We start from the raw sequence: 288,358 nt of genomic DNA, 5'->3' as shown, positions 1-288,358 counted from the left end.
CTACAGGTTATGTGCAAAGCAAAGCAGATAGAATTTGTAACTGTTGTAATGGTTTGTGAAAGGGCAAGGTAACAGCTTCCACCCAGGAGCATTACTAGAAACAGTATTATTTGTAATCCCAGACTTCCTTGCAAACAGGGGCTTTTCCTCTTTTTCTTTCCTTTGTCCCAAACCCCAGATCATCTGTTAAGGTGGACATGACAATATATTTCTCCTCTTTTTTTTTGTTTTATTTTTTAAAATGTAAACAGAATTGAACAGAGAGTAGAAATTCTCTGCAGCCTTAAGATAGCCATTTCTTCCACTTGACCTTTATAAAAAGTCAATTTATGCTTTGTTTCTTTAACATGAAATCTGAAGTGCCCTCCAGTCACTTCCTCACAGGTATTCATTTTTGACCATAAGCAAAGCAATTCTGTGTTTGCTCTTTTCAGGAACTACTAATGCTCAGGAGAGAGGGGATTCATTTCTGCTTTTCTTTTACACTGAAGAGTTCAGGTTGCAAAGATTTGGTGTCACCACCATCATGTCATTCACTTTGCAGTTAACTGTGCATTGCAAAATGTCAATGCAAGCTCAGTTTGAGAGAGATAATGGATAACTGTAGATTGAACAAGGACCGAAACCCCAGAGTTCTGATTTTACATCTGTTGCTGGCAAAAACAAGTTAGACAAGTTGCTTAGGCCAAAAATGGCAGCTCAGTTTGGGTGACTCACACCTTGGAGATCCCCCGTCAAGACACAGTGAGTCTAACTTTTTGGAACAGGCTATTTCCAGGTGGTTGGTCACAGGAGCTGCTGCAGGCCTGCAGAACTCCTTTCTTATGTGGGACAGGTGCAAGAGCATATGAATGGAGTGTCCTCTGAATTCATTTGCTTATGTTTTGCAAAAAAACTCAAGAGGGCTTTTTTTTTTTTTCCCCGTGGCATTTGAGGTGTTCTGGCTGTGGAGCTTTTGTGGGAGATTTGTACCCAGTGATCCTTGGTGCCTTGAAAAACCTCTAAGTAAATCTCATTAACTTATTTGGCAGACCATTAATGACTTCCAAAGCCATGGGACGGAAGACCCTTCTAAAGAGTGCTGCTGCACTGGGTCTCACTGGGTAAGTTCTGCACCATGAAGTACTTTCCAGGTAGTACCTATGTTTGAAGGCTCATGTCTCTTGATCTTGTTCCTCATACCACACCCGGAGCACGTATTTTTGGCCACACAGTTGTGCTTAGCATGCCAGCTGTTGCTTAAGCATTTCCACAAAACTCAGGGTTTCCAAAGAAAATGCTGCAGTCTATAAATGGTAGTGAAGAGTCACAGATTCCCATCAATATTGGGCACCTACTGTACTGCTGGGTTAAATTTAAATACAGCTACATAGGTGTCACTGGACTGAAACCCTCATCATGGTGTGATTAATCATAGCAGCAGCATTGCTTTTCTGGCTGAACCAGTGTTTGTGATTCACCTGGTTCTGGGATGCCTTAGAAAAGCTGTAAGGTTAGCAGAACTGCATGGATTGATCATTAGCTTGTTCATACAACCTGTATTTTTTCACATAGTCATGATTCAATCAAGGATTGCATTTTTGGAAATTCAAACACCGTGCAGTATGTCCTAATTGTGTAGTGCTCCAAAAATAGAGTTAATGGCAAAAATCAGCCATGCAGAATAAATTTAGTATCTCCTCTTCAAACTTCCTAATCTGTAATAATAAAAATCCTGCTTGTATGGTATTTTATGTATTCAGTGACAGTATGAGGCATTTAAGTTATGACCTCAAAATGCTTTATGAACACAGATTTGTTAAGTCTCGCGACCCTCAGTGGAAGAAAGTTATGAGTGATTACAGAGGAAGTCTGCAATACAGCTGGAAGGAGAAAAAAATCTAGGCCTCTGGATTCTGTGAATCCTTTCCTTTAAGCAGAAGATCATCCTTTCACATCTGTAACTAAAAAAAAAAAAAAAATCACTTTTTCTTCACTGTAGTGAGATGTAGTAATTAGAATATGGAAACAACGTGTGGCCTCTGAAAGTGTACAGATGTCACTACTGCAATTTATAGTCACTTGGGGCTTTGAGGTTAAGTGGAGATAGAATTCTAACTGTCTTCTTCAAAAGCAAAGGCTCTTACCAGTTAGGCTAAAAAAAGAATCTGCCCTGGCTCCTTGCTGTAAAGGGCTTGTGATGTTCACATGTGATAAGGTAGGATTCTGAGCACGTTAAACAACAGAGTGTCATTTGTGTGTACATGTGAAGGATGCAGGAGTAAGAGTTCCTGCACAGTTTTTAGTAGCTCTTAATACCTGACTTATCAATCAGTCAATTAATTTAATGCAGCTTTGTGTGCATAGTGATATGGCTCTGTGCTGGGTAATTTATTTCCCTTGTACAAAAGACTCATTGTCCTGGTTGGCCAATAAGACCGTGGAAATGTGTGTGTGTGTTGCACAAGCAACTTCTGTTTTTCCCCTTTCTGCTTTGGTTCCTGTTTTTAGCCATCTGCTTGACATTACTGTTTGGCTTTCCTGCCTGCAGAACCCACCCAAGCCGTTGCAAACTCTGCTATCCAGCTCTTCTGCTGTTGTCCCAGTGTCACCCACCCCATAGAGCCAGGGAATAATGATGCACAGGTGTTAAAAACTATCTTCACTGACATGCTTTCAAAAGTGCCTTGGTGTCTAAACATAAGGTTGTTATCTAAACATTCATCAGAGCTGAGAACTGGGATTTTAGACTTTGTTAGAAATTGGTTGACTCTGGGTTGTTGGTGGTCATGGGGATAGATCAGGAGAACATTACTCTTTCAGGTGTTTAAGAAATGAACACTGCAAGACCAGCTCTAGACAGAAGAGTGGTTTTCTTAGGCTGAGCAACAGAGCAAATTTTCCTGGCCTTGTCCACACAGAAACTTCTACTGACCCACCTACCCACAGGGGTGCAATTCCAGTGCTCTAGCTATCCCAACATAGCTTACCACACACACATGCTCATTCCAATGTAAAAACAGCCACTCAGGGAGTTCTGTCATTTCTTACTTCTGTCAGTAAGTCTGTGTCATCCTCAAGGAGAGAAAATCATTAAGTGCTGAAAGCTTTAAGAAAGAAACCGAGGTGGCCAGTGAAGGTAAACAAGAATGGAAAGTTCTGCTACTCTAAGGAAATTGGATTCCTGTATTTGACCATGACTAAGCTAAGGAGTAACTAGAGTGCGACCTCCCATTCTTAGCACAACCATATATGTGTGTCATCTTGGCTATGTCTTTTTTTCCCTCCAAAAGTATATTATTTGCAAGATATTTGAGGATTTCATCCATTTGCCTAGATTTTGAGCAGTCCAGCAGCCTGGTCAGAACAGAGGGTACTGATGCAAGCAAGCTACAGAGAAAATCTTTCCTAGCTATATTAAACTCATTGTGCATGTGTTACAGAACACAGAAGCATGTTATTTTTGCTCAGGATTTCCCCAAAGTCAGTATGGCTTCCTACCCTCTTTTGAATTCAGATGAACTTTGGTTGATGCCCAGAGGCTGCAGCCACACTTAAACCCAAGTTAGGTTGTTCATAGGTGGGAAAAGCAGCAGTCCTGATTTTCTCAATCATTATGTGAGCAGGAAGTTTTATTTAGCCAGAACCAGTGACCAAAAGGAAATGCTTTGTGATTGTTTTGTTACCCCTTTCCCAGGAATTATGCCTTTCCCTGGACTTGTCAACAGTGAGCCACTTGGTTTGTAACATCCATATCCAGCCCTTAAGGACTAAAGCAATAGATCTTTAAACTGAACATTCATGCACAAGAGACTGCTGTCCATCTTGCACTTTGTAACTAGATGAAGAGAAGGAAAGGAAAACAACTTCTGGCAGTTTTTGCCCTTCCATACTTTAAGCACCACCTGCTTTTCAAACTGCTCCTAGAGTCCGGAATAGACTAAATCCTTGGAGAGGAGAGTTAGTGTACTGAACACAGGTGAAGTGGCCAGGGTTGAATGAAAAATACTATTTATTTTCTCATAATTCAACCCTTTTATATGCATACTTGATAAAACACATTACATTTGTTGTTAGCTGTCGTGCATATAAATGCTCCTCGTTTATAGAGCCCAACAAAGGCCTGCTACAGTTCTTAAAACTGGACATATTTTTGCTCCAAAAAGGCCATTCTTTCTAACTGCAAAATAAGTTTTAGTTACTTCTTATATCTCTACTGTGGCTTCTTAATCATTTCAGTCTGACTGTTCCTTCTTCATGGATAGGTTTCAGGCAATACAACCAGAGCAGCTCAGGAGAGGCTGGGTGTCATTTCTGTGTAACAGGATGAAATGCTTCTGTTGCTGGCCCTAGATGGGGATGATTAAAAGGGAAAATCCCTCCACATAGAAACCTTGAGGCGAGAACTGGTGAGGAGAAGGTAGGCATCACATTATGCTTTTTTTGCACATGTTTTACTGTGCCAAGAACATTGCAAATAAAATAAACACATAAGCAGGTAAGATGCCAGCAAAACCACTTCTAGATGAAGTTATTGTATGAAGCCTGTGATTGCTCCAGCTTCAACAGAGCCTCTTTTGGGAGAGAAATGTTTGTGTCTGAGTCAGTCATTGTCTTTTGCAACAACCTCAACATCAATGCACTGGAGTTCAAGTATTACTCAAACCACCTGATTTCAAAGATGGTTCTGTCATTGTAGAGTCTCCTCCAGATCTGAAGTACCTTCTGTTTCCAATTGTTTGTGAAAGTGTGCTGCCCTTTAATAGAGAGAGTTTTCATATCCACTTGTTGTAAAGAACAGAGAGCAGCAAGGAGAAAGCAGTAGATCCTCTGTCATGGAGGACAGACAATTTTGTTGTCTATTATCAAGCCAGGGTGGCATGATTTTCAAACCAACAACATTCTGCTGCAATCACCACCAGGAAAAGATGTGAAGAAGAGAGCCTCACTGCAACTCCTCCGAGCTATTTTTTTACTATTCTAAGGAGTCATAGAAAAGATTATTTGTGTTCTGGAAGAAAACTATTTCTCTTCTGCCCCCCTCTTTTCTGTGAGGAGAGGACATGAACCCATTCACATTCTTCTGTAACTGCAACAGCAGTGAAGTTCCATAACCGTTATGAAATGTCCCAATTTTCTTAGCTAAAGAAGATTAGGACATAGCTAAGAAGCTTCATAATAATCAGGGAAACTCTTCATTAAGAGGTTATTGGATATTAATTGCCTATTGATACTGCCCAATATTTTATAAGTAAGTTACTTTTCTGTCTACAGTTCATTGGTGTTTTTGCAGAGACCAATGATGCCTGTGTGGCCAGTACTACAGAGAATATTCTGGCATTGTGTTACAATAGAGAGAAGTATTTGAGGGCATTTATGTACAAGAATTGTCATTTTTGGGCAGGCAAGCTGAAGAGGGACCACACAGTGGCAGATTGCAAAGTGCTAACAGGTGACAAGGAGCTCTCTTTCAATAAAAAGTGGGGAGACCAGTCCAAGTGGCATGGGCTGGCAGCATGTCAGATAACTGTAGATTGATTTGCCTCTGAATCTGGGAGAACCCTTAGAGGGGAAGTAGTAGTTTCATTTAGAACAAGCTATTGGTACTAGGCAGAATTGGGTTTTAATGGGGTTCATACAGACAGGACAGAAACCAAATTTGAGTCTAACAGGCATACACAAGATGGAAAGAAAAGCAGAAAGCACAGAGCAGCCAAGAGGCTCAGCAAGCAGTGCTCAGGCAGCCAGTCTCCATTAAGGTCCTATGCATAATTCATGAGGTTTGAAAACCCAGGGGACTACCCAACAGAAAGGGAAGAATCCTCCCAACTACCCTTCAGAAAGTGATGGGTAGGTTGTCCCAGAAGAGAGCACTCTTAGTAAGTAATGGTTCACTTTTTCAGTAGAGGTGATGGAGCACTAATGCATTACAAGCCAAGTGCTGGCTTCCCTTCCATCCCACTCCAGTGCACTGCTGTTCAGGGAGCACTGCAGAAAGCAAGGCTTTTTCATGTCATCAAGATGACTGTTATTTTTATTTTATTTTGAGCAGACTGCAGGAGGTAAACCCTGCATTAAATTTCCTCTCTGGCTGGGAATGCCCATGTCCTCCTGATTACTTGGTTAACATGTAAAGATTTAAGGGTTTAACTCTTTATTACTCTGGCATGAGTCTGGAAACACTAGGTATCTATTTCAATAATTCTGAGGTTTAGAAGAACCTATATTAAGAATTTTGATTCAGACCATTGAAGTTCCAGAACAAGGTGGCTAGCCTGAAAATGTGGATTTGGACTTTTCTTGAAACACTGGGATTTGGTCCTTACTGAGGTGCATGTCTTTCCAGATGAAGTTATGGGCTAGACCTGCTGTCAGTCACTGAAGTCCCATTTCTCATTTGTGAAGCCTATTGGGTGCCTATATTACTGGGTGCTCCAGTTGTGTTTTGTACCTACATCAGAAAAACCCCTTCCACTGAGCATTTCTAATTTCTCTTCAGCACAAATGCAGCATTGGAGAAGGAAAATTACTGACTGAAATCTCTTTCTCATCAGAATTAGTTCTGCGAGAATGGTGCTGCAACATGCAGTGATTGCAATGGCTGAATAAATGGAGCTTGGAAGTGAGAAGGTATTACTCAGCTGTCCACATTTTATCTTCTCTCTGAACTTTGCACTATACAGTAACATAGAACTGAGCCTGGCCTCCTGGGTTTTCACAAGGACTGTGGTTTATGACCTTTTCCATCAAAGAGGAGAGGGAGAATCTCTCAGTTCATACATGTCAAATTTATTTGCAGCAAGCTACAGAATTCTGGAGAATATAAGGCCTAAGTCCCAGATACTACAAAGTTTCAACTACCCTACAATTCTGCAGACAATGGAGAGCAGAGTCGAAAAACTGCAGAGATCAAACCTGCAGAGCCATGAACAGCTTTGGTTCCATTTCACTCTAGCACTAGTGAAGTACCATGGTGAATTCTCTTCTCAGACCTGAGAAGTCCCAATTCCTCCTTCTTCCACAGCAGGGCCTCCTACCTCCTGCATGGGATTCAGTTTGATGAAGAAGATTTGTAGAAGTCTTCGTATTCTTGAATTGATGGACCGGGCCTTAGGGTGAGACAAGGAGAAGATGCCTGAATCAGAATGTTCAGATCACTAGAGGAGATTTATGTCAGTAACCTGAGGGAGACTGGAAATAGCATTGGTCCTTTTTCTGAAGCAAAGGCAGAAATAAAATTCTTTATCCAGCTACAACAGGGACCTACTATTACTCTGAGTACATCAAAGAGTGGTGTAAAAAGGGAGGGGATCCATTTTTCTTCAATTTGTGGTGGGTAGAACAAGAAAAAACAGTCTACATTTGGGCAAGGAAGCCTCAGACAAGATTTTAGGAAACCTTGGCTAATGGTAATGGTAAAAAAACACTGAAAAGGATTTCTGAGGGAAGTTGAAGGATTTTAGAAGAATTTGCATAAGCACAAATTGATCTCACTGGGGAGCAGGGAGAAGGACTAGATGACAAGATTCTTCCAAGCTGTGATTCCATGATTTTATGCTAGGTTATACCTGTGAGCAAAGTCCTGGGCTTGTGGTGCTTAATTTGTTCTACCCCATTTTTTTATCCATCTACCACAGACAGAGTGGGAGAAGGCTAGGAAACTTTATTCCTGTGCATCTTTCTTCTTATCGCTGTGCACCTTTCTTCTTACTCATGTGCATCCATCCTTTCAGACACAGACTTCTCACTCCAATCTGGAATCCAAAGCACAACTCAGTGAGATTGAGGTGACTGACATTTAGAAAGGGCTGCTTCTGAACTGCTCAGATTACACATTTGGCCTCTTCCCATACTGGCACATGCTTCTGTGTGGAGCCTATGCAGCCAAGGTAAATGCTGAGCAAACCTTTCTCAACCTTTATGCCAATGCATGGGAGTCTGGCAGTGAAGTCTCATCCATCCAGATGTGCTACATTGCCAGCATGTGCCAGGTAGTTCAAGCTGCACTCTGCACAGCACTTGTCGAGTGAATGTAATACATAAAATAGTGTCGGGCTTAATTGTGCTTCCTTTTAGGTACAATTTATTCCTTAATGCATGGCTGTCAGTGCCTAGACCCTAGGGGCTGAGGAATATACGACCTGTGGGTTTATGTTTGGCCCATAAAAATGATAGATTCTTTCTACCTATCTACATACCTGCAGAGTCCCCTGTGACATCTGGTTCATCTGGGAGGTAGTTTAATGTTTCTTTTGCCTCAAGGGGCTTCATTTATTATTAGCAAAATGTTTCTGGTAGTTGCATTTCTGTCTTTAATGACTTTCTCAGCTGTGCTGTGCACTTCTGCAGAGATTGTGTTACTTCCACTTGACAAGAGCAGGAGGTCACCTTGTAGGAGCAGCCACTACAGTCAGTGGATACTGACCTGCCAGGTGATGTTAATATTAGGGAATTCAGGAACATTCCTAAACCATCTTCTTGCCAACCATATAAAGCTACTCAGATCAGGGATCAGCAACAAAGACCGTTTTCAGACCATTTTCAGATTCATAGAGTGTATTAAGTTGGAAGGGATCCTGAAAGGTCATCCTATCCAACCCCTCTGCACTCAGAAGAACACCTCCAGCTACATCAGGCTGCCCAGGGCCACATCAAGTCTGATCCTGAATGTCTCCAGGGATAGGGTCTCAACCACATCCCTGGACAACCTGTTCCAGTGTTTCGCCACTCTCACTGTGCAGAGATTCCTCCTGATGTCCAACCTAAATCTCCCCTGCTCCAGTTTCAAACCATTGCCCTATCACCACAGGCCCTTCTAAAGAGTCCCTCCCCAGACTTCCTGTAGGTCCCCTTCAGATATTGAAGTGTAGTTATATGGTCCCAGATCTATGGAGAAGTTCACTGAACACAGATGTCTTCCAGATTATGACTCAGAGACCTGTAATCAAATTAGCTTTGTTTTCTTCATGTCCAAAATGGTTTCTAGACTTTCCCAGAAAAGTATCAGAAATGCTTAGCAAAGCTGACTTCTGCTGGTGTCTGTTAAAGGAGCTGAAACAAACTATTTTAATTTTAAAACTCTCCTTAAAATTGTTGGGGTTTTTTGTTTGTTTTTCTTTTTCATTGTATATCTCTCTGCAGTCTTGCTAGAATGCTTTCTGCCATCCTTAACCACATGTGTGTGTGTCAGGCCTGGCTTTTGCTTTGCAATTATGAATGCATTAGGTTTATTCGTTATTACCATAACCTTTGTCTCTAGACATCTCTTGATGGTGCTCAGGTTTTGCAGATCGTGGGAACTTTTCCGTCATTATTGATTGCTGTAGCTGACTGTGGCTGCTCTTTCAATGTGACTTTACCATCTTTACCATAACTGCACACTGCCATTTGGAAAGATACCACTTAGGAGGAACAGACGTGAGTTATAAGTGATGAGAAGGTGTTAATTGATTCTTTTTGAGCTTTCTCTTTTCTCTCTCATCCACCAGGTTGTCTGTACATTTTGCTGTAGATACTGAGAGGACACTGTAACAGGTTTTTGTTCAGATCTCTGGATCCAAAGTCTTTTATTCTGGTGTTGCTGATACTGACCTGAGAAACTCTGAGGAGAACTGGTAGTGCCTTTGCACCATTAGGAAGGTTTCAGTGGAAGGCGACCTACTGAAGGTGGAAGATCAGTGCTCTTTGCACAGTCCTGTCAACACATTTCCAGGCTCCTGTGCAGGCAGCCCTGGAGGAATTTTCTTGCTGTTGGAATTGGCAGTTGTATGGAGGGTCATGAAGAATAGAAGAAGTAAACCCAGACTCTTCTAAAACAGATTAAGGGTGAGTACAGGATCCTGTGTTCACTCCAGACATGATTTTGCAGAAAACACAGTGTTCAGCTTGTTTTGAAAGCAGAGAGATACTTGTCAGCAATTATTGCTGAGCCAGGGAGAGTACAGTTAAGATAGATAAACTTGTCAGCTGTGTCACCTGCAATGATGGAAGAGCAGAAGGGCTTGCTGTAAGGTTGAAAAAGACCTTCGCATTTTAGATGCAGATAGTGAGGTTGCTCTTGCATAATGCTGCAGAATGGTTGAGTGTCCTTGTTTTCTCATGCACTCATTCCACAATTGCTACAGGAAAATGAGCAATTAATGATAGGCTAAGAGGATTGCAGTATCACCAGAACTCATATTTGCTGTTGGCAACTTTTATTTGTAGGCCTGAATGACCAAATCTTTCAATTTGAGCTCCCTGTGCTATTCAAGGGGTTAATTGATCGTCTTCTACACACTATTGGTTTGCTCATCATCTAGCTTTCGACCTTCTCTCTTGAAAAGTATAACTGCTGCTGATTTTTTCTAAACGATTTTCATAGTCTTGGTTGAATAGCTACATCAAAGTACTTCTCTTCTAAAAGTCTGACAATGTAAGAGTCTCACTATGACACCAAATTTGAGACTGGTGGTGGATATACTGAGGCCTTGAGTCTGTTAGGCTCTACTAGAGGCAGTCCTCATAGATTCATAGAATGGTTTGGGTTGGAAGGGACCCTAAAGATCATCTAGTTCCAGCACCCCGTGCTGTGGGCAGGGACACCTTCCACTAGCCAGGTTGTTCAAAGCCCTGTCCAACCTGGCCTTGAACACCTTCAGGGAAGGGGCATCCATGACCTCCTTGGGGCAATCTGTTCCAGTGTCTCACCACTGTCACTGGAAAGAATTTCTTTCTAATAGCCAATCTAAATCTAACCTCCTCAAGCTTTTCAATCCATTCCCTCTCATCCTGTCACTACATGGCTGGTTAGAATCATGAAGAGTGACTTGGAAGGGCCAGGGAGAATTAAATATTCAATGAACTTGCAAAATGCATAAACAGAGTATATCCAAAACTGATACCAGGAATTTCCTTTCAATGTTACCACTATTTTTATATAAAAGTAATAGTAAGCACATTTTGGGTTTGTGGGGCCTAGACAAAATAACATCATCTGCTCTGATTCCTGAAAGCCAGCAGAGGGAGTGAAAGTTAACCACTAAACCACCTTGGTTTGTAAAGCTGAGCTGAGGTACCAAGGAAAAAGCTTTTGCACACAAAAAACCCTGCACATCAAATTCCTTTCAAGTCCCATTAGAAGTGGAAGACTAAATAATCAGTCTGCCAGACAGAAAAATATGATAGTAGTAACAAAAAAAACCCCAAACACACACATTTGAATTCCATGCTTCTAAGTGGATCTTAGCAACAATAACATTAAACAAAATGAAACCATAAAAAAGTACTCACCAGTGTCATGTTCATAGTCAGCATGGAGAACCTGATGAGGCTTCTGATGGGCTCTCTCCATTACAGATGCTAGCTAGCGTGAGGGAGGTGAAAAATCTGTGTGTTGTCCTTGGCTTGTTGAGGCTGTTATGTTTGTTTCTATAATATTACACTCTCCCCCACTTCCTCTCTCTCCCCTCAATAACTTATGGGTTTCAAACACTTTTGCTCAGTCACACTAAAAGATGTTTAATGCATCCTCATTAATATACATGAAATGCTGTTCCTGTTCTCTGCCAAGGAGGTAACTGTGGCTTTTCCATCTCAGGTCTCAGCTGCGTGTGAGAGACTGGGAGAGACAGGGAGAAAAGGAAAGGGGAAATGAAAAGAGCTGGTTTGTGTACATATGTAGGTAGCTTTTAAAAAAATCCAAACAATCTTTTTTGTTCTTGTAGAGTATATATTACATATCTAGAAGACATTCAAAGCAAAGACTCGTGTCAAGCAGAGTAAGAGAGGGAGATTTTTTCAAAGTGATGAATTTTAAGGCCCATCAGTCAGCTTTTAGTCAATTTGGTGTATGGCATGTTGGAATGTGTGTCATGTTTGGACAGGGGCTTTTGACAAGGGCTTGTAGTGATAGGACAAGGGGCTATGGACTGAAGCTTGAGGTGGGCAAATTTAGACTGGAGGTTAGGAAGAAATTCTTTCCAGTGAGTGTGGTGAGACACTGGAACAGGTTACCCAGGGAGGTTGTGGATGCCCCCTCCCTGCAGGTGCTCAAGCCAGGCTGGATGAGGCCTTGAGAAACCTGGTCTAGTGGAAGGTGTCCCTGCCCATGGCAGGCGTGTTGGAACTAGACGATCTTGAAGACCCCTTTCATCCCAAACCATTCTGTGAATCTATGACACTATAATTCTTAATCAGAATTTCGTATTACAGAAAAAGTCTTCTGCAGACATGAACCTGGAGGAGTGGCCCTTGTTTCCCCTCCGTTTCCATGACACAAATGACATGAGCATAAAACTCAGTGAGTGAGCTTCTTGTGTGTCAATTTATCAGTAACAATAATAAAGAATAACAAAAATAATAGAGCATGCACCTGTCTAATCAATCAATCATAAAAGTAATTACAGTTTGTCAACTGCTTTGCCTTGTCTAGATCAGTTCTTATGTTAACAAACAGAAACAGGTTTGCTATCAAAACAAATCCTAGTGGTTTCACTTCTCAAAACAGGAAGATGAGTACACTAGCAGGTTCACTGTGAAATCATAGCTATGTGGTAAGGATAAACTATCTAATGAAAAGAAAACATCTCTTTTAAGTGGCACAAAGTCAGGAACATTGGCTTCTTCTGGAAGAAATTGTACTCTTTTCCATTTGCCCCAGTCACATCCTGTCCTGCGTGCCATCTCTAAAACATCTGCATTGTGGTCTGTGTGCAAGTTCTAGTACAAAGATTTTTTTACCTAGCAGGGGATATTCATACCAGTATCATCAAAAAGGACAAAATATCTGGACGTTTGATTCACGAAGGCAGATGAAAAGAGTTTTTTATGTAAAACTTGGAAAAGAAATGCAAGAGAGAAGTGGTCTGATAGTCTAAAATGTTTCAGAAAGTCACAAAAGCTGTGAGGTTGCAAAATAAAACCCAGAACATGCAGCATAAAACCTGGAGGAAAAACTCTGGGGAAAGAACATTAAGGATGATACCAAGGAGTGTTATTTCTTGAGGTAAAATGAAATGATGAAATTTGTTCTTGACTATGAGTCAGCATACAGAGGAGCACATTTCTAAGAAATAAAACAGAAGGAGTCACACAGTCACTGACTAAGACTGAGTAACATTCTTAGAATACACTAATTATTGCACTCATCAGGATTAGGGCCTGGATAGTCTCTTCAGCCTCTGATTTTTGTAATTGTATGGATTTGTTCAATGTTTCAGTACATGGCAGGTAATAATATTTCATATTCTTGCAGTGTCTTTCAGCCAATTATTTTAAATGGTTTTAATTAATACTTAAAATTCCCCTTTGTGATCAACAAGTGCTCCGCTTGGTACACACAAGATGGTAAAGTGAGATGAGTGTGAAATGAAGCTTTATGGAGATGGCCCTCTGCACTGAAATTGTGCCAGGGGAGGTTTAAGTTGGAGATTAGGAAAAATTTCTTTGCTGCAAGAGTAGTCAGGCATTGAAACAGGCTGCCCAGGGAGGTGGTGGAGTCACCATGCCTGGAGGTGTTCCAGGGTCATGTAGACATTGCACTTTGGGATGTGGTTTAATGGCTGCGGTGGTGTTGGGTTGAAGGTTGGAGACAATGACCTTAAAGGTCTCTTCCAACTGAAACAATTCTCTGATTCTATGATTCTGTAAGATCTGTGCATTACTTGGAATCCCTGCTGCCAGAAGAGAAACATAAAAACACCTGATCCATGTCACTAAGTAGTTCAGCCTGAGCTGTATATATGAACTGTCCAGCAAGGCCTGTCAGCAGATCAGGAATTATCCAGTGAATAAGTTTGTGAATTATTCTGATAAAAGCATGTTCAAGGATTTGACATCCAATATGTGAAGAAAGTGAAATTAATTGGAAACTTCTGCTGAGCTGTAGGAGACATTTATTCAGGTGCAGTTGACAGGGAAGACTTTACCAGATGACACCTTATAAGCATTACTTGCTCCTTATTTTATGTACTCCAGGTAAAATCCAGAGCAGAGTAGTGAAAAGCGCTCTGATTTGACACAGAACTAGAGAGTATTGGGATCTGAATCAATGTTTGAAAAGAATCAAAGGCTCTTTTGTCTAGTTTGACACCTGATACTCTGCAGCAAAGATTTCCACTTCCAATGAGTAAAATTGCCGTAGGCCTTGTTTCCTCCTCCAAATGCCCAGAGAGTAAATCTCTCCAACTGTTAAACTGCATCGATAGAGAACATCAGGAGGAATGTGCAGCAGAATGGATATAATGTGAAAAACCTACAAGGCTGAAAATAAAAACTAAACAACCCTCTGATCTGCACTCGTAATCCCATGGTGCAGCTGACCCAGAATTGTAATGCAAATATTGCAGTTCAATCAGGCTATTTTAAGACAGGATAGGAATGAGGCTTCTGCTTTCCCCAGAAGGAATGTACATCATTGCCTCTTCTTTAATTTCCTTTTGATTAAAAAAATATTAGACTGTCTGAAGAGGATGTGCTGTGTGTTGAGGGAAAGAGCACAATCAAAAGGAATGAGAAATACAGGTGAACTTGTCAATTCAAGTTCACTGGGAACAGCTGGGAACTTTTTGTTAGTTGCTTTGCCTATGATTCAGTTTGCCTAATTAGAAAATTCAATTTATTTCCCTTTTTTTTTTTTTCCTTAAATTCTGAAAACTACCATGAAGGGAGCAAGGGAAGGTGAGTTAAGTTTCTGTACAATTCCTCCCTCTCCAGTTGTTGAAGGTTTATTTCTGTAGCCATTTGCTCAGTGGACCAGGAGATGAGAGGTTTTGATACCTGAAGGACACTGAAGCTGGGCTTTAGTGTTGCCCCTTTTGTTGCAACCAAGCAAAATAACTGGTAGCAAAACCTTTCCTTTGGAACTTTGGCTGTTTTTTGAGGTTTGCAAAACACTTGCAAAATCCAAGAAGGTCTTAGAAAATTTCCAAAAGATTTGCTGTGGTTTTAGTGTTCAACTGATTGTGCTGGCAACTTTCTGTGTAGTCTTTGTCTGCTTTTCAGCCAAATGGGTTAGCTTGTTGTGGTCGACATGGGAGTTTTGAGCAGCTGCCAGAGCCTTTGGATGGCTCATGGCTAAAACCTATCCAGGCCCAAGAGATTTAGCAGAAACCATTTTTACTGCTTTTCACATTCTCTAAGAAAATGTTTGGGAAATGTCAGTTGCAGAAAACATCTTTTAAATGACTATCCAGTGTTTGATGGGGACAGTGGCTCTTCCTGACAGCATCATGGAGACACCAGAGAATAGAATAATATTTCGACCAAAAAAATCTGAGATGATGTCTTTGCTGTGAAGAGGACAATAAAGAAGGTGTAGGAAAGAGAACTGCTGACACACAGAGTTATAGGCTTTGTCAGGAATATCCTTAAGCAATGGAATGTTGAATTAGTTGAAGCTCTTGAATTTCTGTTTTCATATCTGCTTTTACTATCTCACAGCTCATTTGCATTGGGTAGCTGTAGAATGGCAATGGGGGTGAATGGGGAGCTGATATCATCCTTTGACGTGAAGATTTGCATGTGGGAGATAGTGGAAAATCAGACTCTGCACTGCATGAATATACACATAAACCCAGGTAAAGGGATGCATAAAACTCTTTTAATTCCTGACTTTAGAGAGCCTTCTGTTCTGTCGAGGTTTCTCTGCTTTAGTATGGAATATTATGTAACAGTTTCTAGTACTTTGCGTGTTGATCTGTCACTCCCACACTTCTCTGCTGCAGCCAAAGATGGTTCCTTTGCACAGGAAACTTGGAAGTGTGGAATTTTAAACCCTTCAGGTTTCATGAGCTGATCTCCCCTTCCAGATATGCTCATCCCATTTGATACAAGCTACAGACAATCGCATGGATTTTAAAGCTTTGCAGGATGAAATAGAGGATGAAGAAGATTCTTTATACAGTTTTGTGTGTTGATGAAGGGAAAAAAATACTTGTTTTCTGAAATCTAGGTACACTCAGCTGCTGTGGTGTGAGGTGCCATGGAGCTGTTTGGCAGTAAGTGTGAATATCCTGAGCAAGCTAATGCTGTGGTTCCCAGGAAATACCCACGCCTGTGTTCTTCCCTTTCCAGTGGTGTCCTTTGATAGGACAAAGAGCACTGAACACAAAGTGGAACACAGGAGATTCCACCTCAACATGAGAAGAAACTTCTTCTCTGTGAGGGTGCTGGAGCCCTGGAGCAGGCTGCCCAGAGATGTGGAATCTCCTTCTCTAGGGACTTTAAAGACCCATCTGGTTGTGTTCCTGTGTGATCTGCCCTAGACGACCCTGCTTTGGCGGAGGGGTTGGGCTCAATTATCTTCAGAGGTCCCTTCCAACCCCTATGATTCTATGATTCCCAGTGTGGTTTTGGATTTGGTAAAGACACTTCCTTTCTTTGGGCTTCATCATTTTTTTAAGGGTTTGTGTTTGGGTTTGTTTTATTTTGTTTCTTTAGCTTCTTCCCCTCTTTTGCACTGCATTAGTTACTATGCTGTGAATGGTATAGAAAGAGGCTCGTGCACCCTGGCAGTGAAGTATAAAGCCACTTTATATAATAGCTTGACATTTATATCATGGTTTTGAAAATAAAACCGTTTTGTGGTGGTTTCCATGACCACATATGTGGTATAAGTGTATATATAGCACTCTTAGGTCATCACTAGTAGTTCCTGAGCTGCATCAAAAGAAGTGTGGCCAGCAGCCTGAGAGGTGATTCTGCCACTCTGCTCTGGTGAGACCTCACCTGAAGTAATTATTCCGGCTCTGGAATCCTTAACACAAGAGAGACATGGACATGCTGAAGCAGGTCCAGAGGAGGACACAAAGATGATCAGAGGGCTGGAGCACTTCTCCTATAAAAAAAGGCTGAAAGAGTTGGGGCTGTTCAGCCTGGAGAAGAGAAGGCTTCAGGGATACCTTAGAGCTATGTTTCACTATCTGAAGAGGATCTACAGGAAGGCTGGGGAGGGACTGTTCAGAAGGACCTGTGGGGATAGGATGAGGGACAGTGGTTTGAAACTGGAGCAGGGGAGATTTAGGTTGGACATCAGGAAGAAGTTCTTCACAGTGAGGGCAGTGAGACACAGGAACATGCTGTCCAGGGATGTAGTTGAGGCCCTGTCCCTGGAGACATTCAAGATCAGACTTGATGTGTCCCTGGGCAGCCTGCTCTAGTTGGAGGTAAATCAGCCCAATGCAGTCTGTGAACGTGTGAATTATCCTCTTCTACCAAGCTCTGCCTGACACTCTGCTCCACAGACAAAGTATTCTGAAATACACATTCGGGCACCTTACCACCACCCCTTTTCACCTTCTGAATATGTTTAGCCATTATGAAAAAGTAATCTGGACCTGCAGGCACGGTGTTGTATTTGAGTTAGTTTAACTTCCCCTTACCAAACAGAGGGTTGGTGAGGGCTTGCCACCATCCCCAGGAGTTTGAAACACTTTCCATCACCATATAAATCTATAGACACTATAGTATAAAAGCCATTTTGGGTGTGCTGTGATTGTCTTACCTCCCCAGCTACCCTGCTCTGACTCAGTATTTTCAAGGGTGAATGCCAAGCATTGCAGAAAGCAAAAGCAGAATGGGAAATGTTCCTGAAGCTAGTTCTGACCTGTTGCTTCAGTGTAGCTTCAGGAGACACCAAAGTACAGGGTATTTCTTCGTAATGATGTATTACACACCTGGTAACTTTGGCCACTTCTGGTCCTAAGAGACTTTTTTAATTATTATTATTCAGAGGGCATATTTAAGCACAGCCCCGTGTAAATTCATACTTTAGTAATTGTGTCCTACCTGTCCCTGGAGTTTTGAGTGAAAGCATTGCCATTCATTACTGCCTGTCCTAAACACAGTGCTGCCAACTCTCAGGATTTTATTGAGTCTCAGGATAGTTGTTGTATTTTCAAAAGGTTCCAGCACCTGAAGTAATGCAAATATGTGAAATCTCTTTCATTATATAAAGGGCACACATCTAACTTTCACAGCTGGTGGAAAAAGCTTGAACTAGCAAGTCAGTGCACTGTTAAGGCTGGAAGAAAAGAAGTAATTTAAAAATACATTTTTTTAATATAGTCTCTGATATATGCAAGTATCTTTCCAGGTTTCTGACTCATCAGTTTAGGATGTTTAGACTTTATAGTAAGGTATTGTTTGTTTATTTTGCTCTGCTTGGCAGCTGGAATATGTCTCTCACTGGGAGAATGTCCTCTGCGTTGCCTCATACAAGAGGAAGCATAAGCTAGAAACTCCTTTGGAATATTCTGAGATCCTTGGATGGAATGTGTGAAAAACACATCTGTACTCTTAAATATGCATTAATTAATGATGTGTATTTATAAGTCAGTTCTTAAAATCTTATTCCCATGATCTGAAACCCTGCTGACATCTCTCTCTGAGTGTGGCAGATTCTCAGTGAGCAGACTAATTCCTTATGTAAACTCTGCAAACCACTTAATAGATGCACCTTGAATACTGGGCTCAGTTTTGGGCTGCTCACTCCAAGAAGGACATGGAGGTGCTGGAGCAGGTCCATGGAAGAGCAATGAAACTGCTGAAGAATCTAGAGAACAGGTCTGGTGAGGAGCAGCTGAGGGAACTGGGGTTGTTCAGCTTGGAGAAAAAGAGAGTGAGGGGAGAGCTCCTGGCTCTCTGCAATTCCTTGGAAGCAGGTTGGAGCCAGGTCTCTTCTCCCACATAGTAAGTGACAGGGTGAGAGGAAATGATCTCAAGAAATGATCTCCCTAGGGGAGGTTTAAGTTGGACATGAGCTAAAATTTCTTTGCGCAAAAGTGGTCAGGAATTGGAACAGCTGCCCAGGGCAGTGGTGGAGTACCTGTCCCTGGAGGGATGTAGAAGTGATGTAGATGTGGTGCTGAGAGACATGGCTTACTCATGACCTGGCATGACTGGACTCAGTGATCTTAAAGGTCTTTTCCAGCCTAAATGATCCTACAATTCTTAGGGTTCTAAGGGTACAGTGAGTGAAAAACAATAGTTACAAATGGAAATTGGCCAGGTACTGCAAGGTGCAGAACAGGAGAACAACAGTGTGTGTATGCATGTGTGTGTGTTCATGTGGGTGGTAGCATTCTGCTTTGGAAAGGCAGGGTGAGCACTGGTTGGGGAAAAAAAATGTTGAGTGGATTAATTCAAAGCTACCTGCTTTCTGCAGGTCTTCAGGGCTCTTCCCTTTTAAATGCCTGCAGCTGACCACTGACAGATAATCTCAACTCATCTCCATTGTCAGTGTCCTGCACTTCATCACAGAGCAGCTCAAGCTTGGATTTCTTCCTCGTGCTGCAAGTTGTTTCAAGTATTCCTCACAGTGTGGTAGCCGGATGTTTATTTTAATAAATCAGCTGATGGATTCCTGTAACTTGGAGCCTGGAGAAGGGGAAGAGCAGAAGAGAAACTGAAATGATGTTGCACATACCTCTGGCTATGGAGCCCAGTAACCTCTCCAAAGCACTGCCATACTTCAGTCAAGTTAGAGAAGGACTTGGAAGCTTGCTAGAAGCAGGCCTAGGAGGAACTTGCATTGTTCACATTATTGCTGGTGTTCTCTGTTTTCTGGGCAATGGAAAGGGCAACAGGAAATTCCTAGGACAAATCTTTCCACTTTTTTTTTTTTTTAATTAAATTTAATTTTTTTCTTAATACAGTATTTAAGGGGAGAAAAAATAAGGAAGGGGAATGAAATTAAGTATTTCAGAAAAAAGGAGCCGATACCAACCTCAAATCACAGAGATCCAAAGTTTTGGGTCTCCTTTGTGATTTTATTTTTCCCTCTGAATGATTTATGACCACACACATTTTGTCTCTGTGATATCAGAAGGGGTTACCATGGGAACCGTTTTATTGTCAAACCCGAAAGAATTTTGAAGAGTTCCTTAGCAGCACAGGACACGGTGCAGAGCATAACCCCCCCTGATTTTTATCTAGATGGTAAATCTGTTTTATTTGGTCCATGATTTTTTAGCTCTGTCCTGCTAGAAGCAAGAAGAAACCTGGCAAAAGCAGTTGCACCTGTTAAGCAGAGGATGCATTTGTCCCTACATGCAAAATCTTGGGAATTTCCTTTCTTATCTTCCCCTTCCAAATGACTGATAGTTTCCAAATGCTTTAACATATGAGATTAAGCAACAATCTGTTCATACAAAGTTTACAGGAGCAAAAGCTTGATAATTAAGAGGAAGTTTGTCTTGCTGGGATTTGGGCTATTTTGAAACGACAGCGCATGATACTGAATGCAAGTGGTGCAGAATGAGGTATTGAGGATTCCTGTTTTGCTTCCAGAAGACCTCCAAAATCAAAGGACATGAGGGATTTGGTAGTTTGTGAGGGATTTGGTAGTTTGTGTTATGAAATGTAGAGCTCTCTGGTTTGGATTGAGATATGAGGGTGAGAATTTTGTCTTCAGCTGTAATGATGGATGCCCACAGGTGAAAAAAGAATAGAATGTTGTTATTGAGCATGGGTAAAATGTAGAAGGATGTTCAAAGCCTAGCTGAAAACCTGGAATAAACCTGCTAAATACTAAGTATTAGCATGTAGCAGGTTGAGGAGACTTATACTTAAAGGGGCTAATCAGAAAGCTGGGGACAGACTTTTGAACAGGGCCTGTTGTGACCTGACAAGGGGTGATGGTTTGAGACTAAAAAAAGTGATTCAGAATGGAGAGAAAGAAGAAAATTTTTTTATGCTGAGGGTGGTGAGTGCCTGGCCTAGGTTGTTCAGAGAGGTGGTGGAAGCCCCATCCCTGGAACCATTCCAGGTCAGGTTATTTGGGGCTCTGAGCAACTTGGTGTAGTTGCAGATGTCCCTGCTGGCTGACTGCAGGGGGGTTGAGCTAGATGACTTTAAAGATTCCTTCCAACTTAAATCATTCAATGATTCTATATCCATAAAAATAGCAAGTGTGTGTGAGGTGTATATATGCTGAGAACATGAATCTTCCCTTTCCAGTGAGCCCTCTCCTCCCTCTCTGAAAGCTAAGAGGCAAAGCAAAGATCCATATTTCCAGGTGTGGGGCTTCTGCAACCTCTCTGGGTGGCCTGTGCCAGTGTATCGTCATCCCTACTGTAGAAAAGTTCTTTCTGATGTCTGATCTGGATATGCCCACTTTTGTTTGAGGCCATCACCCTTTGTCCTGTCATGTCAGGCCCTGCTGGAAAGGTTGTCCCATCTTTCTTATGGGCCCCCTAATGTACCGGAAACTTTCCAGGTCAGGTTGTATGGGGCTCTGAGCAAGCTGAAGTTGTCCCTGCTGACTGCAGGGGGGTTGGACTAATGAGTTGTAAAGGTCTCTCCCAACCCAAAGCATTCTACAATTCTATGTAAGTCTTAGGATAGGATCTACACGCAAGTCTACATGCAGAGTTTGCCATAACAGAGGAACAGCCAAGTTTTCCTTCAGAAAAATTATCACCCTGGGCTGCTGAAGAAAGTTGTTGGAAGAAATGTTAAGAATTCCTTTCACATACATGTCCTGCTCTGGTTAAGATTCCGCAGCTGCTGAATTTAGTGCCCCAGACCCGTTGCTGTATTCCAAAAGACAAGTGATCTCATTGCCATATATTTGCTAGTGTAAAAGTAATCCCCACCAGGGGATAGCAGGTTAAACGCCATATGGTTAACCCCAGCAGTTCTGCTTCCAATGGTTCCCCCTCTTTGGGCGTACATCAGCAATTTGCAATGTTTTGCTGAGCTTTTGTTTTGTAACGAGGTAACCTGGGGAGAGAGAGCACGAGAGTAACAGCAATTACTGCCGATTTATATCTGCCCTCTGTCCAATCCACCTCTACAAATGGATTCCTGTGTACCTAAGCAGCTTAGAAGTGGATCTAAGGGAATATTGAGGATGCAGAATCCCAGCATGGGAAGGAGAAGGAAAGTGCTGCTTAAACATTGACACATTGCCAGATGTAGTGCTTTTTAACATTGGTGTAGGCTTGTTCACACTTGTCAAATCATCCTGTGCTTGCTAATGCTGCATTTTCATCAGCTACATTAGCTCACTCTTTAGTCCCACTCTTCAGCCATGCTCTTCACTTCTCCTTTCTTACCTTCATTCCACCGCCCTTTGTTTTCCCCTTTCACCCTTATCCTATGGCTATTTTCTCTCTTTCTTTCTGCCTGACTCCTCCTCAGATGAAAAAAAATCAGTCTGACCCAATCTACATTTTTTTTTTTTTTTTAAGAACACGTAGGTTAAGCAGATGCCTGCCTGGAGGAATTTCCAGTCTCATCCTGATGTAGACACACAAGGAACACATCGGCTGATACATGAGTGGGAGCAGTTAGCTGTTAATCAGCAACTGAAAAATGCATACAAGAAATATGTTTGGGATTTTCTTAGGAGGAAAAAAGCATGGCAGTGGCTGTCTGCCCTGAGGAAAAAGGGATGCTTTTTTTGGTGCACCAGTGGGTAGTGAAGTCAGTCAGTGAAGACGTGGAGTTCAGACCTGAGGAGCATTTTATGTGGAATAGTAGGATGCACCAAAATAACAGATTACAGTAGGTGGGAGTTTCTTATAGGTGAAAAAGAGTCTCCTAAATTAGTTGTGGAAATAGCTGAGGTTTATGAAGAGATGTAAAAAAAAATAGAGTAGCAGAACATTCCCTCTTCCCTCTCATTTTAAATGTACACAGCCAAAGAAATTATTCTCCTTCCTTTGTCCCCTCAACTGTTCTTCCCCATTTCCCCATGTCACATGGAAGGATAAAAAGAGAACATTGAGTGCAGAGTATCTGATTTGGTTGGACAGGAGAAATACTGAAAATATCTTTGCTGAAGGCACATCTGTAGGCAGAAAACAGGGGTGAGTGGAAAGGAGTTGTCCTGAAAGGCTCTTATCTAGGATCTCATCTCATTTCATCCAAGTGGGGGATGTCTGACAAGCACAGACAACACGGCAAGGCCAGTGCTAAAACCAGACCCTTGCCCTGCAGTGGTTTGGGAGCTGCTGCTGGAGGGAAAATGTTAAGCAGTACAAAATCCTGAAGGATCACTGAGATAATGTGAACTATGTTATGTGGGTTATGTGGTCTAGCTGGTAGTGAGTGCTCTTAGAGGCAGGTATTGTATTTTTTTCTTTTACTCTAGGTTGTAATACCTTGTATTCTTATGGTGAAAAATGCTAATGGGTCTAAATTTTCTTTTCACGCAGAGAAAGCTCCTTGATCCACAAGTGTTAATAGAAGAAGAACTACACATCTGTTCTTGATAACCTTAAAATGGGTATTCCCTGCTTTGGTACAAGCTTTATGTGTCACATCCACACTCAATGTGATCTAGATTTCTAAATCTGAGAGTTGCCAACCACAGCCTTGAGTGAAATGTTTTGGAGTCCTCATCTCTTCTGCATAGCAAGAGAACATAACCAAGTGGGTTTAAAAATAGTTCTGTTTCTTGCTGTTGTTGAGGGAAGGAGCATGGTGTGTTGAGGGAAGGGTTATGCCTGGTTCAGACATAGGCTTGCCATAAGTCATTCCCATTGTGTAACCTGAGGCTTTTCTGTTTGGGGAAATACCTGCAAGGGACTTCCGTGAATTAGGATAGTTACATGTTAGAAGATGGAGAGCTGCTGATATTCACTGCATTAGCTCTAGGCATTACAGGGAACCCTTCCCAGAATACCATTTGATAGCCTGCATCAGTGACTACTTTTCACCTGAAAAAGGCTTTACCTGAGGTAGTGTTTTGAGTTGGAGCAGTAGTGCATTTTTGAAGTGAGCCCCCTGGTCATCTCTACTTGCCATGCATTGCAGTGGCTTTAGAATGGATTAACTAGGTTTCTTTTGGAGGCACTGAAAACAAAAACCCTTCCCTTGGGAGCACCACAACTCCCAGTTGGGATATAAACACCAGAACAATGATTTGCCTTGAGGATATTCCCGAATCAAATGTCTGGCAGGCATACTCAGTCCATGAAACCAGGGTAATTCTAGAATGATAGAATTGCTTTGGGTGGAAAAGTCCTTGAAGATCATTCTCTAATTCCACCAAGTCTGGGGCTAGACCATAGCCTTCACAGAACCATAGAATCAGTCAGAGTTGAAAGAGACCACAAGGATCATCCAGTTCCAACCCCCCTGCCATGGGCAGGGACACCTCACACTACATCAGGCTGACTAAAGCCTCATCCAGCCTGGCTGCAAACACCTCCAGGGATGGGGCCTCAACCACCTCCCTGGACAACCCATTCCAGGCTCTCACCACTCTCATGGGGAAGAACTTCTTCCTCATGTCCAGCCTGATTCTGCCCACTTCCAGCTTTATTCTATTCCCCCCAGTCCTATCACTACCTGATAGCCTAAAAAGTCCCTCCCCAGCTTTCTTGTAGCCCCCTTCAGATACTGGAAGGCCACAAGAAGGTCACCTTGGAGCCTTCTCTTCTCCAAACTGAACAGCCCCAACTCTTTCAGTCTGTCCTCATAGGAGAGCACCTCCAGCCCTCTGATCATCCTGGTGGCCCTCAGCAGAACATGTCTGCATCTTTTAAACACCTGCAGGTATGAGGATTCAAACACTTCCCTGGGAAGCCTGTTCCAGTGTTTTAGAACTCTTTTAGTAAAGAAGTTTCTTCTAATGTCCAACCTAAACCTCCCCTGGTGCAACTCAAGGCTGTTTCTTCTTATCATCTTACTAGAGAGAGAAGACTGGCACCCACCTGGCTCCAACCTCTTTTCAGGGAGTTGTAGAGAGCCAGAAGTTCTCCCCTCAGTCTCCTTTTCTCAAGGCTGAGCAACCCCAGTTCCCTCAGCTGCTCCTCATCAGACCTGTCCTCCAGACCCTGAGTCAAAAGCAAAATTTCAGGACCACATTTAGTGGACTCTTTGATCTACTGCTGTGCTTCTATTGTAGCAAGTTATTTTCAGTCAGAAGTGGCAGTGGTTTAAATGTCAGAATTAAATGTAAAGATGAGAAAGAACTACTCCCATGCCAGTATTCCAGTTCACCCCAGCAGTTCACACTATGAGCAGTGCAGTACCTGCCCTACAGCTACAAGTTAGCATTAGTAGATAGAGCAAGTTCTGCTCTTTGCCTACCAAATCCCTACAGTGAAGCCCATCCCTCTTTCCCCCATACATAAGTATGACTGGCAACTGAGGATTTTTAAGAACCAGAAAAGGACTAAAACTTGCCATTGAGAAGTGAGAAGAGTAAATGGTGTGGTATGAGAAGTCCTTAGCCCCTCCTGCATGCCTATGCATGGCACTGCAGATTGATCTCCCTGCTGTTCAAAGGATGAGGATGCCTAAGACAACCTCAGGGAACTCATTTTAAATTCCCTGCCTTCCACACCAAAGTTAGTCTGATGAAGAAGGAAACTGGAGGTAAATGTTCCTGCTTTTCATCTGTGGGGTGGGGCAGCAATTCTCAGCCCGTGGCTGTGTGCCATCATTTTTGCCACCATTCTAAAAAAGGAAAGGTTTTAAAACTTTCATCTTGGAACTGGAGAACAGCTAGGGTGAGTCAAGCTCCCAGTGCCCTGTGGCTGGCTGCCCTTTCTTCTCTCTTCAGGGCTAGCACCAGTGTAATCCTTTGGTTCTTCTGAGAAGGCAAGGTTGTGTTTGTTTCTTTGGATTCACTGAGATGCAGCCCTTGGACCCTGTATTGGACGTTCAGTTAGAGAGAAGAGAATTGGTATGGATGTGGGTGCAAGGAGAAAAGATTTAGGCCTGCTACAGCCCTGAGACATGGAGAGGGATGGGATGCAATGAATTCATGGGCTGAAGCAGGACTGAAGGCAGGAGTGCTGCTAGAGGACAGGGGTGTTCTGCCACAAGTAGTGGTTCATACAGGGTGAGGAAACAGAAGGATGTTTGGAGAACAGCAGCGCTGACATTGTTTTCAAGTTAAGCTTTTTGTCCTCATTAGTCCTATGAAATTTCATGGTGAACCAATCTAAATTATTAGCTCCTAATGCTATTGTTTCTTGCCTCATTTTTGTGAGAATGTTATAAATCTTCATTCTTGTGGTGCTTTGCTTGATAATGCATGGATGTTTGGACACAAGATTTCCAATGCTAGTTAATAAAGCTGTTAGGATTGGGTTATCTGTGTCTTGGAGCTGGCAGTGTAATTAAAATACATTAATATTGATTGAGCTTCAGTGTTTCTAGATTCTCAGCTGAGAGTTTAAACTCAGCGTGCATAGAAATAGCAAGAAGGAGGTTTATGGGCTCAGTGTGCACATAGGAATGATTTGTGGAAAGTGCCGAACATTTTAGCTTAAAAGTTGTGCAGCAAAAATCTAGAACATTTCAGTTTCACTCCTTCATGCTGATTTATGGCCAGATTTGTAAGGAGAGAAAGAACAACCTAATTTCATTATATGACTATGGACCTTTCAAAGTGTACAAAATAAATCAGATCCCAGAAACAAAGAGATTGTTCTAGATTCCTTTTACTTGCTGGACGGTCTTTAGGATTCAGTTTTCCAGGCTCTTCTTCTAATTGTCAGGGATGACTGGTATGTCATTTCTCGATTCCAGGGGCTGGATCTTTGCCAAAACTACAAAATACTGCAAGGCCAAACAGAAATAAAAAGTGATGTTTGCATATACCTAGATTGTAACCACCATGGCTGTTGTAGTCTGATGTGTTCTGTACTAGTTTAGAGAGTAATTTGTTCTGTTTGCTCCACCTTAAATCCCTCACCACGATCTGGCTTTTACACATTCAAAATAAGAATTTTCTGCTACAAAAGTAATCAAAATGATATAGGGTCTAGAGAGGAAAGCACGAGGATGGTACAGTGGAAGTCTTCCCTTAGATCTAATTTGAGTAAAATTAGTTTTGACCTTTTCTTCCCTCTCCTATTGCTTCTTTTCTCTGTGAAAGGGGAACGAACGCTGGGATTTCCAGGTCAGAGTACAGGAACATGAATCAGACCAGAAGTCTGTGGGAAGCTTGCCAGTGCCTGCCTACTCCTTACTTCTGTCTGCTCCTCTGTAATATGTATGATCACTAAACACTGCTCTAAAATAAGGAGAGGAAACAGGTCTTGCTCAGCATGGAGAGGAGTAAAACCAGAAAGCAAGGGAGAGAAAGCCCTCCCAAACACACCACTTTAGAAATCCAAGTTTGACTGCAGACACTTGTGTTACATTTACTTCAACTCACCAGGCAACATCAGGTTTTCCTTAACTCCCAAAAACAAATGGATCTTGTCCTTTGTGGGCATTTTCAAGGAATCTGCTCTAAAGCTTTGCAATGCATGTGAGAGGGAAACATCTGCAGGGCTGACCTGCTGCAGAATACAACCCTCAGCAAGCCAGAGTCCTCCAGCTGTCCCCACTAAGCTACCAGTCTTGATCTCTCTTGATTTAAACAGTAATAACTCTGTATTTCCTTGCAGAGGTACAATAGCCATTTGAGATGAGCATCGAGTCCATTTTTAGCTTAGCTGTTCCTTCCCCACTTGCTTTTAACAGGAGTTGTGCTGGCAAGTAAACTTCTTCATCCTGTATACAAAGAGCTTAACAGCTGACTTTGTGCTCCCTCCCCTTGTGCTGCCATTTCCACACGCATGGTCCTGGCAGCAGCCCTGCCTGTCTCATATTTGCAGGTTAGAGGCAGAAAAATGTCCCCTTTCTGTCAGTAAATAGCACTCCTGAGTGTTTCTCAGCTGGTAGCCCCAGTCCCCTGCAGCATTTTCATTGATTTTGCAGGCTGCAAGGAGGGTAATTTGTACCTCGGAAAGCACGGGAGCCACACAGTGTTGCTCCAGCTTGGGAAGAGCCAGCTGCATGTCAGATTCCTGCTACTCAGGTCCTTCAAGAGAGGCTGTCAGCTTGACTCTGCTTCAAAACTGCCTCAGTTTAACAAGCCTGTTGTTAGACTGTAAATTCCAATGTGAGCCTTCAATTTTTCTGCTTTCTTGATATGTATCTGCTTTCTTTGTTATATGTATCAATGCAGTCTACAGATGCAAGCAGGAGAAGGGAAACAAGCATGTTGGATGTATCAGTTAGGCCACAGAAGCTGTACATGATGCCTCTGGGTCCTTTCTCAGAGTTCACATCCACCTACCCTTACCCCCAGCCCATGTGGAAATGGCCTCTTCAAAAACTGTGTGTGCCTGAAGGCACCCTGAAATATCAATGGAACCAGAGCATTAACAGGAGGCTTCTTTGCTCAGACTCTGGCTGCCCACCCCTGACTCTGGTTGTACCAGAGATTCAGACTGAGAAATGAAAGCATCATTTCATTGGAAATGCACAGAAGCAGCTCAGGAGAGCAACAGCTCAGCTGGTGTAAAAGAGCTGGAGATTTTGTTAGGAGAATCCTCTCTTGCCACCTTTTAAGAGCCTTCTGTAGAAGGAGCTCAAGAGAGGGAGACTGGAACAAGAAAATATTCGCTCTGAAAAGGGAGAGAGTGGGGCTGCACTCTTGAGACTATGATACCCTTCTGAGAAGATGTCAGAACTGCTCTAGGATTATGCTGGGAATGCTGTGAAGTCACAATATACTGTGTTCAATTTGTTAAGGGAAGAAACAGTCACAGATTGGTTTATCTGTGGCAAACAGGCTCCATTACACAGGTCCATGGGGCTGCACCTTTCTGCATGTGAAGGAGAAGCATGTCTGTGGTATCTCATTTTGTTCTTCCTAGCTTACAGCTGATGGTCTGTGTCTAAAGAGCACAGTCTGTCAGGAAAGAGATCCTACCTCTTTTAAAGAGAAAGGTGAGACTTCAAGACTGTTGGAGGTCACCTTTGTAGTGCCCAATTTGCATGCTGACAAACCCAGCTGAAGGGTTCTAAGTGCTTGGTTACACCAAGTGCAGTCAGTGAACATTGTTTGTGCTGTTTCTTAGCTGAGCTGAAGTTGCCACAGAGTCACTCCAAAAGTCTCCTCAGCTTCCAGAGTTGTTTTTTGCAGGTTTGTCTGCTATTGCTCTCTCCATTCATTGCCAGATTTTGTGAAATGTTAATTTGTTTTTGTATTATACTTCATTTGGCCACCTCAGTGGCCATTGTGTCTGCTTCCTGAGTGGTACCTTTTAAACTGGATTGTGGTGCAAGGACGTTAAAAAAAAGGAATTATCCCCCACAATGGGATTAATGAAACTGTGGTTCTTCTGTTTTTGCTGTTATGACTGTTCTCCACAAAAGGAAAAATATCTAAGAAAATTGCTTTTTATTTTCCTCAAACAAAGGTTCCAGACAGTGAATGCCCCACAGAAACCAGGACTTCAAGAAAACATTGTAGAATAGAATCACAGAATTGTTTGCATTGGAAAAGACCTCTAAGATCATTGCGTCCAACCTTCAAGCCAAGACTATCATGGCCATTACACCATGTCCCAAAGTGCCATGTTTCTTGAACACCCCCAGGGACAGTGACTCTACCACCTCTCTGAGCAGCCTGTTCCAATCCCTGACCACTCTTGCAGCAAAGAAATTTTTCCTAATCTCCAACCTAACCCTCCCCTGGCACAATTTCAGGCCATTTCCTCTAGTCCTATCATTTAATACTAGGGAGAAAAGACAAACCCTCACCTCAAGTGCAACCTCCTTTCAGGGAGTTGTAGAGAGGAGTGAGGTCTCCCCTCAGCCTCCTCTTCTCCAGACTGAAAGATCCCAGTTCCCTTAGCTGCTCCTTACCAGACCTGTCCTACAGACCCTCACCAGTTTTGTTCCTCTTCTCTGGACGTGCTCCAGCACCTCAACATCCTTCTTGGAGTGGACAAAGCTCTAGCACTCACCCAGATATACCAGCTCTTGTGGTAGACAGCAAGAAAACCAAAAAATAACACCCATCATGAATGTTCAGGAGAAAATGCACCATGTTTTTCACAAATCCCCTACAACACCACCATAAATGAAACCAGAACCCAAACAAAAAATACACCCAAGTCATTTATTTGTATTCTTGTCCTCCAGCTGCTTTCTCACTGGCTAATTTTTCTAAGCAACTTTATGATCCTAAGGTCAAACACCAAATAAATGAAGTTCCAAGAATCTGGGGAAAGTGGAGTTCACTGTCTACGAGAATAATGAACAAGAAATGCTGGCAATAGCTGATTTATCTCCTTCACTGAGCTCTTCTTAACGTTGTGTCCTGTTTTCTTTTCAGAGTCTGGGTATTTTTATGAGAATAAATGATGTGACTCTGAGGATAACCTTGCTCTGCAGTATTATTTACAAGCAAAAATGAAGATATTTTTGTCTATTGGATATAAATTTGCCATGTTTTGGTTTCATCCTACCTTTATCAAGCTGGTGCAGGTTTTCCAGTGCAGTGCAGTGTTGGCACCATGCTGTCCCTGAAGCTCTGAGATTTTGGAACTGTTTGTCTCTGTCTCTTATAAAGACAGGCTGAGAGAGTCAGGGTTGTTCAGCCTGGAGAAGAGAAGGCTCCAGGAAGACTTTACAGCAGCCTTCCAGTATTTGAATGGGGTCTCCAGGAGAGCTTGAGAGGGACTTTTGACAAATTGGCTTGGAGTGATGAGATGAGAGGTAATAGCTTCAAACTGGAAGAAGCTGGATTTAAATTGGACGTTAGGAGAAATTCTTCCCCATGAGGGTGGTGAGGCACTGGAACAGAGAAGTTGTGGAGGCTCCAAGGCTGTAAGTGTTCAGACAAGCTGGTGAGCAAGCTGGTCTAGTAGGAGGTGTCGCTGCCCATGGTAGAGGGGGTGGGACTAGATAATCTTTAAGTCTCTCCCAACCCAAGCCATCCTATGACTCTTTGCTGGATGCCCTGGCATTTCTTCTTGCTGTGCACTCCATAGTCAGCACGCTGCAGTGAGACTTGTGACTCAACTCATTGTCATTGCAGGTTATGGGGTTCTGCTCTTCCACAAACATCTGCTCTGCATGCTTGCTCTGTGTGTTAACCCACAGCTCAGTAAATGGTAGAGTAAACAAGCAGAGTGGCTGCAGCCCAGCAATTTCTGCCCTCCCCTTGCACAGCAGTGTACTCCCACTGAGCATCGTTACATACTCAATCCACAGCCATAAACCCATTCACAGCTGAAGGCATTTTCTTGTCCTAAGGCCATCTCAAAACCCCACACAATTAGTACATGTGAAACTCTGCTCCATTTCTAGCAACAGATTTTGTTGGCTCTTTCTTTTCCATTTGGCTTTCTGCTGAATCCCACTTAATTTTCAAGATCTTTTCTTGGGTTTGCTTTTGTTTTCCAAAGTTGCTCTGCAGGGTGGCCTTGTCCTGCAAAAGCAGATTGTTGATGAACCCTCAAAGTCCCTAACTATGGAGAGAAAACTTATGTTGTATATGAAACTTCTAAGTTTGGGAAGGCTCTCCTGTCTACATCCTGATGTTTTTCTTGTCTGTAACTTTTCAAAGGGAGTTAATGAACAATGAATCAAGTTCTGAGTCTTACCTTCAGCCCTTTGGTTGCTATCTCAAGCTAAGAACCGTGTGCTGACCTTTGATATGAAGGTGCCAGGACCTTTGGTGCCTGCAGTTGAGTGTAAATCTGGGACTGCCCAGTTCAGGTCAAGGCTAGAGCCTTGACTGCTGTATTTTGTCCCTCCTTTCTGCTTTTCAGTAGCTTTTCTGGTTTGGACTTTGAAAATGCTTCAGTGATCACTGGCTGAGAGTAGAGGAATCAGGGGGTGTCCAAGCTGAAATCTGATTTACTGAGGATTCTGTACCCAGGATAGGATTTACTTGTGACAACCACTGCTGGCAAAATATTTGCTAACAAAGTCTGTGAGAATGCAGCTGTCCCATGGCCCTGTGGCATTGCTCAGGCTGAGGGCAGAGAAACACAGAATGCCAATTTGGAAGGGAGCCTAAGGATCATCTGGTCCAACCTTTCTAGCTAATAGTGGAGTTGAAATGAGCTGGCCCAGCACCCTGTCAAGCTGACTCTTAAAACTGTCCAATGTAGGGGAATCCACTGCTTCTCTTGGGACATTATTCCAATGTCCAACTGTTCTCATGGTGAAACATTTTCTTCTGGAGCTCAATGGAAATTTCCCTAGCACCTCATAGTATTCAGCACTGAGGTCTGAAGCGATCCACTCTTCAGCCAACAGGATTTCTTGAAGGCATTTATTTACCAAAAAACAACAAACGCCCCCCCCAAAAAAAAACTAAAACCAAAAAAACATCCCTCCAGAGCCTGACTGCTTCCATGGCTTCTTATAAAAAATGCCCTGTTAGTTTAGGTTTTGGGGGGAGTGTGTGGGGGTTTGTGTCTGTCTGTGAGGGAGCAACATGTAGCTTTTGTAGGATGTGATGTGGAAGTTGCTCTGGCAACTCCACATGGCTTACTGAATGCCAAGGTAAATAATAGCAAAAGACATGCATGCACTATTATTCTCATAATTTCCTGCTGCCCTCAGGCAGTAATAACTTACACACCCTATTTTCCAAATGGTTCTAATTTATTTCTCATGAGCAGAATTATCTCATAAGCAAAACTCCTCCCCTCTGCAGCCAGTCCTGCCTCTTCTTTTACAACTGCCACAAATGAGGTGACCCGTCAAAAGGAAAGATTAGGATAATCCTATTTACTGTTAACTGCTGAAACAGAAAGGCTGCAGCACACAAACTCCTCACATTGCTCTGCTGCTTCATCTGGAGCTCTGCAAGTCTCCCTTTCTGAGCGAGAATTCTGTGTGCAATGCTGCCTGCAATTCTGCAAACATATTTCATTCCTTATCATCCCAGATGATGTTTCTCATACAGCTTCTGCTTTTATATCTGAATCTTAGACTGTGATATCCTTGTTATTCCAGTCCCACGTCTGTCATGTGCAGCTTGAGCTTGATTTGCAACATGCCTTTTATATCAGCTACTCAGCTTCTCTTGAGAAAGAGCAACAGAGAGAGGAAGTAGCCAGTTTTGTTTTCTTTTCACATTAAGGCAGCCACATAGTTCTAGGCCTTCAATTTTCCAGTGTTGAGGGGCATCTTTATTTTTTCCATACTTTTTTTCCCCTTCATTGCCATCTCTATTGACTTTTGAATTGGTTTTGAGAGTGCAGCAAGTGATGTGCAGTGAGGACTATAAAGTAATTGAAAACATAGTGGAAAACACACAACAAACTGAGATTTTGAAGATTGGTTAAGCAAGTAGAATGACTCAAAAATACCATAAAACCATTTCAATGATTGCTTAGGTTAAACTACACTCTGGAAAGGATGTTCCTGGGCTGGACTGTAAGGAAAAGATGTCCCTGGGCTGGGCTCTAAATCCCACTTTGTGACTCCACTCCTGCATTAACATCCTTAAGCATGAAGGTCAGCAGTTTTTTCCAAGCTCAAGAGTGAGGGAATTGTTCCTAGGTGACTCACTGCTGAAAGTAATATTTAACTTCTTGGTCTTTTTCATTCTTGGGGGGCTCAAAGAATAAATTTCTTACAGAATGCATTTTACATTTCAGTTATGTATAGACTGCAGTGAAAAAGCACAATGTGTCTGTGTGAGACCGCCACGTGTATGTCTTCTCTGAAAAGGTTTTTGTGCTTCCATGCCCAGCCAAAGTCCTTAGCACTTAAAAAGGTACAGGACTCAGAAACTGCAAATTTGTAGCCATGACACAAATAGTTATAAAGATTAAGTTGTTGATAGAAATCTGTAGCTAGTGCTGTTTATTTGGGGAGAGTCTGTTTACAAAGGCCTGCAGTGACAGGACAGGGGCAATGGCTTTAAGCTGGAGAAGAGCAGATTTAGATTGAATGTTAGGAACAAGTTCTTTACTATATATATGGAACACGTTGCCCAGGGAGGTGGTCGAGGCCCCTTCCCTGGAAATATTCAAGCTGAGGCTTGAAGAGGCCCTGGGCAGCCTGATCTAGCTGGGGATGTCCCTGCTGACTGCGGGGAGGTCGGGCTGGATGACCTTTGGAGGTCCCTTCTGGCCCAGACCTTTCTATGATTCTATGAATGATTTCTCCCTTATAGTCATGCAGTTGAGCCTGTGAGCTGGAAAGCAGGATTAGTCTTCCAGCACCTTTTCACTTTCTTAGTCCCGTGCACCAACTCAGCAATATGGTAACTGGATTGTAAAACATCTGAGTTACTTATCTCAGGAGTACATAAAATAATCAGGTTTTCATAGAATCATAGAATCAGTCAGGGTTGGAAGGAACCACAAGGATCATCTAGTTCCAACCCCCCTGCCATGGGCAGGGACACCTCACACTACATCAGGCTGGCCAGAGCCTCTTTTATGTTGTTGTTCATGTATTGGAAAGTAATCAAGAAAAATAAGGATTTTTCCTCTTTCTATTCCATCTTTTATGTACTTTACCCTATTGATGGCTGAGTGGGTGGATGTGCTGTGATGTTCTGAAGTATGGGCTGATTCTTATGAGGAAAGAATGAGACAATTGTGTCTTTTTAGTCGGGAGAGGAGAAGACTGAGGCAGAATCTCATCAATGCTGATCAATACTTCAAGGGTGGGTGTCAGGAGGGTGGAGCCAGTCTTTCTGCAGTGGTGCTCAGTGACAGGACAAGGGGTAATGGGCACAAGCTTGAACATCAAAGGTTCCATCTAAACATGAGGAAGAACTTATGTAATTTAAGAGTGATGGAGCACTGGAGCAGGCTGCCCAGATAGGTGGTGGAGTCTCCATCTCTGGAGACATTCCAAACCCATCTGGATGTGTTCCTCTATGACCTTCTCTAGGTGAACAGTCCTTGTCACAGGGATCGGCCTCCATGATCTCCAGAGGCCATTTCCAACCCCTTCCATTCTGTGATTCTGTAATGGTGAGGAGCAGGGTAGTTAGTGTGGGCTCTGTAATTGTAAGGCTTCCTTCAGTGCTGCTGGCCCAGTGAGTGAAACTTCATCAGGGTGATGGAACTGGTGGCATGGTGAATGGGATAAATTTGTGAGGTTCACCATCCAGCAGATGGAACTTGAAGGATTTTTTTTTTTTTAAGGAAAAAAAACACTTTTCCAACATTCTATTCAGGTTAGGCTTTTATAGGGTTCTTTTTTTTCTTTTTCTTTTTGTGACTAAGTTTTCATTCCATTTTTTCTTTTTTTCTTTTTTTTGAGTGGCCATTCTTTGGCAAGGATTTAATTTTGATCTAAGACAGTTGCTTTGTGCTAAATAAAGCAGCAATTAATTATTAAAAACATACCTTTTGTGGCTGAATATTCTCCCTCATAGCTGTTAAACTCTCTAAGACATATTTTGCTTTTTAATAATTCATATTTTTAATTTATTTTGTGAGTATACAGTAAGTGCTTTGTGGGAAGCTGGGATAAGTACGTTCTGGCTGCTGTTTGAGACTGCTGTGTGACCCAGGATCAGTTCCCAGCTCTGATCTGTGCTTCCTGAATGACTGAGCACAGAGCTGGAAGTATCACCTTCTTAATGCCTTTGTAAAAGCAGCTGTCAGGTTATCACTGATGAGCTTCAGTAGCTTCTCTTACAGGACCAAGAGGAACCCTGCCTATTAGTCTGTTCAGGGAGTTGTTCCAGAGGTCAAAAATCTTAGAATCATAGAACAGTTTGGTTGGAAAAGACCTCTGAAATCATTAAGTCCAGCCACTGATTTAACACCACCATGGCTTTTAAACTGTGTCCCAGAGTGCCATGTCCATGCATTTCTTGAACACCTTCCTGGGCAGCCTGTTCCAACGCCTCACCACTCTTGCAGCAAAGAAATTCTTCCTAATTTCCAACCTAAACCTTCCCTGGCACAATTTCAGGCCATTTCCTCTTGTTCTACCACCTGATCCTAGGCAGAAGAGACCAACTCCCACATCACTGCAACCTCCTTTCAGGGAGTTGTAGAGAGCAATGAGGTCTCCCTTTAGCCCCCTCTTCTCCAGACTAAGCAACCCCAGCTGCCTTACATGCACAGCAAAACTGAGCCAGGCTGACAGCAGAAGCTGTGTACTCTCCCCCTCTTTCCCCATTGATACCCATGAGGCAGAACAGTGCCAGCACAGGATTCTTGCATGAAGGTGTAGTTGTGTCCCTGCTGCCACCGTAGCTTTGCCCTGAGAAAAACTGGTTCTGTACTGGTTCTGTACTGTAAGGAAAATGACAAATTTATTTGCTTAAGGCTTGAAAGATATTTATGAGCTTTGGTAAAGAGGAAATTTCGTCTTTGAACAAAGCCTCACGCACTAGATTCTTTGTGAACTGCCTCAAGCCCTTTGCTGTAATTATTCATCTGATGTGCAGAGGGTGGATTCAGCCCAGCCTGCTCCTGCTGCCAAACCGCCACCGAGCGCCGCAGCGCTGCGCTCGGAGCCTCTGCTGTGTGCTGGGAACACCGCAGGAGCCCGCGAAGGCTGGAGCTAAACTCAGCTGGTGCCAGCAGTCTGTGCTGTTACGGTGTGGGAGCTACAGTGGCAAAGCAAGAGCAGGAGGAAATGGATAAGGGGACCAGACAGACAGCACTTCTTACTGGGGTGGTAGAAGATCCTGTGCTGCTGAAAGTGCCGTTTGTTTTCTCATGAGGCTGAAGGCTGCAGCTCTGACCTCCCATTGCGCGTTAGCACTTTCTGCAAGGGATGAGAAATTTGGTAGCTGGCCAGATTCCAGCCTGCACTAAATTCTTATATTTTGCCTGCTGAGCTTCCCTCTGCGATTTCAGGTACACCGAGTGCCCTCCCCTCCTTGTCCTGACCAGTGTCCTCTCTGTTAGCAGGATACAGTGACTTTGTATAACTACACTTGTCACTCCAGGAAGGATGTACTTGCAGTGAGCAATCTTCTCTCTCTGAATGTATACATGTGTGAAAACAACGGGTGATGGATAGGGAACATTTCTCCTTCTCTCTTCCCACAGCGTCTTTGCCTGCAATCTGAGGGAATGTCTGCTCTTTTGAGGCAAGGATGATAATGGTCCCAAACAAGGAATGATTTTCTCCCATCTAGTTATTAAGAAGTTGTAGTTGTGTCCCTGCTGGCAGCTTTGGATACTGCTCCTGTGGAAGGAGGCTGTCTCCAGGGTTTTGAGGCCAAATCGTTTAATGATTCAGACAGTTTAACATTTGTTTCAGCCCCCATGTCTATCTAGCGTAAAGAGCCAAGCACTTCTGAGAAGACTGCAAAGGTCTGGAGGCTCTGAGTGAACAACTGTCTAAAGATAGCCTGAGGATCAGTAAGTACAGGCACTTCAGTATAACAGAGGCTGCGTGAATTTGTTCCTTAGGGCTAGATATGATAATAGATTTTATTCATTAACTGATTAATATGAACTTGGAGAGGAGTTCTGGAAGCAGGGATCAGAGCCCAGAATTCCTTCATCCAACTGTGTGTTGTAGTGACTGGGATGTACAAACAGGCTGTCCTTTTCTGGCCAAAAATATCTTCAATCATTTCAGCCCAGAGGTACAGCAGAGACAGGCTGCTCTATGAATAGTGAGTACTACCTGTTGGAGCTACTGAGAACTGGTGCTGAGTAAGAGTCATCTCTGCTCCATTGAAAAAAAAAAGTCAGAAAGAGCCTGTCCAGAAAGGGGGTTCCAATTTCTGGAAGTGCCTTTCTTCAGGTCTGAGTCTGAACCAGGGACATGATGCTTAACAAAAGGGCAGAGCCCACATCCTCACTGCCCATTGCTGACTGGCAACACCCTGCTTTTGGACTCCTGAGGAGCTAGGTGCTTGGGTAACTCAGGGTTCTGGCATCCCTCCTGAGCAATAACCCTGGGCTCCACCTGCAGCCTGGGAAGACTAGAGAGCAATTCCAGAGGCAGAGTTAGCTGATCTCACTTAGATGGCTTTCTTTCTGTCATCCTGACTTAGATGTCTGGGTCAGAACAAATTTATCCCACACTGGGAAAAGCTGAGGTTTAGGGATTTAGGCTGGTTTTGGACAGAGTAAAGAGAAACAGAGGAAAAGTTTTTTTAGTTTTGGAAACCAAGAGTGAATAGGAAAAAATATTTTACAGAGGAGGTAATGAAGTGCCAAGGAAGGCACTGAAGCAGAGAATGCAAATATCTTCAGGATATACCTGCTGTAGCTTTTGTTTTTAAAAAAATGGATTTAGAAGGCAGAGTATAAAAGTAGGGAAGTGAGACTAAGAGCAATCAAACTGGGCAGATCTATGGTCAAAGGTAGCCAAACTGTCTTCCTGAAGTTTCAAACAGGATTTCCCTCTGTTGTTAACAGTTGAAGTGTTGAGAATGTATTTAATTAATCAAACATGAAGGGGCCTGAGCAGTCCAAAATGAGGCCCACTGAGTGAAATCAAAAGAGTAGATCGTCCCTGTCCAAAGGAACTTTGGAGAAGATGCAGGGTTAAAAACAAAGTGATCAAGGGAGGCAATGGCAGCAAAATGCATCGTTTATGATTTTTTGAGGGGTAGAAAACTCTGGAAGTGAATCAGAGGTAGGAAAAGACATAGAGATGATTGATGGTAATAAACCTGAATTCACCAAGGGCAAATCCTGCCTGAAGAACTTGGTGGCCTTTTATCATGGAGGTACAGCATCAGTGGACAAGGGAAGAACAATGGATGACATTTGCCTGGACTTGTGCAAAAAGTTTGACACTGTTCTGCCTGACAGTCCAATCACCAAACTGAAAAAACATGGACTTGAGGGGTGGAGCACTGGCTGGATAAGGAATGGGTTAAACGGCTGCACTCAGAGTTGAGGTTAATGGCTCAATGTCCCGATGGAGATGAGTGGCATCCCTCAGGGGTCAGTACTGGGACCAGTGTTGTTTAACATCTTTGCTGGTGACACAGACAGTGGGACTGAGGCACACTCAGCAAGTGTACCTATGGCACCAAGCTGTGCGGTGCAGCTGACATACTGGAGGCAAGGGATGGCATCTAGAGGGACTTGGACAGGCTGGAGAGGTGGCCCCAAGCCAACCTCATGAAGTTCAGCAAGGCCAAGTACAAGGTCCTGCAACTGTGTCAGGGCAATCCCAAGAGTAAATCCAGGCTCAGTGAAGAGTGGCTTAAGAGCAGTCTGGAGGAGAAGGACTTGGGGTTGTCAGTTCATTATAAATTCCCCTTGAGCCAGCAATGGTTGCTGGCAGCCCAGAAGGCAGCCATGTGCTGGGCTGCATCCAAAGCAGTGAGAGCAGCAGGACAGGGAGGGGATTCTGCCCCCCCTGCTCTGCTGAGACCCCACCTGGAGCACTGCATTGAGTTCTGGTTCCCCCAGCAAAGCTGGACATCAAAGTGTTGGAGCAAGGACAGAGGAGGCCACGAAGATGAATAGAGGGCTGGAGCACCTTCCCTGTGGGGACAGGTTGAGAGAGCTGGGGCTGTTCAGCCTGGAGAAGGCTCTGGGGAGACCTTAGGGCAGCCTTCCAGTATCTGATGGAGGCTACAGGAGAGCTGGGGAGGGACTTTTTATAAGGGTTTGTAGTGATAGGATGAGAGGGAATGGATTGAATCTTGAGGAGGGCAGATTGAGGCTGGAGATTAGGAAGAAATTCTTGGCAGTGAGGGTGGTGAGGCACTGGAACAGGTTGCCCAGGGAGGCTGTAGATGTCCCATCCCTGGAGCTGTTCAAGGCCAGGTTGGATGAGGCCTTGAGCAACCTGGGCTAGTGGAAGGTGTCCCTGCCCATGGTAGAGGGTTTGAAATTAAGTGATATTTGGGGTCTCTTCCAACCCAAACCGCTCTATGAAGTTGCCAGCTCCTCCCACATATCATGTGATGTCAAAATTACCAAATCATCCCAATTTCCAGATCACTACAATGTCATGAGATAATGCATTTTTTAGATGAAATGTTTGATATTCCCATGAATTCCTCTCCACCTTTTGCTAGAACTGCATCACGTGGCTGAATTTCCATACATAGGATCTTCTTGGCCTAGGCTCCTTCCATTTTGTTGGGTTTATTTCCCTCCTGTGTGTGCCTGATTCTTAAGATCTGTCTCCTTGAGAAGACAGAAGACTTTCTTTGTAGTAATTGGGAACTGCTTTTGAGTGTCTCTCTGGAAAACAACCCATACCTCTTGGTGTGAATGATTATGCTACACTACCCCCATTCAAAAGCAGGGATATTTCATGTTCTGAGGGCAAGTGGAGACATTGAGCTTAGTTAAAAGAGTGCACTGAATTTGGCAGGAGCGTTGCAGCGTGGTGCTGATCAGACTGCTTATGAGAGCAGCAAGTCTGGAATGTGTGCTGTGGAAGCAAGGAAGAAGAGAGATTTCAGCTACCTTCTGCCCAAATTAATTAGCATTATGTAAGTGGAGAGAAAAGCAAAAATGTAAAGGGGAGGGAGACATCTGTTATGTCTCTGAGTGTTCAAGCTTGCCTGCAAATAGAGGTCTTCTGAAAAGGCAGAAGTATCTCTGTGCCTTTGAACCAGTGAGGGGAGAATGTGATGAGGAGTCACAGAATGACAGAATGTTAGGGGTTGGAAGGGACCTCTGGAGGTCATCAAGTCCATCCCCACTGCCAGAGCAGGATCACCTACGGCAGGCCACACAGGAATGCACCCAGGTGGGTTTGGAATCTCTCCAGAGAAGGAGACTCCACAACCTCTCTGGACAGCCTGCTCCAGGGCTCCAGCATCCTCATGCCAAAGAATTTTCTCCTCACGTTGAGGTGGAACTTCCTGGATTCCAGCTTATCCTTGTTGTTCCTTGTCCTGTCACTGGGGAAAATTGAAAAGCATTGAGGCACCTTCATCTTGACACCCACCCCTCAGATATTTATAGACATTGATAAGATTCCTTCTCAGCCTTCTCTTCTTCACACTAAACAGCCCCAGATTTCCCAGTCTTTCTTCACAGCTGTTCAAGTCCCCAAATCACCCTCGAGTCACTGGCTAAAGTCCAGTGGTGTGGTTATAGCTGCTCCTGGCTCTACTCTTCCAGTTATTTATCACAGTATCATAGTATCACAGTGCATTAGAGGTTGGAAAGGACCTCCAGAGATCGAGTCCAACCCCTCTACCAAAGCAGGATCACCTAGGGTAGTCAGCACAGGAAATGTGAATAATGATTATCATGTTATGATGGAGATTATATAGCAGCAAAGTGTGGGATAAACCAAACCTCCTTGTCCTTTCCCAAGAAATCTAAGCAGAGTGGCAGTTTCTATTAGACTGCTGGGTAAAATTCCCCAACCCTCTTATCTACAGAATAAGGAAGTTTTTTGCAGTATCAAGGAACTTTCCCCCAGGAATGTGTTCTGTTTGCTCTAAGGTGCTGCTGGCAGAAACATGGTGGCTTAAGACTACTCTTGAATATGTACCAAGCAAAGAACTGATTACAGTGGCAGGGTGGGAGGTAATGTTCCAGCAATTTGGAAATCACGGTTGAGGGTTAGATTGTTTAGTTAAGGAAACACTTCTCTGAAATAAGATGTTAAGGCAGTCTGATTCCCTCTCCCCCTGCTGCTTTTCTTTGGTGGATTCTATTAACGTGTGTTGGGAAGAATAAAAGGAGCGAGGTTAGGTCAGACTGCATGGCAAGGAAGGTCAGACAGGGTTAAGCAGGTCAGGTCACATTTCTGTGTCTTCTGTGATTCTCCAAGAATTTGGGGTCACTGCTCAGAAACTCTGCTATTTGATCAGCTGGTGGTAATTTGAGCATTACACAAGAGCAAGTGGAATCAAAGCTGATTCTTGGAGATGAATGATTGGAAAGAAGGACTGAATGGAACACTGGTACATAAAAAAAAAATAAATACACCAATCCTTCATTTTATTCCCATTTCAAATAGGCTATCGTGGTTGGTTGACCTAGAAACTAGCACTGTCTGGCTGAGCAGCCAGAAATGGGTGTTTCAGTGTGCTGAAATAAATGCAGAAAAGTCCATGTGTCTGGGAAAGGAGAACACACAGCTCAGACATGTGCATAAGGTGTTGTTTCTGCTGAGAAAACCAACCTGTCATTTCAAAAATGGCTGGGCACCAAGCTTGGACAATAGCTACTTTGAATATCTGGTAAGAGATGGAGTTGTGTTGAAGGGTTAAGAATAATCTTTCCGCAGTAATTGCAAAGTATTTAATGACTTTTAAAAAAAAGTCTGCTCTCACGAAGTAGTTTTCATCACCATTCATCAGGCTGGCAAACTGAGACAGTCAGAGGTTAAATAACTTGCCTGAGGTCACAGCAGTCCAATAGCAGTGCTGGAGGTAGTGCTGAGCTCTAAGCCCTGCCTGCTGAAATTGCTGTCTCTGAAAGAAAGTAAATTTGTGGTGGATAAATTAACTTCTCTTGAATGATGAAAATGTCAGTCGAATCAAGTGGAGCAAAAGTCTGGCGTCAGCAGCTTAGGAAAGGTAGTGTCAAGATGGATTTCCTGTTCCATGGGGAATTGAAGAAGATAAAGGAAAACCATGTTTGTTTGGGGGTTTTAGGTTTTGTTTGAGGTTTTGTTTGGTTTTGGGTATTTTTCCCCAGATCGTGTTGTTTGAGTCCTGGATAGGAATTTGGCTCAGGTGTTCCCAAATCCTAGCTCTTTGTAGGCCAGTCTCATTTCAAAGTAATATTTTCAGGCCTGAAGGTGGTTGCACACATAGAAAAGCAAATCCACTGGAGACTGTTAGCTTATTAGAAACTTCTCCTCTAAGAGTTGCTCTGGGCAACGAGAGATTCATGCAGCTCTCTATCCCCTGCCATCCTTACCTTGCATCTCCTCTTGAGTTCTCCAGCCCTGGGAATGACTCTCCAGCACACAGAGATGATGCTGAGAAAGAGAACACCTCTCTAGTGGGGAGCAGGTGGAATACTCTCTATATATATTCAGTAAGGAAAATCTTGTCACAGAAAAAAGAGTTTATCTACAGCCCAGCAAGGAAAATGCATTTCAAGGAGAGATATTTCATGGGTGTTTTACTGAAATGTTTGGGACCTACATGCACCCTCTTATATTGCTCCAGAATTTTGTGATGCAGTTCAGAGTTTCTACTTCATTGCTTTCTTCTGCCCGCTCCTGCTTGGCAGTGTTTTGCTCTGAGCATTGATTTTGGACCCATGACAAATCTCTGAAGAGTGATCTGGCTGCACTGTGTTCTCTATAGTGTCTTGCTCTGCTCAGATGCTCCTGCACCCCTCAGACTCTGAACATGTCCTATCCTTGATGCAGAAATGGCTACTTCTGAGTTCAGTTATGATTGGAGTAGGAGCAGCAAGCCCAGCAGCCTGTGTTTATTGCAGCACTCAATGGACTTACAGCACAACTTAATTTTGTATATCATAAAAATGACATACTGCAATAGTTTTATATGGATTTAATTCATGACACATTTGCCCGATTCCTGGGTCTTGAGAATGCTGCTGTTGTTTTAGAGAACAAAGGAAGAACCATAGGTATGACACTACAAGAACTTCTTTGACTTGTCATCTGCTTCACAAAGAAGGGAGCAGCCTTGTACACGTGAATATTTGGTGATGGAGAGGCTTAAAAAGCAGGGTTAGGGAGGTAAGGCTTCCAAGAAAGGCAATCCACCATCTTATCCTAAGCCGTAAAGATTCCCCAAGGCACTTCTCCATGCTAAAGTAGCCTCTCCAGTCTCCTGCTGTTTGGAGTCTGTGCTCAGACCATGCTCTACCTCTAGAACATACCCATGTAAATTATTTTTCAGATGTATTTGAGGAAGATCGCCACAAATCAAACTTTGGTGGCTAATTGTGAGATTTTCCACCATCCACTTCAGTATTTCCCTTTTGGCTATGAAAAGCCTGCAAAGCAGATGCTCCAGTTCCATTGCCTTATTTCCAATGGCTTGTTAATATCATGTACATTTCGCTTTCCTCCATAGTACTGTCAATAGCAGCTCATTTCAAAACAACACCCAGGCAAATAAACACTTACTGTTTATAGCAGGAGGGAGGAAGATGAGTGTCAGTCAGTCAAGGCTAGTTCCAAATATGTCTTCAACTAGGCTTCCTGCAGAGTAAGTGATACTGGCCGGGTGCCATCTAGAGTACTCAGGGCTATAGCTCTTTAAGGAGTGTTTGTTATGGATTTCCACAGCGGAGATGTTTACCAGGGAAGAACAAACAGATCCTGCTACTGTGTTTCCTGGTAGAAGGGCTCTAAACTGTTTACAGTGTTGCCTCATACTGTTTAGATTAGTTTCACTTTATGGATGTTGTTTCATCCTGCTCCTGTGTTACTGTTTGATGAAAACTAGCTGAAAGAGCTTCTCCAGTCCCCCACGGTACACCAGTGCTCTGGCAGAGCCTCACGAGGGGCACTTGTCTTAGCACTGGGCTAAGTGCTGCTGGAGTGGAGCAGGGGTTCAGCAGAAAGCATTCAAATTCGCTTGCTTCAGAACAGTGCAACCATGGAGGTGAGGCAGGCTTGGAAGCTCTTTAGCCTTCTCACTCTGCTAACATTCAAATCTTTCAGCTTAAACCAGTGTTATGCTTCAGGGTTATTCACCTACAAGCTCATCTGCTTGTTCAGACAAAGCCTGGGACACAGCCATCCCGAAAGCTTTCACACCTGCTCTGTGGAGCGTGTTAAGGTTGAGTTGTACCTTCAGAAGGTGCTACAGAAGGTTGCTCCTGTCCTTATGCTTGAATGATACAGAAAGCTCAGTGTAAATTAGGGGATGAATTACCCTTGGCAGTCACTTTTGATTTTACTGTAACCTCAAGATATTTGCACTATTGAGAGATTTCTTGTATAGTTTGTCTTTGCTTCTTTCATAGAACCATAGATACCTAGAATCACTTAGTATAGAAAAGGCTTTATTGAGTCCAACAATTATCTAACTTCTTTGCTTCTCTTACAGAACATTCCGTAGAATTCTTCAAGTTTTACAGAATTCTCCAGTGCTTCAAGCAGTTATCCAGCTTAATACACAAAGGGACAAAAAGCTACTGCCTGTGGACAACCCGAAATATTTTAATAATTTACAATGTTATTTTAAATATAAATATAATTATTCTTTAGGGTATCTCCACATGACATTTGCCATTTTAAAATATGCTAGGACAATTTATTCTCCCAAGAAGAGGAATATAGAGGGATTTTTTTGTTGTTGTTGTTCAGAGGGGACAGAGATGGAGACCAGTTGTGGCAGCAGTGGGATTACAGGGACTGAATGTCAGCAGTGTTGCCTCTGGGCAATGTGGCAGAAGATAGCTCTGGGGGAAGAGCATGGGCTAAAAGATGGTGGCATGAGAGGGGTTTGGAAGTCCATCAGGAACTATGTAGTTGTTAGAAACTAGAGAAACTTCTAGGGTAGAAAGAGACATCCTAGAAAACATGATGAAAACTGTGTGATGATGATGCTGCACTGAGCGAGAAGATGTCTCTGCAGAGAGTCTTCATCCTGGCCTGGTGCTCAGTATTTGTTTTCCTTTTCCTTGCTTTTTAATCACCGAGGCCAATGGCCACTAAGGCAGTGGAACTCCTGCTATTGGCTTTATCTCTACTTTTACAGTCCTGTCAAGCAGCAGTAATGCAGATAAGCTGCTAGATGGAAACTGTTCAGACGCTCTTTAAAAACTATACTAAGAATTACAAGGGAAAACTCGGCTGTACTGATATCAAAAAGAAACTTAAAATAGAAGAGATGTCAGTTCAGAGCTGCCAGTCAGATGGCAGCTCTCAGCTCTGCTGGGTCAGCTCCTGCCTCCCCTGACTTCAAGATTTAGCCAGACCTATTATTACACATTTATATAATAAAGATATGGCTGTGTTGAGAAGAATCCACTCCCTGCATGACATAATCAAAGCAAGACCTCACATAAAGCACTTCATGCCTGCTCTTTCTGCATTCTGCCAGTGCAGCTCCTTGAATTCCAGCAGGGATGCTGTTGACTCCAGCCCCATGCTTACACTGTGGCACAGGCACCTGCACTCTATTTCCTAGTCACGTCTGGCCATGGGGTTATGTTGTAAAGTGTTAGCAGGCTTTGAATCAGGAGAAGCTTTGGTAACCTTTCACTGGGTTTTTTGGCACAATCTATTATTTACAGTCCTGTTTGTGAAAGGAATTTAAGAGCTGAGGTTGGCAAAGCAATCCAGCAGGATGAAACCACTGCCTTCTGGGCAGTGCATCTTACTGGGTAAGGGCAGCTGAGCAAAGTGCAAACATAACAGTTTCATACCTAGGCATTGCCAAAGGCAGGACCACAGTCAATGCCACCACTCATTAGAGCATTAGAGTGGTTGAGGTGTCTGAAACAATGAACTTGAGAGGCCAGGGCAATTTGAGGACAGCTTCAATTTAAAGAGGTGTACACCCATAGCCAACGGGAAGGATTAGAGTACATCTCTGAAGCAGGTAGGATGGAGGATACCTTGCTGTAGAGGTAGCCATGATCCTGGCAGTTGGATGGGATACAGACAGTTGCTTGCTGTTCTTCAAGGGCATAACATAGGTTTGCCTCTGGAGCAGGGCACATGCATGCTGGCTAATTAATACATCCATTATGAAATGGCTGTTCAGCTTTGTTCTCTCTTTTCTGACTTCAGGCCTGATGAGTCTGAGGAACTGAGAACTACACAAAAATACTGCAATGTCTTGGGACCTTCCAGCCAACAGAGAACCTGCTTCATGATGGCTGTTTTAGTGGAAATAATACCCATGTACCTGTACAGAGCTCACAAGCACCCTTCCTTCACATACAGGTTTTAATGTGGCACTTGAGTAGTAGTTCCTGCCACATTACAACTACAGTATCAAGCAGCACTTGGGCCATATCACTCTGTGGTAGGAAAACATACTAGAAAGTAGGTCGTGGAAATAATCCTGCTGGTTCCAGTAATCAGGGTATACAGTGGGGTTGAAAGTTCAGAGTGAGCTAGGGAGTGCAGTCAGAGAGTTTCAGTGTATTCAGTGTATTCAGTGTATTCTCTCTGAAGGGCTGCTGGAAGGAGGATTTCTCCTAAGTGGGACATAGCCATCAGCTGGGCCTGATAAAAAATGCAAAGTTTACAGAACCATTTCTTCCCTGGAACCTTCTGTCTGCCTTCCTCGCTCTTCAGAGCAGAGATTGGGGAGGAAAAACTTTCTATGTCTCTACATTCAGATGTGCAAGTTCTACATACTGGAAAGTTTCTGGAGTGCTCTGTGATGGTTTGCTCATTTCTTCTTCCCATACCCAGTCACTGTCATGGTGGGTAAACGAGAGCTGTGTGTAGGCTAAGTTCCTGCTTTTATATCCTCCTGCCTCTTTGCAATGCCTGGCTTCTGGTGTATCCTTATATGAGGTACACATATAAGCCCTCATGTTTAAGAGCTATCAGTGGAACTCCATGAAACAGTTTAAGTCTTTTCAAATCCCCCATCCTGCATCAACGAACATCACTGTTTCAATTATGGAGAAAAATCTTTGTTTTGTCTGTTTTTAAACTAATTTATCAGATTTCTTCACTCTGGATTCTTAATCCTTGTAATGTGTGAAGCAGTAAATAATATTTTATCCATGTTATCCATAACTCTCAGAATTTATCTCTCTTCTCTGAGCTGAAGAGAACTAATTAATCCAACTCCACCACCTCCCTGGGAGCCTGTTCTAATGTCTGACCACTCTCCCAGGGAAGACATTTTTTCCTAGTGTTCAGGCCTAACCCTCCCCTGGCCCAATTTCAGGCCATTGCCCCTCATTCTATTGCCTGATACTAGGGAGAAGAGACCAACCCCTGCCACAGTGCAACCTCCTTTCAGGGAGTTGTAGAGAGCAATGAGGTCTCCCCTCAGCCATCTCTTCTGCATATGAATGAATTCACAAGTGCACAGGTGACATGAGCAGAAACTTGGTCACCCTCATTCACAAATTGCTTTTCTTCCAGAACACAGATATCAATCACAGGCAGTAGGTTTTGCAGATTTGACCATCATTTGCTAGGACACAGTCCCAGAACTATCTTGGCTCCAAAATAAAAATATTCGTGTGTGATAAAGGTGGGCAGTGAGCCCATTCAAAACATTAATTGCTGTTAACTGAAAGAATAGTCTCCCACACCCCCTTACTCACTGCCTCCCTCATGAATCACAGTTCATATAATGCACCCCTTATCCCTGGACCAAAGGAACTGTAAGTGTGTAACTTCTGAAGTCATTTCACCATAATTAGACTTTGATTCATCTCTTTCAAACCTTTTTTCCTTGGTAACTCTTTGAGATTACTGTGAGTAAAAACAGCAACTTCTAAGGTTCTACCAGATGCTTTTCTGAAAGGGGTTTGCTTATAGCTACTTCTTAATCCTTAAAGCTTGTTTTTGCCCTTCACACTGTGTGTTCAGATCACTTTGTTTTACTTCATGTAAATATTCAGCACATTTCAGAATCAAACAGTGATGAATGTGATTAGACTCAGATCTTTGTTAAGTTGCATGAGAAGATCCCTTATTTCATCAAGGGAGATATATCACCTCTGTTGCAAATTATATCATGCTGACAGAGTGAAATGTACTGTAACCTGATGAAAAAAGAACATGATCTAACTGTATTGATACAGGAGAGAAATACACGCACTGTTCAAAACCAGGATGGCAGGAAGGGGTCAGGCTTTTTCCTTGTTTTCATTTTCTGAAGCAGATAGTGAGGTAACTGCTCCTCTGGATGGAAGGGCACAGCCAGTGCCTGGCTGATAGGTGGGTCTTACTCATTTGCTCTTTAATTGACAGCTGACAGTGTATATGACAGGGACAATCACAGGAGGAATGATGAAGAGCCATCTCCAGGAGAAAACATTACAGGACTCCAGCTTGTCAAATTGTATGCTGAACACTTTCTAAAGCCCTTTTTGCAGGGAAACAGATGGATTGTTTGCAGGCAATAATTGAGACCATGTCCCTTCCCTAAAATGCTTTTGATGTCAGGGCCAAATTTCATTTACTGTTACATCAAATCTCAGACTAAGTCATTATCTACTTCATCCAAGGCAGCAGAGGCAATCTGGATTAATACAGGGGTTGTTGGGAGGAAGATATACTTGAAGTACTTATAAAGCAACAGAGAAAGGAAAGCAGCGTCATTGAGAACTAATATAAAGCAAAATAATTTGGGTCTGTGGTCTTGTTTGCTCCTTTGCTGGGCACAGTGCTTTGCTGAATAGATCCCCAAATAAGTTTCAATTCACAGACTCAGCTGCCTGTATAAAAATCAGCTGTGATTTTCAGATGTCAAGTAGGGGAGCAGGGCTCATAGGGCATGTTACAAATAAGTAAATCATATCTTTTACCATCAATGCAGGTTAAAGGCATCATCATATTCAAACTCATGAAAAGAGAGTAACAGGAGTGCTTGAAATATTGTCCTGTGGACACAAACCAGGCTGTGTTTTATCACTCTTCTCAAAGCTTGCTTGATTTTGCAGTTGAGGCTAAAGTTCTTCTTGGGTCCTGCAGTCACTGACGCTGCCAAACCTGCCTGGTTTACTGCTCCATTGCTACACTCTTCATTCTAATCCCTTGCTACAAAACATATTTCTGCTGAAGAAAGCTGTTTCCAGGTGAAATATAACACAAAGCTCCCACCACACTTACTCTGTAAGCCTAAGTGCCTATTTTTCAGCTCATCAGGTGTATCAGTAAATGTACCTGCTCTTCGTAAGTGTTTGTTAAACCTCTACTTACACTGGGCTTTGAAATGGCAGAAAATTGCATGTTGGATTTATTGTTAAGGGGGGCAGCAAGGGAAAGAAGGGAAAAGCATTGTCTGGTGTATGAATAAAGGAGAAAGGAAGCTTTTTATTTCCCCATTGCTCATTTTTCAAACAATGGTGGCTGCAATAAAGAGGGAATGAAAAGTCCTGTGGCCTCTATGATAGTCTTGACCAAATGTATTAAATCTGAAATTTATCCCAAGATTTGAGGGAGGAAGAATGTTCTTACCCACATCTGAGTTCTTGCCTGTAATTCCAACATGAGAGTTTTTCATGGCATTCTTTTCTTCTCATTCTACACTGCCAGGAAATATGGCTCTACTGAGATGACTCTAGACTGCTCCTATCAAAATAAATTCTCTATTAATATCATGGGTTATGATTTGTTCCTAGATGGTCACCACATCATCAACAAGTAGTTATCCCTACACATTAGTTGAAGTTTTTCAAGTTGCTTGGATAATTAGCAAGAAAATAAATCTGTAATGTCCTATGTTGCTGCTGTCAACCCTACAAATGTGTGGGAGCAAAGATGCTTTAAAAAGGAATTAAAGAATGAAGTATTTTTAAAGCACTTTACAAATGGCAGGAAGGTTACTGGGTTCTCCCCACATACACACTTTTGAACTACTCAGTTCCATATTACCCAAACGATAAGTTTCTGGACTTGTATAAAGCAAAAATAGTTTCACTCTTAAAAGATGCAATTTGGAGCTTAGGGCAAAATTTTCCTCTCCAATCTGCAATGCAGATGCCTTTGCCACAGAGGAGATTTCCCCTGCTGCTCTGCCTGTCTTCCATCTACAAACCTTCCACTGAGGGCTCTGGGAGCTCCATGCCTGGGCTCTGCTCAGACCTCACAGAAAAGGCCAGAGGGATGAGCAGTCCCCTGATTTACCTTGAGTGCCCAGGGCCACAGGACGAAGACTGATGTGCTGGTAGCCACCGTTTTAGACACGGTTCTTACAGGCTCCAAAAATGTTCCTGGAAGAGCTGAGAGCAGGCTGTGGTCTGTTGGAGAAGCTGATACTGTGGTGAGGGTTGGCACAGCTCTGTGACTAGTTTCTCTTCTCTGAATCGAAGGAGAGGTGATAACTCTGCAAACCGCCCAGCGAAAATTTGCCATCGAAAACAAATCATTGCAGTCTCTGCTATGTGCAGGGCTGCTACCAGCACGCAGGAAGAATTAATTTCCTTACAGTGCTGCCTTCAAGATGTCTGTGTCTCCTTCCATTAGCAGCTATGCTGGAGTGCTTGGCTGGTGAATCTACCACCATCCCTCCAACCCATCCCTTCTGCCACATGCCCAAGATAAGGTGCAAAAATTCTGCAGGGAGGAGGCCCTCAGGATGGAGTGGATGTGAATCCTCTCAGTGTTTGTACAGGGGAAGGTTCCCTCCCCTGTGTAGGAAGAATGTGTTAAAGCCAGTACCAGTTGCAGTTTCTGTGTGCCTTCAGGCGATGCAAGCAGGATTTTCTCTTTAAATCACTGCTAATTAGAATGAATAAATCTAAGGAAATAGCAGCAGTGAATATTAATTGAAATAAAGCCCCAAATCTCACCTAGACCTATTTTGATTTTTTCCTGTTGTTTTTCGTCTGTAAAAAGTCATACAGATGCATTTCTGCATGTGTGTACCTGCCTAAGAAAGTGTGAAAAGGCAAGTAAAAATTCAGAAACACCAAAGAAAATGTATGTTGGTAGAAATTTCCGTCAGAAAAAATTATTCAGCCATGTTCAAATCTATTTCCTTTTCCTCCCTAAAACACTATTTGAGAAAAAGAAGGGGGAGAAGGCAATCATCTAGTTGAGCTTTCCATGCCAGATGTGGCAAGTAATTAAAGACACAGAGGGAAAACTGGAAAACTACTCTCTGTTAAAATGAGACCTGAGCACCAGCAGTCCTGCTGAGTATGAGTGGGACTTGGACACATCAGTTCAAGTCTTTTAGTAGTTTCAAAATGGTATTTCCCATGTTGCAGGACTGCAGGTGATTCAGGGGAGCTCATGAAACATCTCCACAACACTCTGCAAACAGAAGAAAGGGCATAGCAAACTAGTGCTACAAAGGGTGGCTGGGTACACTTCATAGAATCATAACAGTAGAGGTTGGAAGGGACCTTTAGAGATTATCCAGTCCAACCCTTCTGCTAAGGTAGGGGTCACCCAGGGCAGGTCACACAGGAATGCATCCAGACGAGTTTTGAAACTCTCCAGAGAAACTCTCCACAATTTCTCTGGACAGGCTTCTCCAGGGCTCCACAAACCCTCACACCAAACAAGTTTCTCCTCCTGTTCCAGTGCAACCTCCTGGGTTCCAGCTTGTACCTGTTGTTCCTTGTCCTATCACTGGGCACCGTTGGAAAGAGCCTGGCACCTTCACCTTGACACCCACCCCTCAAATATTTATAGACATAAATAAGGTCCCCTCTCAGCCTTCTCCTCTCCAGACTCAACAGCCCCAGGTCTCTCAGACTTTCTCCACAGGAAAGATGTTCAAGTAGCTCTTGTAGCTCTCTGTTGGACTCTCTCTAGCAGATCCCTGTCTCTCTGGAACTGGGGAGCCCAAAACTGGACACAGTATTCCATATGTGGTCTCTCAAGGACAGAGCAAAGGGGGAGAAGAACCTTCCTTGACCTGCTGGACACACTCTTTCTGAGGCAGCCCAGTTGGCTGCATTTTTCCAGCTGCAAGATCTCAGTCTCCTGTCAATCTTGTACACTTGTACTCCTTTGACCTCGCTGAGGCTATGGATAAGTTTATTGTCGTTGCAGATCCAGCCTCTTGATACGGTGATCTTAACAGCAAAGTAGAAAGCACAAAAGCAAAATGGATACATTTCACCTGTGTTGAGATGGTGCACCAGAAGATTAGCTCACCTAATTGCAACAAAGGCAGTTTCACACAGTAATGACATTGGATAGGATTAAGAAGAGTAAAAATATTTTTTGAGAACAGATATTGTAACAGAAAGCCATCAAATTTTTGTTCTAAAGGAAGAATAGGAAGATTTTCTTTGCATTTTATTCCTTACTACTTAAGTTTCTGGCTGACTATTTAAAACTAATTTCCTTTATGGAATGTAAAATACAGTATCCCATACACCTTGGTCTGGAATTTTGGTCTATATAGGGATGTTATTTTTAAATTTCTTGGATGGGATGAAAAGACCTTCAGTTTAAGTGCTTGATTTGGTTCTATGGCTTCTGTGTTTGGTTTCTTCTCTATAATTTTTTCCATAACCTTGGGCAAGTCTCTTACTACCTGCACTTCATTCAAACCCAGACTGGAGGCCAAGAGCTGGAACCTGCCTGTTAACTTTACCTTCTCCATAGGCTTGAAGAGAAGCCTCAGTAAGGAGGAAATGGAAAGATTAATTAAGATCCCTTGTTCTGGCATTAATCATTCACTCGATAAGTTGAGTATGAGATACAGTGGGACTAAGTGCCCAATGCTGATTTGTCAAGTGGATTCTTTCAGAAGAGAAGGTGCTGCCTCAACCTCCAAATTGTTCTTAGAGGTACTGCTCTGCTTACCTTATTTCTATTTTTTTGTTAATGCACTATTGATGTTTTCCATTCAGTGGAAGTGCTGACAGGATCAAATTATCCTTTTCAATCACAAAATAACACAAAAGTTAACACAATATTTTAAACCTTTCTCTTTTTAAGATGTAATCAACACCAGCACTAGAACACATCTGGGGTTTGCAAAGTTATCAGTTTCAGTTCCCCCAGACCAGCTTGGAGTTGTCCTGTCTCATTACCTGCCTGGTAATAGACGTAGTGAAATCCTGGTCCTAGCACTCATTCTCCCACCCCCTGCTTGTTACTGCATTACACAAGAAATCTCCAATTTAGCCTCTAATCCTGGCAATCATTTCTTGGACCATATCACTGTCCTTTCATGTCGGCCAACTTTAACAGGGGAGAAGGAGGAGGAGAAAGATTAACCAGCTGCTTTTAAAAGCCGTCAGTGCATACTGTATTTAGTGAGATGGGTAATAAAGCCCAGCTCTGGTCCTTGTGTTTGCCTTTTGGGTGAAGGCATTGTGATATAATTGGGGAAGGGAAATCACGTTTTCTTGCACTTGTGTCCTGTGATTGGTGTGGGGCTTAAAGACGATGAGGAATAAACTTGTGCTCCAAAGGAAGTTGGCAATGAAGTTTGCTCTATAAAAAGAAACCTGCAGTTAGGATACAGTTTCCTATTCTGAGTCAAAGCAGGGTGTCAAGTCAGAAATTCCAACCCAGCGGGGCAGGAAGGATTCCAGGACTTCTTGAATCACAACTAAAACGCGTTGCCTTCCTTTCACCCTTTTGGCCCAAGTCCCACTGGGATTACTACTGGGAGTTATTTTATTCAGTGTGCTGTGTGGCTGGTGCTTCACGTGAACACACTCTGAGTTTTCTCCATGCTGGAGCTTCTCTTCCTGTCTCAGCTGACTACTCTTGTTTCTCCTCTGCATACTGTGTGCATACCCAGCTCTCCCCCACCATTTAGAAGACTTTCTTGTTAATTCCCTGAAACACAGGAGATGATGAACTCTACCCTAAAGTGATGAATGTAACAACTCTTGCTGTTCTCAGTGTCCTCACTAAGGCAATTTCACCTGTACAAGAAAAACATTGATGAACGTCTTTAGAACCTCTTTGAGTAGTGATTTTATTCCATAATTATTTTTTCATTAGAATTTCTTTGAGAACACATGGCTTTTTAAATTAAGATTTATTCCTCCTTTAAAAAAGCTTGGAAAGGTGATTCTTCCCTTTTACTCTGCTATTCTGAGAGTCCACCTTGAATACTGCATTAGAAGGACACAGAGCTGTTGGAGTGAGGCCAGTGGAGGGCCACAAAGATGATCTAAGGGCCGGAGCACCTCTGCTATGAGAATAAGCTGAGGGAGATGAGGTTGTTCAGCCTGGAGAAGAGATGACTCTGGGGGGACCTTACAGCTGCCTTTCAATATCTGAAGGGATCCTACAGGAAAGCAGGAAAGGGACTTTTCATGAAGATGTCTAGAGACAGGACAAAGGGGACTGGTTTGAAGCTGAGGGAGAGCAGGGTTAGACTGGATCCTAGGAAGAAGTTCTAAAGTATAAAGGCTGTGAGTCACTGGAGCAGTTGCCTAGGGATGTTGTGGATGCCTCCCTGGGGGTGTTCACAGTCAGGTTGGATGAGGCCTCGGGCAGCCAAGCGAGCTGTGAGGCATCCCTGCCCATGGCAGGGAGGTTGCAGAAGATGATCTCTGAAGTCCTTTCCAATTTAAGCCATTCCATGATCTGAACAAAAGCAGGCACTTTGCTTCCATATCATTACGTTTAGAACAAGGACAGTACTCCAAACACAGCACTGACTGGGATTTTGTGGACACATTTGTGTTAGGAGGTTTTCTCACCTGTCTTTCCCTGTAGAGAAGCTCAGCATATATAAATGGAGAATAGGAAATACTTCTCATGGTTGTCATTCTGAAGTAAAAGGTCACAAAAATAGTATAAGAAGCCATAAATGATATGAACCATGTGTAATGTGTGAGTCTGGGGTACTTCATGATGTGAAGAAGTGGAAGTTTCAAGTCTGTCTTGGAAGAAGGCAGAATACAAAATGAGTGAATCTCCAGTAATGTGGAATAGCCTAAATTTGATGAAATGGAGCTGGCAGGATGTACTTACCTGGGTGGCTTTACTGAGTTGGATCATTTGTTGAGTCCCATCCTCCTAGTTTTCTTCCCCCCAAGGGTACACTAAATGAACTGACAACAGGATTTCTTTCTCTCCACTATTATGCAAGTGGCACGTGCTAAGGATGAGATGTTCAAATGGAAGGATAATGCAGTAATTAGCAAAGACAATAGGCAGCCAGAAAAAGAGAAGAAAACCCAAAACGTGAAATAACAACATTAGAAAGGAAAGTAACTTGTAGGTAACTGAAATTCATGAGATGAGCAGATTCACTGAAGTTTTAGTGGATCAAAGAGCAGGGTTTTTGCACCTGATGTCATTAGGTAGAGCAGTAAGTGGTAAAACAAGGTAAAATAAGACTGTGTCTTGATCATTAGGCTTTAATATTTCTCCTTGTCTTTTGCCCAAAGTGTCTTTCACTCTGCTACACACCAGCCTATCATCAAAGGGTGGGTGGAGAATCCTCCACCTAGAACACCCTGCAATTTAGTAGTTAGGTCATTTTCACAGGAGACGTGAGTTTGAACCTCCTTTGGCAGATGTCTCTCACTTCCTTCTTACTGTATTAAAAGGTGACATTACCCAGCAGCTTAAGAGAACAGTTTCTAAAGCTATGACCTTAGGTACCTAAACTTGAGGAGAATGTTCTTGGCTGGGAATCCAGTTCTGTTAGTGGTGAGCAAAGGTGGCCATGCAGGTCAGCAGTTAGTATTTCTATGGCTGTCTTGATGAGGAACCAACTTTTTTTCACGAGTGTACAAACTGCACACTGTTCTGGAGAACAGTGCCTTCCTTTGGACAAGATGATGCACCAGCCTAAATCCCTTGAAAATCTATCCCAACTTTTTTTCCAGTCAGATTAGCACCTCTGGCATCACTCAGGTTTAGAGAAAACCACCCAAATATGGTGTTGAATTCATGCCATCACCTCAAGGTCTCGATCTCTGCTTTTTAACAGGAAGGTATGAAGTGGTCAGGAATTGAAGACATTCTATGTCTGGCACATATCTAAAGGACAGAGAGTGTGGGTAAAGAAGGATCTAGCTCTTATTTTTCCTGAACATGAAAAAGTCTGGATCAAAAATCCAGTGCCACACTGCAAAGACTCCTTCAAGTTCCCTTCCCACTGAAGGCAGTGGCAGTTGTTTATCTTTCTTATTTCTCGTTTGCTATGCAATAGCCTATAAGGTTTCAAACTGTGAGAGCAGGCAGGGAATGACACTCCTTCCTTTCCTGCTTTTGCTCGAGTACATGCAGGTCATTTCAGAGGCTTTTTATTTTCTCTCTTTGCAGGAGAAACAATGAACTGTATGAATCAAATGTTTTCACAGCAGTTGAAAACCATTGCTTGGCGATGAAGGGGAGTGGGAGAACATTAAAGACAACGTAGTAACAACAGACAGGGAAGAAAGAGAGAGATGGGCTAGAAGATAGCAAGGTATTGAGTAGTACAAGCTAAACAGGAAAAATTAGATGAGGAAAGGAATGTGGAAAAATTGGGGAGGTAAAGATTGAGAAATCTGTCTTGCCAGGTAAGCAAGCTGTGTTGTCTCACTTTGGGAGAAGGAAAGGTTTGAGCTGTTGACTGCCCTCTGATGAAATGCAGTCTGTATTTTCACAACATCTTGATATGAGTAGTAGAGGAATAACACTGTGTAATGGGCTGAGAAATGGATACTTCCAACACTGATTTCTAGCACTCTGGCTTGCTGTTGTAACTGCCAGGATAGCTTACTCCTCCTAACTCGTCTTGCAGGGCACTGCAGGTACTATACAGCTGTCTTCTGCAGGGCAGGCCATGGCTTTTAGCTGGATTTCTGTAGGACCCATATGTGTCCTTCAAGTGCATGCTTGTTTTGTCTGAGGTAGTCTTCTGTAGGTGAAAGAAAAGATTTGGTGTCCAGAACTTAGGACATAACTGAAGTATCATGGCTTGGGGTTTCTTCAAGGAGTTGAAGGCATGTGGCCAAACACACAACTTATCTGTATTTTGGTTAGACAAATGTTCCTGTACTGAAACCTGAAGAGGTTTTTTTTTTTTCCTCCTATTCTCATCTTGGAAACTGCTCTTAAATCTGGATCCAACAGACGTTTGCAGTGGCTCCTCCATGTAGTACAAGGCAGACTTGCAGCTGGTGGTGGGCTGGGATGAACCCAAACCAACTGCATATCTCCCAAAGGCAAAGCCTGGAGGCTTATGGGCCCTGTTTTGTGGTATGCCCTTTGGTGGAGGATCAGGCAGACATTTGCTCCACCAGCACATACCTAACACCACCTTTCCCACGGAGCACTACTCCTCCTTTTCATCACCTTTGCCTTTCCTCTCTGCTTTATTTGGGCACAGGGTCTCTTACACATGCAGTCACTTCATAAAGCCTGCAAAGGAGAACCTTTTTTGCCTGCTGAACCTGAAGGCAGTGTCACATTTCACAGCCAGATCCTCACCGACCTGAAAGCCTGCTGGTGACAATCCTGTGCAGTTTGCCCTGTAGCTGAATCAACCCAGGTCTGCAGGAGAAAAGCCCAGACCCTGAGCCACTCCACATCTCCCTTCCACACTACCTCAGCCTCTTTAAACACGGCCCGTTTATAATGTGTGGTGTCATCTCACAGGCTCTGCCAATGAATGTAAATGGCAGAAAGAGCATGTGGAACAGATGGAATGAGACATGCACGTAAAGAATTAAAGTATTTGTGAGGGAATTTGGCAAGGATATTGGAATGCTTCAAGCACTGTGTATGGGGGTGGAGGGAGGGAGACCAGGATGAGTTGGGGGGGGCTGTGTGCTGGTGATCCATTTCCTTCAGAAACAATATGTGACCTATTTCTGTGCTAAACACAGCAACAACTATTCCTCTTTTTTTTTTTTTTTTTTTCCCCAGCTTCCTTCAGGAAGCTTTGACAACTTCTGTAGTTGGAGAAAATGTTTCCTTGAGGAAGAGTTGTGAGTTGTTTGATTCCTCGTTGCAAGTATTAGAACAAAGGAAAGATTCATAGAATGGTTTGGGTTGGAACTGATCTTACAGATCATCTAGTTGCAGTCCCCCTTCTATGGGCAGGAACACCTTCCAGTAGATCAGATTGCTCAAGGCCTTATCCAACCTGGCCTTGAACACCTCCAGGGAAGGGGCATCTGCAACTTCCCTGGGAAACCTGTTCCAGTGTCTCATTACCCTCACTGGAAAGAATTTCTTCCCACTCTGCAGTCTAAATCTGCCCTCCTCAAGCTTCAGGGGGATAATGAAGAGAAGGAGGAAGGAATGGGTGGCAATGGGGTGACACGTTACGGTCAGCAACAGTACAGTAACCTGGTCTCCATCTGAGCAAGCAGTGAAGAAATTCACTCACGCAGTTTTTACCTTTAAAGGTCATCCAGTCCACCCCCCCTGCTAAAGCAGGGCACCCACAGCAGCCTGCCCAGGTTTACAATGGCCAGGTGAGTTTGGAATCTCTCCAGAGAAGGAAACTCCAAACCTCTCTGGGTAGCCTGCTCCAGGGCTCCAGCACCCTCACAACAAACAAGTTTCTCCTCCTGTTCGGATGGAACCTCTTAGGTTCCAGTTTGTGCCCATTGTCTCTTGTTCTGTCCCTGGGCACCACTGACAAGAGTCTGTCCCTACCCTCTTACCCTCCACCCTCTTGCCCCCCACCCTTTATCTCTTGCTGAGCATTGGGAAGATCTCCTTTCAGGCCGTTCTTCTCCAGGCTTAACAGCCCCAGGTCTCCCAGCCTTTCCTCCTCACAGAGCTGCTCTAGGCCCCTCAGCATCTTTGTAACCCTTTGCAATTCCTCTAAGCAAAGTTTTTGATCAGCTCATTGCACCACCTTTTTCTTGGAAGGTACATCTAGAAGCTCATGATCATAGCTTGGATCTGCTGTGAGTATGGTCTTGCAGGGAGCTGCTTGTTCTGCTGTGTGATGCTGGTGACACCTTCACACAGATTATGGTGACATCCTTACTTAAATCCAGTTTTGTAATTTTCAGTGTTCCTTTCTCAGAGATGCGTTAAGTCTGTGGATAAATGTTCTTTTTCATTCATAGAATCACATAATCACATAATCATAGAATGATTTTTGTGGGAAGGGGCCTCCAAAGGTCATCTGTTCCAACCCCCTCTGCAGTAAGCAGGAGCATCCTCAACTAGATCAAGCTGCCCAGAGCCTTGTCAAGCCTCACCTTGAATATTTCCAGGGGTGGAGCCTCAACTACCTTCCTGGGCAACCTGTTCCAGTGTTCTGCTACCCTCATGGTAAAGAACCATTGCTCAGATGAAACATCAAGATTCATATCTGTGAATGGAAGGTTTCTTCTAGCCACAGGAAGAGCAGATCCATTAACTGGAAAGATCTTTGAAAGAAGAATGGCACTCATTTGAGCAATGCAGACAGGCACTTAGGAACAGGTGATACCTACTGGGTTTCATTAAAACACTATCACAGCTTCTATTGGTGGGACTGGACTTTAAAGGCAGCTCACATACAGTGAGTTACCCAAAACCAAATCCTGAAACAATGTTGTGAAGAGAAAAGACAAGCCAGGTTCCCTTGACAGTCATCAAGGGCTCCAATTACCTCCCTTTCCATCCCCACCGGGGGCATAAATACTTCATTTACGAGATTGTTTGCGCATGACTAATCTATTTCTGCTTGCTAATTGTGATGACTAATGTGTGTTGCAAAACAAATATTAGCTTGTAATAATACCTGAACAAGGAGATTTATAAGCGTTAATCAAAAATACAAACAATTAGCAGAAGCTGACTGGTATTATCTTCTAATTAACTGCAAAGACACTTTCTGTTCAGAAGGATAGGTATGAAGGTTTCTCAAGAAGCTGTGGCAGGAGCTAGGCCAAGATACTCTTCTCCTCAAATAACAAAAAAAAAAAAATGGCAGTAGTCAGGTTCTAGTTAACTTTCATGGCAGCTGAATTCAGTCATACTTCCCCCACTGACGTCAGTGCAAGGAAAGCACTTTGGTCCTGTTCATACCTGCTGAGACCATATGTCCACTGGGGAGAATTTGGCAGACATCTCTCAGTAGAAGTAATTACAAGAGACAGGAAAGGTCCAGATGACACAGTCCTGGAGTTATTTCTGCACTGCCCAGCTAGCTGACCACTGCTCACAGACATGGAGCTGAAGGAACGTTGTTGAGTAACTGCTTGGTTTAATATAAACAATGCTTTTGACTTGAACTGTTGTGCTGTGTATCAATAGAACATGAGAACTCTGTGGGGATGGTACAGGTACTCCATGAAAATCGGTTCTCTTTCAGTGAGATAGAACATCAGCATGGTGAGACTCTAGAATGGGTTGCCCAGGGAGGTCATGGGTGCCCCCCCCCAGAGGTGGATGAGGCCTTGAGCAACCAAGTGTAGTTGAGAGGTATCCCTGCTCATGGCAGGGAGATTGGAGTAGATGATCTGTAAGGTCCCTTCCAACCTAGGCCATTCTATGACTCTATTGCCATTTTGGAATGTAGCTCTGATTTTTTGAAGTTGATAGACAAAATACCAAAGTGGTTTTCCAACCATTGAGACATAAAGTTTGGGTAGTGGTAAAAGCCTAAAAGCTCCCCAGCTCATATTTTATTTGAAAAGGGTATTTAAAGGAACTCTGTTGACTTTGACAGCTCCTGAACATGTGTCTGAGTGCTCACAGGCCAGCACCTCCGGTGTTGTACCCTTGTTGTTTGGGAGGGAGAATTCAAGTATTTATTCCCTGCTCATGCCAGGATGTTCTTGATAGAAAGATACTTGGTTAAGCCAGGCTAAAGCCCAGGTACACACCACGACTATGTGTGAAGAAAGAATTTGACCTCAAGTGTTAACTTGTCACTGAACCAGATGTAGACAGAGTCTCCCCCACCTGGAGTACTGCATCCAGTTCTGGACCCCCTATTACAAGAGGGATAAGGACATGCTGAAGGTGTCCAGAGAAGGGCCACCAGGATGAGCAGAGGACTGGAGCACCTCTCCTATGAGGACAGACTGAAAGAGTTGGGGCTGTTCAGTCTGGAGAGGAGAAGGTTCCAAGGTGACCTTCTTGTGGCCTTCCAGTATCTGAAAGGGTTCTACAAGAAAGCTGGGGAGGGACTTTTTAGGCTATCAGGTAGTGATAGGACTGGGGGGAATGGAATAAAGCTGGAAGTGGGGAGATTCAGGCTGGACATAAGGAAGAAGTTCTTCCCCATGAGAGTGGTGAGAGCCTGGAATGGGTTGTCCAGGGAGGTGGTTGAGGTCCCATCCCTGGAGGTGTTTGCAGCCAGGCTGGATGAGGCTGTGGCCAGCCTGCTGTAGTGTGAGGTGTCCCTGCCCATGGCAGGGGGATTGGAACTGGCTGATCCTTGTGGTCCCTTCCAACCATGACTGATTCTATGATTCTATGAATATTAGTGAAATTTGGCTCCTGACTCCAAAGTTACAAGTTGAATTTTGGTTCATAAATGGTATAATTACTTCAAAAATTGTGTTCTGGAGTAACTTTTTATGAGAATAATGCAATCCTGCACTTCAAATCTGGGACTATTACCTAAAATACTTGACCTATATTACAGACAGTCATCCAGAGGCCAGTTGGCTCACCTGAAACCACAAAGTAGTGAGGTTAATGCAGGAAATGTTCTTTAGCTCTCTGGCTCCCAGTTCCTTTCTTCAGCTTGGGTATCTTCCAAGGTGTTAATATTCTGATAAGTGGTCACAGAATCACAGAATCACAGAGTAGTTTAGGCTGGAAAAGGCCTTTAAGGTCATGAAATCCAACCATTAACCCAGCACTGCCAGGTCTGTTGCTAAACCATGTTCCTCAGAATGATATCTAAACGGTTTCTAAACACCTCCAGGGATGGGGAGACCACCAGTGCCCTGGGCAGCCTGTTCCAGGCCTTGACAACACCTTTGGGGGCTGAAATTTGCCCCCACAACTAGCCTAAACCTCCTCTGGTGCAACCTGAGGCTCTTTCCTCTCATCCTCTCACTTACTACTTGGGAGAAAAGACCATTCCCCACCTGGCTCCTACTGACTTTCAGAGAGTTGTACAGAGTGAGAAGGTCTCCCCAAGCCTCTCTTTTTCTCCAGAAAAGGAGCAGATTGCACCCTGAGAAGCAGGATGGGGAGGCTCCCCTTTTAGCAGGTATCACAAGTGTACATGACTGGTGTGCCTGACTTTTCAGCTGCAGATAGTTACAACCCCAAACTGCAGACTGGAAATGTGCTGAGCCTGCAACTCACTGGTCTGCATCCTGTTGAATCTGAGTAGAGATTTAGTGAATTTCCAGTGGTAAACAACAACAAAACAATGATTTCTGTGCATTCATACACTCCATAATTCTGTCTTAATATTAAGAGACCAAAATAAAGTATCAGTAGAGTTATTAAGCCAAAGTTGTTTATTTTATTCCAACTACAGGCCTCTGATTTTAGTTTATATTTTACACCAAAATGTTTCCTCCAAACACAAATTTAGACCACCAGCTGGGTTTTGTCACTATATTAGCTTAAAGATCTAGAATAGAATGTAGACCCTGCAGGGTGCTGTAGCTTTGTCAATCATTTAAATCAATCTCTGCTAGCAACACTCCCCATTCTTCTACTTAAACCCCCCACTTTTCACAATTAAATTTGTATTCATACAGCCCAAACAAGTGTGGAATAATCAGCAAGCACAAACATGATTTGTTTCTTAATATGAATAGGAGGGTTTGTTTGAATCAGCAGAGTTGATCTTTGCCCAAGTTAGGTCCCTGTGCCAGAAAGTTGAAGGTCATCCTTGATTAGATTAGAGCAAGATCAGAAAATAGAGTTGCTGATGTGAACTGCTGCCTCTTAGACAAAGTGGGCAGTGGAAGGCAGGAGCAGCTCCTTGTTTGGACCAGAAAGCACACTTCTGTTCTGACCAGGTCATTGTTATTCTTCCCACCTGGCTTTGCAAAGCCATTGCAATTTTTAATTATTCTGTATAAAATCTCAGTCAAAGGCTTTTCAGCAATGGGCATCAGCTGGGGTGATACATAGGTCTGAATTATGTTGTATGTCTTCAATGAGGCCAAGAGCAGAACAATAAATATCCCTGTGTAATTCCTTTCTTCCTGTGTCAAGCAAAGACAAGCATTTCAGATTCTTCCTGAAATAAGTGTCAGAAAAATCCCAAACAGTAACATTCACTGGGCTGCAGAAAAACAGGAGGCTGAACAGATATCTTGAAGCTTGCCTAGCAGAAGGAGAGGTTCCCTTTATACAAACATTTCAAGGCATGGCTGGTTTCTTGAGTAATCAAGAAAGCACCTGATTAAATTAAAAGCAGTTGAAATATTTTATTGTGTAGGAATATAATTTCTTATAAGGCAAATATTTTAGTCTTTGGTAGGAAGAGTGGTAGTAAAATAGTAAAATAAGATTTGCTCTGTAATTCATTTTGAAATTAGGTCTTGTGAAACCTTAAAATGCCAGAGAAATGACTTGTTTCACTTCCTAGGGCTTGGAAACAGGGATGTCAACACAGGGCATCTATGGAAGTCTTACATCTCTAATTCTTCTATTCCTTCTCATAATTTCAGCAAAAGCTTTCAGCACAACATTTATCTGCAGATGACGAATCACTGAATGCTTATAACTGAAGAAAATGAACATCAAAGATATCCAGTAAATTATTGGAATGATTGGATCTTTAACAGAGCAAGCTTCACCTTCTGTATGTTTTATTTCCTATAAAAATACAGTTTCTGTGTTTTAAAGGCAGAATTTAGCCATGGCTCACTGTTTGCTTTGATTTACAATTCTTAGAACTGAGCTGTAAGTGAACCTGACAGCTTTGTGGCCACAGGGAAGTCCTGATACTGAGGTTCCAGAACAAAAGAGCCTTAATGAGGTCAGAGTGGTAACAGAATGTAAACCAGAACATTTTTTATTCAGTCTTGTTATTACTGATGACCCTGCAGTGGGTCCTCACTAGCTGTTCAGACTTCCAGTTTGGAATGGGGAGAGAGGAAGCAAAGACAGAAGCAAGAGCAGGCATCAAATGTGAATAATAGAGCAATAACCACACACACTGAAACGTGTGCCTGCTGAGGGGGAGCTGCACAGACATGGCCTTTGCATTTCTGTCAGTGCACCTGCTCCTGACCAGCTCCTTTGGTTTTCAGATGGGTGATTTCCAGGGATGTGAGTCTGTACCTTGATTTCTCGCTAAATGGTGAAGTCTATGACAGTGGCATCTACTTCAAACTGGTTTCTGCTCATCTCATAAATGCTGAGAGCTTGTTTTGCTTGGGATACAGCAGGAAGAGCTGCACAGCCCTTTGCAAATCCAAAACTTGTTTAGCGTTTTGTCTTCTTATCACTTTCCAACAGAACTTTTTAGCCTCAGATATCTAGAAGCACAAAATGTGGGAGTGCAACAGTAAGATATACTTCTAGTGGTAAGAAAAATAAATCCAGAGGAAAGAGGAAAGGAAAAATGCAAATTTAATAGTGTGTATAAGGACCTGGAAGTAAAAGATGGATGTATGTACAATGAAATAGGAAAAACTATCCCATACAAAGTTTGCACACTGGTTGCTGAAGGCCTGAAGTTCTAGAGCTGTTATCTAAAAAGACTTTACAAAGACTTTCCAGATGATGGTAACTGTTTCCATCTATCCATATAGAACAGCTCTAGTCAAGGCTTTGCTAGCCTGGATACTCCCTTTTTCTGTCTTCTGAAGGATTCTGATTGCCTTTCTTCCAAAAGAGTGTGAAAGTGTTTACATCCAAACACAACAGGAAAAAGCTAAACAACTGTAAGAATTGGTTAAAGTCAACTCTTAACAGAGCTTTTATTCACTTACAGCAGCAGGATCAGGCCCCAAGTATAATTTCATGTCATCTGTATAACACCAAAATTGCCTGTAACTGAGAGTTATCAGCTCCTTTTTTCTAGATCATAATGGTAACATAACATTTTAAATTCCAATCTATTTGGGTTTTTTATTAGAGTTTCTTTATAGTGCTTCACTTTGCAGAAGGGTTGTGGAATCTATCAGGTGAATTTAAAACCACAGCCTGGGAACTGCAGAGGTTGCAGCAAGAGGCAAAATAACTCCAGAAAAGAATGATATTTGAAGAGATATGAGAAGGAAGGTAAAAGAAGACAAAAGAGAGAAATAGAACTACATTAGTCCAGGCTCTAGTGTGGTCAGTGATCATAGACCATAAGCCATAGTTTCTGTTATTTTTTTGTCACAGAACCTGAGCATGACTTGAGAAAAAAAACAACTAAAGGTTTCTTAGAACTTACAACAAAACCTTTACCTTATCTTTTTCTGACACAGTAAAGCAAAATGATTTTTAGAGTTACAAAAAAAATGTTTGGAGTGGTAGACTTGATGTGCCACTTGCTCAGACTTTGGCTAGAAAGGCCACACTGCCCCTTGCAGATTTTCTTCCTGTTTTAATTTTAAGCTGTAAAGTAAACCTTGTGAATTTGGCAGGAGAAACCCATGTATATATCAGGGCAATATTTTGCAATTCTTGTTTTTATAGCAATAAACACCTTCTAACGCCAAGGGGGAAGAGGACTTTAATCCAGACAAAATAAGATTCTTAAACACTGAAAGCTGTACTTAGATTTTAATATTTGAGTTCCCATGCCAAAAGTTGCACATTCCACATGTGCAATAGGGGATGTTGCCTGGCTGGCTGCTTCCAAGGTCAGAGCACATCAAGCTACAGCACCCATCCAGAGTTACCCTACAATCTATTCCAATAAATAGAAGTGGAGTTTTGTTCTCAGAACGTGTTTGCCAAATGTTATTTCCATATTTACTTTGCCTTTTAGCCTCGAATATTTTCATTTTTTTCTCTTGTAGTATTTTTATCCTGTATCTTATTTAACACCTTTTAATAAGCTGAATTCTTACCAAGCGAGCACAACAACATCTGAAAGATGAAATCTATCTCTTTGATGGTATGAAACCATGACCCAACAGGCCCATCCTCTGCCTGGAGGGCTAGTCAGAGCTTCATGTTTGATTATTAAATCCTTTAGAAACTCAGGTATGTTTATTCATAATGCAAGGTATCTAGCCAACATCAGAAGTCTCTTTTGAGTGCAAAAATCATTTACAATTAAAAAGCATTTGCCATTTTGCTCTGACTAAATCATGCTCCCCTTTTATTCCTGAAGAGTTTCAGTTGTCATTTGCTTCTTTCTGTTTTTCCAAGTAGCTCATTTGCTTTGGCTCTACAGGATATTTAAATGAGAATTTACAGTCGTGTCTCACAGAAACCAACAGGGCATGCTGGTGCACAAAACTGCTCCTTATCCTGAGTGAAAATAAACACATTCCTTTGTCTTCCTTTGGTAGTTGTCTTTGCAAGATCTCACTGGCCGTTTCACTCTGCATTGAAACTCAGACCACTGACACCTGCAGTTCTGCAAGGCCCCTGTCACACACAGACCACTGACACCTGCAGTTCTGCAAGGCCCCCGTCACACACAGACCACTGACACCTGCAGTTCTGCAAGGCCCCCGTCACACACAGACCACTGACACCTGCAGTTCTGCAAGGCCCCCGTCACACACAGACCACTGACACCTGCAGTTCTGCAAGGCCCCTGTCACACAGACACTGACCTGCATTCTGCAGCCCCACACAGACCACTGACACCTGCAGTTCTGCAAGGCCCCTGTCACACACAGACCACTGACACCTGCAGTTCTGCAAGGCCCCCATCACACACAGACCACTGACACCTGCAGTTCTGCAAGGCCCCCGTCACACACAGACCACTGACACCTGCAGTTCTGCAAGGCCCCTGTCACACACAGACCACTGACACCTGCAGTTCTGCAAGGCCCCCATCACACACAGACCACTGACACCTGCAGTTCTGCAAGGCCCCTGTCACACACAGACCACTGACACCTGCAGTTCTGCAAGGCCCCCGTCACACACAGACCACTGACACCTGCAGTTCTGCAAGGCCCCCATCACACACAGACCACTGACACCTGCAGTTCTGCAAGGCCCCCATCACACACAGACCACTGACACCTGCAGTTCTGCAAGGCCCCCATCACACACAGAGCACTCTCATTGCTGTTTGAAATCAGTAAGTGAAAACCTGCTACCACGGTGATAGCATTTTGACTGTCAAATGGGACATCATATCTGGGACTGCCTAAAGCTCTAGGGTTTAATCTATTTTCAACAACTTTTATTTTTAGCATTTTATCTTCTTGAAAGTAACGGTTTGCATTTTGCTGTTTGCCTCCTCCCTTCCAGTTATACCTGAAATGTCATCTAAATATCACTGTGATGTAGGAAAGAAATCAATCTACTTCTCTGCTCCTGAGCTGCTTTTATCCTTCCACCCAAAGCCACATTTCTAGACATCCTCCTTGTCTTTTCTCGAATTGCTTACTGGCAGTTTGAACTTCACATGGCCAAATGCAGCTGTCCTTCTTTCCTGATTCTGTAACACTCTTACCATTAGTAAGACACTATGCCACTAGTATGGCTCTTATAACGAGTCAGGCATCTTTGATGCCTTTCCTTTTTCCTCTGTTCATCCCTCTGTTCAACCCACTCTTCACCACTCTCAGCTCCTGCTGCTACTTCATCCATAATAGCAAGAGATGACCTTTTCTCTTTCTAGACAGTAAAAGACCATGTCTAGACTCCTCTTGTCCTCCACTGCTTCCTTTCCTGCTTCTCTTCTACCTTTTATAATCCAGAGAACAAGGAGCTGTAAGATAATTGCTCTGTTTTTTGATAAAAATACAGGAGTGCTTTCCTTTAACTCCATGTACAGCTTCATGTCTGCTTCACCGGAGTGAGCTTAAATGTCTCATTCTTGTCATTATGACTCACCTATTAACTTGAACTTTATCTCCTTTCTCTTTCCTAATGATATGACCTTCAGTTAATCCAAGTCCTCTACAACAGTTAGCAGATTTCTTTCAACATTATATTGTAGGTGGGAAAACCTCCCAAAATTGGCTGTCCAGGTCATTAATCTTTCCTCGAACTATTCCAAGTATAGTATTCACCTGAGAAAATAAAATAATCATCAGGGAATTTTCACATGTATAACTCTCAAGAGGGATGTTGCACTGACCTCTGTCATGAGTGTGCTTTTCTGAACCCCTCCCCCAATTCTGACCTTGAAACTGTTATGCTTGTGAGAAGCTTGTTCACATAAGTGGATCCCAGGGACATCAACAGATTTAGTCAACAGAAGCTATTTATTTGTGAAAGGCATTTGCAAAATCCCTGCAGTATAACTACTGTGGGGTCCAGCATCACATCTGGCAGCAGCCTACATTTAGTCTTTTCTTCATCCTGGACAAGGAAAAGAAACAGAAACTCTTGTGAGGTCCCAGCAGACTGTCCCTGCTGCTGCTGATTATCAGAGGACAGTGGTGAAGCACTGATGAATGGTAGCAGTGTAAAAATCTCAGCTGGGGAGGTTTGGAGTGCTACGGGCTGTGTTTGACTTGATTTTGTGCACTATGGAATAATCCATGTGATTAACTTTGATTAAAAAATACATAGTTGCTGCAGCTATTGCTCTAGGTAGTGATGGTTGTAACCAGACTACAAGATCTGTCTTGCAGTATCTATTGATACCATCAAACAGGGACAACTGATTCACAGCCCACACTCTAATCACTAGCAGGACTTTAACCATGAGTCCCATGAACAAATGTTTTGCTTACTTATTTATTTTCTTCTTAGACAGAAGTACCCTTCCCTTCAGAAAATCAATATCTTGGTTTAAACTTCAGACAATTTTTTACCCTTACTAGGAATGAATAAACGTATTAATGTAGCCATTCCTGTATCTTAATAAAATTAACATGACAATCTTTAGATTATCAGTGCTTCAAGAAAAAACACACACACACACAAATTTATTTAGGATTGGTTAATGTGTGAATTTTTCTTTTAATTGTTTTTGATGCTAAAATTAAATGGTGTTCATTTCTTTATGTCAGGGAAACAGTTTGGTTGGTTTCATTTGGGGTTTTGTTTTAGTTTTACTTGTTGGTTGGGTTTTTTTCCACTTCTAAGTCTTCAGTTTATGGAAGTAAAAGTTTTTGGTTTAAACCCAAAATCATCATGAGTTTTTATTTATAAACACTTGAACAAAAAAAAAAAAAAAAAAAAAAGAAATTACTGGATGAATTAATGCAACCTTATGAAAAGCAGACAATGACACCATTGGAAGCATACCTGAAATGGGGCTGTTCTGTACCATGCTAGAAGAACATTCAATAGCAAACTACAGAAACCATGGAGAAAGCACTTCTAAAATTCTTTGAGTTTTAGTAATCATTGATGAAATTAATAACCTGGGGAGAATTTATTTAGGTGCAACTCAAGAGCAAAGGGGAAACAAAATTTTTTTTGTTGCCTTTTTTTTGATGTGTAGAATAGTTAAAGCTATTTGCTTGCATGAAGTTCATGATTTGGGTCTCCTGTCATTTTCTCCCTCCTATCCTTTCCATTACTGGGATTGCAGGCAGCTGAAGAGGAAAAATTAGAAAACAGTGAAAATGACACTTGACTAAATTAGACACAGGACAATCATTCCTTACACTGCCAGAGCTGGAATTTGTGCTTGTGAATAACCATTGTGTCTAACTCAAACGTGTGGAAAATCACTTTTTACCTAGAAATGAGTTGTCTTTGACATGAAACATCAAACACTACTTCTTTTTGACACTGAAAAAACTTGGCTGAACTCCAGTTCTGCTGCTGGTGTAGGAAAGGCCAAACTCTCCATACCCAGACTGGGAGAGCCCTGTCTGAAACGAGCACTTATGTCAGTTGTGTTCCTCATGTAAATAATCTTTCCTTCAGTTTGAGGTACTTGAAATTACAGCAGAGTGGTTGTACGTTAATACAAAGTAAACCCAAGCAACTGTTTGACATTTTAGCTTTCCTTTAGCCGCCTGACATCTTTGTTTCTTCCTCCATGTTTAGTTTGAAGCATAAGCAACACCTGCTGGTGAAAACAAAGTCTACGGAACTGCTGAGCCATCCTCCTGGAAGAACAGGTTTGATAATTGCTGTGAGCTCTGGGTAAGTTGGTCTAGAATAAAATAAACTTGCCTATCACTATTAGGACTGATTTTGTAAGGGCAGGTACCTGGCTCCTTCATAGAGTGCTTATCAGCTCTGTAGGGTGAAGGCTAAAGTGTGACCCAGCTGATCTCCAGGAGCCTGGAAACTCCTGTTTGTGAGTTGCAATTGCAGCTTGCACATTAATACACCAGGAAAAATGCAGTGAGAGGTTCCTGTGTCTTGCTGCTATTTTGTTAAAGCAGAAACCCCAGTGTTATTGTTCATGTTCATTGATTGGTTTTTAAAAAGAAGTAAAAAAAACCAACCAGGGAATAAAACCTGAATACTCAGAGCTGGGAAACACGTTCTACCACATACCATCTAGGATAATTACACATGTGCAAGTGTCACTTGTATATGATATCTGTAAGGTGAACAATTTCTGTTTTCAGTCACACTATTGTCAGAAGACAGCAAGGGAACTTTGCTAGTTTGGGGCTGTGAAGCGAGTGATCAGACTGTAATGATTTCTCTGCTCTGTGATCACAGCACACAATTTAAGCCCAAGTGACTAGCAAACGACCGAAGCAGATTCTGTCTGTAATCAGTTCAAAACCAAAATGAACTTTGACACGTGAGGACGTGGTCAAAATATTTGACCAGTAACCTTTTACTAACTCTAACAGCAATCCTTCAGCTTCAGAACATTGACCTACTGCAGGTAGTTTAATTATACTGGAAGATTTCTTAATTTAAGGAATAGCTAACAATTCTGAAAAATGGCCAGAGCAGCATAGCGTGAGTGTATTAACATTTCTGTCCATGAAAACGTATCTGAATCATGTATTAGACCCCACACTTTTATGAGAAAATCCAGCATAATAAGTCATCTTGACTTGGAAGATCCAGGAGAGGAATGCTGACAACTGGAAATACCATTTGGAGGGGAAGCAGCATATGGAAGAAAGATGAATTCTGCACAGTATTGTTAGCTTTCCTGGGCTAAGCAATTATGTGCTTCTCAGCTTCAAAATATTTCTATAATAAGAAAATCACATTTTTTATTATAAGAGATGTTCTTTTATTCTAGCAATAGAATGAATATTTCTTCAAGGGATTTGTTGTACCCTAGGTGTTATTTAGGGATGGTGCAGTGTCTTTACAGAGAACTGTACTATTTTAATGTGGAGGGATGTATTTTTTCGTTGGGTAATGCGTGTTGCTTGACATCTTTACCGGTATCAGATTGTGCTCTCTGTTTGTAAGACTGATTGACAAAAGGAGGGGGTCCTAAAGGGGTCCTGGATGGTCCAAAGTGCTGCCCTGATCCTGGGTTGCCAGGCTGCCGCATGCAATTTGTAGACTATGACAGTTTGGGTACTTTGTCAGCTCTGCTCCTTAAGAATTTGGGGCTTTAATAGCATCTTTGTGCTGCTTTGGTCCTCCTGGATGAAATGAAGGAGGACACAAGTCTTTTCTCCCCAGGGTGAGCCTAGGCTTTTTTTGGCTAACAGGTGTAAAACCAGAAACAAACTCCAAACCCCCTGCAGTTGTAATTGAACTGAATATTCTACCTGTGTTGGAAAGCACTTTTCTTCTCAGTATCAGAAGCCCAGTCTTTGCAAGGCAGAATTGCTGTTCAGGGTGACAGTGATAGGAACAGGCCATGGTGGGTTGGATGTGTCAGATGAAGAACAGACGTAGTAAGAAGTCTGGTCCTGGTGGAAGCATTCCTCTGGCCTGAATTCAATCTCTCCGTGTACGTAATTGAGGTAAATGGCTGTGCTGCTTGTTTGACGTTAGATTTGGCACTCTGAGGTAAGTCCAAACAAACCCCATTCAGTCATTGGAACAGATGCTAATCTTCATTTAGTACTGAGAAAAGTAAATTGCAAAAAATCAGATTAAAATCACGATAAGGAAAGCTGCCATTGAGCACAGAGTGAGAACTTTTCCCACTGAATCAGGTCAGTGAAAAAGTGTGACATTTCTGTGCTGAAGCCTGTGCCATATTGCTACACTTGTCTTACAGCAGAACTGCTAAATAATCTTCACCTTTTGAGCAGCAATGTTTGCCTTCTGTCACCTGTGGAACACTGCTGGCAGTGAGGAGCTCAGGTAGGGGAGCTGTAATCTGCCTGAGCAGATCCTCTCCTGCTGCTTAGAATCAAAGGGGCATTTAAAACAGTGACTAAGTAATCGGTTACTAATTACATATTTTAAACAAAGTATTTGATATTTGTTATTTGTGTCAATCCGTTCTTCTTCTCCAGGGCAGGACTGTTACGGGAACTAATTCCATTTGTTTAACTCGAGTATTTTCGGGTTGATTTGATAAGAAAATAACTATTCCCGGTGCTTAAAGCTGTTCCCGGTGGAAGGAGCGTACGGCCGCTTTGGATTCCAGAGGAGTTGCGGCTCATGGGCTCTGCACATCTTGGGACTGAACTTGACTTTTTCCGGAGCGCGTTGTGGGGGGATGTGCCCTGATGTGAAGCCCGGAGCGAGTACGTTGTGAAGCCGGTTTGAAACTACATTGACAAGCCTCAGGTGTTGGGGGAGGACCCGTCGAATGCCTGTCCCGAGGGTGAAGTGCGGCGCAACAGATGGGAGCGGGGTCGGGCAGAGCCGGCAGCTCCGCCCCGAACAACTTCTTTTAAATAACGTTTTCTGGCGGCGAGAGACCCTTCGGCCGACCGAGGTAGAGACGGCGGGAGAGTCCTCCGGCCCGCCGCTCCGGCAGCGCCAGCCAGAGCAAAGTTCGTCCGGTGCCGGGAGGTGGAGGGCGGGACCCGCTCCCCAGCAGCGACGCGACTCCAGCCCGGCCTCGGCCGCCTGCCCGCTCCCGCCGTAGCCTCCCCCGGCGCCGCCGCCGCCACTCGCTCCCCGCTCCAGCGCGCCCCCAGCGGCCCGGCGGGCGCCGCGGCGACGGAGGGCGGGGCTGGGGGGAGCCCCAGCGCCGGCGCCCCCGCCCTCCGGCGCGTGTCACGTGGGCCGTCGCCGTCCAATGGCGAGGCGAGCTGCGGCTGGCGGCCGCCATTGCTGTCAGAGTGGAGAGAGGCAGAGGCGAGTGTGTGAGGAGGAGCGGGTGAGCGGGGCCGCTGGGCGGGCAGCGCCAGGCGGAGCGGGGCAAGGACGGGCAGGGACAGTGCTCCCTCTCTGGGCCGGGGCTGCCGCCCGTCTCCCGCAACACCGGGAGTCCCGCACGGAGCGTAAACAAGGCGGCGGCAAGCAGCGGCAGCGGCAACAGCAGGAGGAGGAAAACACCATCCACCCACAGCCAGCGGCGGCAGCAGCGAGGGGCGGCCGGGCGGGGAGGGGAGGGGACACGGCCTCCGCCGGCACGCCAGACAGCGCCCCCCGCCCGCCGCCGCCGACACTGCCCGGAGCCGGGACCCTCCCCCGCCCCGCCCGGCCCGTGTCCCGCAGGGGCCGTCGCCGGGCCGCGGGAGGAGGAGGAGGAGAAGACCCTCCTCTCTCCTACCTCTCTGCCTTTCGCCGCAACGTGTGCCCTGGCCGGGGGGGGGCCAAACCTGGACGCGGAAGGAAGGCCCCGGGCCCCCCCCCCCTTCTTCTCTTCGCCTCGGCGGTGCTGAGGCGGCCTGGAGGACCGGAGGAGGCTTCCACCCGCGCTGCGTGCTGAGGGGCTCGCACCGAGAGGCGCCGCTGGAGCGGGCCGAGCGGGCTGAGGCTCGCTGGGCCGGCTAGAGGAGAGCGCTCCCTCCCCCCGTCCGCAGCGCGCCCCCTGTTGGCCGTGCTCCTCCGCTCCGCGGCGAGGGGCCGGCCCGCGGCCACCACCGAGCGGTGCCCGCTGCCTCTATACCCCACGCCGCGCCCGGCTCCTCAGACATGCCCCGCTCTGGTGGCCGGGCTCGCCGAGGATCATGACTGCGGCGGCGAACTGGGTGGCGAACGGGGCCAGCCTGGAGGACTGTCACTCCAACCTCTTCTCGCTGGTGAGTGCCCCAGGGGTGGGGAAACAGCGGCGGTCGCCGCTACTTAACCGGGCACTCCGCCGCGCAGCAAGTTTGCCGGTTGGGTGCAGCTGCCAGGGGCTTTATAGTCGGGGCCCGTGGGGCTGCTCCTGCGCTGGCCCCTCCCCCGGCCCGGCTCCCCGTGTTTATTTTGCTCTTTAACGTGGTTTGCCGCGAGTGCGTGGCTGGCGCTCCCAGCTGCGCCCCTCTCCAGAGGAGAGGGCAGAGGCGATGGATGCTCTGTCCCCTGTCTGCCTGCACGATCATCTTCGCCGGTAAAGAGGCTTCTTTCCCCGTCTTCCCTAGCACTCCGTGCACTTGCTGCTTTGTGCCTACCGAGCTCTAGGGTTTTCCTCTCCGTTCACAGCGATAAATGTAATTTCGGCAGCAGCAGTCAGCAGTCATGTAGGGTGATAGCCTGTCGGACCTGGGCTCTGGGCTCTTGTGACTGCATGTCAGCTGTTGTTACAGCGTGGGCTCCGTTTGGCATAGATCGTGCTTGGGGGCAAGAGGTAAAAAAACGCTGAACCTTATAGTTTTGTGCTTCTCTGCAGAGAAACTGGCTGCAAAGGCAATACGCGGGGTAGCTCGTTTTCATAGATGCTGTCTGCCCACCTCACTGGGAATCGACAACTTCCTATTCGTGGTTTAATCTGGGAGAAATTGTGGTGTCAGCTTTGGCTAGCTACAGGTTTGTCGTTTAAATATAAACTAAGAAAACTGTTTGTGTGCAAGGGCAAAGCCGTTTTGCCTGACACGTGAGTGACCATTATCCCTTCTGGCTGGGCAAACAGCTGGGTGAGTAAGAGGACTGTTTGGTCATCAAAAGCCTTCTAGTACTGCCAGGGATCATGTTGAGGGAGAAGTGAGACTGCAATGCATGCTGTGGTGTAGTTCAAGCGAGTAAAGCAACTTTGGGGCAAGCATGAGGAGAGATTTAGGGTGGTTTCCCCCACCTCGCATCATAGCTCTGCCAGAACTGGAGGTGGGTGCATGTGCTGTGCTTTTTCTAATAGAAAGGAATTTTTAGCTCCCTTGTAGGAATTAAGGAAAATTAATTAAAAACGCAAACGATCAAGCTCTTTGTTTTAGGTTTTTACCTTTTATTTTGCCTCTCTCTTTTTAATGCCTTTATGTTTGGGTTTTATTTTGCTCTTAGCAAAGCCACAGGCACACAGCTAGAGATTCTTTCTGGAGAATAAATGCAGTGCTTTGGCTTTTTAGGGAACTGTTCCATTCTTTAAGCTTGACTCTGTGCTTCTGTTTGATGGTGTGTTCTAATATTTATAAATATCTAACAGGGCTGTGGGTATGGAGATGCAGGAATTGTTACAGTGATTTCTGACTGCGCTGCTCTTACCCAGTCAGAAAAATCGAGCAGTGAGCGTGATGCAGACAATTGGATCTGATTGTAAGAGCAAGGTGGTGGTGAATGGTTTGTCCTTTGAAGAAGAGAGATGTGAAGCCCCTGTTTATTACTGGGGAATTGAGTAGCCTGATTTTGAGAAGCTTAACTTTTCATGTAGTTGCAATCTGCAGAGCTGTCCCTGGTAACAATGAGTGTTGGTGTGCAATTACCATAAATTATCAAGTGAAGTTATTCCATCGTTGTTGTGGCTTGGTCTTTTGGGTTTCCCCCCCCACCTCACTAGACTAGGCAGATGTTAAATTTTAAGTGGGTGTGTAATATCACTGAAATGAGTTTAGCAGAATTCTTTTGCAAGTGAGTTTAATAATAGTAATGAGTGCAACCCTTTAATCTCCCCTGTAATTTTGTGGGAGGTTTCCATACCTGTAATGTGGTGCTGTGTATTAAACTGTATTTTTTTTATTGTTTTCTGGCTCTAGTTGCAAAAAAGAAAATGCAATAAAGTGGTGTTATTTTTTTTTTATATAGCATATATGGAAAGTATTAGGATAGTTTGTTTTAGATGATGTTAGAATTTGTTAGGATTTTTGTATCAGTGAAAGATATGGAGAAAGGAAATACTGGAAATATGTGGCCAACACCATTGACCCTTTCACCTCAAATTGTCATACTCATTTCAAAATTTATGAAGTGTTACAGCTACAGTAGTCTGGATTACCAATTAGAGAGGCTTTTGCTAATCATTTCCTTTTTCAGTGTAACAGAACAAAACCATGCACAAACTAAATCAGCTGTGAATGGGAATTTCCCCCTTCTTTACGAGGGAGCTGCATTACAAAGCTTTTTTAGACTGATTCTGCTATTAGAAGTTGACGATTTTTTTTCGTCACAGGCTTTGTTTTGGGTGGAAATCACAAAGAAAATATCTCGACTGGGCAAGTGGAGTTCTGAAATAGTTCTAATCTCGTGTCATCCCATTCATTTGGGTTTAAATACTGTTTCCTCCCACAAACATTTGTGGTGTTTAAGAAGAATGCTGTATCCCCACCCCAGGGAAGCCAGAGCTCTGTGCCGAGCCTGTCTGCTTGCTGTAAAGGATTTGGGTGGCTTGAACAGTTCATGATTTCTAGCTTAATTTTCTGTCAGCTGTAGATAGCCTGTAGAGAGGTTGGGTACCACTTTTTTTTTCCTGGATCTTTTTACAGTAAATCTTTTCTAAAAGCTTTTTCATAATTGGTTCTTTTTTACCAGTGATGTCCAGAAAGTACAGAGCTCAGAACAGTTCACCTGAGGGGAAGGCACAGTCTTAATTGAGTGTTTTAAATTCTGAAGGTCCAGATGCTGAGTGTGATCTCAGGCTCACATAGCTGGGTTTCAGGAGGTGTCCCTCTGGCCTTGGTGACATGAAGGGCTCTTGTCCCTACTGTGTATTTCTCTATACTGAAGCAGAGATCCGGTGCTGCTCTAGAAAATGGGTTAATAATGTTTGTGTGCTCTGTCAGGCAGAAAACTTCACAGACGACCTACACAAAGAAATCTGAATTCTCTAAATGTAAAGCATTTATTAGTAAAATGATGCAAGGGACAGTTTGCTTATTTGTCATCAGAATACAGGTCAGGTAGAAGCTTGTTCATAGTGGCATGCACAGCAGATTAACAGGCTTGCTCACTAGAAACACCCTTGCTGTTTGGAATCTCTGTTTCTAGCACAGCAGTAGAAAGAATTCTATTTATCCTAACTCTCTCTGCAGTAGTCAAAATGTCTGCGGCTGCTTTGGCAAAGGAATGCCTGTTTATCAAAACAGCATTTACTAAGCAATTGTTAAGGGCCAGTTTATTTAAGTACTAATTAAGAGTTGTCTAATAAGTATTTAGAGACAAAATGTTCTGAGGTAATACACTTTGTATTAAAGCTTCAGACCCAACTGGCAAACAGTCTTACTGTGAATAATCCTTAGCCATAAAAGTAGCCTTACTGAAATTAATTTGACTTTTCCTCTGACTAAGGGTTAATCATATGACAGTGAGGGCTTGGGTGAAGTATGGAGATGTCTCCTCAACTGCCTGTGGTGGATCCACAGGCTTAAGTCAGTCTCTGAAAATTGGGATGAAGTTGCATAACATTTTGTATGCTGGAGATGGAAAAGGAGTACAGCAAAGGGTGTCAGGAGTGACCTGAAACTTGGAGTAGCTTTTATGAAGTGAAAGATTAGATACTGTAGGAGTCTTCAGCCTGGAAAAAAACATGATTGTGTTCTTGGAAAGTGAGGCCTATTTATAGAGGGCTTTATAGCAGCTGGTATGGGAGATGTCGTGAGTGCTTGTTTAAATGTGTTTTTACAGAAACTGCTGCCGGGAGGGTCTGGGGAGCAGGGATTGTGTATGTGTTCCACTTAATATGCAAAGGCAAGTGTACAAACTGTAAAGGTCAGTGCTGCTGTTGCTTTCTTCAGTTCCCAAAGAGGAACAGAAGTTCTTGCCTTCAGTCAGTGAGTTTTGCGTGGTCTGTAGGAAACTGAAAGGAGCTGAGGAAATCAGAGATGGCATTTTGAGTTTTTCCCTTCAAGGTTTCTGATGGCACCGCGAAGTGCAGGATGTGGAGGCTGCTGCTGAGGTGCTCTCTGGTGTTGCATGATTATCGGTTAAGGACTTCATAATAAATGCTTGATTGCCCAACCAAAGCCTTAAGTAGTAGTAAATGAACCAGTAGTTGTTCTTGCTTGTTGTAGTCTCATAACTGCAGTGCTCCAAGCAGTCGGCAGGTGCTTTGGCATGCAGGATGTTACATCACTACATGCTGCATACCTTGCTTGCTTCACTTTTGTGTAGGTGTCAATTTGCATGTAGATACATTAAGAAGTGTACTTAATCTCTCAAACTCTCCAGAAGTATTTAAGTCTTTACTTATCTTTATCCTGAATGTTATTAGGTAACAAGATAGTAGAAGAAAAGTGACATTAGAGAGCTTGCTCACTTCCTGCTAATGAAAGATGCTTTCAGGTTTTAAATCCCTCCAGCAGCTGGTTTTTATGAAGTCCTGTCAGAGTATTTGACAGTTTAATGGTATCTATAGGGTGTAAGTTTGAAGAGCAAGGACCCAGATTTGCAAGGGTTTAGGGATGGAGAGACATTCAGTCAGCTTGTCCTGCTTCAGGAGTGGGTTGATGACTCTGTGCTGGGTAATGAACCTTCTCTGAACATGCAAGAAAAACTTGGACAGGACAAAGCCTGCTGAAGAGTCTCACGCTAGCCACTGAGAAATACTGAAGTCCTGATTGTCTTCTGAATGTGACATCTGCTGGGGCTGGGAATTTCTCTGCAGTGACAGTGTTCTGATTTGGGTGACAGCATGAGCCCTTTGGCGAGATGGCTGTTGGGAACATCAGCCTGAGTAAGGGATACGAAAATAGCACAAGTATTAGTTTACTGTATTAAAAAAAGTAATCCCAGGTAATGGCTTCTTAAGTGTCATCATTTTCACTTGCTGTAATGCTATCTGAAAATACAAATTTCTGGATTTTTCTACATAGTTAGTGCAGTACTGCCCTCAGAACCCCAGTTCTCACAGGATGTTAGGGATTGGAAGGGAACTCTGAAGATCCAGTCTGAGTCCAGCCCCTCTGCCAGAACAGGACTATAGAATCTAGCTCAGGTCAAATAGGAATGCATCCAGACTCATTTGATCTTGATATTTTTTTTTCTTCTTTTTCTTCCCCTTTTCCCCCTTCTGCTTCTGGGAGCACTTCCTCATCTGAAGGAGAGCAAAGAAGGAACTCCCTAATCCTATACACTGACCTTGCTTCTATCATTTCCCTTCTTGACAATGCAATTTGAAAAACTGAATAAATGGAAATTTTGAGCTTCAGTGGAAAAAAACTGGTGGATATGGAAGATATCTGCTGTATGTGTTAATTTGATTAACTTAGGTCGTTAGATGAAGAAGGAATTTTTATGGGCTTTCATTTTTCTTTGATCCCTTCATGTTTTCAAGAAGTTGTCTTGGTCGAGGGGTGTGAGGGGGTGTGTGCAGATGCACTTCTTTTTAAATAAAAAAAAAATAAAATCAATGTTACTGTGATCTTCTGCTTTGTAATAAGGTGAATATCACAGATCTCGTGTGAAGCTTTGTGCTGGATGAGAAAGCTTAACTTATTGTCTCCACCTTTCCTTTCTTGCTCTGTGGAATTACACCACTTCCCCCTTCTAGTCTGCATTTTTACATCTTCAGTTGTAGCAGAATCCAGTATCCCCTTAGTGAGGTTTGACTAAGCCATCCCTGCTTGTAGCAAGAATGCTGCTACAAATGTTTTCCCTCACCCTGTGCCTGGAATCACACTGCACCTTTCTGCATCTTTCGTCTGCCTCTTCTGTTGCATCTCCTCAGAGTCACAGTGCTTACGCTTCCAGAGCCCTGAGCCCTACTTCTTCTCTGCCTTTTACTTTCAGTGCTGTCTCCTGACTCCAATATACATCAGAAACATCAAATGAGTGTTTTTTCTTAATTTTATTTTTTCTTTCTTTCTTTCTGCTTGTTCCTTTGTATTTGGGGAAGGTTATCAGTTGATGCCTACAGGCTTACTACAATGCTGTCCTACAAACCCTTTTTCTAAACTGGTCTGTGGGACCCTACAGATGGCCTAACAGCACTGAACAGGTGGTTGGTCTTGTCAGACTCTTGTTTTTAAGGCTGGTAAGTGTAGGTTTAGATTCTTCCAGGTCTGTGTGTATTCATTTGCTGTTTCCTGGGTGAGTTGAGTGCACATTTTTTGTGTGCAGAGTCCAGCACAGTGGGATTTGCAACTTTATTTGTTACTATGGCACCAACATGAAAAAAAGCTGTGCTCTGACTAGAGCTGCGCTCATTTTGAAGTGCACAAGTGTTTTCAAGAGAAGATCCCAAATAAATCCAGATTTGTTTCTATGGAGCATGTATTTACATGGGGGCATCCCTCTTCCTCAGGCCAAACTTTTATGCTGCTTTCCTTTGAAGCTCTAAGTATTGCTTTAAAAATAGATCCTCTCCTGAGTTCCCCAACATCAGCCTGTAGTTTCAAAGAGAAACCAGCTAATAAAAATATTCTGCTCTAACAGACTTCAAAATCTGAGTACCCCCTCGTGTTAGGTTCCCCCTGCACAGGGTTGTGAAGTGCATGGCACGGGGATAACAGTGCTGCAATGCTGGGAATGACAGCCTGCATCACTCCCTGCTGTGGCTCCAGCCAGCTCTGCAAGCTTGCCTTGCTATGATGGCTATACTCTGAAGTGGTAATGACGTTTGAACAGAAACCACTTTGATACCATACAGTCAGAGCTTTTCAGATCAGGAGGGTTCTTAGCATTCTACTTAGTAAAATGATGCCTGTTTTCCAGTGTCTCCCAGACGTAAAAGGTTTAAGTGTTCTTTCCTTTGGCTTGTTCTGGGAATTTGGATTAATTTTGATAAAGCCTGACTCTCACTTCTTACCTCAGTCTGCTTAAAAAAAATGTTCTTTCTTACTGAGTCATGTGTAGCTGGATTCACTTCCCTGAGCAGAATGGCAGCAGTGCATATGGAAATGATGACTTGAGCTTTTGGTGGTGTTCTCTCTTTGTTTCTCTGAGGCAGGAAATGTTACTGTGTGTTGCTGTTGTATTATGTGCCCCTAGGCAATATTTACATTTATGTGACTGACACAGATGAGCTCCGACATTCACAATGATCAGCTTATCACAATGGAGCAAAATCAACAGCCTTCTGAAATTGATTTTTAGTCTGAGATCTAACACACTTATTTCTGTATCATGTCTCTGCTTTCTTTAGTCAACCAGCATTATGGTGTAGTGTTCATTCTCTATGAAAAGAAAATTACTAATTACAGAGCAAAAGGTGTGGATTTTTTTTCTCCATTTTTTTTCTTCCATACCCTTTCATTCTCATTCCATGCCCTGGTGACCTAGTAGGATTCATAAGCTCATGTGTAAACCTGAATTGGGCAGCTGGCCTACTGAAAAGGCATGGATTGAATTGAGATCAAAGTGGTGGTGTAACAATCCATGTCTTTGAGAAGGAAATTTAAAGCTTGCTCAGTAAAACTTCATTAATTCATCTTTAGCTTTAAAAGAGCTCAAAGTGCCTTGTCAGTGCGTTGTTGCCTATTCTTATAGCTCCATCTTTGCCTGTAAAATGCAATATTTTACCCATAAAATACAGTATTTTGTGAGAACAGAGGATTTGAAACAAAATTCAGGGGAAAATTCTTTTGTACCTTCTGACCAGGCATTGGCAACCTTCAGTGTCTTGTTAATGATGTGTTCAGAGCTAACAGCTTCAAGACTGAAGTTTCCAAGAGTATTGGTTTGTTACAGTACAGATCTTTTGTTTGAGTCTTTGGCTTGCTGGGAAGTTTTCAGATCTAGTCTAGTATAGCTGCAGGTGTTTTATGAATCAATCTCAGTCCATCTATGGGCACAGTATTACTGAAGTGAGGGAGCTCTAGGAGAGTTACCAAATCCATCCCAGGAACATCTTGTCTCTCAACTAGGCTTGGTTGCTCAAGGCCTCATCCAACCTGGTCTTGAACACTTCCAGGAAGGGGGCATGCACAACCTCTCTGTGTTGCTGTTCCAGTGCAACACCACCCTTGTACTGAATCACTTCTTCCTAAGGTCCAGTCTAACCCTGTTCTCCCTCAGCTTCAAATCATTCCCCCTTGTCCTATCACTAGACACCATTAGGAAAAGCCCTTCTCCAGCCTTCCTGTAGGATCCTTTCAGGTATTGGAAGGCTCTGAGGCCTCCCCAGAGCCTTCTCCAGGCTGGACAGTCCAGGCTGTGACCTGTCTGGATGTGTTTCTGTGCCACCTGCACTGGATTATATGGTCCTGATCTGGCAGGGGGGTTGGACTCGAAGAACTCCAGAGGTCCCTTCCAACCTCTACATCCTGTGATTCTGTGAACAACCCCAGCTCCCTCAGCCTATCCTCACAGGAGAGGTGTTTCGGTGTTTCCATTCCATGGATCATCTTTATGGCCCTCCTCTGGGCTCACTCCAGTAGCTCTGTGTCCTTCTTAAGCTGGGGACACCAAAACTGGATGCTGCATTCGAGTATTTCTGCGCTGCTCCCGCTTTCCTAGCCCAGTGCCAGGTGGCTGGGCCAGGGCAAATTTGGGCAGGCCTCAGGGTTTGCTTTGCAGGTCAGCAATGGGCACGTGTAAAACGGCTGCCCAAGCTTTTGTTAATATTCAGTGAGCAGTTCTGTTTACATGTGCTGTACAAAAATCTTCTAGTACACAGTTCTCACATGCAGGTTTTTGTATAAGGGGAGAAAGGGAGATGAAGTCTTTAACTCGCTATGCCAACGTTTACTCTGCTCAGCTTACTTCCTCCAGCCCTCCCCACCTCTGCCCATCCCCTTCCCCTTTCCCCCCCCCGCCTCCGTCCATATGTCAGATTACTTGGTTTGGGAAACATCTGATAGTCCATTGTATGACTCTTTGACATTTCCTTCCTTCTTCAGCTTAAAAAAAAAATGAAAAAAAAATACAGTTGGAGGAAGAGAGAAGATTCCTTCATTTATTTGTGGATTTGCTTATATTCTGGCTCTCTGGGTATTTACTGAGTTCTGATTCCCTTTTTGAAGGGGTCTTGGAAACTTGATTGTTCACTGTCTTGGAATAAGGAAGGGAATCTTTGGCTAGCAACTTGCCTGTTTGCTTGCCTTTACGTGCTACCTGAAGTGTGCAGTGCTAGTTTGCATTTCAGTTTTTAAAAGAAACTGGCTAAAGTGTTACTGGACTCAGAGGCACCTTTTAGTCTGCTCTGTCAAATAGTGTCTGTAAGCTGACCCACAGGGGAGGTCACTATCGAAGCCTAGGGTTTGCTACAACGAAAAGAATGTCTTCAGTTGCTTCTGTCTTTTGTCTTGGAAGTGGCATTTTGCCTTCAGGCATTATACATTTGGTTCTGATATGGGTAAGCGTCACTCCACTTCTCCGTGTTCCCATAAAACTGCCTCAGATCAAACTCCCACATGTCTTGTTTTGAAATGCTTCCACCTGCCTTGGCTTTCTAGGGTGATGTGTTCTCCAGGGACTTGGAGAGGTCTTCTGAACTTAGATTCCTACCTGTTCAGTTGTTCAAATTGGCCTTTCCGTTTTCCCTTTCTCACATGTGGTGGTCAGACTCTATCAGGACAACTTCCCATTTCATGTCTCAGTGTTGGCACACAAACCAGTCCAGCACCAGTGTGTGGAAGTGCTTGCCTCTGAGATTCAGCCGTGTGCTGTTGCTGCCATCTTTCAGTTTCCTTATGTTTTTCTCTTGAATATTTTTGACTTGAAAGCGTTTCTTCAAGTGATGGCTAAATCTTGGCCCTTTGGCTTCCAGCTATTCTTATCACATTGTCCTTCTACAGTTCTGCTTGATGAACTTAGTTCCAGCTTTTCTGGTGGATGGGAACTGATGACCCAGGTTCCACTTTGGTATTGAGATTTTCTGAGTCAATTAAGGAACTGGAGATTTGTTAGCCAAAGCCATCCACTGAGGGTGAAAGATGTTGATGTAATTCAGTCTTCCCTCAAAAATCCCTCTTTTATTGTTGTTTTATAATGATTTTTTTTAACAGTTCATGGAGTTGATTCTGAACAGCTATTACTGTTTTATCGATGGTATCTGGCTAAAGAACATGGCACAGAAATAGCTTTGTGGAATCAGAACAAATTAATAAACTCATAGAATGGTTTGGATTGGAATGGACCTTGAAGATGATCTAGTTCCAACCTCCTGCCATGAGAAGGGACACCTCCCACTAGCCCAGGTTGCTCGAAGCCTCATCCATCCTGGTGTTGAACACCCCCAGGGAGGGGGCATCCATGACCTCTCTGGGCAACCTTTTATCAGACACTTTTATCAGATTGCTCCTTGTTTTATGCCTACCACTCAAAACTTATTTGTTCGGAGTTTCTACATCTGCCAAAACTGTTGAAATCTGAGCATTAATTTTTGAGCCCTTTTATATTTTCCATGGGGAAAGATGGTACTTGGTTGCCACCTCAAATGTGAGGCTGGTCTGAGTTTTTTGTCTTTGAAACAATTTCAGGCTACCTCTTCCCACATGGGCAGAATCTCACCTACATCTGGGAGAGAGAGAGAGGGAAGACCACCTCAGTTCTGTCAGTGCTGGTTACTGTTTAGGCCTAGCAGCTCATGCTATTAGTGTGTGTGGGTTAATGATAGTGTATGTGGGTTCTTTGCTTTTAGAAGTATCTTGGTTTTTCTGCTCCTCAAATCTATGCTGTAGTATCTCAGATGTCCCCAGGTGCAGAAGTTCATCAGGAAGGTATCTGATAATAGGATTTTGGTTACGGTTAAATCCTTCACTGAGCCTTGGCAAAGATAAAAGTTGACATAGAAACGCCCTGACACTGTTGCTTGTCACAAACAGCTCTGAAGTAGTAGCATTTAGATAATCTGTTCCAGGGGCTATGAAGGAAGAGGGCAGCATCGTATGAAGAGATTTATCCAGCACAAAGCCCTTCTGGCCACACGTGCTGCATGCAGCTGTGTGCTCAGGTTCTTCCTGTTTTCAGGAGCAGATGACAACAACACACCAGGGTCAGGCTTTTTTTATCCTTCATTTTTAAAAGAGTGTTGGTGGCTGTCCTTTATCATTTCTGTCCAGCCACTTGACTCTGTGCTTGTAGAGGACAAGGATTGAAGTCAAACATGTCATTTAGCTGGTGATCAGTTGCATATTAAGAGGAATGAAGTTCAGCATGGCACGAGTTTGCTGAGGCTCATCTCAAAATTAGATTTTCTTTCTAATGTGTTGTTTTTCCCATTCTTGAGTTGAGAGTATGAAAAAGCTTGCAGAGCTCTTGCCATGTTGTCTGCCAGTAGCTTGGCCCAGCAGAAAGGTCCTGCTGAAGCTGAGCCACGGCTGGGTGGGTGCAGGCCAAGCGGTCTGGTGGCTGACATATGCTGCTTCCCTCTCTGAGGGCAGAGGGGATAAGTCCTGGGGGAAAGGAATACAAACCATTCCCTCCTGTTTTCAAGTGGGTAGGATCAAGAAGGGAGTGTTAATGTGTTGTTTAGTAAATGATCTGATTTCAGGAGACTAGGCAGAGCTGAGATAGTTTTGTTTTGTTGGCTTTGTTAAAGCAAGAGAGATACAGACCCAGGAGTAGAAGACAAGAGAGTATCTGTGTACAAGTGCTTGTGCTGCTTCAGCCTTGCCATGGGAAGCTGTGCTATCCAAACAGCAATCTTTCTTAGACTGTAGAAATAATGCATAGCTATGAAGAAAATGTTGGGTTTTTTTAAAATATATATTTATTAAAAATTTCTTTTTAATTAAGCAATTTCCTCTTTTCCTTGATGTGTTTCTTGCCTCTCTTCTTTTACTTCACTTGACGGGGACTTAGGCAGATGTTACCAAATATTTGATTTGAGTGGGAGTGAGGGACAAGAGTTCTTGTCAGGCTGTGTTTGCTTCCCCATAAGCAGGCATTGTTTCAGTAGTTTTCAGTCCTCCAGTCTCTGTCCTTTTGTCCTTCCTTCCCAGTGAAGTGTATCGAGATGGCATAAATTTTATCTGGTATTTAAATGCTCGAGCAGAGTGTGAAATGATATTTTGTTGCTGTGTGAGGATGATGTAGTGAAATGAAACACTGAAACCAAAACAGATGGTGCTAATCTTGAATCTGTCTGCAAGATCTTATAGCATTTAATTAAAATGGTGGTGTAATTCCCATGACACCTTTAACTACAGTTTAAATTCTTGGACTATGAATTAAGGACTTTCTCATGCAGATTTTTACTCCTGTGAATAGTTCTTAGTATGAGTCTCTAGTGGCTTCAGAATAGCTACTTACTTGAATGAAGCTCTCTAAGCTGAGACTCTAATAAAACTGGCAAATATATATATGGTGTTTACATTTTTTATGTTCCAGCTTGAAGCATAAATTGTAGATTAAAGAGACCTGGCAGCTATGGTACCCTACACAGAAGCAAACAAAAATAGATAAGAGAGATGGTTTAGATTGTGCCTAGCTTCAGAAGCTGCTAAATACAGCAGGTTGAGGTACCTGGGGCAGCTAGACATCTTCCTCTTGCTTAGAAAAGCATGTGGTGAAAGCTGCTTTTTTTTTTTTTTTTTTGTGCTCCCTTTGGTCAACTGAAACTTGTTTGTAGAAGCACCTGATGTAATGATGAGGTTTGGTTTGGTTTCTTATATTCCTTTTTTCTTAAGAAAACTAGAGACACCTGAATTTTTTTCATAGGTTCATAGAATTCCAGGTTGGAAGGGACTTTATGGATCCTCTAGACCAACTTTAAATTTGTCTGAGTAGCACTTTTTGGATAGGTAATTAGGAGGTATTTTTATACCTGGGATTTTTTTATGTGTATTATATAGGAGAACTGAGATAAAGTGACCTGAGCAGTGCCATGCTGAAAAGTCAGGGTTGGAGCTGGGGGCCTGAGTGATAGATACCTAGTTCTTAGGCTTGTAAGACCCTTCAAGCCTTTCCTGTAGATCTTCACCTCCTTTTCAGGTACATCCTTCCTATTTTAGAAGTACTTAGATACTGATTCTCTACCCTCTGAGGCCTGAACCTGCCTTAGTTTTTCTCACCTTTCTGTAGTGTATGACACGGGAAAGAACAGCCTGGCAATATAATTTAGCCATTGAATTTCTCAAACTTGTGATGCTCTGCCTTTTCCTGTTTCTGCTATGTTTGCATTCTTGTATAATCTCTCCAAGGGAGCTTTGTGTATTAAAATGGATGGAACTACTCAAGTCTAATGCAGAAGTCCATTTAGAATTGATCTGTCCATTTCTCATACTACATGTATAGTCCAAAGAGCACTTGCTGGAGATGAGGGAAATACAGAGGAGGTGGAATATGTTTTGTTTGTGATCCATCTGCAAGGACTGCAGAAGAGAGAAATAGTCACAGTGGCTACACAGCACTAATTATATCTTCAGGGTTGCTGGTAGTATGCCAGAATCAAGTTGTGCAGTGTGAAATGTTACTGGGATGTTGTGATTTCTAGCAACCTCAGCTCTGCCAATCTGAATGGAGTGCTATGAGATCAGTAGAAGACCCCTCCTGCCTCTACTGTTCTGATTTAAGCCAGGGGGTGGAAGAGAATGGGATCTTAGGTTTTATCTCTATTAGGAGTTTAGTTGTGGTTGGTGTCCTGGAGTTAAAATGGCTCCAACCCTCAGCTGTTGAAGCTAAATGGGAAAGTGTATTTAGGGCAGCAGACTAATGGTTGTAGGAGGAAGTGCTGATTTGCTTTCTCTCTTCTGCTTCCTTGTGTGTAGGGGACATCAGGGCCTCAAATACTCTTGGTTCATTTCTTCTGAGGCCTTTTCAGTTTGCAGAGTGAAAAGGGTAAGACAGTCACCGAGGAGGAAGGAAACCTCTGCTTGCACTCCTTCTCCAAAGGATATTGTGTCTGTGACCATGTTTATTAATGACAGTATATATATATACCTGTGTTTACATTAATATCTAATTTTTGGGTATGTTTTGGATGCCCACGTGATATTTTGGGTTTGAACATACTCTTCTACCCTGGTATTTGATGTGTCCAAAAGCAGCTCTTTGTGTGCCTTGGGAATTGTACTGTAAAAAGTTACACAGAATCATGGAACTGTTTTAGTAGGAGGAGACCTCTATTTAGATGGAGTCCAACCATTCCTGAACTATACCAAGGCTGGTGCTATACCATGGCCCTCAGCACCACAGCCTTGTGCCTTTTAAATATCTCCAGGGCTGGAGTTTAGGACACTTCCCTGGGCAGCCTGGTTCAGTGTTTGGGAACCCTTCCAGTGAACAAGTTTATTCAAATGTCCAAACTAAGCCTCCCTTGGAGCAACTTGAGGCCATTGCTTCTCCTCCTGAAAGATTTTGGATGTGGGACACAAAGGTCTGATTTCGCCTTCCTTGCAGGCTTGGCTGAGTGCAGTTAGAACAGGCATCTTACAAACACTCTATTCTGTGTCCAATTGCAGTTAATAACTTCAGAATGAAAACATAGTAGAAAACCCCTCTTGTCTGGGAAGCTGATTTCCCCCTCACAGCTCAGTCCTCCAAAACACATATTCCTTCATAAACCAAAGCAAAAAGTCTCTTGCATAATGCATGATTTACTACCATAGTGGTAAGGATTTGTAAGTTCCTTTTTGTCAGGCTTTTTAGTGTTAAGAGATTGTAGCAGCCATAGTAAGCCAAGCCTGCACATATGGGCAAAGATACAAGAAACACAATGGATGACATCACCTGGCAAGACTTTGGCTTTGTTCTGCATTCATTTCTAAGCAGTTGAGTTAAATCAGCTTTCTCACAGTTCTGTCCTCAGGTTGACAATCTTGGGCTGTGTTCTCAGTGGTATTCTTCAGGTAGTATAAACCCAGCAGGCTTACTAAAAGGAACAGATCTGCTCTCTCTGACCTGGTTTGCTGTCCTCTGTCTTGCTACAAGTGTCTCTGGCTGTTCAAATGAATCAGGTATGGAGACTGACTAGAGGGAAGAAAACCTTTTTTTAATCAGTTGTCCTCAGTATGAATCTGTTGGAGGAGAAGCACTGCCATGAAGCAGAAGTGGTGGAGCCAGCAGCAGATAACTGATGCAGGGAAGGCAGGCCAGTCCAGCACTGCTTTTGGCACCAGTGCTTGCTTGTGTTGGTTTAAGGTGCACATCAACAACCGCCTCTGTGTGCAGTTTAAGGTTGTGTTTTATCTGATTGGAGCCGTCACTGAAAGGGGAGATCCCACGCTGCTGCTGCTTGCAGCTGTGTGTTCTCCCTCCTGCTCTGGTGCTGATGTGGCTGCAGGGGAAGCTGTCACTCTGCTGAGCTGATAAACACTTTTCTTTCATTTGGTGAAGTGATTCCATTCACCCAAGGATTGCATGATCACAAGATCCAGTGTCAGCCTGGAAGGTGGAAATGCATGGCTGGGCATGAGGAAGAGGCTGCCATGTTTGTAGCAGCCTGTGTTGACTGCTGATGAAGCATGAGTGAAACCATCTGTAGGTCTTTAATACAACCACCAGAAACACAAGCCAATGGCTTCTAACTACAGAATGAGGCCTTTTCTTTTAAAACAGGTGATGTTTGTGTAGATTGATTAAAACATCTTGATGTAGATAAATTCTCCCTACACTGTGCTAAATGCTTTACACAAACATGCTGCATAATCGTAGAATTGTTTGGGTTGGAAAAGCCCTCTGAAGTCATACAGTTCAACCATCAACCCAACACCACCATGGCCATTAAACCGTGTCCCAAAGTGCCATGGCCACACACTTCTTGAACATCTCCAGGGATGGTGACTCCACTAGCTTCCTGGGCACCCTCTTCCAATCCCTGACCACTCTTGCAGCAAAGAAAATTTTCCTCATCTGCAACCTAAACCTCCCCTGGCACACCTTCAGCCTGTTTCCTCTCTGCAAAGGCATAGAATATGTGGAAGTGTTTCTAGTACAATCTTCTCATGTCTGCTACTTCTGGATTCAGATTCTGTTTTGAATGAAGTTTAAAACTTCTGAGGATTAGTACTGATAGTTACCTATTAAAAACGTGAACATAGTCAGACACGTTAAAATGAATGCACTGCATCCCTGCAGCCAGGAAATGTCCTTTTGTCCTTTTATGCTGGTACTGAGACCCAACCCCCAATACTCATCTACTCCTTTCCTTGGGAGTCACTTTCTGTAGGTGGCCGCTAGTGATCCTGGTTGTCTCTTGTCATTCCTCAAAGCCTATAGAATGAACCACTCCAGAAGTTAGTTTGTGTAGAATTAAATTGTTTGCAGCTCTGCTGGCTTCTATGTGCTTCTCTTAACTCCATTTCATCTGCAGTATGGATGGAATGTTATGGGTTGACACCTCTGAGCTACCAGAATGCTGAAAGAGCTTCTCTGCTGCTTCAAACAGTTCTTGTTGTGTTTATCAAGAGAGGGGTGCTGTTGAGGCAACTTTTTATTTGTTTGGGTTTTTTGGGTTTTGTCATCCTCCTGCTCCATCTTTTTTGTGACTTGCTGTATGTTGCTAGTGGCTTATGACAAATGAACATTTAACATTCTTTTCCTAGGTGCTTACGCTGGCACTGGTCTTTGGTGTTTTGTGGTTCATAATCACGTTCATGATGCTGCTTCTGAAACTCTGCAGCTTCCTTTTATGCTGGAGATCATGTAGAACAGATGTAGATGTTCTGGAGAAGCACATGCAAGCACCTTCTTTTAAGTTATGTAGTGTGTGAGCTATGCCAGTGCTACACAGCATCCTACTGGGAAAAAGCAATTGTTGCCCTTCCTCTTGCACTCCTGTGCCCTCCTTTGTGCCAGGAACATGGCATATATGTTCCTGCCTTCTGGTTGCTTTTCCTTATCTCCTCAACACAGAGTGCAAAAGCACTAGAAATGCTTCAGCAAGTATTGTTTTGCTTGTGTTGGTGTGATAAGCATCACCTTTTAGCTCCTCAGCTAGCTCTGAAACAAGTTACTGTGGTGAACGAAGTGAACCTTAAACTTTAAACTTTTAAGTGAGCTATGTTTGTGGGCTTGGAAAGGGAGATCCTTCAGTGTGTGACAGGTAGTGTGGGGTTTGGAGGAGCAGTGTAGGCTAGTAGATTAAATGGCCTTGTGCAGATGATGAACACAGGAATACAAGATTTGCAAGTCTTTTGTTTTGTTTAGGGGTAAAAACTTAACCTTTTTTATCTTGATACTTTCCTTTCTCTGGATAGTATATATAGACTGTTTACTGTTTAGATACAGCTTAATTTATTGGCGGGGGGCAAGAGCAGGGGATGGACACTGCTGCAGCTATCATGTCCACTGCTGTGCCTTTCCCCTTCTCCCTGGCAATGAAAGGTGCAGATGCTGTATTGCAGTTTTTGCAGCTTGCTGCTGTAGTCCAGCTGGCTTTTCCTGTAGGACCACTTTATAGCTGAGTGTGCTGGCTGCTGCTGAGCAGGAAAGTGAGGGTTTGAATACTGTCAGTGGGAACAGCAGTGAGAATGTGGCAACATGGGTTAGAAACCAGAGTCCAAGCCCCCTGAACAGAGTGTATACATACTACTCCGTTGGTTAGTAATGGTACTTTGGCTAACTACACTAAAGGCCACAGGAGCAGTCCCCCTGTGGCCTGGGCAGGCTCCCAGAAGCAAGGAAGGTGGAGAAAGAGGAGGATGCAGCACTAGTCATGGGGCAGACTGGGAGCGGAGGGAAAAGTAGGAGGGGGAAGGCAGGAAGCCGGCTGGAGAGGGCAGAGGAAGAGTATGATGGGAAGGGTGATAGAAATGCATAAAAAAGCAGCAATCTGGACATTAGAGAGATGGGAGAAACTGAGTGTAGTAGTTCTGAGTATCTGCTATTAAAAGTGAAAAGAGAAAAAAAACAAAACACTGCCATGCTGACCTGGTTCAAGCTGCCAGCTCCTTAATGGTTTCAGTGCTTTGTCAACTTCTTCCCTGGCAGTTGTTCATTCACATTACTCTGCACTGAGACACCTACACTTCTTTGGACTTCTACCATGTGTAGAGGCAAGATCCTTCCCAAAAGTCCGAGTAGCCATTTCCCTGTTCGTTTTATTCTGCTTTAATGGTCAATAAGAGAATTCTGTCTGGTTGAGAGATAGCAAATGACAGTTGCCCTTATTCTGTGTTTGTTCATTAGAACAAATTAAGAAGTATGTGTGGTAAACCTGTACCATCCCAACACTTCACTGTATTTCATCATTTTCAGTAAGCCACTTTGTTTGCTTAAGTCCTGTTCTGTTTGTGACCTGGAAAGTTTGGGCTGACACTGAACTCCTGAGCAGTAGGCAATGGGCCTTGTTTGTTTGTTTTTCTTCTCATTTGTAAGATTAGAAAAAGAGAATAGTAAGGTTAGAAATGAATTAATCAGCTGGAAATCTTAGAACGGTGGAGGCTGGGAGGGACCTCTGGAGACCATCAAGTTCAACTTCACTGCCAGAGCAGAGTCACCAAGGGTAGGTCACGCAGGAATGCATCTAGGTGGGTTTATAATCTCTCCAGAGAAGGATACTGCACAAGTTCTCTGGGCAGCCTGCTCCAGGGCTCCGGCACCTTCACGCCTCATGTTCAGGTGGAATTTCCTGGGTTCCAGCTTATCCTTATTGTTCCTTGTCCTATTACTGGGTACCACTGAAAAATGAGTCAGGTTGTGGTGAAAAAACAAAATGCAGGGCTAAGATAGTGCTGTTGTGTGCAATGCTGTTTCTAAAGTTGCTTTCCTTTTACCTTGAGGAGGAAAAGAGGAGAGTTTGGGAATCGGAGGAGTCTTTAACTTCAGCTGCTTGGAGCTAAATGCTAAGAGAAGGAGACCATGAGAAGGAAATAAGCTATTGCTAGGTCTGTAAGTTTAAGTAGTGACTTAATGGCTTTTATTTTTGTTTCCCACAGGCTGAACTGACGGGCATCAAATGGCGTAGGTACAATTTCGAAGGTCATGGGGACTGTGGCCCCATCATTTCAGCCCCAGCGCAGGATGATCCCATTCTGCTCAGCTTCATCCGCTGCTTGCAGGCCAACCTGCTGTGTGTGTGGCGTCGTGACGTCAAACCGGATTGTAAGGAGCTGTGGATATTCTGGTGGGGAGATGAACCCAACCTCGTAGATGTGATACATCGGGAGCTGCACAGTAAGTGACTCTCTGGCTTTCTCTCTAGATTCTTTTTTCCAGTCGAAAGAACTTTGTCACTAAAACCTTTAACTTGCTGCCATATGTGAGTTTCTCACAATTTATGCATTAAGACCTAAAGAAAACTTGTGAATGTGGTTTTGCTGCTGCAAACTATCTGCAGATTAAATGCAAAATCAAGCCTGAAAGAACTGAGGACCTGACTGTATCCAACAACGTTCTTTAGGGTTTTGTGAAATCTCAGCTCTGCTGTGAAATAGGAGTAAATTCTAGTTCAGCTGATAATACTTAAAAAAACAAACTTTGGTGCAGAGTGGTAGTGGATGGAAGAAAACACCTCTGCTCAGAGTTAGGTGAACTCTGTGCCCCCATGGGTCAATCTGCAAGGTCAGAACTTGCCACATTGGTCATGCCACAGGATTAGAGTGTAAACAGAGGCAAGTTGCAACAAATCAATGTAATAAAAGGAAGGAAGGGGAAGGTAGGACAAAGGTGACAGTGATACGTTTGTGTGATTAGTATGTTTTATGCAGCTTGATTGCCCTCAGTGTCTCCATAATGGGTAGCATTAAAATTATAGAACGAAGCACACTATCTGCGGCAATCCTTTCTGGCTGTGACTATCCTTTTCAACAATGAGTAGACCTAGTTTACCTGACAGCTTTAGCTTTTAGAAGGTATTTTGTTAGACTGCATGAATTCTTGTCTCTTGTTTTTAACCCCTTGTGTTGGATGAAAGCAAAGTTCACTAATCATGCAGTAATAATAATAATTACCCTCACACCTCGATAATAAGGATTCATTCTTTGGGTTTTGTGAACTTTTCATCCTGGTAGCATTTAGAGCTCCTGTTTACAGGGTAGAAAACTTTGTATGCCTGCTCAGGTGTATAGAATATTGTATTTGTCAGCTGTCCTTCATCCCCCCACCTCTGTCCCAAGCTGCTTTGGTCCTGGGTTATGCTCTGTTAGGATCTTCACCTGTTATCCTGTTGTAGCCACCTCTCTTCAGACCGTTAGAGCCATCATACTTTGATGCAGGCCAGCTTTTTTATTTCTCAATATAGCCTGTGAAATCACAGATTTAAACACTGGCTGTCTTCAGGTAGATGCCATGCAGGTAGCTGTGTGATCATCTATAATTAAAGGGATGGCTCAGAAGTGCTGCACCAAGCCATTCCACTGACATCAATTTTTGATGAGGCACCTGTTTTGAATGAAGGCATGGGTAATATTTCTACTTACCCAGCAAAGCTTTAATAATACATGCTTTTTTCTTTGTGAAATAAACTGGATTTATTATTTCAAATGCAGTATATGGGACTTAAGTGTCTTTTTATTTGAGGGGGGTTGCAGGTGAGAGCTTCTCTTTCTGGTGTAAATTCATGTACCTTATTTATATCTAACATGTTGGTTGCCACAATACAGATGCTGCTTCCAGTGATAATGGTATGGGAAAACACTTCAGTGTATGAATAGCTGAGCCTGCTCAAATCTGGTGTGGGACAGAGTGGAACAAATAGAGAACAGAGTCAGTTTGACATAGGGTGTTGGGGTTTTTTTTGTTTGTTTGTTTGTTTTTTCCTGGTCCAAAATTTTATGAAGCATTTGGGCTGGAGCCTTCAGCATGGTTTTGGAGTGGAATGAAATCTGAAAAGTGTGTGCAAGAGCACTGTTTTCTAACAGCAGTGGTGTCACACTGGTGATAGTATGAGCACACTGTGCTTCACAACCCTGCAGCCAGCTCTGCTGAGGAGAGGTCTGCTCTGGTAGAACAGCACCATCATGGAGTGATCCTTCTTGGCAGTGCTCTCTCACGTTAAAGTTAGAATGTCTGAAAGAAAAAGGCTGTGCAGAGGGATATGAAGAGGTGAAGTTGGGAAAGGAGGTCTGTGTGTAACTCACTTAAAGGGATGAACTCCACTGAAAGATGGAAAATGCTGCTGCTGACTGTCACGAGCCTATAACAATTACGGAGGTAAACTCAGTTTCTGCTCCCCTACTGCAGGTTTTGGAGTTCTGTTATGTGTGTAGAGCATCTAATGATAGGTTTACTTGTTCTACATGGAAATGCTTGTGGTGACTTACTGTGTAATAGTTCAGTGATGTATATTATACCACTGTTATAAATTCCACAGCTGATAGAGCTGTCTTGCTCTGTTCAGTAACTTTTTTGAGTTCAAACACCACTATTGACAAAATATTGACCATAAAATTCTGCTAGAATGAGGCACTTATGTATATGGATCCTTTGAAGTATGACAGAGGACACTGTGCTCAATGTTTCATGCAGCAGCAGGGCAGAAGAAATGAGGTTATTTTTGTTTTTCATGATAAGCAGACCTCAGTAATGAAATATTTGGTAGGTGAAATGAGTTTCCTTGCTCTGTAAAATATAAAGGGCTTTGCATGGGGCCATACAAACAGAAAAGTAAGTTCCTGAAGCACAGTCATTTCCTTGCCTGTCAGCTGAGCCACCACAGCAAGCTCTTTGTTTTGGTATAACCTAGTCAGGAAATAAGCTGCATTGGCTTTAAATCCTCTTCCTATGGGCTGGGTTGTCACTGTGGTCAGTACCTTAGAGGTCAGTGGCCAGGGCTTTGTTTGTACTCACATGGTTAGGAGCACGAGTCCCAGAAATCTGACACTGTGCATCCGAACGGGAGACTGAGTCTATCCCAAACATTTTCAGTTTTACAGATTCTATCTTTTGAGCTGTATGAACTGTAGGAAATAATGGCTCTTAATAAGATCCTGAATACTTACCAAGTATGAAGTTGCTCAATGGTTTGGATTTCCCTTTTCTTGCCTAGGTCTTGTGCTTTAAAAGTGAAGTTTTCATTAGGGTACAAAAGAAAAAAACAAACGAGCAAAACCCCCCCCCAAAACCAGGAGCAACTTAATTTTAAGTCTTTACCTTTTATTCATTCAAGTCCAAAGTAGAATTACTGATTTATTTCTGAAGAGCACTGTCACTCAAACAATGCTGTCTGACATTTAGTACTTTGATTCAATAAATGAGAAGTCCAAACTGAGGCTTGTCTTTCAGAAACACTAATTCGTGTATAGGAACAGTGTGGGTTGCCTTATCTTTGTAACATTCAGGATGGATGATTTTGGAAACAACAATCTGCCTTTAATAAAAGAATTTCAAAAAGCCATAAGGAAAACAACTTAGTTACAATCAGGAGGTATGAGGACCAGTTGTTTAGGTAGTAGCTTTCCAAAACTGTGTGGATAATTAAATGCTGTCATGGGAGCTTAAGTAAAAACAACTATTTGTAGAACAGCTCTCGATAAGTTCAGCTTAGCTAGGCAGCTGTGAATTGCATAGGTGTGTCTCCGGCACTTACTCCTACACTGCTTTTCCCTGCCAGCCCCAGCTCTTGTCTTCTGGGTTTTATTATGACTGGATTTTAAGTCTGAAGAAAGACAGGACAGCTTTATTTTGTCCCAAGTGCGAAAAGCTACTTGTGTAGGGTCACTGAGTGGGAGGGGAAAAAAAAAAAAAAAAGAGTGATTTTACAAGTCTGAAAGAGTTGGGAGGGGTTTAGTTTGTGGAAGCTTTGTTTTCTCAAGGATAAATACTATTTAATGATAGCACAGAATGAAGAAGTTTGGCAAGTGCTACAGCTGCTCTACCTTTCCCCAGAACAACTGTTTTTGGTAAATTTTACAGAAGAAATGGAGGGGAGAGGAGGTAATGTCCTACTGTTGGCAGGTTTTTTGACAGCAAAGTTGTAGATTTGCAAGTTGGAGTGATGGCATTTGCTTTTGGTGACCAAATACCATCTGGAGCAACACAGAGTTTATACTTGACTCTTGGGATCTTTCTTTTCTCCCTCTGCCTTGTACCCTGGTGCATTCCACAGATTATAAGCAAAACTTTTGCGAAGAACATTTATATCTGACAGTTCAAACAATGGCACTTGGGGACATGGTTTAATAGCCGTGGTGGTATTGGGTTGCTGGTTGAACTTGGTGATCTTAGAAGGCTTTCCCAACCCAAACAATTCCATGATTCTTATGGAAACTCTTATGAAGAATAGAATATCTTGAAATAATTAGGTAAGTATTTCCTGAGAGATGATTGTGGTAGTCACAGAACTTATCAGCTTGTTAAATTTAAAAACTGTGGAGCTTCAGTTCACTTGTGCTTATGAATTCCTGGCATATTGGGTTGAGGCAGTTGTAACCCTCTTGCTGATATATGGTGAGAGGAGCAAAAGTTAGCTGTGGGAGGGACTTTTTGTAAAGTGTCTACATCAGACCATATAGTTGTGGCCCAGACTTAATTTCTGCTGTTGTTTCCCTATCTGCAAATCGCTGATGGGCAGATTTTCACCTAGGGGAACACGGAGCATGCTAGCTGTGTTTTGAAGGATGTTTCCTGAGAGGAATAATTTGCCAGAGCTCATTTTAGGTATTTTTATTACAGCTAGGCAGGGTTCATCATGCTTACTTGTTAACTTCCATACTTAAAAGTTTATTTGATCAGTTAAGCCTTCTAATGAAGTAAAATTGTACCCTGGAAATATTAACTAGATGGTTGGGGTTTTTTTCAGCATTTATTAAGGATTTAAAAAACAATCATGGAAAACCTGCATTTTGAGGGGGGGGAATGAATGGTTTATGGTTCTGCAAACGTATAAAGGATAAGGGAGGAGTGAAAAGTCTCTTTTACTTTCCATTTAAATTGAAAGCCAACTCTTGAAGATTCTTTGAAGGTACTATGCTTTATTTACTGCAGCTGTACAGATTTGGGAGCTCTTTGGGGAGGCACAAAATACACTCCTAGCTGCTGTGTGGCGAGAGATGTTAATCATTGCATGAGGAGATGTTCCTGTCTGTTGAGAAACCATATTTTAAGTGTATGAAGCAATGTGTAAAATCCAGAATAAGCACCCCTGCCTGTGAAATGGATGTACAGATTCCTGGTATAGCTTGGAATGGAAGGGCTCTTGAATCTTTCATTCCACGGTGATGAAAGTGGGGAAGGCGTCAGCGTTTTGCTCCTCAAACTGCTCTTTTGGCCAGCAAGGATACTTCCTTGAAATGTTTATCTCTTGTTTCCTGCTTTGGTAGGTTTAGTGGAAGGGTGTATGGGCATGGAATGTGTATTACAGCATTTTGCTTTTTATATACTCGAGGTAGCTACATAAAACCCATCACTGCTGTTGTGCTCAGAGGTGCTTAGAATGGGCCCAGCTAATACATGGAAGAGCAGTTTGTGAGCAAGGACTGAAAGGAAGCTCCCAGGAGCTGAAGTTTGGAGCCTTTTTGAAAGCTGCACAAGCAGCTATGAATATCGAGCAGCTGAGTACCACTTATTAATAACTTGAAGCAAAATCTGAAAATGGTTAATTGCTGGTTCTTGAGTTAAGAGTGGAATTAGCAAGTAGGTTCATATGACAGAAGACTTTATTGGAATATTAAGTTCCTGAGAAGTCTGTTTGTGGGTTGATTACTTTCAATAATGTGAGCAGTTTGCATTTTCTTAATTGCCTAGCATAGACTATTTGCAAAGCCATGAAAACAAAGTTAAACTCTGACAACCTTTTGGAAGGAAGATAGGGTTTGGGACTGAATTCATACTTTCTCAGCTCACAGAATTGTTCTGTGACCCTTATATTTGACACTGTTAATTGGTGTCCGGAGCTTGCCAGTTGAAGTTCAGCTTAGACAAATAAACTTTTTCTTTTAAGGAGGCATATTAAATGAGGTTATTATGCCATCATTTGGGATTAAGGAATTGCTTCATGGGAAAATGCCAACTCCTTTTATACACACCAAGTTGACAAGAGCCTTATTGTATCTGGGCAAGATGTCTTCATTTTATTTAGTTTTCTTTTTTTAGCAAATATTCTTCCCACCACCCCAACATCTTCTATTTTACTGCAGGATTATAGGGAAGGAGGGGGTGAGTTGTTAAAAAAAAAAATCACATCTGAGTCTACAAGTCAGGATGCTCTTACCTTTTCCTTAATCCTTCTGTTCTTCAGTGGGTTTTCTCTCTTCACTGACAGCGAATCTGAGTGCTCAGAGCAGTAGCAGATGAATACATGTGGCACTCATGAATTCATTATCAGTTCTAGTCAGTGAAGCACCATTCTAACATGCTGCATTTTGTCTCCCTTTTTACAGCTTGCAGTCTAAAAGGTAACACACACTCAAAAAAGAGAAATTACCTAAGGGCCATGTGTGAGCGAGCCTAAGGCTTTCTTTTTTCTTTTTCTTTCCTTTCTGAATCTCCTGATAAATGACATCTAAATGTTTTCCTATTTGGAGGTTTTATTGTTAATTCTGAAAATAGTTTGAAGGAAAGACGCTGATGGGAGGTAAAGCCAAGAAATTCTCTACTGGATACTGTCCTTTTCCCTCTTTCTGCTTTCAAAATAGAAGCTTAGTTCAATGGGAATAGTTGAAATGCTGAGTAATTAATCTTTTATTGGCCACACAGTAGTTAATATTTGTCTGTTGTTTGTGGGGAAAAGGAGTTGGCATCCATTGTGAAACATTAGTGGCTGCATTCTGCAGGGACTGTCAACTGATTCTTTTGCATGCTGGAGCTCCTAGCAAACCCTATATGTTTAGGGTGCCACAGAAGTGAGAGCGATCAGAAGGTGCTGGAAATCCAAACCAAGACCGGTATAGCTCAGAAGTTTTCTCAAGTGAAAGCTAGAGTGAGGTATTCCTAATGAATTGGAGAAAACTATTGTATAAAACGTGCTTGGAGTTAACTAGAATATTGAGACCAAACTGAACTCCAACTTTTGAATGTAAATAAAATTGATGTGTTACCACAGGCAACTCAGTGAACCACGTAATTAGGTTTTTTCCGTGAAAAATGAGACATTCTCCTGCAGCTGCAGCAAAGCAGAATGTAAAGGATTTATATTCCAGTTATATGAAAATTAAACAATCGTTAAAAGATTGTATTTTTAGAAGTGCTGCATGGGGGGGGGGAAATGAAAAAAAATCCAATCAGGAGAATTTATTTTTCAGCAATGTGTTGGGCAATATCATCCACAGTAGTTTATTTTTTTGGGGTTTTTTTTGTGTGTGTGTGTTTTTTTGATTTTTTTTTTTTTTTTTTTTTGCTTCAGGGAATCTTTTTTTTCCCAGTGAAATGAACTCACTTAACTGTGTGAAGTAAATCTAAGTTAGCTCCAAGTGAAATCTGCATTAATAGAGCTCATTACTGATGTTTGTATTTTCATCTAGCAAGTAATCCTAAGAACACAGGGTAAGCTCCAGTGGTACATTTAATCTTTAAAAGTAGATGAAATGCCACCTTCAAAGAATAATAATCAAAAAACTGTCGAACACAATTGCATTTTCTTAATGCCATTTGGAGAATAATTAATGAACTTGGAGTGACTTACACAAATAGAAACCTTAGAAGGTGGCTGGAGTTAACCCATCGTTTCTCTGGTGAGAGGTGGATTTTCCATTACTTGAGAGTTACCTTATTTTAATGTTCCTATTACAGGTTGTAACTCCTGATACAAAATCCCTGTACCCTAATTCTGGGACTAGTTCTATTTTAAGTGGACTGAATGATACACTTCTGGAAGGGTTTGACAGTGCTCTGTGTTTAAAGTGCCTTGGGTACCCAGAAACACATACAGATGGCAATTTGAAGAGTGCTCAGTGTGTCAGTGATCAGCCATGAAATGTGAGAATCAGGCAATGGTTTGGGTTGGAAGGGACCTTAAAGATCATCCAGTTCTAGCCCCCCTGCCATGCACAGGGGCACCTTCTCTAGACCAGGTTGCTCAAGTCTGCATCCAGCCTGGCTTTGAGCAGACTTGGAGGCTCCACAACTCCTCTGGGTAACCTGTTCCGGTGCCTTCCCCTTGTGGGGAAGAATGTCTTCCAAATGCCTAATCTGAATTGAGCTTCTTCCAAGCATTGTGGTGCACTGAGAATGAGAGTTTTGCAACATGAAATGCTTCCTAATGTCTTTTTGAAGCTACAGGGCATGCTGAAGTCATCCTGTGTCATTTCCAAACTAGCATGCTGTAAATGTGCACACAAAAATCTATTCTTGCCTGGAGTTTGAAGGAGAAGTGCAACAGCAGTTGAGCTGTAGTATGTGGAACAGATTAAGAATCACAGATTGGTTTGGGTTGGAAGGGACCTTAAAGATCATCTAGTTCCAACCCCCTTGCCTTGGGCAGGGACACCTTCCATTAGATCAGGTTGCTCAAAGTCATACCTGTCTTGGATTAACCAACACTTGGCTGGTTCCTCAGCCGTACAGAGGGTAAGAAGGCACACAAAGAATTGAAATGGTAATGAAAATTAAGTTGAATTTTTACCTTTGCTCTTTGCCTGTGGGAGTTGTAGGTTTGAATAGGGAAAGCAAAGGGGGAAGTTCTGCCATTAGTTAAATATTAGTTCCTTATTTAAAAACCCAAACTGTGTTGCAGTCATTTGCATGGTGACAGCTAGAACTTGAACTTCCAGTGAAACAGTGTTGAATTGATTTTTCTTTTTAGCATTTAAGTGATTTGAAGGAAGCATATGCTAGAGGAAAGGCAGGCTGCTGAAATGCTTTTGTGTTCTCCTTCATCTAAACCACACTTGAAAGTGTTTTTGTGTTCAGCTGAGCAGTATAAGCATAACTTGTACCAAAGCTACCTGTGCAGTGTGTCTGAGGTCAGAAAATTGACTGATATATGCCATTTGGTCCTCAAATGCACTTGAATTGTCTTTGTATTCTCTTAGTTCAGGTACAGGCTGGTGTGAGATAAGTCACTGTTTCAGTTTCAGAGGGTGTCAAGATGTGGAGCATCACAGCCCTCAGCTTACTTTGTCTGCCTTTAACCACCTGCTATTTTGACTTGGAATGAGACCACTGCTAATCCTGTGACCCAGCACAGATGAACTGGGGAGTTTGCCTTAGTGCCCTATTGCTACAGCCTGAAGTACCTGCATCTGCATGCAAAAGCTGTGGCCTTCAAACAGGCATTCCTGCTAAAAGACCTTTGCAGTCCTTATTTCTGTTTTCCTCTGGTGTTTCCACAAAATTCTGGGGCCTGTTTTGCTTTGAAATAGACAATGAGCCATGAGGTCAACCTGGAGTGTATGATTTGATTTGTATAATAAATGGGTGGGCAGATAGTAGCAAATAATAAGGCTAAGTTAGCACCTGACATTTCAGAAGTGTGCTGTATGAGAGTGTATATTAATAGACCTGGTCTCAGAAGGAAAAATAGAAGGTGGCAGTTTCTAAGCAGCATTCCAGGAGATAAATCTCTCTTTTTAAAGAAAACATTTCTTCTTTCATAGTTCCACTTGCTTCATACTGCTCTTGTTCTGTCTTTTCTGAAACATAAGCAATACGTTTGTTACAGCCGAAACCTGAGGGAAACCTCAGATCAGAGATGATGAAAGTATCACATTCCTGTGTTTTTTTTTTTTTACTTGAATGGCTTGAAGAACTTCCTATATATTGTTTAAGCTCTGAAGAGACGGGAAGTAAGAAAATGATTTCTGTACCTACAGGGGAGACGGGAGGGCTTACAGACTTGTGTGTTTATGGGTAACCAGTTGGGATGTGGAATGTAACTCTCTTGGCCCCTTTGGAGTTAAATACAATTTATTCTGTGCAACATATGTCAACAACATTCACCGGAATCTGTTCTCAAGGCGAGAGAGGGAGAAGTGTGGGTTTTGTCTCCCTTGTCATTTTTTTTTCCTCCTCTCTCCTATATGAGCAAGATGCTCTTTCTAATAACATGATAATAAGCAGTGTGTCCATAAAGCAAGGAGGGCTTCTGTATTTGATTGGTGTTCTCTGGTTAAGCAGTGGATGTGACATTGGGCAACACTGGGCTGGGATTGAATAGTGAACTCAGGCCTGGTGTGGTCCTGGGCAGCCTGCTCAAATTGGAGGTGTCCCTGCTGACTGCAGGAGCATTGGACAAGATGACCTTTCAGGGTTCTTTCCAACCTGATGCTATCTGTGAATCTGAGAGGCTTCAGTGAAGATCCTGCTTCTTTTCACTGATATTCTTGAATGTGCCTGGGAATTCTGCCACTTTAAAGGCTGCTTATCAAGAGGAATATGTTTCTGACAAATGTTTTGTAGATTTACTTTAGCATGCAATTGGTTTATTGAAAGATCTTATTTTTATTTTTTATTGGATTGTATTTTGAATGACTTAAAAATAAGGCAGGGGTTCTGTTACCATCCTCAGCAACCCTCAGTTGTGTGAAATTGTTTTTTCTTTAAAAAGCAAAGTAAGTTTGTTTTTTTTTTTTCTACTGCTGCAACATAGTAAGAGCAATTATGAAAATGAGGTGGTGCAAAAGAAAAAGATGGCAGCTATTCACCACCTGGAAAGTAAAGTGGTTCTTTTCTCCTTGTATGTTTCAGTAGTAAGTGGAAGGAATATATATACTGCAACTCTTTAGTTGCTCATGTGAATAGTTAGCTCCTTTTCATGGTAAAAATCACTTCAGAAGAAATAAAAGAAATGGAAGAGACTGAGGCACTTCTGCCTCCTGGGAAAAGGAGTGCAGTTCAGTTTGAAGGCTGACAAGCCATAGAAGCCTTTGTGCCATTTCACCTTTGGGCTGTGTATAGCCCTGAACATCTCTGTAAGCTTCATGTGGGGAGCCATAGCTCTTGATACAGATTGCAGTATGTTGAAATATGATGTTGTGTGTGCAGTAACTATAGATTTGGGGGTGAACTGCTGTAATTCAGCAATGTGAGAAAGGGTTGGGATAAGTGAGGTGCTGGGCTGGTTAACAGAACCACACTAAAAAACGTGAAGCTGTGTCCTGATGGCAATACATTGCTGCTGCTTTTCTGCTAGCTTGTTGGTACTTCCAGCTGAAGTAAGATCCTCTGTCTGAGACTGCACAAGATCAGAGCCAGAGTTTATACCCAGAAGAGCTTTCCAGCTCAAGTGGAGGAGTTCCCACTCATCTGTTCCCTTTCCCCTTCTTTGGGAAATAATTTGTTCAGGAGCTAATAAACAGAGCCTAAAGCTGAGGGTAATAAACAGCAATGTGTTTCAGGGGTCTCTCTAGAGAGTTGTTGTACCTGGAGAAGCTATCTGAAATGTAAAACATCTACACAGATAGCCACTGTCCCAGATGGATCTGGAATTATTGCTCAGTTGTGTCCTGTTCCCAGTCCTTGCTTTTTCCCTAAATAAACCAGGCTGTAGTAAGCAATACTTTTTTATTATTAATTCTTTTGCTGTAAACCACACTTAAGACATGGAAAGTGGGAAGAAAAATGTTTTGCCTGTGGGACTATTACTGCTTAGGTTCAGAAGAGACACACTATGGTACTTGAATTCCAAATACCTCCCTTTTTGGTGTGTGGGTTCCTGCCTGGCCTTGTTCTGAATGTTCCTCAGTAGGCCCATGAAATGTGTGTGATTGGTGAGTAAACATGGCACACAAGCCCTCTTCATTCCTTACTGCATGTCCTGTCCTAGACAGCTATCTCAGCTTTGTGCCACAGAGTCAGCTTTTAGTGTGGCTGATTCTGTCTTTTAGCAGCTTCTCAGAGTGCTCAGACTATTGTGTTAACAGTCTAACCACAAGGTCATAATGGTTATAGATACATTATGTGTATAATACATATAAAGAAACATTACTGTCTTTGAGAAAGTCACTTTTTGAATTAAATGGGAATCAGCATGAGCTCACTTTTTCAATTCTCTCTGTGATTTTACAGCTATTTTACTTACTTCTTCCCAAGAAGTAAACTTACAGCAAACCTGTGTTATATATTCTCTAGCAAAGATGGTTGGTTGCTTTTTCTTTCCCTCTTCAGTCACTGAGTACAGTTTCCATTTTATCTGTTAATGTAATGCACTGAATAGAAATTAAAAATAACTTTCTCATCTCAAAACTGTAGCCAGAATACAGAATCTGTAGGGGGGTTGTGGCAGATACATTAAAACAAAAAAAAAACAACTAACCCTAAATTACCACTTGATATTTCTGTAGGTTTCCTGCTTGTGCTCCCCTGTCCCCTCCAAATTATGGAGGAAGCAACTGCCTTTTTAGTATTTCCATTGGAATCCAGTTCCTTAGTTTAACTGACGTGGAATCGCTGCAGCAAAAAAAGCAGAGACCTTGGATTGCTCCAAGATTGGAAAATCTCTGGTAGCTATTCATTATTAAAGATAGCATTTTATGGAGCTGAGTGGTATATACAAGAAACATGATGCTGATTTAGCTGAAATAACAGGGGGATGTGGAGGGAGCTGCACACTGATAAGGCTGCATGATTCATTATGATGTGAGCTGGGAATCTTTCATTGCCCAAACTGCTGAGCTCTGTGCTTTTGTCCTGTCATTTGTCTTTGTTTTAATGGGATTAAGTAATTATGTGTGCATTTTCTTTCAACTAACTAGCCTGATAAAAGCATGCAAAAGTGAATAGCCTATAAATTGTCAGCTCTTCTGTTCTAGAAAAAGTGCTTTGATGGCACTGCAGTTTTCAAATCTTGGTGCATATATTTAGGTGACCTACTGAGGTAAGACGATAGAAGCAGTTTATGTAACTAATGGGCTGGGGGGTCCCCTGGGAGTGCGTCTAGTGAAAGCAAATCTCAGCCACAGTACAGACATTTTCAGAGACCAGTCCACAGCATTTGAAAGCAGAAATAGCAGATATGCAACCTCAGGCAGTGGCAAAGAATCGTAGAATTGTTTGGGTTGGAAAAGACCTCTAAGATCATCCAGTCCAACCATCAACCCAACACCACCATGGCCATTAAACCATACCCCAAAGTGCCATGGCCACACGTTTCTTGAACACCTCTAGGGGTGGTAACTTCACCATCTTCCTGGGCAGCCTGTTCCAGTCCATGACCAGTCTTGCAGCAAAGAAATTTCCTAATCTCCAACCTAAACCTCCCTGGCACAATGTCAGGCCATTTGTTCTCATTCTGTCACTTGATACTATGCAGAAGAGATCAACCCCCACCTCACTGCAACCTCCTTTCAGGCAGTTGCAGAGAACCAGAATGTCTCCCTCAGCCTCCACTCTTCCAGACTAAACAACCCCATTTTCCTCAGCTGTTCCTCACCAGACCAGTTCTTCAGACCCTTCACCAGCTTAGTTGCCCTTTATCATAAGGGCATAAGTGATCTTGGCTCTTCTTCCAACTCCTCTGTTTCTACTTTGGCTGTATCACATTTTGCTGCGACTTTACAAAATCTGAGGCTTCTGTCCTGCAGCTAAAACCTTCACTATTTTTTTCTGATGCCATCTTACCCATCTGATTTAAGTAGTAACTATGTCATGTGAAGAGGAGTGTTTGTGTTTAATGGGATGGCCAGGTGTTTAGTGTGTCATGCCATCAGCTCAGTGGGTTCAGAACTTCATCCATTCTGTATGGCATGTTTATGCATTCAGTTTTGCCTTCAGCAGCAATCCATTGAGAGTTTGTGTAATCGCTGTAATGAAGTGGTTGTGTTAGCTTGTTGCTTCTTTATTTAAGCATTGGTCTGTGGATGTGAAGCTTTTAATGCATTCAATATGACATCGAGTTGTAACTCCTCTGTTAATTCATTTTGAAGTAATCAGCATGTAAGAAGGTTGTGGTGTTTTTTTTGTTTTTGTACTGTCTCATCATTTTTTGCTAGAACAAACTTCTCTTAATTGGCATTAGTGCTCATCTGTATGCATTAGAGCTATGATTCTTCATTCCTCTTCTGGCTTGCAGCTATGTGTTAGCAGATCCACTTTTCTGGATTTTGCATGTTGTGCTTGACAACAGAGATGCTGAAGTTTGTGGAATTGTGACTGCTTAATCCCAGATAACCATTTGAATCAACCTGTTGGCATGGAAGTGAGGAAGAAGTTGCTCTCCATGAGAGTGGAGAGAGCCTGGAATGGGTTGTCCAGGGAGGTGGTTGGGGCCCCATCCCTGGAGGTGTTTAAGGCCAGGCTGGATGAGGCTGTGGCCAGCCTGATGTAGTGTGAGGTGTCCCTGCCCTTGACAGGGGGTTTGGAACTGGCTGATCCTTGTGGTCCCTTCCAACCCTGTCTGATTCTATGATTCTATAATGAATAATTGTATTCTACAATGATTTTTCTTGTTGTCTGAGCAATTTGTCAGAAGGCTTTCTGTGATGGTCTGTAGCAGCACTGTGCACATTAAGTAGCCTTGGTTTAAGGACAGCAACTTGTAGGACCCATGACAGCAATGGACACATCCTCAACGCTGTTCTTTTGAGTTCTGTGGCAGTAAAGAAACCAGTACAGGTCACCGTGTGTGCTTGTTTGCCTGCCTTACAAAAGGAATTGTTTGTATCCTGTTTGCTAATAGAATGGAGGAGTTCTACTTAAATGTTGAACCTCATCTCTGTACCCTAGCTCTCACCTGGCTATTTACAGTATTTTGTCCACTCTTCAGTGGGTGGCTGTAAGGATATGTGATACTTGTGGCTATTCCTGCTTTGGACACTTACAGCTGCTGAGCTAATTGTGATCAGAATCCTGAAGGTACCTCAGCCAAGGGATCTCCTTTTGGATTTAACATTTACCCCTGGCTGCCCCATCTAAATTTCCTCAGTGGAGATAACTTAGGAGTTAACCAGGATGTGAGACCGAGGAGGAGGAGGGAGTTCTCCATCCTTGCTTTTGTGTGCAGTAACCAGGCAGTGGAAGTTAAGGCTGGTTTGCTTATCACTTTACCTTGTCTTTCTGTGTTCTGGCAGCAGGGGCAAATGGGAAACAGGAGGGGTGTTGTGGAATTGTTTCAAAATAGCAGATCGCCAGTATCCTTCTTTTTGCTTACAGTACTCCCAGCTAAGCTTTCATGCTAATCCTCATGTGATTAAGAATGTTGGATGATGACACAAAGACCTCTACAAAGCAGTGCTTAAGAAAGGTATCTTGCTGTGTGTTTGATGCCACATAGGGGATGAGACTATGAATTAAATACAAGAAAATACGTCCCTGAAATCCCATGAGCTGTAACTTCTAGAAAGCCTTTCAATATAGAGAGTTTGAAGCAAGTGGAAGGAGTTAGATGTTTTGTGTAACTATATTAGAAAAGAATACAGAGTGCATTCAGAGAGCAGAGACTGGAGCTTTCTGTGCCATGCTTGTTGGTGTGGAGCAGAGCACTTGGTATTGTCTCAGTTCTGTCACTGGCACATGTTGAGCATTTGCAGTTGTAAATCTCTATCGAATGTCAGAAATGCGAGATTTTGCAAGCAGATTAAAACACACAGAAGCTTTGGATTCCCTGAGCTTTATGCCATCTACCATCACTTGGGTTGTAGCTTCTGCTCAGTGTTGCAGCTGGCCACTGTCTAAAGGGAGCTTTCAAAACAGCCTGCAGCTAGGTTGGTGTAATGGCAGATTATTGAATGGAAGCTCTGTGAAGAACTGGGCTGCCCTGTGCAGTATCCAAAGTAAGAGGGTGAGACACAGAAGTGCTGGGCCACAATCATCTGGAGCAGAAATGACATTATCAGCTCTTTGGGAAAGTAGATAGAAGTTTTTCAGAGGTGATACCTGTGTTAGTAATTCAGTGAAAGAGAATCATAGAACTGTTTGGGTTGGACAAGTCCAACCATTGTCCCAACACCACCATGGCCATTAAACCGTGTCCCCAAGTGCCATGCCCACAGGTTTCTTGAACATCTCCAGGGATGGTGTCTCCTCCTTGGGCAGCCTGTTCCAATGCCTGACCACTCTTGCAGCAAAGAAATTTTTCCTAATCTCAAACTAAACCCTGACACAATTTCAGGCCATTTCCTCTTGTCCTATAACCTGATACTAGGGAAAAGAGACCTCACTGCAACCTCCTTTCAGGGAGTTGTAGAGAGCAATGAAGTCTCCCCTCAGCCTCCTCTTCTTCAGTCTGAACAGCCCCAGTTCCCTCAGCTGCTCCTCACCAGACCTGTTCTCTAAACTCTTCACCAGCTTTGCTGCCCTTCTCTGGACATGCTCTAACACTTCAATGTCCTTTTTGTAGTGAGAGGCCCAAAACTAACACTGGAATTAAGAGAATGCCAACACCCTGAAAACTGAAATTAAAGCAGTTCAGTAGATCAGAGCAGTTGGGTTGATGGTTCTGTAGAGGTTTGTTTCAGCTGTGTTCATCGTTCATGGCTTTGAATTATTTTAAACAGTGACCTTTCCCTTCAGCCCCTGTTGTATCCTTTGGGGTTGGGATGTGTTACAGTAGGGATGTGGAACAGAGATCCTGACTTTGACTCCATTGCTGTCTGAAGGAATCTCTTCAGCATCCACGAGCACTGATACCTGAGAAGAGATGACCAGAGTTGCCCAGTCTTCTATGCTTGCTAAACACTAATGTGAGAATCTGGTTTGTGATTTGTCTATGGAAAGCGTGTGTCTGGCTTTAGCTCCTGGTGGCTTTTGCCCCTCAGGACATGAGTTGTTGTGACAACTTGGACTTGTGTTACATGTATCGGTTTGAATGTGTAAGAGAGATGCTCCATCTTGGACTCTGTTCAACAGTAAAGCTAGGGAACCTAGACTGCCTTGAATTGATTGTCTGTCGATTGCTCTGAGCTGTAGGGTTGGCTTAAGGTGGACATTTGTGTCTGGAAATTGCACACAAATGTTGAAGGTCCTTGTGTTCCAGGTATGCTTTCTAGGTATGAAGAGAATGCAGCTGTGGAAGATGTGTAGGTTGTTCTTTTTGTCACTCTTTCCTTCACGATGCTCTACGATCTGTTCTGCTTGCAATACGTCCTATGGCCAAGAGGGCCATTGGTATCCTTGAATGCTTCACAAAAAGTGTGTCTAGCAAGTCTAGGGAGGATTTCCCTCTACCCTGTCACACCTGGTGAGACCACACCTGCAATATTGTATCCAGTTTTGGGCTCCCCAGGTCAAGAGAGACAGGGATCTACTGGAGAGAGTCCAATAGAGGCTACAAGGATGATGAAGGGACTTGAACATCTCTCCTGTGAAGAAAGACTGAGAGATCTGGGGCTGTTTATTCTGGAGAGGAGAAGGCTGAGAGGGGACCTTATCAATGCCTATAAATATCTGAGGGGTGGGTGTCAGGATGAAGGTGCCAGGCTCTCTTTGGTGGTGTAACAATGGGGATGAGCTGCAACCCAGGAAGTTCCACCTCAACATGAGGAGAAATATCTTTGGTGTGAGGGTGCTGGAGCCCTGGAGCAGGCTGTCCAGAGAGGCTGTGGAGTCTCCTCGTCTGGAGACTTTCCAAACCCATCTGGATACATTCCTGTGTGACCTGTCCTAGGTGATCCTGGTTTGGCAGGGCGTTGGCCTTCTATGAAGAGGTCACAACATTAATAGATGAGGGGAGAGCAACTGATGGCATTGACCTGGACCTGAGCAAAGCCTTCCACACTGTCCCACACCACAGCCTGGTCTCCAAACTGGTGACACATGGCTTGGATGGGTGGACCACAAGATGGATAAAGAACTGGCTTGATGGTCACACCCAAAGAGTGGCTGTCAATGGCTCCATGTCCCAGTGGAGGCCAGGGACAAGTGGAGTCCCTCAGGGCTCAGTCCTGGGACCAGGCTTGTTCAACATCTTTGTCAGTGCCATGGGCAGTGGCATTGAGTGCACCCTCAGCAAGTTTGCTGATGGCACCAAGCTGTGTGGTGCAGACAGGCTGGAGGGAAGGGATCCATCCAGAGGGACCTGGACAGGCTGGAGAGCTGGGCACAAGCCAACCTCAGGAGGTTCAACAAGACCAAGTGCAAGGTCCTGCATCTGGGTCCAGGCAATCCCAAGCACAAATCCAGGCTGGGCAGGGACTGGCTGGAGAGCAGCTCTGAGGAGAGGGACTTGGGGGTGCTGGGGGATGAGAAGCTCAACAGGAGCTGTCAGTGAGCACTTGCAGCCCAGAGAGCCAAGCAGAGCCTGGGCTGCATCAAGAGAAGTGTGGCCAGCAGGGCAAGGGAGGGGATTCTCCCCCTCTGCTCAGCTCTGCTGAGACTCCATCTGGAGTACTGCATCCAGTTCTGGAGCCCCTATTACAAGAGGGATCTGGACATGCTGGAAGGTGTTCAGAGAAGGGTGACCAGGATGAGCGGAGGGCTGGAGCTGCTCTGCTATGAGGAGAGACTGAGAGAGTTGGGGCTGTTCAGTCTGGAGAAGAGAAGGCTCTGAGGTGACCTTCTTGTGGCCTTCCAGGATCTGAAGGGGTCCTATAAGAAAGCTGGGGAGGGACTTTTTAGGCTATCAGGTAGTGATAGGACTGGGGGGAATGGAATAAAGCTGGAAGTGGGGAGATTCAGGCTGGACGTGAGGAAGAAGTTCTTCCCCATGAGAGTGGTGAGAGCCTGGAATGGGTTGTGCAGGGAGGTGCTTGAGGCCCCATCCCTGGAGGTGTTTAAGGCCAGGCTGGATGAGGCTGTGGCCAGCCTGATGTAGTGTGAGGTGTCCCTGCCCATGGCAGGGGGGTTGGAACTGGATGATCCTTGTGGTCCCTTCCAACCTTGACTGATTCTATGATTCTAAAATTCTTTTCCAGTCTAGACAATTGTCAACATCAGTGCTGCGTCTGTGTGGGAGGAACAGCCTCTGGTCCTGGCCCCTTCCTGAAACTACCTTCCACTTTTAAAGTTGCTAAATATTTTAACATTTCATCAATATTAAATCTGAAAAAAAGGAAAAACGAGCACCACTAGTGAATTAAGGTGTAAAAGGGTTCTTGGATGTTACCTAGTCAAAGGAAATAGAGTTGGTAAAAGACAAGAAGCCTTTAGGACTGGCTGTTGGGTTTCATCTTGTGGGCAATGTGGTAATGGTTGGTTTCATCTTGTTCTGGATTAAAACAAACCCATCAGATTGAATGATTTGCATAGTTTAAATGATTTGGTTGTTATTATATTTACACGAGTCTTTCCTTGGATTTTGTTAGGCAAATGACTTCCTTGCTAAATATTTGTAGAGAGAATTTCGTAATCCTGTGATTAGTCTTTTATTTTGGAAGAAATAGTTAACAAATAGGAAAATGCTTTTGGAGTGCTGAATTTCTGGCAAGGACCATGGGTACAGAGTGTACTGAACTGTAAATGTTGCAGAGTTAGCACAAACTGTCTGATATAAAAAGCATGTTTTTGTTATAAACACTGCCTGCTTTAACAGAGTTTTTTGGTCTTACAGAACAGCTTTAAACAGTGACTGTTGCTTTTGAGTAATACTAAATATTTGTTCTTTTGGTGAATGTTGTCTTAAGAGAAATCACTGGAGATGACAAACTAGGCCTTTTACTGTGCAGTGGAAGCACATTTGAACTTCCTTGTTTTCATCTAAAATAAAATGAACAAGACTAGATGTTTTTAGTAGGTTATTCTTCACTTGAAAAAGTTTTGAGGGGGTTTGGTTGTTTGTGTTTTTTTTTTTTTTCTTCAGAAAACAGTATTTGTACAGGTGTCTTCAGATCTCAGAACTGGCTGTGTTCTTCCTGAGCTCTGTCTTGTTTTCTTTCTGGCTTTGTACTGACACTTCAGTGCGGCTGCTTTTGTAGTGTTTCAAGTGACAAGAGTTGCAACAGAAATGGAAAATACCAACCGAAGTAAACACGTTCAGGAAGTAGAAAGCAGTGTGAATGTGTAAACCTTTCCCAGCTCAGACTCTGTAAAAACCTTCTCTAGGGCTCTACCCTTTGAGAGACTTGCTTGTGGATTTATCTTTTGGGGCTTTTTGTAATATTAAATGCTAGGAATATGTGGCATGCAAGGTATCTCTAGACACCATATTTTGTGAATGATTCACACATTGCATTACAGTGGAAGGAACCCTCAAAGGTCATCTTATCCAACCCTCCTGTATTCAGCAGGGATACCTCCAACTAGAGCAGGCTGCCCAGGACTGCATTGAGTCTGATCTTGAATGTCTCCAGGGACAGGGTCGTGAATGACATCCCTGGGCAGCCTGTTCCAGTGTCTCAGCACCCTCACTGTGAAGGTATTCCTTCTGATGTCCAACCTAAATCTGCCCTGCTCTGGTTTGAAACCATTGCCCCTGTCTTATCACTGCAGGCTCTTCTGAACAGTCCCTCCCCAGCCTTTCTGTAGGTCCCTTTTGGATATTGAAATGCAGCTCTAAGGTCTCACCAGAGCCTTCTCCTCTCCATGCTGAACCACCCCAATTCTTTCAGCCTGTCATAAGCAAGATCAGCTGGCCTATTTATTAGATGCTGTCATTTGTATATTAAATCCTTGGCTTTGTCACAATTCCTTGCTTGGCCCTGTGGTATAGATCTTTGTTTTTTCCAGCTGTCTCCCTGAATTCAGTTAGGGAGGTGATGTCTTTTAATTTTCCTTACTGTAATAGTGCATGTTAAGAAAGGACAGAATGGAAACATTTCTATCTTGGAGTTAAGCTGTGTTTTGTTAAACCACAATGGGCAGTTTACAGTCAGAGATGGTAATTTCCGAGCTCTCTCCGTGCAGATTTGTAGTTGTTGGAAGAAGAGCCCAGAAAGTTAATCGGAGTTATGGATCTCTTTAAAATAAAACCACCACAGTTTCATTTGGTTTGTCACTACAAGTGCATCCTTACTATTTTGCCAGGTTTTTTTGTATGGTTATAGATGGCCCAGTCTAATCTTCCTTGTGTTTGCCAGACCTAATATAATGGGTATTAAGAAAGAAATTCTTTACAGTGAGGGTGGGGAGACACTGGAACAGGTCGCCCAGGGAGGTTGTGGACGCCCCTTCCCCAGAAGTGTTCAAGGCCAGGCTAGATGAGGCCTTGAGCAACCTGGACTAGGGGGAGGTGTCCCTGCCCATGGCAGATGGATAGGAACTTTAAGGTCACTTCCAACCCAATATTCTGTGATTCTGTGATTGTCTGGAATCTTTGTAAGACAAAAACCACAAAGAGCCAAGAGCCTCTTACCATTCTGTACAATGCATTTATGTACCTTTGTTAGTATAGCAATGATTTTGGATTTGGATTTTACTTTCAATAGCAGATGGAGGTCTAGGACACTCCTCCTGGGCCTGCCCTCCTTGCTTGCTCTTTGTCCTCTTCTTTGCTCTGCAAGCCTCAGTCTCTTGTCTGCTCTGGGAATTCTGTTCTGGGAGCTCTAGTAGGTTGCTGTGCAGGCAAGCAGTAAGGACAGTAGCAACTTGTTCCTTGCTGATAATCTGTCCAGACATCAAGGAAAGAGGTAGCAAAAGGAATTTTAAGCTGAACAACTTCTGGTTGGAAATGCAAGAACTGGAAATACAAGGGCAGTTTGAAAGGAAGCTGGAAACTTGACAAGCTTCCTGTAAAATATGGACATTTTCTCTGTGCCTGCTAAATGCTGTGAGCACATGAATCTTGCTTGGTTTACTTGAGTACCTATCAGGCATAGATTTGTGTGCTTATGAAACAGTGAACTTGCTTTGTGACCGGGTAAATGATTAGCAATGGGAGAAAGTTAAACAAGAAATACTTTGGAATGTTAATTGTAAATCTAATGACTTCCTCCTAAAATTAACCTGAAGCAAAATTCTAGTAACTGCTATTAGGACTAAAGAAATATGGGAGTATAAACTAGATTAGGCTTGCAGGAGTTTGAAGGGGATCTGGTGACTTGAGTGTAAAGGGGACTTTCCACTGGCATTTCTAACACATTTGGGGGATGATTTGCAGCTTATAATGGAAGTGGCACTTGGGATCAGGTTTTGAACCCAATGCATTTCCCCTCAGAAATAGTTTTAATTTCAAGGCTTGAACTTTGGATAAAAATACTTATTAGGAGAATTGAAGGAAATGCAATTTTGGGTTGCTAAGAAGATGTTGGCAGCAATGACTCTTGTGTGTAAGTGGTTATGTAGGTGTTTTAGAGCTTAGTTACCACTTGTAAGAACTAGTTTAACAAAGCATGCAGGAAGGTCACAGGTACAGCAGCGAACACCTCCCACCCTAAAGTTACACTTGGCTTGAAGTTTGCAGCACAGATCTTTTTTACTTAAGTATCAAGAAATGCAAGGCCATCACAGTACAAGCCTTGTAGTTGTAGGGTGAGAAGGAATGGATTGAAGCTGGAGGAGGGCAGCTTTAGACTGGAGATTAGGAAGAAATTCTTTACAGTGAGAGTGGTGAGACACTGGAACAGGTTGCCCAGGGATGTCATGGATGCCTCCCCCCTGGAGGTGTTCAAAGCCAAGTTAGATGAGACCTTGAGCAACCTGGTCTAGTGGAAGGGTGTCCCTGCCCATGTCAGGGGGTTGGAACTGGATGGTCTTTAAGGTCTCTTCTGACTTAAGCCATTTGATGAATCCATGACTACAGTTCAAACAGTGACTGTGGTTCTATGTGTGACTTACAGAAATGACTCCCAAAAGAACGAGGGGAAACTATAAAGCTAACAATGAAGGTGAAGAAAGATCAAAATGTCAAGCAATATGTTGTGTGAAGAAGCAAAATTGTGGGTATTTTTACTACAAATTCTTTTGTGCTGTTACTCACAGCTTAGAGTTGCATTGGTTGTTGGCTAAGATGGATGAGGAATTATACAAGTAAGGACTTTGCTGTTCTGCCCAAACACAGCCAAACAGATCTTTGTATGCTTGAGGGCATGCACAAACAGTTGTGTGTTTGGGAGGATGTCTGCCAAATTGGGAACGAGGGATGATTCTTCCCATTTCTAGGGGGGTGTAAAACCGACACTGCTGAGCCAGCTGCTGGATGATTCCTGGTGCAAGCAGCACGGCACAGCGCGGGAGCTGTGGTGCAGACCAGGCTGTGCTGAATTCATGCTGGAATATCTGGAGTTGTGGGTGAAGGTGGATGGTGATAAGTGCTGCTGATAATGGAAAGGAATAAAAATTGTCTGAATTCAGTTAGAAATGACTCCTTCCCACTCCCTTTCAGTATCTGATATATAAAAAGAACACGGTAGAAGATCTCTTCACTCATTCTGCCACAGCAAACCACAAGAAGAGAAGTAGTTTAAAGCAGCTGACATATTTAGTGTTGCCTTGCCAAAAGAACTTCTTCCTTTCAAACTGTAAATAGTTTGATTTTTGTTGGGTTTTTTTTCCTTCTTGTTCTGAAATACTGATCTTTTTTATCTGTATTGCGTTTTCTCTGCAGTTTATTTTTGTAAGGGTTTTCCAGATTTAGGAGCTGCATTTGATGACTCATAGCATATTTTTTTTCCCCCTTTGCTTTATGCCAGGTAGGAGCAGCTGTGTACTTGATAATGAGCTGACTCTCTGCCTTTGCTTAAACACTGCATTCTTTTCAGTGTGCTCTGGCTGAGGGGAGAAAAATGCCGAGTTTCTCTCCTGTTTGCTTTTTGTGTTCAGCCTACAAAAGCCAGTTTTACTAGGCTGCTGAAGCAGCCAGAATATTTAAGTGGAGCATCAGAGCAAAAAGAGGACTACAGCACTGCTGTAAATAGTCCCCTTTTTTCCCCTCTTTTTTTTTTTTTCCCCTTCCCCTCCATGTCTCACTTTCTCTGAACGTTGTAATTCTGTATGGTATTGTAAAAGCAGAGAGGCAACAATAAGCAGATGGTTACTATAGTTTCAGTGAATGGAGGCACAGTTTTACTTGGCTGAAGGTATTTTGTTTTAATTTCTGTCATCTTGCCTGAGAGTCAGGAAAGGCTTTTCTAAAGGCACTGAAGCACTGGCTATTTTCATACAGCTTTTCATATAGCTTTCTTACCTATAAAAGCAGAAGTACTATCTCTGATGGTTTTAAGTACATCCTTATGCTAACGGTTTTATTGCCAGTTTACTCAGAGCTGCATTCAGTTCTTTTAAATAGCAGAACTGGTTTCCTTACACTGTGTCACTCTCAGACCTCTGGAAGTAAACACCTCTCTCCTTGGAGGAAAGACAACTGTAACTTTAGGCACAGCTTGATTCACTTGAACTCCAGAAAATAAAGCAGCAGCCATCGCTTCAGTGTATCCAGCTGAGGCTGTGGTACAAGAAATCAGAATAATTGGAAGTGCAGAAGATGGTGCTGTTATGAAGTTGCAGTGTCTGTGATCATCAAATAGATGATGCTGGTAGATGTTATGCATGAGCCTGTGATGTGATAAAATAGGCACTCCAAAATACGCAAAGGATTCCATTTGTTATTAAATTGTTTCAATTTGTTTTTAAATTGATTTCATCTGCCCCATGGAAAGCCTTTCTGTTGGAAAGCTGATGTGACAGAGGTGAAATGTCTTTGTAAATCCCATAAACCAAAACAGTCCCCTTGTCCCTGTTGGGAGATCTTTCATATAAGACTTGCTCTGTATTACCCAAACACCCTGTCAGGTCTGACAGCTGTTTCAGTACCCAAACATTAGCTGTGATTTCAAAATTCTTGTTACTGAGTTCAGCAGCAGTAGCCTGGTGGCACCCCCTCACTCCTGCAAGTGAAGAACTTGAGCATACTTCTGCCAAAGACAAACTGCAGTACCAGGGCATTGGCATAGCAAGCAAGAAAATGTTCTTGATATTTAACGTTGCAGATTGAAATAAAGAAATAATATTTTTTCAGAGGAGATCTTCTTTATTTAAGACTAAAATTCTTTGCTGTGAGGGTGATGGAGCCCTGGAGCAGGCTGCCTAGAGAGGTGGTGGAGTCTCCTTCTCTGGAGAGATCCCAAACCCACCTGGCTGTTATGATCCTGAGCAAGATGCTGTGGGTGTCTGGGTGTTGGACTGGATGATCTCCAGAGGTCCCTTTCAACCCCCACCATGCTGGGGTTCTGTGAGTTAGCATAAGCATCCCCGAGTGGGGCTGTGCCTATTGTCACTGCTAGGTGCATGTGGCCAGGCTTTGTTCTGCTGTCTGCTGCCGAGCAGAGTTTGACAGAGATGATCCCTTTTAGCATGCCTTCTGGGTAAGTGCATGCAAATGCATTTAGTAGTGTGGAGGAAGACTGTTAAAAATGGGGATGTAGTTTTGATTTAAATTCCATGACAGTTCATGAAACAGAGATGATTTGGAGAAGCAAGTACCAGGACAGTTTTGTAGTTTAGGTTTGTTAATTTTTCCTTCCATAAGTCGGACTCTGCAGCTGTCATTCTTCCACACACCCTGTACCTTTTCCCAAACCCCTTGTCAGGAGTTAAGATGACATTTCACAAGGTTTCTGACTGCTCTGAAGCTGTGGGTGGTAGCAGTCTGGATGGTGGGGGGGGAGGGGGGTGAGGAGGGGAGGTTAGGGTTTTTTGTTTGTTTGCTTTCTTTATTTTCCCAGCTGCTTATCTGCTCATTGCCTGCTAGCTACCCTCTTACTAAAGAATTTGTGCTGTAGCTTCCTGCCCCCAGCATACTCTGCCAGATAAAATGTGGTGGAGCATTTATCCTCTGTACAGCTTTGGAGTAGGTGGTAGGCTCCTGTGAAGGAGGCTGTTTGTGCAGAAGCCATACTCCAAATCAAAATATTTTTCAGCTCTAAAAAAGCTTTCATTATAAATTCAGGTGTTTTAATCAGAAGTGGTGTTTACTGTGGGATCAGTGAAGTGTTTCCTCTCAGGAATAGCTTAGATTTTTAGCTTATGGCTTAAATACTTTCATTTGGGGAACCAGAAGCCCTCTGGCTGATCTTTTTTAGGTACTTTGGTTAGCTGAGGAGTGTGTTTGTATATGCACAAATGTATATACTGAATATCTACGAAATTAAGTATCTTCTCTGCTTCAGATTCAATTAGCAACTCAACATCTTCAGAAAGATCCACAGGACTGTTCACATTAATGAGTATTTGATTTTATTAAGGTTCACAGGTGTGGGGGATGTGTGGGCATGGGAATCTGGAACACACTAGGGGGTTTTCTCATTGCACCCCCTTCATACTGCATTGCAAAGTGGGATCTTGGTGTTTCTCCTTGTTGTGCATCATGCCTTTGGCATCTGTGAGGCAGCATCAGAGAATAGCTTTGTTTGGATGGGATGTTAGAGATCCTCTACCCCAGCCTTCCTGCCATGACCAGGGGCACCTCTCAGCTTAGACCAGGTTGCTCAAGGCCTCATCCCACCTGGTCTTGAACACCTCCAGGGAGGGGGCATCCACAACCTCAAGAACCAAGGAGGAGTAAACAAGCCCAACTATTTTAAACTGCAGGTAACATTTGGTTTTTAAGATGGGGTGAAATTCAGCTTAAGCTTCCTTTGTGTCAGTGGTGCAATAGCAAGCAAGAAGATAATTTAGTTTTAAGGAAGTGTATGTGAAAAATCTGTAAGTGGATTATTTAGTTATTGATACCACTGTGAGCTGGTAGGATTTTATGTTAAATTTGTCTTTTAAGTAATAGATTACTCCTCAGTAGTTGTTACTGTGACTGTTAGTAGTTTGGGTTTTTTTTTTTTTGCTTTAGAGAGTTGTCTTTTTTGTTGTCTGTTGTGCCCTCTGTGAAATACCTGCATAATTTAATGTTAAACCACCTTGTTTTTTCTCAGTCTGTATGAAAAGGTGAAGCTGCTAGTGTAGTACTAAACATGGTTGCTGTGCCATCTGGGAGCAGAGAATCACAGTGAGACAGACAGAGGCAGTGGCAAGGTCACAGTATCACAGTACCTGGTCAAGAAGAACAGGTGATCCAGAAGAAAGAAGGTGACCAGCCAACAGCCCAGCCCACCAGACAAGTCTGTGGTGATGAAGCAGATCTGATGTTAAGCCATAAAGCCATGTCAGTGGCTCAGGATTTGATGCAGAGAAGGGACAGTACCAGGCATAGGTGGGCACAGACCTAACTACAGCTTAAGTTCAGACTCTCACCCTTAGGCTCTTCCTGAGCTATGAGCAGCAGAAGGGGGATAAGCCCCTTCTGAGGCTTCTAACAGCTCTTGGTTTCATGCTTGGATGGCTGTACCATCAAAGTTGGCCTGAGCCCAAGTATTTGAGCCCCCAGGAGTGAGGGGATTTGTTCATGAATCTGACAGAATTAGGCGGGATCAAAGATCCATTTAGTATCCTACAACCATAATGACCTAGCAAATGTCTGGGGAAAGGATGCAAGAAGAGAGCAAGAATACAACCAAATGTCTCCACTTTGTCTCCAAAGCTCCATCAACCTTAATGACATTTCTTAGCCAGAGGCTGTTTCTTTGTATTTCAAGTCCTTGCTCGTCTTGCCCCCCATGTTTGTCAGATCTGTTTCTTGAAACCCCATTAATTGCTGACATGACCAGTAGATTGTTGTGAGAACTTCTCCATTTGAACTCTCACATGTAACCAACTTCTCTTTGACAATGCTGCCTGTACTATTACTGGGGTCCCCCTGCTCCAAGGTGCTCTAAATTACAGGTAGCTCTGTAAGGGAGAAGGTTCTGCCACCAAGCTGCTTGTTGCCCAGTGCTAGCAAAAATTTGTTGAACTGGACTGAGGAACTGGCTGGGTTAAAATGGGAGGAGAGGAACTGACAAACCAGTCAGTCTCTTTTGGGAAGAGATGTGTTTTATCTTCTTGCTTAATGCGTGGTTTGAATGATGCAATTTATCATTTGTGGACAGCAAAACATGGAGAAGGCAATGCTGAGGAACACCTAGAGAGGTGATTTGATTCCATAAAGGTGGAAATAGCCACTTTTGACTGAAAAATTAAAGAAGCTAATAGGAAATCTTGGGTTTAAATCTTGTTGAAACTTGCTGTTTTTATTTTTTCCCTTGTTTTGTTTTGGTTTGTATTTATGATTTTTCATTTCCCTGCTAAATACAACTGAACCATGGATGCAGATTTGCAGCCAAGTCTACCACCCTCTAACCAGGAAAGCAGAGCACACACACACATAATAATTAAAAAGATATGCTTACAAAATTATTACTATTATTTAGATAGCTCTGTCACCTAAGAGGATTTTTTTTTTTCATCTTAAGATTTCTATTTCTTACGTTTTGGCTATCAAGAGAAATTGCACAAAATAATTCTTCCTTTGGGTTGTGCTGTTTTTACTTGGCTGAAATTTAAGTTAAAGATGTGAAATAGAATTGATAATCCTACAGCTAATCCTTTATCCTAAATAAACTAAGGACGTAAAGATCTTTACCAACCTTGATGATTCTATGGCACATGATACCTATCAAGCTGATTTAAACCTCTTTACCTTGAGATTCTACCAGTTGCATTTCTACAATTTACCTGTTTTCTGGCAGTCATGGATTAGCACCACCAATCAACAAGTGACTTTGTTTAGCATCTAATAATTTATTTGATGAATAAGTTTATCCTAATACATTGATTATCTGCTTTCCTCTTCTGGTGCAATAGATTAGTGAAAGGAAGGCATCTGGTCTGAGACACTGAAGGCATTACTAGAGAGAAGGAAAGAGAGCTATCAAAGTTGCAGCTATCCAAACCAGTACAGAACAGGGTGGTTGTTTGGTTTTGTTTTTTTTTTGTTTGTTTTTTTTTTTCAATGTAGGGAATACATATTCAAGTGAAAGGCTGGAGTAGAAAGATGTGGGGGAGGGCAAATGATGCTTCTGAATTTGGGAGAGAAGACCCTGGTGCATCGTAGATAGCCCTACACAGACTTTGGTAGTTGTCTTGAATTTCCCACCCCTTGCTCTATCTCTCAAAGCTGGTTTTAATGAATGCCTTTTGCAGCTTTGGCTACAAGCCAGATGGACATTTCTGAGAGAAACTATTGCCAGTACAGGAAAATCTCCACCAGGATTACTATTTCTAGTTAAAAGGTTGGTTAGGCTGAAGCACTGGAGGAGGCTTTACGCAATCTGTTGTGAGGAAAACGAATGATTCAACAGTGTTTCCAGTTAAAGTTATTAACTATTCCTGGCCCTGGCCCTTCATCTTCAAGTAGCAGCTGTTCAGATCAGAACAGGCAAAACTTTAGCATCTTATCTAAACCAGGTGGTTTAAAACCAACTTCAGTCTGTAGAAGAAAATAAGTTTTTGTCCCTAGGCAAGCAGATCGTTGCTGACTTTATCTGTGGCTGCGTTCCTGCAGACACTGATATCAGATGGGTTCTTGCAGTTTGATAACTATCAAAGTAAGTTGGAACAGAGTCAAGAAGCCTGTTAATAACACAAAATAACAACATAATGCTTTATCCCAGATGAAAGCTTATGATACAGCTTTTGAATAATAGGCTTCAGTAATTGTGCTTTAGCAACAGCCCTTTCTTTAAAGGTATCATTGATATTCCAAAGTTGTTCTTTTACTTCAGGGATGCTCAGAATTTATTCCTGGCAGAGTGGGCTGGGGTAGGGCAGGGCAGACTGTTGTTGACTGGCTGTGTGCTTCTGTAAGTAAATCACTCTTAAACCTTTCCAGTCTGCCTTAGATCTGTACTCCTCAAGCCTAACACACAGAAATGAATCAAATTTGTTTAGTCTGCTTGAGCAACCAGCATTCCTGGGGTCAAATAAAAATTCTCTGTGAGGCAGATGATCCAGCATTCAACCACTAATGGGCCAGCTTGCTTCTGATTTCTGCAGTTAGTTCTTTAGTGCAGCATTACTGTGTTAAAACAAGAGGAAATTGGTAGTTACTAACTAGGTTCTTAAAACCTCAATACACTGACATAACCCTGTTTTGTTCTATAGCATCATGACCCTGATACCCAGGAGGAAATAGATAGTAGTCTAAAATCTGTAGGAGCTTCACCTTTTTTTTCATAGATTCATAGAATGTTTTGGGTTGGAAGGGAGCTTAAAAAGTCATCTAGTTCCAGCCCCCCTGCCTTGGGCAGGGACACATTCCACCAGCCCAGGTTGCTCAAGGCCTCATCCAGCCTGGCCTTGAATACCTCCAGGGAGCGACCATCCACAACTTCCCTGGGCAACCTGTTCCAGTGTCTCACCACCCTTGCTGTAAAGAATTTCTTCCTAATCTCCAGTCTAAATCTGCTCTCCTTAAGATTCAATCCATTACCCCTCATTGTGTCTCTACAAGCCTTGGTAAAAAGTCCCTTCTCAGCTTTCTTGTAGCCCCCTTCAGGTCCTGGAAGGCTTCTCTAAGGTGTCCCCAGAGCCTTCTGTTTCCTGCTTCAGTTACGTAGTGGATATGTTCCAAACCCTAAATATCTTTATCTCTTAAATAGTGACAAAGGGTTTTTCCTGTTGCTAAAGCCTGGAAGACTTTGATGTTTATAAGCATAAGGGGTGTAATTGCAAGGCACTGCACTGTATTTTTATTGGTCTTTTAGTAAGTAATAAAAATATAGATGGACCATGATAGGAAAATACCTTGCTGTAGGAAAAATTCTCCAGGACAGTTAATTATTCCCAATATATCCTGCTGTAATTTAGTGAGGAAAACCATAAAAGCAGCAGTTTCTGCTGTCAATGTTGTGTGATTTTAAAAGATCCGTGGCTGAGAAAATGAAATAATTTTAAAAGCTATTTTGCTTGTCATTTCAGAGGAAGTTTAAAATTGATAGAGGATTGGGGTAATTAGGAGGCTGTCATTGCCTATCATTTTCAGAGTGTCTGGTTGGGGAAAAAAAAAGCACCCAACATTTTATGGCATAATTGCCTTTTCTTGTCCTTTATGTTTAAATTTTATTCAGAATTATTTTAGAAAATACATAATGTTGGGTGCACTTTTTTCTGATGACTTTTCATGTTCATCTACTAAGTGCATGAAAATCACTTCAGTACCAGAAGATAAATTAAAGCAAAGTAACTAGCTCTGTCTCTTCTACTGTGGCTGAAGTTTTGAGGACTTCTTGAAGACTAACTGGAAAAATCAAGTGTTTAGGTTTATGCGTTAGCTGGATTTTAGCATGGCAAAACCCTTGTCTTAAGTTGCCCTTTTGGAGCCGTGTTGGGCTTTGTATTTCTGCTTTCAGGCACAGCATCAGTACTTCTTCCTTCTCAGTAATGCAGCCTTAGGTACCAGAGGCACAGAAAGACTGAAGATAAACATCCCCACTTTGGTATTTCTCAACCCTTGGCTTTACCCCCTTATTCCTTCCTGCTCTTTACGTTGAATTTCATGTGCAGTACCTTTCGTAATAACAATGATAAACTACCCTTTGGGTTTTCTGTTGTTTTGCAGATTTCTGTGAATCTGTCACTTCTGAATTGGTTTTACGTCTTTATCTAACCATCTTCACCATTGCTTGCTGAATTCATTTGAACAAATAGAGCTGAACAATTTATGAGAATTACCAAACATTAGTTCATTTATGATATTTTTGACCTGATTATTTTGCCTAAACTTCTACTTTCTTTAATGAAAATGTGTATGAAGCATTCATACATAAATTTAAAATATGGATTGATCTGCTTAAAATTCTGAATTGCCGAAATCACATTAGACTTTCAAATTGGACTTTGCAGTTAGCAGAGCCCTATCTCTTAGTGAGCTTATTATTGAAGATCTTCTTGCTGCCTAGGGCAGTGCAAGTAATTTCTCTTCAGAGAAAGAGCAAAAATTTTTAGTTAAGAAAAACCCCTTCTGTTGAAGCCCAAAAGTTATCTTTTTAAGGAGTGGATTTTTCAAAAAGCTACAATAGTAAAAAGCAATTTCCATTACCTCTGGTTCTAGTAGATGAAAGTCTTTGGCTGAGCCCAGGTTTTCCTGCTGTGTTATTCTGTGTTCTGTTATTGAAAGCATTGTAGGTAAATGGTGCTCTGTGCTCATAGGTGAGGATTCAGCTAATGGAGAAAGGTGTTTAGCACTCCAGTGTTCAGAGTGGAACTTTTTCCCTGTAATAAAATCCTTGGCCACCCCTGAATACCTCTTGCAGAGCTCACTACATGCTTGGTTCAGTCCAACAGCCAGAACGCGAGCATTAAAATATTTCCATTTTTATGGAGTGGGCTGATGGATGCTTCCTCATCCCACAGCAAAAGAGAGATGATGGCTGGATATTGTTCAAGAAGTTGCTTTCCAGAATTGAGCCTGGCAGGAAGTTATTTACAGTGAGAAGCTGGTAGCAATAAATACCCTGATGCATTCCCACTGGTCTCTTTTATTTGTGTTTGTGTGTTTCAACATTGTTCAGCTATCTTGACACTTCTGAAATGAAAAGAAATTCCTAGGGCAGCAGAAATATTGACTGCTCTCAGGATAAAATACTGATACATCAATGGCTTTTCCAGCTGATCCATACAACCCCTATGGTGGATATCCTGTTGTGTAACTCTTCATCCTCTTTAGCTGCTGTGGCCTTGTGCTTCAGCCAAAGCTGTTGCTGTAGAGGGAGCAGTCAGAGACTGCTGCTGCTGGCATGTGGGTTGCTAATAAGTATCATATCAGGACTGGTTGGTGCTGCTGTGGGCTCAAAGGGTGTTCTGGCAATGTTCCCCTACCTTTCTTTTCTTCAGCAAATTTTATCAGCCTCCTAAAAGTCTTTAGAAAGAACCTTCCCAGTCATTTTATGGCCTCGAATTTCATTTTCTTAAATCTGTGTTTTGTTGTTCCTTGTGTGCTTTCCTTAGGGCTGTATCTACCCAGCTCCAACCCTGCTCCCAGATGTGCTGCTGCTGCTGGGTTAGACAGAAAACCAGCTCTAGTGACTTAGTTTTGTTTTTCTTAACCTGAGTTTACAACTTTTCCCATCAGAAAGAAGAGATGGACCCCAAAGCTAAACTTCCTTATTTCAGGAATTTGAGCATATAATCCTTAAAGATGGATTGCTTCTGGAGATGAAGTTGTGTTGTGGGATTCTGCTGGCTATTGCTGCTGCTTACCTCATTTAAGTTTTTTCCTGCCTTTTTTTAAACTGTTTGCTTATTTGTTTTCCCTCTTCAGTTCTCATGTTGAGTGACAAGTGAACTCTTGTCAGCTGTAAAAATATTTGACTATACTTTAAGATGTTTATTTCCTTAAACTGGGAAATACTGTCACCAGAAAAGAGCTTAGTTGAAGGTGATGAGCACAAGTGAGATCTTGTGTTGCTTAGTCACATGAGTGGGCTTTACTTGTGTTTAGTGAGACCAAAATTGTCAAGTATGCAGCTTATGAAGTTTCTAGATCCTGTTGAATGCCCCATTTAATTTTGTTGCTTTGGTTTGGGAATGCATTAGCCTGTTGATATTAGAATAAGCTAAATGTATTTAGCTGTCTGGTCAAAACTGGGTAAGTTAGAGGATAGTGTTCATTGCAATGAGACTGGTGTTTGCTTCCTGGTGTGGTGGAGCAGACAACTAGAAAAGGTCTGTGGGCTTTGAGATCCCCTCCTTCCTGTGAAAGCACTTAACTTTTGTTGTGTACCCCCTGGCTACAGAGCCACCTGTAATTTCTGGCAGCAGTTATGACTTTCAGTGCGATTGGGCTGCAGTGAAGCTGCTGTGCTGTGCTCGAGGTGTGTGTCTGTGTGCTCACCTGTTTGGATATTTGAAGATCTCAGTTGTGGGCTGGGAGCCAGTGGAGGTTTTCTGGTTGTGTACTTGATCTTTGTTCAATCTAGACTCTGCACTGCTGCCCTTCTCTGCTACATTTATGCAGTTTGAATCCTGTGCTGTGGAGGGAGCTTCCCCATACTTTGTTTTCCAGAGAGGCAGTGGCACTCTTCTTGAAACTAGCCAGAACTGAACTGGCAGTGTCTTCATTTGCATTTTCAGTCACTTGTAGTCATCTCTGGATTATGGAGTCACTATACTGAAGTGCATTCAGCTTTCAGTGTGTGTACAACTTCGGTTATTTCTGACAAGTAATTAAAGCACTGATTCTGTTGGGTTCCAGGAATTCCTGTCTCCCTTATCTCCATTCCATCTCACTTTATAGGATAAGAGAATGTATTCTATATAGGTCAGCCTTTGTAGGGTTCCTGCTGCTGTTGGCACTTGTCAGTCTCCCAGGGCTGCTGGTTTCATCTGTCAGTGTTCAGTTAAGCAGCTGTCCTGCAGTACAGAGTGAAGGCTGGGCTACCTGGATGAGCTGTCTGATGAGCTTCAGATGCCAGTGGACAGGGATGCCTTCATATCTATGTTTTGTGAAAAGAAGCCATAAAGAATCAACTCATTAGATGTTGGGAGCAGAAATTCACAAATCATAGTAATTGGTTGAGGTTACTCCTTGTTACAGCTCACAGGTGTAAATCATAGCTTCATGGATTTCATTGGGTTGGAAGGGACCCTCAAAGGCCAACTTGTCCAATCCCCCTGCATCAGCAGGGGTGCCTTCAACTAGAGCAGGCTGCCCAGGACCACATTGAGTCTGATCTTGAATGTCTCCAGGGACAGGGTCATAAACGACATCCCTGGGCAGCCTGTTCCAGTGTCTCAGCACCCTCACTGTGAAGGCATTCCTTCTGATGTCCAACCTAAATCTGCCCTGCTCCAGTTTGAAACCATTGCCCCTGTCTGATCACTGCAGGCTCTTCTGAACAGTCCCTCCCCAGCCTTCCTGTAGGTCCCTTTTGGATATTGAAATGCAGCTCTAAGGTCCCCCCAGAGCCTTCTCTTACGGAGACTGAACATCCCTAATTATCCCAGCTTGTTTTCATAAGAGAGGTCCTCCAGCCCTCTGATGATCTTTGTGGCCTCCTCCTGACACATCTCTCTTGTGTGGGGAGTTCCATAGCTGGATGCAGCACATGTCACTGTCCAGAGACGCTCTGTGATTTGCAAGTGTGCTCACTACTGGTCTATTTAGGACTGCAAGGAAGAAAGAGTAAAGTGAGGAAAATACTTTTATGCCACGTTATTTTTATTTTTTTCCATTAAAGAGTATCACTGAAATGGGCAGGGAATTAGGAGGTAACTTTTTCACATGGCTCTCTTTATTGAGTGTGTATTTATTACCTGCTTTGTACTGCATATTTGCAGTGTTACTGCATTCAAACCACTACAAAAATAAGATGTGGAAAAAGTTGTGGCTTAAATCCCTCCAAGGAATCCCTCAATTATCTCAGACCAAGTAATGTCATCATCCACAGGATGAGTTTGGCTCGTGATTGGAAGTGAAATAACTGAAGTCATTTTATTTCTGGAGTTTTGTCCAAGGGCATTGAAGGTGAAAACAAGACTTGATCGCCACACCTGTTCAAGGACTTCTCTTGCAGACAGTAAGCAATTGTTGGATTTAATGGCATCTCTTTAGCAGAGAGAGCAGTAAGTGCAAACATATGGAACTTATTCCCCTGGCAGGCCATGCCAGGGTTATTTGTGTGCATAATGAGCTGTGTGGAGGGTTTGAGTTGCTCGCATTGGAACTAGTGCTGGGTCTTTACTTGTGCTGCCTTGCTGCTTCTTTTTCTTCTTTCTTTATTTTAATTTTAGGCCAGATGTGGGTTTAGATACACATGTTTTTTTGAGCTATCAAAGCTGTTTGGAACATTTTAGCGTTCTGAAAGTCCATAAAGCTGACTCCTTGTTGATCACTTGAAACGTGGTGCTTTTCTTGAAGTTAAATTCCATTGCCCATGCTTCTACACAGCCCTGAGGCTCAGTGTTATACACAGAACCATAGAATTGTTTGGGTTGGAAAAGACCTCTAAGATCATCCAGTCCAACTGTCACTAAACCATGTCCAAAAGTGCCATGGCAGAGATGTTTAGGGATGATTGAGTCAGGTACTAAACAAGAACTTCTGCCAGTCTTCTCTTCCTAAACGCCTTTCAACCTGCACTGTCTTTGCTGTGGACACCATAGATAGGTTTGTGTTGGAAGGGACCTTAAAGACTGTCTAGTTCCAGCCCCCTTGCTGTGGGCAGGGACACCTTCCACTAGATTAGGTTGCTTAAGGCCTCATCCAACCTGGCTGTGAACACCTCCAGGGAGGGGGCATCCACAGCCTCCCTGAGCAACCTGTCTCACTACCCTTTCTGTAAAGAATTTGTGTGACCTGGTGGTTTTGTCCTGGATGGTTAGAGGTGATTCTTAGCATTAGGACAAAGATGATAGCAAAATACCTCTTCATCTTGTAGAAATCTGTTGACCTTTACATTTGGGAGATAAATCAGAGTAACTGATGGATTTCCAGAGGTGGAAATGTCTTCATAAACACCTGGTCTAGAGCAAGTTTTTTAACAGCTGTGTTTGGGTGAGGAGTATTGGATAAAGTGTGAAAAATAATACGTAATAAAATAGAAGAATCCATAAAGAGTAGAGTGTCTGCTGTATGTCAAGAAGTGGAAATACAGCAGGAGCATTTAATTCACATTTTTTCTTTACCATCCATTGGGGCATCACAGATTAATCTAAACTTGTGTGGGTTTAAGGCAACCAGGAGGAAAGTGTAGAAACATCATTTCTCTGAAAGGTGCCTCAGTGATGTGGAGCTGTGGAGTGAATAATGTTTGGGGGGGAAGTGGAGTGGCTTTACCTTTAAGTAGCTTTAAGAGTGACATAATTTGTGAGGAATTTAAGTGTTGGTTGGTGTTAAAACTGAAAAGCTGAGTTTGGACAGGCATGGACTTGATGAAAACAGTTGGATCATCTTTCAGAGTTAGCACATATTGGCCATGTGTAGGTGGACTCCTTAAAATGTAAATCAGGATAAAATGAGCTGTTAAAAGCATACTGTGAGTAGGTTTTGTTGGATTTGTTTGTGATCAAATAATGTAGACAAAGATTTGTGAAACATAAGAAGCAAAAATTCCTTCGTTATGGACAGTTTTGATAAGCAATAAAGAAGTGACATCTCCTGCTTCTAAACCTCCCTCTTCTGTAGCTCTGGTTGCTGCATACCTGTAGTTCAGCTGCAATCCAGCACAGGTATCCACATGGATAGCAATTCCTTTTTGAAGGCTGAGGAGGAGCAAAACCACTTTTCCATTCTATTTACTCTTAGGAAAAGTCAAATATTGTGCTGGAAAATGAAACTGCAGCCAGATGAGGCTTGAATTTTACAGTAAAGCTGCGTAATTATCTAACTTCCTCCTGCCTTGGTGGAGAAACGTGAGAGTTTGGAGGCATTAAGTATTTTATTTAGCCTGCCTGCCATTATTAATGGCATTTCATGTCAGCTGATCCTTTCAAGTGAAATATGCTGGTTTTGCAGTAGTTGTGCCCAGTGCTTTAGAAGAGGGGAATGGGGTGAAATTAAGGATAAAGCCTCCATCTTTTAGGGGGTTTAGAAGCAGCGGTGTTGGTCGGATGTGAGATAGGAAGGTGAAGCAAGCCTGATGTTCAAGTACTCTTGAAAATGCAGTCTGTGTTGTGCTGAGCAAGAAAGCCAAATGTGTTTTCTGTAGTGTTAACTCTGGCATGGAGACTCAAGTGGCGTGAAGAGTGGTGTATGTTTGTGTGCTCATACACCAAATGATGGGACTCGATTGCTCCACAGGGACTTGGAACAACTCTGCTCTTCACTGCTTTGTCTTCGAAGAGGCACAGAGTTGTTAAAGACTTCACTTGAGTGGCTGAGAATCAATTTTGATTTGTAGCTTTTTGATATTATAAAGATTCTATTTTTGGGGAGTGGAAAATAGTCCTAATTTCTGTGGATGTCAGAAGCTAATGGCCACCTGTGTTGCTGTTTCTATTTCTGAACTGTCATTTTACAGACACTCTTGATTGGGTTCTTTTTTAAAACTTACTTTATGAGACGATCAAAGACTTTCTTGCAAAAATCTGCCATGCAGTGTTAGTTGCATTGATGTAGACATCTTTGGCTGCTTCTGTGGCAAGTTATCAAAGTTTCTATCTTCTGCAGTGTGTTTGGAAATAATGGTGTGTGTTGAACAAACACTGTAATTGCAGCGTGTGGTAGGTTCCTGACAGAACTCCACATGCAGCAATTGAGGAGTAAGTTAAACTTGGAATATAAATAGTGTCCAGAGCAAGCAATTGCCTGTGAAAGGCAGTTTAATGGAAATAGTATTTGAATTCCATGAACTGTTTAAGAGATTAACCTAAAACCAACCTGTAATAATAAAATAATAATACTATAATAATAATACAGGATCATAATTTTTATTGAAATTCTGAATAGCAGGTGTTGCTTAGAGTACAAGATTAATTACTGCACAGTAATAATTATCTCTGGCTTTAATGTTCTGCTGATAAAAAGCCTTTTTGTAGGTGTGTCACCCAAACTCTTTGCTCTTGGTTTATATCCACTCTGAGACAGGATGCACTGTCTCTCTGTTGTGGATTGGATGAGTGGAGATGGGTAGATGATGGGCACACCTGCCATTTCCACAGGAGCACCTTTTTCTGTGGAGCCTGTTTCACTTCTCCTTTAGCTCATGCTTTCCTCTTTCAACGCTTCAGAACTGTTTTTTGTCTCCCTGACAAAACAAGCAAGAAGTGAGTATTTGCATTTTCAATTTAAGAACTGAGAACAGGTACAAAAATACGAAATGGCTCTTCTGTTTGCTGGGAAGACTGTGTGGAATTGTGTGAAACTCTGCATTTCCTGCCAGGGCTGGTTTGTTCACAGTTGCTACCCGTGACATAGGAAATGGAAGCTGAAGGAGTTCATGAGTTGTACAAAATTAAGTCCTTCTTCTGTCTTTGTGCTTCTGTGCACAACATGCTTCCTTTCCATACTTCTGCAGCAGAGCATTCAGAGGTGCTAATGGCTGCCAGATCAACTTTCCTGTTTGCTGCTGTCTATTCTGGGATCCTGAGGCTCAACTCATGGAGATGTTCCAGGAGATGTAGGCTTCACGGTGCTTGGTGATCAAAGCCCATCCACCTCTCCTAGTAAGGGGCTGTTTTAGGGAATACGTATTTGGATTAGTCAAGGTTCATCAGTTCTGGTGCCCCCTACGCAAGAAGGATGTGGAACCACTGGAGGGGTCCAGGAGAGACCACAAAGATGATCAGAAGGCTGGAGAACTTCCTCCATGGGGACAGGCTGTGAGAGAGTTGGAGCTGTTCAGCCTGGAGAAGAGAAGGCTCTGGAAAGACCTTAGAGGAACCTTCCAGTACATGAGGGACTTTTTACAAGGCATTGTAGTGACAGGATGAGAAGCAATGGATTGAAGCTTGAGGAGGGCAGACTGAAACTGGAGATTAGGAGGAAATTCTTGGCAGTGAGGGTGGTGAGACACTGGAACAAGATGCCCAGGGAGGTTTTGGATGCCCCCTCCCTGGAGGTGTTCAAGGCCAGGTTAGATGAAGCCTTGAGCAACCTGTGCTAGTGGTAGGTGTCCCTGCCCATGGCAGGGGAGTTGGAACTGGATGATCTTGAAGGTCCCTTCCAACCCAAACTATTCTATGAATCTCTAAGGTTGAGTTTGTTCTCCGGTGGGCCTCAGAGTTGGAGCAATTAATTTCTCAAGTAGCAGAGCTTGAACAGTATGGCATACTTTCCAGCCCTTGTTCTGTATGTTTTATGGGTTTAAATGTCTTCCTTCAAAGCTTAAAACTTCATGTGAAGTAATACGACATCTGTGAAATTCAGTCTGTTAATAGCTAATGAAACTTGTGAAGCTGTGAGCTTTGCCATTCTGAGATGTCCTTTGTCAGTTCCATCAAATTCTACAGACTCTGAGCTTAACTGATGAGGGTTTAATATGTACATCAAACTAATTTGCCTCAACTGTCATGTAGGACTGAGGAAAATGATTTCTAGTGTTTGAGCTGTGCTGTTCTTCTTCAGGGTGAAGCTGTAGCAGTCAAATTTTCACTGCAAATGGAATTCTTTCCAGTAAACAGGTCTGCTGAAACCTCACTAGCACCTTTCTTTGTGTCCCTATGGTGAATGACAAAGGAGATGCTTGGAGTGCCACACGAGCAATCTAAGACCCTGAAGGCACTCGTTTATTCATTCATGATTCATGGGCTTGCAAACAAAGGTCTTATCTTTCTCCAGAAGTCTAAGAAAACAAAGTGAACAGAAGTGCCAGAAAATCAACAGCAGTGTATTGCTGGGTTGAAATCGACTTACAAATCAAGGAAACAAAGCACTTCTCACTAATCTCCAAAGTGGAGATTCAGCCCTTCTTAGGTCCCTCATTTGTTATGCTTCTCTTAGTGTTCTTGTGCCCTTATTATACCTCATTTCTTATGCTCCATAAAACAACTGAAAAAAAATGTTCTCTGTGGATGTTTTGATGAAACTTTTTTAACCTATTTTTTTGTTTTGTTTCCAAAACTTTGCTGTTCCTTTTAATAAAAGCAAGATTTTCTTAAGCTGTCATTGGTTTGGTTGTGTTTTAGCTTGTTTGGGGATATAAATATGCCAGCTTTTCCAGTCCTCTTTGTACTTATTTTTCTTTAGGCAGTGCTTAAAAAAGTAGAAATGTTATTGTTTGAAGTGTTTCAGCTCGGACGAGTTATTTCTGGCAGTGAATGTGCCTCTTCTCAGCCAGCTGCATCTGCGGTGCTGGGGCTGCTTCCTGTGGGGGGGGGACCTGATCCCCTCAGCTCTTTTGTCTCCAGGTAGTCAGGGACTTGGGGTGAATGAGAATTGCTGCCAGAGTCAGCAGGGATAGGTAATGAGGACATGAATTGGTTGCTGGATTTGCTTATAAGTTGTACTTCCAACTGCGTATTAAGAGCAAACCTGAGCTTGAGCTGCAGGGCAGGTGAGCAACCTCAGCACTGGGAAAATGGGACAAGTGGTGCCTTCCCAGCTCTGCCAGCCCCACGGGTTTAGAAAGCTCAGTTACAACAGGAGCTGCACTTCACTTCAGGTATTGAATCTGCAGGGTTTATGTGTATGCAGTTGAGGTATTAAAGTTCCATTAGGCTTTGGTTGCCCAGCGCAGTGCGTGGGAAGGGGGTGTGTGGGAGCTCCACGGGGCAGGTCCAAACCCATCTTCATTCCCATGCCTGTGATTGTGAGAAGCAGCTGAGGCTGGTGACCTCTGGCACAACTGTGGATATGTATCCACAGTGACAGTGAGAAAGATGAAAGATTTGTTTTTAAAGCAGCTAGAGCAGAAAAATCACTTTCATAAGAAATTATCTTATTATCAAAGTACTTAGAGAATTCTCAGATGGCTTTACACAGCTGTGTTACCTTCAGCACTGAACACCACTTTCATACCTACGGGGGTTTTTTAATGGATCTTGCAGATTTTCTTTTTTCTTCTCTTCCAACTTAGGCTTTCCTTTCTTCTGCAGTAACATGTGTTTTTAATATGATGAAGAATAAAGTTGAAAACCTCTTCAGAGCTATATTCTGTTACAAATATCGTAAGAAACTCTCTACTGTTCTGTAAGAGTGTATTTCATTTCATAGCAAAAGTCCTCTGCAAGTTTCATTTAATCACATCCTGAAAGCTTTATCTGACAGGCAGGATATTCAGTCCTTTTCTGTCTGAGCTATTTTTATTGGGTATTCTTTCAGGAGTTAGGCAATGGGAGTTTTTTTCCTTAACCTACAAAAATTCTAGTATGTACTTTTACTGCAGTTCAGAGAAAATAAATCTCTTGCCAGACTTTTCTTTTTACTTTAATTCAGATTAATTGGCTGGGGGTAGTAGCTGTTCTTTTAATGATTTCTAACAAGGTCATATATTGAACAATAACATCTCTAAAAGGTTGCAGCAGCCTTCTGAGATGGTGTGCTTCTGTAAGGTAAGCGTTTTGTGAGGGAGGGTAATACACTGGGAACAGCAGTGTTGTACATCAGCCCAGGCATGAAAAAGCTATTAAATACATTGACCGAATGAGAAATATGCTGCTGTTGGCTCTCTCCTCTTCTGCAGACTTGCATGTAGGCAGGGCAGACTTTTCTGGCTGTTTTCAAGAGGCCATTTGCTGGTTTTTGTCAAAAAGAAATAACCTCCCTCCTTCCCTCCCTCTTCCACCCCGGCCTCCTTTTTTTTTTTTTTTAAAGCAAAAGCTGTCCAGGCCCTGTGAATTATTAAGATCTGTTAGCACAGTTGCTCTTTCTTTGGGAAATTGGCTGTCAGAAGTAGCAAGAGAGCTCTTAGGAGTCTCTTTGCTTTTGATTAAGTGGAACAGTTGGATTGGTAACAGATTCCAGATTTTATATGACAGTTACTCATTTCTAGGCAACCTGTGAGAGTAGAACAAGTTCTCTTGCAAGATGCATATGTGGCTCCATGCATATGTGTATGTGCATGGAAGAATGTCCCCTAATCACAGGCGTTGTGTGCGTGTATACAGACACAGACACAAAATGGGACACTTTAGATCACCACAGCCTTCTCTTTGCTCTTCTTTGAGCACAGAATGTTCCAACATGTCTGTGGATTTCAGAGTGGCTGTTGTCTTACTAAGTAGAATCTGAAGTGGTAAGTAATGAGCCCATGCTGTCCAGCTATGGGCTTCCATCACAAGAGGGACATGGACCTGCTGAAAGAAGTCCAGAGGAGGCCACAAAGATGATCAGAGGACTGGAGCAACTCTCCTATGAAGATAGGCTGAAGGAATTGGAGCTGTTCAGCCTGGAGAAGAGAAGGCTCCAGGGAGACCTTAGAGCTTCATTTCAATGTCTGAAGGGGACCAAAAGGAAGGCTGGGGAGGGACTGTTTAGAAGGGCCTGTGGTGACAGGACGAGGGGCAATGGTTTGAAACTGGATCAGGAGGAAGATCTTCACAGTGAGAATGATGAAACACTGGAACATGTGATTGAGACCCTATCCCTGGAGGCATTCAAGATCAGACTTGATGTGGCCCTGGGCAGCCTGCTCTAGTTGGAGGTGTCCCTGCTGACTGCAGGGGGGTTGGACAAGAGGGTTGCTTCCAACCCAATGCAATCTGTGACTCAGTTCCTCACAAATACCACAGGTCCTGTTAACAGGCAGTAACCTTATTACTGATTTAATAAGGTTATACCACAAATTCTTTAAAATTCTGAAGTATTGCTTTTGTAAATCATCTTTGGAAGAATACAAATACACAGCTTTCCTTCTTTCTGGAACCAGAATGACTGGCAATGTGCAATATTTTCTGTACAGTCCATCTGTTTTCTTTATCCTCTTTATGGAGCAGTAGATTTCTCCTTATCAAGTCCATCTTGTCCACCTCTTGTGGACAAATGGTTGTGCTTGATTCAGTTTCCTGTGGAGCCCATTTGCAGTGCAGTGTGCTGTGGTATGTTTGTGTCTGGGAGATAATGAATATGTATAACAGTGGAAAGCTCTTTTTTGATACACGTTTTGAAGTTTACCTCTTCTTGAAACAGGTTTTCAGCTCTGAGGATTAGTTTACTGAACTGTTAGCATATATTAGCATATATCACTGCTGGGATGGTGGAAGGAAATCTGTTTGTTGCAGGAGCATAAGATGAAATACGTTTGCATCATTGAAGAAGATTTTGTTTGGACAATTCTGGCCTATGTTGGTTTAAAAAGCTGGAATAACCATGGAGTTGAGTCTTCCAGAGGGGTAACAGGATTTAGAGAACTTTGGGTGTCAAGGTGAAGGTGCCAGGCTCATTTTGGTGGTGGCCAGTAACAAGACAAGGAGCAAGAGGTACAGTCTGGAACCCAGGAAGTTCCACCTCAGTGTGAGGAGAAACGTGTTTGGTTTGAGGGTGCTGGAGCCTTGGAGCAGGCTGCCCAGGGAGGTTGTGGAGTCTCCTTCTCTGGAGACTTTCAAAACCCACCTCTATGCGTTCCTGTGTGCCCTGCCCTAGGTGACCCTGCTTTGGCAGGGGGATTCCAGCCCCTAACATTCTCTGACTCTGTGAACGTTCTGATTTCAGTTCTATCATCTGGACTCTACTTGGCCAAACATATTCCTAATATCTGTAAGTGGAGAGCTGGCTGAGCTGGTTAGTGGTTCAAGGTCCAGCTGCCATTCTAGGTTAGCAATGTGTTTTTTCTAGAGTTAATACTGGATGAGATGCAAAATGTTGCACCCGAGATGGAATAAAATCCTGCACCAAGCATCACAACCTGGGGCCAATAAAGCAGCTTTGTAGAAGGTGATCTGGGGTTTTGGTGTGAAGCAAGTTGTCTGGGAATTGCTATCAGTGCCTGTATGGATACTTGCCTGCTGCTCTGGGAGTTGGTTATTCCTTCTCTTGGGGACTGGGGAGACTGCATCTGCATGAATGGGGTCAGAAGGCTAAGGCTGAGGGTGCTGGGACTGTTCAGCCTGAAGAAGAGAAGGCTCCAGGGGGACCTTAGAGCAGCCTTCCAGTACCTGAAGGGGGCTACAGGAAAGCTAGGAAGGGACTTTTGACAAGGGCTGGGAGTGACAGGATGAGGGGCAATGGATTGAAGCTTGAGGACGGCAGATTGAGACTGGAAATTAGGAAGAAATTCTTTGCAGTGAGGGTGGTGAGACACTGGAACAGGTTGCCCAGGGAAGTTGTGGATGCCTCCTTCGTGGAGGTGTTTAAAGCCAGGCTGGATGAGGCCTTGAGCAACCTGGGCTAGTAGGAGGAGTCCCTACCCATGGCAGAGAGATTAGAAGTAGATGAGGGATCTTGAAGGTCCCTTCCAACACAAATCCAACACAAAATTCTGTGAATCCTATGAATTTATGATTTGGTCCTATTCTGACAGGGAGCTGACCTGAAGAGGTCTGCAGTTTAAATTATTCTGATTCCTTTGTTTCAAGTGTTTTTGGAAGCCAGCATCTTACTTGGAGACTTCTGTGACCTTTAGCAGATATAGTTGCAGGCCTTGTCTGCAGGAAGAAGCTTCTTGGTCTGTGGTTGATCTTAAGAGATTTGACATGAGTGAATGAATATCATGAATAGAATGTCTCTCTTTATTGCTCTCTGTGCCACGCAGCATCTGCTTTGTGCAAATACTCCCTTTTATTTCAGCTTGTTTTCTGAGGTAGAAATATGTTCTCTGTAGTATTTCAGTCTTAAAGAAATTGAAGTTCTCTGAACTGCAACATCTCTTCTGCTATTTGGAGCAGTTTGAACATTCATCAGTGGTGCTGCATTGTGCTCTGACCCCTTTTATATCCTCGAAAGCATTTAGTGCCTGCTCTGTAATGCAGCCTCAGCAGCAGAATGCAGCCTTTGCCATCTCCATCCTTTCACCCTTGTTTTCTCCCTTTTGATCAGGCCAGAGTTGCTTTCTGGTTGAATTTAGAATTGTAATTTCCTAAAATACCTCAGTCAAGACTGCAGATGATAAAAATGGAACAAAAGGAGTATTTCATGCCAAGCTGTACAAAAGACAGCAAAATTAAAAGACTTGGGGCACTGGCAAACCTCTATAACTTAAGTCATGAGCCAGTCCTGGACTGTCTATGGATTTTACTTGGTCATCTCCTTGATAGGGATGTGTCTCTTAGATCTTCTTGTTCCTTCTGTTTGGTGCAGCTGCTTTTAACTACCTGCTGCCTTCACAGAATCACATACTGGCAGGGGTTGGCAGCAGCCCCCAGAGGTCATGATGTCCAACCCCTCTGCCAGAGCAGGGTCACCTAAAGCAGATGACACAGGAACACATCCAGGTGGGCCTTCAAAGTCTCCAGAAATGGAGACTCCACCACCTCTCTGGGCAGCTTGTCCCAGTGCTCTGCTACCCTCAAAGTAAAGAAATTACTTCTCATATTTACATGGAACTTCCTATGTTCAAGTTTATGCTAATTACTTCTTGTCCTGTTACTGGGGACCACTGAGAAGAGTCTTCTTGGCCCCTGACACTCACCCCTAAGCGTTAGAATATTGTGTGAATTCCTAATGGGACTTATTTGATAAGAATGGCATTTTTCAGGGGACCTGGTTTTCACTGTGCTCTTCTGGCACCAGTGAGGAGTTTGCCTGTGTGAGATCTTGTGTGCCTGACACGCAGAGCAATTCATTTTCCAGCTCCAATGATGTTTTAGAAAATGAGAGGAAGTTGGTAAGAGGGAGTGAATAATTAGTGAGATATAATCAGGTTATTTTTCTAGCATGTTATCTGTTTCCTCTTTTAGGAAAATATTTCCTCCCAACTATCATCATATAAAGGTCCATCGTGTGAATTTATGCTCTGAAACCAAAGCCTGCTCCTGGGAAGCTGCTCATTAGGTAGAAATGGGATTTAACCTGTTTTATCTGAAAAGGCCAGTTCATCCTGTCATATCTACATCCACTCATGAAAGCACAAGTAAAGATCTTTTTAACACGAGAAGTCAAGTCCTGGCTATGTGTTGAACAACATTTTCAGCAGTTCCTATGGGCTTGTTGTTCCTTGTTTTCAGACAGATTATTGAGTATCTGAGGAGAAATGGTTTGCTTGCTGCAGTATTACTGCTTGGCAGACATTGATAAGGAACTGGGCTGGGTCTATGCAGTAGCAGCCCCATAGTTTAAGTGTAGCCAAAATTAAGTAAAACCTTACTTTTGTATTAACAAAACGGGATCTACAGCTGCCCAAACCAGAAAGGTTCTGTGAGGGCAGCACAAAAGCTGCCCTAGGCAAGGTGAAAGGCTTCCCCTGAAGTAACATACTGCAGTTGCAAAAGCCAGGGTCCATCTGAGTGAATGGTGTGTTTATTTCAGAGGAGGTGGAGGAATTACCAGAGAAGCTGGGTCAGGGAAGCTGGAGGCACAATCAGAATAAACTTTGGAATGGAGCTGTCAGAAAACCTCAGAAACTGTTGAGATCATTTGTTGCGTAGAAGGAAACTTGGAGCTGTGAGCAGAATTGCTATGCTGTGCTGTTTGATTTCAGCTCTGTTCAAGGAACTGGAATAAATCTAAGGATGAAGCTGTAATCTCTTCTCTGTGATTAAAATCTTCTGATGGTGCTGTGCCTGGGCTGGATTCTGGTAGGCAGCGTGCAAAACGTGCAAGTAAAGCTGGATTCAGGTTGGGATCCATATTGCTATGATAAATAGATAAAGTAGCTTAGGGAAGCTTTTGTTAAAATCTGTGGTTACTTGTATATCCTTTTGTGCCTTGGAGGAAGTTGGAATGATTTGCTGGGTAAAGCAGGAGGTTTAAAACTAAAGAAATGTTGGATTTTATTGTTAGCCAGCTTCCAGCAGGAGCTGTGGAGTGACTTTCTTTTTTCCTTTGGTGTATGTCATTCCTCACAACTGAGTAAATAAAAGACCCTCGGTACAGGGGGGCTGTGTCTCAGATCTGCTCTGCACTTCTGAAGCTATTTGAAGGACTGTGTATTTGCAGATATTGCTTTTAATAACATACATAAGAACTATTTAAAGTTCAAATACCATTTCATTTCTATAGGTATAGTGCCTTGGCCTTCAAACTAGATTCCTTTATAATTAAGACAGACTAACAAAATCTAAAACCAAAAATATTTTTATTTGGTTGGTGTGCCTCCCAGAAGAGCTCCAAGCACTTTGGAATCCTTCAGAGTTACTATATGCTGACTTTAAAAAACAAGAAGCCCCTTTTAATATGTTGATTGTCTTCCAAAAAGCACTTACAGGTGACACTGTGGATAGTGCTCAAAGAGGAGTTCCCGTTCCAAAAGCACAGGGCATAGTAAGCATTAAATGCTCATAGGAGAGATTAGACCACTTGTCTGTCTCACTCTGCATCAGCTTTCTTTACCAGTTTTGTTTCCTGGAATCAGTTTTTCGGTACAGCTGAAATACAACCCTGTGAAACTCCACTGCAATACAGTAAAATGTGAGCAGTGTGTCTGGTTTGTCAGGATCTAAGGTAGGGCAAAGCCAGCAATGGAAGTTTGGGCCATAAAATCTGTCAGTCTCTCACTGAACAAGAATTTTGGAGGAACCTTGAATACTGGGGTCAGTTTTGGACCCCTTACTCCAAGAAGGACGTTGAGGTGCTAGAGCATGTCCAGAGAAGGGCAACAAAGCTGGTGAAGGGTCTGGGGAGCAGGGCTGGTAAGGAGCAGCTGAGGGAAATGGGGTGGTTTAGTCTGGAGAGGAGGAAGCTAAGAGGAGACCTCATTGCTCTCTACAACTCCTTTAAAGGAAGCTGCAGTGGGGTGGGGGTTGGTATCTTCTTCCTAGTCTGAGGTGATAGAAGGAGAGGAAATAGCCTGAAATTGTACCAGGGGAGCTTTAAATTGGAGATTTAGGAAAATTTCTTTTCTGCAAGAGTGGTCAGACATTGGCCCAAGGAGGTGGTGGAGTCACCCACCCATCCCTGGAGGTGTTCAAGGAATGTGTGGCCATGGCACTTTGGGGCACAGTTTAATGGCCATGGTGGTGTTGGGTTGATGGTTGGACTGGATGATCTTAGAGGGCTTTTCCAACCCAAACAATTCTATATCATTCTCTACATCATTATGGAGTTCAAGAAAAATTTAGCTGGATTCTGAATTCCAAGTGGTGGATATGGAGATGAAATGACAACTTCAGACATGCTTCAGATATTTCTATTAGTTGTATTATTCCTACAGCTGAGTGCAGGGAAGCCACAATTGAATAAAAGAAATTACTTTTTGCTCTCCAGGAAAGAGAGTGGGCACTAGCTAATGGCTGTCAGCTCTTCTGGGCCTTCGGGTGTGTGGAGTGGCTCTGAATGATCTTTACTATCCAAATCAGGTTAGTCCTTGTGATCGAAGAGGGTTACAGAAGGGGAATAAATGATTAGAAATTAGGTTTTGTTGTTGAGCAAATAAGACAGTTATAAGAAAAAAAAATTACAAAGACTAACCCAATAAAACATTTAAGATCTTTTTCCTCATTAGCTGAAATAAATTTGAAGGGCTGCAAGGAAAAGCAGTGCCAGCAAGTTGATATTGTCTCCAGTTAGAAAATTAAAAAGCCAAATCTGTGAGTCTGATAATTTGTCATGTTTGTGTTCATGCTAGAGAAGGTAATGCTCTGCTCCTTTCTTTTAAGCAATCTCTTGATTCAGAACACAAAAAAAATGGCTGAAGAGGTTAGGCCAGGCTGTAGAATGTAGTTACGTCTTAGAAACATCACTGGCAGTAGCTGGAATCTACCAGAGGAATTCTTGGGTGGAACATGGGAATGGTGAACACACAAAGTCATAGTCTTTGTACATTTAGCTGTTGGTTTGCACATCACTGAGAAGTGAGCTCTCTGCTGCTGGCTGCCTTCTGTGGGTATTTCTCCAGTTTGGTATTTTTAGTAATGAGAAACATTTTATCAGTGTCTTCTTCCTTTAAACTACAACTCAGTGTAAATTAGTCACAGTTAGTGGTTGCTCCTAAAGGAAGCACTTGTAGGATGGATGGCTTTTGTGTGTCTCTAATATGTTGATACTTCTTGTTGAATAGACTTTCTTACACTGAGTGTTCTCTGGGTAATGGAAGATGAGTGGGTGAGGGAATTAAATCCCCATTTATTCAGTGGCTTATTGTTTCTCTATTTCATCCCTGAAAACTTCTGAAAGTTTAATTAATGGATGACAAACATCACAGCTTCAGATACCCATCTGGGATACACAACTTGTCTTACAGCTCACAATAAATTTATTATTATATTAGCAGTAAAAAGATCTGAAATAGTGCAAAATTGCTACAACTCCCCAAGTCACTAGCCTAATATTGATAAAGGGAAAGAGACTTCATAGTTTCATAGCGAGGGTTGGGTTGGAAGGGACCTTCAAGATCATCTACATCCAACCCCCCTGCCGTGGGCAGGGACACCTCCCACTACCCCAGGTTGCCAAAGGCTTCATCCAACCTGGCCTTGAACACCTCCAGGGAGGGGGCATCTACAACCTCCCTGGGCATCCTGTTCCATGTCTTACCACCCTCACTGCCAAGAATTTCTTCCTAATCTTCAGTCAACATCTGTCCTTCTCAAGCTTCAATCCATTGCTTCTCATCCTGTCACTCCAAGCCGTGTCAAAAGTCCCTCCCCAGCTCTCCTGTAGCCCCCTCCAGGTACTGGAAGGCTCCTCTAAGGTCTTTCCAAAGGCTTCTCTTCTTCAGGCTGAACAGCCCCCAACTGTCCCTCAGCCTGTGCCTATGGAGGAGGTTCTCCATCCCTCTTACATCTTCGTGGCCTCCTTTGAACCCTCTCCAGCAGTTCGATGTTTCTGTGGGGGGCTCCAGAACTGGATGCAGCGCTCCAGGTGAAGTCTTACCAGAGCAGAGAGGCAAAATCCCCTCCCTTGTTCTGCTGGTCAACACTTGTTCCAAAGCTGTGATATTCCAGCAATCCAGAGTGCTTAGCTCTCCATCAGTGCTGTGGCAGCCTGCCCAGTGCCATGTGCCACATTTCCCAGGAGGAAGACACAGCAAGCGTGCAGCAGGGAAGGCTGCTTTGTGACTTCACTTTGTCCTCCTTGTAACAGTGAGCATAAAAGTTTATTCTTACAAAGCACTGCAAAATGTTCTAATATGAAATGCCCTCCTTAGGCCTCTGTGAATGCTGTAGGGAAGTTATTTATGCATTGCAGCTTTGTGCCACTGAAGCAGGATTACAAGATCTCGACCGTTCACACAGCTGTTTGTAAGCCCTTCAGGCTGTACAGAGATCCCATGCTGTATTTGTAATTGCTCTGTGTGTTACATGTGTAGCTTGCTTGGATGCTTTAGACAGAGCCATGTTGTTTATAGCATGTGAGCCCTGCTGTACAGTCGTGTATATTGCAGGAATTCTGTGTAAGCAATAATTAAACAATTTATTTTCTATTTCCAGAAGTTTATTTCCCCCTTAAACTCATATTCTGAGTGGTATTGGAAATCTGAGGTGCTCTTGCCTCTAAAAGGAGATACTTCAAGCTATGTTTTCAGGATCATCTTAATTTGGATCTCATCTGCTTCTAAAAGAAACAGCTGATTTCTTCCCATGTGCCTCCAGATGTGCTTTTCTGCCCCCATCTTTGTCACTGTTAGTGACTGCAAGTCACAAGAGGTCTGCATGCTTGCAAATCCTGATAAAAGCTGAAAAACAGTACGAGGAAAAAGTGGAGAAGGCAGAATGAAGTGAAATAGGGGAAGGGTGAATTGATAAAGAGCAAGGTCAGGCTGTAGAAGCCAGGGAGCAGATGTCACTGGCAATGATAGAATACACATTCAGCCTGTGTTGTGACATGGGTGTTAAGCTGTGATGTTGCAGACCTTGAAAATACTCTGAGGGTCTTCAGCATAGCAGCCTCTAAGCTGAGAAGAATGGAGACTCAAGTGCTTGTACAAAATTCAGACAGAACTTCTACGCCTGAGATGTTTCAGTACCATTGCTGCTGTCATAGTATGCCCTAGTGAGGCCACATTTAGAGTGCTGTGTCCACTTCTGGGCTCCCTAGTTTGAAGGAGACAGGGAACTGCTGGAAAGAGTTCAGTAGAAGCTGTGAGGATGCTGAGGGACTTGGAGCATCTCTGTGAGGAGTACAGGCTGAGAGCCCTGGGGCTGAGAGTCTGGAGAAGAGCAGCCTGAGAGGGGACCTGATCAATGCTAGAACTAAAGGGTGGGGGCAAGAGGATGGGGTCAGATCTGTTTCAGGACAGTGATGGGACAAAGGGCAACGGGCACAAACTGGAACCCAGAAGGTTGTTTGGTGTGAGGGTGATGGAGCAGGCTGCCCAGAAAGGGTGTAGAGGTCTCCTCTGGAGAGATTCCAACCTCACCTGGCCATTGTGATCCTGGGCAAGCTGCTGTTGGTCCCCCTGCTTTAGCAGGGAGGTTAGACTGGATGATCCCCAGCGGTCCCTACCAACCCCCACCATGCTGGGTTTGGGTGATATGTGACACTGGGCATAGATCTCTGCAGTCACCTATAGGTACCAGCAGAGGAGCAGGACCTGGGTTCCTGGAGCTGCACTGAGCAGAACAGTGAGTCTTGGCTGAGCAAAGCGTCTGAGCTCTTGCTTCAAGTGCTTAGTAACAAACCTTGGCCATGTTTCCTTGTGTGTGAAGCTTGTGCATCTCTCTGAAACGTCAGTCATAATTTTAGCAGCTTAAATCAACTGCAGATGATGGTCTCCAGCTGTCCAAGGTGTCATTGCAGCTGCACTGGTGGAGCAGCCATTACCAGGCAGTGTGCACACAGAAATATACAGATGACTTCTGCTCACAAGGAATTGGGGGGGGTTGTTGCCTCTGATCCAGAAGCTATCTATAGTTGCAGGTTTTTACTGCCTTTGGAAGAGAGCCAGAACAGGAACGGCCAACATTAGAGTCTGTGGTTGTACTTTGAGCATTGACTTTGTGTCGTGCTTGTCAGATAGCAAAGCTAGAGTGGAGCTGGTTTTAGGGTGTGTCTGAAATTCATGTCAGGAATTGAGTACAGTAAATGTAAATCACTTTGCCTGATGATAGGGCATGGGGTAGGGTGTTCTCAGAAGAGTAACTGTGTTCCTTTCTCTGGCATAAACAGATTTTTAAAAAAATTAGAGTAGGAAACCTAAATTTTTAATGGCCGTGGTGGTGTTAGTTTGACAGTCAAACTCTATGATCTTAGAGGTCTTTTCCAACTGAAACAATCCTCCAATGTTTAAGGTTTGGTTTTATTTTCATTCCATCCAAAGCTTACAATAATTAGTGGTGTTTTGTGCAGATGAGTCGCTTACTGCAGATCTCCTGCAATCATTTGTCAGCCGCCTTCATGTTTCACTGCATGAGGACTGGGTTTGTGCTTGCAGAGCCCCCCTCTGCTCCAGCACTAACTCCAGGTGTACACCTGGGTCTGACTTGGCTGACTTGTTGCTGAACTTTGCAGTGTAAAGTTCAAGAGCTGTGCAGCCCCAACCCCCCTCGGGTGTGCTGCTGCTGGAGCAAGGGAGCTGAGAGTGCTTCAGGCTCATGGGAGCTGACAGTGCTTCAGGCTCCTCTGACTTAGCTCAGTTGCCTTTCAATCTATTATTTACCAACACAACCCCTTTGCTCTCTTCCTATGTTTTGGATTTACAATGCCTACAGCCTCTTTACATGTGTGTGTTACTCATAGGTGGTGGGAAAGGCTTTGTGGGGGGACTTCTTTTGTGTCTTTTGAAGATGAATAAATTCATGCTGTGTGGTAGGTTGTGGGCATACAAGAAGGCTTCAGGGGGGCTGTTTTCCAAAGGCCTGTGGTGATAGGACAAGTGGCAATGGTTTGAAATTAGGGAAGAGGAAATTTAGGTTGGACGTTAGGAGCAAGCTCTGCACAATGAGGGTGGTGGACCATTGGATGAAGTTGCTCAGGGAGGTCTTCGAGGCCCCATCCCTGGAGATATTCAAAGTCAGGCTCAACAAGCTCTGAGCAACCTAATCTAGTGGAGGATGCCCCTGCTGCTGACTGCAGGGGAGTTGGATTAGATTAGTTGGAGGTCCCTTCCAACCCATCTATGATGATTCTATGTTGGTGCCAAAGCACAAATACTGAGTTACAATTGTTAAAGTCACTGCTTTGCAAACAAGGAAAATGAATAAAACACAGGATGTCTCGTTTTCATTTATCTTTAGAACCTTATCTGTTCCTTCCTATCACATTCTTTTAGTCTTGTAAAGGAATAAGTCTTGTACAACAAGCTTTGTTTCCTGCTTTTTGATTATTTCCTTCAACAAGCACACTAAGTAGTAAATAGTCCCTTGCTTTATTACAAAAAAAAAAAACTCCACACCCCAAACCCCCTCAAACCAAACACACACAAAAAGCCTCCCACAAATTCAAGGCAAATGCATGAAAAGCTGATTTTATGTGAAGCATTAATTTCTGTTTCCTTGTGGCTCTAGCTTAAAGGCATAGATCAGGATATGTGATGTGGTTTAGAGGGAACTGACAATAAAATTTCCCAGGATTTTCTTTGAAACCATATTTTCTGTTCATAAATGTTATAAAATTTCAAGAGCATTTTTATTTAATTTACTCTTCCTCTTTTCAGCTGTGGATATTTTGCTGCATAGTAAATGCAGTTATACATATAACCCCACCCTGCCTTGGTTTAGAGTTCTAAAAAGTGAAAAAGGTTCTTGTTTTTTCAAAAAATCAAACCACTCCAGATCAGTTTTAACCCAGATATTTCAGACGTGATTTGGGTTGAGAGAAACAGTTCTGTGAATGCTAACTAGAAAATCTCTCATCCCTCTGGGCAGATGCCATTAAATAAACATGTGTTCACTACTACAGAAGAATATTATTTTTTCTAATGTGGCATATGCATGACAAGCACAGAAGGCTTAACTGTCAAACTTGAAAAAATATCTGTATAGCTAATTCTGTGCTTGCTCTTAAACTGGCTTTTGCATATGCTGGAAGTGTTGTTTTTCTGCATAACATTCTTTACTTTTGCTTTTAAATATCCATGATAATACTGGGACTATAATAAACATCACTGAGTCCTTTTAGGTAAATGGTTTGAAGGAGAATATATGCTTAAATAAATGAGGTGGTGTTCAAACACCTGACATTTGTCGGTATCCCAGAGAATCAGAGACCCACAGAATAGTAGGGGTTGGAAGGAACCTCCAGAGATCGAGTCCAACCCCCCTCTGCCAAAGCAGGATCAGGTTCAAAGTAGGAACACATCCAGACAGATCATAGAATCATAGAATCAAGAAGGTTGCAAGAGATCTCAAAGATCATCGAGTCCAACCTGTCACCCTACACCTCATGACTCTCTAAACCATGGCACCAAGTGCCACATCCAATCCTGTTTTGAACACCTCCAGGGATGGTGACTCCACCACCTCCCTGGGCAGCACATTCCAATGGCCAACCACTCTCTGTGAAGAACTTTCTCCTCACCTCCAGCCTAAACCTCCCCTGGCACAGCTTGAGACTGTGTCCTCTTGTTCTGGTGCTGGTTGCCTGGGAGAAGAGACCAACCCCCTCCTGGCTACAACCTCCCTTGAGGTAGTTGTAGACAGCAATGAGGTCTCAAAAAGATCTTAAAAGTCTCCAGAGAAGGAGACTCCACAACCTCTCTGGACAGCCTGCTCCAGGGCTCCAGCACCCTCACACCAAAGAAGTTTCTCCTCACATTGAGGTGGAACTTCCTGGGTTCCAGATTGTACCTGCTGGTCCTTGTCCTGTCACTGGGCACCACCAAGAAGAGCCTGGCACCTTCATCTGGACACCTACCCCTCAGATATTTCTAGACATTGATAAGATCCCCTCTCAGCCTTCTCTTCTCCAGACTAAACAGCCCCAGGTCTCTCACCCTACTTCTCAGGAGAGTTATTTCTGTATGATTAAGTTGATTGTATTTGAATACTTTTGGAGAACTTTCTCCTCTTCAGACATTTTGAATGGGCTGAATAGAGGGAAGCAAATAAAGATCCCACTTGCTTCTCTGAAAACGAGATGACTTGAACTGCCTTTTGGAAAGTGTAAATTCTGGTCTTTAAAAGGAAGTTCTGCAGGTAGAATCACAGAATGGCTTAGGTTTGAAGGGACCTTAGAGATTGTCTACTCTAATCTCCCTGCCATGGCAGGGATACCTTTCAACTAGACTTGGGTGCTCAAGGACTCATCCAACCTGGTCGTGAACACCTCTAGGGAGGGGGCATCCACAGCCTCTCTGGACAACCTGTTCCAGAGTCTCACCACCCTTTGTACTGAATCACTTCTTCCTAAGTTCCAGTCTGACCCTGCTCTCCCTCAGCTCTAAACCACTCCCCCTTTTCCTGTCTCTAGACACCCTTAGGAAAAGTCCCTCTGCAGCCTTTCTGCAGGCTCCCTTCAGGTATCAGAAGGCATCTGGGAGGCCCCCCTGGAGTCTTCTGTAGGCTGAATAACCCCAGCTCCTTCAGCCTACCTTCATAGCAGAGGTGCTCCTGCCCTTGGATCGTCTTTCTGGTCTGCACTGGAACAGACTTCCCAGGCCAGTGGTGGTGTCCCTATTCCTGCAAGTGCTCAAAAATTATGGAGGTATGGTGGTGAGGGCTGTGCTTTGGTGGTGACCTGGCAGTGCTGGGTTATCAGATGAGTTTGATTTTGGTAGCCTTTTCCAACCTTAGTGATTCTAGTTTCTGGCTTTCCTGAAGGAACAAGGTAGAAGAAATACAAGGTTTGCTGGCTAAAAAAGACATCCTGTTCTAAATGCCTAATAGAGACATCTTTAAACATAAGATTTTTAATTATTCTCTATTAATATCAACAAGCTGCCAGAGTAAGAGCAGTGCAGAAATCCTCCCTGGTTAAATCATCAGCTCCTCTTGTTTGAACTTTGCAGAAGGGGCTGTTCCTACATCAGCATTCCTGGCTGACGAAGCTGTGTGGTTCATGCTGATTAATGGCTGTGGCAGTGCTCTGCTGGGATGCTAGAACGTTAATTTTTCAAAAGTGTTGTAGTTTACAGTGGAATTAATGAGATTAAACCCCTCATTTTTTTCAGCTACTTGTATTATAGGCAATTACAGATGATGTTTTTCTTCTGTTATATATTGCTCTGTTCTGGAGTATTCCTTGTTCGGGTTATACTGAGGAAGTGAGATTTTTTTTTTTTTCTCTCCTCCTCCTCTTCAGACTCCCTAGAACCAAACTGGAAAATATGGGAAGATTAGAGCATGGGGTGCCTGTGGGACCATACTGGGATGCTGAAGCTGGGGGCTCATCCTACAAGGGGGAGGACAGGGGATGAAGGAGCCCTGTGAAAATTTTGTTCTGTGTTTGTGCCCTGTTGCCCACCTCCTCTTTCCATCACCTCACTTTCTCTTGTGTAGCCAAATGTAACATTAACTTTGGGCCAGTGGGAATAGGAGTCCTTACTATGAGCAGAAATGCGAAAGTATAGGTTAGACTTGAATGTTTGATAGTAATGAGCAGGGAGTAGGATAGCTTGAGTCCTGTAAAGCAGGCAGCTGATAGATATGTCAGTACTTGACACAAGCTGAAGGGAGAGGAGTGGTTCTGGATAAGAAGAATTTAGGTGAAGGTGGTCTCTGGTATTTCCAGACCTTTCCGCTGTTACTTTTTTTGTCATCTAGACTATAGCTTGCTTTGTATGCTTGGACCAGCAAACTGTTGACTGCAAAGTTCAGCAGCAAATAGTGGTTCAGTCTGTGATTTGGAAGGAGAGAGGAGGAGTGGTTTCATAGAATCACAGAATTGATTCAGGCCTCATCCAACCTGGCCTTGAACATCTCCAGGGAGGGGGCATCCTCAACCTCTCTAGGCAACCTGTTCCAGAGTACCTTTGTCCTGAAGAACTTCTCCCTAAGTTCCAGTTTAACCCTACTCTCCCTCAGCTTCAAACCATTCCCCCTTGTACTGTCAGTAGACACCCTTGTGAGCAGTCCCTCTGCAGTATTCCTGTAGACTCCCTTAACTAACTCCATATGGCCAAAAGCATGCAGTCAGCCTTTAAGTGGGACAAAGAGTGTTGGAGTCTTAATGAAATATGCAGTGATCATCAGGGCTGTGTTAGCTCTTTACATTATTTCACACTGCTGCTTTGAAACAAAGAACAGGAAGTGGCACATTTAATGTTTTCCCCTTGAGAATCAGTTGGAGTAAAGTTCAATTTTTAATTCAGAAGGCAAGGGAAGCTGTTGTGGAATTTAAAATATGGATGCTGCCCAGATGAGCTATAAATAACCCATCCATGAACAGCAAAACCTATCCAACAGATAAATGTACACCCCTACAGCAGCACACCCATCCCAAACCCTTTCTCTCAGCTTTGGGTGGGGGCTTGTCTGCTGAATAACTTGTCTATAAAACCCTGCAACTGGTTAAACTGGGAGATGCAGGTAAGAGTTGTACCTTGCAAATATAACTTCAGGTGCCTTTTGTTTCTTCGTTAGGTGAATTTCTGCTCACTCTGCATTTTGCTATTCCCACCTTGTGTGACAAAACATTCACTGCTTGTGCCAGTTGGGCTGCGGTTCTACCTGTGCTACTTGTTCTGCTGAGGCATGAGGAGCAGAGGGCATCAAGCTTGATTCTTTTGGCTCCTAGCATTGTATTTGTTGATTGACTGGCTTCTGTGCCTGCTTTCTAAAGCCAGTGATTTGGGTAGATGTTAGGGAATATGAAAGAGGTTGAATCTTTGTCTCTAGCTGACAGGTATAGCAACCTGTGACACATAGAGAGACTTCACGATGCAGTGAACATATTTACTCAGCTCATTTCAGGAATCCTGCAGTCTGCAGTAGGTGAGCTAGCAAGTAGAGCTGTACCGATGGTAACTCTGGGGTCAAGGTCAAGAGAAGAGTATTCCAATGCAGCTTTGACTGGTGAATCCATACTTCTTTACCAGTAACATCATGGAAGGATGCTTCTTGTCAGCAACCTGCAGTGGGATCCTTCTGGCATGTGTCTGTGGTTCTTCCAGATGTCAGACCCTACCTGGTATTTCCAGTTGTTTAAAAGATGATTAGTGTCGATCAGGGAGGTGTGCAGGGGCTTCTGGGTTCAAAATAACACCCCAAGGAACACTGGCTACTCTAGGGTAACTATTCCTTTTTGATAGAACTCCCAAAATGAAAATGTCATTGTATTGAGGTAATATTTCAATCCTGATAGATTTGAAATTGCTTTTGAGCTTCCTCCCTCCCATTCTGTTGTTTGGATTAAAATGTATTCTGGTATCCACTGGGCAGCCAGCCAGTGCTAAATTAACAGCTTCCACTGAAAAGCTTTTATGTGTTGCAAGGTTTTAGTGTGCACTTGTTTGACATGAGTATCTGGGAGTTTGGAAGGTATCATTGCTGAGCATTATGAGTACATTGTACATTATGTACTCTCTGGGTTTTCATTTTGTGTTTAAAAGTGTCTGTGGAGCTTTCTGCAGATTTAGTGAGTGATGACTTTATTTCAAATAATGTTTTTAAAGGGTGGTGAAGAGTGTAGGACCCTTTCTATTTTATATATATCTATACACAAACGCATGCACATCTTGCTTTGACACGCCGAAGGAAGAGTTTATTAAACAGCTAGAGGATGGTGCCTGCCACTTTCACTTCTTTCTTAATTTGTAATTTAAAATTGAGCCAAACAAAAGGTAGGTTGATTTCCTCCCCCCCTTAATTAAGTTTATGTGTATTTTGAGTCTGTAACTTTCACCCAGATTAGCTCATTTACCAATAGGTGTTTGCAACACTTAGCACCTTCTGTGTTTCTGTAACCTCTGCTTTCAGACTGTTCTGGTACGTTCAGATAAGGGATCCTTCCCTGGCTTGTCACCTTCTCTCATTCACTATTTCATAATGGTTGGGGGGCAGGAGGGTGGGTCAGTCATCTCACAAATCCTTCTGCTACCCTGTAGACAGTGTTGGGCTGGGACTGGTACAGAAAGCAGTCACTATTGGTTTGAGCTGAGTAAATAAGAGTTGCTGGGAATTGAGCAACCACCAAGTTCAAAGAAACGTTCATTAATCTTGCCAGCACTTCGGTTTTGTGATCTTATTTGCTTGTCCGGTTGGGTGTTGGAGAGCAGTGTCTCCTGCTGACGGACACAGTGACACCCTGTGCTGTTCTGAAGGAATCCTGAGCTGCACAGCATCAACCTGGACTGCTGACACCCTGAAAGGGTGTGGAGGGGGGGTGGCTGTTGCATATCTCTGTTGTGAAAGACCCAAATGGTGACTTAATCTGTTTGTGTTTCATGAACATCTGCCTCTGGTATAATCTTTTTAATATCAATGCTTGTATATTGTCTGGGGTTTTTCTAAACCTCTCTGATGTCAATGTCTGTATGTTAATGCTGTTGATTTAAGGTGTCCTTGGCTGAGGATGTAAGACAGAGAGAGGACATTGTCATCTGGGGAGTTCTGTGCCTCTGTAACGGGTGCAGGGAGGAGAAGCTGTTAATGCTGTCATTAGCATCTTAGCATCTACAGCACGATGGAGTCTGAGGGCACCCTACAAGGTTGCTGTGCATATCTAAGTGCTAAATGTTATCCTTAACCTTGCTTTGGAAGCCACCACTGTTGGCATCCATGGGTGCAGCAGTGCTGAGTGTGATGTACCGTTGAACTACAGCAGGAGGAAGGGATGCAGGAACTTCTGAGTGTCTCAGAAAAATGTGGGTCTGATGCTGTGCTAAAAGACATTGTGAAATATGTAAAGACCAAGAAGGTGTTGAGTGGAATAGATGTTTTGTTTGAAATGCAGAATAAATATAGCATTCCACTGGTGCCATCTTGTCAAAAGAAAAGACATTCCAAACAGTTTTTTGTGAAAAGTAAAAACCGACAGCAGTGAGAACAAGTATGTATTGCCTCACAGATTTGCTGACAATTCCTCTGGAGTTTGTTGGGAATGAGAGGAATTTGAGGTATCAAACACTGCCTGGCAAACTTGTTTTCCCATTGTGGTATGAGTCTCTTGCATTACACTGCGAGATGTCCTAGTGGAAATGAGCTACTTGTTAAATATTTTGTCTCTCTTCTTATTCTGCCTTGAAAAATATTGTCATTTGTGGTGGAATCATTTATCATGCTTAAAAGTAGGAACATTATGCATGTTCTAGCAAGGCTCTGTAGGTTTTTGTAACCTGATTGGCTTAAATCTTGCATAAATTGCAAATACTGATCCTTTTCCAGAATTACCTCGATTCACTTCATTTTTATTCCTTTTTAATGTCACAGGTAAAGCCCACCACTTTTTCTATGGCTGAAACTAAGTTTTGGAGATAGAGGTTAAATGCTAGCAGTAATGGCCTTTTTTGTTGTTGTTGTTTTTAACTAAAACAGAGCTGGTGCAATTACTTTGGACATTATATCCTCTCTAATAATTGGTGTTACAAGCTGCAAATTGACAGTTTGGGTGGAGTAATGCTTCAGTGTAATAAACAGGAAGAAAAAAAGGCACCACAGACCATAGATACTGGTTCTTAGTTGTGAAATCAAGAGATATTTTGCATCTCATTTTTCTGCAAAATACTGGGGTAATCTTCATGTCTGTAGAATTAGTTCTCTGGGAAATATAAAAAATGCCATAATTATGTTGCAAGCTAATTCAAAGAGGTGCATGACCAGTGTAGCACTGGTGGTGGTGGATGGAGCAGGCAAATACATTTGGGACAGGAGGTACAGGAGGCTGTGACCAGGAGGTAAGAAGCACAGAGACTGATACAGAAGGCATAATTATTTTTTTTTTTTTTACATAAGACGGCTTAAGATGGTAGCTCAGAGCAATTGCATCTGGAGTTATTAAACTGGGATTATCTCCCTGTTTGCTACTCTCTTTAAACAACCTAGATATGTTTTGTAAGCATTTTAATGTATCTGGAGTTTGATGCCAGTAAAACAGTACCAGGACTAATTGTGATGCTTTGTGCTTGAATGCAAAGGCCTGTTACAGGTCATGTGGGTATCAGGTAAACAACAAAGAAAGAATAAAGGTAAATAAATTAAATTGCTGGTAGTGTCAATCACTGATCGGTTGGTTGTGTTGGAGAATTGCTTTTTGTCAAGATAAAGAATATACAATGTAGTAAATTTCCAACAGGATAGGATTCCAGTTGTTTTATATTCTATTTAGGGGAGGAGGGGGAAGCAAGCAAACACCAGCCTTTTACTAATTTTCAGTTGAAAGCCTCATTTGCTGTCAGATTATGTTTAAATGTTACAAGCTAGTGAAATTTTCTGGCCAAGAGAGATCAGGCTGAGCAGAGCTGCCAGCTTGATGTGATATTTCAGATGGGGATTTTTCATTGTTAATTTGCAGTTTCAACTGGAGGGCTGTGATTTTTTTATTTAGCTATGTAGGAGTGTGGATGTGGTTTGCAGAAGTTAAGAGTTTGCTTTTTCCATCCATAGCATGACAAAGTCAATTATGTGTGGCTTAGCTGTTGCTAATGTAAGTAGGTGAGAATTTGTGTAGGGTTTTAGGTGGTCTGAAGTGAAAGGTTTATCATAGATGTAAAATCTGCTGATTTTTGCTTACATGAAGGACAGGCACAGCTCCTCCAGGCAGTCTTTTGGGTATATAGCTGAATGTGCTACTCTACTTTTTGACACTAAAATCCTTGACAGAAAAAGAATATTTGTTTTGTCCATTACACTGTCTAAATGTCAGTTAAACCAGCCCAACACCATATTTCTTTTTCCTCCCTCTCCCCTCCCCCCCTTGTATTTGATAATGATCCCACAGATTCCCTGTCATACTCAGTCAGGATCCTGAATTTGCTTGTTAAATTTCTGGCATGTCCAGAGGACTTGGTATGATGTACATGAGAGGAGGCTGTGGCCTAAGGCAAGCACAAAAGGACGAAACACTTCAGTGCTCTGCAAGTGTGATCTGAAGCTAATGCATGGTGACGTGGGCTGCATGGTCAGCCAGAAGAGAGTTTGGGCTTAGGGCGTATGGAGATTGCTGGGATCACAGTGTCAGCTCTGATTTCAATTAAGTCTTTGCAAGGAGTGCTGTGCCTAGGTCCTTCTGCTTGACAGATAAGGTCTTTCTTGCAGGAGGCATAAATATATGGTTATTATTTACTGAAATAGTAGGAAAACGTTAAGTGGACTGAACTGTCATCTTCTTTGAGCTGTTTTTTTAAACAGGTTTTTTTTTAAAACAAAATAAACCCTCTAATTTTACTTTTTGTTGTTGTTAGGAACAACATTTTGTGTTCTCATGTACACAAGCCCCTGGGCTAGATGCACAGAAACATTTGCAGTCTGGAGAGAAACTGCAAGGCAGTGTGTGTACAGCATTGTCTTTGGGTGGATTCCCATAAAGAGCTGTTAGCTGCCAGCTCGTGAGCATGCAGAGCTGCTCTGTGTGGATTGATGAGAGCAAACCTCTGCCATCCTGGGGATCTCTGCAGCAATACTGCATCCTACAGCCCTTCCCAAACTCCTGGGCTGCTCCTGCTCATCTTTGCTTCTGTTTGGTGAGGTTGATACTTCAGCATGATGCTATAGTGTGTGATCAAGGCCACCTTGTAGGCTTATCTACATTTCATTGTCCTTTGACCCTGGGCTTTAAGCATATAGAATTATAGGAGGAATATCCTTCAGGGAAGATAAATTCTTAATGTTATTCATGGTACAGCAGGTATTGTTTAACTGTTCAGAACTTGTCTGCATGGCTGTGTTTCTGCTGGCATGCCTGTGTTGGTGGCCCCAGCCCCTGCAGAGGAGATTTGTAATTTCTAGAAGACAGACTTGCAGGACCTGGGAGTCAAATTAAACACTCACAGGACCTGGCATTGGAATGAAACGCAATCAAGAAATGCTTTGAAAGTGAGCAATTAGTGTGGACCTACAACCTTGGCTTTTCTAAATGGGAATGGGTAACCAGTGAAATACCAGTATGAAGAAAAGAAAGTCGAGACAGGTAGTGTGTGGCATTCCTCCTTGTTTCCTTGGGGTTACACTTCAGAAATAAACTCGTGTGGCAAAACTATGTCATTTGAGCAGCCTTAGCTCTTCAACTCACCCTAACTTCATCCACAAAGCTGGAGGCTGGCAGGTGGGGGGTAATACACCACCACCTGCCCCCTTTGCCCCAGTATATTCTTGCATGACACCTCTGTTTGCAGTATCCAGAAGACAACAACATCGCTCAGGGTGGTGTCAATTTATGCCTGATTTACCCTTTAAACTCCTGAGTTACAAATAGAGTGGAAACCCAGTGTAAAGGTGACCCTCAGTTAGTAGAGTTGGTCAGAATGTTGCAGAACACCTGAGGTTCATGTAGAAGTGATGCTGAAGGTAACATCCCAGAGGGGTGCAGCCTAGTGCCAAGGGCTCTGCTTGCTGTTTGACTGGGAGGGTCTCTGCTCACTGTGTTTTTCATTAGTAGCAGCAGATCTTATATGCCAATGCATTACCCAGGTTAAGAGGAGGTAGAACATCTTCCAAAGGCTAGTAAAGCTGAAGTTACAGACTACCACTCTTAAGAAGACAAGAAGAAACTCTTTTTATTTTCTCTTTGTTCAGCAATGCAGTAGTCATCTGAGTTCCAGAGAATGGAGTGGCCAGGGCTTCTTTGGGTGTCTATTCTCTTTCTGCAGGCTCATTCTCTCTAAGTGAGTGGGGACAGAGGAACAAAAAGGTATTTAATGAATTGTGATGGAGAGCTGAGTAGTGAGACACTTGGAGGAAAAGGGTGAGGCTCTTCATTTGATTGAATGAGGAGGAGGAAGCCATGGGTCAGACCAGGGAAAATAATCTTAGACAAAGATGAGATCTGTTGTCTCAGCTCGTGTAAGTGTTGGGTGACTGATTTAAGTGGAATGGTTTGGATTTTTTCCATTTCATATGCAGTACAAGTAAGTTTGCAAAGGAAAGGAACACTTCATGTTGTACGTAGCTGAGTTACTCTTCATTGAACCAGTAGACTTGAGTAAAAGTGCTGTAAGACCTCAGGAACACAGGCTGGCTTTGAGGCTTGCTTTCCTGTTTGAGCTGACAAAAGGAATATTCAGAGGTTGGCAGTAGTGAAGGGGGTTAGAGAATACAAGAGTTCTCCTTACAGAAGTTCTGCCTCCACCTTTGGGTAGATCTTTGGTGTCTTGGAGACTGATGGCAGGAGATGGGTCTGTGTCAATCCCTGTGTCACATGAATGGTCTAATTCCTGTGTAGTTCCTTGTTTGGCAGGTCTGAGCAGGCAGAAATGCTCATTCAAGCCCTGGTTGCTGTGTATCTTCTGACTTAATTAAATCCGCTTTCAGAAAAGCTAAACTGTTTGGGAAAAAGATTAAACAAGACAGTTTGACTAATTGAAAATGAGAGAAATCCTGGATTCTCTTCATTCTAAAAGATGTAAATTGACTGTGAATATTGGGTGTGTTTTATCCTGTATTAGATTTTCTCTACATGAAATTTTCTTTCCTTCTCTCTATGTCTGTCTACAGAAAAAGTAGATTAATTTATCATAATCTTAACTGCTGTCTTAATATGGCAAAGTCACATTTTGGTACTGTTTATTCCTGGACTCCTTGGAGAGCAAAACTTTAGAAATATGTGTTGGTAATAATTTCTAAGGACAATCCACAATCCTGATTCTTTAGAAACTAAGTACTTTCAGTTGACATGCATCTGACATGGCCCACACACAATTAAATTGGTATTTAGAAAGCAGCTGGAAGAAAAGGAAGAGGATGGTTAGCCATTGCCTGATATCTAAGCTGAGAGTTCAGAAACAGCTGAGGTGTTTTCTGCAATGGTGATGGGCTAAATTACATAAGTGCTATATATAGATGCTGGGGAGGTCCCTCTGTGCAGGTGAGAGTCCAATAAAACTAAAGAGTAACATTAAATAGGTAATCTGTCATCTTGTAGGTTGCTCGTCTGTAGCATTCAACATTAAAATACAAATTCATGAGTCTTTTCTGTTTGCAATTTGCACAAGAGTTGCTCATTCTTAAATATGCTTTCTTGGATGGGTTCTTATTTGTCTGCTGCTTAGAAGCCCTTTCATTTTGTTTCTGCAATGAAGATGTAACCATTTATGACATCACATTAATATCCATGGCAACAGACTGTAAAGTGAGCAACATATTACATTTGCATTGCAGAATCAGTGGTGAGGGAGATGGCTCCTGTTGAAATGTGGATATGTGAAATAATCCCAACAGGGAACACAGGAGATGCCTGGGAAGGGGATGCTTTGCTTTGGTGTTTTTTTTTTTTTTTTTTTTTTTTTTTTTTGGTGGGTGTTTGGGGTTTTTTTTGTAGATGTGTTTTCTCATATGATTTTTCTGATCTTTAAAAGGAGTTCCAAGAACTAACAAGTCAGAAGTTGCATCAATTCTTTGGTCAAACAGGGTGTCATCTTTTCTTCCCAGGCTGTTCCTCTCAAGGTCAGCTTGTTGTCAGTGGAGTCATCCTCGGTTGTGTCTTCTGTTGTAAAAAAGACCTTTACAGAGGAGATCTTCACAGAACAGGCCTGACTTTAAGCTGACAATTGCTGTATGTATCTCCAGCCTTAATGCTGATGAGGAAAGCTGCATAGCTATGGTCTCAGGTGATGATACACAATTCCAAGGATTCTTGTATTTACAGAGTGGCTCTGCAGTCACCTGTTTTTTCCACCCCCAGTGCTGTCTACCATGTTGTCTCATCTTTTTTTCCCTGTAATACTTTGTTTATAAGCAAGAGTAAATAAATATATTTGTAGAAATAAGAATGTGCTGCATAAGAATCAGAGTATAATCTGAAATAGCATCTTTGTTATTCCCTGCTTGAGTAGATTGGAATAGATGAGGACAGGGAGGGAGAAGGAGTTGTTCTCCAACAGTGAGCTCTTAGCACTAGTGGCTTGGGGCACTGCTCACTGGGTTTGTGCCTCTTGCTTTGGCTGGCCAGCTTCACAAACAGCTGTGTTGTACTTGTTGGATTGCCATGGGCTGTTACTGTGAAGGGGGAGGAAGAATCTGAGCACATCTACATTGATTAATTTTGTAGCTGACGTTTCCTGTGCTGAAAGGTGCTGCCAACACAGCAATTGTAATAATAGGTAGCGTCAGGGAAGCTCAGCATTATTAAAAAGCTTTCTCAGTGTGGCACAGTCACTAATTGTTGCAGCAGCCTGGTTAAGTGTCAGCTTGAACTCAGAAATACTGAAACTTTCCAGGAAAGACCAGCTATGTGAATCACTGTCCCTGGAGACATAGAATCATAGAATGGCTTGAGTTGGATGGGACTGTGAAGTTCCAAGCCTCTGCCATGGGAAGGGACACCTCTTACTAGATCAGGTTGCTCAAGGCCTCATCCAGCCAGGTCTTAAGCACTTCTAGGGACAAGACATCCACAACCTCCCTGGGCAACCTGTTCTAGCGTCTCACCACCCTCATAGTAAAGGATTTCTTCTTAATCTCCAATCTAAATCTACCCTGCTTTAGTTTAAATCCATTGCCCCTTGTCCTGTCACTACAAGCCCTTGTCAAAAGTCCCTTCCCAGCTCTCCTGTAGCCCCCTTCAGGTACTGGAAGGCCACTCGAAGGTCTGCCCAGAGCCTTCTCTTTTCTTGGCTGAACAGCCCCAACTCTCTCAGGCTGTCTTCATAGAAGAGCTGCTCCAACCATATGAAGACCTTTGTGGCCTCCTCTGGACCCGCTCCATGAATGGTGGTCCTGAGAGACATGGTTTAGCACCAGGCTTGGTAGAGTTAGATAATCAAGAATCAAGAATCAAGAAGGTTGGAAGAGACCTCAAGGATCATCGAGTCCAACCTGTCACCCTACACCTCATGACTATCTAAACCATGGCACCAAGTGCCATGTCCAATCCCCTCTTGAACACCTCCAGGGATGGTGACTCCACCACCTCCCTGGGCAGCACATTCCAATGGCCAACCACTCTCTGTGAAGAACTTTCTCCTCACCTCCAGCCTAAACCTCCCCTGGCACAGCTTGAGACTGTGTCCTCTTGTTCTGGTGCTGGTTGCCTGGGAGAAGAGACCAAACCCCTCCTGGCTACAACCTCCCTTCAGGTAGTTGTAGATAGCAATGAGGTCTGCCCTGAGCCTCCTCTTCTCCAGGCTAAACAGTCCCAGTTCCCTCAGCCTCTCCTCATAGGGCTTGTGCTCAAGGCCTCTCCCCAGCCTCGTTGCCCTTCTCTGGACATGCTCCAGCAATTCAACATCTTTCCTAAACTGAGGGGCCCAGAACTGGACACAGGACTCAAGGTGTGGCCTAACCAGTGCTGTGTACAGGGGGACAATGACCTCCCTGCTCCTGCTGGCCACACTCTGCCTGATGCAGGCCAGGATGCCATTGGCTCTCTTGGCCACCTGGGCACACTGCTGGCTCATGTTCAGCTGCTGTCAACCAGTACCCCCAGATCCCTTTCTGCCTGGCTGCTCTCCAGCCACTCTGTCCCCAGCCTGTAGCTCTGCATGGGGTTGTTGTGGCCGAAGTGCAGCACCTGGCACTTGGACTTGTTGAATGCCATCCTGTTGGACTCTGCCCATCTGTCCAGCCTGTCAAGGTCCCTCTGCAGAGCCCTTCTACCTTCTAACAGATCAACACCTGCTCCCAGCTTGGTGTCATCTGCATATGGTTGGATTTGATGATCTTAAAGGTCTTTTCCAACAGAAAAAAATTTGTGATTCTATGAATGTTAACTAATTAAAACATAAGGTGCCTTAAAATCTGTCAGTACCCCTCCAACCAATGGAAGTGATGGACAAAGGGATTTTCAAACAGCTTGTTTAGCCGTTCTCAAGGGGTCATTGTAGAGGTTTGATACTGGGCACATTGGATTATTTTCCAAGGAAATTTTTCTGCTTTTAAAGCTACTTCATTTTTAAAGCAGCAATTAAACTGTTCCGACTCAAAATCTGCCCTCTTCTAATATGTTTATTATTGAATGTAGTCAGGTTTTTTTCTGAGGTCTTATTTTTAGCAAGTATGATCTCGTATCCTTTTCCTAATCTGAAAAACAGATCCTAGGTGAGGAGTCCAGGAACTGGTTACATGCAGCTCCCTCTGCCGGCCTCTGTCAAGGGGATGCCAAAAATCTTTTACAAAACCTGCTGGAGGTTCTGCTGCTTCAGTATCAGAACATTTCGTTGGTAGAGCTCAGTCTCTGGTGGGGTTGCACAAAAGCTGGCTTTTCACTTTTGCTTCAGTTTAAATAGGGGCAGACTACAGTAAACATCTGCTCACAGAAGAGCACAAAGTGTTTTGGCATGCTTCCTAGGGAGCACTAAAATCTAGGCAAGAACAAACAAAATGACAAAAATGTGGTTGTCTTGTCTCTGAAGTCCTTTCCAGCCCTTTATTCTCTGCCTGTGGTTTTGAAAGTTTACTGTTCTCCCAAAAAAGACATGCATGAAGGAAATGGTTTGCACCGCCACATTTTTAGAGAGGCTTCATTCCAACCACTCTTGCTGTTCTTAATACCTACACTTAAGGTGTGTTTTGAGGGGCTTATTTTTTGTTCAAAAACTACAACTGAGTCTGGAAATTCACCTTCTAATCTGAAAATACAGCACTTAATTTACAAGCAGCAAGTCTGACCATAAATATTTTTGCCATGTTAGGTTATTGCTGAACCTGACCCTCTGCTTTCAAAGCAAGTATAAATATTATACCCTGAAATGTGTTGCTTAGCTTTGCTACTCACAATCAGCCAGCAATATTAAATTTGAGTTTGCCACTGCTAACTATTGTGTATTTGGTGATTGATGTGTGGGGTTTGGCTTCTTTTGAAATTGCCTCAAAACTTTTGCTTCAGCATGTTTTGAAGTAAACAAACTGCAAAGTCAATTTTGTAGTTTACTCCTGCGTAAAATACTATAATGAATACCAGCAGGGAGGTGGGAAAACAAGTGGTAAAATAGGATTGAAAACATGATTTTCAAGCAATCTATGAACTACAAGAAAATGTTTTTGCTCAGCTCTTTTTCTAGTTTTCAGAAAGTAATATGAAGAGGACTTACAATGGAATTAGTGTTGTGGTTTGCACTTACAATCTTTAGCTGTTGTGTGTCTGTGGTACATATGTGTTTGAAATGCGAGGCTGCTGTAAAAGTATTTCCTCTATTTGTTAGTTAAAACTTATTTTCTCACAATATAACCCTACAGAAGAAGACTTTCTAACAGAAATTATTTCTATAACCATTGGGTGGGGAAAAAAAAAAGGCAAAGAAAAAAATACTGGTCTGGTGGCTGTAAGTAGTGACACAGTGCCAAGAGAAGTGTGAACCAAGGGAAAAATCAGCACAATTCTGAATTTTGTGCAAAAGAGTAAACTCAGATTTTAGCTAATGGAAAGCCAAATATTTACTTGGTTAAATAAGCATACAGCTGAGGTGGAAACACTGTAGTGTTTTGTTCCACAAGGTAAAACTTAGCTGAGTGGAAGGAAGATAGCTGTGATCATGGAGAGATTGGGCAGCATTCCAAGCTGGAATTTCTCTATAAACCTATCTTGGAATAGGTTGGTGACCTTCTTTCTCTTCCTTACCTCTGTAATCTTAACGTATCAATTGCAAACTGTGGCAGCCTGCAAGCATATTGCATAGCAGCAAATGCTGACAGAAGAAGCTGGCTTTCCTAAAGATGATTACATTTTCCCCTGTCTGGAAACGTGCTGGTTGTGTAACACAAATGCATTATGCTCTATGAACTGAAAGGCAGCAAGAAACGGTTCCATTGTTAGCACTGCAGGCATGTCTAATGAATCGTGTTTCCATGTTCTCTTGGTCACGCTGCAGAGTGCCCTCAGCCAGGGCTAAGCCTCCTGTAAAATGCTCTTTAGGATGGTTGTAGGAAGCTCAGCAATGCCGGCTGAGGGGGAAGAGGGGAGGGAATGGTCTGCTCTGCAGCTGCAGGGACTGCTTGGCAGGGCTGGTATGGGAGTGATGGCAGCCAGCTGAGTGGCCAGTGGAAGGCTGCTCAGGGACTTGGCTCCTCAGAACTGCAGTTCAAAATGGAATCGGTTGTCTTGAGCTGGGCAGCTGTGCTTAAAGCAAACCTGGGCTCAAAAAGAGTGAAGAAAGCTTCCCAGTGCTGCTTTCCAAACATTCTATCTGTATTTCAAGAGTGACGTCTTGCATACTTTATAAATGAGAAAAGACTTCTGGTTCCTTTTGCTCTTCAAGTATGGATTAACACAAACTCTATTTTTCCTAAGAAAAAAATCTTGTTCAGCCTCTGGTGATGGCTGAACTTGCTCTGATTTCTCTTTGGGGAATGGCTGCCCTCATACATTTTGTTACCTCTGACAGAGCTCCTTGTAGGGCAGGCAGAAATACCCTCAACATGCTACCAATGAAAACAGTTATGGTAGAGGAGAAAAATGCGAGTCCACATTCTCATTGCATTGTCGATGCAGATGTAATTCAGTGCTTTTATTTTCTTTGAAGCTAGAAACATGAAAAGGCAGAAGTGGGGGGAGTTGCAGCTGATGTGTGGAATGAGGCTTGCAGTGGCCATAAATCTTAGGTGGTCAGTGACAATGGGAGGAAATGAAAACAACTTGGGGATTTGGAAGAGGAAAGAAGAGAGCAAATCAGATTTGGAGAGTGGAGGTTGTTTCGTGGGGTTAGGAAAGCAGAGTAATGCTTTTAAAAATTTGTTTTCCTTCACACTTTTTTTGCATTACTTTTGTGTTGTTCTGAGAAACTACTTATACCCTTGTACCAACGAGTCGCAGAGGGAAATGAGATGTAACGGAAAGTGAAAAGTTCAGAAATGAAGGAGGAAATGCTAGAAACTCCCAGGAGTAAACTTAAGCAAATACTTTTTTCTTAGGGCATCCGCAGTCCTGAACACTTCAGAGGAAGGTGGTGAGAACCTTGCCAAGCTCTCACTCCATTTTCTCTGTGATCTGGTTAATGCTTTTCATCTATAGGAAACACCTCTGCAATGACAGATGAAGTAGCTTGAAAATGAAGCTGCTCAACACAAATACAGGGTGGGACAAACAGGGTCTTGGGGGGAATTTTCTGGCACATGAGAGCAGGTTTCACACTGTAAACAACTTCCTGCTGTCCTGTAGGAAGCAGTGTAAACCACACAGAAATCGTGCCATGTTGATGTTCATTTTATGCTGTTTTAGGACAGAGCTGGTGATTGTAAAAAGCATTGAAAGCAGAAACCACACAGCAAACTTCACTGTTGTGTTTGGAATCTCTGGAGCGAGCTGCTGAGCACTCTGGCATAGCTTCTGCTGCATTCCTATGTAGAAAGCAGACCTGAGCTATAATTACACAGAAATGTTTATAGTGATTTCATAAATAATAATTTGGGGTTTGGAGAAGTTAGATATTGCCCCTAGACTTTTGGAATATTTTGAAGGAAATTTCTAAGGAACCAAAAGTGGTTGCATATTTTGTGTGACCAGGTTGTTCCTAGTGCCCTTGGAAATGTTGTATGGTTAACCATAATGCTGAGAAAAGGTCACTGTAAGGATCCACATCGTGGGGTGCTGCAATGAAAAGGAAAAGAGACTGGGCAGGGGAGGAGGGTTGTGAGAGTGTAAGACAGGAAGGGGAGAGAATGTAGCATTTATTGTATACTCTACAAAAACAGGCTGAGAGAGTTGGGGTTGTTCAACCTGGAGAAGAGAAGGCTCTGGTGAGTCCTTCTGGTGGCCTTTCAGTCCTGAAAGGGGCTGATGGGAAAGCTGGGGATAGATGATAGACACCTGAGCAGGGCCTGTTAGGACAGGAGAAGGGATGATGGTTTGAAACTAAAAGAAGGACATTCAGATGAGAGAAAAGGAATAAATGTTTTACATGGATGGTGGTGAGAGCTTGGCCTAGGTTGCCCAGAGAGCTGAGACATGCCCCATCCATGGACCCATTCCAGGTGGGGTTGTCTGGGGCTATGAGCATCCAGCTCTAGTTGCAGATGTCCCTGCTGACTGCAATGGGTTGGACTAGATGAGCTTTACAGGTCTCTTCCAACACAAACCATTCTATGATTTTTGTACCTACCAGGAATGAGAAAGCAATAAAAGTAATACTTTAAGTAGTGGTAACATAATCTAAGTGCAGATAGTTACCTACCATCTGTTTTTCAATAAGTAGCTATTATGCTAATTTCTGTTTCAATGCACAACAATTACAGCCTGGTAGTATTCCTGTGATATTCAACAGCTGCTGCCTTTGAAGGTTTTATTTATCTTTCTGAAGTGCAACAATTTTAGTTTCACTCTGCTTGGAAGTGTTAGTTTTTATATAGAAAATTGTGGTCCATTGAAATGCAGACCAGGGTCATGTCTGAGCAGCAATCTTCAGCCACGGTTTCCCTGGAAGCGTGGTGCAGAACTTGTGCTGTTCAGGGATACCTTGACAGGACATTGATTGTAAATGGATCTGTGCACATGCAACATTTATTCTCAGTGCTTCACATCAGCAAATGGTGGTTGTGGTGGGCATTTCTGCTGTCCTGGTCCTCATTTGTCTGACAAGTTGATTTGGGAGACAGAGAGCCAAGATGAATTCTCAGTGCTGTGAGAGTAACCAGTACAATTTCCCTACGATCATAGCCAGTGCAAGGAAATTAGATCTCTAAGTGGGTTGAATCTGATTTAGTAATAAGTCAATTTAATCCCTAATGACTTCAGACGTGGATTTTACAAGGTGATCAATGGCAGTGTAACAATGATCGATCAATAGCATTGCCTTTAATTGGATTTTTATGGGTGTAATATAGTTTTTCAGAATTAATGTACCATTGCATTGCTTTGTTACTCTTTTAACTCGTTTCTTTAGAAGAAATGATGCTTCAAAATGCTAGTTAGTCTTTGAAATGTTGTTTTTAAGGGCACATTAATAAAAATTAAAATGAAAAATGAAGTGCTTGCTTTTAGTAATTGAATTTCTGATTTTGATGGAGTTATTTGGCTACATGTTTGTAAAAACCTGTGTCTACACAGGGAGAAACCCCACGTTCTGCATATTTCATGGTAAGGAGGAGACAAAATACCAGTGTAAGAGGGCACATAGGCTGCTCTGAATATGAATCCTGGGTAGCTGAGTAACAGGGTAACTCCCCTCCCTCAGCAGTTTGACATAGTAATTTTCCCTCCAAGTAATCTCCTTGTCCCATGTGTCCTGCTTTAATCTATCAGCGTTTCTGCAGTGTGCAGCAAGAAATTGATTTTCAGTAATTTTAATGGCTGAATAACTGGTCCTGTCCCAGAGTGTTTTTTCATATTTGCAGTGGCCAACGTGGTAACTGAAGGCAGTGTTCTGGATAATAGGTTTCATTAGTTTTGATGCCTGAGGTAAAAAAGCAGTAGGTGGGAATAAAGACTGGGTTTGATGTCTAGACGTTCATTTCAGCTGTTGCTGCAATATGATACATTAAAAGGAAATATGTAACATAGCTCTGAGGAAATATGTATTCTTTGAAACTAATTCTACTTTTAAACTGCACAAGGCAGTGTGACCTGAATTATTAAAATGTGGGTGGCTGAATTTCTTAAAGCTATAACTATCTCTGCAGTGCTGACACAGTCTCGACTTGCTTTCTCTTCTTCCTTCCTATCTTTCTTTTAAGTAAAATATGTCAGTTTGGTCACTGAAGCAGAACAGAGATCTTATTATCTTTCCACTATCTCTGCTGGGAGACCTAAAATTATTGAAGTATTTGCTTTGATATTTTGCTGTGACTTTTCTCCTTGAAATTTTTATAATAGTTTTTTGGTTTTGGTTTTTTTTTTTTTTTTTTCTTTGAGAACATGGCTGGCTTCATAAAAATCCTTGGACACTTTGAAGACCTTAATGTCTCTGACTTGAAAATAAAAGAAGACCCCAAGCTAACTAAGCTGCTCATTAATGTATGTTTAAATTATAAATTTCTAGTGTAAGTCTAAATCATTGTAGTTGCCTTCAATTCTTTTAACATCTGATCTGCAAGAATAAACTTAAAAATCAGGATGAATGTTCTGTTCCTTTTTTGAAGCTATGAAAACCAGATGATAACAAACATTTATAAAGTGTATACATGAAGGCTATTGATTAATTCCCTTTCTGTATGGAGACTAACAGTGAGATTTAACACCTCAGTCATGAGCATTATGAAAGTGTCAAATGCACCTTTTTTTCTTTGTGGATTGTCTTGCTAATATCTTGGCAGGGAGAAAATAAACAGTATTTTCTCTGGGCAAGATTTGTTTGATAACCCTGTATTGTATCCCTTTTCAGGTGTTTGTGTTGTGTGTGTGGGTTTGGGGTTTCTTTTTGGTGTGGTGTTTTTTTTTTTTTCTTTGCTTATTCCTGTCCACACTTGTGTGCTGGATAAAGGTAGTAGGCTGGTACTCAGCTGGGTCAGTAACTTTTCTATTTTTACTGTGCCCTGTCAGCTTACACAGAATTACTTCGTGCCATGGTGTCTCTGAAAACGTGGCTTTGGTGCTTTATTAACTATCCATGAAAATTTTAATGGCTGTTGATTTTTTCCTTTTCTAAACTCTTCCAGACTGAAACATCCCTCTTCAGTTAAATGAATAGAATATTCTCACACAAAACTGGCTGTCTCAGGTCTTTTTGTTTGCTTTCGCTGCACACAACATTTGAAAGATAACTGCACATTTCACACTTGTTTTTGTGCTGTCTCCAGTAGATTTCAAGAGCATGTTCTGAGAAGGCTATAGTACAGGCAGATAGACAATCCACGGATTCATAGAATGGTTTGGGTTGGAAGGGACTTTAGGATCATCTAGTTCCAAGCCCTCTGCCATAGGCAAGGACACCTCCCACTAGACCAGGCTGCTCAACTGTCTCAACTAAGCAGTTCATACAATTTCAGTTAATGGCAGAAAGGATGTGACCTTATCTTCTTGTTTATTTTTCCTCATGACTCCAGATTTTTAAAGATGGGGTATTAATAGACTTAGTTGTTTGTTTTGAGATGTGGTATCATTAAAACAAACAAACAAAAACCCCAACCAACCAAACCAAACCAAACACACATAGTAGTTGTTTGTTTTGGTGAGAAATGTAGCGGTGAAGTCATCCCTCTGTTACAGGACAAACAGGGAGAAAGGCATGAACTGCCTGTCTCACAAGAAAGTAACTGCTACTCCCAGCTCTCAGCCTTGCTCTGGAATGCACACATGCTTAGAGAAGGTAGTTAGCATGTACAGATAAATATACACACAGATAGATATAGATACCTGCCTGCACAAACTGTCACAATAGATCTGACAGATCAGGAGATCGGGCAGATCACACAGGTGAGAAGGACTCTTAGAGGTCAGCGGCTCTGAAATTCTCAGAATGGGATTGCCAGGAACAACAGATCAGGTTACTGATGGCTTTGCCCGGCTCTTGGAAAGTGGTGACCCACTGATTTGTCCCACGTGTCTTGATGCCTCTTTGAATCTCTCTCCTCTCTGACTTCCATGGAGGACCTGCTCTGTTGTGCTCTTTCTCTTACTAAAATTCAGCCTTTACTTGATTTCTCCCCTAGAGGCTTTCTTCTTGGCAGATGACTTTCACAGTTCTTGTATAGTGTCAAATTTGTTGCCTCTGAGGAGAAATATTTAAACCAGAGTAACAGAAAATACCTTAAGGACAGGATATAGGTGCTTGGCTTAAGTCTGTTTCTGAAGCTATGCAGCACCTGCTTTCTGTTAGCTCTGTGCCTGAAAATGCAGCACTGGAAAGCTTGAGTTGAAAGCACTGAGTGTTTAAAGCCCTACAAATAATTGTGTAGACAGAGAGCAACAACCAGTTCCTAGTCTGAAATCTTCTGTAAGGAATTTAAAATACTCTTCAAAATCTAAAATATAGAAACTTTGCAATGGACAGGGGTAGTCTAATCTCTAGTGTTTTGCCAGGTTTTTGTAACTGGTCACCATGTGCATCTTGAAGTTGTAACTTGCTCCAGCTATTTGAGCTCTCTTGGGGCTGGGAGTTAGTGAAATGCTGCAGTTGTTTTTTGTAGTTTTTTTTTTTTCCTTTTAAATTTTAATTTTAATTTTTATTTTACTTCCTCTTCTCCATTTCCACTGCAACAGCCATGTGGACATAGCCTCAATTGTGAGATGAACATTTTTGGTAGGATAAAGAAGTAATAGTGGTAATTACAGTAAGTATAATACATTAATATATCTGGGAAACAAAGGCATTTATTTATTATAGGAAAATGGTTATGACGATGTCTTAGAATATACTTAAATTTAATAAGGAAATAGTCCAATAGTCCAAATTCCATTTCATGTATAATTTATATGAATGCCAAGTAATAAGAAAGCCAATTTAGAGAATAGAATATTGAGGGATGATACCACTTCAGACTGTCCCCTTTTCCCTGTCCCATTTAGCTGCTGTTCCTCAGCTGTCTGATCTCCTTGACAGAATGGATCCTGGGGACTTACCTACAGTGAGGCTGATGGTGCTTTTCCCAGCTTTTCCTAGCCTTTGGGATACAGCCCCTCAGACACATCCCCTTCCTTCTCCTGAATGCAGGATAGCCATGAGTATAGCTGTAGTGTTGTGAAGGCAGGAGGGTGCTGCTGATTTCCAGTCCATTCTGCTGGGACACTCAGGGTCTATCTTTCATGGCACACCAGTCCTGGGGAGGGGGTGTCCCGTACTGTGGAGGAATGGCATAGCCCAAAGAGAGGCTGTGCCAGTCACACTGAAGCAGAGAAGAAGAATACAGGTGATGTCCAGTACCTAAAGAATTTGGTACTTAAAACTATTCCAATTCTACAGAAGATTACCTTCCATGCAGTATAAAGCAGTATGGCCTGCCCTGATACCTGCTGAAGTCAGCAGGAAGATTATACGTGCAGAAAATAGTTTGGAGGTATTCTATAAGCTTCAATGAATCCCCTGAGTTTGTTGTGCACACCTGGGAGCAGTTATCGAGTTCTGATTGAGAACATTAGAGAAGGTTCCTGTTAAATCATGAAACAGGCTCTTGTCTCTCCCATTTTGCATGAAGTTCTCAATGAGGGGACAGTGCTGGCTTCTGACACAGGTGCCGTTACTAGATTGGGGTGAAACTTAAGAGCTCAGTGCTGTATAATCATGGAGATGGACTGTTTACAAAAGCCTGCAGTGATAGGAGGAGAGGCAATGGCTTCAAACTAGAGAAGAGGAGATTTAAGTTGGATATTAGGAACAAGTTCTACACTATGAGGGTGGGGGAACACTGGAACAGGTTACCCAGAGAGGTGGTTGAGGCCCCATCCCTGGAGATATTCAAGGTGAGGCAGGTGGGCAACCTGATCTAGTTGAGGATGCCCCTGCTTACTGCATAGGGATTGAACTAGATGATCTTTGGAGGTCCCTTCAAACCAGACCGTTCTATGATTCTGTTAATTTTTTCTGCCTTTAATAGATGCTGTTGATTTCATGACACTGTCAAAAATTCTGAATTTTTATTTAAATATGGAGCTTTTGTAGAGGTGAACTCAGGTGTGGCACTCTCATACTGTAGTATTTCACTTTTACACTTAGAATTGTGTAGTTTCTAAGTGCAAGACCTAAGTCGTGTGGCTTCTCAAGCTTCAGTAGTTCTGAATTTATACAGAATTTCTACATCAGTATTTCTGAAAATGTATGGAGGCTCTGAAGTTTCTTAAGAAAACTGTTTTAAACATGAAATCTGAGGCTATGTGAGGTTCTGGCTTGTAAACAGCTATGGTGCATCACATACTGGATGTCAGTGAGAATTTGCCAGTATTCAAGAGGCCTTTAATAGTTTTGAAGGGAAAAAGCTATCTGGCTCCTGCTTGTGCCCAAAAGCACGAGTCTGCTTTTTCAGTCTTCTGAGGAAGCAACTCTGCTGTTGGGTAAGATGATTTTGGTGCTAAAGCCTGCTTTTTCATCCTGTAAAAAGAGAGAGACTGTTACAAATATTAGCATATCACAACATTCCACCTTCACAAAACGTGCCTCCCCTTGTTTGAGGTTGTGTGACTTAGGTTTGCTGGGAGGGGGAAGCAGCAGAATAAGGATCAGTGCTGGGTTTCGAGGCTTTGAAAGTCTAAGTGAAGACTGCTAGCAATATTGGTGTTTTTCATGCAGCAGAAACTCCTTAGAAGCCTTACTTTAAACATGATAGTAGAGTAAACTACACTTGGATAATAACCTCTGCATGACAGACATGCTGTTGGAAGGTTTCATCCTTTAAATTGGCCAAGGAGAGTGTTAAGTATTCAGCTCTTCACATGCTGTAGAATTTTGTTTGCATTTCTAAAGATCTGCAGAGTATTCCTGTAAAACTGCAATGACAGAACCTCTGACAATTAACAAATTCTTACTCTTTGACAAAGTTATTTAATCATCTGTTTGTACTCTGCAGCTGAGATTGCATCTTCTAGCTGAATAAGATTTAGAATCTGGTGCAGGCATACCAAAAATAGTTTTACTCTTGGTAGTTTTAGTGCCCAGAAGCAATGGAGTAAGAAAAACAGGTATTTTTGAGATTGTACAACCCTCAGATACTCATTCAGGTGACCAGTTTATGCTGCACTCCACCGTGGGAGATTTGTAGATGATTTTGTTTTAACTCTCCAAAGTCTCTGTGGTTTGGTACCAGGTTTACAATTCTTGTTCAGGAAAAAAAGGCTGCTCTGTATTCCTTTTATGTTTGCTGTATTTTAAACTGTGGTGGTTCATGTCAGAACAAGGGAGGAATTTCACTTGAGTGTGGCAGTGAGAGGTTCAGAGTAGTTGTTTCATGTTGTTTAAGTTATGTAAATTGATTTTTACACCTTTGAATGCTTCACTTTGTTTCTTGATTGTCTGCATCTGTGGTTAAGTTTTAAAGAATCTCTCAGAAGTCATGGCAAAGAGTGATGGTGAATTCCTCACCTCCTACTTCAGTATTGAATGCTGTGAACAAATGTGTTTGGTTTTGTAATTTGGTGTTTTTTCTTTTTTTTTCTTTTTTTCTTTTTTTTTTAATGCACAGTCAAGTGTTTTCAGCAAGTCAAGATTAAGGCTGATTAAGGCTACCTTGGCAGTATAGGTAAAAGTTGAACTGGTCTCATGAAACTTGCTACTGTTGAAAATGGAAGCTGATGGATTTATGCTTTGTATAAATATTTGCATTTTCTCATTCTGAACATGCTGACATTTTCTGTTTTTGTAGTGGTGGAAGAAGGACTGTGGGAGAATGGACTTTCATATGAGTGTAGGACCCTGCTCTTCAAAGCAATTCATAATCTTCTGGAAAGGTAAGAAAAACCTCTATTGCACTCAAATTATTTCATTCTGATATTTATATTACAGACCATTTGTATTATTATTGATTTTTAAACCACAGTTTTTTATAAGCAGAACTTTAGTACATGTAGGGTAGAGATGGATCTCTTGAATAATTTTCTCTAGTAATACATCCTAAAATGCTGTGCAGACTAACTAAATGCTCACATGAAGACTAATGGCCATTAGGTATTTATGCTTTCATTTCTTGTGGGCAAGTTGTTTCAAAAGAAAAAAAAAAAGTTTTCACCTTCTTGAGTTGTTACAGCAAATATACTTGCAGAGAATAATTGTATCTGATCTCCAACCCCTCTTGGTTAGGTTCAATAGTACAGATCTAAAAAGATAACATTAAAAGATCTTACCTCTGTTTTTCCAGTGATCCCATGTATGTGCATGTTAAAATGTGACTAAAGGAGTGCACAGCATTCAGGGTGAAGCAAGTTCAACAGTTCCTGGCTCTGACAGGCCTGATGTGACCTAGCATGGTGTGCTTTTGTCTTGATTTTACCTATGAAGTGCCTGCAAAGTTATTCAGTGATCAGTTAACACACTGGCAGCTCTTTCTATAGTTTTCAAGCTATCAACTCTTAAGCTTCCTGAAGATTATCTTGTTTTTAGGCCTTCAGTGTATGACATTGCATCTTGGATATTGCAATTTATTCTTCCAATTTTACTGCCATTCTTCAGGTCATCATCAGCTCTCTGTATTACATTTCATAGAATCGCAGAATGGCCTAGGCTGGAAGAGACCTTGGAGATATCTGCTCCAAACCCCCTGCCATGGGCAGGGATGTCTCTCAACTTCTTGTAATGAAGAATTTCTTCCTAAACTCCAGTCTAAACCTGCTCTCCCTCAGCTTCAAACCATTCCCCCTTGTCCTGTCTCTAGACAACCTTATGAAAAGTCCCTCTCCAGCCTTCCTGCAGGTTCCCTTCAGGTATTGGAAGGCAGCTCTAAGGTCCTCCTAGAGTCTTCTCCAGGCTGAACAACTCCAGCTCCCTCAGCCTCTTCTCATAGCAGAAGTGCTCCAGCCCTTGGATCATCTTTGTGGCCTTTATCTGGACTCACTCCAACAGTTCCATGTCCTCCTTATGCTGGCAACACCATAACTGGATGCAGTGTTTGAGATGGAGGTCTCGTCTCAGAATTGTTGTTAGGCTATCCCAAATTTTTCAGTCTTTGTAATACACACACCAACAAATACAATGCACCTCTCCTGTATCTTTGTTCCAGTCATTTTGCAGAATGTAGCATTATTTTTTTTTATTTCAGAAAATAAGCTCATTGTAAAATACTTTGATCTTGTCTCATTTGGTATCCTGTTTGCTTTGATGCAGATTTAGGAGTGATGAGGTTTGCATTACATTCCTGAGGTCATTTCCATGACTGTAGTAACTATCCCCTTGCCTGTTAGCTACCTGTCCTTATCAGCTGGCTGCCTATGTGCATGTACATAGGTACGAGAACTGCTTGTTATAGTTCCTATTTTCTGTCTCTTCAGTCTTTTTAGGGGATTTCTATGTAAGTAATAGACTGCTTAGAGTGAATAAAAATATGAAAAGGAAATTCCCTGTCTGGAATGTTCTCTATTTCTTTTGCAGCTTTGCAGTGTAAAAGGGAAAATAATTTGATGCATGTTTATTAACTTGTGGTACCCAGCCAACTGACTTATGAGTCTGAGTAGATGTTTTTATTCGTTGGACCTTTTCAAGCCTGTGAAGTAAATTCGTAATTATGGTTTGTTTGGTTTTTTAAAATAACTTAATTGAAATCAGTTGGCAGAGCTAGCAGACCTGTTCTGTCCAGCTGTGACTGATAAGTCTTCAGAGCTCTTTTGCTTTCAGCAGTAACCTTTGAAACACAGTTGATCAGCACGCAGGTGTTAGCTGAAAGCCTCATTTCATGGCACTGGAGGCTGATCTGACTGGTGCCACAGCCTCACCCTCTCACCCTTGGAGATGTGGGTCCTGCCACATGCCAACAGCAGCAACTCTGGGGTGGTGGGGCTGGTTATCAACAGTGTTGTGCTCTGGAACTGGGGAGCTGCCATGGTGGCACGCATTTGAGAACACCCTTGTTCTAGAAGTCTTCTCATCAGTAGTTGTCAATGTGACTTAGGATGATGGTTTACCAAATATCTATCCAATTAGCTATCTAATTAGTATCATGGCTGATGCAAGTTAAGCACTTTTGAGGGTCTTTGTTGTTCATCATACCAAATCTGAAGTTAACATAACTATTGCATTCTAAGTAATAGCAATGCACCTATGGGCTTTACTAAAAAGAGAAATAATGCTTTAATTTCTAAAGACTCATTTTACCCTGTGTTTAAGGGAAGCTTGAGTAACAATAAAGAAGCCTTGAATTTCTTTTGGATCTTATCAGAAGGTGACGGGGCTATGAGGATGATGAAGGGACTGGAACATCTGTCTTATGAGGAAAGGCTGAGAGGCCTGGGGCAGTTTAGTCTGGAAAAGACTGAGAGGGGAACAAATATCTGAAGGGTGGGTGTCAGGAAGGTTCCAGTCTCTTTTCAGTGGTGTCCTGTGATAGGATGAGGGTCAGTGGACACAAACTGGAGCACAGGATGTTCCACCTCACCATGAGGAGAAACTTCTTTACTGTGAGGGTGCTGGAGCCCTGGAGCAGGCTGCCCAGAGAGGTTGTGGAGTCTCCTCTGGAGACTTTCAAAGCCCACCTGGATTCGTTCTGTGTGGCCTGCAGGCTTGGATTTGATCTCCAGAAGTCCTTTCCAACCCCCACCGTTCTATGATTCTCTGACAGGGCTGTGGCCTGTGCCAGAAGTTTTGTGGGGGATTTTTGGTTTCTTTTGCTGTTAAGGACAGATTCTCAGCCCTCAGAACCCTCCCTGTGCCACTAAGGTGTAATGTTCTCAGCAGGCCACAGGCTGTCCTTCCTGAGCAGCCCCGGTGCTGGTTGATGGAGCTGGTGCAAGGCATGCTGGCACCACGGGGCAGGAGGAGGCCACAGCAGCCTGGTGCTGCTCAGAACCTGTTCTAGCTGGGTCCAGCCGGCTCTGTCTCACAGCTCATCTCCTGCCAGCCAGCGCTGCCCGCAGCAGCACAGCTCAGCCCTGGTCAGGGAAAGGAGGGCAGCTGATGGGCAGGGGGCATGGCAGAAGTGTTATGGTGAGAAGCACTGTGTATGGGGGCGACCCCACTTCCTCCTCCAGATGTTGCCTCACAAGGAGCTGGGAGGGACTGAGTGGAACCTGCAGTGAAAACAGGGAAACTGTGACTAGGAAGAAGCAAGGAGAGAGTTCACTTGAAGTTAACCCTGGGAAGGGCATGAGAAGGTATTTGCACAACTTCCTAGTCTTGTTTTGACTCAGGACCCAAATTGGTGATCAGAAGTTGGTGTTAATTGGCAGTTTAGAAAATGTTAGAGGTTCTGAGGAAATAATACTCCAAATATTGTGGTGTTATTTCATAATCATTAGTGTGCCCTTGTTGGGTCATGTTTTTTTTTCTCCGTAGAAAATCAGAAATATGAGAGGTCAAGTGGCAGTGAAATGCTGCAACAGCTGTACTGCTGAGGGAAAAAATACCACTAGAGAAATGAGCCAAGGAGTCCAGAGTGCTTTATGTCCTTATTTCAGATGATTAAATAACTGCCTGTAAGTGTATACTCATTTGGGCTTTTATGACAAAGTTGGTTTTTTTTTTTTTTTTAACCCAAGATGATTGTTACTGTTAAAGACTAGTCACCAATTGAGTGCTTGTACAGCAAAAGTAACACCTTACTGTCAATTGAAATCCACACTTCTGCAGTCATGCTTCCCATTTCATACAGGCTTATACCTTAAACCACCTCTGATTTAGTTCAGCAGGTGAAGGTTGGCTGGAAGTTTTTTTTAAGGCCCTGTCTACCCATGAAGACTTTTTCTCTAGGAAAGCAGCATTAGATTGAGGCAGTTAAACCTGCTATCATGAGACATGCTGAAGAGTGTGTGATGGGAAGAGTTTATGATATTTTTTGCTGCTACAGATTATTTTCTTTGGGGATCTGATGTAAACTTCACAGGCTTCCTTTTGTTTGTTTAAAGTGCACTGACACTGACAGACTTTCTCTGATAGCAAATATTTCCTAGGGAAATGGTTGCTGAAACATACCTTTTTTTCCTATCAGCACAAGACACACTGTCTTTAGATCTCTGCTGGTTTAGCTTTCATATTCAGTTTAAGGTATTGGTATATTCAACTGAGCTGAATTCTTTTTTGCTTTATTGAGAAAGCACTGTTAGAATTTTCCACAGCATAGCTTTAGCTATAGAACACCCTGCCAGGTTTGTACAGGAGAATTAGGAACACAGTAGTATCTATGTTGTCTGTCATCTATTTCCTTTAGGTCTTCTAAGTACACTTTTGAAGTTCTTCTAAACCTTGCAGAACGTACTTTCCAAGAAGGTTTCGTGTGATTTTGTTTTAGTTAATCTCTAGCAAATGCTATAGAAATAAACTATTGGAAAACTTTGAAGAATGGAGAAGTGTAGTAGTTCTGTCTAAATCTGAGAGACATGGACCTGTTAGAACAGATCCAGGGGAGGGCCACAAAGATGATCAGAGGGCTGGAGCACGAATGCTGTGAGGACAGGCTGAAAGAATTGGGGCTGTTCAGCATGGAGAAAGCTCCAGGGAGACCTTAGAGCTGCATTTCAACATCTGAAAGGGACCTACAGGAAGGCTGGGGAGAGACTGTTTAGAAGGGCTTCTGGTCATAGGAAAAGGGGCAATGGTTTGAAACTGGATCAGGGGAGGTTTAGGTTGGCCATCATCTTCATGATGAGGGTGGTGCAATGCTGAAATAGGCTGCCCAGGGATGTAGTTGAGGCCCCATCCATGGATACATTAAAGACCAGACTTGATGTGTCCCTGGAGAGCCTGCTCTAGTTGGAGGTGTCCCTGCTGAGTGCAGGGTTTTGAATAAGATGTCCTAAAGATGTGTAGGGAAAGCTTGGATATTGCTTGTAATTGTAAATAAACTGACCAGTGTTTCAGAATTTTGGAAACATAATATTCACCTTACTGGAAGATATTCCTTCATAACACATTCCTGTGTGTGATTCCTTGGGCATAATGTTCAGCTACATGTTTAATGTATGAAGCATGCTGGCATATATTGCTAGTGTGATTCACCTCTACAGGTGGATTTAGAAAGGCATGAAGCAGTCCTTAGCTTGTCAGTCTAAATTGGTTATTGATCACTTTGCATCCTCACTGCTGTTTTGTTTTGTTGTTGGTTTGGTTTTTTAAGACCCAGAACATGGAGCTTCTCTAAAGAAATCGTGCAGTTTAAAGCACCACAGAAAATGGGTGACTTATTGCTCAACATCTAGTGATGTGCAGTGAGGTTTTCTGAGAGGAAACAGTAATTATGGGAGTCTCAACACCTGGAATCATGCTGTGGATCATGTGAAGGGAAAATGGTTCATTGTTATATTTGCTTAACCCAATTTCCTGACATTCATGGGCTGTATTATGCCATTTACATGCTGAAAATACAGCAATGCGTATTGTGTGGAATGAATTCAGAGAGAAGTGTGGTGTAGAAAAGAATCAGGGTGATGAATTGTCTTTGTGCAAAAAAATGGGATGGAAAAAAAGGAGTAGCATGGAGCAGAAAAGGTTTTTTCAGAGGCGGGGGGAAAGTGCCTATGCGGAGACCAGCATCGGTGACAGCGTCCTGAAGCTGGGCAGTGATTGTTTGTGACTAGTGTGGGAAAATGGAAAGCAGCAAAGTTACAGGGAAACCAAAAGCTATGAAGTTGATTTCAATATGTGATGTAAACTCAGCTGCTTAATCTTTTCAATTTACTGTCTTCCAAGACTGCTTTTAATTACATATTAAGATGGCAAGTAGTAATTGTTGCTGTAATTATTTTCTTAGGTGCTTGATGGATAAAAACTTTGTAAGAATTGGAAAATGGTTCATCAGACCCTATGACAAGGATGAGAAGCCTGTTAATAAAAGGTAAGGTGATCTCTGTATCAAGCACTGTTCTGGCAGTGTTGTATGTTCCATGATGAGAATTTGATGCTGCATTTTGGTGGTAGTTTTCCCACTTCTTTTACCATGTAACAAATGTAAATGCAGATACTATTTGTTCAGGTGAGTAATACCTAGAAAGCAATTAAACAGGTCTTGTTATGATAACATAAGAAGGTGAAGTTAGTATTTATCCCTTAACTCCACAGAAATAGAACTTTTTTTTATATGTGTTTTGAATAGCATCTGCTTGTTTCTCTCATTATGCAACAGAATTGTAGTTCTGACAAATTACTTGAATTTCTGGACACTTAACCCCAAGCTGACATTTTAAAGTGGTAAAATAAATAGTATATGGGTTTAGTTATGTTCTTCAAAGATGCCAGCCTTGATGCACAGCTTTCACTGATTAGGCAGGCTGACAAATCAGACCTGTATATCTGATTAATGTGCTTCCCTTGCAGCAGCAGAACCATGCAGAAAGGGCTATCTCTCTCCACTGGTTCATTGCTATTTCCTCTCCTGGCTCTAAAGGTTACAATGTTCTCAGATCTTCTGGTACTTGCATTTATAGTCATCCGCTAAACAAGTTCTGTCAAAAATAATCTGAGTTAAGCTGAAGCACAGATTTTCTAGTGGGAATCATTTTGACAGAACTGGGTTAGGAAGTGACTAAACATGCAGTTATGCTGGAAGATTTGAAGGTAATGAGCAAGTGGAGATGAAGTGGGGTGGCAACTTTTTCATCCGGCATGGCTACAGTCACAACAGCGTGTCTGATGGCAGCTGTAGGTACAGGTGGAGATCATTCTCCTTCATCTCTTTGTCTTGCTGCACTCTTAGAACAGAAATGTCTTACCTCTGGTACAGTGTGATGCTACAAATGGTTGGCTTCATCTGTAACAGGCTGTGTTAACCAGGTACTTCCAAGCAGCAGTTGTTTTGAAGATAGAATGCAGAATCTAAACATGGATTTCACATTGCTCTAATGGCAAGCAGCCTTTGAAAGGTCTATTTTTTTCTGTACCTTTCTCTGTCTTAGTTCTTTTCTCATGTCTTCTCTGTTGCTTTCCTGATCATACCACTATCTAGTTTACTTTTCTGGAAGATTGGTTCCCTAAAGTGACATAAGTAGTGGAGTCTTTTCCAGCTTCTGGAAAAGGGAGACAGCTACTTTCCACAAAAGTGAATTGTGTTATCAACTTTATTGCAGCCTTTGTGCTCAGATTGACTGTGTTTGTAAATCTCATGTTGTGTGTTGTAGTGTTCCTGGTGTGTATCCATTTAAGAAGTGAAGCCATCTGGTACTGTATGGTGTCTGTCAGAAGCAGCAGTAGCTCTGGTACGGGAGATACTGTTACTTTAGAATTCTGACAGATTAGTAGGTCCCACGTCCTCTTTCCTTGTGTGTAACAGCAAATCACTTGTGCAGCAAGGGGATAATACCTGTGTAAAGATAGGTGCAACATGCACATAACTGCCTGCTTTGGAACATGGCACAAAAAATGAGTTCATGTTGAGCTTCAATTGTATTTGAACTATTCCTGTATATAAACCTGACATTTTTGGAGCAGATTTTAGGGTTTGAAGAATCAAGAATTGTTGATTTGTTTGCTTTTTTTTTTTTTCTGAAGTATTTGTCACTGTAGATCAAATGGAAAACACTATTTCAAAAGCATTTATTTAGCTTGATTTGAGATAGATTTTATGTTGTTTCAGGCTGATAGTTTTTTCTGCTATACATACATCATTGGAGTTGACTGATCTCATTGAAAGATGGTAGTGAAGACTGGTAAAGCTGACAGTAGTCAGCTGTGGACAAGCAGCAACAAATAGGAGGAGACTTTGGGGACTGATATATCCAGACAATTTTTATTTATCTTCCTCAGTATAGCACAGAAATCTGTCTTTACAAAAGTTAAGTGATTTATGTTAATTTCATATAAATTATTTGTGAAACTTTTGCTCTGAACCACCTTTTGCTGTGGATAAAGCACTAAGGAGCAGCTGTAGGATGCAAAGGCCAGCTGAGAGCATTTAGGTGTTTTAGCACTGTGGGTAATGCCCTCATGACCAAAAAAAGTGGTGTTCTTAAAAGCAATAGCTAACCTCATGTTTGTGTGTAAAACACTAGAAATAAATTAAGTGTATGTGCAGTGTGGGAACAGATACTCCCTGCTGCAAATGCAAATGGGGAAAGATAAAGATAGCTCTACACAGCTATGTACCCTCCCTGAACAGAGAACAACTGGACAGGTGTCATTTTGGCAAATACAAATGGCTCCCAAGTCTGCTGCCATCCTTTTACTGGTGGCAGAGTTAATACTCTCAAATTTCCAGCACCCTGAGTTACTAACATAATTTCAGGAAGATACCAAAAAGTCCTAGATGGGTGTGAATCAACAGGGAAGGAGGTTAACCTACTGTGGTTGGCTTTCAAGGAGTAAATTCCTTCAAGGCCTATGATTTTTATGAATGGCATTAAAGGAGAAGGGTAGGGAGAGCTGTGATTTTAGAATGAAGTCAGGGATGAAGTGGATCATGGCAGTGGCCATGACCTAGTTAGTCCTGGGATGTAGAAAGGAGATCTGGGAACAATAGCTGACCTTGGAGATGACAATATGCAGAAGGAGATTTTTCTGTCCTTCTCGGGAACAGCAGAGGAGGTTGAAGGCACACCCCTGTGCTGCTGTGTTCTGTTTACAGTGTGGAACCAGATGCTTTTCACAGGAAATTTAGCACAAGAACTTGTGGGTTCTCTTTCCCAAGTACCTTTAATATTGTGTCACTTAATAAAAACTCCTTCCTGTTTCGCTGTCTGCTCTGCAGCAGTGGTGTCTAAAATAATGCTACTGCTGGAAAACGGCAAACTTGTTTATTTATCTACACAACTTCCTTAAGGAGAGAGAGCTGTATGTTTGGAGTTTATAGGAGTAGTCTGATACAGGGCTTTGACAATGCCTTCCACTGTGTAGTGAGAATTCATCTTCACAGTCTGTTCAGAATCCCTTTCCAAGTTTTGTACAGGGCTTTTATTTTTTTTTTTTTCCTTTGTTAAACCTCATACAACTGACCTTGGCCCATTGAGCCAGCCTGTCCAGAGCCCCCTGCAGAGCCTTCTTATCCTTGAGCTGATCAACACTGCCACTCAATTTGGTGTCATCTGCAATCCTCTTGAAAGTACACTCGATTCCCTTGTCCAGATTATTGATAAAGTGAACTGGTCCCAGCACTGAGCCCTGGGGAACACCACTTGTGACTGGCCACTGACTGGATTTAACTTCATTCCCCACTGCTTTTTGGGCCTGGCCATCGAGACAGTTTTTCACTCAGTGAAGTGTCCACCCATTGAAGCCATGAGCAGCCAGTTTCTCCAGGAGGATGCTCTGGGAAATGGTGTCAAAGGCTTTAATAAAGTTCACATAAACAACATCCACAGCCTTTCTCTCATCCTCTAAGTGGCTCACCTTGTCATAGAAGGAGATTAGGTTTGTTAAGGAGGGCCTGCCCTTCATGAACCCATGCTGTCTGGGCCTGATCATCTGGTTGCCCTGCACATGCCACATAATGGCACTCAGGATGATCTACCCCCTGACTTCCCCTGGCACAGAGGTCAGACTGACAGGTCTGTAGTTTCCTGGATCCTCCTTCCAACTCTTCGTGTAGATGAGCATCACATTTGGCAATCTCCAGTCGATTGGGACCTCCCCACTTAGCCAGGACTGCTGGGAAATGATGGGAAGTGGCTTGGTGAGCGCTTCCCCCAGCTCCCTCACTACTCTCGGGTGTATGCCATCCAGCCCCAGCGGCTTGTGTATGTGCAGTGTTGCCAACTAACACCATCCTACGGGAGGAAAATAACAAAAATCAGTCTGATTTAGTTTTAAATAATGTGTGCTTATTCCTGACTTGCCAAAATAAATGTCAAAAGAAACACTGAGTAAAAAGAAATACTGCGTGTTTCTCAATATTTCTTCCTACTCCTGTAAAAATAAGCTTTTCTATTTCAATTTGAGAGGCTTAGTTCCCAGACAAATATTTTCCTATTTTTGAGGTTTAAGTTCTGAAATGTTATGTTTATCTTTGCTGAGTTTCCTCTCAGTCTTCTGGTTTCAGTAAAATCATAAACTAAGCCAGTGTGTTTTACCTGTGGTTGGCTGGGTTTTGGTGCTGTGTGCTAAAGCTGACTTAATTCTTACCCACTCTGAAGGACTGGGTAGGGCACCCAATGGAATATGATCTGCATTCAGATTGTAGCAGAAGGAGTAGATGGGAAGTACAGATAATAAATGTTTTCACATGCCTTTTCCAGCAACAGCTGGTGTCATTGATATCTATATACTTAAATATGTTTTAAAGTAATTTAATGTAATTATATTCAAGTATATTAATCTAATACCATTAGTAAGTAAAATGTATTCTTATATTTTATAGACAGAAGACAATAAAACATTACCAACAGCCTCGGGTTACTTAAGGATGCTATTAAGATGGTTTGGGAAAATGCTATTCAAGCAGCACCATTTTAATTACTATTCTCTACTGTGGAGAGATGCTATTGGTAGTCTGGGGTTATTTTGTGTCATATTCCAAGAATTTTCTATGTCAACTTCTTGATGAAAAATGTTAGGATACTGCAGGAAAAGAGCATTTTGGACTGAAGGTCTCAATGTTCCTGTGCTGCTTTACCCAAGTAATAACAAAGCTATAAATTAAGGAGTGTTGTGTATTCCATTGTCTGTTTTTCATTTAACAATAAAAATAATAAACCAAAGTTTTTGTGGAAGATGGTAAGAAGTGTCACAGTGCATGCTGTAAAATTGTCATTGCCCCAGTTTGCATTTACCTCTGCACAGTAGCTGCAGCTGCTTTCTGACTGTCCATCAGCACATGGAACTAGAGGCCAGAGTGGTGAATCTGTAGCAGCTAGCAGTGAGGGCTGCTGTCTTCGTGACAACTACCCAACTTTTTCAGCTTTTTTTTTTTTTTTTTTTCCTGGGATGAGAGCATTAAAAAAACAGTGGCAAACCAACCCCACCCAATTGTCACATTCCTTGATCCTTGCCAATCAGGATCAAGTAAGCCCTGGGAATAACAGGAAAACTCTCTATGTGGTGTCATTGGTGAGACATCACTGGAGCAGTGCTTCTAGCCTGCTGCACATACCCACTGCAGCTGGTTCAAATCATGCTATATCTTACACAGCTGTTTATGAATGTGTGGAGCTGAGCCAGGCAACTGAGATAAAGCATAAAGGTTGTTTGTAGATGTGCCATTGGCTGTTCAGCCCTGTGATATTCTCTGGTTTATTGATAGACCTGAATTTGGAATTCCCTCTGTGCTGGTAAGCCTTTGTCTTGGTTATGGGTGCAGTGACATCTTTATTTGGGTGCAGCATTACCTCAAAGCAGGACTGCTGCTAATGACATTTATGTTGGTGTTTGCACTGTGTGTTTTGGAGCACCTGGGTGTCTCTGGCAGCCACAACGTAAATTGTGGGTCCCTCATTTCATACAGAAGCTCCAGAAGGTGGGCAGGATGGTATGAGGCAGGAGGGTACACAGCAGTATTGGCAGAGGCTGGTAATCTGGCCTGGCAGAATATCATAAAATGATGTTTGTAAGGTCTAGTTTGGCTCTTAGTGAGCTTCCAGCACAGAAGCAAGATACTACTGACCAACATCTACCAGTTTGAAATGGATTATTAGCAGAATTCTTATCCCTTTTTGCCTTGAGGGAGAAAAATTCCATCTGGCCCACTGCCTTTAAAGGCAGATTGTCTTCCTGTGCTGTACCTGAGCCAGGGGATTAGTCAAGCTGGTGTCACAGAGTGCCGTGGAGCTTTCACAAGCTGATTTTGGTGGGGTGCCTGAGACTTTGGATTGCCTTTTTCCTTCTGAAATACTCTGAATCCATCTATTTTCACCATGTGCTTTTAACTACTATTTCCTTGTATGAGTTTGAGGAAGCCAGGATATATGGGATACATCCATTGGGATGTATGTGTTTCCTTGTGCAGCCAGTTCAGGCCATCTCTTTGACCATTTTGGGGGGCTGTAGTGGCATGCTTCTTTATGGATTCCAGTTTATCTCTAGAATGTTGAAGTTCAGGATCTTTTTACTCATTTGATGAACGTAAATGAAGAACTATGTAAAGTTGCTCTTGCCATTTTCTGGATTTGTGCAACTTTCCCTTGTAGTTATTTGCTGGCAACATTTACTGTCTATACAAATATTAAGGAATGCCTACATCTACTCCAATTATTTCTGTTATGTGATGTAATTGAGACACTGCATTCCTTTTCACACGTGTGTAACTTTTACAAAAGATAGCTGAAATATTTTGGCCTAAGGCTATACAAATGGCAAGTAGTTAAGAAAATCAGAGTTGTTGTGTATTTCTGTTTTCTGTTGCTCTTTTTTTGTGCCTTGCTTTTATTTATGTAGTTTAAAAGTGACTTAGTGTCTTCATTAAGTGTTTTTGAATACACTTATATCAGACACTTGAACTTCAATAATTATATATGAAGCTTGGCTTAATCAGGACTGGGTGACCAATTAGTGAAGTCCCACTAATGTTTAAGCTCCTTTTCTCATTATACACTCGCTATTGGCACTGTATATAAAGGATAAACTAAGTGCCCCTGATGTGCTGTTAATTAGATTTGTCAGGACTCCCAGTTGCACTGTCTGCCAAACACAAGTGTTGTCACTTACTGTATCAGTAATGAATTGACTTAAGGGCTTTTGTAGATATTTAGAGGGCCTTAGTTTTGAACACTTAAATCTGTTGCAGCTACAATTGTATTTACAGCTCTAGCTCCACTTATGGTAACTGTGAGAAACTCCACAGACAAGAGACACCAACTTTCTGGAATTCCTGAAAAATCAAACTTTGTGCTTAATCACTTTTTGTGCTTAAACTGGTTTAAAATCCTTGCAGCATGTGGTCTGTAGAGTTCTGCTAAATTAGTGGCAGTGTAGGACTTTTTGCAGTCCAGTTCGGAAGTAAATACGCTTCCCCATATTCCCAAGTAAAATTGGTGCCTAAGGCCAAAAAATTCTTCAATCTCTCTCCAAAATAGGAGAGAAAACTTCCATTGAAAGCAATTCCATTGAATTACTTCAGTCAACAATAATACTCTTTTTCATTTGCTTTCTGACACTTTTATACCTCTTTCAAATAACAATCTTGAAGTACAGCTTAGTTTCCAAACAGAATTATTTGGGTTATTTATTCTGAAAGTGTTTTCTGAGACTTATATTCACTTAAAAATGTTTTGCTAGCCCTTGTTTTTGGAGGAGGTGAATGGAATTGTACTGCAGTGTATTTGATTGATTGGGTTTTTAGCCAGTGGGGAGTCATTCTATTCTTGGTTAATCTGTTTGCTAGCACGCCTTCAAGCATTAACACCATTTTTGCCATCTTGTTCACTTTAACTGATTGAAATCATTATTTCAGTCTCCCTTTTCTCCTTTCCACCCCCCCTAATCTTTCTTTCCCAGTCATTTTTGTTCCTTTTCATCAGTTTTGGTTGCACGCACCTTTAGTGAGCTCTGGTAGCTGGAGCAAGCACTTTGCCAGAAGTGTCCAGTACAGCTCAGTAGCAGTCAGCAGAACAACAACTTTTAAAACACTCCAAAGTGATGTCACCTTTGTGCAACACCATACTGCCCATTGGGGTTGCTTGTTGAGGAAATCATCAGATCACGAGATAGAAACAGGCTGTTCTGACTGGGAGATGAAAAAAGTTACAGAAATGCTTGTTTTTAAAAGATAATTGGCCAGAACCATTTCTGAAGTTGAAGAGAAAGCTGAATTTGTCTTCTGAATGTTTTTAGTGTTTTGGCTTGTAGTATTTTCAGATCCAAGTACATCGAGAGAGGTTCTTCTCCCTCTCTACTTTGCTCTGGTGAGGTCACATCTGGAATATTGTGTCTGGTTCTGGGCCCCTCAGTTCAAGAAGGACAGGGAACTGCTTGAGAGAGTCCAGCGAAGAGCCACAAAAATGATTAAGGGGCTAGAACATCTTCCTTATGAGGAGAGACTGAGGGAGCTGGGGCTCTTCAGCTTGGAGAAGAGGAGACTATGGGGTGACCTCATTAATGGGTATAAATAAATAAAGGGTGAGTGCCAAGAGGATTGAGCCAGGCTCTTCTTGGTGATGGCCAATGACAGGACAAGGGGCAATGGGTGAAAGTTGAAGCATAGGATGTTTCATGGAAACAGGAGGGAGAATTATTTTACTGTGGGGGTGGCAGAATGCTGGAACAGGCTGCCCAGAGGGGTTGTGGAGTCTCCCTCTCTGGAGATATTCAAGACCCACCTGGATGAGTTCCTGTGTGACGTGGTATAGGTGACCCTGCTCTGGCAGGGGGGGTTGGATTAGATGATATCTTGAGGTCTTTTCCAGCCCCTGACATTGTGTGATTCTGTGATGAGCTTGCCTTTGGTATTGCTTGACTGCTAGTTTAGAAGATGGCAAGCCTGAATGAACACATGCTGTGTAATCTAAATAAGGCTGTGCAAACCAATTCTTCCATGTAGGCCTAGCAATAGAAACACACCTACGTTCTTCCTGTTCATAATGACCCAGGGACCTTTCTGTGACGTGAATGTTGCAGAGGACCAATCTGCTGATGTGCAATAATTATAGACTGTGTACAGCTTAGAATGCATCATCGTTAATGAACTCAGTTAGCTTCAATTGGCTTGGCAGCTGAGTAAAGCAAACCAAGTTCTAAAGTATGGCTCCAGTCCATTGCTGAGAGCACAGAAGTAATGCTCACTGAGGTTTTTGAGTTACTTCTTCCCACCTCTCTTCCTTCTTTTTGCTTCTGAGGCTTCATTCCTTTCTCCTGCATAATCACTGGAACTGAACTCTGCTCTGAGATTAGTGATGTTTATTTTTAAAGCTGTATAGAACAGGAGGATCTGCAGTTAGAGCATTTATGTCTGGTGGTACAGACTGGATAGAGTTTGGTTAATAAAGTGTATTAAGAAGCCACTGGTTGTTATTGGGTGCTTTCTCAGAGTGCATTGTAACAAGAAGCATTGACTGGTGACTAGGCTTTTACCTTTCATCTTTGAAAATCTCATCTTGGAAAAGCCTAGCTTTTTCAATCAAAAGAATGGGGCAGGGAAGTGGAGGTTTTGGCAACGGATGTGTGATTGGTTGCCTGCATACCTCCCTTAAACTGAGATTTTTTGAGTGAATTCTGGAGGGATTTTGCCTTTTGAGTATAAAACCACAGGGAAAAGCCTCCTGTTGTTCTTGGACTTGCACAGTACACCTTGTTCCTTCAGTCTGAACTTCAGAGAAGTTATATGTGGTGTAAGGCTAAGGCAGGGTGAAGAGCATGTATGGAGCAAGTCATTAGTCTGACAGAGAAGTGACTTGATCCATTCTGAGGGTGTGCACTTAGGAAGCTGACAAATCCTGCCTAAGTGAGCAAACACTGGATCCAATTTTGAAAAAGAAGCCTGGAGCACCTTGCTGTGTTTGGGTTTGAGCTGACCAGATTCACTTTATGTTGGCTGTATCCACCTGGATGGCACTTGCTTCGGCAGGGAGGCAGGTCTCTTTGTCATGTTGGCAGTCATTTGTGTTAAGCTTTTTCGGAAAAAAAAAATCAATAAACATAAAAAATGCTCTTAGTAAATTGGACTGCATTTAGTCTAGTCTGTAGACTTCACCCTGATGATAAAGCTAAGATTGATTACTAAGGAGCAGACCTTTTTTGCAGGTGCCCAGCAAAGTTCTCATCTCCTGGAGTATTGACAAACTGGGTTTTTTTCTACCAACAGTGTGCTTTGTGCTGCCATCTGCTGACATCACGTTTGGTCATTGCAGCAGGGGACCAAACTATGGCTTGCCTCTGTGGTAAGGAGTGTGGTTCAAGCTGCTCGTTAGAATTACACCTTTGCAGATTGCCTTTGGAACACCTGGGTGTGGATCCTGTTCTTCAGCACCGCGGGTGCGACGTTTGGATTAGCTTCTGTCTGTTACAAGGAGTTTACGTAAGAAAAAGGCTCTTTATACACACACACAGGTTCAGGATTTAGAATGACTTCAGTCAATATTTTTGTCAGGGTTCATCTGTCCAGGGGGTTGTAGGTGAAGTGTACTCTGATCTCACAGCACTGCAGTGGCAGTGCCTTTTGATCCTTGCTTGTTTAGAAGGGGAAAAAAAAGGCAATTTTTCCTCATGCATCATTGATTTTAACAGTGTCTGTGAGAACCTCTTCTGTCTGTGACTTTCAAGATATTTTCTTCCTACATGGTAGACCTCCCCCTTTTCTCTCCACCCTTTCTTCTTGGCTTTTCTGTGGATCATGAAAGCCAGTTTGGATTTAGAAGAAAAGCAGCTTTATTAAGGTGTATTGCATAATGATTGCCGTCATAAAGTTCATCAGCACATTGCCAGGGACCAGAATGTTTGGGGAAATCGAAACCTGTATGGAGAACAATTACCTTCCCTTGAGTTTCTTGGGTTTAATCAGTCTGTGTGTCATGGTGACCATTCTTCCTTTGGCATTTCTTCCCAGAGGAGAGAGGGAAGGCATTTCATGAGAAGTGGGAGCCACCACCTTTTAGGTAGTTGTGAGAATCATTGGAGGACTTTCAAAATATGGTCTCGTGATTCATAACATGGGAGAGTGAAAGGCTAATCCTATTAGTCACTCCAACTGCATTCATGACAGGACTGTTAAGGAGAAGAATCTTAGAAGGACAAGATGGTAATTCAGGGGTAGATTGAATTTCTCACCAGAGAAGGGAATTTTCTGTCATATTTAAGGAGAGCAAGCTGCAAAAATTACTTCGAGGAATCTCATCTCTTTTAATCTCTTCATGTTGCCAGCTGTTAAAGACACAGAGAACTGCAAGTGTTTTTCAGATGATGCTATCAGCACATTCGATTATATAATTTCAGCTGACTGGAAAGCTGATGGAGGAGGTCTGAAGGAAGAACATCGAATTTTATAATTTTTTGTCTTGTCAAAGGATCCAACCATCTAATTTATGGAACTGGATGTCTGATCTATGGAATTACCTTTTATTAGTCCTCAGATTTTGTAGAAATGTCTTTATGCACAGTGTTGCTTAAACCACATTTATGATCCAGCGTGTTAGAGAACAGTTCCCTAGCACAGGCACATAATGTGCCACCTTTTTCCTAGGAAAAGATTTAATTTAGGAAGGAGAAGAAAGGTTGCCTGAATAGTTTCAGAGCCTGTCTACTTTGGACACAGCCATGAGACATGTGGCATTTAACCAAGTAAGATAAAAAACAGTGTAATGTGTCCACCCTGTCTGGTTCAGGAAGCTCTCTTGCTATTCTGTGCTTCTGGTTTCTTACAAGGCAATATACCCAGAAACTCTTCTTCAGTAATCCCTTCACCTAAGAATTGTCTCCAGCAGTGGTCAAAAGTAGAACAGCTTAGGGAAGACTATAAGGTCATGCCAAGAATACAGTTATTTTTCTGTACACTTGGTCAGCTTCCTGCTGGTTTTGGCAATGCAACTTGACATATTTTTGTGTTTAACAACTGTTGATGAATTTTTCTTTTGTCAGTTTAATTGAGTTTGACCCCCACAGAATTTCAGCATGCACAAATACTTGTTGGTAATTAATACCATTGCTTGTCTATGTATGCAATGGGTGGAAAAAGGACTGGGAGTTGGTTTTAACTTTTTCATTCATTAATATAGTATTAGGCCTTCTACTTCCTGAAGGAAGGAGAAAATGTGACTATCATATCCTTGTTTTGTCTTAATATTTTTTATTTTATTATGAATCTCTTCTCTCCCTGCTCAGTTAATCTCCTTCAGAATAACATCTCCTTATAAATTTAGGTGTTCTCTGTTGGAAGCCATTCCATATTTCGTATGTTTCTTGGTACCCTCTTCCTTGTCCTGTCATTCCTTTGAACTGAGGAGATCAGGATGGCACCCATCTTTACATGAATGCTCCCTGGGTTTCTGGGCTGTTGCAATGGTGTCTTCTGTTTGCTCTGCATCACTTTCCAAATTCTGAACATTGCTGTGGTTTTGTTTGGGGTTTGTTTGTTATTTCTGATGTATCTCTATACAAATGTTTGCTGTAGGTTCAAGAACTTCTTTCCTGGTCAGTAATCTCTCATCCAAACCCAGAATTCCTAAGAAAGAATTATTTAACTTTTTATTTTCCCCTCCAGTACCTTTTCTGTATGTTTATCAATACTGAATTTGATTTGTTGTTGTTGTGGGTTTTTTTTTTTCTCCTTTCATTCCTTCACTCTTGTAAAGTTGTATGGTTGAGTTGTGGTTTTCATGTTTCGTTTTTTTTTTTTTCAGCATCATAGTGGTAGCAGAATTCGTTACTGTGTTGTTGACCCTCTTCTAATTCTTAATTGTTTAGCCTTAATTATTGTGACATTTCTTTTAAATGTAAAGTTAAGTCTAGGGCTGTCTCTCAATGCTGTGAAAAAATCAAAGGAGTTTAAGTGATCTCAGGAGTAGTACTTAAGTAGCTGTAGTGTTTGTATAAATGAGAGAACTAAAAGAACTAATTAAAGTAAGCCATAGCAATAGAGAAACTACTCACACAGACTTGTTTAATGCAGTTTTATCCAAACCTGCAGGACCTTGATTGTATTAATCATAAAAATCAATAGACAAATATTTTACTGTTGAAAGTGACCATCGACAAAGATGATCTAAATGAAGGAATTTAATATTGTAGAACAGTTGATTGAGAAAATCTAAAAGCCAGTGGGGTTAATTATCCATTCTCCCACCCCATGCATCACATTCTAATGTTATTTAAAGAGATAGCACTAATTCTGTTAATAAGACTAAATCTCTCCTCTCTGGCAGTAACAAAGCCTTGCAGCGTGGCAGGAGTTTCTGTGGTACCTCATTGTTCTTACACCGTTATCCTTGCAGGAACTCAGCGTTCACAAGCATGTCACACACACTGCTCACTCAGCTGTATTCTCGTTTTCCCTTGATGGAGTAGCATTGAGGAAGAAGTTCTTCCCCATGAGAGTGGTGAGAGCCTGGAATGGGTTGTCCAGGGTGGTAGTTGAAGCCCCATCCCTGGAGGTGTTTAAGGTCAGGCTGGATGAGGCTGTGGCCAGCCTGATGTAGTGTGAGGTGCCCCTGCCCATGGCAGGGGGATTGGAACTGGATGATCTTTGTGGTCCCTTCCAACCATGACTGATTCTATGATTCATTTATGATCTTTGAAGATTCATTTTGGATGTAAATGACTTCTTCAAGAGTATAGAAAGAAAATCTCTTTAATGTTCCAAACGTGAAGACTGAGTGGAGATGATTTACTGTGAGTTGAAAAATAAACTACTCGGTCCTGCTACAATATAGTGTATACGGTAGTGGGAATAAGAATGTTAGTTCAGTGCTTTTTGTTTTGTTCAAGTTGAAAACTGTAAAACACTGTTTTGAGACTGGACTGACTTTTTTTAAACAGTGTATTTTCTGTGTGTCTTTTGATTATTTTTAATAACAGCTTCATGTACTGAATATTTGTCATTTGCATAATATTACAGCAAGATCCAACTCTCCTGGAGAGCAGATGGGCCAAACCTCCATACTTATTTTAGAATCTATTTCTGGTACAGTGCAATCAACAGCAACAAAGAACTAAAAATAGTACTGCTTTATTTTAGACTGCCATGATGCCATTCTGCTTTCTGACAGTGTGCCTCACATTGCTTACATGCTTGCTTACACCTCTCCACTACTTGGAGGTGTGGGGTTTCTTTTTCCACTCCCTGTTTTGTTGCTTTAATAAAGCTGAGCATACAATTTCCTTGGTGCAAAACTCAGGAGATTAGACTAAGAGCACTTGGCTTGTACAACCTTTGGAGCCAGGGGATTGTTATTCTTTCTTCACTGTGTCCTGTTTCAGGAGGTTTTGAGATACGGTTGTTACAGACTTCAAACATTTCAGAGCTCTTTCCAGAGAATTAAGCATTGCTCTTGCATTAAGTTTATCATTTGAAGAATGATGAAGAATCTGGACCAAAGCCTTTTTAAAATGCTGATGCTTTCTATAAATGGTAATAACAATTTGAATCACCCTGCTTATGCAGTTGGCCATGTTACAGTCATTTCACTTGTCTTTACTCTTTGCAGAGGCACTTTACTGAAATTCCACTACTTCACTTTGAAAAGTACTAAACTGACTTTATTGATGTGATTTTACTGGTAAGCTTTTAAATATCATTGCTTGTTATAAAGGTCCCTATAAAAGCCAGTCAAATGAATTTTTACATACTCCATTGGTAGCATATTAAAGCAAGTAACTAGATTAAAGCAGCTTACAGCATCAAGTACACTGGAAATGTAAACATCTATTAAGCAAGAGAAAGCTGTGGTTGGCTACACCCACAGAACAACTGGAGGATCAGAGAGACTCAGCTGTATTTATTAACAGTCAGGCGGCACTGCTAAATAACGTCAATGTCATCCTGCCAAAAGTCAGCAGATCAGCTACTGGACTGTGCAAAGACTCTTCTCTCTCTTTTCTGCTGTTCCTAAATCTGAAAGATCATTTTCCATTGTAGTTAAAAATCTTGAGAAACTTGTTTTGGGGAGCAGTTAATAGCATTTGCGTGATTTAATATGCAGGTAGCTACTTGTAGGGTTTCAGACGTGTTTGGGCACTGGCTGGATGTGTATTTCAGTTGGAGCTGGGCATTATTTCCCTGCTTGGTATCTTTTTCTATCTTACAGAATCCATGGCTTCTAAAATGTAGCTCCTAAATTAGTTGGTGACGTAAGTCCTGTGTTCAGAAGCGAGCAAAGAATATTACATCCAATGGAGGGTTTGTGAGATTTAGTAGTTTAAAATGCCTGAGTGTTTGTTGAAAAAAGGCTTGAAAGCTCTTTGGGAAGTTTCATGTGAAAGCTTTAATTTTATCACTGTTCCCATTAGTGGCTGTTCTCGGCTTCTCAAGCAATTTTTGTTGAATGAGGAAAGCTTTTCCAGGTGTTTTTGAGAACAGCAACAGAAATACTTTTGTTGAAGTGTTTAGTTATGGGTAGAATTATTTAACTTTGCATTCATATGGCCGTGTGTGTGTATGTGCACATAATATAATTTTTATGCATGTAGTTTCTGTCAACATGCTAGAGAATAGTTCATGAGCAAAACCCTCTCAGCTGACACACTGCTCTTCCTGCCTTTCTTTGTTTTGAAACAATTCTGGAGCATCTGTCATTGTTTCACACAATTTCCTGCAAAGCTGCCTGTGGCAGTTGCACTCATTCTTTATTACCCAAGGGCTTTGCTAGCTATAAAATAATGTATCTGACTACCTAATAGCCTAATATTCAGCCTTCCCTGGAGAAGTGGAAGTTGGAAAGCTGTTTTTTTACTTTCTTTTTTGCTGACCATGCAAACCTGACCCAATCTGAGGAGCTTTAATCTCTGGTGTCAATGAATTTGAAGGGATTTCCTATGATAATGGCTTTCCCAGCTACTAGATGGCCCCTTCATTCTACCAAAGAATAGCACTGATCAAATTATATTAAAGCTCTGCCTTAATACAGATGGCACATCTGGATGTGATTATCTTTTTAAGAACCCTTTGGATTTTTTGCTTTGTTGGTTTATTACTTTAGAGGCCCCTTACACCGAAATAAACTGGAAAAACAGCATAAAAATAAGATGCCTACAGATGCATAGGTCATCTTGTGGTCCTTCTGTAGAACCCTTGAAGCACATGCACACATATGCATATGTGTGACATCTTCTGTACAGGTCTATAGATCGATCTCTGTTGCTGCTGTTCTCTTTAGCTTGATTTGTTGGTAAGGAAAATTATTTTCAGCTATTTTTAGTGAAAAGCTGAAATGCATGTCCATAGCAGCTATTCTGTTCTGTAGCTGAATAAATTAATGTTTTTTTCTATAGAAATTTTTCTATAAAAACCTAAATAGCAGCCGTTAGCATGAATTTAAATTCCCTAAGCCAAAAAGTATTGCTGAAAAATCAAGCAGTGGTAAACACTTTGCTGTTGGCTAATTTTGCAGGTGAGCAGTTCCATTGGGACTACTTCTAAAACCTTGTAAAGGTATGCCTGCAGAATTAAATCACTCTTATATCTATCTGTGAGTGCTGGGAGACCCCCAACCATAGACTACTCTACTAGCATGCCCTAGAATTTCAGGTTATTAAAAACAAACAGACCCCAAACACAGAAAAAAACCCAACCAACCAACCAAACAAAAAACCCCCCACAAACACACCCACAGAGCAAATGAATATTTATCCACTTTAGTTCTATTTCTTTCAAATGAGTTACCTGCAAATACAAATATACTAATACAGGTTTGACTTACCATAAGCTATGCCTCATGAGTAATGCAAATTGAAACTAATGAGCATTATGGTCAGGAAACATGGTTTTGTGGGTGAATTTCTCACAGTGAGCATAAAGTTGATATACATCTGTGTTGTAGAAGGCACAAGTGCAGTGTGTTCTGAGCTGGAGTAAATAATGAGATGAGAAAAGCATTTCAAATGTGTCAGTTACAATATTGTGTAAAGAGTGCTGTAAATGATGCATGCTGGTTCGAGTAGTACTCTGAGTCCTTCAGCTGTAGTTTGATTACTTCAAGTTCTTATTTGAAAACCGCTTGAGCCATGCAAAATTTCAGAACACTGCATTCCACTGAAGCCATTGTAAGTACATGATGGTTTCCAGTTATGTCCTTACTTCCTTGTCTGGCTGAATTAGGATACAGTCTTCATTTGTACATTCCAAACTCATGAGCAGTTCCAAAGGGATTCTTTTCTCAGCCTGACAGAGATACTTCAGCTTTCTGATGTGGAATCAAAATTGCCATTTTACACTGAGCCACACTTCTGGGGTGTTTCCTACAGTAGATATTAGCTATGTTTAGAATATAACATTGTGTGATACACTGTAAGGGTTTAACTAGCATTTAAGTGCCTGATTCGCTGCTGGGCTCCCCACTTGCAGAGCAGTTCACCCATCCTGCCTGTGTGTTAATGAAACCCCTCTGTAGGTACCCACACATGCAAAACGAGCAATTGTATGTTCATCTGATGTGGTCACCTTATGCTGTCGTAAGTTAGATAATTATTATTCACATGCTGTTGTGATTAATTCATTAATTGTATACCAGCCATGTACCTATGCAATCTTAACTCTTTCCCAACATGATGTTAGGTTCCAAAGCACACAGTGTTTTCTCACAGAACAAAGAGAATTACAGAATGATAGAATCGCTAAGGCCTTTAGGATCATCAAGTCCAACCATAACCCAACTACCATGACAACTAAGCTATATCATTGAAGCACCACATTTACAGCTTCTTGAACACCTCCAGGGACAGTGACTCCACCACCTCCCTGGGCAGCCTGTTCCAATGCCTGACCACTCTAGCAAGAAAGAAATTTTTCCTCATCTCCAACCTAACCCTTCCCTGGCACAACTTCAGCCCATTTCATCTCATCCTGTCTCTGGTTACCTGGGAGAAGAGACCAACCCTCACCTTACTCCAACCTCCTTTCAGGTAGCTGTAAAGAGCAGTAAGATCTCCCCTCTTCAGTTTAAACAACCCCAGCTCCTTCAGCTGCTCCTTGCATGATGCCTTCTGAATACCTCACCAGCTTCATTACTCTTTTTCCATGTATGACCTGAATTAGCTTCTTCCTCCTTGTATGACCTTTAGATTTTGTACATGTGATTGTTCAGAATTGGTAATGTGCAAGAGTATGGATATATTTCTGTCTGTGTTTAGAAAGAGCATAATCTTCTAATCTCTCTTCTTATTTTTTTTTTCCTAGTTAAGATTTGATTTTGTGGGATTATGTTACTGGCAGAATGCACAGAGCATAGCTTGCATTTCAAGAAGTGCTTCAAAACATTGTCATATTTTTAGGAGCTTCATTTCAGATGGGGATTTGTAGGTAACATCATTTAAGTCAATATTTAGATTTTTCGTCTTTGGCACTTGCCTCTGACCTAGTCTTCATAGTAGAAGATAACATTTAATGAATTTTAACAAAGTATTTTTGATTAAAATTGTGCCTTTCCACAGTAACACTATGAAAACATTGACTAATGGCTGAAAAATGTCAGCTGAGCTGTGCCACCCAGGTCATTCCTAATGCTGCAAGCAAGAGTGTTGTTGAAAGTAAGAAAGGAATGCAGGTAGTCTGATTCTATTCTGGGGAAATCAGTCATTCTGATGCAGAGTTCATCTTTTACGTCTGCATCTTCAAACCCAGGTATACTACAGTACTATTTTATCATTTGTCTAAATCCCATTGTGCTAGGCTAATCAATGAAACCACAGCAACCACCTTCCCACTGATGTCTCAAACAACACAAGAGGAAACAGCTGAAGCAGGATGAGAGAACCCTGTACCACAGTTGACCTCTCTAATAGATGGCAATTTGACCACCTCCAAGCAGTAGCATAACACCTACTAGATCATCTGTGTGATAACTTGCCCATAGGTGTTAAGCTGTGAAGTGAAGGACTAACACAAGCAGGCAAAATTAACAAGGACAAGGTAAAACTAACCAGAGGCTTTATCTATGTCTCTCGCTTGTGGTGCCCTCTCTAGCCTCTGTTAGCTCACTCTCGATACATTTAATCCTTCACCCTGTGTAGAAGCCAGCACTGTGAAATCCTGCCATGCTCAATAGCTGGAGCTGGCTGGTTCAGTTAGTGATGAAAGATCCAGTGCTGGATCCTGGCAAGGTGTATTGGTTGTAGAATTTTTCACCAATTCTGTTAAGAGGAGCTTGTTACAGAAAACTCTCCTAAAAGAAAGGAGCAGTCACAGTTCTGTTGCTTCACTCTTCTGGAGTGGGGCAGCAAGACTGTAACTAACCTAGGCAGGTGCCTTGGGTTAGACATGGGGCATCTGTCAGGAAGTTCGGGCGTAGTCATCTTGGACTGCAGGAATTGGTCATGTCTATGTGGTTTTGTCAAGTGTTAGTGTGTAGCCAGCCAAATCCCAGGAAGTGGTTGAATTCAACTTTAATGTATGTCTGCTTTTACTTAAATTTTTCCTTCATTCTGCTGAGAATCTGCTTACAATATAGAGATTGAAGGTGGACACCAACCAAAGAATTACTCATTCCTCAGGTTTATACCCCTTGTTACTCTTGGCTTAAAAAAGGAAATTAATGACCCTGCCCTGAATGAGGGCAGGTGAGAATGCTTGGAGAGTAATCCTAAATCTTTTTGTGCCTCCTCCTAATGCCTTTATGTTGTTACTGTTTGTAATCCACGCCACTGAATTCCATGTGAGAAGGGTTGGCTCTGCATTGTATGTTACAGGTAGAGAATACAGAGGTGTAGTACACAGCTACTGACGGAACTGAATGGAAGCCTTTAGTTCATCCTGCCCTTTGGAAGAAAGGTCAGATCGTGTTAGTGGTTAACCCAAGCTAATACAACTGCAGAGCAGTAACTTTTCCCAGGAAGAGTCTAGAACTCACACCCAGGCTTTAGGCTTGTATCTGCCCCCATGGTGCCGCATTGGGTTATTTCATATCGATGGTTGCAGTCTGTGCTACTAGAAGGAAAGAAATCACAGGGAAATCTTTTTCAAGTGACCTAAATAATCCTCCTTATTCCTAAACTCAGCTGTGTGCTACTCTTTGTGCATGCAGCATTAATAAGATCAGATAATGTCAAAGGCTTGCTGGGTTTTTTCATAATTATCTGTTTAACCTTGTGATTGAGGGTAATGTATCTTCTCCATCTGTTACTAATTCAGCTGAAGTAAAACTGGTTTGTTTGTTGGAGGCTGTTGGCCTAAATGCTGATGAATAACAGTGAGAAACCATGAATAGTGTAATTAACTTACTTGATTCCATTTTATAAAGGTAAAAATGGTTGTTGATGCAGGCCACCAGTATGAATTCTAGGTCAAAAACATTTCAAAGCTCTGTTAATTCTGATAGATGTTTTGCAGTCGTTGTGTGAAGGAATTTTGTAGATGCTGTTTCAACTTCCACGTTCTGAAACTCATCACTGCACTTCACACTAATGAACAGTCTAGGGAAAGAAGCCAAGAAATTAATGGACCATAGAAACTAAATTACCCTTTCAACCCTGAAGGAAGTCTTCCCTCGTACTCGACTCCTGAATTGATCCTAACACAAGGCAAACAGAACCTGCTAAAGCCGTGTGATGGCAGTCTCTTGTCTTGATATTAAATATGCATACTTTTTACAAAAACAAACTCTATCTTGTTGTTGAATCATTTTTCTAGATTTAGATTTCTTTCAGACTTCCACATGTAATCAAATTTTGGCATCTATCTGAAGTGATTGAGTTATTATATTATTCTTTTCTGTCTGCTTCTTTGAACTCCTGGGGCTGCTAGAAAACTGAAATGGAGAGAGGTTTGGAATTGGAAATTCTAGCCTGAGTTGGTACTGCTTTACTTGCAATCAGCTTTTTTTTTTTATGTCACAGAATAACAAACTGTGAGGAAAAACACAGTTAGCTACAAAGTTCTGGTGAGACACATGTTTTAGGTACTTTAAGAATCTTGTTTGCCTAAGAACAAATAAAGTCGTACGGAATCCAGCCTGTAATTAGTTTCGTATGGTTTGATTCTTTGGCAACAATTGCAGTGTGTGTATTGTGCCCAGCTAGGGCTGTGTGTTCATGGGTAGGCATTGCTGGGTAGCTACAATACTGTTGTTATAATTATTGCCAGTTTTTCCAATACTGGGCATTTCTTTAAACCGTTGTGTGTCTTATTCCAGTAGCTTTGTGCTGCAAAAGGATGTTGTCCTCCTCTCAAAGCCCAGAGAGGCACAGGATTTTACAGCAGTTGTTTGCTTTTTCACTTAGGTGACCATATTCTTACAGTTCCCATGTACTCTGCACAGTCATTACAGCTATGCTTTTACTGACAAGGTCTTTAAAGGATTATTATGCCTTGTTTTCAACCACTCATAGTGACTGCTGAAAAAAGATGTAATGAAAGAGATGGATTTTCAGTATGTGCACTTTACCATTCCCACCTCCAAGGGTTGACTGTATTAAGTCAACACCCAGGACTTATGAGAAATCTTTCTCTACTTGAAGCTTGTGAAGAAACGGGCCACCAAGCCCTATCAAGTGTGGGTATAGCCCAAATTTGCAAGAGTAACTGTATTCAAACAGTTTAAAGCAGCTCTCAAGAAATTGTACTAGTGAAAGGTATCCCCCTGGACATCAGATTCATCTTCTGTAGGGCTTTTGCCAGCATAGGGCTCTCTGTGAGGAGTGAAGAGCACTGGAGCTTCTCTCTTCATGCCAACAAATGTTTTGAAGTACTGGCTGTGTTCCTTTAGGATTTTTACACCTGAGAATCATCTCCTAAGTGTCCCATGCTCTCTTCATAAATCCATAGAATGTTTTGGGTTGGAAAGGACCTTCAAGGTCATCTAGTTCCAAACCGCTGCCATAGACAGGGACACCTGCCACTAGCCCAGGTTGCTCAAGGCCTCATCCAGCCTGCCCTGGAACACCTCCAGGGAGGTGTTCAGCCTCCCTGGGCAACCTGTTTAGTGTCTCACCACCCTCCCTGTAAATAATTTCTTCCTAATCTCCAGTCTAATTCTGCCCTTCTCAAGCTTAAATTCTCAAGCTTAATTTTTCATTTTGTAGTACGTAATCCTAATTATTCTCTTGGTGACTGGGGATTTTTTTCCCCAAGCAGCAATCAGTAAAATAGGTCAGGAGACCTGACTGGATGTGTTGGTGAGATGAGCTGTTTCTCATTCTTTTAACTCTCTTCAAGATATCATTAGGAGTACCAGAAAGAACAGCTTCCCTCTAAGCTTGGTGGAGGACTAGTTGTGTGATGGAAATGAGAAGAAAATCATGTTCCATCACTACATACTCTCACTTGCTTGGAGAGGGGTATGTGCAACACGTAGCTGACAGTTGCTGGCTGTCACACAGCTGCCAGCCTCTCAGGCAGTGCTGCTGCTGGGGTAACATAGCAGGAGATTCCTGCAGGATTTGTGATCCAGGTCTGGCTTAGAATCTGGCTACTACTGTGACAGCAGTAACTATGACATATGAATGTGTACATATATTTTCACCAATATACAATTTAATTTTTATCATTGAAATGTTTCTTCTTCTCAGCAGATACTTGCTGAAAGTGATATTTATGCAAAATACAACTGTGTATTTTAGCTTTTTACATCATGTAATAAATTTCTGTATAATGCATACACAGTCAGAAACAAATGGTCTCATTGCTGGGACTCGTTGGAAGTTGATAGCTGTATAAACATAAAATGTTCACAACTTCTGTCACTTATGTGTTATTAGTCAGTGTACCAAAAAAACTAACACTTTGAAGATTCATTTTATGCTTAATTTTTATATGAGGACTGTTTAAAATGCTGTATTTCAGGCAAGATTTTCTTTTCCTCTCTGAAATCCAGTCTTAACTGTGTCTTAAAGAGGGGAAAAATAGAGTGTGTAAGAAATGGAGGGACTTTGATCCATTCAGGCCATTTAAGTACCAAGAAAATATGAAAACACTCTTGCCTCTTTTTGCTTTTGATTTTGTGTTGAGGGTGGGAGGAAGGGTTTTGTGTTTTGTTTTGGTTTTGAAGTTTGAGCAATTTCAATCAAATGGTGTTGCTGATGGTTGGAGCAGAGTCACATTTAGTAACTTAAAGCTACTGCTTCTTGTGGTTTGGGCTTTGGTCAGGAGGTAAGACATGATATGTGATCTTTTGCTTCCTCAAGATCATTGAGGAATATTCCTAAGATCATGTTCTGAGCTTTGGGTTCTTGTTGTTTCTTTTTTTTCTTCATTTCAAGCTCAGATGTCCCCAGTGCTTGTCTCCTGTTTGACCATGCTTCAGATACTTGCCGGGCTGGGCTGATTGTCTCTGTTTCCATCTGTTCCAGACACTGGAACAGGGTGCAAAATGGGGTCAAGCATTTGGAGTTATGTAGCAGTGTAGTGCTAACAAATACAGTTTATTAGGAATACCAGTAAATACTGATTTTAAATTAAATCTTCACTGAATAAAACCCCAGAGATTCACTTGATTTGGATAAATGATAAGGAAATGGGTTTATGGTGGGGGTTTTTTGTTGTTGTGTGAGGGATTTTTTTTCTTTGCAAAACTGAAGTGTCCCTTAATTACTAAAAAGCACAGGCACCTGATAAGAGCCTGTCTCATCAGCCTGTCACACTTGTCTCATCAGCTCATCAGTATTGGCAGCTGCTGCTGCAGGGGGAATGGAGTTGAAGCAGAATCTCCTGTGAGGTTGTTTATTGCTTGTCTGCATTCCTATATGCAGCATTTGCCATATTTTATAAAGGAATTCCTACACTGCTGTCATTCGGTTTGCCCTTGTGCAGTTAGGCTGAATGAATGCCACGTTTGGATGTATCTAAAGATGATTTTCTACATTTGTTCTTGAAGCAGCCTGGTTATAAAGAAGAAATGAGCAAACATTTTCTTCAGCTTGGATATTTTGCTTAAGCACTTACTATAGTGTCTTAGATTAATGAGCAATTTTAGAGCCTCATATTTGTTTTACTTTTCTCTGTCCTAAGTTGTAATTGTGCTGAACTGTTGAATAATGGCATAGGCTTCATTATTTTTCTTTGCTGAAACAGGATATGTTGTTAATTAGAAAACATTTCTAATGCATACAAGCCAATTGTTCAGGTGCTTTCTTTACACCACTTGGCCTCGAACTCCTCTTAATGCATAATAGTATTATTTTCCCTTGTATTTCCATTCAGTGAATTTATTACAGTGTATAGGAAGCTGCAAAGTACTAATAGTTGGAATTGGCAATTTTCTGTTCCACATAGATGTGGGAGGAGTATCTTATTGTTAAATACTGATTTAGGGCATTCTGAAACTTACTTAAACTGATGATGGGGTTACTGTGGGGTACGGTGTAATTTAAAGAACAGTTTTAATTTTTCTTACTCCATTATTGTTTAGAGAACAGAAAGGTAATTTCTTTAGCAACATAAGAGGTACTTATTTCATCTTCTGTCAAACAGAAAGGTCCTGTTATCAGGGTTACTTTAGTCTGCTGTGGTTGGAGAGTAGCAAAATAAGACATAAATGTATGAACGCTGCATCTAACAAGCAGAGATCTCAGCAGGAATGCAGCAAGGTCTTTTATAGATTCTGACATGCTTTCTGCTTTCTGCTTCCTGCTCTGGGCGTAAAATAGGCATGTGATCGTTCTTTGCAAATACGTTACCAATAAACTGTGGACTGACTTTGAATCTGCATTCACAGTAGCCATGCCTGAAGTTCTTCTCCAAAACCATGCCTACCAGTACTATCCTGCAATGAAAGGCGGGAGATTTTGAATCACAAAATGCCATAGAAATTCCCGAAGCTGTAAGAATCAGAATCATAGAATGGCCTGGGTTGGAAGGGACCTCTGAATGTCATCCGTTCCAACTCCCCTTGCAGTTAGCATGACATCTTCAACTAGATCAGGTTGCCCAGAGCCCTGTTGAGCCTTACCTTGAATATCTCCAGGGACTGGGCCCCAGCCACCTCCCTGGGCAACCTGTTCCAGTGTTCCACCACCCTCATGGTAAAGAATCTGTTCCTAACATCCAATCTAAATCTGCTCTTCTCTAGTTTGAAGCTATTGCCCTTGACCTAATTGCAGGGAGCTCACAGCCCACTCCTGAAACACAGGTAAATGCTTGCTCATCCCTCTGCACATTTTGAAGCTATCAGATTGTGCATGCTTGATGCATACATACAGCAATTGGCAGGCTTCTGCTTCCCACACTCTTGTGTCTACTGTGTCCCTGACTTCAACTGCCATCTGACTTAGCCTTGTGCTCATATTGATACTTTACTGCCACAATAGAGACTTGGGGAGGATGAAGGTGAGGTTTTGCCTCATCCACCAGAATGAGAATGCACTCCACAATCAACCATTTCTTCTAACCAGTAAGATGGAGGAGTTTGGAGTCATGGTGGGAAGAATGAGAGAAACTAGAGAAGTCTGTTTAATTTCCATTAAGAAGAGAGCAGATCTAATCTGAGATGAAGCAGCATTCAAAGTTCATTTTTCCCTGTTGTGTACTCAGTGTTATTGAAGTGGGCAGAGGGGAAAGAACAGAGGAAGATCTTCACAAATTGTGATTCTGGCAGTGGGAAGAGTCTGCTGAGTTATGAAATTAGAATGTAATAATGACATTTTAGATTTGAATCCAGGTATTAATGGCATTCAAATATATTTAAGTCTGAAAGTATTTTTGCTCTGCTTTTTTTTCTTTGGTGGTGTTTTGGTTTGGTTGGTTTGTTTTGGGGGGGTGGGAGGGTATTGTTTGTTTTTTGTTTCCCCTTTTTTTTTAACTGAAAGGACTATTTTAAGACATTTAAGATCATGGGACCTCTGCACAGTGACAGTCCAACTTGTTCTCCGTGTTTGACCATGCAGTGAATGATTATGTCTCTTTCCAGTCTCTATTCAGTACATGGGAATTTTGTATTTCTAGCATGGACAGAGAAACATGAAGAATCTGTTGGGTTTGTTCTGACAAGGTTATCAACAAGGAGGAAGAAAGATTTGGGGCTTCATGCAGTAACACTCTGCTAAGGTCTGCCAGGCTCGGCAGAAATCTCAAAAAACCAAAACCCCCTAACAACCTAACCCACCCCCTCTCCAAAAAAAACCCCAGGAAACCCTCCATAAATTCAAGCACACCAACCCCCCCCCCCCCCACCAAAACAAACCTCCCACCTTCCACTACACTACACTTTCCAAAATAAGTAACTTGGTTTTCTCTCACTAAAAGGAAGAAGTATATTTTACAAGCTTAGTATTTTCCTTTCTTCTGCATCTCTTTGACTTGGCAGCCTATTGTACAGTTCATAATTTCTGCCTGCCCCAAGGAGTCAAATACATTCAGCATTTTGGTCTCACCTGGACTACTAAAGAATCTCCTCTTTCTGATTAAATCCTTTAACATGAATAAATAATTAATGCTAAGAAAATCCTCTGTCCTTTGAGAGCAATGTTTACAGCACATTCAAGCATTCTTGTATTTTGGCCATTTACAGAAGTTTTCTGTTCTGTTAAATCTGCTGTTTCTTCCCAATAAATATTTTTTGAAGGAAAACAAAGCCACAACTTCATGAAATAAATACCATTATTATTAATGGACTGGTAATATTAAAACATCAAAAAAGGATATTTTAATTGTCTCTTAATTGCATGCAGAAGACAAATGCCTGTGGCCTGATTTTCAAAACCATCCAAAATTCCAAACATTTTAGCCTCACTACAAATTCCACTGTCCTAATACAAATAGTTTGTGAATCTGAAAGTAATTTCTTGACTCTGACTTGGTATCATTTATAGAGGATAATGACACTCATGAAATTATTTTTCAGCTGATCCTTAATACATTTCACAGAATCCCAACATGGTGGGGGTTGGAAGGGCCCTCTGAGGATCATCCAGTCCAACCCCACTGCTAAAGCAGGGGCACCCACAGCAGTTTACTCAGCATCACAGTGTCCAGGTGGGTTTGGAATCTCTCCAGAGAAGGAGATTCCGTAACGTCTCTGGACAGCGTCCTCCAGGGCTCCAGCACCCTCACACCAAGGAATATTTTCTGCTTGTTCAGATGGAATCTCCTGGGTTCCAGTTTGTGCCTTTTGTCCCTTGTCTTGTCCTTGGGCACCACTGCCAAGAGTCTGGCCCCATCCTTTTGCCCCCCAACTCTTTATCTCTTGCTGAGCATTGATCAGATCCCCTCTCAGGCTGCTCTCCTCTAGGCTCAACAGCCCCAGGGCAGAGTGGAGGGGGAAGAGAATCTCCCTGGACCTGTTGGTCACTCTTATGTCAACTGTAAAATGACATGCTTTAAAGTTTTAAAGCACAGAGTTCTTATTTAATATCTGAGTCCCTTTGTGAGAAAGTACAAGCAGATAGACAAGCTAGAATTTGCTGAGTACTTTCTGTTCCCTGGTTACATCTCTGCACTAAATATTTCTCAGAGTTATGTACCTGTGCACTGAGTATACTCTTGTGTACTTTTCATCTGTCATGGAAAAAAATAGAAAAAGAAAATATTTTATATATCAAGACATTCAAACTCGGAGCCTTTTCCACACGTGATGGATTTTAGATTGCCCCAAAGTTGCACTGCTACTCATCTTGGTGAGCTCTGATCTGCTGATCAGAGTGCTGCTTTCCAAGCTTTGGATTTTCTCAAAGGCACAGTAGACACCCTGCCTAAAAATAACCCCAGCTCCATCTGCACCCATTTTGCTCTTCATCTGGCGTGGGCCCTGCTTACAATGCTGCTGATTCTCTGCACTTCAGCTGTGCGTACTGGTGGCAGTGTGTGCCAGCCCATGGTAACGACACAAAAGCACTCGAGGGAATGAAAGGCTTTGTTTTAAGCCTCCTGAAAGAAGAGTTTTTCTCATTTTCTTTCCCCTGAGTATGTAGTTGTTTGGGTTGTGATACACTCCATTTCCAGTTAGTGACACTGAGCCTGTAGCAGTTGCTATGGTAACAGGGTTTAAGTAGTAAAGCTGCAGGTGTGATGTCACTAGGGCAACATTGCCTCTTTTCCCCTCAAGCTGAGAACAGAGGGAATTTACAGATATTTTTGAACAACATTGTGTGGCTCCATTCTGCACTGATTTTGTGCAAACAATCACCTCTTACATTTTAGACTTACATTCTGGAATAAAATGCAAGTGTGGACTTAACCTTGTGGCCATTCTATTGATAAGAACATTTCCATGGGCCAGTTCTGGATTTTCTGTGACAGCAAGGTCAGAAAAGTTTTTCAGTCAGAATAAAGGAGCTCAGTAGTGCCTTTCTGTGCAATGTATCTATTGCCATCTGTAAATAATGGCATCTGATTCTCAAGACCTCCTCTAATACCTGAAAACAGTCTCAATTTACAGTGGAATTTTTTAATAGGTCACTGAGCATCAACAAAGGCGGCTTGTGTTTTTCTGGTAGTTAAATTGGGTGGGTAGCCTGCCTATTGAGGAAATCATATGCCCTCAAGGAAGCAGTGAAATAATTAGCATGTTCTTTACTCCATTCATTCATTTTAAATCTTACTATTACCAACCTATTCCACACAAAAGACCACACATTCTAACCATCTCTTTGCTCTTTTTGCTCTCGTGTATTTACATGTCCTTTTTTCTAGACCGGTTGGATGTATCTCATGCAGTAGCTGATTGTGCTAAAACAAAGGAGCTTGATAAAGGTCTATGTGCAGACAGCTATTTGAGTGTGTGATGGAAGGCTGACATCTCTGTGGGAACAGTGTTAAGATTATGCAGTCTATTGTACTCGCATCTTCAAAAACCTTCTTGTGTTTCCTGATAGAAATCAGATGGGTGAACAGTCCCCCCATTTACCAGGATATTTTCAAAAGGAAGAGACTCCCCTGTCATGGGGCATGTAAACACAATATTGTGAGGACTCTGCTTGTCTTCAGATGTCAGGGGTGAAAAAAGAGCAATTCAGTGTTACTCAGAAATTCCTGGGTTTGTGCTGTTGGCTCTCTTGCCCTTTGGAACAGAGAGATACCGGGAAAGAACATCTGCTGTAACTGCTGGGAGGTAATGGATTTACACAGCTCAGGGTGGATGAATGGCTCTAGAGAGCAGGCTGAGGACCACCTGAGGCTGCACATTGCTCAGAATAGTTGTCCTCACCACAGAGGGGAAGATGTGTCAATAGAGAGACCAAAGTTTGAAGAGGCAACAGAGTCTCTTGCTGATGCTGTGGGAGTTTCTGGTAGAGATGATCTTTGACCATTCCTTTCACTATCTGGGGGTTATTTCCAACTCTCTGCTCTTTGCAACAGCACTTGTTCTTTTCCATGGTAAAAAAGCTGCTGGGAAGACTCACAGGAGTGATTCCTCAACAATTCCAGGAATTATCAGCTGTTGACAAAGAAAAATATTCTGAGGCTGCCTTGCTGGATTTCCAGGGGAATAGCAAGTCCCAATAGCATAGAACACGTCAGCCACGGAGTGAGGATGTACTTACACCCAGCCTTGCATTAGAGTCATGAGAAGTACTTCCAGAGGGTCAGCATAGATTAATGGAAACTGAGTCTTTGGGAGTGAAGACTTTTTAATTTTTTTTTTTAATTTGTCAAAACAGCCTCTAAATAAATTAGCTGATGAGATGTTACAGAAGTGAGCAGCTTAAAAAATGAGTAGAGGAAATGATGTACAAATCCTTTCCTTTTGGTTCCATTTTTTAAATTGTGGTAGGAGATATTTTTCATAGGCTAGACTGAAAAACTTTTATCCTGAAACTGCAGACTATACAGAGGGTTGCCAGTGTGATTTTAGTTTAACTCATTTCCCTTCTCCCACATTGACTGGTGCCACCTGTGTTCTCTGTTTCTGGATCCCACAGCAATAGGATGGTAACAGTAGCATGGACTTGAGTTTAAATGTTCAGAAATATTGGTAGGCTGTCAAGTTACAGGTGGGAGGAGGAGGAGCCAGAATTGGGAAGTGGTTATTTATTTTATTTTTCACCCTATAAATCAGTTAAAATTTGACATTGTTTAATGGAAAGCATGAAGAGAATGTTTCTGTCCTTGAGGAAAATCCTGTCAAGACTTAGTGACCTGTTAGAAATAATGAATTCTTAGGAGTTTTTAGGAAAGCTTTCTGTACAATATAAACACTCTAGAGGTATGTGTAAGTATGGCTGCTTTACTTTGCAGTAGCTGGTGTGTACAGTTTATGGAGTTCAACTTTTCCTTAGTTTGGATTCCCTTTCAGCACCTCATGTGGTGAGGCTGGTTTGAAGATCAGGACAGGCTGTGTTATTCTTTCCCCATATGATACTTACACAGAATCACAGAATGACAGAGTGGTCTGGGTTGGAAAGGACCTCCAAAGGTCATTTAGTCCAACTCCCTCTGCAGTAAGCAGGGTATGCTCCACTAGATCAGGTTGCCGAGAGCCCTGCTGAGCCTCATCTTGAATATCTCCAGGGATAGGGCCCCAACCACCTCCCTGGGCAACCTGTTCCAGTGTTCTACTACCCTCATAGTAAAGAACTTATTCCTAACATTCAATCTAAATCTGCTCTTCTCTAGTTTGAAACCATTGCCCCTTGTCCTATCACTACAAGCCATTGTAAACAGTCTCTCTCCATCCTTCTTGCAGGCCCCTTCAGGTACTGGAAGGTCACTATTAGGTCTCCCCAGAGCTTTCTCTTTCCCAGGCTGAGCAACCCCAGTTCCCTCAGCCTCTCCTCATAGCAGAGGTGTTCCAACCCCCTGATCGTTTTCGTGGCCCTCCTCTGGACCTGCTCCCTCAGGGCTATGCCCTTCCTGAATTGAGGGCTCCAGAACAAGATGCAATACTCCAGATGAGGTCTCACCAGGGCAAACTTGATCTGCTGGCCACGCGTCTTTCAGTGCAACCCAGGCTGCCATTAGCCTTCTGGGCTGCAAGTGCACACTGCCTGCTCCTGGCCAGCTTCTCATCCATTGGCACCCCCAAGTCCTTTTCCACAAGGCTGCTTTCTATCACCTCATCCCCCAGTCTGTGTTGATGGTGAGGATTGTTCCAGCCCAAGTGCAGAACCCTGCACTTGCTGTTGTTGAACCTCATGAGGTTCACCTGGGCCCACCTCTCCAGCTTGTCCAGGTCCCTCTGGATGCCATCCTGTCCCTTTGGCGTATTGACAACGCTTCTCAGCTTGGTGTCATCTGCACGCTTGCTGATGGTGTACTCGTTCCCTCGTCATTGATAACAATATTGAACAGTACAGGTCCCAGTGTGGATCCCTGAGGGACACCACTTGTCACTGCTCTCCATCTGGACATGTGTTTGCACTGCCCACTGAAGCTCAGCGTTACCCTTGTGTAGATCTCTGCACACAGTGCCTATGCACATGCAAGAGCAGTGAGCTATCTGCATGGTCATTAGGGGACTAGGCCAGCTCTTAGTGTAATTTCTTCAATTTTGTTTCCGTTCTGCAGTCACTGTGAACAGTTGTGTTTCATGCAAACAAACATGTGCCATCACAGCAGCTGGCATCACAGAACTAGCCTCGACTTTCAGCCATTTCATTTTGCTCTGCGGCTGAGAACTCACAGCAAAACTGATGGTAGCAGCACATTCCTGCAAAAGGAATTGTTTGGGCTGGCAAAGGTCCTGAGTCAGCAGTATAGCAGGCAGTATAGGCTAAGGGATAGGCACTAGGGTTTAAGGAGGCTGAACCTGCTTAGGGCTTGCAGAAAGGGCTCATGGGTTTAGGAAGGGAGAACTCAGTGACTGGTGTAGTTGGCTCACTTCCGCATTATCACAGCTAAAGTTAAAGGATGAATCACTGCCACTGTATTTTTCTTTCTCTGCTGGTCATCCTGGCTCAGTGTCCCAGTGGAAATGGGTGCTGTTCTCCAAAGCCTTCTGCTTGTTTGAACATACTCAGCCGCACTGTTCCTAGTTTCATTCTCGCAAAGGCTTGAAACCGGTATGCCAGGCATTTGTACAAACTACTTCTCACTGCAGAAATGGGTTTGTGTGTGGTCCCGGTTTGTTGGGATTTTTTTTTGTCATTGTTGTTTTAGCAGCAGTTTCAGACAGAAATTGTTCTTAGCTCGAGAGAAAAGCTAAGAAGGAAATAATTTATATTAGAAGTTTATTTGGTGGAACCTAAAACAGGAAATCTTGCATTTAGCGTGACAGCATAATCGTTTTTCCTTCTCACGTGATTTATTGGAGCTGTGTTCTCAGGACATACATTCTTTCCTCTTCAGATAATTTATTTATCATATATCTATGTCAGTGTTTAAAATACGACACATACTGGACTGATGTACAGAAATAATATTTTCCTTTAACTTCTGTTCATTTGAGCTTCATGTAGTTTCAGGAGGTGTTTTTTTAACTACAAGTTATTTGAAGTAAGTTTTCTTTTCAACCTTTTTGTTTGATTGGGCAGCTTGTGAACTCCCTGACTCATTTTGAAGTTTCCCTTTTGGGTTAAATATAGAAATCCCACGTTGATTCTGATACCCTTCAATGTGTTATTTTGTGGGAAAGTAAAATATCCTCTCCAGTTCTAATGAGTGGTTATAATAGGCAAAAAACCTCCTTTCCCCCCTTCTAAGATTCTGTTGCTGGAGTTTACTGGTTTGGGATGATGTCTAATATCTCTTGTTAACCATCTGAGCAACAATTCCCTTGTCTGTCAGGTCCATCTCTCCCAGTCTTTGATAACAAAGCCTTTTCTTCTATCTCATGAAGAAATGGAAGTGTGGTCCTCATGAAGCGATAGAGAACAATACAGTGTGACTCAATTTATTGACTAGGTGTGTGTGCTTGGCAAGAAGCAATGTAATCTTAATTGGAGAAGAGTAATTCTAGAAGGAAGATGGTTGTTACAGAATCTGAAATGTTGGGCTTTCAACTCAAGAAATGAGAGGTTAAGCAAGAGTTACAATTTGTATATACAAAAGATAGAAGAGCAGAAGACCGAGGCAACAGAGAGAAAAGGCTGTAGAACTACACTGAATGAAGAGAGGAACAGGAGGTAGGTGAGCACTAGAAACTACTGAAAATTAGAATAATTGTCTGGGACCTGCAATTGTCATTTCAAAACCCCAAGTCCTTCAGGATATTATTGGGAGCTGGAGCACTAGAGAATAGCAGGAGAATATGGCGGACTGAGTTGTGAGTCTATTTTTAATAGCTCCTATCCCTGCTGATGCAATTCTTTCTCTGTTACCAAGTGTGATTTGTGTGCCACCTGTTTCAACTGCATTCACTCTCCGGGGATATCCAGTGGAAGCCAGCATGGAGAAGCTAAATTATTTGGAGAGGATTCAGTGATTGACTTAAATGTAAAGGGATTAATTGGTCTCGAAACTAGTCAATTAAACTGTACTCTGAAAAGTGGAAAGATCACAAATGCATGGCAATGAATAAATTAATGCATTTTTCATGGATTCAGTATTTTCTACATGTTGCTTAATGTTGCTGGGAATCATAAAATGTATTCCATTAATTGTGATCATGCTGCATAATGGACACGTGAAAGAGTTTTGTGCAACCATCCTCCTAAAGCACAGCTGGTAGTGGGCTTACAGCACACATTCAAATCTGTGTGAGTAGGTATTTACATCTTTTGCTGCCTCTTTTCGAGCCAGGACAGCAAAGGATGACATTCTCCCTGAAACCATGCTGGAAAAGGAGTGGGGTTCATGGTGCTTAAAAGTTGGGGTCCGTTCTATGTACCCTGCCAAACCTTGTGCTCTTTAATAGAATTGTGACTTTAATTAGTCCTTGGTCTTTGAGCAAGGTGTGCAGGTCACAGAAGTGCAGAGAGATTTAGATAGTTTGTGTTGTGGCTTGGGGTTTTTTTGTGTGTGTGCGTTTGGTGTTTTGATTTTTTTAGTTCAGTCAAGGTACAGTTGAGAGTTTTTTTCTGCTAGGGGACAGAAAAGGCGTTCATTTTACAGTAGTGCTGTCTTCTTGCCAAGTGTAGGAGTTTAGCTGCAAGTCCTAGGAATATTAAAGCTCTCCATCAAAATGCTTATCTCCTCATGTTCTGTAATTTAAATACTGGGTTATTCTCGTAGGTTTAGAATGATGTAAAGGGATCAGAAGATTTGTTTGAGGGGAGAAACAAATACAGAAGGGAACCAAGTCTTCCAGAACTCAAATGATGATAATGGTTTTACTTCTGCTTTTCCCTTGAGGTGGCCATGGTAAGCAGCTGTCTGGGAGCACAAATCAAACCTGCAGAAATATTTTTTAAGAATTGGAGATAATATTCATCCTCTTTTTAAAATTATTATTATTTTGAAGAAACTAAATAACTGTTTCCCCCTGTTCATGTACTTGCTTTGTGAATGAGACTGATAAATGTCATTTCATCCTCAATGAACTTCATGCCAACAAAGCATTGGGCTTATGGCCCTTCCTTCCCTCCCAGTTTGCCTTAATCTAATATAATGCTACTTTGGATAATAGCATTCAGCTTTCATGGGGTGAAGGGAAGAAGGGTGCATTAACCTACATTAGCAGACAGCAAAGCCAGGCGTGTGCTGAGAGGCCTTGCTGAGCAGAGGGCTGGCATTTGATAGGCTCTGCTTTTATTTTTGTAACTTGGACGTCAAAAGTATGCTACGTGTTTGTGGTCTGGTATCTTAACTGTGGTGACAGAGCCTGCATGTGTGTCTGGAGAGCATCTCTGACTGAGCTGAAAAGTAATTTAAATCGAGATACAACAAATTTGTTGTAGTGTCTATTAACTTGTGAATTACTGTGGAGTGATACTGCCACGCCAGTGCTTCTTAAATTAGAGAGGAACGAAAAAAGACTGCATGCTTTTTAGAAAATGAGGTTCTGTTTTTAAAAGAACCGTTTGTCTTTTCTGAGATTTCAATTTTCATTACTTTTTTGAGCCCCGTTTTTAGGATTTATTTACAGTGATCTTATAATATTTGAAGATTTTGGACGAAATTGCAAAGCTGCTCACAGCCCCTTCCTGTATTTAAACACATCTGAAAGCAGGAGTGTCTTACTCTCTGCTTCACTTTCTTTCCTCATGCTACTGGCAATCTAAGAATCATCTCACATTCATATATTATTTCCCCATATACTTTTTACCTTCTAGTTGGGGTTGTTGTAGAGCACTTGACAGCTGGTTTTGTTCTGTGTTTGAATTTTTTTAGATCACTCTAGCCGTGTTTGAACAGTACTGTGGTAGTTGTTTGAACTAGATATTCCCAGACTGAGAAGATGTTTTGTGGGCTAGTGAAAAACTCAGAGCTCTGTTATTTGTACAAAGAGTGCGACATGGATTTTATAAACAAATAATGGGGTATGTCAGGCTTTGCAGATGTAATTATGTAGTAGCCCCATAAAAATCCATACAGTAATGCTTATCTACTTCACAATGTTCTTCCTTGAGAGTAATCATTTCTAATGAATTGCTATTGAGATCAAAGCCATTTTGAGGTAAAATAGATTATCAAACATCTTAAATTTTTAGCTTTCAGAGCTAATTGTGATGTAACCATCAATACAGAGTGCAGGTAATTTCTGCACATTGTGCAATAAAAGCAGTTCTGTATTATCCCACGTAAAAAGCCTTTTTAAAAATGGGCAGTTTTAAAGTCACCTCTTTTTCATTATCCAGGCTCTACAGACTGAGCAGGCTGTGCCCGTCATCTGTCAAATGTCAAATCTCCCACCATGTCCCTTGCCCTTTCCCCCTTTCCAGAGGGATGGGAGGCCTCTGCTTTCCCAGTCAAGCTGTCTGGCAGAGGGTAGCTGGCACAGCTGACTGGCTGAATAGGTGCCTGCTATTGAATGTTTTAGGAGCCCACCAATTGCCAGCATGCCACAGCTGCTGATTCTAGAGCAGCATGACACAAATATTAATGGGAAGGATGATTTTTGTACCCACGTTATGACTGCTGAAAGCATCTTTATGGGGAGTAAGGGGAAGCTTTGGTTTTATGTGGGTCTGTGACCCACAGGTGAGTCACTGCGCAACTGTGCCAGTCAGAGATCCTAACACAGCTCATTTGGTGAGATGAAGTAGTTGATAACTGCAGTATCCTTGATAAAATTACCAAGGAATGCCTAAATTTAGGGAAATTCAGGGTTTAAAGTCTGCAGTACTGAGCTGTTAAGCAAAGGTCAGTTTATGCCTTAGGCTGAAGAAATGGAGTAGTTGGTTGGCGAACCTCCATCAGTCCTATTCAGGCTTGTTCTTGAGTTTTAGGTTTTTAATATTCAAAAGGGGCTTTTTCAGTCCTGATCTCTAGAACACAACTGCCCATGACAGTTGTGAGGTGATTTTATGCCTGTGGTGTTTAATAAAATGCTAAGTCTAACAGCACAAAAAGAAGGCTTTTTTGGAGATACCGCATGAAACTTAACGTGTAGCTTATTCATGTGCCATGAATAAGTTATCTTTCACTTCGAGTATATGTGCTTTTCTGGCTGCATTCCTGTTTTATAAAGAATAGCAGCTCTTCTGTGGACATGAATTTTCCAAAGGAGGCCATTCCAAAGGCTGAGCAAGAATGCAGTGGTTCAGACAGGGAGGGAGATGGCAGGAGGCTGATAACAGCAGTTATTCTAGGAGTCCTATATGCAGTTCTTGCTGTTGATGGTATGTTGAGTACGCTAAAGCAAGGAGGATTGTGTCCATTCTGACAATTTTCTAGTTAATTACAATTCATTTCATAGTTATCACTAGCTGGTGCTATTGATTATGTACTAACTGGTAATTCTGGTATAGATATCATAGAATCATAGAACGGTTTGAGTTGAGAGGAACCTTAAAGATCATCCAGTTCCAACCCCGATGCCATGGACACTTTCCACTAGACCAGGTTGCTCGAGGCCTTTTCCAACCTGGCCCTGAACACCTCCAAAGAGGGGACGTCCACAACCTCCCTGGACAACCTGTTCCAGTGTCTCACAACCCTCACTGGAAAGAATTTCTTCCTAACCTGCAGCCCAAATCTGCCCTCCTCAATCATAGAATCAGTCAGGGTTGGAAGGGACCACAAGGATCAGCCAGTTCCAACCCCCCTGCATGGGCAGGGACACCTCACACTACAGCAGGCTGGCCACAGCTTCATCCAGCCTGGCCTTAAACACTTCCAGGGATGGGGCCTCAAGCACCTCCCTGGACAACCCATTCCAGGCTCTCACCACTCTCATGGGGAAGAACTTCTTCCTTACGTCCAGCCTGAATCTCCCCACTTCCAGCTTTATTCTATTCCCCCCAGTCCTGTCACTCCCTGATAGCCTAAAAAGTCCCTCCCCAGCTTCCTTGTAGCCCCCTTCAGATCCTGGAAGGCCACAAGAAGGTCACCTCGGAGCCTTCTCTTCTCCACACTGAACAGTCCCAACTCTTTCAGTCTGTCCTCATAGGAGAGGTGCTCCAGGCCTCTGCTCATCCTGGTGGCCCTTCTCTGGACATGTTCAGCATGTCCATATCCCTCTTGTAATAGGGGCTCCAGAACTGGTTGCAACCTTCTATTCATTCCCTCTCATATCACTACAAGCTTTTGCAAAAAGTCCCTCCCCAGCTCTCTTGTAGCCCTCTTCAGGTACTGGCTGGCTGTTCTAGGATCTCCCTGGAGCCTTCTCTTCTCCAGGCTGAACAGCCCCAACTCCTGCAGCCTGATATAAGCAAATTCCTGATTTTAGTTAAGGACGTGTACCTGAAGAAGCTCAGTATTTGCAGTAAAAAAATGTGTATTAGTCTGAATGTACCTTTAAATAACCTTCATGGTTCTTTTTTTGTTGTGAACATTTTAATCCTGTATTACACAGATGCATGGTCACGACGACTTCCTAAACAGGGCAGGATCCAGTGTCCTGTCAAAGTGAATGAGGCATTCAGCATCAGTCTGACAAACCTGCAGATCCATTTTTTGGTGCTGACATTTATCATTCAAATCTAAATCAGCACTATTCTGAAGTGTGACACAGATGTAAAACAAACTACTGCATTTGGGAATCATTAATGCCTCAAGCTATACGTTGTGGTGTGGTGCTCACTACATCACTTACCTGCTGCCAAGGGAAAAGCACTGGTTGTGCAGTTTTTGTTTCCTAGATCCAGAGACTTTTTTTTTTTTCTGGTCAGTTTTTTTCTGGTATTGATTAGATTCAGTAAAAACTGGATTTTATTAAAAAAAAAATCTTAATTTAGCACATAAAATTTCAAAGTGATCTGTGTTTCTGTTAGAAGGAAACTGTTTCCCTGTTTAGAGCATGTGTAGGCTGTGTATTTTCTAGTCTGATGTGCCTTAAATGTCCAAAAGTTTGAAGTATCCTTAGGAAGATGCACATAATCCCCACCTCTTGAGTAGTGCAGTTTGGATTCCTGTAATTTGATCTGCAGGTGATATCCTGTTAGATAAATCAGAGTTGTTTTGAATAGGTTGTGCTTCTAACCATAATGTTACCTAACACCCCCTGCCCCCAGCTCCATTGCCATATTCTGCTTTTAACTTGTTCATTTTTATTTTAGCAGATGTATTGACCAACCTTTTCAGGCCATCTGTCATTGTCCCATATTTCTGCATATCTGGCATGAGGATAAATGCTACCCTTGATGTGGGGCCTTTCAGCCTTCCTTCTTATTGTGTTGTCTTTGGAATTAACTGATATGCAGGGTGGGATTTGTCCCTGAATGTGGAGAAAAGAAATACATAGCAGTGATCACAGCACATAATTATTTAATTATTCAGAGATGTTGTGTTATTTTTGATTCTTTCTTTAGTAACCATCAACAGTCTGGAATTACTTCACCTTACAAATAATGAGAAGCAAATTTTAGATCAGAATAGCGTGGAGGTTTTTTTGACAAGCCACATTATTATACACATGTGCAGCTAGTAATAAATCAATACATTTCTATGTTCAACATGCAATGCTTATTTAATGCAGAAAAATAAGGATTTTATTGTGACTTTTTATGGGAGCTTTTCACCTATTATGGTGTAGCATTTCACTAGGGATCACAGGAATGAAACTGCTACTTCAGCTGTACATGGAAAAAAATCTGACAATGCCAGTATACTGGAAGAGCTATTTAAAAAACCCATTAACTAAACCCAGAGTATTAAACACTGCTTTAATGTATTGTAAAAATATACTGATGCCTTTATAGATAGAGGTTTCAGGGAAAGAATGGGATGGCTGTTGCTGTAGAATGTGTTCCTCCCTATAGAAGTTGTGGGATAAAGGAGGTTGTACTGTGATGAGAGTTGGTCTCTTCTCCCTGCTATCAGATGATAGAGAAGAGGAAATAGCCTGAAATTGTGTGTGGGAAGTTTAGTTTGGAGATGAGGAAAAATTTCTTTGCTGCAGGAGTGGTCAGACATTGGAACAGGCTCCTCAGGGAGATGGTGGAGTCACCATCTCTGGAGGTGTTCAGCAAACGTGGCCATGGCACTCTGGGACATGGTTTAATGACCGTGGTGGTGTTAGGCTGATGGGTGGACTTGGAGGGCTTTTTCAACCAAAACAATCCATTGTTTCTATGACCTTCTTTCTTAGAGGAAAAATGTCTCCTAAGTTTGAGAACTGCCACAGTATGATTTACTTAGAGCCTATAAGCCCTGGTGCGTTGTCCTGTGTATAGTCCCCTCATTAAAACTGACCAAAGATGGAGTTATCCTAATCTGAGCCATCGTAAGCAGCCGGTGTGTAAATGCAGAGCAGTTTGTCCGGGGTTGGTACTAAAGGTTATTTACGTTGTACATGACCTTTCCTCCAGCAAAGACTTGGAGTAGGTCTTGTACATAGAGAGACTACAGTATAATTACTCCTCAAAATGTTAGCTAATGTGATGTGCAGCAGTTTCCCCTTGACTTCTCAGAGCTGTTCATACTGCTGTTAGCCCTGTCATGCTGCAGATTGATGTATCCATTTGAAATATAAACTCTGGTGTCCCTCCAGGCTAGCAGGTCATCTTGTGCATACATTTATTCAGAGGGAAGAATAGAAGGTTGTTAGAGATGGGATGAGAGAGAGAATCCCGATAGGGAGGCATATATTAGCCTTGGCAAGAGGTTTTGTTGGTGACTACTAAGGAAGTGTTGAGATAATAAGTCTGTAACACAGAAAGCGTTTAGATAACCATTATCTAAATGCTTGCTGTGTTGTGAAGCTCTTATCTTAGTCCTTTACTCCACCACTGGAAGAGTGCTAAAGGTAATTAATATTTATACCAAGTTTCTGTGCGTGCAGCTCATACATTAAACCAAAAAAATCCAACAGAACATGTGAGACAACATATTGACTGATAAAATACAATCATTAACAGACCTGTGTACTTCTGGGAACTCATGGTCTTCCCCACCTCCCTCCACAACCCCTTTCTATTTTGAGGAATGGGGAGAGAGAGAAAGCAACAACAAAAGAAGAGAAAAGGAGTCCTTGCTGAAGTAGTCTGATTTGATCTGCAGCTTGGTCTCCTCTGTTCTTATCCCCTGCCGTACAGAAATGTGTGACTGTGGGCAGAAACAGTGACACAAACAGATTGTTTTCCCTGTGTAACCAGGTTTCTCCCAGCATCAGTTTCCCCTGTTTGTGAGACCACAGCATGTATGACATGAAGCAAAGATGTTTCAAGTCCAGTGATCCTGTGAAATGGCTGCAACATGTGGTTTCAGCTGGGTCTTCCTCAGCCTTCAGACAAGCTGCTGCTGAAGGGCTTGCTGCAGTTCAGTGCCACAGCCCTCTCTCCAGCTCTAATGTACAGCACATGGTGGATGCAGCTGGGCCGCCAGCCTGTGATTACCACTGGCTAATGCGTGGAGTTACAGAGGAAGACATAGGCTCTAGGCTGCTGTCTCACATGCTGGAGTGTGGGCCTGCATCTGAGCCCATAGCACAGAGCAATCAAGCAGATGAGCTTCATGCCTGGTCAGTTTTGTGCTGCCTGCTGTTTGTTGGAAGGCTGCTGTAGCAAGAAACTCTGGAACTGCCTCATGTCTGGAAATGCTTTCCTCTTTGGTTTAGTTGTGGCTTCTGCAAAAACTGTTACTAATTATGCCATGTTTCTTGAATGTATATTGTGAACTACTGAAGCTGTGCTTCTGAATCACTTTGTCTTATTTCAGCTTGGGTAACATTGAAATTCCATCTGGTAGGCAGAGACTATGTCATGGGTTACTTGGAAGCATGAGAAATGCCACATGAATGTTTTGCCTCTCAAGCTGTAGCTACACTACTCATTAGACCAGACAGGTCATGATCTCAAGAACTGGCGTGCTGTCATCCAGACTGCTTTCCTGTAGCACCCTCCCTACTTGGCTCTGAGCAGTGGCAGCTAGCTCTTCCAGGGCAATGCCCAGGAGAGGTTTTGGGGATAGCACAGCCAAAGACCATTTCCAATAAGTCACTGTGGATGGTGCCTCCCTTTGGGGGATGAAGAGGTTTTACCATAAGAACACGCAGTTTCCCCTAACAAGCACAAAATGTGTCTTGACAATTTTTGTTTGCTACTGCTGAGAAAGGCTCAGGTCCAGGTCCTCTTCTGCTCTCTTGGTGTGTGTGAAGAAGCTCTCTATGCTAACACAGCTGCCTGGCAGATCTCTCTAGTACCAGTTCCTAAACTGGACCATTGTATGTCTAGAGAAATGTTCTGGAGATCTGCACTCTGTGAGAGTTCATTTCTCATGTTTAAGGAGAATTTGCATTGGACAGAAGGTCTGATGTCACTAAAATGAAAGCAGAAGGCCTTTTTCTCTTATCCCACTACATTCAGTCTGTGGTTGCTCTGGGAGCTTGTTCAAATTCCAGCTTCACTGAGGATATTTGTTTCAGATTATTTAAAAAGAGGTAATTTTCCTACTGGGCTGTTAATTTACTCTCAGCTGTTCAAGAGTGTTGCTGACTGTAGGTGTGTCCAGGTGCTGCCATCTCCTGTCCAGACCACTGCTGTGCCTGTTGCTTTAGACAAATGTAAAGGAAATTATTTTCTCATGCTCTCCCTTACTCTTATGTTACAAATCTGTGCAGGACCCTTTCCTACTCTCTTTTTATAGTCCACATCAAAGAAGTGATTAGCCTCATTGCTTTGAGTGTCTATTTTCCTGATTCCTGTGGCTTGCTGCTGCCTCTTTTCTGAGACCAGACTGTGATAAAGCTGTTTTGGGGTAACTGTGAGTTGAGGCCTTTCAGATCCTAACTCTAATTGTGGGGGAAATTAGAACAGCAATACAAATTACTGGTCATAAACTAGACTTGAATGTACACACAAGCTTTATGGACAATTGCTTAGAAATTAAAGGAGAGGAACAAGAGCTTACCAGCAGCCTGGTGGCAGGGCAAGGGACCTCAGAAATCAGTCTTTAAAACATTCTCATCCTTGAAATCGGTCTGAAAACAGGGCCAATGTTTACAAACATAGGATTGTCAACTTTTCACCATGTTCTTTTAAGTAACATTAAGTGCCAGTATTGTCAACTGGTTCCCCTTGCACTTCCTGGGTAAGTAGGTTGCAGTGTTGGGACAAAACCTAGGTTAGAAATTGCACACTGCACAGCAGCAGGTGTTGTTCAAAATGTGAAAGTGCTTTTCAGTGAGTGATTTCAAGTCATTAAAATAATAATGATTGAATTTGTATTATAGGACTGTTTTTAAAATAGCTTTCTAATAAGGAAAACAAATTGTGACACTCTTTTAAGGATTTTCATAACTGCTTCTGGTGCCTCTCCTAACATCCCAAAGTAGTTGTTACTGGCATTTTCTTTATTGCTATTTTTCTGAAGTGATTTCCACATTTGTCATCCAAAATGAGGCATGTGAAATATGTTCAGAGGTATGGTTTGACTTTGACTGTTATTTATAAATATGTAAATGGTGAGTGCCAAGAGCATGGAGTCAGGCTCTTCTTGGTGATGCCCAGTGACAGGACAAGGGGCGATGGGTGGAAGTTAAGGCATAGGAAGTTCCATGGAAACATAAGGAAAAAATTTTTCCCTGTGAGGGTGACAGAACACTGGAACAGGCTGCCCAGGGAGTTTGTGGAGTCTCCCTCTCTGGAGATATTCAAAACCTGCCTGGATGTGTTCCTGTGTGATTTGCTCTAGGTGATCCTGCTCTGGCAGGGGAATTGGACTGAATGATCTTTCAAGGTCCCTTCCAGCCCCTAGCATTCTGTGATTGACCACGCCTGTACCTTTATATATACATTCAAACCTCAGTTACGAAGTGCAGTATCTCAGCATTTTTCTCATGGAGAGTGTTTGGGTGGGAACAATCTCTTTACAGTTTCAATGCAGACTAGTGCAGTTGGGTATTTATATAAACCTACTAACACATGGAAAATTCCATAAATCCATCAGATGCTCTCCTTTCTCTGCCAGTGTTGTGCAGTTTAAACATAATCATGTTTTCATAATCCTCATCTGACTTTTATATATAAGTAAATTTAATGTGATGTTATTCCCTTTAAGTCATTTATAGTAACTGTGGGATTGACATTTGTAAAGATTATGGGAGTTCCTAAATACTCCCTTGACAAGGTATTCAGCTGGTTTTAGGCATCTCAAAGGTTAGCTGAGGTAATGAAGATCCCAGAGGAAACATCTGAAAGACCGTTGTCAGTTGCAGGTGATTAGGTGCCAAATGGAAGGTTTGATTCATGTAAATACTATTTATTTGAAGAGTTTTCAGTGTTATTGGGGGGAAATATACCTGCAGTACTTAGGAGAAGCACATAGATATTTTCTGTGGTTACAAAAGATTCTCGGACATTACTTTTTTATTTCTTTCGTCTTTTCCTTACCTGTTTTCTTGCTCGTAAAGTTAGGGATCCAAACACCAAGAACTGTCAAACTAAAAGGAAGGGAAATGGCACTCCCAATTACACAGTAATTGGGGAGTGATGGTTTTGTTTGTTTTCTTTGTATTTCTATTAAAAGAAGCTATTTATTTAAACATTTTTTTTTTATTTTGGCATGTAAGTCTCTCTCAGTGAATAGAGTGAAAATGTTCTTTAAAGTGTATGCTCAAGTGTGCTGCTGGCTCAAGACCACAGTGCTCAGCAGTTTTCAGCCCTTGGCCTTCATGCAGCTGCATTTGGCACTAACCTATTCTATATACATTGGATGTATTGGGAAGATGGCATCAAACTGAGGCAGCTGTCAGTCACCTGGAAAGGAAAGAAAGGTTTCTTAAAAGGTACCTGTGAAAAAGAGACCACAAGTCCTGCATAGGGTGGTGAGTCAGTAGTTTGCCCAGGTGGCCAAGAAACCTGTCTTGTATTAGAAACACGGTGGCCAGCAGGAACAGGGAGGTGATCGTCCCCTGTGCTGCACCAGAGAAGCCACACCTTGAGTACTGTGGTCAGGTCTGGGCCTTTCACTACAGAAAGGACTCTGAGGTGCTGGAGTGTGTCCAGAGAAGGGCAACAAGGCTGGAGAAGGGCCTGGAGCACTTGACCTATGAGCAGCTGTGGGTGTTCAGTCTGGAGAAGAGGAGGCTGAGGGGAGACCTCATTGTTCTTAACAACTCCCTGAAAGGAGACTGGAGCGAAGAGGGGGTAGCCTCTTCTCCTTGGTGATAGGTGACAGGACCAGAGGAAATGGTTCCAAGCTGCACCAGGGAAATTCTACTTTACAGAGAGGGTTCTCAAACATTGGAATGGTCTGCTGGAGTCACCATCCCTGGGGGTGTTGAAGTGGTGAGTGGACCTGATGCTTAGGAACATGGTTTGGTGGTGACCTTTCAGTGCTGGGTTGAGGGTGGGACTGGATGAGCTTGGAGGTCTCTTCCAACCAGTTATATTCTGTGATTCTGTGACAGTACTGTTACAGTTTTGCATTGTTTTAAATGTTTCTGATTTCTATCAAATGGGATGAAGAGAATGGGTTTTATTTCAGCTTGTATTTTCATGTTCTGATGGAAAACTGCTGCAGTTGCCACTGTCTCTGTGGCACTGTTTGTATGCCTGCAAAAAACCAAGGGAAGGAAGAAATTAAAAACCTCAAACCCTAAGTGGCAGGTAGCTGAATCAATCCATCTGCAGTAGATTTCATGCTAAGTTCATGGGTACTTGGCTCAGCAGTGTCACTTTGTGCTATGCCTGAGGCATGAATAATTGTAAATGCCCCCAGCTTTTTAAATTTGTTTTTATTTTTGCATTAGATTCTGCAGTCTGATTCAAGTTTCTGATTTGGAACTCCTAGGGAATATATGGCATGTTGTAGTCACAGAATCACAGCATGGTGGGGGTTGGAAGGGACCTCTGAGGGATCATCCACTGCAACCCCCTGCCAAAGCAGGATCACCCACAGCGGCTTGCCCAGGATCACAATGGCCAGGTGGGTTTAGAATCTCTCCAGGGAAAGAGGCTCCACAACCTCTCTGGGCAGCCTGCTCTAGGGCTCTGGCACCCTCTCATCAAAGCAGCTTCTCCTCATGTTCACATGGAACCTCCTGGGTTCCAATTTGTGCCTGTTGCCCCTTGTCCTGTTGCTGGGCATCACTGAAGAGTCTGACCCCATCCTCTTGACACCCATCCTTTATCCTTTATAAATGCCCTGTTAAGGATGAAGAACATCTAGTGGCTGGCTCAGGATGGTCACCTTGCTTTCACCCTGGAGCATCTTTTTCCCTGCTTCTTTTCCTCTGGTTAGCTGTGCAGGTGTCATTCATTAATATGTGCAAGGTAAATGCATAATGCAGTTGTTCATAATTGCTGGTGTTTTGATTGTTGTTCTGAACAGGTAGGAATTGACAGCTCAGGGTATTCCAACAGACTGAGCAGAGTAGGCAAAATAGTTTGGAAGCCATTTCGTATATATCTCTGGTGGCTTCTGATAGTTTGAATGTCAGGGAGATAAGAGTACAGAAATTAGTAAGTTTATAAACCCAGAGAGATACAGAAGTGGATCTTCAAAAGCTTGTCAGCTTCATGTTTTGAATTAGGTTGGAATAAATTTAAATGAAAAAAAAAACAGTCTGAAGATGGTGCTGAACACTTTTGGCAACTCTGATCTGCATGTGGAGGTTAGCTTTTAATGGTGCCTTTGTTAGCACAAAGAGGAGCAGATCTGTTAAGAAAACTGGATGTTGATAAAACACTGCTGGAAGGCCATGATGAGAAGCTGAACCATGAATGTGTTTTAGGGCTTGAGTCTGCAGTGTGTGGGTCCTGGTGAACACTGTAGAGCTCAGGGCTTGAGTCTGCAATGTGTGGGTCCTGGTGAATGCTGTAGAGCTCAGGGCTTGAGTCTGCAATGTGTGGGTCCTGGTGAACGCTGTAGAGCTCAGGGCTTGAGTCTGCAATGTGTGGGTCCTGGTGAATGCTGTAGAGCTCAGGGCTTGAGTCTGCAGTGTGTGGGTCCTGGTGAATGCTGTAGAGCTCAGGGCTTGAGTCTGCACTGTGTGGGTCCTGGTGAATGCTGTAGAGCTCAGGGCTTGAGTCTGCACTGTGTGGGTCCTGGTGAATGCTGTAGAGCTCAGGGCTTGAGTCTGCACTGTGTGGGTCCTGGTGAATGCTGTAGAGCTCAGGGCTTGAGTCTGCACTGTGTGGGTCCTGGTGAATGCTGTAGAGCTCAGGGCTTGAGTCTGCAATGTGTGGGTCCTGGTGAGTGCTGTAGAGCTCAGGGCTTGAGTCTGCAATGTGTGGGTCCTGGTGAGTGCTGTAGAGCTCAGGACTTGAGTCTGCAATGTGTGGGTCCTGGTGAATGCTGTAGAGCTCAGGGCTTGAGTCTGCAATGTGTGGGTCCTGGTGAATGCTGTAGAGCTCAGGGCTTGAGTCTGCACTGTGTGGGTCCTGGTGAATGCTGTAGAGCTCAGGGCTTGAGTCTGCAATGTGTGGGTCCTGGTGAATGCTGTAGAGCTCAACTTGTAGTGGGAGCTCTGTCTGAGATTTGTGGGGAGAGTGATTTTTGCACCTTGGTATTTAAGGAATTGTGTGAAATGCACTAAAGGCAGGAATGTCAGGAGGCTGGGGTGCACATGCCTGAGCGGGACACATCACAGCCTGCTGACTCTGGTTTCTGGAAATAAAATTCATCTTTGGTACTAAAGTAAACATTGTACTCGCAATCTGCCAGAAGCTTGTTAGGAATGTAGGAAGTCCCCAGGCCTTGATCTTTATTATTTTTGGTCTTGAAAGCTGAGCTCATGGCAGTGACTCTGGCACCAGGGGGAGCATAACATTGCTGCAAGTGTTTGTTCTCTTGCAAGGCACCATCAGGCACCCCGGGAGGAAGGGCTGGGGAAGGGAGCAGGGAAGAAAGCGCAGTGCTGGGTATTTGCAGGCTGGTTGGAGGCTTGCTTGCTCAGCAGAGAGGGATTCCTGCCACAGTGACTGGTCAGCTGTGGCCTGAAGAAACAGAACACTTGGGTGACTGAATGGCTTGGTTGTCTTTCCGTAGCTGAGCATGATCTACTTGGGATCCAGTGCTTTCACTAATGAAGTCTTTGTTGCTGGTCATGGGTAGCAATACTCAATACTGTTATTCTTTATTCTCTTAATTGCAGGACAGTAAAATGTGCTGGTACTGTATTTGTGTATCTTTTTCCCTGTAATTAATAGCATACACTTCTGGTCCCAAGCTATTTGAGTTTCTGAACTTTATGATTAATTTTGGTGTTAGCTGATTCTCCGCTAAAACAGTGATGTGTGTTCCCTCCCCTGTAATAACAAATGAATCTTTTCTCTTTTAAACTTTTTAATTTTGTCTGTTCCTTATTCTCACAGTGTTTATGGATGGTTGTGAATGTCACATATAAGATTGCACATGATTTGTTCATGCCAGAACACTTTGCAAGAGACTTGAAAGAGTCCCTGCGAGGTCCCAGAAGACTAATTTTTTTCCTTCAGATCAATAGAAGACAAGCAAGACATTCACAGTCAAACACTGTAGGAAGCCTGCAGAATCAGGAGGATTTCTGTGTAATATCCTAAAGACAGGAGTTGAAAATGACTCCTTTACAAATAGCTGTGCTCTCTGCTTTAAGAGGGCTGACCTACTGCATGCTGAAGTCTTTGCAGAGATTATCCCCACTTGATCTTGGACCAGATTTCTCCTGGGTTTTTAGTTATTAAGACCTTTTTGATAGCAAGGGCTATCATCCTGTGTAAGGAAACTAATGGCTTTTGATTAAATAATTTGGCTTTGCTTGTATTTTTTTATTTCTTGTATGTGCAGAAATCCTTTGTTCTTTTTTCTTTTTCCTTTTATTTCTTCCCCACATGAACTGGTTTGTTTTTCTTTGTAGAGCAAGACAGCAGGATAGAAATACCTGGAATCTGACCCATTTTGTCCTGTGTTCTGTTCCCTCCCTTCCCCCATGTAACTTAATGACCAATTTACTTCTGCAACACTGATGATAGTGAAATTTCTTTCCCTTGTGAAAAGGGAAATCTAATGAAACCTCCTATTCCATGAAATCAAATTTAATTTTGCTGCAAAGTACTTCTGAATATGGGATGATAGCACCAAGGAAGTTCATTTTTTATCTGTCATTTAAGTAACCTTTTCTCAGTTGACCATTTTCTATGGTTTGCTTTTAGGAAGTATTTTGAGGCTCAAGAGAAGAGTGAGAGTGCAGGAGGAAAGTGCGTTCGTAGTGCTGGAGGAAAGGTTGTTCTACACAACATGTAGTATTGTTCAGAGGTGTAGTGAGATTAAACCAGCTTCCTACTTTAGACCATCAGAGCCTTTTTAAAAAATAACTGGCAGTAGTAGAGTGGTTGGCTGACTTAAATAGTGAAGTGAAATTGTTATAGTTTCCTGTGTTATGTCTTTTTGGTGAAGGTAGTCAGGAGCTGTCTTTAAAATGCTGGTTGCATTCTGGCTGGCCGAGTGCCAAAGCCAACAACTGTAAAACTCTGTGCAGCTATTGTATTGGGCAGAGAAGTGACTGCATAATCACTGCTTCAGCTTTGGGACTCTTTGAGTTGATTAAAATGATGATAAAAAGCATGAGACGTGTTTTGTTTTTTCTTGTGGCATTGTGGCAAGGAATATTTAAGCAAATGGTTAGCTCTGCTGGGAAGTCATTCTATGGGTAGAAATAGGTGGGAGCACTTTAAATGCCATTCATTTCAAATAAAGTTTAATTGTCAGTGGTAAATCCATGGTTCATCTTAAACCATTGTCAGCTTGTCTTGTAATATTCATGTGCTTCTGTTTTCTTTCACGGAGATTCTCATGAGATGTTAGACAAACATCTTCATTCCTTTTCAGCTAGAACCCATTGCAGAGTGAATTTTGAAGAATTTCTGAACACCTTTATTTTTACTGTTCGAATCTTGGATAAAATCTTATTTGTTTCTCATGATCTTATTAATTTATAGAAGCAGGAAAACAAATCTTTGACAGAGTTGCCAAGAGATTTGTCTAATGGCAGTTCATCCTGTCCTGTATGGTTATCAGTCACTGAATCTGTTATTCAGCAGCCACAAGTGACAAAGGAGAAGAGTGTATCCTTGGACTCCAAGGCTATGGAATCACAGCCTTCTGTGAGTTCATTAACTTGCTAATAAATCTGTTTCTCCTTTGTCTCCCCCCTCTCCAGTGAACATTTGTCGTGTGCCTTCACGTTCTTTCTTCATGGGGAAAGCAACGTGTGCACAAGTGTGGAGATTGCTCAGCACCAGCCCATCTACCTGATCAATGAAGAGCATATCCAGATGGCCCAGTCCTCACCCTCACCCTTCCAAGGTAAGGGAGCAGCATTTGGATCTTTGTGTGCTTAACCTCACTTCTGGACTTTGCTTCTGCTGATGGTATCTTCAGAGGTGAATGAAGTGAGATAAAGTCACTTTCAGAGGGATTGGATTTCTGTTCAGGAAGTCATGGATATAAGGGAAAGCATTGTTAGGTCTTCAACACTATAGCCAGCTATGAGTGGGACATGAGTTTTCCAGGGGTTTCTATTCATAGCATTGATTTTAAAGGTGTACACATATAGTAAACAAATTCATCATTTTTTGTTTGAAAGACTTATTTAAGGAAGTGAGTGCCCTAATTTGATTTTCTTATATGGTGTCTGGGTCAGCTGGCTCAAATCTGAGACTTCAGTGCTACATGAATACAAATACTGAGGTGATCTAATTTAGGAGCACTTTTCATTCTTACATTGTCAGCTTTTGGTTGGGATTTTTTATACAAAAAAAAAAAGGAGAGTAGGTGTGAAAGTGTATCAGAAACAATGAAAAACTTGAAGTACTTTTGAGTGTTTATTTGCCAGTGTAAGAAATTAAGGTTTTACAGAGTTATGTTAATGGCTTATTAAATTCATGATGCAATTGTGGTGCAATGCTCTGCATCAAACAAACAATAATGTTTTGAGTCATCGAGTTGCACTGTCTTACTACAATCTGAAATTATAACTTCAAAGCAATTATAGCAAGAAATCTTTGTAAAATTAGTGTTCATTTATAGAAGACATTAATTGATAGAAGCTTTATTGAAAAACATTTTGTTTCTAGATGTAAAGTTTTGACAGAGGTTCAGTCACTTCACTGAAGTCTTAGGAGGTGTTATTTCAGTGAGCTAAATTCATTACACTCTCCAATCAAATATGACCAAAGGCAAAATCAAGTCTGAATGGAAATACTTCTTGTTGAGCAAGTAGTTGCCCTGCACTCTGCTTCATGTGTTGTTCTCTCTGTAGTTTTTAATGCTGAGAAGTCTCTAGTACTGTGTGCTCCTGGTAAAAACTCAATTGTTGACTGTCTTCTACTACTTCCATGTAAGGTCATCCCTTTGCCAGAGCAAGTGGTGTTTCACTACACTTAAATTAGTTCATTGTGGAAACTATTAAACTGAACTGCAAAAAGGTCCATTTTTAGCTCAGTGGGGTTGGCTGTGTAGGAAGCCAGTGCAGCCTAAGGCAGCTTCAAATTCACAGTCCTACCTGATTGTTGCAGTCACTTTCCCCTAAAGGCAGATCCTGAAGTCAGCTTGTGAACGGAACAGTGACTGAAGCTAGTGAGGCAGAGGCTGGCAGACATGTGGCTGAAGCATACATCCTTAGGGCCTGTGCTTTTCTTCCTTTGCAGTTTTGGTGAGCCCTTATGGTTTGAATGGTACACTCACGGGCCAGTCATACAAGATGTCAGACCCAGCTACTCGCAAACTGATGGAGGAATGGCAGTATTTTTACCCTATGGTGCTGAAGAAAAAAGAAGGCATGAAAGAGGAAGAAGAGCTGGGATATGATAACGATTTCCCTGTGGCAGTTGAAGTCATTGTTGGTGAGTTTCAGTATTCTGCCTGAAGGATCATTTTCTTCCATGTGGTTTAAAAAAAAATCTAATTAATCAGAAACAGCCATTATAATTTTCCTATCTTCAGTTGTAGCTCTCTTGACACTGGAACATCTGACTCGTTATCTTGCCTCAAGCTTCTGTACTCCCTGTATCCCACATGCTATTATTCACAGTGGCAAGCCACTTGTTTCAGCTCTGTACTGCTTGCAGAGGGTTAGGTATACATTCAGATGAAATTCCTCAGCTCTTTCTATTTGGGATAATAAGTTTTGTCTAACTGACATTGAAAACAAGTTTCAGTAGCTAGGGCTGCTGAATATTATCAGGTATATTCAGAACTTTTGTCTTCCCATTGCTTGGCAGGTGGTGTAAGGATGGTGTATCCTTCAGCCTTTGTTCTCATCTCCCAGAGTGACATCCCCATGTCACAGAACGCTGCCAGTACCGGAGGCCAGATAAATGTGGGACAGCAGGGGCTTGGAAGTGTGAAAGATCCTGCTAGTACCTGTGGGATGCCACTCACTCCACCCACTTCTCCAGAGCAGGCTCTTATGGGTAAGTAATAGGAGGCTGGAGCTGTTCTTTCATTTCTGGCTGGCTCATAAGTGAGAAGTATGTGAACAGTCACAGATTCAAGACAGGCAACAGACTGAATGTTACAAGAGAGATTTTGCTGTAGGTCTGTGGCAAACCAAAGCCAATGCTTTAAACACCTCTGAAAAAGAGACAGATTTAAACAAAACTTGGTGAATTCAGTTAAGCTTCATTTTCTGTAGCTGAATTATCTTTGAGCAGAGTTCAGGGAAGATGCAAGAGTAAAGAGCAAGAAATACAGCACTTAACAGAGAATGCATGGAGATGTAATAAAAATTTGCAATTACTCTTTTTGCCCAGTATAGTCAAGTTTTAATCAAGGACCATTCTAAGGAAATGCATAAGCCTCTGGAACTGGTAAGCAGGAGGTGGGCTTCCCAAATGAGGTCTGACGGAGGCTTGAATCATAAGCAGTTGGCAGATGCAGTGCTGCAAGTTCATTACATGTTTTGGCTGGATGGAGTGTACCCCTTTTGAGAGTTTGGATGCATAGTATTTCTCATCTCAAAAGCCATCTGGGGCACTGCATCCTTAACATCTTGATCCTGTTGCTCCTCAGAAATTAATATCTATCACCTGTATCTGGAGTACAGACAAGACCTTACGATGAGTTGATGTCAGGGTGGTTATGGTGTGACAAACTGAGGACTGCAATTTCAAATGAGAACTAAGGAACTGAGCAGTCAAATGTCTGTTCAAGTGCAAGCTTCTAAGATGATAATTTTTTTTTTTAAATTTAAAATCTGATCTAGAAAAAGAAAATTCAGTGATTTGTTTTCGCCCCCTCTAAAATGTTTCAAAGGCATGTTTACAACTAATTACTTTTTTGTTTGTTTGTTTTTGCTGTATAGATTGCCTTCTGAACTCACTTTTTCACAGACATGCCAGGTTGGATGGGTCCTCTGGCAATTGTCTTATCCAACCCTCCTGAGTCACATTAGGAAAATCCTGGAATCTCAGCATGGTGGGGGTTGGAAAGGACCTCTGGAGATCATCCAGTCCAACCCTTCTGCTAAAGCAGGGGCACCCACAGCAGGATTACAAAGTCTACAGTTTGGAATCTTTCCAGAGAAGGAGACTCTGCAACCTCTCTGGGCAGCCTGCTCCAGGGCTCCAGCATCCTCCCAGCAAAGTTAGAAAATCATTAGAGTCCACTCACCACATGGCAGCCTTCTGCTGTTTGAACTTGTACTTCTTCTGAACTTGTTGATTAGCATTTATCAAATTTCCCAGACCAGTAGAAGTGCTAAGAAATGAGGTTCCTACAAGTCTCTGTGACTTCGCAGCCAGATGGGGATAAAGAATCCTTGTTATACCCACACTGAGGTCTGAGGAGCTACTGAGCTAGCTTAGCCTTTATAACATAGTTCTGCCACAACAGCAGGATCACCAGCAGTGGTTTCATTGCCATGGAAGTGTCTGCATTCACTTGTCCATCAGCAGTGCCTGTATAAAAAGACAGTCAAAAGTCTTTAGTATTCACTGCTGATAATATAGAGGTTTATATATTATATAATATGAGGTTTAAATTCACTTTGAATATTTTTTCAGGGCAACCGGTAGTTAAAACAAGCAAAAAAAGCTGATTAGTGACTAAGAGAATCAAGAGAAACAACTTTTAAAAAACATTCAGCTGAAGTATTGATGCATATTTCAATGTACCATCGTATTTTTTAATTTCTCAGATCCCTGTTAAACTTGTACAATGTCACAAGGGGATTCTATTTTAGAGTATTTATAAACTATTAATATCTAAAAAGTGTTCACATTGTCCAATCTGGCAGGGACAGTTTTTGTTTGATCTCTGCTATTGTTCAAGGGCAAGATGGAATTGTGTCAGCAGGGGTGCCTCTGCAGGGAACAATGAAAGGATTCCTTTATCCTATACCATTTTAAAAGGCCTTGGAAAGCTGAAGAAATGGATCAGAAGAAACATGTCATGCAGTTCAGAAGCAGTAAATGGGATACATAAAACTGGATTAGTCTGAAGCATGTAACTAGAGTTCTACCCACTACTACTAGTGAAAATGTGATAGCAGTACCATGTCCAGTTTGGACCACTGAAAAGTGTGGACAGACTGGGTGGAGTCCAGAGAAGTGCAGTGAGAATGATTCTAGATTTTGCAAGCAGGTCCTACAGGAGAAGGAAAGAATTGAGATCGTTCAGTCTAGAGAAGAGAAATCTGGAGGAGAGAGAGTGTCACGGTCTTTGGAGGCATAAAAGGAGAAAAGGAATCATCTTCTGTGCAACCAGTATGTAATGAACTTAAACTGGAGCAAAGCAAAACTAGGTTAAAAATGAGGAAAAACTTCCTCTGAGGAAGGATACTGAAGTATTAGAATGGAGTGTGCTGGGGAGCTAGAGGATTTCCATTGGCAGAGAGGTGGGAGGGCTGTTGGGGTTTTACTGGGGGGTGGTGTTTGTTTTTAAAGAGCAGGTTAGCCAAATACGTTGATCGAGCTCTGAAGCAGGGGTTGGACTTGAAGATCTTTTCAGATCTCTTTCCAGTATTGCTACTGAAGCTAGGGAATGGCTTTTCACTGTGTGGAAACAGACTGCACCACAGGGATTGCACTCTGGTGGTGGCTAGTTGTGTCCTCCAGTATTTATGCCATTCTTTGACATTGTTATTTGTGTCTCATCCAGTACTTTGTTAGGGATTTTCATGGATAAAAATTAGTGTCAGGGTATGGAAACAAAATGGGTTTGCCTCTGGTGAGGTTCCTTTTCATGTTATGCCATATATTGCTGTATAGTATGAAAATGTTACAGAATGTGGGCAAACAACCATTAATGCTCTCAAAACGGAAGCTGAAAGCTGTGGTAGCTCCTTGCTTATCCTATTATACCTCTTATTTCCCTTTCCCCTCAAGGGATGGTGACCCACCCACCTCCCTAAGCAGCCTGTTCCAATCCCTGACCACTCTTGAAGCAAAGGAATTTTTCCTAATCTCCAACCTAAACCTCCCCTGGCAGAATTTCAGTCCGTTTCCTCTCGTTCTATCACCTGAGACTAGGGAGAAGAGACCAACCCCACCTCACTGCAACCTCCTTTCAGGGAGTCATAGAGAGTCATGAGGGTTTAAAATTAGAATTCTTTACAAGAAGAGAATGAGGGGAAATCTAACTGGATAAAAAAAAAATTCTATAAGCATAAAGGATCAAAGAAGACAGAAGGTTAGGCAGCTTGTGCACAATTTTAGAAGTTGTGTTTTGGAAGTCCCCTAATAGGTATCAGCAGAATTACCTCGTTAGATACAGTGATGTACAGCAGGAACTCCTTTCAGCTCTTCGTCCTTAAGGCTTCCTCCATTGTGTCAGGCAGGAGGACGAAGTGTTCTGTACGCTGCTGTGACCTTGTTAAAATGCAGCATGTCCTCACTTGCTGTTCACCCAGAGCAGGAGCAGCAGTGCTCGGCAGCCGGGCCAGGCGAGCCTGACGCTCCCTCTGCTGTCGAGTTTGTGCTCTGGCTCTGCTCCATTGCAGCTCATCTGAAACAAAAACAGGTTTCCTAGGAGCAAAGGGAACAGCTGCTTACACAATAGCTGGTGAGGTCTCTGCATCACAGATGGAAAGAAATGAAGTGCAGGATCTGTTGAAGTAACAGCTTCATTTGTTATCTCTTTGATAACTTACAGTATTGCTGAGAACCTCACCTGCTGTTAATAGTAGGTATTAATGATCAGCTGCTCAACAGTATCTGTGGTGCTAGACACCTTGACTGCAAGGTTTTACCAAAGCAGCTTTAGAGTCTGCTATTTCAATTCAAGCAGCTTGTCAAGAAATAGCATCACACTAATCAATTCCAGTTTTTCAGTGAGGCTTTGAGGGTTTGAGTCAAAGGAACTGATTCTCGCTCTGAAACAGTCTACATAAATTAGTGCTTTTCTTAACTGACACTTTTAGAACCATCCATATTATAATGAGCCTAGTCTTTACAGCAAGTCACCAAAGGCAAGAGACATTCAGGGTAACTGTCAATAATGAGTTCAGTTCAAGGCCACAGGAGGTCTTTCCAGGCTGCCTCCATTTCATTATCTCAGGTGAGGTGCAGTACTCACACAGCTGTACTGCACATGGACCTGTATAACCTAGTGCCATCTTGGGTAGCCCAAGGGCAGGTGTTGCTTTGAAATGTAGCTTAGCCAGTCTTCTGTAATGATGCTTGAAGCCTTGTCTAGTGAGTGTGAGTATCTCTGTAGCAGCCTTCTGAGAGGGAAGGTCTGGTCAAGAAAAAAACATGAATGTTAAGAACAGCTCTAACATTAATGCTTGCTTTACATTGCAGGAGAAAGTGGATGCTCTCAGAGCAGTGTCAGCCATTCAGCTGTGCAGGAGGGGACAGTCAGTGTGCACAGTCCAAAGAAATCAGGCAAGATTGCTCCAAAATTTCACAACCATATGGTTCACCGTGTCTGGAAGGAATGCATTCTCAACAGGTCACAGTCCAAGTAAGGCAGAAGTCCTGATGGTTTTATTTCTTAAGAACACATAATGTGTAAATTGTAATGCTTCTGCCTTAGGTAATGTTATTCCTCACAGAGTTCTTTTGCCACTAATCAAAGCTAATGATGCAGAACATCATTGTCAAAGAAAATTTGTTACTGTGTTCAGCTGAAAACTCCTAACGCTTAACAATCTCTTTGCAGTTGTGTATCTTAATTGTGACAGGCTTTGAGGCTACAAATCTATAATGTGTGCCTTCAGCTAGATGTTTTCAGATGTATTGATTGTGGTTTCTAGCTGCAGTTATAGTTACTAGACTGAAGAACCTATAGTATCTATTTGGTATTTAGAACACCAAGGGTAGTGTGTGTAAAGCATTACATGGGTGGGACTAAAATTCCAATCAACAAGGATATGGTAAGTTCCTGTTGTTACCACCACAGGCCTTTATTACTGAGAGTTAAAATATATTCATGGCATGGAGTGCCCTGAAATCTTTGGTTTTCACTAGTTCCATGCAATTTCCTTCCTGGTATGTCAGAAGACTTTCCAGATTCAGTTTAAATTGCTTGCCCCTTGCTGCTTTTGCTCAACCCCCAGACAGCTGTCAGAGGTAGAGCTGGTACCATCCTCCCACATAAATCAGACTGTTTAGTTTTAAGGAGGGGTGGAGGAAACTGTTGTTAAATACAGAGGTCTAGTACAAAGCTGAAGTAGAAGGAATTTATTTGATGGGAACATGTGAATTTATGCATGTGCATTTTAAAAATTTTGTCCTACAGAAGGTGAGAACTACTAAAATAAACTTCTCTTCTTCAGGAGGAATCAAATTACAACTGCAAATTTGGAAGAGGAAGTTCCTAACAATACAGTTTCTTGGGATTTTGTGGATCCAGTCCAAAGAGTCAGTTGTTCTTGTTCCAGGTGAGCTTTGAAGAGAGTGAGAACTCATCACATTGAAAGAGCCTTCTTTAATTCAGACAGAGGTATACTTACATCAGGGAGTTGTGGTTTAGCTGAGAGAATAGGAAACTAGTATGAAAACTGTGATCATCACTCCTGTTCAGGTGATTAATACCTAGCCTACTGAGTGGAAGAATGATCCTAGACTAGAGAATCAGGGCTAGAAGCACTCCAGCAGTTCTCACTGCTAATGAAATCATCCTTCAGGCTTTTCAGAGATGTGAGCTTTGAATGCTTGAAGTTCTGGTAGTTCTCTATCAGGAAAGGCAAACCAGCACCACTGGTTTTGCTTAACCACTCTTTAAATTATCAGATAGATGTTACAGGGCTAGAAAAGACACTGATGAAACAGTGAAAGAGTCCTGTGACATTTTTAATTCCTAAGGACCCCATCTCCTTACAAAATTGGTAAAGATGTTTTTGTGACCTAAAGAAGTTGTTCCTCAAGTATTCATAACTGTAAAAGTCATTGGTATGATCAAACAGAGACACTGATCATGCTATGCTTAACCCCTTAGGGGCTTGGGTTTTTTTTTTTTGCTGTCTCATCCCTCCCTAACTACAGTAAGGGTCTTTGTCAAAACAGCAGTCAACACAACAGCCAATGATGTGGCTGAGGTGATTCTCTGCTTTTTCTCTGCTTGGGGCATAGCTGGTGCTCTTTCTTTATTTTTCTTTTAACAGTGAGGCAAACTTGAGGCTGCTGCTGCTGTTAATACCACTCTATACACTGACCAAATCCTTAAGGTTTGTGTTCCTTGCCCCAGCACTCTGCACAGATTTGGCAGTACAGAGCATTCTCACAGTCCCGAATGGACTGTTGTTTAGAAATGTCCATTGTCCAAAGTTGAGTGAAGCAACATTGTGTCCTTGTACCTTTTGGGTTTGACTTCTCATGAAGCCAGTTCTTCATTGTGTATTTAGAAGAGAGAAATGGGTGTGAGGAGAAGAAGAGCTGAAGAAATGCAGAGGAATTGTGTACCATATGGAGCGCAGTGTTCCACCTGGAAACTCTGTGCAGTATGTGAAGTGAAAGTGTTGCTCTTCTCTGATTAATTTGTTGCTTGCATGGATATGCTCAGGAATGCAGAAGAGGTGAATGTTTTGTCAGGGTTCCAGGTGTTTTCCTGTGGAAAACAGGTCCCGCTTTACCTCGAAAGCATGAGGAATCAATAGTGGGCAATGGAAACCTGATTCTACGGATGGGTTCAGCTGCATTTACAATTTCATGCTGTCTCTTAATACCTCCAGTGATAACTACATCGTGCTGGAGTTAGTAAACACAGCAACTGGGAAATTAAAACATGTTCCTTAAAATGAAGGTGATACCTGACTTCAAACAGCAATGAAAATTTCCTCTGTGCTGCAAAAACTGGACTGTCATGTAGATGTTGGTTTATTCATTACTGTGCCCATTGTGGGTGTTGTAGAAATGTCAAGATGAGGTCTTCAATACAGAGTCTTGTCTGGTATTCAGCATCAAATTCAGTCTTCTCTAGACCCAATTCTGTGTGTTGGAGAACAGAATGTCTAAAATGGTTTTCTGGGGTCAGTTAAAATAGAGTGAACGAGGAAGAATTAAGTCAATAAAATGTTACAAGAACACTCTCAAGGCAAATCTTCAGTTACTAGGGCATTAGCTCCACGTTCCGGGTGACTGCAGCTACAGACCATCTGCTGCAGCACAGAATTTGCAACGTCCTGATAACAGCAAAACCCACAAAGGAAGCCAGGACAGCACCACACAGCATAGATGGTTACAGGAAAAAGAGGCAGCAAACAAAAGAAGTTGTATTTGTACCTTTTGACATGTGCTGTGTGCTATAAAATTTGGGTGTTTTCATAACTAAGTCATAAAAGCAGATTTGTTTTCTTCACTCCAGTAGTCTACTTTTCTTAGATAATGTAGTTTGTCTTCATGAGGTAAACATTAGATGTTTGGAAATGTTTTACTGCTGTCCTTAATATCATTGTTTATGAAGAAAAATAGGAGTGATTTATTTTGCAGCATATTTAACTTTAAGCAGGTATAAATATTAAGCACGATGCATCTTTCAGTTGCTGCTTGTGATAGAAAAACCCAAACAAACAAATAAATAATGAAACCGCAAACAACGAAAAAGGGCAAGAAAAATATGGCCAGGTAGATGTCCCTGTTGTAACATCCTTGGGGCAACCATCAGCTATATGATAAAATTACTGAAATGCTGAATATCAGTCTTGTGTTTCCCAGGCTCATAGATGTGGATACAAATTGGGAAAAGCCGTGTTAAAATATGAAGGCAGTTTTATAGATTCATAGAATGGTTTGGGTTGGAAGGGACCTTAAAGCTCCAACCCCTTGTCATGGACAGGGTCACCTTCCACTAGAGCAGGGTGCTCAAGGACTCATCCAACTTGGCCTTGCACACCTCCAGGGAGGGGACATCCATGACCTCCCTGGGCAACCTGTTCCAATGTCTCACCACTCTCACTGTAAAGAATTTCTTCCTAATCTTCAATCTAAATCTGCCTTCCTCAAGCTTAAACATTTGTGTGTTTGCATTTTTTGTTTGGAATATTTAAAATGTTCCTGCTTTCTTCATCAGTGGGTAGTGGCTCTTTTGGTTTAGTTTGGTTCTTGGACTAGAGCTGTAGTTATTTTTCCTTATCTGCCATGGAGGAGAAAGCTGCCATGGAGGAGGAAGCTGCCATGGAAGCATCCTGCCATATACTGTGTCTGTGAACTGAATGAAACCAATTCCCGTTTGCTCAGGAGTGTTCAAGAGCAGTGGTATAGCTCCACAGCAGTCAGGCTATCTGCAGGGCTATCTTTCTTCAGGGGAAAAAAAAAGCAGTAGTGTAGAATTTTTTTTTGTTGTATTCACTTCATCCAAGCAGTACTAAGCTTTTACAAACATTAGATCTTTCCTTTGAATGCTTCTTTCTGGAGACTGTTGTTTTCCACTCCATAGCTCAGGAAAGCTGCAGCCAGGCTGGCTGGGACAACCTGCTCCAGTTCTTGTGGCCATTCCAGAACCTGTTAAAAGATCAGGAATGGAGATTAGATTTCTCAGAGCTGTCCTTTGGGCTGTTACTTTCCCATGAGATGAGATAAGGGTGTAAAACACCCAGTGACTTGTTTCTGGCTCTGCTTTCAGGCACAAGGTTTTCAAACAGCGTTGTGCTGCTGGCTCCAGCCGTCCCCCAACGATAAATCAGCCAGGCTTCAGCGTGGGAACATCGTCGTCCTCAGCATTGCCACCTCCTGCCTCTTCAAAGCACAAAACCACAGAGAGACAGGAAAAAGGAGATAAGCTGCAAAAAAGGCCTCTGATGCCATTTCACCACCGGCCCTCGGTGACTGAAGAGCTATGCATGGAGCAGGACACATCAGGGCAGAAACTGGGATTAGCGGGAATGGAGCCCTCTTTAGAAGTCCCCAATTCCAGGAAATACGAGAAGCCGCTCTCTATACCTGCTAGGAATCCAAGCAAGCAAATGAATATGAATCCTATGGATTCACCCCATTCCCCCACTTCCCCTCTGCCTCCCACGCTTAGCCCCCAGCCCCGAGGTCAGGAAGCAGAGAATCTGGACCCACCTGCCGTACCTGTAAACCCAGCACTCTATGGCAGCGGGCTGGAGCTTCAGCCGCTGCCCAGCTTAGATGACAGGACAGTCCTGGTTGGACAGAGGTTACCTCTGATGGCAGAGGTCAGTGAGACAGCATTGTACTGTGGGGTAATTCAGAACAATGAGTCACTGGATATGTGGAGGAGCTATAGTGTCCCTTCAGGTGACGATCTAGAGTTCAGGCCACCGGATCTGCCCTGTGAGAGGTACGATGCCAAGATGGAAGTAAGCTCGGACAGCACTGCACTGAAAAGGTAAGAGCACAGGCTGAACTGGTGATGGTTCTGGCACTGTAAGCATGTCCAAACTCTGTGTTCAGTTGAAACTGAGATGAGCAGAAGGCCTCCCTCTAACATCAAAGGTGATGTATGTTAGGGATACCTCAAAAACTTAAGCAGAAAGGTGATGTTGTCGCAATGTTTTTGATACCTGGCTTTTTGTTGGACCACTAGAAGAACAGGTGCATCTTTTTGTAATCTGTATCACAGGAATTTGAGCAAATGTAAGGGGTTTATGAAGCTTATGTCTTCTGATCATGTAAAAAAAAAAGAGAAAAATCTGTATTTAGTTATACAACCTTCTAGCTACAGAAGTTTGAGTAAAACTGTTTATGGCACTGTGAAGGCACTTGAGTGTGGTTTGGTCAGTTGCCTGTGTTTAGAATTGCACTGTGTCGTGCTTGTGGGCTCTGTGAGATGGGCAGAAGCTTTCCTGTTCTCTTCAGTCTCTGTAGGACTGAAGCTCAAAGCCCAAATTGTCTCTCAGGTCTGCACAAAGGAAAGAAAAAATGTGAATCTCTTGGAAAAGTTACTTGAGAACACTGTGGGTAACATGCAGTGTCTTCCTCAGTGGAGAGCATGAACCACCTGCATTGTAGGGAATTTTCTTTTATGCAGAGATACTCTATTTGTTTATTTATAACTTTAACTTTAGCTTGAGAATTTGAATTAATTTTATGCTTTCTGACAACTCATAGAAAAAAAAATGTACCAAAGAGAGGAGTTAATGAAAATGTAAAAGCTAAAATTAATTGAGGAAGAACTTGTAAGTGATGACAATGTGGATTTTGATTCTTCCAATGGAGCTAGCTAGGCTAACAAGGTTCTATGTATTTCAGAGTGTTTGGTTTATATAGTGACAAGATTATAGAATCATAGAATTGGTTTGGTTGGAAAAGTCCTCTAAGATCATTGAGTCCATCAGCCCAACACCACCATGGCCGTTAAACCATGTCCCACAGTGCCATGGCCACACGTTTCTTGAACACCTCCAGGAATGGTGAACACCACCAGCCTGGCCAGCCCGTTCCAATGCCTGAACAATTTGTTTTCATTGTCCCAAAGCAGTTCTTTATACAGTAAGATATTCAATACCGAATGTAAGCAAATGCAGCCCTTCTTTGAGGAAAGACTGTCTTTTTGCTTGACCAAGCAGGAGGGAGTGAGACATGGCCTGTGTTTATGTGTGACAGCTCTTTTTCCTTGCTGTGAAAGTTGTGTTGGTTTTGTTTCATGATGGCTTTCTTTGCTTGTTTGTTTTGACTTTCAGGCTCTTAGCACAACCTAATAAACGGTTTAAAATCTTGGAAGAGCAGAAACCAGTGCAGACACTGAACTATCTTGACACCATGCCTCTACTACAACAACCTGGAGAAGGCCTGGGAGATGCTAGTGATCCTTACACCTTTGAAGATGGTGATATAAAGTATAGCTTCACTGGCAATAAAAAATGCAAACTCGGGGCTGAGAAAGATCCTCTGAAGAAGAACAAGGTAATGTGTAAATCCAGAATCTTTATCGTTAATATCCTTACTGGATTACTGTGCTGTAGTGCAGAATTTACTCCACAGCTCTCAGAAGTCACAAACCTGTTCCACAGACCAAGCTCAGAGATGATGTGTTTCTTTCCTGCACTGGCACACAGGAAAAACTTCCATTTCCCTGTGGTATTTTTGAGCTGGTGTTTGGTGGCATCCCTCTGAATCTGTGTATGAAGACACTTCTGTTGCAAGGAATATTTCCTGTTCATGTATACCCAGCTTGACTGGCAGCAGTTTTCAGATTTCAGCTAAGACAGGCAGTATTTAGAGCCTTAAATTCACTTGCAGAGGTGGAACAATTTGATGGGTATTTTTTTTACCTTGACACATTACTCCCTGCTATGCTCAGGTATCTCCAGCCCAGGTGTTCTTCCAGATTTCACAGATTGCATTGAGTAGGAAAGGAACCTCAAAGGTCATCTTGTCCAACACCACTGAAGTCACCAGGGACATCTTCAACTAGATCAGGCTGCCCAGGGCCACATTAAGTCTGATCTTGATCAGGCTGCCCAGGGCCACATTAAGTCTGATCTTGAATGTCTTCAGGGACAGGGCCTCAACCACATCCTTGGGCAACTTGTTCCAGTGTTTCCCTGCTGTCAGTGTGAAGAACTTCCTCCTGATGTCCAGCCTAAATGGGCCCTGTTGCAGTTTCAAACCATTGCCCCTCATCCTATTACTCCATGCCCTTGTAGAAAGTGCCTCCCCAGATCTCCTGTAGATCCCAGATCCCTCCCCAGATCTCCTGTCCCCTTCAGGTACTGGAAGGCTGCTCTGAGGTCTTCCTGGAGCCTTCTCTACTCCAGGCTGAACAGCCCCAATTGTCTAATCCTGCTTTTGTAGGAGAGGTGAAAGACAACAATTTGGTCACTGTTCTTTAGTCATCACCTGCCCTGTACATGTAGAACTTGTGTGTATCTTACCCACTATGGAGCTGTTTCCCTGGCTGGCTTTTCACTTGTGCAGGCAGCCACCATGCTTCAAATTCTGGATGTTTTCTGGAGAAAATAAGGTGCCTAATGGCTGTCCAAGCTAACTGGTGTCTGTGGAATCCTTTGTGAGTCGTACACAATGTGACTTCATGTTTTTCCTAAGACATAGATAGACAGCAGACAGCTGGGTTCTTTTACTTTCTTAGATTTACTTTTTGTATTTCTGGAAGCATTTAGTCCAGAGCCCTGACTTGGGCTGACGGTGTCCTTAAGTAGCAAAAATTCATGTCCATTAAAAACTGCAGTGGTTTTTTTTGCAGTCAGAAGATGGAATTGGTACCAAGGAGATCCCCACAACAGGTCATTCCACGCCAGGCCCTGAAGGAAAAGATGCCATGTCCATTTTCAGTTCTGCTCCTAAGACTGGTGAGTGAAAGCTCTTTAATTTGCTCTGCAAAGCAAAGCAAAAATACACAAAGATGCAATAAAATCTGTAAAGGAACGTCTCTGGATGTTTTGCTGTAGAATAAGAGCTATGCAGAGCTCCTGAGATGGAACAAACTTGATGCTGCTTGTCCTTTTTACCATAACATCATTGATGGATTTTTTTTTTTTTATCATGTTGAAGTTTAGCAGTAGCTACTTTCATTCTGTCCCATGCTCAAACCATGCCTACAAGGCTATTTCTAGGCTATACCATAGAAAAGAGGCCTCAGTGGTCCTTACTCATCTCCTGTGTAGAGGGAGAAGTCAAAGTGAGAAAGTTTTATTTCTTGTCTTTGCTCCCATTTTCATGTGTTTTTCCCTTTCGCTTTGACAGATACCCGGCAAGACAATGCTGCAGGCCGAGCAGGCTCTGGTAGCCTCACACAGGTGACAGATCTGGCTCCATCACTTCATGATCTAGATAATATCTTTGATAACTCAGATGAAGATGAGCTTGGTGTAAGTCTTTGTGGGACTGAGTGTTCTGTAGGCTTAAGCCTTGGCCAAAAAGGAGGAGGAGAATGGAATCCTAATGGGGAGCAATTATCACTAATAGATAAGGAAGAGAGTTTCCAGGTAGGCAGGCTTGGATTTTGACTAGGAAGAATTGCTAGCAAGAGAGAGGTTCTTTCAGGAGATCCATCAGAGAGAGAAATCATCACTGGTCGTAATTCAACTGTATTAGCAAATCACTTCAGTGACATCAGCACTTGTGTTGTCTGAACTTTCCAGTCAGAAGGAGAAACTCTGTACAGCTAACTTGCTGCCTCAGTCACAGCCAGGCAATGAGAACACTTCGCCAGCTGAAGCAAGGTGTTTGCTTTATAAGTGCTTTGCCCCTAGGTTTGTGTCCTTCACATCTGTCAGCATTTGGGGTGTGTTTGAGAGTTATGGACAAGATCCTGCTTTCATTAACTGAGAATTTGTGGTTTTATCTCCTGAGAAGCTGCCCAAAGAAAAATAAGTCTAACCTTAGTGAGTTTCAGTGATTCTCTGAAGCGTGTTCCTTTCTCTTCCTATGAACAGTTTACTTCAATGCAAAGAGGAACAGTTGCTGGATATTAAGAAACAAAAATAGAAAATCAGATTTACATCAGTTACCAGGGGAAAAAAAAAAAAAGAGACACATGGAAAGGCGAAGATTTGAACAATTATTGGTTTTAAGCTTATTCTAATAGAGCCCAAATGATACAGAAGGTGATCCTGAACTGACTGGTAACAGCTAATAGGTTCAGAAGATGACTGTCTGGTTCTTGGCAGTACTTTTCAAGTGCACCAATTCTGTTTTGTTCCACACGGACTGCACTTAGGAGGTCACAGTTAATGTACGAATCTATTAGAGGGATGTTCCATCAAAATAAAAATCACCTTTTGCTGTGAACTTGGCCTGGACAGACCTAATATTCTTCCTGTCCTAAAACTTGCAGGTGTTGAGATGGTCCCCTGTGGCAATCTGTTCATGGCATTCATAGATTCGTAGTGTGGTTTGGGTTGGAAAGGACCTTGAAGATCATCTAGTTCCAACCCTGCTGCCATGGACAGGGACACTTTCCACTAGACCAGGGTTGCTCAAGGCCTCATCCAACCTGGCCTTGAACACCTCCAGGGAGGGGGCACCCACAGCCTCCCTCGGCAACCTGTTCCAGTGTCTCACCACCCTCACTATAAATAATTTCTTCCTAATTTCCAGTCTAAATCTGCCCTCCTCAAGATTCAATCCGTTCCCTCTCATCTTGTCACTACAAGCAGCTGTCAAAAGTCCCTTCCTTTGTGTTGTGTTCTCACTGTCATCTTAGCCCAAACAGGCAAATATTGCAGAGACTTTGTTTTGCTTTAGTATTGAAAGAGCGGAAAAAGGAATCCAGACTCCTTGAGGGGAGTGGATGGGAGAGCAGAACATGACACTTCTTGTTTCCTTCTTGTGAAATCTCATTTGGGCAGTTCTCAGAATTCTGACCAGCTTGTGCATGCAATTGTTACACATTTGTGTCTCTGTGTAACCCTGGGCTGTGACTGTTCTGCTTCCAGGCCGTCTCGCCAGCTCTTCGCTCAACCAAGCTGCCCGCAGCAGGCTCTGAGGAGCGCCCGCTGGGGAAGGATGGTAGAGCAGCAGTACCTTACCCACCAAGTAAGTGCCACCAGCTGATTGGTGACCATTCTGTTGACAGTTCAAATCTCCTTGCAGCCTTTTGTAGGCGTATTGCAAAGTCACTTTTTTCAGGACTAAGAGGTACTGTTCCACTGCTGTTCCGTCATGACCAGATGCCAACATTAAAAGGCTAAGCAGATTTTAATGGGAACAGTGGATGTGACACAGACATATGTTTGTCATGTGCCTGCTGAGGTTTGAGATGCTCTTCTTTTGACACTGTTGTCTTAGATTGCAAGTGAGGGAAGGACTTGTCACAATTCTTCATTTAGAAGCTGTCCTCTCTGTTCTCAGTTGAGTGTTTAATCTCAATTAGTCACTTGCACCATTACCATATCCCTCTTTAAGTATAAATCATTCTTTATAAAGAATTCAAAGAAAGGGAAGTTGTGACTTAACAACTGGCTGTTAGGGTGGAACCTGTCTTGCAAGAAAATTGTATTCAGCATTCAATAAATTCAGGCTAAAATCACCTTCAGGGCTTAATTGAGATGTGGAAGGACATGGTTAAGATGGAAGAGCAAGGTTCTAACTGCAGACACATTGCAGACATTTTATAGATGGTTATGGAAGAAGTGATGCTTGTGCAGGCACTACACAGGTACAGGAAGGCTGTAGGAGTGCAGGAGACTTACAGAGTAAATTTAATATGCTCAAACTATATGAAATGCAGGCTAAAACAACAGAGGTTTTTGTGAAGACTGGTGGAACAACTGTTGGGAATGATCACTTTTGCTCCCAAGATGCATGGGCTTCCTTGTTTTTCCTGCACTTGAAAGGAGGTTGGAGCCAGGTAGGGCTCAGTCTCTTTTCCCAAGAAGCAAGCAACAGGCCAAGAGGAAACAGCCACGAATTTCACCAGGGGATGTTTCGGTTGGACATGAAGAACAATTTCTTGTTGTCAAAGCCTGGAACAGGCTGCCCAGAGCAGTGCTGGAGTCTCCGTCCCTGGAGGGCTTTCAAAGTGGTGCTGAGGGACATGGTTTTGTGGTGCTATGGTGGTGCTGGGTTAAGGGCTAGACTTTCCCAACCAAAATGGTTCTGTGATTCAGTGTATATAGGTAGCATTTATCTTGAGAGGGAAAGGTATGTGTGAGAGAGAGGAGCAAGGTGAGAGTTTTTGCTATAACACCAACAAATCAGATTATGAATTACAAATGACTTGTGGTGAGGAAGAAGAATGTTTGATTTTTGTGGCTGCTATAAGCAGAAATCAAATATCTCTGCAAATCATTCTTTAATGCCTGCTCATTAACTTCAGCTGGTAATGAGAACAAATTGAGGAGAAGAAAAACCCAGTCTGGAGGAGATGAGTCAGAGTTTTATGGACTCATAAAAGCTGTGCTGATTTACTCAAATGTAGAAATCTGAAGCATACAGAGATTGGATTTTGACAGGTTTAGTTGATCCATAGCTTTTTAAAATATGCAAAGCTTTTTCAAGCATGGCACACATGAAAATGAGTAATGGTGGTTAGCCTGTTGCTGTAGGGTTGGGGGATTTTTTGTAATTAAACTTTTTTTATGAATCTGCACTGCAGAATTTTGCTAACTGGTGTGAGCCTTAGTGTGAGAAAATGATAGACTAGAAAGGTAAATAGATACCCTGGACTCTGGCTTGTGGCTGTCCCCTTGACACCAGCTGTTGAGGCAGAACAGTACCTGCAGGGCACTGCGATGCCTTGTACATCATACTGAAGTCCTGCTGGCCACATTGCATCTGAGCCTTCCTGTCTTCCTTTCTCCAGCTTCTAAAGCACACTGTTGCTTTAACATGGGTGGATTATTTTTTTTCCCATTCTGCTGAACCTGTTTTCAACATTAATTGGTCCAGTATCAGGACAAGACTATGGTCTTTCAAATTCAAAGAACAGAGTGGGAATAATTCCTAGCCCATTGTTTACTCCAGGTTGTAAAAGACTTTGGGTTCAGTTTTGACTATTAGTACCAACAGAACTCCATTTGGAGAGAACTTCACCTCTTTGAGTTGTTTCACTTTGCCTAAAGAGTTGAATGGAGTTAAATAAAGAGTTAAATAGACTGGCTGTCTCATCTCTCTGCACAGCAGAAGAAAATTCAGGGTTTGGCTGTGTTAGGGCAGAGTGGAGATGCCTCTGGTGGCTGCAGCACCCTATCAAAGTGTACTGTCAATGTACATCTTTGTGCACTGTATATCTTTGTAACTCCAGCTCTTATTTCTGCTTCTGTCCTGTCAGCTGGGGTTGGGTGTATGTGTAGGAAGGGAAATGGAACTGGACATTCAGTCTGTCAGAAAAAGTATCTCAGTAGAGACACAGCTGAGACTCACTCTTCTCTGATTGGAGTCTTTTAACAGAAGTTCACCAGAGTGATGCTTATGTCCAGGGAACATCTGCCCCAATTCAAGTCAGGAACACATCTTATATTCTGAATTGTAAGGAAAATAAATACAGAAGCTGGTAGCTGGAAGGGAAAAGAATGTAGCTGGGGAGAAAATGCAAGACTTTATTCTGCTTAGTGTTTGCTTGCGTTGCCCTTCATAAAGCACTTCTGTTGGGGTCTGCATAGAATCAGAGAATAGTTTGGGTTGGAAGGGACCTTAAAGATCATCCAGTTCCAACCCCACTAGATCAGGTTTTTTGTTTTGCTTAAAAAAAGAAAATACTTGATGGATGATTGCATTATGTTCTTCTTTTACTGGGAAGTAATTTAAGAATTTTCTTGGCTTAATATCTTGATATGGCAAATTGCAGTTGTGTGTCTTCCTCTGACCCGTGTCACTTTGGGATGCCTGGCAGTCTGATTGTTAAGGAAAATGGCTTGTGTTTGTTTTAGCAACAGTGGCCTGTCTTCTCCTCAGGAGCTCCGTTGCTATGGACCAAATGAGAGGACAATGGCTCAGTGGAAAAACACAGCTAAGTGCAGGCCCATCCCAGAAGCCACCCGTTTGAGGGTTGGCTATCAGCTCTGACAAAGGGGAGCAGCTGCTCTCTAGCTCCTTAGCAACCACTGCTGGGCAGAACTTTGCATTCTTGTCAATTAATCTCTTCCATGATGTTTTTTTGTTGCTGTTAACATTGTACATGGAATTGAGGCATCTACCAGTTTCTTGTTGCTGCTGAACAAAAGCTTGCAAAGTACCCCTGAGAATTTTTGGGATGTAACCCTAGGAGTTAAGTTCTCATGCATTTGTTCTGGTGTCAGGACTCCAGTTTTCCTGTGGAATCTTCACTAGGTCGTAACTGATGAAATAAGAACTAGTCTTGGGTCAGTCTCTGCTATTTTATTAGACTTCCTTCACAACTTGTGTTTTGGTGATTAACAGTGTGTCATTTCATTGTATTCAGCTGTGGCAGATCTCCAAAGGATGTTCCCAACACCACCTTCTTTAGAACAACACCCTGCCTTCTCCCCAGTAATGAGCTATAAAGATGGAATAAGTTCAGAGACCGTGACTACCTTGGGAATGATGGAAAGTCCTATGGTTAACATGGTTCCAACACAGCTTGCTGAGTTTAAAATGGAGGTGGAGGACGGATTAGGAAGCCCTAAACCTGAAGAACTTAAGGTAACATGCCAAAGATGTGGTATTTTTATAATCTCATCTGTGTATGCTTTGATTTGTATAAACAAGTGACATGGAGTGTGTGTAGCTGACTAACAAATGTGAACTGGAGCCATGTAAAGTACAGGTCAGTCTTCAGTGGGAAAAATTTTCTCTAGTAAAAGAGCTTTTTAACTGTTTCCCTGCTTTTAACTATAGGCATTTTTCTTCTTGTAATTTGATGTTGGTAATGTTCTTGGGTGTTCTCAGAAACAAACAATATTGTGTGTGAAATGGGCCCTGTGCCTAAGGGCAAGGATGTACCTATGTGACTAAGTAGCTGTTAAATGATTGATTTCTTCAGATAATTTTTCTGTAGCACCTTTTATATGTAGCCACTCCTTGCTGCCAGTCCCTGGGGATGTAGCAAGGATAAAATCATGCATGTAGCAAGGCTGCCTTTTTCTCTCTGAAATGTTGCCTTTTTTGGTTAGGGTTGAAAATCTCTGAGAAAGCCCAGGGGTTGAACTTGGTCTCTTTCTTCTCCAGCTGATGTTACTTCACAAGTGTTAAGGCCAGATGGGACCATTCTTATCTGACTTTCTGTATAACACAGGTCAGGTAATGTCACATAGTTCCTCCTCTATTGAGCCCTATAGTGTATCTGAGTAAAGAGCTGTTTTAACTGGGGACTCTGCTGCTGGCTCCTAGGCCTCACCTCCCAAGATGTGTCCATTTTTCCATAGCATCACATGAAGGGACTCAACATAAGCACCTACTGCCCATTGGTTTGTATTTCATCCTGCCATCCTTAGCACAGGTTAAAAGGCAGGATAAAAACATTCTGCCTGCTTGTGCCTATTCTCTTTGGGCCGATTTTTTTTGTCACTTCTGTCACAGACTGTCAGTATCATATTGCCATGCACAGAGCCTGAAGGGCTTTTCATTGAAAAATGCACCTTTCTGTATAGAAATACAGATCACCTTGTTCTGCAGCAAGCTCATTTGTACACAGCTAATAAAAAGGGAGATAGAGGCTATAACTCTGTCTTCCCCAACCCTTGATTTTATAGCCTAATTCTCCTGTCAGGCCCACCCTCTCTCTGTTATGGCAGCAGCCATTTCTGTCCCCAGCACCACCTCCTCCCTCTCACTTGGTGCTCCTGTGAGTGTTGGCATCCACCAAAAGGCTTCACACATCTGCATTGCTGAGCTACAAGCAGAAAGACACAGCACTTGCAGTTGCATGGGCAAGAAGTGGCTTCACATCAGTGAGAGAAGACTGACACATGAATTGGTCTCGTATAGATGGTGCAGTCAGTTAGGAGTTCCTGCATTAGCAATGTGCCTTAGGCAGACAAAGCCAAGCACAGCAAGCCACAGGGTGACTGTCTCTCTCAGAGTACTCAGTTGTGTTCCTGGGACAGGAGGAAAGCCCTGTGCATGGGAGGCAGTAAGAGAGCTCATGGCTCAGTATTGTCATAAAGCATGTCCAGTCAGACCCAGGAGTTACCAGCTCCCAGGCCTACCATCAAGCTGATGTCTGCGAAGAGGCTGAGCTGGTAGAGCTTTTACAGAGGCTTTGCAGGGGTGTGATGCAGTTAGTTACCAGCATGCCCCTTGTGAAGACAGTTAACCATCTGAAAGCTGGGCATATGGAGCTAGTCTGCTGTGTTAGTGACAGATCCATTCTTCCTTCTAACTTCCTAACTTAAGGCATGGTAAGATCTCTTCAGAGGCTTTTCTGGAGTACAGGTGTTCCATTTGCCTTGTCTGGTTTGTGCAGCCACCAATTTTTATATTATTTAAGAAGCCTGAAATAAGTTTTTCATAAGGTTTGTGAGACTTTGCCATGCCATGGACCTTGCTGAGTTTTTTCTCTTCTGTTTGTGCAGTAAACTCATTGCTTAAAACTAGGATAATTTGGGTCTGGAAAAAAAAATCTGCATTGAATTTTTTTGAGCTGGAAGTTTTTGAGTGGGAACAGATTTTAGGGTGTCATTGATACTGAAGATACTGCAACCTCCCTCACAACCATCTTAGGAGTATTAAAATACATATTTTAAACTGCCTGGTAACATTTCCAATAGCACAGCTGACTTGCTTTTAAGTGTCACACCTGCTCATATATACCAGCAGGGCAAACAAGCACCTAAACCCATTGCTAAACATGTTGAGAACATCTAAGAAGGTTTCTTGTGCTGTGTTCAGCAGCTGAAGGCAATAATCCATACATTGCTCATCTCTCAATGCTTTGCAATGTGCAAGGGAAAGAATGCAAAGATCTAAGGAGATGTTGAATGCTGACATTCTGAGACTACTCTTACTCTTCCAGTCATGAGTCTTATTTTGCAGTAGTGCCTTCAAAGGAAAAAAGCTTGGGATAGCTCTAGAAACTCTGGCTGAAGTTCTTGGTGTCATCCTCTGCAAACCAAGCTGACAGTCAATTCAAGTCCCTTTCACTGGACTTAAGTGATATTTGTATTGTATTTTCTGCTTACTGGATTGTTTATATATTTATACTTAATACTCTGTTTCTATTTAATATTTGGCTTGCATGAAGTGTCCACTCTTATTGCTTGGTTTATATTAATCCCTATTATTATTAATAATAATAGTGTATTGTTATTGTTCAGAGAGGCTGTCTTAAGGCACCTATGGTTTCTTCTCACTGTCACTCAGCCTCTCTCTCCGTTGTCAGTGCAGAAGTCCCACAAAGGTCAATTTTCAAAGTGCCTGACTTAGGTGCTTGAAGTTAGGTAGTATGAAGATCTCCTCCTTCACTACTCGCTTTTCAGACACAGCTTGTTTGAATCAGTCTGATTGGGAAATCTGCTGACATTGAAGTTGCATAGCATCTGAGTATAACGAGGAGCTTCAGCTGAGTTTCCTTGAAGGAACTGTTCTTGAATGTTTTTGTAGAATGAATAAAGAATAAATTCATTTAGGGGAAAATGCATTTGTAGAGGCTTTTCAGTACAGACTTTAATTAAAAGTAAATATCTAAATATTTACAGAGCAACCTTGCCATAGTTGTAAACAATGTCACTTGGATGTTACAGGATTTCTCATACGTGCACAAAGTTCCATCATTTCAACCTTTTGTGGGCTCCTCTGTGTTTGCTCCACTGAAGATACTGCCAAGTCAGTGCCTCCTACCTCTGAAGATACCAGATGCCTGCATTTTCAGGCCTTCTTGGGCTGTTCCTCCTAAAATTGAACAACTTCCTTTGCCACCTGCAGCCACCTTCATTAGGGATGGCTACAAGTAAGTAACAGTCTGGTAGGAAATCACTTTTGCATAATTTAAATGGCTCATTGATTGAAATGTTTGAGTATATAACACTGCTTTACTACACACCAGATCCATAAAATAGCCTTCAAATGTATTTTAAACCTTTTAAATTTGTCAGTCTGGGATCAAAAGAGTTCTGACAGTAAGAATATTTGAACTGAGAACAGCTTTTGGAGCTTGGTGGTGCTGCGCTTTGTGTTCACTACACCGAAGTGTGTATGGGGAAATGGGACACTTGGGTTGATTGTGATTCCTGATACAGGGAAATGTTGTAACTCAACATAAACCAAAAGTGTTAGGGAATAAAATTAATGCACTTAACCTCTCCTGTCTCTGCCCTCCCATCTCTAACCTACAGTTAGATTTCCCACTCGTTTGTATGTGTGGATTCAGTTTGAGCTTCAGGCTGATGATATCTGGCTCTGATGATACCAGTTTGCCTTCTGAGGGCTTTTAACATTTTGAGCAGGCCTGTGACATCTCTCTCTTCTCCATGTGCTCGTGGTGGCTCTTCCGAGTCCTCATGGTTTACCTTGAATGGGTCACCTGGGGAGCTGCTCATCAGGCAGATGCTGATGGGAGGTCTGCTCTTCTCCCCTTGCTAGCTGCTGAAAGAAGAGATGCCAAACTGGAGAGTGCTGTCACCTATAAGCAAACATTGCTGTTAAATAGAAAAGCTTATATTCCTTACTTAGGCCTCAGAAATCAGCAATCTTTGTAGAAAAAACTCATTGCTGGGGGTTTTGAAAGCTATCAAGAATTTGCAACATTAAATTAATAGAACCTCTTAAAAGGCATAATAATAGTATAGAGGTCTCCTGCTGCACTACATTCATTTCTAGAGGAAGTAGCCTGTATCTTTAAATCAGTCTGTGAATCCTTTAAATCAGGCCTTTCCCAGCTCCAAAGGATCCTTCGGTGCTCCCAAAAGAATTGCAAAGAAGAAATTGTAAACCCTAGATAGTGCCTAGGGAGCAATTTAATTCTCAGGTTTTCTCATGCTGCTAACTGATTCAGCAGGCCTGAGCTGGTTATTAATTTCAGGTATTTGTTGGGGAAAAACCCCTTTCATTTTCAATGTAATCCAATTAGAGGCAAGATTATTACTGCAGGCTTCCGACCGAGTGCTGATTGCCAATCAAGGTTTCTAGGTCACCTTTTCTTATTAGTCTGAGGCAGTCAGTGTGCTTCAGATTCACAGCTCCCTCAAACCTTTGTTCCTATTTTCCTTCCTCTCCTGCTTTGAGCTGGACATGCATCAGTTCAAGGTAATAAGAGGATTCTGCAGAATGAGGTCTTCACTATTTTCCTTTTCAAGTCACTAATGATGTGTGAGCACTAACATAGCTCTCCTGTTAAACAGCACACAAAACACACAGAAAGAACACACAAACATGAAGAAATCCTGTTTCCCCTCTTTTATCAAGAGACTTATTTCTTCCAGCATTTTCCTTGCCCTAGTATGTAATGGACACATTTCCAGATGAGTGAGCAGCTTATCAGCAACTTTGAAACAGAAAAGTTCAATCTTACTCTTTTGGTTGGCCCTGTATTGCGGCTCCTTGGTATGAGTCATTCAGAGAGATGACAGATCTCATGGGAATGTACAAACTGTCCTTTGGTCACTTGAATTTGGCAGAAGGTGGCAAAACCCAGAGTAATAAACCCCATTCACGACAGATGGCCCCAAAATAAGATTCTTAGCTTTACTGGACTGAGGGTCTGTAATGGGATGTGTCACACTGTGCTGCAGACTGTGCAGTGCCAAATGAGCAGTTGCATTTCTAGTATCTGAAATGCCATTCTCAGCTGCACAGCACCATGAGGCCATGTGGTATGTTGTGCCACACACATGACTTCTGACAGCTGTTCACAGGGATGATTTCTGAAGTAAAGGAAGATTTCTGTGCCTCTAAAATATTTTTTTTCATTTCCACTAATGTACATCTCTGAACAGATAACCGCTTTAAAAACAGCCACTGAGAATCTTTCACTTTTCCCTAGAAGAATTACAAATATCCTAAAATCTTAACTTGATCATTTATCTAGAGGTTCTTCTCAAGAACATTTGAGTTTTAGGCCATGGGAATAATCTTTTAAGAGGGCTACGTGCCAGAGAGGATACCATTTGATTATGCTGATAAGAGACAACAGCGTTCATGAGGAGAATTTCAATTTCAGTTGAGAGACGGGTGGAAGGTTTTGAGCAGAACATGTGTTCATCCGTTACTGAGGCTATAAAGAATTCCTTCCATTTGCACCATCGTCTCCCTGTGTTTAAAGAGAAGCTTTCACAAAACCAATCTTTGCAGCCAAGCAGTTTGTGATGGCATTTGACTGGTTTTTGTTTCTGTTTCATGCAGCAATGTGCCTAGTGTTGGGAGTTTGGCTGACCAAGACTATCTTCAGATGAACACTCCTCAGATGAATACTCCAGTGACACTAAACAGCACTGCTCCGGCCAGCAACAGTGGAGCAGGAGTTCTGCCGTCACCAGCAACTCCCCGCTTCTCTGTCCCTACCCCACGCACTCCCAGGACCCCAAGGACTCCTAGAGGTGGGGGTACTGCAAGCGGGCAAGGATCTGTAAAGTACGACAGCACAGATCAAGGTTCACCTGCTTCTACCCCTTCCACAAACCGACCGCTCAATTCTGTGGAGCCAGCCACTGTCCAGCCCATCCCAGAGGCCCACAGCCTGTACGTCACCTTGATCCTTTCTGACTCGGTGTTGAACATCTTCAAGGACCGCAACTTCGACAGCTGCTGCATCTGCGCCTGCAACATGAACATCAAGGGTGCGGACGTGGGGCTCTACATCCCGGACTCCTCCAACGAGGACCAGTACCGCTGCACCTGCGGCTTCAGCGCCATCATGAACCGCAAGCTGGGCTACAACTCCGGGCTCTTCATCGAGGACGAGCTGGACATCTTCGGCAGGACCTCGGACATTGGCCAAGCTGCAGAGAGGCGGCTGATGGTCTGTCAAAGCAACTTGATATCTCAGATGGGAGAAGGAGCTCGAAGGACCCAGGAACCTCCGATGAGCCTCCTCCTGCTGCTCCAGAATCAGCACACACAGCCTTTCACATCTCTGAGCTGCCTGGATTACATGGCCTCCAACAACCGCCAGACGCTGCCCTGCATGAACTGGAGTTACGACAGGCTGCAGGCCGACAGCAATGACTCCTGGGTTGAGTGCTTCAATGCCCTCGAGCAAGGCAGGCAGTATGTGGACAACCCCACAGGTGGGAAAGTGGATGAAGCCCTCGTAAGAAGTGCCACTGTACATTCTTGGCCTCACAGCAATGGTATGGCTCAGAATACATCTTTTCTTCCTTTGTTTTTTTTGGTGACTTAGGTACATTTGTTTGAAACTTGCCCATCCTAAGCCACTTAATGTGTGACCCACTTAATAGTTCTCATTCTGGAAACAAAGAAGGTTTCTGAAAGCTCTGTAAATGATCTCTAAAGAACCAATTATCCAGTTGACCATAGGCTATGGGGCACTTAGTGCCATGGTCTAGTTGATTGGATAGGGCTGGGTGATGGGCTGGACTGGATGATCTTGGAGGTCTCTTCCAGCCTAGTTGATTCTATGATTCTCTGATTCTATGTGATCTAAGTTGGCAAAGAGTCTGTAGAAATTCACAAATCTGAAGCAGGGATGCAAAACAAATTCAGGTGTGCAGGGGAAGGCAGAATTATAGCCCCTTCGTTTTAGAGAATCACAGAATGGTAGGGGTTGGAAGGGACCTCTGAAGATCTCCTCTTAAGTCCATCCCCCTGCCAAAGCAGGATCACCTAGGGCAGGTCACACAGGAACACATCCAGGTGGGTTTGGAAAGTCTCCAGAGAAGGAAACTCCAAAACCTCTCTGGACAGCCTGCTCCAAGGCTCCAGCAGCCTCACAGTGAAGAGGTTTTTCCTCATGTTGAGGTGGAACTTCCTGGGTTTCAGTTTGTGCCCATTGCCCCTTGTCCTATCACAGGATACCACTGAAAAGAGCCTGGCCTTTTCTTCTTGACACCCATGCTGCAGATATTTATAAACATTGTAAGATCCCCTCTCAGAGAAGGGTATAAGCAGTCAGCATACAGCAGCTCTGTATGACAGTGTCACCAAGACAAAAAAAAATAAGGGATTTTATGATCAGATCTTCCTTATTTAGATGCTGAAGGTGCTCTGACAACACGAACATTGTAAAGGTGTGTGAGAAGGCCTAGGGTGACAGCTTTAGTTCAGGAGTGTTTTCATAAAGTATCACCGGAGATGCCATTAAGCTAATTAGAGTTGCACAGAGGGCACTCTGAAGAGCAATGTGAAGGAACAATAAACCTAAAAGTGCTGCCAGATTTCTTCTTCCTGTTCCTCCCTGAAAATGACTGGTGCTCCTTTGTCATTTCAGTACTGGACATCAGCATGCTCTCCTCCCAGGACGTGGTACGCATGCTGCTGTCACTGCAGCCCTTTCTCCAGGATGCCATCCAGAAGAAGCGGACAGGAAGGACCTGGGAGAACATCCAGCATGTGCAGGGACCACTCACCTGGCAGCAATTCCATAAGATGGCAGGACGGGGAACCTATGGTGCGTGCACTGTGGTGTATGGCAGCAGTCAGAGGAAAGAACAGTGCTCTGGAATGGGCATGTTCCTCTGGAGAGCTGTTACAACAAACAGGCTCTGCATGTAGCTCTAAAAGGCTTTCAAAGGCATTCGAATCACATGCTGGGCACTGGAGTGGAGGTTCTACCCTTCCAGGTTGATGAATGTGTGCATGTAGTGCAGAAAGGCTGGGTGAGGATCAAGCTCCCTATCCAGATCTGGGTTGTGGCATGCACAGAAGCTGGTGTGTAAACAGCACCAACAGAGGAAGCTGCTCAAGCTGAACCAAATCACAGTGGGGAAGAGGGGCTTGCTGAGCTATGCAAGCATACTGAGTGTGGGGGGTGTTCTCCACGAAAAGGTTTGCTGATTCTAAGGTTTTCCATATTCCTAACAAGAAGTGTCAGTGTCTTCTGGCTCTAAGTGGCGCTTCTGGAAAACACAGATTACAAACCAGACTTTGTATGTGCACATTTGCAGAGTAATGACAGCCAATTAAATGTGCTCCTCACCTGCACTTTATTTTGCTCTTAACACACGCAGTCCTGGTTACAGAATAGTGAAAGATGTTGTCTTGTGACTCTGCAGGAAGGTTTCAGTGGTGCTTGGATCAGTTCCCTCTACTCTACCTCACTGAACTTTGATTTTATCACATTTCTTAAGCACTATATAAATCTTTTTTTTCTCCATTATTAAATCCTTTTTCCCAAGGAAAAAGACTGTGGAGAATATGGTTTCTCAGGCGTGGTACAGCCTTGATGTGCACTTCCACTCAATAACTTCTAGGGAGACTCAGCATGGCAAGGGATCACTGATTTGCAGTACTCCTGTGAGAGAACCCTCTACTGCTGCATCAGAGAACCCACTGCAGTCAAGCCAGTTATTCTAATGTTTGTTCTCTCTTTGTTCTCTTTGAAGGCTCTGAGGAGTCTCCTGAGCCTCTCCCCATCCCGACTTTACTGGTGGGCTATGACAAGGACTTCCTGACAATCTCTCCGTTCTCCCTGCCCTTCTGGGAGAGGCTGTTGCTAGACCCATACGGGGGCCATCGGGATGTCGCCTATATCGTGGTGTGTCCAGAAAATGAGGCCTTGCTCGATGGAGCCAAAACTTTCTTCAGGGACTTGAGCGCTGTATACGAGGTTGGAAAGAGAAACCACGCTGAATTGTTTCTTCTTAAGTGTCATTTCTACTCTACTGCATGTTCCTTGGGAGAAATCCGTGGGGTTTAAAGTAACAATTATTAGAGTAAGAATTTCTTACATTCCCAGGACTTTCTGCACTTCCAGAGTCCAACAGGGCTATTGGATTGAGTTAGCTGTGAGTCTCTGTGCATCTGGAGGTGTTTGCTGCCACCTGCTCGTGCCAGCACCCATTCTTTTGTTTAACAGAGGATATAACTCTCATATTAATGCAGCTGCAACCTAATGCATGAAGGCCCAACCAAACCTAAGGAGCAAGGTGCAGATTAAAGAAGCTGTTGTTGGGCTGTACATAAAAACATTTTCTTTTCTAATCATGCACACTGTTCAACTTAATATGTAAGATGCCTTTGTACCCTTACTTTTGCTGTAAGGGCAATTCCAGTCAGTAGGTGAAGGCAGCCTCCTGGGGTTGTATTTATTAAGAAGCCACCAGCTGTGTGCTGGCAATAAGGGGTTGCGCTACAAGCCAGACTGTGTAACTTCCTCAAGTGCTTGGCATCTAGTGACAGGCATTTCTGCTTTCTTCCCCAGATGTGTAGACTGGGCCAGCACAAACCAATCTGCAAAGTGTTACGTGATGGGATCATGCGGGTGGGCAAGAGCGTGGCCCAGAAGCTGACGGACGAGCTGGTGAGCGAGTGGTTCAGCCAGCCCTGGGGCAGCGAGGAGTGCGACAATCATTCCAGGCTCAAACTGTACGCCCAGGTCTGCCGGCATCACCTAGGTGAGTCTGCCGTGACACCAGCCAGGCTCTTCCTGCTGCAGCTATGGCACAGGCTATTTGCAGTAGGTGGAAACAGGACTGATTGTTAAGCCCCTGAGGATGATCTGTTTCAAAATATAAAAGGCATTGTGAGGTTTTATTTTCATTTTTTCATCCTTCTACATCACATTTCCCTACTTCAGAAAGTTCTTTTGCTGTTTATTAATCTGGTGATCATGTCAGAGATTCAAATGCCAATTCTTATCTTTATAGAAAAGTCAGTTTGTTATGTTTGTGTGTCTTGGAGACATTTTACACAAGGCTGAATGCATAAATTGATCTGGTTGGTATGCTGCTGGGAAGTATCAGCACAGCAGCCTGGCAGAATGATGCGTGTGGTGCCTTCGAGCATGACATTTGTTTATGTAGGAGGCGTAAGTTCGCTAAAATTCTGTAAGTTCACTAAAACTCTGCAAAGGAGGGATGAGTTAACACAGGTGGAAAGAGAGAGGAACAGTGGCCTTGATCCCTGGGTGTGTGGATCCTTGGAACCACAATACTCTGAAGGCATGGTCTCCTCATGGAAGTTCATTTCCATCCTGACGCAGTTTAAAAGACTGGTCTCTTTTTTGTTGTTATGGCCACTTGCCATATTTGTGCTTTCACAAGGTAAAGTGCTTGTTTCACAAAGAAGTGTGGAATATGGGAGTGTGGGAGAATATAAAGTTTGCTTTCCAGCCCTCCATACCAGAAGGCTGGTCCCTGGACTCACCTGACATTGCTCCCAGATCTCATCTGGAGAGGCATATGGCTGTTCCATTCCAGAATGGATCCAGAGGCAACATAACACGTTGTATACGTGACTGAGAAATGGGATCTCAGTACGAGACACTGACCCATCCAAAACATCACTGGACATACATTGCTGAGACAGTGCTGGCCAGGAACACAGGGAGGGATGGTAGAACACCAGCCATGAAAATGCTTTGTGCTTGAGCTGAAAGGTGCAAACTACCTTTTTGTTTAAAAAAAGCCAGGAACTTTAAAGTAATTTCTTGAAAAGTCCTTACTCCCTTTGCTCTGAGAAAGGTGTGACAATTCTGCAGTCTGCTTACTTGGAGGATTGTGGAACAGAGCTGAAGCAAACCTATGGGAGGAGTTAGAAGGGCCGCTGTACAGACTGCTGAACACTTGCCCCAGCCTGCAAGGAAAGTTTGGCAGAAAGAGGACTCCTGTTTCAGATGACCCTGATGCCTCATTCAGTCTGCTTTTAATTTTAATTTACCACATAACTGGGAAGGAGGAATTATTGCAACATGATTTAAGATAAATACCCCAGTCTTACCTGCAGAAATCTGTTGCGTGTGCCCAGCCAGCTGGGCAGTCGAGCTGTTCAGTTCACAGCTAAGGCATCTGGCAGGGGCAGTGCTGGAAACATCCCTGCTGGTGATTTACCACCTCCAAGAGTAAATAAATACTAATGTACTTATTTTTTATTCATTTATTACTCAAAAAGAATCCCTCTGCTCTTTTCTGATTGCGAAGAGGAGAAATAACTATTAAAGTTTGTCATTATTGTAAGCTCAATTAAAAAGGACTTTAAGATTTTCAGTCCAGCAGAGAGAACCTCCAGGAGACTGAAAAGCTGACCTCTCTATAAAGCTGTTATCATAACCCATCTAGCCAGAGGTAATGACATGTCAGTACCAGCCTCAGTCCTGTTCTAAAGACATTTGATTCCTATCAGTTAGAACTGAAACCCTCAAGAATGGTAAAACTTACACTGGAGGTTATGTTCTCTGAATACCCTGTATGACTTCATGGTTATTGCAGTTCACTCTGACCTGGCAGACTGTCATTAATCTCCCTCCTTCTTTATGTGCTATTTCAGCACCTTACCTAGCCACTCTGCAGCTTGACAGCAGCCTGCTGCTGCCACCTAAGTACCAAACGTCAGCGCCAGCAAGCCAGACACAAACAGCACCTGGGAACACTGGACCTGTACCCTCCAATTCAGCATGTCTCTCAGCTGCTGGAGCAGCACCAACAGGCAACTCTTTCAACTCCACACCCGGTGGTGGGACCAGTAGCCTTCCAGCAGGAAGCAGCTCATCCTCTGGATCCTCTGTGCCACAGCTGTCAGCATCCTCTGCAACGCCTGGTGTTAACCAGATGGCCGCTACCTCTACTCCAGGGTTCAGTGGGAACATCAGCTCGGGGCAGAACACCAGCACTGGGGCAAACACAGCAGAGCGCACACAAGGAAGCACAGCCCCTGGAGGAGACGCAGAATCAGGTCAAAACTTACCACAGCAGCCACAAGAAGGACAGGAGGGGTAAGTTACCTAAGTGCTCAAATGACTCAGAGTGTGCTTCTAATTAAATCCATTGTTCTGCTTTCATACACCTACCCTTTAAGCCTTACATAAATCCTTGAAAGGAGGGGACCCTCTGGCATGTGCAGTGCTCATGCCAGCTGTAAATGCAACAGGGCCCATTTTTACTTATTTATGAGAAAGGGGAGTTGGAAAAAAAGCAAACCTCCCTTTTTATTGTTACAAGAAAGAAAGCCTGATTCAGCTGCACAAACATGGGTGTTGTAGTTCTGTGTGAGATACCACTCCTGGCCTGCACTGGCAGTGCAAGAGAAACCCAAGGTGTCTGGTAGGTTCTGTTCCAGATCTCACCTGTGTCACCACAGATCCTCTCCTGTGGCACTGAATGACTCTTTCTTGGAAACTCCATCCCACCTGTGATCTTCACAGATGCAAAACACAGTCCAGGGCGGGGTTCTCATTTACTTGCAGTGCAGGGGTTGTTTTGCAAGCAGGTGTACTGTGAGGCCAGGAAACAGAATTATTTTGCTGTTACTTTAAAATCAATTTTAGCAGCCCAGCTTTTTTAAGACTTCATTAGAAATAGTCATCCATCAACCATAAAAAATTAAGAAAGGGGTTTTTAACATCTCATGTAAGTAACTTCCTGAGTGAACATGTTTTTCATTACTCTCACAGTAATGCATATTGCTAATAGTCGTGATATATGTTGTGGAGTTCCTGTATCTTAAGTGAAAAGCCCACATCCTGTTGTAGTTGGGGTGATCCTTAAGCCATCTGCTCCCTGGATCTCTGCACAAGGCTGCTTTATCAGCTGCAGCACAGTTTCTGACAGAGTACATCTGAGCTGCTTTTTATCACTTACAGATGTGGAGCCTCTTGTCCATGGCTGAGCCACAAGGGAGTGTTTTACCAAGTAAAAATGTTCAGTTGTTCCTTCCATTACCAATGGAACCTTTTCTGTAACTAAACAGAGACCTTCAGTCTCCATCAGTACGGATTTGGCACTTTTCCTTGGCTCTCAATTCCTTCTCCTTCCACCTCTCCAAAAAGAAAACCTTCAACAGCATTATTAAAGAGGCAGGCACATACCCGACAAGAAATCTCACAGAGCTAATATCAGTCAGCATTTCCATGATCTTCAGGCAAAATCTAGTTTGACTTCATTAAATGAGACTATGTTAGACGTTATGGCCAGTATCTTTAATCGAGAACAGGTATTGCGGATGAAGAGCTGCTGTGGGTGGATGTCATCTCAGTCATTGTTGTATCTTTTTGTTTTGCTTCTGAACATGACAGTCACTCAGTTACTCCCTTTTTCCCACCTCTTCTTCAGCCTTGCACACCCTCACAGAAAGCCAGCAGTTAACAGCTCTGTGTGTCTCTAGTGTTACAGAGAGGGAGAGGATAGGGATCCCCACCGAGCCCGAGTCTGCCGACAGCAACGCCTATCCCCCCGCGGTGGTCATCTACATGGTGGATCCTTTTACCTACACTGCAGATGAAGAATCCGCCTCAACCAACTTCTGGCTGTTAAGTTTGATGAGATGCTACACAGAAATGTTGGATAACTTGCCTGAGAATATGAGGAATTCTTTCATTCTCCAGGTAATTCTGCCTTCTTCTGTATCTTTCCACCAGAGAGTTATTCTATGACAGCACACTTCTGATACATGCACAATACTAACAGATAAGACGTGGAAGATACCAACTTTAGGTGATGTTTGCAAATTATTTTGTTGACAGTCCAAGTCTATATATTAAAAAACCCACGTGCTTTTGTTGATGAGGAAATGAATGTAAGGCAGCCCCAGTATTCTTGCAACAGTTCTGTTGTGTGTTTCTAGCACTTGTGCTAGAGGCTTCCTGAAGAGGGGTTTCAGTTACTTAAGCTGCAACTTGGGTTGCCATTGCCAAAACTGTCCAGTTGCTCTTTTGATTGCTTTGTTTGCTTTTTATATTCTCTTGATTTATACTGTTTAATCCAAAAGTAGTATGTGAAACCAGACATTTAATGCATAATTTAACTATTGTATTGTTATTATCTGCTGCTTAAAAATAATTTACTATGTAACTTGGCATATAATAATAGTTACTTACTCTGGAATTGCTTAAGAATTGAATTTGTGTAGCCAGAAGCAGAGCTTGGCCCATTGCCCAGGCTGCCTGCATTCTGCCATGCCTCTTCCTTCCCAGTGGTTCAGCTGAAATGGGAGGCCAGAGATTACAAGCTGTGCATGTGCAACACATGCCAGAAGCAACATGTGAATGATGCCTGTGTACCTTATTCATGTGTGCTCAGCTTGGCTTTAAAGTATTTTAATTTAAATTGCAAACCAAAACAAATCCAAAAAGAAAAATAATTGGAAGTTGTTACAGTGTCTCAAATTGGGCATGGAAAATGAGTCCTTCTTAGTAATCTTGACCTGAAATGATGGGTAAACCATCACCAAAATATTTCAGACTTCAGGATGAACTGAAGGTCAGATTCACGACTTCATGCTGTGGTGTAGAATGCAGGCAATTTCATTGATTCATACCTGAAGATACTAAAAATAAAATAGCCCCTGATACTGTGATGTCTGAAATTCAAACAGAAACATGTAAACTGTACAGGGAAACTGTATCTTTGTCCACACTGATAGCCTCACCAACTCTTCCTGAGGACTGGTTGTCTTCTGGGCACTTAACCCTTTGTTTCTCAATGTCAGGGTGTTTTGCCAGTTTTAAGTCACAACAGTAGCCAATTTTCTCTAAGCAAAGAGGAACATGATACAGCACAATGTTCTCACAGCTGTACTGCAGGATACATAAACATACACTTAACTTCAAAATAAATCAAACCCAAATGTTTGCAGATTTATCACAATTCATCTAGAGAGTGCAGAAGCCTGGCTTCTGGAATTCCTGGATGAAGACCTGGCTTTTAAAAACATGCAGTCACATTTAGTAAGTAGAACATGCTGCTAAGGTTCCAATGGCTCAGCAAGAACCAGAGAGTAGTAAAAGTTTTGTGAGAGTGAAGTTTTACTGCTGCTGAAAATATCTGTTAACTGACCAGCAGCAGAATTGCAGAGCTTCTGCTGATCACTGAATTGAAAAGGAGGAATGACCACAGAAATCAGTGTAATAGAATCTTAATTCTGATCTCTTCAGTCTTCCCTAAGAATGACACCATGGTACTGATTCCACATCACCAGCAAACTCATTCTAATTCTAACCATTAAGTAGGGAACCAAACCAGCCTAGGCACAAAGCTCAGAACACTGAGGTTATGTAGTGAAGGCTACCTCCAAAGGAAGATGCTGATCAGAAAAAGAGTTTTAACAAGCTACAGGTGTTTGGTTTTGGACTGAGGATTAAAAACATTAAAACTATCCCCAAGTTTTAGGGGTAGTTACTTCTTGTAGTATACTTTGGTAACTGTTACACCTGTAGTTCACCACATGCCCTTCCCAAATAGCAGTAGGAATAAGAAGGTGGACCTCAGAAAAATATCCTGTTCCTTTTGTGTAGTTGATGGGGCTTCTCCTTCACTGAAAGCAAAACTGAGTCAGAGATTTTAGTAAGCTGTGTTTGGCAGCTGTTCCTGACGTGTTACAGCTTTCAGTTACTGTGGCTCTGGGAGAAGACTCTTCCATTGCACTGGGCAGTAGGAGCCTGGAGCTTTCAGAGGGGGTTTGCAGCCTTAAATACGTCATTAAGCTGCAACAGCAGGTTTGTGTCAGGGAGTGCAGTCGCTGACTCACAGCTATTCATGGGAAAGGGCAGCAGCCCTGCTAGGAAGCTACAGATACTGTACTGCAGTACAAAGTGTGGTGGCTGCTAAGTGACTAAAGAATGTGTGAGTCTGGGCTGATGTTAATGAGCAGCTCTCTGAAGGCTTTCACTTATGTTTTACTCTTTCTGTGATTCATACAGATTGTGCCTTGCCAGTACATGCTGCAGACAATGAAGGATGAACAGGTTTTCTACATTCAGCACTTGAAGTCCTTGGCATTTTCAGTGTACTGCCAGTGCAGGAGGCCCTTGCCCACACAGATCCACATCAAGTCACTCACAGGCTTTGGGCCAGCTGCCAGCATTGAGATGACCCTCAAAAATCCTGAGGTTGGTATTGGTGTCAAGAAAATGAAATTGTAACCTCGTCTATCAGTTATCAAAAAAGAGTAAGGAAAGCAGTTTTAGGCATGTTTTTCAAGGTACAGAAGGTAATGAAAACAGAAGGGGTATTGGTGAGCTAATACTAAAATGGAAAACAGTAAGGAAAATGTCACACTGCTTGCTTTCAGCTTTAAGCTTCTGGGTTTGAGTCATAAAAGGTTAAAGATCAATGTAAAAGAAGAGAAGATGTCTGTGGTTACCTAGGATTCCGAGACATCTTGTAGCTTTAGTCTGTAGTGCTCCTGTAGGGAAGTGTTTATGCCCCACCTTTATTTATACACACAAATATATGAAAGACTTTCCTGTGCCTAATTACAGGTCCTCTATTAATTCCCTGAGGTAATGGAGAGATCTCCCTATTTTGATGGGCTTATCTCTCATCTGTTTTTTTAACACTGCAGATATTCAAGCCCTGTTTCTGGAATTCCAGGGATTTCAAAAGCAGAATAATCCATCCTACCTGCCAGGAATGGTTCTCATTCTTGGAAAGATAACGATGACTGTTTTATTTAGGTTTAATGGACCAGCTAAACACTTAACCACTTACCTTGGGATAAAGGCATGCTTGTTAGAGTTTAAAACCCTAGTTTCAGAATCATCATAAACGCAACCTATCAACGTGTTTCAGGACTCACATAAGACCATAAGCCCTCCCTGAGAATTTCTAAGAGCACTACCACCCCAGGCATCTCCACGTTCCTTCCTCACTCTTCCTTCACAACAGTATCTGTTCAGCCAGACAGATTTTGCAGCAAGGTCCAACATTCATACTTGAAGCTATTTAGGTGTAAGGGGAAGAGTAATAGACTTGCAAGACCCCCGCAAGCTTCTCCCTACCTCTAATTAATGTTCCTGCAGGGTGGTATCCTAGAAAGGGACATCAACAGAAACACTGATACCCTGTAATCTCTGAGAGAACATCATAACTTGTCCTCCAAGCTGATTAACTTGCACTTTGTATTTCATCTTTAATTTCCTGAGGAGACAAAAGACACCAAAAGAGGAGCAAATGTTTTCATGAGCAGCATGCATTTCACACACCCAGTGAATCAGATCTCTCCTCTTGCCATTGTACACACGTTCACTCTCAGTCAGCGCGGCAGACCTCCACGCTCTGCCCGAGAAGAAAACACCCTGACCATTTCTAACTTATTGAGCATGTGTGGGCAGGCCCAGCAAGTTTTTTCTTCAGAGAGCAGTTACAGAGCAAAGATGGGTTTGGAACTGACCATCTGGAAAGAAGCTTTGAAGAAGACTTGGAGATCTTGTTGGCCAAGACGGGTGTGAGCCTGCAGTTTGCCACTGCAACAAAGCAAGCCAACAGCAGATGGGGCTGCGTTAAGAAGTGTGCAAAGTGGTGATTATTCTCCCCTCAGTGCTGGTGAGGCCTCACCTGGAACACTGGTCTGATTGGGCTTCTCAGTACAAGAAATATGACATGCTGGAGTGAATCCAGCGAAGGGCCACAAAGATGAGTAAGGGATGGGAGCATCTGATAGCTGAGCAGACACTGAGAGAGCTGCAGCTGTCTAGCCAGGAGGGCTCTGATAAGTTTCTATCAATATCTAATGGGAAGGAGTACAGAAGATGGAACCAGGCTCTGCTCAGAGGTGGGACAAGAGGCAGTGGGCACAAAGTGAAATATGAGAAAGACTGTTTAAATGGGGAAAAAAAAAAAAAACCACAACTTTTTTTCTGTAGATTTGATTGAACACTGGAACTAGTTGCCCAGGCAGACTGAACTTTCCATCACTGGAGATGACATCCAGTATCTCTGTATGTCCAGTGATGGAAATACTCAGAGTCCTGGGCAGCCTGTTCTAATAGACCATTTAATCAGGAGAACTAGACTAAGTGATCAGGGGTCCTTTCCAGTCTCAGCTTCCTGTGACTTTAGGACTGACTTTTTTGTTTAATAAAAGATGGATTTAATAACTTGCACCTGTCAGGCTCTGCAGGAGCACTGCAGGTGTATTATTTACAATACTGATTTGCTGCTTCTCACCAACCTTTTAGAGGTTGGTTTTATGAGGGGCAAGGGTAGTTTGTTTCTTACAGAGGAGCTCTATCACAGCTACAGATCTGATGAGTTAGTGCTGTTCTGATACAAACCCCAAAGCATTTCTGAAATCAAACTGTGAACTAGAAGACTTAAAGAATTTCTGACACCATGAAAATGTGTTCCATCTAATGCTTCAATAGAAAACTGAACGAGAAATTTGAGCTCTGCCTGAGCAATTGATGAGTGGAATTTATGTGGTACCTCCATCAAACTGTGCTGTCCTTTGTTCTGATGGCAGCATGTGAGGGGAGCAGATGGCATCGAATTTAGCAAAAGGATACACAGAACAACTACTTGAAACACCTTACTGTCTCCTGCTGCCCAAAGACTGTTTTCATACTATAGTTACCTTGTATGTAAAAAGAAATCTTTAGGTAAGATCTGAAGCACATCATATTTATCTAGCAGACATGTCTGGTCTATAACCTCTTGACTACAAGCCCCCTGAATTTACTGCCTATTTCAAACTCCCATTATTCTGGTCTCACTGCAAATCTCTGTTCATGTGTTTCTGCATTAAACTCTTGAGGTATCTGCTGCTGACTGTGTTGACTTTCTTGCAGAGGCCCAGCCCAATCCAGCTGTACTCGCCTCCTTTCATACTGGCACCCATCAAAGACAAACAGACGGAGCTGGGGGAGACCTTTGGAGAGGCCAGTCAGAAATACAACGTGCTCTTTGTGGGTTATTGCTTGTCTCACGATCAGCGGTGGCTTCTGGCATCCTGCACTGACCTTCATGGGGAGCTGTTGGAAACCTGCATAGTCAATATTGATTTACCGAACAGGTAGAAACCTTTTTTACATCCTATCTAGGCCTCTGGTTGGCATCCCTCACTCTCATCAGCTTCTTGCACATCCCTTCTGATCGCATTTCCTGCTGATCATGATGATGTTACAGTGACAACATCTCAACTGGCGCTTTTATAAACTGCAGAGGGAAGAAGTTACTGTGTTACGCTTGTTCTACAAATGCTACCTTTGGGAACAGCTGGCAGGTTGCTCAGCATATGGACACCTTTTGTGTGTCACTGGAGTAAGAGGACTGAAGGCAGACAGACTTTTTTCTGCTTCTTGTTAGTAAACGTAGTTATGCACTCTGCAAGACTGTCAGAACTCCTGTAGAGGGTCAGCACTGGTGATACAGAGCAGAAATCTGAGTATTGCCCCTGATTCTCTTTACTTCAGGTCACGGAGGAGCAAGTTGTCAGCACGTAAAATCGGCCTGCAGAAGCTGTGGGAGTGGTGCATTGGTATTGTACAGATGACATCACTGCCTTGGAGAGTTGTCATCGGGCGGCTCGGCCGCCTGGGCCACGGGGAGTTAAAAGGTATGGAATGTCAGTGGTCTGCAATGGGGACCTGGCTTTGGTGTGCAAGGCAGAACTGAACTGGCCACAGACCTTTAAAGCCAGAGCACTGAGAGTGGTAATCCTGCTCCAGCAACGCATTTCTGGGCTGATTTGCATCAGCAGCATGCTTGTTTGGACACCAGGCTGGACACCGCTCCCTTGTGTCTCATGGATGTTGTGTGGATTAACCAGGATTTGCACAGTGTGCCCCAAGTGTGCAAGTCATGGGTTTCACCATGTTAGGAGATCTGAACAACAGTTATCTTGTCACAGAAACAGGATTCAATTCTGATTCCTGAGCTTAAACGTAAAGTAAACAAAAAATTCTTGCAAAACCCCATTGCTGAAGGAAGGAAAGAAATGCCATTTTCCCCTGTGGTATATAGAGCTAACTGTTAACCAGCAGGAAGGTGCTCCCTGCATCTTGCACAGAGTTTCCAACAGTTCCAAACAGATTGATGGCAACTCAAAGGGAGCTCTGAAGTTTTAGGTACAGGTGCCTTAATCCAGCAAGGGTAGGGACTGCCACCCTTCAACAGTCATCCTTCTCATGGACTTCAAAGCATGCATTCAGCACCTTTTGTTCCTTTCCTAATGGCTGTGGCCACTAGTCAGGTTTTATTCAGTATCTGACTGCAAGAAAATGGGATCCTGAGAGGGTGAACTCAGTCTCCACCCCCCTTCTGAGTTGGAATACAAAGATAAATTAGATAGGACAAAGATATTTCATGAGTGTTTGTCCTTTTACATTAGTAACTGAAGGAGATGTGAACTCCTCTGGTTAGCTTATTGTAGGAGCTTCTGTGCTTCAGGAGATGGGATCTATACTTCTGTGCTTCAGGAGATGGGAAAGAATTTAAGGAGAGTGCACAATAACTAACAATTGAGTCTGAAAGCAGCAATGACATGTCTTCTCCTGAAGAATACCTGCAGGGAAAGAGAGCAGGTGCCTGCCCTGGTAGGGAATTTTGGTATCCAGCACAAACAGGAGTTATATGCAATGAAGGCAGAGAAACAGATTAATAATTTAATCAGCAACTCCCTTCCTGTTTGGACATGTAACGTCATTTAAATGGCTAAACGTAATTTCTTGAATGCACATCTGCACCTCCACTGAAGTTTGCTTTATCTCCTATATTTTGTTCATGGCAAGATCTAACAAGATTTCTCTGATGCTGTGTGTGAATTCATACCTCTGCTTACAGCTCAAGTATCCATGTTGTGCAGCATGATAGATGCAAAGAGATGGCCTCTTTGGCCTTCTGAAAAGAGAGATGGTGCATGTATGTAAGTCAAAACCAGTGACAAACCTTTCAAAAAGAACCCTTCTCTGTTGCCCTGTTTCACATCAGATAAGTAGCCCCTCTACCCTGCAGGCAGAGTGAAAGACTTGTGTCACCCCAAGATTTGTCAGCTGTTAGCTGCTGGAAACCCAGCAGACTGCCCCACAATGAACCCCTGCAGTGACTGCTGCAATACTCAGGGTGCAGAGCTGCACATCTTGTTCTATGTTACATGGAGGAGAGCAGAAAAGAGGAAGGCAGAGTACAGAAATGCAAAGTGGGGTTACTCTTTTGCTACATTCAAGCAGGTGCTGGCAGTTTGAGAATTGCACTCTGTCCTACCCTAAGGTTCTTCCATTTCAGACTGGAGTATCCTCCTTGGGGAATGTTCCCTGCAGACAATCAGCAAACAACTGAAGGAGGTGTGCCGCATGTGTGGCATCTCTGCTGCAGACTCTCCCTCTATCCTCAGTGCCTGCTTAGTTGCCATGGAGCCACAGGGGTCATTCGTTGTGATGCCAGGTAAGCTTTACCTGACTCTTTAAATATCAATGAAACTTTTATTCTTTCATCATACTTATCACATAAGCACTTTGACTTTGGGAGACTTTGGAGTCCAACAAGTTGAACACCAAATGTGGTAGGAAATAGGCTGAGCCAGCAGCATTCCCCCAAATACCATGAAGACACCCTGCTGTGGGAGTGCAGGCTCCCAGGGAATGATGGCTGTATGGCACTGTCATAAGTGATGATCTTTCCCTTGGAGAGGTTGTGTTTTCAGGTAGAGCAGTTCTCATCAGCTGAGTTGTGATGATGGAGATGCCCACAGAAGCAGGAGGACTGCAGACACTGTAAGAGTCTGTGGTGCATAAGAGTAGGAGTCTCTGTAAATGGGAGTAAGGATAAATCTTTCTATATGCTTGAGTTATTTAGAGACTTCTGTTATAAGCAGCAGTCCACAGAGTTAAAGTTGAAATTAAATAAAGAAGTAACTGCTGAGGTTCCCTTTACATTTGCTATGTTACATTGGCAAGTCCTTTATGAAGTGCATGGTGATGGATCCTTACAAGCTACTCTGGTTTTTTAAGTTCAGAAAGAAAAGATCATGGAATGGTAGAGGTTGGAATGGATCTCTGGTGATCACTGAGTCCAAACCCCCTGCCAAAGCAGAATCACCCAGGAACACATCCAGGCAGGTTTTGAAAGTCTCCAGGGAAGAAGACTCCACAACCTCTCTGGGCAGCCTGCTCCAGGGCTCTGTCACCCTCACAATAAAAAAAAGTCTCCTCGTGTTGGGGACGGAATTTCCTGTGTACCATCTTATACATAGAACAAAATTAAATAAATTTCAAAGCAGGTATTTTATGCCATAAGAAAACAGACAGCAAGCTATGCTTTTTTTGTGTCCACCAAAGCAGGGTATATTTTGTAAAGATACAGATGTGTGTGTCAGAAATAACTTGAGCTGGCTCATTTAATAAGTAAATCTTTGGTTAGGGGCGGCAGAATGAAAGGAAAGATGGAGCACTGCATGGGAGTTCGTACAGCCACTGGTCTTCATTTCAAGCTCTTCTAGTAATTAACTCTCTTTAAGAAGAACTTGGGACACATGCATTAGCTTGCAAACCCAGATCAGCTGCACAGAAATGTAGCAGCACTGAACACCTATTCTGAAGATGATGCAAATTAACCCCTCTGCTGTCGCTTCTGTTCTGGCAGATGCTGTCACTATGGGCTCAGTGTTTGGCCGCAGCACCGCGCTCAACCTGCAGTCCTCTCAGCTGAACACCCCTCAGGATGCCTCCTGCACACACATCCTTGTTTTCCCAACCTCTGCAACTATCCAGGTGGCACCAGCAAATTACCCCAATGAGGATGGGTTCAGCCCTACTAATGGTAAGTAAGCAGGTCTCTGGTGTAAGGGGTGGAGTACTTGCCAGTGCTCAGAGCATCAGCAGAGCTGCAGTCAGGACCAGAGTGGATCAGAGTTCTCCCACAGACGCCATAGCCCCTGAGTTAATGTACAGAGAACACCAGGCTGCTCTGCAGTTACAGGGTAATACTCTCTTTGTTTTTTTTAAGGAAGTCTTTTTCAGATCATCATAAAAGTGATCTGGACCAATCGGGACACCACATGGCACGGAGCGTGAAATGCTTTTTCTTGCTGTCGTGACTCAGTCACTCCAACTTGTTTGCAGCAGTGGTTTGCTGTGTGCCCTGTTGTGTACAAAGCCTCTGAGGAAGGAGGTGCTTGGTTTGGAATTCTAATCTTCCAAAAGCAGGCAAAATAGGACCGACCTAACAATTTCTCATGTCAGCAGCCTGCTTTTCAAGCTTATTTAACCCTATAGTTTGTGTCAGCAAGACTTTAGTTAGTACTTGATATAAAGTAAGTGTTTTCCTGTTTTGCCAGAAATCCTTAAAACTGATTGTAAAATGATTTACACTCAGAGTAAGTGCAAACACTAACAACAGAAGAGGGAAGTTACAGTATAGGCAGGAAGAAAGGCCTGCTACTTTGGATCTAAAAGTCTGCTTTGATCTGTCCTCCTGGAATTTCAGTGGGCCTCCCAGAAGGGAAGTTACCCCTCTTAATACTTGAGCAGCTGTCCTTTCAGGGCCCCAGAATCCTGGCTGAGCGTTGTGCTGACAAATATTAACCTGCATTAACCTGCCCTTTAGTGCTTCAGATGCTAATTAGAATCAGGTACAAGAACTGGCGTTTTCCAAAACGGTGTTAAATTTAATTTTCTTAACTCTGTTCTACTTAATGATTAAACTGCTTCCTATGCTATTAGCCATCTCATTTATGCTCTGGAGGCTAAGCAGAGCATGACATTAGTTATGTTTACCGAGGTTGTAGGACAGAAGTTAATAAACTTAAGCTAATTCATTGCCCTTACAACCAAGTATTTTCTCTTCAGAAGATGAAGAAAAAACAGCCACCTGCCTATTTCAGCCCTAAGACTCCAGGTGAAATTGGTTTAAGACACACACATCCTTTTCCATCTTGATGAGGAATAAATTTTCCATTTTCAAGAGAAATGATTTATTATGCTATGTAGAAATGCATGACTCTTACTTGGGGCTCTGTTTTAGTACAGATTTGGCTGCAGTTCTAATGCTGTTAATTCAGACAGCTGCCAATGTCCCTTTCTGTGCCCTAAAATGTTCTTTAAATGCCATATACTGTTAAAGATCTTTGTCTGCTGAAAATCTGGATAAGGAGAAGAACCCTATAAACCATATTGTGATGCTTGTAATTTTTTGCTGGGTGTTTATGGTGTCTTTAGCTTTCCGTCATGTAAATCACTGGTGGCATCATAACCTGGGTTGCAGATGACTGGGTAATGGAATGTTCTTCTTACACAATCAAATGCCTTTTCACTACCTCTTTACACCCTTTCCAGATATTAACATTACCCAAAAGTTAAAGCTAACACAACTTTCATTTCTGAAATGGAAGTTAAATATTAAGAGCTGCATGGTGGGAAATCCTGGTGCAGTACTTGCAGTAACCATGCAGTTACTTGGCCTGTGAGGCTGGAGCAGGTCCTGCTGCCCACCTTGATCAGTTCCCTGAACCTTGAGCGGTTCCCTGAAGCTGCCAGGACTGATCCTGGGTGTTCTGAGCAAGCGTGCCCGAAGAGCAGCACCTGCTGAGAGTCACACCCCTAGGTTTGCTAAATGTATGTCAAGTGTTCTGTCAATGGCATTCAGTGAGCAGCTGCAGCGAGGTGTCATTTCTTCTGTTACAAAGTTCCATGTGGGTTTTTGCTAGGCTGGTATGACAGGATTTTTGTTCTCTCTATGACCATTGTTACAATTCATGATTGTAAGTGATGTCTGCCAAGTTTGCCTTTCGAAGTCTGTGTGGTTGTGGTCAAAGTACTGAGAAGGATTAAACAGTGAAGTATTTATCTCTGCGTTCATCTGTCTCAAGGGTCTGTTAAAACAAATTAAAAGGAACGATAATAAAATAAAGGGAATGGTAATAAATTACAAGTATTTCTTGGCAAAATTGACTATATAACGTTGGAAATGTTTTTTTTCTTTCTTTTTTCAGATGACATGTTTGACCTCCCATTCCCAGATGACATGGACAATGACATTAGAATTTTAATAACAGGGAATCTTCACTCTTCACCAAATTCCTCCCCAGTTCCTTCCCCTGGATCACCATCTGGCATTGGAGTGGGATCTCACTACCAGCATAGCAGGGTAAGGCTGTACCACTTGAAGGCATATGCTAACTACAACACAAAAAAAGACACAAATCCTCCAACAGTATCTTTTTTCCGTGTAGATTCTCCGACAGCAAGCAGAAATTAACGTTAAAATCGAAGGTGCTCTGTAGAAGTTGCCTATTGCCTGTTTACATCTTGAAAGTGAATTGTTAGTGTAGAAGATAACTGAGAGGAGAGGAGGAGGAGAAAGAAGCTTCATTTTTGTGTGGCAGAGCCATATCTAGTGACCCTGTCTAAATTTAATCTGTACTCTTCTGTTATTTCTGGAAAGTCATACAGAAAGTCCCTGAACTAAGTGACAGGGCTCTGAGAGAAAGGAAGGTGTGACAGCTCTGTTCAGATGCCGTTCTAGGGGAGGCAAGAAAGGAGATCATTCTCCCTACCCACCAGCTCTGCAGGCGCTGGATGTTTATGCAAATGATGTTTTCTTACTAAAAATTAGCCCAGAGCACACAGTGTTTGTAAGATACTTTTGTTTGAAGTGGCTTTTATAAAGTTGGTTCCAACACCAGTGATTACTTAAAATGCAAATTATTTTGGTAATTTAGGGTATTTTTTTTAATTTGCTTTAATGTGATTTGGATCACATTTGATGGAGCTCTTCGAGTGATAAACTATAAGAGACATAGCTGCATGTTTTAAATGGCTTCCATCACAAGGATGTAGAAGTTTGAGGCTTTACAATTTCCTGTGGAGGTTTTATTCTAGAGGTAGTATATTGAAAGCAGTAGCTTATTACTTCTTTACTAAATAATGGAGTGCTTTATGAAAGAGCCTGGCTAACCAGCTGACCCAGCACATTTAAAAGTTCTGGTGTAGTGATCTGTCAGAACTTACGTAATTGGATCCATGACTGTCACTTGATGGCTTTAAACCTTCTCAAGAAGAACTATAAATCTGGGGTGAAAGGAGCACAGGTAGCCAGAGGAGCTGTAGGTGTAGCTGGGATACTTGCCCCTGAGCAATGCCACTGCTTCAGCCACTCTAACAAAGCACTGTGCTTTGCTAAAGAAGATACCTTAAGAACAGAATTCTCACTCCCTGCAAATGACTAAGTACACTATGTTAGTTTCACCACCTGGAAGGAGAAAGTCCTGCCTGTATTTTCCTTGCCATCTCTGCCAAAATGCTTCTCTGCTCACCTTAATACAGTCTGTGAGTGAAAAATCACCTCCGCCTCAGCCACAAAAATGCTAATGCTGTATTTTGTGATCTCAATACACAACCACCTCGCCTTAGGTTAATACTCCAACCTGCTTTTCAAAGGCTAAATAACTGCAGGTTGCTGTCACTTGGTTGTTTCAACCTGGTATGTGGGCAAATGAAAGTTCTACATTCTGTTACTGAAGCCTCCAGCTATAAATCACAACCCAGCATTCAGTATGTTTCACTCTCTTGTTTAGTTCATTCAATGATCTCTATTCTGTACCGCTTCTAGAAATGCATTTACAAAACTACTCTCAGTGGAACTCCATCCAAGTGGCTTAAGAACAGCACTGAAAGGTTAATGACCAAAGAGCTTAGAGACCTGGGCAAGCCATTACTAGATGAACCTGTCATAGTAATTCAGTTTAACCATTAACAAGGGCCTAGTAATTGGTGTGTAATTTTTGGTTTTAAAAAAGCAGCAGCGTGTGATCATTACCTGTGGGTCGGGGAAGGTCAAGCCTTCGTCCATGTACCCCATAATTGATTGCTGCAGTTCAGCAGTGTAAGTCCTGATTGCTCCACAGCTGCTTCCAAGGGTTGCTGTTGGTGCCCACAGCCAGGTGAGCCATAGCCTTCTCTGAGCTTTATGGAATGGTTAACTTTGATTCCTGAGTAAGATATTACTGTTGGAGAAAGGCCTGCTTGAAGGGCTAGCAATGAAGACTTTGGGATTAGGTTAAGATGTTCATGGATTAAAAGAATTCCTGTCCCAGTTCTTCTGGGGTAAGCTGCAGGCTAAAATGCTTTACAGGCATCTTTGGGTTGGTCCTCTATGAACTGAAAGTAAGAGCAAAATAATAAAGGGTGTTTCCAAAACAAGCCAGATGCATTTAAGCCAGGAATATACTCTAGCGGGGATGGCATTCCCCTTTCTGATACCTGAGGTAGGTTTGGTCATGGGCTCCTGACAGGCAGGGATCTGAGTGCACACAGGCACTCAGGAAGAGGTGAGCTTGCTTGCCCCAAGTGGTCTGTCCAGCTGTCTCAGGTGTGGAGGACTCATCTAGGTTTTACTCTACAGAAATCAAATCACAGACATAGGTGCTGGCAGGCAGTGACTCCAAGTCTGGTGAAATTAACTTTACAGCCAGTTTCTCCTAGTTTAACTCTCTCCTCCCCAAATCACTCTTTGGTCCATGTAGAAGGACATGATTAACAAATATTGCAAAACCACAGTATCTAAATAAATAAATAGGTGGTGGAAACTGAAAAGCAGGACAGCAGTTTCCTTTTCCCCATACTTGGCAGCACAAATACAAACCCATCATGTATCTTCTGCCCAACTGTCCATAGCAAGGAAGAGCAAGTGTAGCACTTTTCTCCAAGCTACCAGCCCAGCCCATACCTGTGAGTTACTCTGCAGCATCCAATCCCACATGGACTGGGGTCAGTGTAGGAGGCTAACATCAGTGTGGGAATCCAAAATGGTTCTGGAATGTGAGCCTGGAGAACTGGAGGGGAAAAAGGCAGGGCTTAGACAGATTTGACTAAGATTCATGAATGACTAAATGATAGCTCATTAATCACAAAACAGAACTTGATTGAATACTGAGCAATTAGTATGCAAAATTAGTGCTCCTGGAATGGCATCTAATGACATAAACCAACAAACCTGTGTTTTCAACTCTTCTTCCAGAACCAAGGGGAACGTCTGCTCTCCAGAGAAGCCCCTGAAGAATTGAAGCAGCAGCCTCTTGCTCTTGGATACTTCGTATCAACTGCCAAAGCTGAGAATCTTCCACAGTGGTTCTGGTCATCCTGTCCTCAGGCACAAAACCAGTGTCCCCTCTTCCTGAAGGTCTGTCTGGGTGTCCTTTCAGAGGAAAAGAGAGGATTGTTGCTATTTAGATCCTATTAATTTTCTTTGAACAATGCCTCTGCATGTTACCCTAATTGTGACAGTACAGAAATGCAGTTTTAGGTTTAAATTGGCTTCAGAGAGCTGGCTGTTGAAACTGAATTCTCTGATGCTAAAGCCCTTGCCTGAAAATGGAATATTTTGACAGAATCACCAAAGCTGTAGGTGGTGTTACAGAAGTGTCCGAGTTTTCATTTCCTGTTGGCCTAAGAATGAGAGACATTCCTTGCTTCTGTTCTGCTGTAATCCCCTTATGACACACAGATTCAAAGTTAGAAAGGAGAGCAGCAGCTCCAGGCAGAGCACTGACTGTCCACTTCTTCCCTGGTTGTGAAAGTTGCACAGTGGGGTCTGCTGGCTCAGAGTGATCCCAATACCTTCTATTCCAGAACTGCAAGTGCTTGCAAGATGTATAGAGCAGAACTGGTTCAGCTACTGGAGATTCACTGATCCCTGTGGAGTGTCAGGGAGCTTCTTGTTTGAATGGATCAAAGAAATGGGGACTAGTGAGCATGGAAAGCAGGTGAAAAATCCACCTCAAACAGCATCGCATAACCAGCATACAGAATAATGAAGACAGTAACACTTCATTCCCATCTTAATTAACAAATACTGAATATTTTGCAAGTCTTTTAACTAAATTCCTGTCTGCCAGGCAGTTATCAGAGTTCAATATTTCCCAGTTCTTTGCTTGTGCACAAAAAGCAGTTTCAGGACTTGCTGTTCTCAGTGACCTGCAGTCAGCTTTATCTTCAGTGTAGCACCTCCACCAGTAAAGCATTGAACCTTACTCCCCACACTCTGCACTCCTCACAGGTAGATTTCCCATCACTTGCTGATTTCCTCTAAGCCACAGAATGAAAATAACATGAAAAATAAACCAGCATGACTTTGGAGCTAGAGATGAACACTGGAACAGGCTGCCCATTGAGGTGATTCAATCCCCATCCCTGGGTGGTGTTCAGAAGCTGCAGAGATGTGGTACTGAGAGACACAGGTTAGCAACAGACTTGGTAGAGTTAGAGAATGGTTGGATGCAATGATCCTGAAGGTCTTTTCCAACCAAAATGAAAACTCAGAACTACTTTTTTTGGTGTGTGTGTGAATGAGTAATCCAATACCAGCAGTAAAAAAATACTCAGCAGAGCTCCAGGCGACTTTAGAATTCCTTCCATAAGCTTGTACTAGATTTGAACTAGAGAAGGAGCCACCACCCTTCCCTGCCCCACCATCCCTAGCCCAGCACAATTGCTCTCTCAGATCACAGCTGAATTAAGTGTTTAATTTGAGCAGGAAGACAAGGGTTTGGTTTGGACAGTTTGTAATGGAAGCAAGGGGCTGAGTTCATGCAGTGACTTGCAGAGCACTGTGGGAGCAGGGGCTGCTGGCTTCTCTCTGCTGTACGGCTCTGCAATTAGGAAACCTGCAGAGTGTGTGAGGCAGAGACAAGTCATCCCTCTCTGCTTTGGATTAAGGATTTCTGAGCTGAAGTGTTTCACCTCTGATGTGTGCACCGCAATTGGAGGAGAATAAATTGGAGGGTTTGCCTCGGCAGGCTGTGTGGCATATTAGGCTACCCACTTGAAAAGTTTCTGTGGTTGCTCTACCCCCAGCACGTGATCAGTGTGAAATCCCTTTCCTACTGCTCTATAAACTAACACACAAACCTTGCTCCAGAAGAAAGAAGAGACAGATGGAGGAAGTGTGCCAGCAGAGTGGGAAAAGCGCTGCAGGAAGGCTGCTGGCTGCACATCCCCTCAACGTGGTACTCCGTGATGGGTGGGGCCACACCTCAAGTATTGTCCAGTTTTGGGCACCTCAATACAGGAGAGATGTGGAGGTGCTGGAATGAGTGCAGAGGAGGGCAAGGAAGCTGTGAAGGGCCTGGAAAATAAGTCTTACGAGGAGCGACTGAAGGAGCTGGAGATGGTTAGTTTGGAAAAGAGGAGGCTGAAAGGAGACCTCATCACTGTGTACAACTACCTGAAAGGACATTGTGGAGAGGCTGGTGCTGGTCTCTTCTCCCAGGTAATTAGTGACAGAACAAGAGGGAATGGCCTCAAGCTACAACTGGGTAGGTTTAGACTGGACATTAGGAAAAAATTTTTCACAGCAAGAGTGGTCAGGGATTGGAATGTGCTGCCCAGGGAAGTGGTTGAGTTCATCAACCCTGGATGTGTTTAAGGGTCATTTAGACATGGTGCTTGGGCATATGGTTTAGGGGTGAACTTTGCAGAGTAGGGTTATTGGTTAGACTTGGTGATCCTGAGGGTCTTTTCCAACCTGAACGTTTGTGATTCTGTCTCTCTTCTTCTGGAAGAGTTGGAAGACTCATGATGATTTATTACCAAAATACCATGAGAACCACTGGCATAACCCAAGTGTTTCCCTGATGATCACGGAGAACAGAATTCAGTATTTTGTTAAAGATCCTTCATTCCAGTCAAAAAGAGAAGTCAGTTTACTCAAAAATGTAATCACCATGGAACTTGGAAACGCACACGGTCATGGTGGCTTCACAAAGAACTGCCAGCCTGCTGTGCTGTCCTGAGCCAGTTCAGAGCCTATCTGTTCACTGGAGCTGCAGAAGTACTTGCTGTATGAAGAGTTAACTTGTGATGCTTTCCTTTACACAGGCCTCTCTACATCACCATATCTCTGTAGCGCAGACAGATGAGCTGCTACCTGCCAGAAATTCTCAGCGAGTTCCTCACCCCCTTGACTCTAAAACTACATCAGATGTCTTGAGGTAATGCCTGTTAAGTTTTGCTCTTCCTGACAGGGACTGAGCTCTGAGGGACCTTTTCTTTTCAACCTGGCAAAATTATTTCTTAGCTTTACTAACAGCTTTTAATTGTTGTGCCCTACATGTGTGTCTTGGAGCAGTGGGCACCTGCTACAGCTGATTCTTCCACCACCAAAGAGCAGGGCTTTGAGGGTTACCCCATCAGTTTTCCATCTGACTATACCAAGCTACGTAAGGAAACTCCCAAAGACCTGGGTTTGCCTCCCACAGATTGTCCTGTTCACCTGCTGGTCTAATCTGGGCTATGTCAATAATTCCTTTTACTCACCTATCCAAAGTGATTTACAGAAGGAGATAAATGTATTTTCCTGACAGCAGTATCTTAAGAATTGGGATGTAAAGGAGACATTCCTTCTGAATTAATAGGAGTTGTGTATCATATTGCTCAAGGTAACTAGAGGACTGATTGCCTCCCTCCCACTGCTGGGGACTGAAAAAAGATCTGCTTTATGAGACAGCACGCAGGGTGGAACACACCAGTGAACAAACGTGGGTGTTTCAGAGAGTGTCACTAGAAAGTATCAGCAGGAACCATGAAGAATTATCTAGTCTAGGAGGATTGGTGGAGTATGCATGATTCTAGATCTGAAATTGCATCCTCTTGGAGGACTGAGCTGTCACAACTGTCCTGGGGTACTGTGTCTTTGTTTTGGGTTAAGGGTGATGCAATACACAAGGAGATGATGAGACACAACAGACTTAAGTTACAACAGGAGCAGGTCTAAGCAGAGAGAGGATCACACAAATACGTCATCAAGTACTGGCACAGGTAGCCCAGAGAGGCTGTGGGACTTCTGTCTGTAGAGGTGTTCAAGACTTAAGGCTTTGTTAAATCTCTTTGGATTCCATAATCTCTGCCATCAGATGGGGAGGGTCTGCAATCAAATAGCTTGCTTCAGGTTCATTTTCATAAGTAAAAATTTGTGCTCCCCTCCTTCTCAGAGACTTTTCTACCTTGCCAACATCACCAGCATGACACAAGCAGGCTGTGCTCATGACACTGTATTGCAGGAGAAAACAGAGACCAGCTTCACTAAACCTTCTAGAAAAGCCAAGAGGGGAGGAGCAAACAACCCCAGTTTCATTTCTCTCTGTATTTCCCTCCTGCAGGTTTGTTCTGGAGCAGTACAATGCACTGTCCTGGCTCACGTGTAACCCTGCCACTCAGGATCGCAGCTCCTGCCTTCCTGTCCACTTCGTGGTGCTCACTCAGTTGTACAATGCCATCATGAACATCCTTTAATTGATAGGAAAGCACTTGTTCTTCTGGCTTATTCCCCCCTCAACCTGAGAAACGTGCCACAGTCTGCAAAGATCACAATTTTGCTTCTCTTCAGACCAGTCCTGTGCTGTGCTTCTGTTCCTCCAAAAGCACATGTGAATTCTGCAGTGTTCAAAACTAAACTACCCATTAACATCTCTGGCAGCTTCAGTCCAAAATCTGGGAACATCCAAGAACAGTGAACACAGAGTAACCTCAAGCCAGTGTTAGTTTGGTGGCCCAGTAACTACTGGTCAGTGTCATTATTTTTTTTTACTATTTAATTTTTTTTTTTAAGGAAGACTACAGTATCTTTTAGGAACTCTGATAACCAAGAGCAGTTTCAGCCCTGCAAGTTAAAAAACCTTGTAGTGACCAGTTTGGGTTGTCCAAATCTTACCTTGTTTTGTTGTTTGATCATCATAAACTGGAACATTGCAGGAGGAAAAGAAAAAAAACCAACAAACCAACCAACCACACAGTTGTAGTCTCATATAAATATTGGAGTTTTCTGTCTGCCTGGAGTTCCTGTCAGAGTGGATTGGGATGAATGCATGCATTTGTTACCTGTCCATGTAGATATGAATGGTCTGGAGATACTTTATTTATTTTTTAGGTTTGGGGAGGGGAGGGATTAAATTATAAAGGACCAGGAACAGTAGAATACCTTAAAAATCCAGCTCCGTTCCACTGTAGGGTTATTTATCTACATACATCTCACTCTTCTGGAAATCAAACCTGAAGCTAATAACAATCAAAGCCCAAGCTGGGCAGTAAGGATGTGCTCGTGTTGGAAGGAATCCTCACCTGCAGTCAGCCTGGGGACAGCGAGGAATGGCCAGTGTTCAATGAAGGATAACACTACCTAATGGAGGAAGAGTGAGAGAGAGGTAGGGAGGAAAAATACTTTACAGCCCAGTGTGAGGGCAAAAGGAAAGTGGTAAATTAATCTATTGTAGAGCTATGATTGAAATATATTTCCAGGAAATTTAGTGATGCTAGCAAAGTATTTACTGAAACCCAAGTCGCCCTTTAGTTCTGGGCAGACTCGTCCATGTACATATCCAAAAAGATGGTTTTTTGTTTACACTAAATCAGTTCCAAATCTGGTGTATTTTTTCTGACTATAGGAATATTATTTCAAAGAAATAATTTTTAAAAATTATATCATTAAATTAGTACTTGAAGTTATACCACTGTGGTGGAAAAGTTACTTTGTTTAGTAAAACGATTGCCATTGTAAAGGTTAATGGCTAATTGAAGTATTTTTATGACTCCTTCATTCCAGGCTTCAAGGGGTTTATATTTAAACCCCATTTTCTAATGTTTGTTGTTGCACTGTGCAGCAGGCATGGACTGCCTTACATGAGGGGTCGGGCACTTTGATCAGGCTCTGTGACCTAGTTATCTATCTGTGGAGAAAATAAAATAAAATAAAAACCTACAAATTTTAAAGTTCTTCCAAAAGACTTTCATCTTCTGGTTAAAAAAAATGAAATTCTATGATTTTAAAAAGTATTTTTCTTGAGATAATGTAACATTTAAAACAAATTATATAAAATAAAAAAAAAATAAAAAAAATTATAATTGCTGATGTAATGAGAAGGTGAAGTCAGAGAAGGAACCTGTAAATGGATTATTTCATTCTCTGCACCAAGCCTCCCGTGTGGGTATCCTCTTTGCAATGTATAGGTTAAAAAAAAAAAAAAAATCTGATATCAAACCATTTGTATCTAATGTGTACAGTGTAAAATTGACTTTAAAAATATTGCAGTACTATTTTTTCTTAATCAGAAAAGAAAATTCTCAAGGCCTTTTGAAGAGCATAAAAAAAAAGATGAAGATTGTAAACTTGTATAAAAAAAATTTAATGTGGGGAAGAAAAAAAAAATAAAATGTAAAGTAGACATTTGTAATCTTTTACCATTTGGGGGTTACTTGTTCCCAGGATTCATCTGAACTTTGGATTATTATTTTGTTTATTCTTTTTAACTGGGCTGTTTTTATCCAGGGGTGTTTATCCCCCAGAAACCTGGTTCTAAGCAAAAACGAAAAAATTAAAAAAAAAAAAAAAGGCAGCAAGGAGTAGTTTTCATCTGGTGTCTTTTATTTAATTTTTTTTTTTTAAGTTAAGAGAAGCTGGTGACATATTTATACGTTTTTTGTGCAAAATAAATGAATGGCAATAGATTTTAAAAGAAAATCTTATGTACTTCAGTGTGAAAAGTTCTGTATAATATTTCCCTTAAATATGCATTATTTTACTTGTGAGTTTTTTACTGAATTAATCTGAAATGTACAAGCCCTGGCTTTCCTACAGAGTGAAGAAAGTTATTTTATTTTCTTTTTTATTTTCTTTTTTTTTTAATTATTTCTAGCTTTGGAAATTCATTGCCTAAATCCAATTTATTATTACAGTGGTTTGAGCTACAGGGAGAGGGAGGGGGTGGGGAATGTCCAGCATGCTTGTATGTATATTTCAGAACCTTTTTTAAATATAAAAGCTGTACATTTCTGGGGAGTTCTGAAGTTCTTTTCGGTTTTTCTTTTGGTTTTGTTTTGGTTTGTTTTTTCTCTGAGCATTTTGCAGTGAGCTTCTTTTATATATAGCCGACAATTTGAAAGAAAACAAAACACACAAAAAAAAGTGAAGTTCATTTTAAATCTACAGTATATCGCTGGTACAATACACTAAAAAAGACTTTGATAAAAAGAAACAATAATAATAAAGACCTCCATTTTAAATGTCATTCATATATACCTTGTGGATGAGAGCTATATACTTTTACACACTTTTTTAGATGAATAAATTATTGAATTACTGAAGCTGTTGGTGGAGTTTTATTCTCACAAGGATTTTCTTTAACCCTAGAGTGTCAGCAGTGCTGGAGAAGGAGTTGCAGAGTCCAAGTGATATGAACAGAACTGAAATTATTCCAAGGTTCTTTAGTCTGTTTTTACTTACAGGTAGGGACTTTTGCCTTCCCTGAACTGCCCAGTGCCTGCCTTGTCCACTGGCTGCTGCGGCCATAGCTTTGCCAGGTTCCCTGGGGAGCCTGGAGATGTACAAAGGTTCACACTGCTACAGCCCTTTCCTTTATAATTGAACCAAAGCACAACAGCCATTCTGTTTCAGATAATCTCTATGGTGAGACGAGGTCTGGTGCCACTAATGCAAATGCTGAGATGAACCAGATTTAAACTTCTGCCAAACGGGGAAAGTGAAAGCAAGCTGGGATAATCTGGTGACACAGCACAGTACCTGCTTTACATTAGCAACCTGAATCACAGGAGCTGCAGCGATCCCAGAGTAAAGGTCTCTGTCTACAGCAGGTGAGTCTTGAACAGGGTATACCAAAGGTGATCAGTCTGTTCACCTCCTCCTCTGCAACAGGGTTACAGGTCAGAGACCTGAAGTGGAGTCAACCCCAGATGAGGGGAACATGAAACCAGATCTGCTGCCATGGGTTGCTCAGAGGAGCATCAACAGCTCACTGCTTCGTGCGCTGCTGGAAAATTCAGCCCAACAGAAAAGGGAAAAAAGAAATCCGATTATTTTAATTTAGCAGTCGGGTGAATACTTCAAAAGCCTTTGTAAGCCGCCCCTTCGGTCAGTTCCCTGCCACTCGGTTCTCGCAGATCCTTCCCGACGTCTTGTAAGCAAAACGCGGCGGGCGGCCAGCAGGGGGCGCGCGGCGCCGGTAGATGGGGCCGAGGCGCTGCCCGGACTCAGGCCCTGCCCGGGCCGGCCGCAGGCACAGCCGCGGCCACCACGCGAACGGGGCTGGGGTCACTGCTCAAAGCGCTCCACCCCTCCCTCTAATCAGTTTCGGTGGTAATTTCATTAGTGCCTGGGGAAAAGACAAAGTAGGAGCGAGGCGGGTGATGGGGTGAGGTGCGTATGGCCGGGCAGGAGGCTGTTAATCCCAGCTGGGTAATGGCCCATGGAAGTGCTAAAAGAAAGGTGCTGTGAGCAGCTCTCCTGGCTGCTGGGTTAAGCAGCTTTTTAGAGGTAAAAGTAATTGCCCTTGTATTTCTATCCCGGTTCAAGAGTGTGCAGAGAAGGCATTCTGCTGCAATGACACACACTGGTGCACAACTGGGTTGTCAGGCAGTGGACAGGAGAGAAAGGAAACCTGAATGGGAGCATGGACTACACAGTGCTTGAGCCCATGCTCAGGGTGACTTTAGACATAAAGCACAAGGAGTCTAAGTGGAAAACAAAACCTGCTTCAGAGCAGGCCTGGCTCCTCAACAGCCATGTTGTTCCATGTTGCAGCAGAGCTAGAGGCAGATAGGACACCCCTCATGTGCTGCTAGCAGTAGAGATTTTTCTCCCTCCTCACTTGTTTGCCCTTCTCTTAGCACTTTCTGTTGCTGACTTGTTTTTTTCATGCTGGGTCTTTTTTGCTAATGAAGTGTTGCTTCTATTTAAATGAATCATTCTTCCTCTAGAACACTCAAGCACGCAATACTCTTTCCACGAATATATTTTTGCACTGAATTTTCAAAACCTTCCCTCCTTCCACAATGTCTGTCAGAAGCAGAGAGAACTTAGAGGGGGGGAAAGGCAAGCAAAGGAGAAGGGCGAATTAGAGAAGGAAAAAGGTGAATTAAAATGCTTCCACAACTAATCTGAGAACACCTGTGTGCAGGAAGTGGCTCCATTCCACCAACTGCGGGAGTTAGGCTTCATTTTCCCAGACCACCTCTGCTTTGGTTAAGTGATTAAGGCAACTTTGGTCACTGAGTCTTCTTTCCATAGAGGCAACTCAACCCCCTCATTGTAGTCTACAGATTCTCAAGCAGGCAGCAGGGTTTAGGGTGATCTCTCTTACATTTGCAAGGTTGTCATCCTCCATGACAATTACTTTGTTACTTTTGATCCTTGTTGACTTATGTGCATTCTAAACATCACAGTGTAGGAACCAAGGCCCAACTTAAGTCTACTCTTCCTTCTGCTTAAAAAATAAGAACATCAGAAAGTTTCTGTCCAGGGCCATTGCAAAGGAAAACATGAAAGTAAAATCTCAGTGCAAATGAGGAACTCAGTTGCTGGTGCTCTCTTTTTTTATGCATCTTGAACACTGTGCTTCAGTTGACAGTGGGGATCACAGAGAACCTCGCACACCCTTAGCAGGACACACTATGCAAGCAGAGAGCTAGACCGAAGGTCTTAGTCCCTCTGCTGGACCCAAGAGCCATGGACAAACACACATGCAGCCAAATGTCCGAGCCAAGTCACACCTTGTCCTCTGCAGCCATCAGGCAAAGCTCTGCACAGAGCTTCCACCAGGCCTCCACCTTCCCCTTCTCCCTTGGTTCTGCAGGTGACACCCAGCCTCCTGTGCTTCAGCCCCAGTTAGACCTCAGCCCACTCCCATCTCCTTCCCTCGGCCAACAGTTAGCAAACAGCAAATATTTTGCTGTCTCAGTTTCACAGGTGCTGCCACCAAATGAGCTATTAGGGCAAGCAGACAGCAGCCCACAGTAGCCATGGAGGTGAGGGGCACCTGCACTAAGCATTAATGCATAATCTCAGCATGCCTGAGGCCAGGCACTTGTGGAATGGAACTGCTGTTCCCAGTTCCCGTGCAGCTCCTATCCACCTGTTCAGCCTCCTAAACAATGTATTTCCAGTTATTAAGTCTACAGTTGCACAAAGGAACAGCTCCAGATCTAATAAGCAAATAAGGGAGGCATGCTGTAAGGATTGGATAGAGAGAAAAGATTGACATTCTGATGCTAAACCTGCAAAACTGATGTGGGCTTTGTTAGCTCTTACCTGTGTAACTGTCACAAGGATCCTGAGAGGCCTGTCTGGATCTCTGGCTCCTTAAGAAGTGAAATACCCTCAGACTGAAGAATGCAAACTTTAGTAGCATAGTGAATTCTTCATAGGGAATTCTTCAGAACAATGGAAACCAAAACTTCCTTCAAAGACAGAAAGATCCCAGAATATTGATGAAGTGGCCAACAAAATGTCAGAAGGAACACAAAACAATTTTGCATAAATGATGCCATACACAGAAGTAGAATTGCCTCTAAAGTAGGATATCCCCTTAGGATGTAGGACAGATCAGGATGTAACATTGGAAAGCTCTCAAAGTCATTGCAGGTGTTTCTAAGAATAAAAGCAGCACAATGCCTTTGAAAAAAAATCAAATGAACTGTTAGATGCTGAAGTGAGAGTAAAACAGAAACCACAGCCAAGGCATTGTGTATGCACACAGGCTCTGCCTTCAGTGCTGCATGTTCTTGGGGCCATCCAGTCACAGGACATGTGTGTGTCCCAAAGAGCCTCAGGCCTTGCTGGAAGAAGTAGTGGCAGGGATGCAGACAGCCATGCCTCTGCATCCTTCCCCTCAGCTGCCCTCTGCTCTGGACTGCTGTGCAGCTCCTGATGACAAATCCCCTTTGGGATCCACAGAATGAGCTGCCACTCCTGCACTGCCTAACTATGCCCTGGAGAGCTCGGTGGCCCAGCATGATTGCTCCCCTGAGGGAGCACTGAGGGTAAGGGGACATGAGGTACGGCTGTTGGGTGAGTCAAGAGAGACATATCCCAGCTCAGCAAGGCTCCTCCTTCGTGCAGAGCCAAGTGGGAACTTTGGGTATGCAAGATGGTGAGCACTTCACTGCCAAAACTGGTTTCATCCTGAGCCGTGGTTGAAGCTGCGCTCTAGTGGAACACAGAGATCCACTATTGCTTCAGCAGATTGGTAATGAGCAGGGACTGTACCTTCATGTCCTCTCAAGTATACTGATAACTCCTCTGGCTGCACTACAGGTAAGGCACCTGGTTTCCATCAGGTTTTTATTAAAGAACTACTCTCCCCATTCCCAACCCAGCATGTCTAAGAAGTTTGGCTGAAGTTTTAGCATCGTTAACACCCCATCAATGCTGTGTGAAACACGCCTGTAGGCCAGAACTGGGTATGTGTCCATCTGGAATCCATCCCTGGCATGGATCAAAGTCACCTGAGAGCCTGCCCCTGGACATTTGGGAGACTCTGCTGTGGAGATAGGAGGCCTGCAGCAGTCCTGAGCATTTGAAGCTTCTGATAAGGTGTAGCTGTAAGTAGCCCAAATGCTCTGTCCATGAATTATGTGCTGGTTGGTGGAGGGGATGCAGGGAAGAATATCCTGTTGCAAAGGGAGCTTCATCATCTATGACCAGAACAAGCCAGGAGAGCACTCACTGCTTTGCAAGATGAGACAAATTTGAAGCTTCTAGCAAGGACCAAATACTAGCTGAAAAGTCTGAACTCTCACAATTCATCTGAGCAGGAAGCAGAAGAGCAGGCATTCAGCAGCTGGCCCAGCTAAGGACCAAATCAGTATAGAGATGGGACAGAGAAAGAAGGTCTTCATATAAAAAAGGTCTGGTTTGTTCCTCTCACACTTTGTGTTTAAGGAATCAGAAAAGGAACTGCTAAATGTGGGACAACTTTTTTGCAAGCTGCATGCCCTACTTGACTGACAGAAGAAATGCAGGCCGTAAATTCTTACATGCCTAACACCCATCTGCAGTGTGCTCAGGGGCTACGAAAAAGCAGGCACACTTACTCCTCTGGGAACAGAGTTCTTCTTATTGGCCTGGACCAAATTCTGCACATGTCCAAAGAGACATCTGGGATTTCCACCAACCAGCAGCACAGAGGCAGGGAGTTTCTTTGGAGATAGTGCCTGATAGGTTCCCACAGAGCAAGCTGGCTGAACTTTAAATTATCTCTTTCAGAACAGTGGAGAAATGATATGCTTGAACCCTTTAAGACTGGAATTGCTCAAACACCTCCTCTGACTTCAAGACTTTGGAAATAAATCTGAAGGGGGCTGACTAATGCCAAGCTGAGACTGCTCTCCCTAAAGGCTCAAGGCCACAGGCATAGCATCTGTGATCCAGTAGAAGACTTTACAGTTGCCTCCACCATGCCTGTCTCTCAACAGATGGCCTCCTTTTCCCAGAGATACTCACTCTGGCAGCACTTGGCCCTCAATACATATCAGCTGATACATAGTGCTTGTCTGGACACATTTGGACCAGGTCTGATTCTCTGTCTCTTTCTTCTCTCCCCTGATTTCCAAATAGCCATCCACGACTGTTTACTTTGGCAACGCCTGCAGAAAAAAAAAATAGTCCCAATGAAAAAGAAAAATCCATTAGGAAAAGCCAGCTGAGTGCTAAAAGGCCCCTAATCAGTGGAAAGTTTAAAGAGCGCCGCTTTGAGAGAGGCTGTGGTGCCTTTCCAACACCTTCACAGCAATGTGTGAGGCTATGACATGTCAAAATGAAGCCCCAAATACAGGCTCTGTGCCAAAAGAACTGGTTTCTTTAGGGCTGAGGAGAGAGTGGATGTCCGGGTGGGTGATGGGGACAGAGTTACTTAAGCAGAAACAACTGCATCAAAGCAAGTCACTGCAATCAGATTCGTAAGACGTCCCCTAGCTGGTTACAGCACACAGCCTTGCTGTTCCTTATCTACAGTTCAGAATTACACCTTGA

General features: G+C 42.7%; 1 protein-coding gene across 1 annotated transcript; it reads left to right on the top strand.

Annotated features, from left to right (window-relative positions):
* Nucleotides 1-74,033: 74,033 nt before the first annotated feature.
* On the top strand, nt 74,034-280,110 carry MED13L (mediator complex subunit 13L). Its single transcript, XM_054392955.1, has 31 exons — nt 74,034-74,105; nt 92,910-93,147; nt 172,048-172,132; nt 178,072-178,155; nt 227,243-227,388; nt 228,732-228,926; nt 229,305-229,496; nt 233,826-233,988; nt 234,803-234,907; nt 238,087-238,815; nt 240,110-240,332; nt 241,633-241,738; nt 242,133-242,257; nt 243,827-243,926; nt 247,273-247,493; nt 250,532-250,737; nt 253,128-254,074; nt 255,172-255,351; nt 256,286-256,509; nt 257,104-257,296; nt 259,167-259,611; nt 261,000-261,219; nt 263,533-263,721; nt 266,401-266,624; nt 267,025-267,167; nt 268,835-268,993; nt 270,191-270,367; nt 272,538-272,692; nt 275,564-275,725; nt 278,422-278,534; nt 279,702-280,110. Exons 1-31 carry the CDS (start codon nt 74,034-74,036, stop codon nt 279,832-279,834), a joined length of 6,654 nt encoding a protein of 2,217 aa, XP_054248930.1. The 3' UTR covers nt 279,835-280,110.
* Nucleotides 280,111-288,358: the final 8,248 nt, after the last annotated feature.

The sequence above is a fragment of the Indicator indicator genome, chromosome 26 (assembly GCF_027791375.1).
Source record: "Indicator indicator isolate 239-I01 chromosome 26, UM_Iind_1.1, whole genome shotgun sequence".
In the NCBI taxonomy this organism is placed as follows: Eukaryota; Metazoa; Chordata; class Aves; order Piciformes; family Indicatoridae; genus Indicator; species Indicator indicator.
The sequence above is the reverse complement of the archived record's forward strand: the minus strand, read 5'-3'. Positions and strand labels throughout refer to the sequence as shown.

Excerpts from the sequence above, each read along its gene's own strand:
- MED13L (XM_054392955.1), top strand. The coding sequence starts at position 74,034 with ATGACTGCGGCGGCGAACTGGGTGGCGAACGGGGCCAGCCTGGAGGAC. Across the intron at positions 238,816-240,109 it reads GACAGCACTGCACTGAAAAG|GCTCTTAGCACAACCTAATA; the intron begins GTAAGAGCACAG and ends TTTGACTTTCAG. Across the intron at positions 272,693-275,563 it reads CTCACTACCAGCATAGCAGG|AACCAAGGGGAACGTCTGCT; the intron begins GTAAGGCTGTAC and ends CTCTTCTTCCAG.